The sequence below is a fragment of the Mustela nigripes genome, chromosome 12 (assembly GCF_022355385.1).
Source record: "Mustela nigripes isolate SB6536 chromosome 12, MUSNIG.SB6536, whole genome shotgun sequence".
NCBI classification, from domain to species: Eukaryota; Metazoa; Chordata; class Mammalia; order Carnivora; family Mustelidae; genus Mustela; species Mustela nigripes.
Window position 1 is genome coordinate 37,919,195 of NC_081568.1, and position 224,187 is coordinate 38,143,381.

General features: G+C 37.0%; 2 protein-coding genes, 1 long non-coding RNA gene and 1 pseudogene across 3 annotated transcripts; 3 read left to right on the forward strand and 1 right to left on the reverse strand.

Annotated features, from left to right (window-relative positions):
• The first annotated feature begins 48,336 nt into the window (after positions 1-48,336).
• Positions 48,337-214,801, forward strand: ITGA1 (integrin subunit alpha 1). The gene is made up of 29 exons (XM_059417104.1): positions 48,337-49,041; positions 103,126-103,246; positions 116,309-116,421; positions 119,250-119,338; positions 119,446-119,557; positions 120,390-120,517; positions 135,844-135,992; positions 139,313-139,463; positions 154,289-154,454; positions 158,814-158,887; positions 159,558-159,702; positions 165,657-165,799; positions 169,278-169,421; positions 170,892-171,149; positions 173,321-173,451; positions 176,583-176,749; positions 178,127-178,263; positions 180,239-180,349; positions 182,320-182,529; positions 184,284-184,364; positions 189,500-189,576; positions 192,198-192,287; positions 193,663-193,765; positions 197,006-197,119; positions 199,369-199,473; positions 199,636-199,740; positions 200,945-201,037; positions 203,149-203,265; positions 208,092-214,801. Exons 1-29 carry the CDS (start codon positions 48,981-48,983, stop codon positions 208,134-208,136), a joined length of 3,540 nt encoding a protein of 1,179 aa, XP_059273087.1. The 5' UTR covers positions 48,337-48,980; the 3' UTR covers positions 208,137-214,801.
• Positions 58,017-66,443, forward strand: PELO (pelota mRNA surveillance and ribosome rescue factor). Its single transcript, XM_059417103.1, has 2 exons — positions 58,017-59,096; positions 59,386-66,443. Exons 1-2 carry the CDS (start codon positions 58,371-58,373, stop codon positions 59,815-59,817), a joined length of 1,158 nt encoding a protein of 385 aa, XP_059273086.1. The 5' UTR covers positions 58,017-58,370; the 3' UTR covers positions 59,818-66,443.
• On the forward strand, positions 142,040-144,298 carry LOC132027768 (dnaJ homolog subfamily A member 1-like; annotated as a pseudogene).
• A 2,342-nt stretch (positions 214,802-217,143) lies between the features above and the next one.
• LOC132027769 (uncharacterized) lies at positions 217,144-221,421 on the reverse strand. Its single transcript, XR_009407194.1, has 3 exons — positions 221,237-221,421; positions 220,498-220,562; positions 217,144-218,256 (listed from the first exon to the last, which is right to left on the reverse strand). It is a non-coding gene; the product is annotated as an uncharacterized LOC132027769 (long non-coding RNA).
• Between the last annotated feature and the right edge of the window lie 2,766 nt (positions 221,422-224,187).

Sequence of the window (224,187 nt, forward strand, 5' to 3'; positions counted from 1 at the left end):
ATCGAGTCCCGCATTGGGGTTGTCAGCAGGGAGTCTGCTTCTCTTTCTGACCTCTCCCCTCTCATATCCTTTCTTTCTCTCAAATAAATAAAATATTTTAAAAAGTGGTATACAGGTACGATGAAAAAGAGAATAAATAAAGAAAATAAATGAAAAATCATAGATTATCTCCCCTACAGTGTGAAGTAGTGTGGCTGAGTGACACCAGGATGCCTGGGTGCTGATCCTAAGTCAGCCACTAATGAATACACTTCATAGCAAATCACTCAGTGTCTGCGGGCTTCTTCAGCGATCAAATGAGCAGGGTATAATAGGTTACTGGTTCTTAATCTCTTGATGGTCATAAACCACTTTCATGCATTCAGTGCATGAGCTCTCTCTCAGATAAAATGTACATATGAACATAAGACAACAGGCTCTGCATTCAGTTCAGTAGTGACGTCATATTATATGTATCAGACTTTCCCACTGAAATGTAATATCCATAAGGGCAAGGGACTAGTCTTCTTCATGTCTGCATAGCCAGTTTGTATAACAGTACTCGGCACATCATAGGCTCCCCCAAACTATCAATTAAGTATATAAATAGATGAGGGTTCCTGGTCTCCTTGAAGTCAACCCATATTAACTTCAGACTCAGAACATCGGATTGAATTATTTTCAATGGCTTTTTTGGTTCTGAAAGATCTAACGTTGAATTACATGAAACTGCCAATACTCTGTTGCTTCTGACCAGTAAAAATGGCAATTTCATGAGCTTCGACCTAACATTACTTTATAGTTTTACTCACTCCCCTGGTGGCTCTGTGTATGTGCTTTGATATCTGGTGCTGTTTTAGCTCTAATCCTGTTTGCCTGTGACAGCTATTACTCACCTTGCATTTACCACACCAGGAAGCCCAGGCAAGAAGATAAATGTGTAGCATTTCCTGCTTCTTCTAACCTGACTATGAATGCAAACGGAACCCATATCTGTTTTACGTACAATAATTTTATTCCTTAATTTTTAGTTTCTCCTTAACTTACATTATTTGAAACTTATCAGCACTGATATAGTTTCAAATGCTTTCTTAATGCTTAATGTTTAATAAAAGGTAGCAACTAAACAGGCTAAGACTGGACTTATTATAAGTAAGCCAGACTTCTGAAATAACTGTTAAAATGAGAAAAAATTGTTTTCAACTAGAAGCAATGCTTTTAAAAATACTCCTCAAGTATTATCTTTGGGTTGGTTAAAGTGTAAAATAGCTATTTCATTGTGCAACTTCTGTATTTGACATAGAACATTCCAGCTAGCATTTATTCAGCATTACAAGTATCCTTTACAATTTAGTGTCCACTATTCAAGCATTGTGCAGGATGAATTTTTAAAAGCCTCTAGAAATACCCTACTGTTGAAGACTCTAAGTATTAAAATTTCTTTTAAAAATCACGGAAACATATCCATGTGAAAAATATTAAGATGAACATTTAGATTAAAAAATAAAAAGGTAACTTTGAAAAGATTTTTTTCTTTTATTTATTTTCAGCATAACAGTATTCATTATTTTTGCACCACACCCAATTCAGGGGATCCCCTATACCACCATAATTATGGGATTTTTTTTCCAATCACTTAATTTACAAAAGGCCATGTATTCTACACTTTCAAGTAAAAAACTATTCCAAATCACAAAAAAAAAAAAAGAAAAAAAAATCACTGAAACAAATAGAATACACTTTTAGGAGTTAACCTGATGCAGCTTAACTACTGTCGCAGTATTGCTGAAATATGCTATGCATATGTTGCCAAATTCAGTCTTAACTATTACATACAATGGCAAATGTAATTTATTTGGATTTTTGAGAAGAACAGAACAACAGTATATAGAGGTTCTGTTATGGGCTAAGGCCACTCCTACCTCTTCTTAACTGTAAAGATTTAATGAGTGATATTTCAATGAGACTTCTACCAGTCTCCAACTAAGCTACCTCTTTTTCTTCTCTAAAAGAATGTTTCTATTAAGATGGATTGGGGCCCCTGAGTGGTTCAATCTGTTAAGTGTCTGCCTTGGGCTCAGGTTATGATCCCAGAGGATCAGGCTCTGTGTTGGGCTCCCCACTCAGCTGGGAGGCTGCTTCTACCTCTACCCCTCAACCCGCTCATGCTCTCTCTCTTCTTCACACTTCTCTCATTAAAAAAAAAAAAAACAAAAAAACTAGAAAAACTTCCTGTGGAATGGGTGAAAACTCAGAGAAGTCCAGTGTATGGCAATGTCTGTCAAATGCAGGGGGAACAGAAATAATGTGATATAATTATTATGACGTTCAGCATGTATTTGCTAAACTGCTGTCCGCTGTATTTGTTAGGAAGTCCAAAGTGGGAAAAAAAATAAGTAAAAGAGTTTTTTGTCTTACTTTACTAGTTGCATTTTTAAAATATTTGGCTTACTCATTGCTAGTTGGAGGTGTCCAAATAACGATAGAATTGGATGAAAGAAATGAATATCTGTATCCTAAAGCAATTCAAATTCCTGAATGGGGTGTGTGTGTGTGTGTGTGTGTGTGAAAGAGAGGGGATATAAAGCAAAAGCAAAAAAAGTAGGCAAGAAATTAAAATTACGTACATTGATTCCTCAGTTGAACTTGTAATAGTGAAACTACCACTTTTGAAAAGGTGCTTAAAGGAAAACAAAACCAAAGAGTTTGACTCATCTAACCCAGAATTACCGAACTTTGCAGTTCTTTAACTCTCTAGAGATGCTCACCTTTCATTAGTCATGGGGAAGCAAACCTGAATCTGTTTTCTAGAAAATGGATTTTATCAACAGTTCACATAACTCTTCAAGGTAGCTGTTACTGAAAATAATATTACCACCATTTAGACTTAAGCACCCATTCTCAGGGAACTTTTAGAGAGAAGGAAATGATCAGGGGGAAAAAAGAGATGAAAATCAGATCTACTTGTGAACTATACTTATAAGAAAAACAGTAAGGAGAAACTTGAAATTATTGACTATGATAAAAATTTGAGTATTTTTTTTGTTAATCTGAATTATTCTGTGTTTATTCCCTTTTATCATTGAAGTAGTTGTCTATAGTTAGTAAAGGTAAATCCAAGTACTATGTTCAGAATTTATTACTATATTTCTCCAAGGAAATGTCTTTCATAGTAAAAAGTAGGGCTCAGATGGTCAAATTATTTACTTCTTTTATGGGGCCTGTGTTAAAAGGTTTAGAAAACAGGTGGTCCAGGATTCCTTCTAACTCATACTACTTCTCTCTGATCTCCTCTGAAAATTCTGGAGAAACATAATAAAGTTAATTATTTTCTTTTTGAGCATAACAACTTCGAAAAAATAAAGAAGAGAAGAAGGAAGAGAAGAGCAGGAGAGAGATTTCTTTTCTCCTTTGAAGAAAACCACGAAAATCATGGAGTTCTGCTTGTCTGAGGTGTTGTGTGAGAAGGGAAAGAGTGTGAAAAACCCAACAATTCCAGGGCCAGAACCCATCTGACTGATGTCCCTCCTCATTAACTTATCTCCAATGTGAAAGGAACCAGAAATAAAGACCAGGGTCCTTTCCTAATTAGTAGCCAGAAAACCCGATATAAAGGAAAAAAGGCACAATTACCCTGAAGGAAGATTATTTTAAAAGATATTACATTGAGAGAAAGGTTACTGATCAGTACTCTTACTTACAGGTAACATTAAAAAAGAAAAGTCGCAAAAGTAGCGTAGAAAGCAAGAAGGAAAAGAAAAGGTATTAAAACGTAAGCAGCAACCACATGGGTAAAATATATTTATTCAACTGAACTAATAAAATGTGAAATTACAAAGAGGTACTGAATAAAAGGGAAAAGAAAACACAGAAATACAAAAACAAAAGCAGAAAGAAACTTTAAGTCTTTGTTTCACAGCCAGATTGGGGTGGGGGGGAGGGGCGGGACTATAAAGAGGAAAACTATAAAGTCTTAAAACAATGAAAGGGCATACATAATCTTCAATTTGAAATTGCGTAACTCCACCATAGAGAGCGTCTCAGATGATACTGGAATGACGTCTTCACTGGTTGGCTGCAGTTGTTTCCGGGTTCAGCTTTCCTTAAGGTCTTAACAGGAAAAATTTGCTTCTTTCCCCCAGATCCATGATAATCAAGGTAAGCAAAGTATTTGTCAAAAGAGTGAGCAAAAGAGCCACTAACAGAAGCTTTCCAATTTAGAGTGCATTAGAATCATCTGGGGAGCTGGGGAATTTTGATTCCCATGATCCTCCACTAGGGACACCATTTCATTACCTGAGAATGAGGCCCAGGGATCCCCATTTTTAATGAGCATCTAGGGTGACTCCAAAGGATGTGGCCCTAAATCTCACCTTGAGAAGCACTGCATCAGAAATTGCTATTGGAACTCCTCTGGTCATATGCTGTCTGTGAAGGTTGTCATGGTGAATGTGAAGCATCTTGGTTGCCCCTCCCCACTAAAAAAGGGACAGGCACAAGTCTTATTGCTTGTGCTTGGAAAAAGGATAAAATTCAAGGTGTTTCCAGCAATTTGTGCAGCTACCAGCAAGCCTTCTCCTTGTTAAAGCCTGCAATTTTGCTAAATTCATCAGACTATTGCCTTCGAAGATCCAAAGAAATACCGTACTTTGAAACCCATCTTCAGATTATTCTTAAGATTCTAGAAAAAAGCAATCTGTGTAAGAATACATTTTTAGGGGTACCTGGGTGGCTCAAGCGGTTAATCTTCTGCCTTTGGCTCAGGTCATGATCCTGGGGTCCTGGGATCCAACCCCGCATCGGGCTCCCTGGTCAGCTGGAAGCCTGTTCTCCCTCTCCCACTCTCTCTGCTGAGTTCTCTCTCTTGCTGTGTCTCTCTGTCAAATAAATGAATGAAAAATATTTAATAAAAAAAAAAGAATACATTTTTAGTAAGTACATGTTTTAGAGGGAAAATATGTAACTTGTTCAAATTACCAGATTAGATTTTAAATACATTTATTGACTTGGAGATTTTTAAAAATAGGATTTTTAAAGTTATTTTTAAAGTTATCTTCAAATAATTAAGATCTCTCTCTCTCTCACACACACACACACACACAAGGAATATCCTATATATCATTTCTGATATTCTGATAGCTCTCATCTTTTTAAAATTTCTTACTGCTCTACAACCTCAGAGTTGGCTTGTAAAACTCCCCTGAGGCACAACAACCTGCTCACATGCATTCGTATTTGTGAGAATCTCCGTACGCTATTGACTGCAAATCAACCCCCCCCCCCCCCAACACCATCTTGCTTTACTTCTTGGAATAGATTGTCCCTTTCAAAATGGGCCTCATGATTTACTTTGCTCCTCCAGCAGACTTAAAATGTATTAATTTGCCTCAGACAAATCTACATATTTGGGGAAGTGACTTTATTATAATCACTCTCCCATGTATGTTTAATTGTGAATCTTACTTTTCTTTTTTATTTTACTGTTGAGTACTCAGAGATAGATATTCTCTATAAAATAAAATATGAAGTATTACCAGACTGGGGCACCTGGGCGGCTCAGTTGGTTAAGCATCTGCTTTCAGCTCAGGTCATGGTCCTGAGGTCCTGCGATTGAGTCCTGCATCAGGCTCCCTACTTAGCAGGGAATCTGCTTCTCCTCCTCCCTCTGCCCCTCCCCCTCACTCGTGTTCTCTCTTTCTCTTTCAAATAAGTAAATAAAATCTTTTAAAAAAGTATTATTGGACTACTAAAGTCTATTTTTTATGGCCACAATGGCCTACCCAAAATTTCAGTCTTGGTATAAGGTGTGTTGCATTTTTCTGTTGTTCTTAGAGCCTGACTCATATTAATTACTTTTGTCACAAACTGAAGCTTATATTTATAATTATATTTATAATTCTTCGTGCTATGTAAAATCACCCTTCTGTCTATCTCTCTCTCTCTTCCAATTCAGAGTAACTATAGCAACTGTTTGGCCTGAATACTCTGAGATAGTCTTAATATTACGGTTGTCAGAATCTATATCGTAATGCCAAGCCGCCAATGACCAATTTTTCTTTGGAAAATATAATTATAAAGTCTTTACGTGCTTTAAAAATGACTGATTTAATTTGAGCATCTCAAAGGGACCTTCTGCCCCACCTACCCCCTCTCCCACTCTTGCGATCTGTTAGGATGCTGAGCAGGAGCCTGATCTGTTAGGATTGGTTTTAGCCCTCAAGGCCTTGGGATGCTCTTACTCTATAAATTATATCATCTGTTTCCTGCTTCAGCAAGGAAAGAGATTTCCTGCTGAATAGATTATCCCTTTGTTTCAAAGCTTTCTTATCTCTTGGGTATGTGTCTGCTGTTGTTCTCTGGGTAATTTTTTCTGTGACCTGGTCTTGACATCTGGTTTTCACCTATTCTCTTGTTCCTCTTACTCAGCTACAATCTCCTGTTTTTGATCATTAGTTGCATCTAACCCCATTATTTTATCTTTATGTTCCTTAAATACCTACAGCATCCTTATATATAACACAGCCCCGCCACCTGCTTTCAAATTCTCCTCTACCCTGACCTTCACCCAGATTTTCTCATGCCTCTCTTTTCAGCTTACAATATCCATTCCTTTCCTTATATGTGCAACTCTAAACTTGGGGTTTTTTTTCTCCCCTGCCACTTTCCCAATATTCCCCTGACCATTGAAACTACTAGTAACAGAAGTAGAGACCCACTAAGATATGATTCTTCTAAGAGAATATATGTAAACCTGGCATGAATGTTGACAGTGAACTTTGAGAAAAATTAAAGTTTAGTTTCAAAAACTGGAGCTACATACATGAATAAATTGAAGGTTTCTTTTTTCTTTACATAAACCAGTTTAATTGATTTATTCTTTAGGAAAAAGAAATATCAAGTTAGTAAAAAGACAGTAAAGTTAGTTATTTAACTGACTTGTGGGGGTTTTTAAATCAATTTCTTGCAGGCAATTTGATTAGAAGAGTCAAATTTGTTTGTATGTATGTTTCTGCCTCAAAAATACATATAGCATAACCAAGAGTCTAATATAGGTGTGTTCTTTAACTATTAAGTGTTAGACAAAATTATCAGCCAGGAATAATCCAGGTACTTTTCAACATTTCTTATTATAAATATATTCCTATGTGCATATTCTCCTTACTTTATTGCTCTTTCATTTCCTAACAATATCTAGCCTGACCTGCATTTCATGCAAATAAAAGACTACCGCCACCTGCCATTATTTCACATACTCCCATGGTTTTCTACTAGCCGTCTGCTGAAACAAGAAGTGACTATAGAAGAGAAGATGCTGTTACCAATGGCATAAACCACTCATATCAAAGAGAAAGCAAATTACACTCAGAATAAATGAATAAAAAATCAATCAACCTTTCCATTAGTATGGAAAGATACTAATAATCTAATAAATATACTGATTTCCTTCGAAATATATATTTTTGGAATAGGGTTTTCTCTGGAGGGCTAGAAATACTGTTTGAGGAGTTACTCATACATAGGTGGGGGTTGAAGTCCTGGGATTAGGTAATATTTCTAAGAGACACTCACTATAAGACACTTAAAAAATCCATGTTGAATTAGTGAGAGATAAATTTGGAATAAGCAGAGATTTTCATCATCTTCCTAAAATCAAGGCTAACTCTTGAAATCAAAAGGTCAGTCTCTAGCACACACATGTATACACACACACACACACATGCATGAATTATACCAACCACTTAGATGAGTTACACACATAAAAAGTGGCAGATTTATGCAAGACTACTGAAGAAGAAGGGAAGGTCAAGCCATCATAAACATTGGTGGAGTTAGGAGTAAACTTTTATCAAAATCCCTGTGGCAATTGGATATTTTGAAATTTTTAGACAACATAAAGAACCAAAAATAAATGCTTTTGAATTTTATGGATCTTTTTATATGCTCTGTGGATACCTCTCCCCCCCCCAAAACACACACAACCATGTACAACCGTGCTCTTAACTGTATATAGATGTTTAATGGCCTTAGCCCTTAGTAAAATTATAATATAGTTAAAACATACATACCCCTGGTACTTTAGAAATATGGAATTGAAACTACTTGGAAGTCATTTAATCTAAAATATGAATTTTACAGATGAGGAAACTAAATATCAATAATCTGAAACAATATCTCAAATCTTACAGTGACCATTCCTTCCTCAGTCCCTGTGACATTTTCTTGTTGATGACAAGAAACAGCTGCCTTTTGGGATTTTCCCCAGGGTAAGGGCTACATCTGCATGTGATTTGTGTATGTTCCTCTAAGCTGAAGTGCTGGCTAATTTTAAAGTCCAGATTTGATTTTCATAATGATAAATGCCAAAGGTTTACATTTTCCTCCTGAATGTAGTAGCATTTGCCATTTATTAGCATTAAATGTACCAGCCATTGGGCTAGGTACTTGATTCATATCATCTCATTTCATCCTTATAGCAGTCCTATATACTGGGTATTGTTTTACAAGAAGAAAATGAAGCTGAGAAAATAGGTATTATACCCCTGGTAATAGATAATAAAATCAAGATCTAAAAACCCAGGTCCATCTGATTACTAAGATTTTTCTGTGCTTCTCCCATCACTGTATTCTATGGCCAGGGTCCAGGAATAGTAAAGAGGAAACAGAGAGCCAAAGAAAGTCAGAGTCATCACACAGAGTGCTCAAGACAGAAACACCATAGGAGCCAACCTGGCACCGCTGCACGATGGGTTTTCACTGTTAGGAGAATGATAGGTAATGCTGTGCCCGCTCTAATGAACACGTGGTTGATGGGCAAGAATGGAAAAATACTACAATAAACTCTCATGATACAATCACCAGGTTCAGTTTTATCAGAGAGGAGTTCAGTGGCCTACTTTACCCACTTGATGGGCTGAACAGAATATCTTGCCACAAAATTCCTCTGGTGATCCTGAAAAAGAATAAATATCAATTTGGGATATGATACTGCCTTATTGAAATTATATACCCTAATTTGGGTATTAAATCCAGCATAGACTTTTGTGACAAATTTCAAACCCTGCAAGATTAGGAAATGTTAGCCACAAGTTGTTGGGGACAGCTGGAAAGAAATGACATTTGGGGCTTGAGCAACTTCTTTGATACGCCCTTACTGGCACGAGTCTTGAGAAATGGATTCCACCTTAATAAATGCCAGTTGTCCGTTTTACACGGAATCTGGAAAGTAATTAAAAATAGCCAGGATTAGATCCAAGGAATTATTTCAGTTTCGGTAGGAGTTGTGAATTTCAGTTTGCCAGTATTCCAAAATGTACCTTGGAATATGACCAAGTGAAGGGAATAATATTTGCCCCTTGGCCTTTTCACTGAATTCCAGAATCCAAATCTCTGTGAGAACATAATGCCAGCTGACATGCTACGTTCTGTCACCCCCTGGCTTAGAACCCTTTCGGAGTTGCCCATGGCATTTAGAATAAAACGCAAACCTTAAATGCAGATTTTGTGCTCTTCCTTATTGCCTCTTCTTTAGTTTTAGTCACTGCACTCGTTCTACCATCCAGTCATAGTCAACTTCTTTCCAAATTCTAGCTTTTCTCCAAGCCTTGGCTTATAGTATTCCCTCTTGCTGGAACAGTCCCTACTTCAATGATTCCTTCCCCATAGTCTCTCTATGACCCACATAGCCACCAATGGCTGGCTGCGTCCCACTTCTCAGTTTTCACTCTGACATCATTTTCTTAAGAGCTCCTCACTGATTCCCCAAATTTGGGTTAAGTGCCACCCATAAAGCCCCCATTTTCCTCTGTACTAATAATATTACATTATAATTTCTTGTTATATGCTTTCTTTTCTGAACTGGACTGTAAATTCTATTATAACAAAGACACGTTGCCAATTATGAGATCCTTGTTGAGTGTCCATTCTGTGCTAGACATTTGGGATACCTAGTTTGCCACAGTATCCCAAATATCTAGCAAAGAATGGGCACTCAACAAATATCTCATACAAGCTTGTATGTCTGCCTTGCTCAACATTACATCCTAACATGAGAACATGTTTTTTCTCTCAGAAAAGATTTATTTAGAACAGAAATTCCTTGTGGAGATGTCATGGACCTTTCATTCCCTGCAAGTATATGAGACAGGGCAACTTCTAAATGACGAAATCTTGCTCTTTTAGAAGGTGGAATCAGAGTCCTCCAGAAGGCAACCATTCGAGTCTGCCGCCTGCTGGGCTAGATCAGGCAATGCCAATGGCGGAATACTTTGAGGAATCTTTGGAATACTATCCCTCAAGCCCCATGTTAGAAATAAGAAAGATATCATCCTTGTCCTTAGAAAGCCAGCATGTACCAAAATACCCAGAGCATTAATTCTGGTGGTCTTGATGGCATTTCTTTTTTCATTAATAAGAAAATTATTAACCAGCACTATTTTATCACGAGATTATTTTCCTGTATGTGAAATAAATACTTAATAGAACACTGGTATGGGATATACATGCCAAGCAATCAGTGAAATCAATTACAAATGAAGTAGTCTAGGAATATCAACTACAGAAATCTGCCATTTCTACCAATAAGTTTAAATTTTGCTAAAAATTCCCAGTTTAGGCTCCATCTAGTCTTATAGCACGTGGACTAAGGTAGGAATTTCATTTAATTATTCAAATATATTGATATGTAGGGGCACCTGGGTGGCTCAATGGGTTTAGCCTCTGCCTTCAGCTCAGGTCAGGGTCTCAGGGTCCTGGGATCGAGCCCCACATCGGGCTCTCTGCTCAGCAGGGAGCCTGCTTTCCCCTCTCTGCCTACTTGTGATCTCTCTGTGTGTCAAATAAATAAATAAAATATTTTAAAAATATATATTGATATCTATATATAGATATCACCTATCTATACTGATAGGTGAGAATGAAGTGAGATGATAAATTAATCCCTCAACATTCTGAACTCTGAAAGCCCTTTCTCTCCCTGGTATAATTTCTTCTGCTTTATCAATTCAGAACACATTTTAGTTGTCATAGATGTATTGAGGTGAAGAAAGTTATTACCATGTAGATGATTGACTCTAATTTTTTGTTGAAATAAATGCAATTCATATGTGTAAGAATATTTACCCATTGAACACATTATACCATTTGACATTTTCCTTTCAATCAGAGGGCCACTGGTAAAATGAAAGAGAGTAGGAGAAGGAGAGTTTCAGAGAAGATGAAGAAAGAAAATAGTGGACTATTATATCAGATGCTTGAGATGAGAGCGAATGAGCCTTACTTTGGGACAGCTTGGGGAAAGATGCCTGTTAGTCTTGAGTCCACAAGAGAGAAACATATAATGTATTTATAGAGAAATTTGGGGTGGGGGAGTACCTGGGTAGCTCAGTGGGTTAAGCCTCTGCCTTCAGCTCAGGTCATGATCTCAGGTCCTGGGATCGAGCCAGGCATCAGGCTCTCTGCTCAGCAGGGAGCCTGCTTCCCCCTCTCTCTCTGCCTTCTGCTCTACCTACTTCTGATCTCCCTCTGTGTGTGTCAAATAAATAAATCTTTTAAAAAAGAGAGAGAGAAATTTTGGACTCCTAAATAAGCATTTTAATTTTCTTTTCTTTCCCAAGTCTTTTAAAAAATTATAATGTAGGGGCACCTGTGCAGCTTAGTCCATTAAGTGTCAGACTCATTAAGTTTTCAGACCCCTGATCTCACATATTGTGAGATCAAGCCAGTATGCTGGGTTCCACTCTCAGCAGGGAGTCTATTGGATGTCTTCTCCCTCTGTCTCTCCCCGCACTCACTCTCTTTCTCTCTAAAATGAATGAATCTTTTAAAAACGTGGAAGAAGCAGTATTGATGCTAGCAGGTAAGTATAAGCCTGGTTACTGACTGAATAGAGCAGAGGATATGACAAACTAAGTATCTGAAAGGGTGAAGGCTCAAAGAAAGTGAGTCAGGCCACTCTTCAGAATGCTTGAGGGTTCAGGGGGTAGGGCCACTAGACATCAGGGAAGGCAAGGCCCTTGGATGGACACCAGGCAGAAAACAAGGGGATTATTCAAAGTCTACACACTAAACAGAGGGATCTTTCAAATAAGCAATTACCAATTATAGGAAAAGCCAAAAGTTGTCTGAGAAAGGAACTTAGAATAGCAATGACTATTATTTATATAATCACAATAATGTTAACATGCCACTTTAGGTTACTAAAGTGTGTGGTAAAACTATATTAGGAAGCTGAAGAGGGAGTCAATAAACCTACATAAAATTGATATGTCGGTTAGGAATATAAATATAGAGGAAGTGGCAGGGGAAAAAAGTATTCCGGGGTAAATCTTATTCTATGAAGTACTCAGATATCCCAGAAATGTCTCATGACTTGATGTTCTTTAAATTTAATTAATTTGAACTTGGAAAACCTACTGTATGGGTGGATGTGAAAATTATTATTAGTTATTACTGGAGGTTTCTTCTCATACCATTCCCTACTGCCTTCCAAAATTATATGTGAACTTAGAAATCCTACATGCAATCTTATTTGTAGGCATTCTCAGGTCTTTGGGACACAGTGATAACCATAATACTATCCTTGTCAAAATACTCATGGTCTCTTAATATCCAAGTCAACTCATTGAATGGGAGAAAATAAGTGTAAATCATATCTGTGATATGAGACTAGTATCCAAAATATATAAAGGATTCTTACAGCACAACAGTAAAAAAGATAACTCAATTTTAAAATGGGCCAAAGATTTAAATAGCCATTACTCCAAAAAAAGATAATCAAAACAGATAATAGGAACAATGAATCTTTTGGGGAGTTTATCAAGACCTTTAGGTGTCCAGATAAAAACAGATTCAGAAGGTAATAAATAAAGAATCAAAGGATCTCTGTTTCATCATTAGTTTTACAAAGAACCCTTAGGGCATTCCAAAACCAGGACTTTGTGACTAGACATAAAAGTGTAAACCATCAATTCTGTTAGCCTGTCTGTGCCTGCTGTAGTTCCCAGCTTGGGTTGTGCCCCCAGTGAAGCAGCTGCTTAGAGAAACACTTGACAGATGATCTCTAGGAAAATATCATGAGGCAAAATACAAACTGCAGCTTATATCTTTAAACCTCATTTTAGAAAAGGAAGAGGGTGGAGTTGGAATGTATGGAAATAATTTTGCCTCTGTATGGACTGCACTCAGTGTACTTAATTTCAAGAAATGAACTATTGTCTATGTAGAATCCATTCTCTCATCATTTTTGTGTTATAATCTTTTATCTTATCTTTTTATTATATTCAGTTACCCACCATATAGTACATCATTAGTTTTTGGTGTAGTGTTCAATGAGTCATTAACTACATATATACTTTAAAATATACAAGATCAGGAAATCATAGAAGACATTTAACATTGCCTTATCATTCTCTGATTTGTTCCAAAATATTTGCTATGGTTGTTTGGCTATTTTTACTCTCCTCATTGCAATGAGGAGATATTTATTTCAACAAATAGATGTGCATCACTTTCCATTCTCTGAAAGGCACTAGTGTAGTTTGTGCTCTTGTGCTCTGACCTTTGAAATAATTCATAATTGAACTAGTGAATGCTGTTCCCTCATTTTCCAACCTCAAAGCTAGCAAGTAAGTTCTAGAATAGTCCATGACCTATAAGAAGGAATGATAGAAAGCTTATAATTATTAGAGAATGGTACTGTTTTCTGAAAAACAACTAGACACTGAGTGTCTTGTTCTAGAGAAAATAAAAAAATAGTAATAAAAAATGATCCTATATAAATATAAATTTTCCTCTAATCCATGACTAAAGTTACACTTTAACTCAATCAGAAACTAGTTTATCATTTTTCATATTTAATATATTCCTACTATTTTCTAGATAATCTGCTCAGTATTTCAGAACTTAGTAAGCACCTCACAGCTTAGTGGTAAAAATAGATATATAAACAAATATATTTAAATTCATTTTAATCACTGTAACAATGGAACCATGCACACAATATGGAGAAGGGAGTGTTTAATTCTGTAGAAATGTGAAGGAAGTCTCCACAACATCAAATTTCTTAATGACCGGTTCATGTGGTACCATGAGTCTACCTTTCATAGCAGGTTTAGCAAAAATGCAAATTTCCACTTATTCAATGATCATTTGATTAATGCCTGTCTCCTTCATTGATATGTAAGTTCCCTTTGGGCATAGAGCATATCTGTTCTTACCCACTATTAAATTCTCAACATCCAGGATACTATGTACAAAAGGCGATCAATTACTATCTCTTATATATTGTTGAGTATACATAGAAAAAGGATTCCTAAAGGAATACATTAGGATACCTCACTTGGTCGTTGGAAGAAAATTACAAGTTTTACAGGAGAACTAGGCAAAAAGAGAACATTGGTACTGCAAAGGTACAGCAGTACGTGCAAAGAGGTGAAGGCATGCGTGCTTGTGCTGAGGTGCAAAATCCGAGATGTGGTTTAGAGGAACATGTGAAAGAGGGCAAAAAGAGGAGTGCATATAACACGACAAATGTCATGCTAAGCAATTGCAGCTTTTACTCAGAGATATGATATGAGGAGTCTCTAAACCATTTTAGGTAAATAAGAAACATGACTGGACTATCCTTTAAATGTTAGAAAGACCAGTTTTGTGCAGTTTCATTATTCATTAGGATTTTTAGGATGCAAAGAACAGAACTTTACTGGGCTTACACAAGAGAGTGCATTATAAAAATAAGAATGAAAGTAAAAGAACTTTCTGTCACCAGTTAAACAGATAATGTGGAGAAATACTGGTTGCCTTCCATGACTTTGGTAAGAGCTATTCCACTGATGTTGTGGAAACAGACACCTGATTATGAGTAAAGGACCCAAGTGGTGAGGAAGAAGTGGAAATACTGAAAATGGGCTACTTTTTTAAGTGGCTCAAAAAAAGGAGGAGGCTTCCAGGCCAACATGATTCCGAGAATTTATGCTTCAAAAAACACCTTCTTCCTACTATGTAGCAAAGAGGGGTAAAATGTTATACATATATTGATACACACACACAGATGCTTACACATACATATATACACATACATATACCACAACTGTACTCAAGTTTGAGATAGATATTTATGTGGTTGAAAAACAGAACAGAAACAAGAAATGGTGAGTGAAGGCTTAACTCACAGGTTTCTGGGTTTTATAATTGCAGCAAATTATTCAGCACTGCTGAGCCAAAGGTCATTAAAAATAGTCCTCTGATTGTAAGGGAGGACTTAAGTTTTACTTACTGCTTAGAGCTATGTATTTCGTGAACCTCCCCAAATGCAAAAAGAAATGGGGGAATATAAGATCTAGTGACTTGCTGAATAGAGCTAAAGATACATAGAAATTGTGGTTTTCAGACAGTTTCATTCTCTAAAACAGAGTCAAGCGGCCTTCGGTCTAGATTCATCATACTTCCAACCAGCCCATGGAGGCAGTAACTTTAAACTCTGATTGTAAAATCTAGCCTTAAACTGGAGATTCAAAGTGTTCAGAGGCAACTACAAAGCTCATAGACCAAGAGAGATGAGCAATGTGTGTGTGCAGGTGGGGGGTGGAGGTGCATGTATGTCAATGAGGTGTGTGTGTGTATGTGTGTATATAAGACAAACAGAGAGAGAGATTGAGAGAGGGGGAGGGAAACAAATCTTACTCAAAGCAAACCAACATATAAATTATAAAAGATATGAAAAAAATCTAGTGCCAACATGATCAACAAAATCAACAATCAGTTTAGTGGAATTTTTCTGTATAATATTTATTTTATAAAAAGTCTGACAAAGACTATTAAAAATGATGAGATCTGAAAGAGATAGCTAAAATAATTTTCATTTAAATAGAAGAGAAAATTTTTATTGGTACAGCCCACCATGGAAAACAGTATTGAGGTTCCTCAAAAAATTAAAAATAGAATTATCATATGATCCAGTAGTTCCAATACTGGGTATTTACCCAAAGAAAATGAAAACATTAATTTGAAAAGATAAGTGTACCCTTATTGCAACAGTATCTATAATAGCCAAGATATGGAAGTAATTCAAGTATCCATTAATAGATAAAGAAGTGGTATATATACACAATGGACTATTACTCAATCATGAAAAAAAATGAAATCTTGATATTTGTAACAAATGGATGGACCTAGATGTTATAATGCTAAGTGAAATGAGTCAGTCAAAGAAAGACAAATACCATATGATTTCACTCATATGTGGAACTTAAGAAACAAAGCAAAAAAGAGAGAGAGAGAAATAAATAAAATAAATAAAATAAAAAATAAATAAAATAAATAAATAAATAATAAAATAAATAAAATAAAAAAATAAAAAAGAAACAAGATTCTTAAATATAAAGAACAGTTGCCAAAGGGAGGTGATGAGGAGAGGGGTGAGATAAAGGGGACTAGGGTACACTTATTGTGGGGTGCCTGGCTGGCTCAGTCTGTTAAGCATCTGACTCTTCATTTTGACTCAGGTTGTGATCTCAGAGATAAATAGACAGACATGCCAAATAAAGATATTTTCACATATATAAAGTCTACCCACATACACACTAAACTCACATAACCCAGGCACATAGAGTCACACTCATATATACCCTCACATACGCTTATAAACATATTTATATAACATACAGTTTTTATTCAAGATATGTTTTAGCTGGCAATGAGTGAATCTAGAAGAAGGGCAAAACATAGGAAAAACTGATCAAATATGTTAGTCAAATTCATTAATTGTTGACTATCAAAACAATTTTAAAACTTTTTTTTAAAGCACAAAGTTAAAATTCCAAATAACAGTAAGAGATGATGGGGTGAAGGGATATTTAATGAATAATTAAGGACCCCTTATGACAGAGAGGATAGAAATATTGAAGAGTAACAAACTTTTTTAGATTGTTTTATAATTAAATATACATCCTAAAATTGTAAGTGTAAAGTAATTATAAGTGTAAGATAATTTCAGTCATGAGCCAGGAAGAGATTTGGCCGAAATGGACTGTTATCACTGATCAAGCTTTTTCTAGATGGAAATGAGGTTTCTCAAGGACAAAATAGTGGCTGAAACATTCTTAATGAAACACCCTTAGAGTGAAAACTGGTTTTGGCAGAAGATAATAATACACTTCAAGAGAGTGAATTTCTGTCTTCACCAATGAATATATATATCTTTGGAGGTTGGCCCTTGACTGCTGTAATGGACACTGGATTCTTTGCAAGGACTATCACTGCAGATGCTAGTGTGGAATCTTTCATAGTTTCCCTCAAGAAATGGGAATTCCCCTCTAGGACCAAGGTTCCCAGCTCTTGGGTCCTCTTTCAAAGCTAGCTATCAGAGCACAGGTCAGCCCTTAGAATCCTAGGTCAGAACTAGACCATCTGTCATTGGACTAAGGTTCCCTCCCATTGTCCTAGAATTTCCTTAGTAAATCAGGCAAAATGTCTATACCTTTCTCACCCCAGGACTCTCATATCAGCTGACCTAACATTTCTCTGATTAAGGCCTATCCTCAGTGGTCCCAGGGTGACATTCTATACCTTGTCTATGCTGTGCTACAGAGGGAAGAAAAGCACAAGCTGTTCTCCATCCAGGCTCAGGGAGCCCCTCCCGGATGGCACTGCTGGCCTCATCTCATCCCAGACAATAGAGGGAAAGTCTGAACATTTTGAAGGAAGCATTCTAAAGCAGGGGCTCTCTGGGGCCCAGGGCTCCCTCTCCCCAAGTCTAAGGGTAGTACTCTGCAATGGAGACAGTGCTATCAGAATAATATTTAGGAATGAATTCAATCCAAGTTCCCAGTTCTGGTTAGGCTGAATGCTTCCAAGATCAGGTCTCAGGTTGGCAGGGACAGTCTGTTCCTCCTTGACCCCCAGTGATAGGAGATGGCATGCAAAGCCAAAGGTTGGTTATAAAAAGAAAAAGAAGATACTTCTTCATCAAATTCATTGTTCTTATTTTGCATTATCACAGGATGTTGATTATTTCTGTATTCATGTCCAAGACTCAAATGAACATGAAATAATTATTACCACATCAATAGCTCCTTTTTACTTACTTTGCCTTCAAAAAATTTGCAGGAAGATTTAAGTAAGAAGACTTGACAAGGCAATGTATTTCTAAGAAGTTGTAGCAAGCTACAATGGCAACAGGAGGTCAAATGTCAATGATTTTATCCTCAAATGACCTACAATAACTTCCCTGAAATGCACTCCCTGGAATTTGCAATTGTTATGAAACAGAATTTATCATTAGGGAAAAAAACTAACAACAGTGTGTTGGAATAGGATAAACATTAAAAAACTCCAACTTATTTTTAAGTGCAAATAAATACAAAGAAGGCAATAGAAGAGTGCTAACACCCTAAACTCTGTTTAGAAGTTACTTACTACGGATCAGTGTTATAGACAATTTTGCTTTGAGCATTTAAGTTGGAACTCACAATAGTACAAGGAAGGGTGATTTTTAAACAGGTAGGAGATTTCAATTTTAAAGACCCAGCAGTGCTGTTCCCCCAGGGAATGGATTTATCAAAAGGGGATGCTTTCAACGGTCTATGGCCAGATACACTGGAGGACAAAACCAGGATACTGCTATATATCTACAACCACGCCTTATGGTGACTAAAACTCTCCCAGCTACCCTGTTAGCTTCTTCACCTCTGCAACAGACTGTTTGCTCTCCTGTTATGATGACTCGGGTCTACCTTGTTTCTGTTTCTGTCTCCTTTGCTATTATCTAAATAACACTTTGTATAGGTTTTAAATTCAAACTCAAAGAGAAAGGAGAAAACAGTATAATCTATTAAAAGGAGATCTGGCATTGGAGTCAGAAAATTCTATGTGATCCTGCTTCTAGGCATTATTTCCAGCAAACTGAGCTTCAGTTTACTCAGCTAAATATGGTATATTAATCTTTATCATGAAGAGTTGTTGTACACATTAGGTATAACCTTGTTAAACCTTTGGCATAGTACTTGGTATAAGTCTGATCACAATGTATAGTATCATTTATTTTTTTTCCAAATACAATATTTTTTTTTACTTTATTTTTATTAACATATATTATTTGTTTCAGGGGTACAGGTCTGTGATTCAGCAGTCTTAACAATTCACAGTGCTCACCATAGCACATACCCTTCCCAATATTTTTATTACTATATTTGGATCTGGTATTCTTGGCCCAATATCACCTAGTAAAGGGGTCTATGCTATATGCCCAGATAGCTCACAGATTATTAGCCAACTTTTAGGCCTATCGACTGTGGCCAGAGTAAGAGTAATGAGATGCACTGTGCCAGCAATGACTATCTAACTGGACTACTTAACAAAATTCTGGAGGGTTTCAGATGTTATCCTAAAGTGGGTTGACACTGGCTTGCAGTTTCATCAGTTCAGTACATCTCCAAAAAGACAACTGGCAGCAGGTTTACCCAGTTCCACTAACTCCTTTGTGAAGTCTCAACAGTGTGTATGGTTTCCAGGTTGCATTATAATTCACGATTAGATGCTTTTAATGTAAATCATCCAACCCTAACTGATTCTTTTGAAAAGAACACATTAATAGAGTAAGTCCCATGAATGAAAGAATATCTCTTGCCAAATTTGACACCCATTCTGAACTGATAAATCTGAGCTTTAAAAGCAAATTAAAATATTTGAGATTTTGTGATCATTTACCCATGATCAAACCTAATTTCCTACTTTGGAGGGGAAAAATTAATATTAATCCTTATTTGAAAATCCCCAAAGATTTTTCAGACACAAGGCCTCTTCAAACCAGAAGCTGGAAAAACAAGCATAAATAAACAAAAACATGTGGGATCCGTTTCCTTTAAAATGTACATTAACTTTTTAAGTTCAAGCAAAGGTCATTCAAAAAATTCTAAGAGTTGCACCAAGCCAAAAATTTGTACTTCATGTACAAATATCTCAAAGGGTTGTGGTAAGAGGTTCTTGATTTCCAGGGTAAATATATGCAAATAATTTTATAACTGTACTCAATGCCTCCAAAGATGTCTCAAGGAACAAAGATAAGCTGAAAGCCCTTAGAGGCCTAGGACATACTCATCGGTATAAACAATCCCCAAATATTTCCAAGCAGGTTGGGAAGGACAAATCACCTATGGCAACACTCATCTGGATGGTATAGTGACATCCTACCCACTTCCTCTCCTCTGTAATCAGTAGTAAAATAGGAAGCATTCTCTTAAATTGTACTCTCCAATAGAATTGTCTACAATAATGTAAATTTCCCCATTCTGCATTGTCCAGTACAATAGCCATACAAATTATTCCATACAAGGAATAATTTAAATATGACTGGGACTGAGGAACTAAATTTTTAATTTTATTTAATTTTAATTAACTTGGGGCGCCTGGGTGGCTCAGTGGGTTAAGCCGCTGCCTTCGGCTCAGGTCATGATCCCAGGGTCCTGGGATCGAGCTCCGCATCGGGCTCTCTGCTCAGCAGGGAGCCTGCTTCCTCCCCTCTCTCTGCCTGCCTCTCTGCCTGCTTGTCATCTCTCTCTGTCAAATGAATAAATAAAAAATCTTTAAAAAAATTTTTAAAAAAAATAAAATAAAAAAATAATAATTTTAATTAACTTTAAATTTATATAGCTACATGTAAATGAACAGTGGCTACCACAATGAGCAGTGAGGTCTACAGAACAGGAATTTTCTACTTGAACAAATGTCTGTAGTAATAATAGCAATTAGTAACAATAACAATAAATACCTAATATTGTTAAGCACCTAGGGCCTTATCTTCTCATTCTTCACTGAGCCCATTCCCACCATCACCCATGCCCTGGATGTTGGTAGACCTGCTCTCAATAAGTTGCTGTCCTAATAACTAGAAGCAATGACTTAGTGACAAATAGAATGGCAAGCATTGGACCCAGGAGCATAAAATATACTAGTTGGTAGAAGTACTGATGGATGAGTTCAGTGGACCAGATGGAAAATCCTATGTAAGGATAATACAAAGCAGAGAGAATATTATGGACCAAATGAGGGTAGTGGGCTTTAAGAGTCAAAAGCCCTCTTGCAAGACAATGGGTTGTATATGATCTTGATATGCGTCCCAGTCCCAACTTTAATAATCTCGGCATCCTCCGAAAGGAGGGAAGAAAATGAGCAATTGACAATAAACTTTAAGAAATGTACTGTATTTTGATCCACAAGCTGTTGGGTTTAAGATAGGAATGTTTGCAAGTAAGGAAGAGCTTGTCTTTGCTGACTTTGGAGTCATACTTGACTCCTCTCTTTCTCTCACACCACACATCTGATTTCTTCAGCAAATGCTACTGGCTCTATCTTTAAAACATATCCAGAATTTAACCACCTTTCATCACATCCATATTGGTCAGAGCCACCGTCCTCTCACAGCCAGATTATTGCCGTTGCCTAATGTCACCACTCATTTCCCTTCCGCTCTTGCCCTTGTTTTACTCTCATCTCAGAAAAACGTGTATTTTTAAAAATAAGTCAGACGATGCCACTGTACTCAAAATCCTCCACTGGCTTTCATCTCTAAATAAAAGCCAAATTTTCTAAATGGCCTGTAAGTCCTTACATTACTTGATTTCATCTTTTAGTGCTCTCAGCCTCAGTCAGTCTACTCTAAACAGACAGGATTTCTAAACATCATGGGAATGCTACTGCTCACGGCCCTTGTGCTCTGACTTTCTTACCATGGATTCCCACACGGACCTTCTTCCCGTCTTTGCTCAAAAGTCATCTTCACAGTGAAGCCTTTCCTGATTACCTCATGTTAAGTTCTCTCTCCTCACTACAGCCCCTACTATGCACTTTTTTCTCTATTTATGCTTCATTTTTCTCCATAAAATGTATCACTGTCTCATGACACTATTTTTTAGCATTTATGTATTTCATATTTCTTTCCATTAATGTAACTTCCTTAAGAAAGGGATTTTCTTCAGTTTTGTTCATTGTTATATCTCCAGCATGTAGAAAATGTCTTAGTGGCCCCTAGGTCCAGAAATAAATTAATAAAATGAATAATGAAGCTTTTCAGATAAAGATTTGGTTACAGACAAATTTGACAAACCCCTAAAAGTTTATTGTTGGAATACAGTTTGCATGCATTTAAACTATTTCACTTGTCTTCCCATGTCTGTTTTCTCAATTTCAATTAGCAGAAAGTAGCCCACAGCTATATTTCATTTTTAAAAAATTTCTCTCCAACTAAGATCCCACTTAGCCATATTTGAAAAATGTAGATGCATGGAATATTACAGCTGGAAGAGGCCTTAGGGAACCTACTCTAGTGTCCAAAAGTATGTTCCCACAATGACTTGACCAAGATTTCCCACCACAAAATTGAATAATGCAATATTTTTTTCCTAATTTGCAGAAACAGGAAGTTGATAGAGATAATATTCTCAATTAAACTATTTCTTATGATTTCTCTTAAGATATTGGCTCCACAGTCATTTACCAACTAACAAGTACCAACAGATGTCATAAATGAATAAACAAGAAGCAAATAGATAAAAATATAAAAACCCAGAAATAGTTATTGCAACAGCTTTATTTATTATGGCCACATGCAAATGGTTGTGATTATATTTTGCTTCTATCTAACCAGATTTCCCACTAGTACAATCTCTCCTTAAAGATAATAAAAATCAACCAGAATTTTAACTGCTGACTTTCTAATGTCAAGCAAGTTTGAGAACTTGTGTTCTAGCCTAGCACTTAAATTCCACAGTTTCAAACAATTTACACACAAGAGAAATGACTTGCCCAAAGTCACGTAGTTAGTAACAAAAATAGATATTTCGTAACTCTTTTCTGCTTATCTCTTTTTTCTTAACTCAGACTCTCAAGGATTCAACCCCCCCCCCTTTTTTTTAGTTCTCAAAATTTACTTTATTATGTGGAGAATATCTACCCAAAAATCTGTTGAGTAGAGTGGAGGTTCCCTGGCACCCAACTCCCTTTCCATCCCCAAACAAGCCCATTTTTCTAATCACTATTTAAGAGAGAGAGAGAGAAGAGAGAGAGTTACTAAACTACTTAAAAATAAAAGGAAAGGGAAATTTTTACCTTGTCTTCTTCCAGGGATGGTAACAAGCTGGAGACCTAAGGGTGGTTTCCAGCCCCCAAATAGGTTTTCCTTGAAGAATTGAAAGGGGAAGAGGAGGAAGCCAACATATAAAAATTAGATCATTTCTAATCTTAAAATATTCTGAATTTGTAACTTCTTTTAAAACACTGGAAGACATTGCTACACTAAGCCCATATTCTTGAGTAATAATTATGAAATCTATACAGCATGAATCCCTTTACACATACTAGAGTTTCCTGTTCACCCCAATTCTCTCCACCCTTTCACTAACACATGTCAACTTTCATTTATCATCTAATTCGATCTGCATTTTTATTTAACTATAGCAAAATAGTTCTGTCCCCATGTCACCATCAAAAATGAGAGCAAAAATGAGATGTAATGAATTCAAGGAAGAAAATCGGAAGAATCATATTTATTTGGAAGAAATGAAGAGTATCCCTACATGTTTTAATATGCACATGATGTGTACCTGGTGGGAAAACAACCAAGATAGATTTCTTCCATACTCCAGTCCATGGCCTTCTTTGAGTTTGTGATTTCTGTTTTGTAGTCATGATTACTAACTCACTTCATAGAGAGTAACTGAAACCCACTAGCTTCCTGTTTGTTTTTTCTTCTGAAGAATATTTATTAGTAAGGCTGCTAACCCATAGTAGACATATGTGTCATGCCTAATGTCTCAGAAACTTCCTTGGTCACCACTAACCCATATCATAAACACACACAAACATCCATAAACTACATGTTCAATAAAATAGCTCTAAGTTCTCATTTACAGAGAAGTAGTCATTCTTGGGGACATTCCTGGGTACTTAGCCCAAGAGCACTGCAACATAGACTAGCCTCTGAGCCATGAAGTAGTCTGGCTTTTCACTAAAACAACCAGGCATGCTCTCTTTTAGATGTTCGGTTTTTAAAAGATTTTTAATTTTATATTTGTAAAATTTCAATTTCTAAATTTTTATGAGATTGACCAGATAATAAGAATTGAAGAGACAGCCAGAGAGAAGCAGAGAGGTAAGATGAGACGATGTGGGCCCTTAAGAAACGGTATTAATATTCCCTAAACCTGCCCCTTCTGGCCTGGTGATTGTTTTCTTTCTGAATAAAAGTATTATGCCAAATTAGATTACGTTGTTATAATCAATAGAGCCTCATTTACTCAATGGTCCCTTGTTCCACCTGGTTTTCTATAGCAGGTCCTATGACCAGAAAATTCACAAGAGTGGGCTTCACGAGCCCTTTAACGATAATAGTGTTAAAATATAACTCAATAAATGAGCGAAACAGGCCAAAGTAACCCAAAAATGGTTTAATCAATTCTTCAAATTCAGAAGGTATTTTTCTTAATTGACCTAGTACTACTAACTGATCAGTTTTCATCAAGTAGTGAGAACATAGTATTGGCATTTAAAGAACGGTTGAAGAACTTTTTTCCCAATTCTAAATCTAGGTTAACATCATTCATGGTGATGTTCAGGTGTATTAAAATAGTTTATGCTGTGTCTGCCCAGTTTGGTCACAGAGCTAAATATTTCAATAGTTTTATTTTATTTTAAATTTTGCTAATTATAAGATTCATATACACATCTCCAGAATTCTAGGTTTCGTGTGTCAACTTGTTGAGAGAAGGTAACTTACAGTTTCATCAGTTACTTTGGACATTGAGGCATGTAGGTACACCAGATTTGTGATTATCTAGAAAGACTTTGAGGTTTATCTTCCAAGGATTTCTGCCAAAACTTTAAGTGTGTTTCATATTATTGTATCTTAAGAACTTCCTCTGGTAATGGACCTTAATTTACAACAAATCTCCTTAACTCCAAAAATTCCATGATATCAACATATACTTTAAATTCTGTTCAACACATTTCCACCTCCTATCCAACCCACTATGCAAAAATAAAATAAGCAAATTGTCCATATTTTTCTTGTAATTTCTCCATACACTGTAAAGCTATGGTCAGGACTATAAAAACTATGACATTGGTAATTTCCTTTGTCATGTCATTACTTGAACCCAGCTTGGAAAACTCATATTAATACTTGCCTGATGAATGTGGATACTAGGCATACTAACATGCCTTTGGGCGTGAATAACCCTATGAATGCTTCTTTGGTCTCTTTTGTCACATATTTCCATAATCTCTTTTCATCATCATCTTTTTTATCAAAGCTGTCAGCTTTTTGCTGGCAAATATTTCATCATCCTGTTCTTAAAATACTGCTAAATTTTTCATTCTGCACGGGAGTCAGGTGGCCACAATTGATCTGCCTTAGAATATTTCTTTCCAACCTCTAGCTCCTCTTATTTCCCACTAGCTTTTGTGGACCTGTTTCTTGCATGCTGCAATTCTTATTTGCCACAGTAAAATGTCACTTACCTAACCTCACCCAAAATAGAAGCAACAGACAAAAGAGATACCTCATATGCTGGCAATTTCCTATAACCTACACAAAACCAGTTGACAAAATCCTACGCAAACTAAAATAAACAAATATTAATACAACTTTGCCCACAATCCCAACTTGATTCATGACTAAAGTGACAGAAGAAACACTATTTTAAAACCAACTTAACTGGTATGTTGCTATGTGTGATCTAGGAATTCTGATTTCTCTGTATCTTCTCTGGCTCATGACATGGCCCTTTTCACAACTGTGTTATGATGTTTATCTGTGTTATGATGTTTAACTGTGTTATGATGTTATGATGTTATGAAATTTATCTTTTATGTTGGATCCTTACTTAATCTTTACTATTTTTCCTGTCCCTAGCTTAAATCAAAATGCTTAATTTTCATCTTGTGAGTTTCTTTACTATTTTATCTTTTGGTCTTTGATATTGCTTGGGTTCTCCTAACTACTGTGCCTAGCTCAAGGGGCATAGTTTATAATTCCTATAATCCACAGTCACTTCTTGAGGTTCTGTGGAGAAGACTTGGGAATGGACTTTAAGATTCTGAAGAGAAAATATGAGGTAGATGTCAATTGACTTCTGTTTTCAAGATACCCCAAATCTGCAGTGTTCTTAGGCTGATAGGAAGTGATCTCATTTATCACCTCTATGGCTAACTTTGTCAGCCATAGAACAGACATCTGACCAGTTTTCTGGTAAGGCTTTATAGGCACTGATTCCACAAATGAAATATACTCCTTATTCATTAAGAATGAACTTGCTGTACCTTAGTAAATGAAACTGTTCCCATATATGGGACTCACGAAAATGCAAGCAATTCGGTTGTATAATTAGTTTGTTTAGTTATATCCTAAGAAAAGGAAGACCATTTTTATTGTGCCTATAAAAATAACCACATTGTTATTAATATGGCAGAGAGAAAAAGAGTAAAATAACTTATTTCTGAATTCAGAAGGACAAGGAGAACAAGAAAACATTTAAAGAATATTCTACTAATTTAATGATTAAAGAACATTAAGAATAAAGAGAAAGGATGTCTAACCTAGGCTGGATCTTTCTTCATCATTTACAGATGGTTTTCTCAGTTCTCAGCTTTCATATGTCAGCTTAGAAGTTTAAGCTTCTGAGATGTTTTCACTGACGTTCTGGACTGCATTGAGTTTCCATCATGTGTACTTTTATTGCACTGCTTACCCCTGATTAGGTCCATTAAGGCATTATTTTTAATAAAAATTGAAAATGACTTCAGTGATTAGATGTGTATTTCATTTCAGGCAATAAAATTTAGTAACTTTTAAAGACTTTACTTATTTATTTGAGAGAGAGAGCAGGGGGACGGGCAGAGGGAGAGGAAGAGAATCAAGTAGACTCCGCTGAGCGAGGAGCCTGACACTGGACTGGATCTCATGACCGGAGACCGTGACCTGAGCTATCCCACAGAGCCACCCATGCACCCCTATAATGTAGCAATTAAAAATGATGATTTCAGTATATTCAATGGTGTCAAAATATGTTCATAAAAAAGAGATTACATAGCTAAATTACATAAGAAAAAACAGATTACAAGAACATGGTATGCATAGCATGGTCACAGTTTTACGAATATCCCTATATACACATAGGCATCAAAAACCATTTTAAAGGCTCTAAACATTCACTTAATGGCAAGACCATTGTTTTATTTACTGTCTAATTTGTGTACTTTACTTATTTTCTAATTTTTATAATATTTATTTATTGTCTAATTTGCATAGATTTATTTTTCCATAAGGGGCATAATAAAGGTTATTAAAGTAAATATTTCCTGAAAGCAGATTGATAATTTCAACAATGAAACATGAAGACGTTCAACAGAAGCACACCAAGATGCTCTGCTACCTATCCTCTCCGTGTAACACAGTCTTAAAATGCAGTATCACAAGATTTGTTTTTTTCTGTTCAAGATAATGCAATGTCTTTCCTGCCCCCCTTTTTTCTAGGGAAGGCTAGATTAAAGGTAATCCTCATAAACAGACCTTTTAAATTGAACCCACACATTCTCAAAACATTAATGAATTCCACACTCCCATTTCTAAAGACCAAACATATTTTTCCCATTTTCCTTTATTTATACACAAAAAAAAAAAGTTGTTGTAAGTATAATTTAAGAGACTCTCCAGGCACCAGTGTCTGTCTCTGGTTTCCACCACCAACACCACCCCCCCCCCCCCCCCCCCCCCCAGAAAAACAAAACAAGAAACAACAACAAAAAATGGGGAGGGGGTGGAAATAAGACCAAAATAAAACACAAAAACCTTTGATATGAAGGCAGCAGATGGGGAAAGGACACTTAGAAAGGAAAAGTGAGGGGAGACAGCAGCAAGGTTGGGGACATCAGGGTCCAATTATTTTGTCACTGGGCCACTATGCCCCCTTCAGGCTCCCTCTTTGAGTCAGCGCTCTCCACTCCCAAGTTCACAGGTCAGTCACCCTCTCCTCTTTAGTCCCCAAGGCAATGCATTGGCACTTCCAGGTGAGGAGGGGCATGTGGGGCCCTAACTGAGAATCAGAAGAAGGCTGTGGGAATCAAGCCCAACCACCCCTGGGAAGCTGGCGGATTATAGGCACTTCCTTTCCCACTGATCACACCTAATCCTGGGGGAAGCCCTTCCCACCTGAGGGGCATGTGATGATTTCTACACCCCTATGGCAGAATCCTCAAATCCTGTCTTTCCAAACTGCCAGCTCTCCACCCCTATGGGTTCAAAGTGCAATCCAGTGGGGCCCAAGTTTGGCGGTCTCCTGGGGAGTGGTGTCCCCAGATCTCCTGGGGAGTGGTGTCCCCAGCCAGGACTTCCTGCCTCTCCAGAGCCCTGAGGCCAGACAAGCAGGTTCAGGTCAGTACTGGGGGGCTGGTGTTCCCGACCTGCCTGGGGCTTCAAGCTTGGTCTGGGACTTCATATGCTGGACATATTTTTGTGTCTGTGAACACTTCACATTATTGTTTTGAATTCTGTCTGGCATGATGCTGAACTCTGAGCATGACCCAACTTTACCTGGTTAATTTTTCTGCAGCTTCAGTTTATGTACCACAGACAAGAAATTAGAAACAAGTTTGTTCATAGATTTTCCTAACTGAGTCTTAGGCATTTCATGTAATAATCAAATTTGTTCACACAATTTTATTTTGTCCAATTACAAAGAACCATTTAGATACAAATCTGAGATAAAAAAATGCATCTTAACAAGGCTTGAGAACTTCACATTTAGACTAATACAAAAGATAGAGAAGCCACAGTTTAAAAAACAAACTGGTATTTTCATATATGCACTAATACTTTTCTCCCACCAAAAAAAAAAAAGAAAAATCTATTGTGAAGGGAGAGAGTCGGGCTATAACTGGATTGTTGCTTTTCTTGTGGTTTAAAAATTAACTCTTAGATACACATAATTTGATTTTTTTAAAGTTACAGTTTTGGTTTTTTTTTTAATTTATTTGACAGACAGAAATAACAAGTAGGCAGAGAGACAGGCAGAGAGAAAGGGAGGAAGCAGGCTCCCTGCCGAGCAAAGAGCCTGATGCGGGGCTCGATCCCAGGACCCCGAGACCATGACCCTAGCCGAAGGTAGAGGCCTTAACCCACTGAGCCACCCAGGCACCCCTAAGTTACAGTTTAATAATATAACATATAGTATTAGATTCTGAATAAAATGATGCTACTAACCATGGATGCAAATGATGATGATGATGATTATTATTATTATTATTATTATTATTATTATGCCTAAATCTCTTAGCAGTTCCTCTCTCTCCCTACACAGATAGCTAATGGTACTCAGGGCATCCTTTTACTGATGCTTTGCAGCTCTAGGCCCAATGGGTAGAGAGATGGAAAATAAAAGGAAATTGCTGTTTAATTTTCTTGTTCTCCCTCTTTCTGCAACCTCCATGTTTTCATGCTATGGCTCATTCTTACTTTATATCCACCTCTGCAAATAACTCACCTTTAATACAACTTACTTCTGGATGTATTTTTTTTTCTGATAATCATTTTTGTTCCATATCTGCACACACTCACCAGTCTTCTTGGCCAGAGATGTGTATATTCATGCAGGAATGGATAAGGAAAAATTTGTGGCACAAAAAGATTTTATTTGCTTTAAGTTTACTTTTGATTCTGCTTTTCATATAAACAGGTGATACCTAAGTGAACTTCGCAAGGCTGTCTTCATTCAAAAAATACATTAAATGTCATTTTCTCAGACAGGTCTTTTCTAACTATCTAAATGAAAGTAGCCAGTCTATTATAATTATCTGTGTAAAATTTATTACTATGTGACATGTTTTCTTATACATCCGTGTATTGTTTATTGTTTATTTCCTTCCAACAAATGATAAGGTTCATGATGGCAGAGACTGTATCTCTCTTATTTACTACCTAAAAATGAGTTGGGATATAACAGGTGCTCAATAAATTCTGAAGATTAAATGAATGAATGGATGGATATCTATGCAAACCTTCCTACCTGAGAGTAGCAGTCACTTAGCTAATAGAATAATGTTTAATGAATATAGCACATAAAGCCAAATAATCTTAAATCTGTACCCAAACCTGCCCTACAATTGTGGACTCAGTCAAAAACAAAAGAGAATAGATATGATTAATAATTTTTAGTAACTTAATGGTCAAAAGAACAAAACTCCATCATAATACAGAATACAGTAGATATATTAGCCAACTACATGTAAAATCTTGGTTCTGAATACAAAATTCTATAAAATAACAACCAAATGTGACTTGGAGAAGCTATTAGGTTAAAATGTATTGTTGCCCTCTCTCTCTGCCTACTTGTGATCTCTCTCTCTGTCAAATAAATAAATAAAAATTTTTTAAAAAGGGGAGCACCTGGGTGCTCAGTGGGTTAAATCCACTGCCTTCAGCTCAGGTCATGATCTCAGGGTCCTGGGATCGAGCCCTGCATTGGGCTCTCTGCTCAGCAGGGAGCCTGCTTCCTCCTCTCTCTCTACCTGCCTCTCTGCCTACTTGTGACCTCTCTCTCTCTGTCAAATAATTAAACAAATAAATTTTAAAAATATATTGTTGCACTCCCACTAAGTCATCGACAACCCTGAAGAAGGTCCACTGTTAAATGACAGCTCACAGCAGAACTTATGTTAAGAGGCAATGATTAAATAAAACAGGATCTTAGGTCTTAATTCTGATTCATAGGAAGTGATTAACCATGTACTACCCTATGAGTACAGAATTTTTAAAAAACAAAGCCATCCTTGACATGCATGAAATATTAGTCTCTATGCTTGAATAATTTAATAACAAAAGTTTGACTATATTGATTATTTGATATCAATACAGTATATATATTAAAGGCTATTTGATTTCCTGTAAATGTAGCTCTATAGAGTGATCCAAATAATAAGCAACACATTCAGTGACTGCCAGTTACTTAGTGTCACATTGCATTTCAACAAAATCCACTATATCCTGTGTGACAGGAAAATGGGTGGAGGACCTTATAAATCAAACTTCCAGAAATCCTGTTTACAAGGCTGACTTTTTGTGTTACTGTGTAGCTGTCCAAAAGTTTTTCAGCAGGTCATGGCTTTTTTCTAGAAAAGTTATCTTTACAAAACACATTGATAAGTCATTCCGTTTTTATATAACAAAACATCTAAAACATAGACACACACACAGCATGAAAAACTCTTATTCAATTAAAGGTTCTGGAACAGAGAAAAATTTATATTAAATGACAAATATTTTTATAGTGGTTTATAATGCTTTTCATGTAGTAGGTGCTTCGTTAAGTATTTACTAAACCACTGAATCCAGAAATTAAAGCCCAAGCTTCTCATATACTCTGCTAAATTCTGAAACCTCTTGGAAGTTCCTGAATTTTTAACAAATGTGACAGGTCCTACTGATAAATAGGTTTAAAGGGTTTATTGAGATATATAACCAGTTTTAACTAAATTTAAACAAAGAAAGCCTTTTACCACCAGCCTCTCTCTGACACCAGATTTCTGCCCCAACCCTCTAATCTGCTGTGTCCTTCTGTTAGTAATTTAGCTTTTAATCAGCATCCTCAAAATAAAACAAAAGCACAGATTTTTATTCTCTTTGCCCACCTCCAGATTTTTCACAATTGAAAAGGTAGCCCCAGATTCCTATTCCTGCATGTGAACATTTCATGACCACACTCGTTCAGCTGCTTAGAAAACATACTCACTGTTTTCTCCAGTATTTTGTGCTATGAGACAGCAGGTTGTGGGGCCATTAGGTAGCCCTGATCTCTCTCCACTTCCTTTGATTTGCCTGCGAAGTAACCAGATCTCCCCCTAACAGGTCCCCACCCTTACTCTCTATATCCCCAACCCTTTCCCTACTCCAGCACTTAAAAGAAGTCCTCAGAGTTCGTGTTGAGAAATGAGCCAATAAAAATCTGAATTTAAAAACAAGAGGGTTTCAGCTGAGATTTTGTAATCTTTCCTTATGTAAATCTTGATAGACCACATCATTTTTGAGCAGTAGGATCTCAAGAGTGGCTCATTCAATAGCAGAACAATCTAATATCCTTATTCCCTTTATTTGTACATTTCAAAGTTTCTTTTAAAGCATTCTCTTCTTGTATTTTCCTCTTCAACTTTATCACTGTATTTTTGACATAAGGGAAAGACTACAGAAGTACATTTTTCCAGTAATAGCAATCATAGTATTGGTCATAATCATCTTCATATTTTGAAACTATTTCATTCTTCTAGAGTCTCATTGGATTAATGGTGTCATTCAGTAGAATGTATCAGTTAATTCCATGTGTTGGCCACAGTGTTCTCCCTGACTTCCTAGAGAAGTGAATTTAAACAACCTTTAAAACATGGAAAAATAAGATTCATTAATAATATTTAATTATTTTCATATTAGTTCATGTTTCCATGATATGATATCAATCAGATGCATTTTTAGGGGTGATTCTAGTGCCTTTAGCTAAGCAGTTTTCTTTCATAAAATTAGAATCAGGGCTGCACATAAATGTAACACAGGAAAGTTTATTTCAAGTACACTTTTTCACAAAATTGAGGAGTGTATATTGTCTGAACTTCCAGTATTAAACAAGATTGAACACTGAATTTGGTTTCAAATATTTTTATTTTACAGAAACAATATTTCAGAGTTTGGGACAAGGGCCCTCTAGTCTCTATATTTTCATCTAACTGGAATATGCCTATTGGTGCTTTGAGCACAACCAAAGTCCCCGGGAACCTCTGAGGAACTGTTATCAGTCTTGAGGTACAGGCCACTATGATAATCAAAGTCTGTATCTAATTGAAATTAGCTAAGAGGGCTGTAGCCCATCAGAGCAAATCAAACTCTGTATAAGAACCCCCCAGAACTCTGCTTCAAGATTATGGCCTTGACTTTAATTCATCCTCATAAATTAACTCTGAGTCATGGAAAGACTAAAATTAGAGGCACTTATGGGAAAATTCACACCCCACAGCACCACCAACAATAATTTGGAGCCAAGGCTTGAAAGCAAGGACAAAGGGAGGCCTTGCCAACTATAGTCAGGTGGCCCCACAGATAAATCATTGTACCAGCCTTTGAGGAAGAAATGCTTACTTAAGTCAGAGCACAAAGTTGTGAGAAGTCAACTCACCTAGGAAGTTAGGCAGACAGACTAATAAAATGGAACCCTGGAGATGGTGGTTGGTTATTCTCCATTTGCTACCCATCCCCAGATCCATTCTTTGCCCTTTTCCACTTTTCTGTGTGTCCCAGGGTAGACTGAATCCTATCAATGGCACTACCCATGTCCCCTTGCCCTCTAGAGGGTTAGGCCAATAGGAGCCTCAGGCAGGATGTCAGAGAGAGCACAAAAAAGGAGAAAGTAAATATTTCCTGCTGCCCTTCCTGGCTGTCTCTCACCCTCGGCTCTGTCCTCACCCCCACTCCACACTACTGGCTGCCTCCTTCTATAAAGACAGCTTCTACTGGACACCCATTCCCTTCCAAGACTCTTGAAAATGCCGTCTCCTTCCTTTGTACCTGGAGGCCTAGGAGTGGGAATAGTTCATGGTTCCACTGCCTTCCTGGTTCCCCCAGCCATAACTATATCTTTGAAAACAGCCCCTCTCATGAATCGCATATGAACTCCCAGCTGGCTGTAACTTCTATTATCTGCTGGTCATATTGGGAAATTGGGGCAGATTGGGAGATAAATACATGCATATACATACATACATACGTACATATATTTATATATGTGACCAGAAAGGCCTCATTCCTAATGAGGGATACTTGATTTCTACAGAAAATAACCAGACTACAGAAACTTCCCTTGAAGGAGGTAAGAAATGGAAGTAAGGTAGAGAAAAGGAGAAAGAGCCAGTTTTTTGTGTCTTACTACAGTTTTTTGGTTTTTGGTTTTGGTTTTGGTTCTTGATGTCTGATGTATGTTTAAATAATAAATAGATTCTATTTCAAATAAAGTAAAGTTAGACATTTTTCTTGTCAAAAATTCTAATTTTCAAATCACTTATATTTTTAAGGTTTAAACTAAGATTTATTAATTTAGCAAATTAAGAACCAAGGCAAACTATATTTTTTTCCAAATCAAAAGTTAGTAGCTTTCCCCAAATATAACTATTTAAAATTTGTGTAACACTTTAGGTAAAAATGAGTTCTGGTGCTTCAACCACCTGTGTTACCTAAATGATAGAACAATATATATTGCATACAGGAATCAACTTGTGACAGCATCATAGAATTAAAAAAAGAAACTGAGCAAGCATTTAGGAAATGTTAGCATGTTTAAAAATCACTGAGTTCTTTCTTGAAACACTTCTTTATCGCTCTTGGTTTCAAGGTTCATCATTTCAAGGTTTATTTTCTAACTGAATATGTTCCAAAGTGTGCATAATTTTATAAAAAGCTTTTGAGATAAATAATCAGTTCCCACATTATCAGTAAGAGCTGAAAAACATCATCACTGCTGCTATTGTCATTTCTTGAGGTTTTTAAATGCTACTTTTCATTCCAAAAGCATATAATATGATGTGCACAATGAACAGGAAACAGATGTGTTCCAGAGATTTATTTGAATATTTTGTGTGTATTTACTACAAACAGACAAGAATTAAAATATCAACTTAACATAAAGTAAATTATCTAAAAATTCTCTTAAAAATGTTCCCAGATTGTGGATATACAGAATTTAAAAATTAAAAAAAATTTTTTAAAAATAAACCTCCAGAGTAAGGTATCACTTTTGGCAATTCCATTTATTGTATGGCTCTGAATTTCTTGAAAACAAAAGTAAATTAAAGATACCTACTCAGCCTTCCTAATGGGTAAATTATGAAAATCAAAAATAATAAATAAATGGAACAATTCTCAGTAATTATAAAATGTCATTAAATGACACTTGAGATCTTTTTTTTCTTGGTGAATGTTTATGATAGGTCATAACTCATTAAATTTTTTTAAAGATTTGTTTATTTGAAGGATACCTGCATGGCTAAGTTGGCTACACATCTGCCTTCAGCTCAGGTCATGATCCCAGGGTCCTGGGATCTACTTCTGCATCGGGCTTGTTGCTCAGCAAGGAGCCTGCTTCTCCCTCTGCTTGCCACTTTCTCTGCTTGTGCTCTCTCTTTCTCTCTCTCTGACAAATAAATAAATAAAAATCTTTTTTAAAAGATTTATTTATTTGAGAGAGGAAGTGCAACAGAGTGGCGGGGAGGTACAGAGGGAGAGCGAAAGAGAGAATCTCGGGCAGACTTCCTGCTGAACATGAAATCTGTGATCATGACCCTGTGATCATGACCTGAGACTAATGCTTTGCAAACAATGGTGAAAGATAATATTGCTTAGATGCTATGAAGCTATAATGTCAAGTCAGTAAAGGAAGCAAAAGGATAAAATATTGCAAAGAGCCACATATAACTTAAGTAGGTGAGCATTCTTAACCTGTGTGTTTCTTCATAGACCAGTGTCATATTGTGAATGATTTGCTAAAATGTGTGTATGTCTACTTGTGTGTGCTTACATGTACATTCATAGTTGCACATGTGTTTTAAACATTAGGATACAACTTGACTTGCTTCATTTACTGACTTCATTTGTTTTTGAATGAAGAACAGTCAAGATTCCTTTTTTTTAAACCATTATAAGAAAATCCCTTATAGAATACAGAGTCAGTTCAAGTCTATTTCATTTTGTCAACTTTGAATTCCATCTAATGTTTTATAAGTAAGACTTGAAATAATTATTAAAATAAGCAACAGGAGTTAATTAGGGATCACTAGGAGTTGCTTACTTGTTGGGATTTTATTGCCAGTATTTCTTCCCTTTCTCAATTTTAGGACATCTAACTTTATTAAGATACTTGGGAACACAGATTCAATGACAGGACTGAGAGCAATGGAGACAGCATTTTTCTGTAATGTTCATTTTGCCCATGATCTTGTGTTCATATCTAGAGATCTTTCTCACTGAATATACTTTGTACTGTTTGTTTTCTTGTCTACTTCATGCAAGTACCTTAAAATTTTGTGATCAACAGTGATAATTTGGGTCAATTTTATGTTGCTTAATACATAGTTCTAATTAGTAGGTATTATTGAATCCATACCTCAACCAAATAGTAAACCAACTACTAACACTTAAACAAACTGTATTTATTTTGGAGAAGGCTGGTAGCTTTTTTCTGTGTGTAATCATTGTCAACAGAGTAATTCATGTTGCTCCCTAGAGCTTTTACATGCAATAAGTTGAGAATTAAGAAAGAACGTATTATTTTTCATTTCCCTTGCGTCTACATGAATTGTAGCCAGATTGCTGCAGAATACCTTAGACTACAATTTACAATCAAGATATTCTGCCTTAAAATCTCTACACATATTGGAAATCATAACAAGCAGTGATTGTGAGTCACTGATTATTCTTTATACTCCAATGTAGATGCATAGATTAATTGCTTTTACCAAAAGTTAAAGAAGACACTATTCTTCGTTAATTCTGCTACTGTGCATCTAGATTAGACTTCTTGACCTCAACCCTTCTGTTGTTAGTTAGCACAGTAATATTTTTTGAATAATACCTTTATTATGATAACATAAAATTCACCTTTTTAAAGTATAGAATTCCAGTGGTTTCTAATATATTCAGAGTTGTACAACCATAACCACTATCTAATTTTAGAATATTTTCTCATCCTAAAGAAAAAAAGAAAAAAATCCCATTTCATATTAGCAGTCACTTCTGATTCTCCTATCCCTCCAGGCCCTGGCAACTACTAATCTACTTTTCCTTCTTTATATATTTGCCTATTCTAGACATCTCAATACAAATGGAATCACGTAATATTTGGCCTTTTGTTTCAAAATTTTTTCAATTAGAGTGTTCTCAGGATTTACTCATGTTGAATCATGTGTTAGTAGTTTATTCCATTTTATGTCTAAATAATATCCCCATATATGGATATAGTACATTTTATTTATCTATTTATCAATTAGTGGACATTTGAGTTGTTTCTACTGTTTGATTATTCTGAATAGTGCTACTGTGAACATTTGTGTACAAGTTTTTATGTGGATATATGTTTTCAGTTTTCTTGAGTACACACATACACACCAAGAAGTGGCATTGCTGAGTTAAACTCTATGTTTAACTTTTTTGAAGAAGTACCTATGTTTCACTTTTTTGAAGAAGTACCTATTTTCTAAACTGGCTTCACCATTTTACGATCTATAAGAATGTTCATTTTTCCACATCCTTGCTAACATTTGTGACTGTCATAATCATCCTAATGAGTGTGAAGTAATATCTTTTTTTTCAATTATGTAACATGTCACTTTAGCATGTCACTTTATTGGCATTGATTAATTCCAACAGATATTATTTTATTTAAATTCCGTTAGCCAAGTTATAGTACATCATTAGTTTTTGATATAACATTTAGTGACTCATCAGTTCAGTATAACAGCCAATGCTTATCACATCATCTGCCTTTCTTAATGCCCTTCACCCAGTTATCCCATCCCCCACCCACCTCCCTTTCCACAACCCTCAGTTTGTTTCCTGGAGTCAAGAGTCTTGTATGGTTTGTCTCCCTCTCTGATTTCTTCCATTCAGTTTCCCCCACTACCCATATCGTCCTCTGGCCTATTCCTTATGTTCCACATATGAGTGAAACCATATGATAATTGTTTCTCTGACTGACTTATTTCACTTATTATAATACCTCCCAGTTCAATCCATGTTGTTGTAAGTGGTAGATATTCATACTTTCTGATGGCTGAGTAATATTCCATTGTATATAAGAACCATATCTTCTTTATCCATTCATCTGTTGAAGGACATCTCGACTCCTTCCATAGTTTGGTTATTGTGGACATTGCTGTCATGAATATTGGGGTGCATGTGCTCCTTCTTTTCACTCCATCTGTATCTTTGGGGAGGATACCCAGTAGTGCAATTGCTGGGTCATAGGGTAGCTCTATTTTAATGTTCTGAGGAACCTCCATACTGTTTTCCAGAGTGGCTGTACCAGCATGCTTCCCACCAACAGTGTAAGAGGGTTCCCCTTTCTCCACATCTTTGCCAACATTTGTTGTTCCCTGTGTTGCTAATTTTAGCCATTATGACTGGTATAGGGTGGTAACTAATTGTGGTTTTGATTTGTATTTCCCTGATGGCAAGTGATGTGGAGCATTTTTTTATGTGTCTATTGGCCATTTGCACGTCTTGGTTGGAGAAGTGTCTGTTCATGTCTTGTGCCAATTTTTTGACTGCATTATTTGTTTTTTGGGTGTTGAGTTTGAGATGTTCTTTATGGATCTTGGATACCAGCCCTTTATCTGTAATGTCATTTGCAAATATCTTCTCCCATTCCATAGCTTTCAGTTTTGTTGATTGTTTCCTTTACTGTGCAGAAGGTTTTTATCATGATGAAATCCCAAAAGTTTATTTTTGCTTTTATTTTCCTAGCCTTTAAACACATATCTTGTAAGAAGTTGCTCTGTCCAATGTCGAAGAAGTTGCTGTTTGTGTTCTCCTCTAGGATTTAAATGGATTCCTGTCTCACATTTAGATCTTTCATCCATTTTCAGTTTATCTTCGTGTATGGTATAAGAGAATGGTCTAGCTTTATTCTTCTGCATTTGCCTGTCCAATTTTCCCCAGTACCATTTATTGAAGAGACTGTCTTTTTTCCATTGAATGTTCTTTCCTGCTTTGTCAAAGATTAGCTGACCATAGAGTTGAGGGTCCATTCCTGGGGTGTCTATTCTAGTCCATTGACAAATGTGTCTGTTTTTGTGCCAGTACCATGGTGCCTTGATGATCATACCTTTGTAATATAGCTTGAAGTCAGGCATTGTGATGTGCCCAGCTTTGGTTTTCTTTTTCAGCATTCCCCTGGCAATTTGGGGTCTTTTCTGGTTCCATATAAATTTTAAGATTATTTGTTCCAGCTCTGTGAAAAATGTCAATGATATTTTAATAGGGATTGCATTGAATGTAATATCTCATTGTGGTTTTGATTTTTCCAGTAACTGGTGTTTAACATCTTTTCAGGTGCTTATTGGTTATAAATTGGTCATATCTTCTTTAAATAAATGTGTATTTATAAACTTTGTTTTTAATTGGGTTATTTCTTATCTTTTTTTATTTTTGAGTTCTTTATATTTTCTGGGGACTAGGTCTTTATCAGATTTATGATTGGTAAATATTTTCTCCCATCATGTAAGTTGCCTTTTTATATTCTTGAGAAGTTTTAAAACAAAAGAAAAGATTTAAAATTGAATAAGCCTTAATCTACCTATTTTTTTCTTTTATTACTTGTACTATTGGTGTTATATCTATGAAACCTTTGCCTAACTCAAGGTCTTGAACATTTACTTCTATATTTCTACTGTATGTTTTATAGTTTTAGCTCTTACATTTAGGTTTCTGATCTCTTTTAAGTTAATTTCTGGATGGTGTAAGGAAACTTCCTTAATTCCATCATTTCTACCTTTGTTGTTGTGTTAAACAGATATTTTATACTATGATAGTTCCCTTGTGTTTTCTTTTACATTTTTAAATTTATTTTCTTCACAGTTTCCCTGGTGGTTACGATTAGCATCTCAAAACAATCTAGTTAAAATTAATTTCAATAGTACACAAAAACTTTGCCCTGATGTAGTCCCACCTCCCCCTTCTTTTGTGCTACTATGGTTATTCAAATTCTATCTTATTAAATACAAGCCCATCAACATGGTATTATAATTATTGCTCTCACATAGTTGTCTTTTAAGTATGATAAAAGAAAAGAAAAAAATATGTTTATATTTTCTCCTACAATAACATACTTAATTATCTTTACTGGTGTTATTTCTTCATGTACATTTGAGTTACAATCTAGTATCTTTTCAGTTCAAGAATGAAAGACTGCTTTAATATATCACTTAGAGTAGTTCTGCTAACAATGACTTGTCTCAGTATTTCTGTATGTGTGAATATCTAAATTTCTTTTTTGGAGACTAGTCTTATTGGGTATGGTTAATGTCTTTTTCTCTTAGCAGTTACAATACATCCTCCTACTCTATTCTGGTCTTCATGATTTCTGAAGAGAAGTCAACAGTAAGTATTATTGAGAACTCCTCATACATCATGAGTACTTTTCTCTTACTGCTTTCATTATTCTTTCTTTTTGGCTTCTGAAAGTTTGACTATGATGAATCAAGGTATGAAACTCCTTGGATTTATCTTAGTTTGAGTTATGAAGCCTTTTGGATATGAATGTTAATAGTTTTCACCAAACTTGGAAAGGTTTCAGACAGTATTTCTGCAAATATGCTTTTTGCCCCCTCTGCTGCCTCTTCTCTGGGACTTCCATCATGCATACGTTGGTACATTTGATAGTGTCCCACAGATCTCTGAATCTCTATTGACTTTTCTCAAAGAATTAGCTATATTTTCAAAATTTGGCTGCCTTTCTTTAAAAAAATTGCAACTCTTTGTTTAATTTCAGAGTTTGGAAAAAGTTGATTTTGATAATTTTTGCCAATGTTGTCATGACTTTTATGGAGGAGTAGATATTTGGAGGTGCATTACTTACCCCATAATTCCAAAAATGTCCTTCCTATTGGCAACTGTGTTGTATTCATGGGTAGTCATATGTGGATTGACTCAGGCCATCCCTAAGCCAACACAACAGCTGGCTATGGTTAATGATCCTAGTATGAATGATATATTCTGCTTACTCAATAGCAACTGGTAGGTCCATGAATGATAAGGAGGCACTGAATGGTGCAAATGCTAGGTGCAGCAAATCAAGCTGTGCTTTAAATTTGAATTGGGCCATGTCTGAATGCTTTCTACCTTTGCCTCTGTGGTAGCTTTAGGTCCAGTTTCTCCATCTCAGGCTTCACCAGTTTCTCTCCATTCTTATATACTTTATGACTCTTTTTGATCCAAGGAATTCAACAGATTTCTATAGCTTCTGTGAAAATTAAAACTCATTCATTTGGTCATATATTCCTACATTTTTCTTTTCTTCTAAGCAGGAATTATTATTTTTTTTTAAAGACAGTTCTGGGGGTGGAGGGAGAGAGGGGAGGGAAACACTGAATTATTTCTTTGTATATCGAGAGCTCAAGAGACAAATGCAGTATCATAAAAATAGTTTCTTTTATACTTCTTATTTTTGTGGCTAAAATTATTCTCTGCAATATAAATATATAATTGCCTAAATAATATTACCACTTTTATTAGTGTTACTAATACACTAATATTAGAATTACTGGTCCTATTACTTTTGGTGTCTCAAATTAATAGCTCCGTAGTAGGTATTTTAAACTCCTCTTGTTCCCTTGTAACACATCTGAGCCTACATGAAAGAAAAACTCGGGCAGATCCTTGTATTTAGGGCCTTAGTTTTGAATTTTCCCAGCCAGTTCAAATTTGTTCCATAATGCTTCCATCTTCATTGCCTACCCAAACTTACCTTTTCATTTTTGCTTTACCCTGGCAGTTTTAGTGGGCTTTTGACTCCCAGTCTCTGGCTCTATCTTCTTGGCTGCAACACTTTCCTTTTCTGGAGACAGATCACCTAATTATGGCTCTTTCATGAAAAGCCCCAGGATTTCCTCTTTCATTGCAGGGCCTTTCAAATCAGACCTCACCCCACAGAACAAAGACTTGGATATTTACAAGTTCATGGCCCCCTTCACCCTAGCTTTGGGACCAAAATGCTTAAAATGTCCAACACTGGCAGTATATCTTTAATGTTTACATTACCTATCTACTCTATGGTGTCCAACTGGTATATCTAAAAGTTCTTTGGGCATCATGATAGTGGTTTTATTTTCATCTTCTTCAAATTTCAAAAGAATCACCAAAGATTATTCTTCTAGATTATTTGTTCTCTTTGGTGAGATAAATGTCCAGCCTTCCACCTTTATTTTGCTAGTGCATATAATTGTATTTATTGATAATAAACAATAATAAATTTCCTTAAAGAAGGCATTGCATCAAAATTCAGGGAAGAAATTCAGGACAGAAGGTTCACAGTGTGCCTCATGGATTTAATATATTTCATTTCCTCTACTTCAAAAATTAGAGTAAATCACACCACTTCAGCAAATGTTATGAGAGGAAAAAATTAATACAGAGTAAAAAACATGTTGCATATGTCACTCAGAACAATGAAAATATTCTATTCTTATAAGAAGTCAAAATTCCTTGGCATCCTTTTAAGATCTATTCAAATCTGGTCAGAAATTCACTTGCATTTGCAATTTTATTCCATTCTATTTATCCATTTCATGCTGCCTTTACCTAGAAGGCCCATTATCCTTTTCCTCCATCCGTGAAACCCTCTCCCCATTTCCTGCAAGACCACATTTCAGTGCCATCATCTTTATAAAACCCTGTCTTTTTCTTCCTTTTGACTTTATGCTCTGTTCCAGGGCTCATCAGACACAATTAAGAGGATACATTCTATGCATATCTCTAAGTATCTTGTGAATTGTTTTTGAGGATAGTGCCAAACATTTCAACATTTCTGAATCCTGGGAGCCAGAAGACTTCCTGCTACACAGAGGTAACACCATAAATGTTTGAATGTTTGAATGAATGAATTACATGGGGACAGATGCCACAGGCAATAAAAATGAGTTATTGACTGTTTTGGTGTAGATTATGGTCTAGTAGAACAGAAGAAAAATAGCCACATAATTTGTAAAACAAGCTATCTAAGTGTTATTATTTCAGAGCCAAATAATAGACTCCCTTTCCCTTGATGTATTTTTTTTTATTAACTACAAGACTATTTCCCCCACATCTACAGTGACCCAGTCCTATTACAAGAAATATCAATCTTCTTGGTTTAATTACTAACTAATAATTTGTTTCAGTCCTGAGATTTTAGAGCCCACCTACTTGCTTTAACTCTTTATAAACTGGGAAAAGGAAAATGATTAAATTAATTAAATCAACCTGCTCAAATAATCCCAACATTGACTAATAATTTAGAAAACAGTTAACTCACATTGCAAATTAAGGAATCCGGCATTGCAGCTGAAATGTTACTGCTCATCAGTGATGGTTATTGTGAGTCAAGAGTGCCGTGACTTAAATATTCTTGCCAGGGCACCACCCTGGTATTCCCTCCCCCCGTGCAACACTAGTGTGTCACTCATGTTGAAGTCTACTAATAAGTTTTAGGAGTTTCCTACAGTGTTTAGAGCTGTCCTTCCCAGGATTCTAAATTCAAATTTTTTCCTAAGTACCAGTTGCCCAAATGTCTTTGGACCAAGTTTCTGGCATAGACTTGTTCAGGAAATAGGGAGGGAGGAACACCTATTTTATATTTTAAGTGAAAAAACATTCACACGAGAACATTATGCAATAACAAAAAAAAAAAAAAAAAGTTTGGTTGGTGGTGAAGTTTAAGTTCCATATCATTGTGACTTTGTTTTGGTCATAGAAGAAGCAATCATGGGTTCTCAAGTTGAAGTAACAACATTAATATGGTAATTCCACTAGACTGCTGAATTTAACAGGCTTAAAATGAAACATGTCAATGTTATAATTGAGAACAAAACTACTTGTTTTCTCTCTCTCATTCCAAGAGAAAAAAAACTAATGGACAGCAGATTTTCAGTAGAAAAGCAAGTGTTCTACCCATTTTTACCTCTGCAGAACATCGCCCTAGAGTCCAGTACACAGCAGGAACTTAAAAATTATTCAACTCTGGCATCTGGGTGGCTCGATTGGTTAAGCCTCCGATTCTTGATTTTGGCTGAGGTCATGATCTCAGGGTCATGAGATGGAGGCCCATGTCGGGCTTCATGCTAAGCAGGAGTCTGCTTGATGTTCCTCCTCTCTCTCTACTCCTCCTCCTATTCACACTTTCTCACCCTCTCAAAAGAATAAATAAAGTCTTTAAAATAAATAAATAAAAACAATAAATAAATATACAAAAATTGTTCACCTAAACTAAGTTGCTCACAGGAGTTAGCTTTGTGAGTTCGCATCACTGTCTTGGAGAGCAACTCCCTGAGTATATACAGAGTAAAACTGAAAAATCAGAATCTTTATGCAACCTTAACAGAAGCAGCTCTAGATAAGACCACCTATCCTTAACACCTCAGAGTTGAGGAGGGTGGAAGAAAGCACAATTCAATGCTATACTAAAATGCATTTTAAGGGGCGCCTGGGTGGCTCAGTGGGTTAAGCCGCTGCCTTCGGCTCAGGTCATGATTCCAGGGTCCTGGGATCGAGTCCCGCATCGGGCTCTCTGCTCAGCAGGGAGCCTGTTTCCTCCTCTCTCTCTGCCTGCCTCTCTGCCTACTTGTGATCTCTCTCTGTCAAATAAATAAATAAAAATCTTTAAAAAAAATAAAATAAGATGCATTTTAAGCCTCATAGTTAACTTTTTTAAAACATTGTTTTACATTTTTCCTATAAATATCTGTTATTTTAACATAAAAAGTTTTAAAAAGTATTCATGATTGACTAAAACTATACCACCTTTCTACAAAGGTGGGAGTACCTTGTTTATCCTGCAGTTTTGAGAACCCATGATCTAACTACCAAAGATCCATGGCCTTCACCACTAGCAGAACTCTAGACCCTCTCCTATTCCCAACCCCTTAGTGAAATGTTCTGTTCTTGTTAAAAAAAAAAAAAAATCCCTTTTACATCTAGCTAATTTGAAAAGGAAGTCCTTGTTAATTTCATAATGGGTTCTAATGTCTTAATTTATACCCATTTTATTTTTTTAAAAAGATTTTATTTGTTTATTTGTTAGAGAGAGAGAGCAAGCGAGCACAGGCAGACAGAGTGGCAGGCAGAGGCAGAGGGAGAAGCAGGCTCCCCACTGAGCAAGGAGCCTGATGTGGGACTCGATTCCAGGACGCTGGGATCATGACTTGAGCTGAAGGCAGCCACTTAACCAACTGAGCCACCCAGGTGTCCCATTTTATACCCATTTTATTGGGGTTTTTTCAAGATAATTCCCTAATACAAAGTAAGGATTCCAAGTGAGGATTCCAGAAATAATAACAAGAGTCGATAGAGATGGTTTTGGCCAGACACTAACATTCTCTTTTGATGCCTATCAAATGGCATCACTTCCTATGCCCCACCACACACAGACCCTGCCCTATATTCCCACTGTTTAATTTTAATTCTCCTGCAACAGGGAAGAAGAATAATTCATTTCTATTTACTTTAATCGAGACATTTTGCTAAATGCTTCATAAGTTTGTCTCATTCAATTCTCACAATAATCTTCAGAGAGAGGCAGTATTTTTATCCCCATTTTATGTTTGAGAAAACTGAGCCTCACAGAGCTCTGTAACTTTTCCTAGATTACACAGCTAACATGTGGTGGTTCCTGGGCATGAGTACAAGAAGTTTAACTCAAGAACCTACATACTCCAATAATTATACTCACGATATATTGGATTACCTCTAAGGGGAATACTTTAGTATAAAATATATGTTTTTATTTTTGAGATAGTAACCAGTAATCCCCAAATGCCATCCTACCTGGCTGGGGAAGGTGGAGATCCATTAGAGCAATCTGGGGAGGGTTGGGTATCACCTTGGGCCTGGATGTTCACGTGGGTGGCAAGCTCCAAATGGTTTGAGAGTATTAGACTTCCCACACTATCAAAACAGGTCAAAAACTCAAAGATTCCTATAAACCACAGAGTAGTTTTGCTTTATTTTATGGATTAAGTTCTTAATCAATTCAGTCCCTAGCCTCTCAAGGTACTTGTAATTTTCACCCATATTTCCAAACTGTCAAAAAGATCTGATCAGATTAGATCTCATTTAAAATAGAAGAGTACATTGTACAAAGTCTAGAGCTTAACATTTGCTGTCAGGTGACCCCATGTAATGACTAGTTTGTCACCCTAGTTTTTAACCTTTCCAAGCCTCAGTTTACACAATAACACATCTTCCTGCCAGGATAAAGTTGGTTAAGAGAATATCTTGCCTGACATTGGTTTATGTTTAGATTTACTGAAGTTCAGAAAATGAGCACTGATCCTAAATTTAATTCTCCAGCAATAGCTATTTTCTCAATCTCTGTATTTGCATTGATGTGAAATGGGAAAATTATTAAATATTGTCATAAGATTCATAACACATATAAAAGTTAACTTTAACCACAGCACTAGTAGTGCTGGTTATCACCATTAGTTTGCAAGTCCTAGAGAAGATTTTCAAAACTTTAAATTCAAAGTATTTATTAACCCCCAAAAAGAAAGCTAGAGTTCCCAATAATTATAACCTTCATCATTAGTATGGTTTTTCTAAATTTTTAAATTTTTATTTTTTATAAACATATAATGTATTTTTATCCCCAGGAGTACAGGTCTGTGATTCGCCAGGTTTATACGCTTCACAATACTCACCATAGCACATACCTCCCCAATGTCCATAACCCCACACCCCCCACACCCCCTCCCTCCAGCAACTCTCAGTTTGTTTTGAGTGATTAAGAGTCACTTACATCATAAGTATGTTTTAACCCTACTATTGATATAAAATTATATCAATAAGATATAATTTTATAATTTCTCTTTTCATTTCTTTCTAATTCAATAATGTTATAACTTTCTAGAGCTCTGCAGAGGCATATGCGTGTATATATATACACACATATATACACACATATACACATATGTTTACATATATATGCACACTATTCTATGTTTATGAAAATACTGAGCAATTTGAAGAGATATTTCAGAGAAAGTATTTATCATGGTTTTTTAATGTCTAACCATTAACCAGTTAATCAGTATTTGATTATTGTGCAAAGCCCCATGGGTCATACTGAGAGGCATAAGACATAACTGAGACTATAGACGGAGATATGAGATGTACAGATTGCTTGTCAAGGCTTTCCCAGGAAAGGAACAGCAGGAGGCAAGGCGATGATACAGATTAATGAAGAGGGGTTGGAAAGCCAAACTAGGATATGAGACCACTGATTGCAGGCAAAGGAGTTTAAGTAATGTCAGATGAGTTTGAACTGTGATCCAACATGAAATTTTTCTAGAGATTTATTTGTGCAGTTTTGAAAATAGGACTAAGAAAGGAAAATATGAAAGCTGGAAATGGGGGGAAAGTGTTTCAAATATATTTATTAGGTAGTTAATCATTTCGTACATAAATTAGAAGAGGAATTCCTTAGCTCTGATGGGTTACATTACTGGGATTTGATGGCCTTGAACCTCTCAGGGATGCCCATCCTGTTTTTGATTTTCATTACATTTCATTACCTTTTGTCTTTTCTAGCCTTAGCATCTGGAATCCTGGCATCTTCTATTTGGTGGCAATCTATTCAATCATCCCTGTGGGCTTCTCCCTTCCCTTATCTTGGGTTACCTATCCTGTAGTCACCTGTATTGTGTTCTAGGCAGAGTCCTCCTTTGGGTGGCAGTCTTGTCCTGCCTAGCCCTAGTCCTGCTAGCTAGAGATGATTAGTTGTTGCTTTGAATTGAACTGAATTGAATACATTTTATTCCCTCCACCACCTGTAAACACAAATCCACTCAACCAGTCCTTCCCTTTCTTAGAAATTCTCAAAACCATCAAGATACAGCTGCTTTAAACAAAAGCAGAAAGTGAAGCGAACATGTGCATGTGGCTCTTGACTCAGGGAGGTTGGACAACTCATTCAACAAGGAAGGGAAGCATTGCAAAGTCTTAAGCGCCTTTTCTGGCCTGAGTCTCTCGGGGTGGGGTAACAATCTCCAACATTTTGACCTGTCAACTTAACTTCCCAATTTTCAGTTCCCTAGAGAGTGGGAGTGGAAGAGGTAGGAGTAACATGAACATGATTTAATGCACTCTTACTTATAAAAGTCTACAAGAAGAAATAAAACAGTGCCCTGCGTTCTTTATTAGATTCAATTCCCAATGTACAAACATCCTAATTCAACTTCAACAAAATAGCCCACACACATAACCACTTCTAAAGACTGTTTTCCTCCCTTCATTAACCTCCCTCTTCCTTCTCGCATTTATTTTTCTCCCTTTCTTTTTTTTCTTTTCTCCCATTCTGGTTTTTCTCCTTTTTCTGGTTTTCTTAGGGTCTTCCCAAAGAAAAGTTTAGCTGCAACCCCCGTTTAACCACACATCACCATAAGCGAAGCAAACTCTGCATAAGCTAAAGCAAAACCCTCTGTCGGGGCGTGTCTGAATGGACGCTCCCTCTACACACACACACACACACACACGCACGCACGCACGCACGCACGCACACTCACTCACTCTTAGTGCCAGACAACAACAGCACGCGAAGTTCAAGTGTCCGCAGGAGAGGGAGGTGGGGATACCAAAGTGCTCACTTTCAGAGACAATCTAATTCCTTCTGCGCAATTGAACCCCAGGAAAGCAGCCTCCCCTTAAGGGCCACGGAGTCCCGGCACTTGAAAGTGCCCTCCCTGCCCTGACTGAGGGAGAGGGAAGGGGTGTGAAGGCGGGGCCACCGGACGGGCGACACCCTCCCGAAGGTCCAGCCGTCGTCGGCCTTCCTGCCACCTTAGGGAGCGCGATCGCCCTCTCAATGGAAGGCAGTTGTCCCTTTAAGGTTTGATTTGCAGCCCGTGGACTTTAGCCTAAACACGAGCCCGCGAAGCTGGCTTTATTTGTCCATGTCTCGGACACAGCCTGGGAGGCTGCCAGGAGGATTTCAGAGAACGAGCGCGCGAAGGGGCGGGAGATGGGGCAGTAAGTCTGGGATATGAAAAGCGTGGAGAGGACCTAGAGGCAGTCGTCGAAAACACAGGAAATTCACTCTTCGGCTTCTGGGCGCCGCGACTGACCGGGGCCGGAGACGGAGACCTAAGGCGGCAGAGTAGCCCAGAACGCGCGGCTCCGTGCTGCGTCCTGCCCCGTGCTGCCCTCCGATCCAGCGCGTCCTCCGGGCTCTGCGGGCTCCCGGGTCATGGCCCCCCGACGCCAAGCCAGCCCAGGGGTCGCTGTCGCCTGCTGCTGGCTCCTCACCGGTGAGCGACCCTGTTTTCTCTGAGCGTCTGCGTGCGGGGCTCTGGGCTGCGTGTGGGTCGGGAGATAGCGAGGGCTCCGCGCAGAAAGGCGGAGGAGCGCCGGCTCACTTAGGGACCCTCCAGGTAGTCCGGGCAGGTCCGAGGACAGAAAGGAGTCTGCGTTTTGTTTCGGATACTAGTTTTGATGTATTTCAAAACCTTCCCCCTCAATAGAAGGAGGGAGATCGTGCTGGAAACTTGACAAGGTAGAAGTGAGTTTACAACTAAAGTTGTTTTGACAGTTTACATTGTATTTTAGGACTTTGCTGAATGGCATTACCCCCACCTACCTCCTTTTCTACCTTTCTTTCTTTCTCTTTCTCTCTCTCTCTCTCTTTTTTTTTTTTTAATTTTTTTTTATTTTTTGGAGGAAGGTAATAGGGGGCGCCGGATTTATATGCAAAGTTCCTACCTTTAGGTTACTCAAGAGTGGGCATTATTGCATTTTTCTTGCTGCTGTGTATTCAAGATCTTTTCTACGACAGAATGAGGAAAGAAAGGAAAGCAAGGCAAAATTGCTTCTTGTCCTGAAATGACGTTTCTGTATAAGGAGGAGGAACGCTTTGAAATTGAGAAAGGGATAGTCATAGAGCAGATTATTTTTTAATGCAAAATACAGTATTGTTACTTGTGTATAAAAGGCATTTTTAAGGAGGGACTTTAAAAAAAAACACTGGAAATGCAAAGTTATATCCAATTTAGAAAAAGGTTGAATCATAACATTTTCTAAGATTTTCCAAATGATTAGCCCATGGTGAAAGAAAAAGGCAGATTGGTGAAGCTTTGTGTGAAAGTAACATGATTAATGGTTAGGTTAATGATTGGGTTTAGCATATCATCAATATTCAATATTCAGTGTCTTTACTGCTTGGCATGCTTATTGGTATTAGTTAATTTGGCATTTTTCCACTAAAGACAGGGGTGATCCTGATTTAGATGCCCAAGCATTGTTAAGTTTTATGAGGATCCCTGAGAAATGGATTATTTGCAAGTAAAACATTTTTTTCACAGCGAGGTGGTATTAACAGAGTTAATTATGAGCTATTGACTTTTCATCCAGACATTTTCCACTACTCAGGAAGTGTCCGGTAATCCAAACAGTAGTAACTTCTGAACAGCTTTGCAGCCAGTGAATGGTTTAACTTACCAGCTGCTGTCCCTGCCCTTTATACTTATTTGACCTATGATGCCTCTTCTGCTCCAACCTTTTGGAGGGCATTTGCATTTTGTTGTCGTTGTACAAAATCTGAAGTTTTCTAATTATTCAAGTTGTACCTTTTGCATTTTACCAAATAAGCAGTCACTATGCAGAAAGGACCAAAGGCAGTTTGCACATCCTCTAAAAAGGGCAAGAATGAAACTTTAAAAAATTTAATTCCCTTTTGTGTGTGTATATGTGTGTGTGTATTATTCAATCATACTAAAACTTAGAATTTATTGCATAAGAATCAATAGGTTCCTCATACATGCTATATTTATGCCCATTTCACAACATAAGGATCTGAAATTTGACTTCTTCCTCTCCTTTGCGAGTTTTCCAGTCAGTTATCATATTGTCAGCTTTCTTGGAAACTCCTCAATTCATAAAATCTACACCTAATCTGCGGTATCATCTGTCCATGCACAGTACGAGAGAGCTCTTCTTGTTGCAAATCTGTACCCAACTTCTAATTTATCTTCTTAATAACTAATTTTCATTATATATTAGTCTTTTTAGTAAAACAAACAAACAAAAACACTTTCATGGTTCTTTATTGTCTTCAGATGAAATCCAGAATTCTCTACTGACCACTCTGTTTGTCCTAATCCAGCACCCTCTCTCTCTCACTGTACCTATATCCATTTCCTATTTTTGTTGTACCAAATTGCTATAGATTTATTGGCTTAAAACAAGACAAATATGTTATGTGACAGTTATGTAAGTTAGAAGTATCACTGGGCTAAAATCAAGGTGTGGACAGAGCTATGTGTCTTCTGAAGCCTGTATCAGGGACAATCCACTGCCTTGCCTTTTTCAGCTTCTAGAAGCCACCTGCATACCTTAGCTTGTGGCTCCATCCTCCATCTTCAAAGCCAGTAGGATAGCATTTTCACATCCTTCCCTCTGACTCTGCTTCATCATCCAGTTCCTTCTTTGACTCTGACCCATTGCCTCTTTCTAAAAAGGATCCATGGGCCCATTTGGATAAACCAGGATAAGCTCCTAGTCTTAAGAGCCTTAATTTAATCATATGTGCCAAGTTCCTTTTGCCATATAAGTTAACATATTCACAGGTTCTAGGGATTAGGACATGAACATCTTTGGGAGACCATTTTTCTGCCTACCAAAACCCTGAAATGTAAACTTCACATGAGAGCCAGTCACATTTCCTTATTTTCTACATAATCTTCATGCTCATTTTGCCACTGTGGCTATGGTCTTGTTGTTTTATATATCTAGAAAAGAACTTCACGCTTCCTTCCCACACCCCCTGCCATCTAAATGAACTCTCTCCAGACTTCAAACCTAGGTTTATATCATGACAACAAATCGCCATGCTAATAAACTTCCCATTGGATTAAAAACTGCCTTGTATTAGCTTTTAACAGTATTATAAAATGATCTGCCACCAAAGATTATTATTTTACATATATCAAAGTCCCAGCAAAAAACTAGTGACACATATAAAGCATTTAACTAAAGAAAGTTTAATAAAGGACTGTTTGCAGAGGCATTTAAAGAACTGACAAAAGATGGTAGAGCACCTAAGGGCAAACAATAGTGAAAGGAAAGCATATGAAGCAACACTGGGAAGAGAAGCCATTATCACTCTTAGGCCTGAGGAGGAAGTAGTGTTACATTGGCTGTGAACTCTAGCTATGGGAGAGGGGCTGTTGGATGGGAGCTGGGGCATAGGAAGAGGAATGCAGCTAGAGCCACAATCGAAGCCCAGCCAGAAGGGAGCAGAAGAAATAAATACCTGCTTCTTTTCCTCCCACCCTCTAAAAAGTCTTGCCCAACCCTCTCATTGGCCAAGTCCAAATGGCAGAATCAAACATCCTGGGGAATAGGGTCAGGACACACCATAACAGAGAAAAACTAACACAGTGCTGAATGGCACATATTTATTGGGAACATATTATGGGTGAGGCCTTATGTCAAAAACTTTGCATATATTATTTCACTTGAATCTCAAAAAAAGAAAATTTTAGAACAATTATCCATATATTAGATATGAAGAAACGAAAATGCTAAGAGATTAATTTGTCCAAAGTCCCACGACTCATAAATGGCAAAGCCTGTGCTCAGCTCTCTGATCTCAAATCTCATGCTGTGAAATAATATGCCATACAGGCTATCAAAATGCAAGTCCATTTCCTTCTTGCTCAACTCTCAGAATGTTAAAGCCAAGCTTAACTGTCTATGAGACTTTAAAAAGGACCTAATTAATATTGTGAATCTGATATTTTCAGGACTTTTAGGTATATCATGAAATTAGATGTCCCACCCTATATTAATTGTAACTTAAATAACTATCTCTGAATATTAAGAATATGTAGAATGACCCCAATTGAGTAATATGTCTCTTCTTGATAGAAACATTTTAGTTAGCCTAAAAGCAAGGTGTCTTCCTTTGTAAATTTTTTCAGTTAAGATTTTCTATTCAAAATGAAGTCCAGTGAGGTGATGGCTGAATATGGAACTCAGATACTTACCCATAGCAAAGAAATTACCTCCAATGGCACACAATGGACTGTAAGGAATTACTGAAGAAGGTGAAACTCTTCAGTCATTATGATGTCTGTAAAGGTAGAGTAAATAGGCATGGAGAGTAGCAATGAAATATATATCTTTAACTAATTTGCCTATTTCTCATCCCTGCTGTTGTGATGCTGTTTTAATGCATAAAGTCTTGGCACAGCTTATAACTGTTGATTTTACTCCCTTAGATGGATGTTCCTCTGCCTATGTTCTTCTGAAACCTCCAAACCAAGAAACTTCCCACTAGGTTTAGAACTTGCCCTTTAAAATATTTTGTAAATCAGCTCATGTTTAAAACATATTCAGAAAATTAGGGATCAAAATGCTGTTCTTTACTTACACAATCCTTCTGTTGTATGAAACACAAAATAGTGTATTTGAATTCATGTTAAAAAAAAATGAGATGAAAGATACTTGGAATCGATGCCACAATGCTAAAATCAAAATACATTGCCTATCCAAAGTGGTCTGTGACTAGAGAATTGTATTCACTGTTAAAGCAAGTACAGAAGAGTATCAAGATATGTAAATGAGCTAAATATATTCCTGTCAAGTTTACTGAGTTTCTTTTCCCTCTTCTGTTGTGCCAGCTCCTCTGAAGTCTCCAGGCCTTTGCATAAGCAATTGCTCCCACTGCTTGCTTACCCTCAAGTCCCCACATGAACATTAGCTCCAAGAAAGTCACTAGGATAAATTGGTCCTCCTGCCCCAGAAACATGTAAGCCCCTAGTGTCTTTGCTTCTATACCACAGCACATGATATGGTTAATTAAATATCTAACTGTCTTCCCAGCTTGCTATATGCTCTGTGAGGGTAGAGTTTATTATCCTTAGCGTTTAAGAGTAACAGTCACTTGAAAAGTTGTTACTGAATGAATCTCAAAAGATAAAGACAAACTCATAAATACTTAAGAGATTGGACTGTCTCTTCTAACAGTATCCTTACCTAGATTGTGTGTGTGTGTGTGTGTGTGTATGTGTGTGTGTGTGATGACCCCAGTTAAGTTATATGTCTCTCCTTGCTAACAATTTAGTAAGCCTAAAAGCAAGGTGTCTTCCTTTGTAAATTTTTTCAGTTAAGATTTTTTATTCAAAATGAAGTATGTATATACATGTATATATGTGTGTATATACATGTATATATATATCTATACACACACACACACACACACACACACACATATATATATATATCCTCATATTTATATCTAATTGAATGAAAGACACGATCAAGGGGTGCCTGGGTGGCTCAGTGGATTAAGCCTCTGCCTTTGGCTCAGGTCATGATCTCAGGGTCCTGGGATGGAGCCCCGCATCTGGCTCTCTGCTCAGCGGGGAGTCTCCTTCCCCCTCTCTCTCTGCCTGCCTCTCTCTGTGTGTCAAATAAATAAATAAAATCTTTAAAAAAAAAGACACCATCAATTGAAAAAATGCATCATTATTTTATTCACTACTAAGGAAAAAGAGTGCTGCCAATCCAATTATAATTATTAGACTGTTAAATAACTCCCAGTCTCAGAGATGTTGAAAGGTGGGAAAATATGCATCTGAAAATTACAGATATAACATACAGTAAATCTACAAAGTAATTTTCTATTAAATTTCTTTGTATTTTTAAAAACTGCATCATATAATTTCAAACACTCCTGGATACAAATGACACTGTTCCTGGAAACAATGACATGAACCTTGTCCCTCTTCTTAGTTTTTTTTCTATCTGCTACAGGGGATAATTGCTCCTCTATCATCAGCAGCCTCACCAAATCCCAGAAATGAGCTTCATCTGAACACTCTGCCTCAGCAGAAATGTGGCAATAAAGTCATTAAAAGTGTTCTAGTTGCATAGGATCAATGACTGGTTTTGGCAAATGCTAAATTTCTGTCAAATGGTGATTAGTGCTAGAGCTATACACATATGAAGGTACCTAATTTTTATCTAAAGTCTTCTATAATTTAAAAGGAAGTTTAAAAAATCAACTAAGTCTTAAAGGAGATTAAAATATATGCACTGGTTGGTATTAAGAATTCACTTTATGTGCAAAAACATTAATATTTTTTTATCCAAATAGTAGATCTCTTTAAGAAACAAAAACCAAAAATTGTCCCTTTCCCCCTTTTGCCTGAATTAGCTGAATATTTCTCCCAACTGTACACTTAGCTTTGCTTGTGGTGGTCACATGGGCATCTTTGAACAACCTGAGGTTAGCACATTCCCTTTTCATAAATGATTGGATTTATTATTAGATATTCATAATCAGAGCTCTGACTTATTCTGCAAAGATCATTTCCTAAACAGGCATAATAAAACTGTCATTATACATTATTTACAACATTTTCAGCTCTTTTCCTCAGTAAGATGTGTTTGAAATAATCATTTTCTTACCCAAGCATAGGTATCTCAAAAATTGAAACAGGTTTTTAGAAACTAACCTTAAGAGTAATTTTCTCTTTAAAATTCTAGTAACATTATAAAACAAAATGTTTTCTTAATTTTAAGATGCCAGTGATAGATAAGTTAAAAGTTCTGCATTAAAGGAGAACTAAAAAATATGCATTCTTTCATATGATGACTGTTTATATAACAATTGCTGTGCTGGGTTTCAGGAACATAGACAAATAAAAGTAGGCTCACAGTCTGAAAACGGGATAGACAAGCAAAGAAGCAATGATGGGAGGAGCCTCCAAGGTGCTCTAAGCAGAAGAAGGAAAAGATTAGTAAGTGTTGCAGGAAAGTTAAGTCTTGAAAAAAAAAATACTAGGAACAAGAACATTTATACAGCCCTTACTGCACTAAGCCTAGGGTATTCAAACAAGATTTCCATTGTTCAGGAGCTCATAATTCCTGCTGCTGTGATACAAACCATTTCTAACATACCACTATAATAGCAACAAGAACTGTAATCTAATTCACCAACAAGATACATGAATTCATGTACTAGGGCTCACCTAAGTTTTCCCTGGAGAAGAGATACTAGTATAAATTAATAATACCCACAGATTATCCATCAGTCAACCTTACCGAACCAGTTATTTTTCTAAGACCGAATAATTATGATCATGTCAGTGTGAGCCCTTGCCCCCTGCTATGTCTGATTCAGATTTCTAGCTTCAGGTCAGGCATTCTTAGAGATATACCACAGTATCTCACGTGTTTGTAGAACTCTACAGTTTACAAAGTATCGTAATCTCATTAGAACCTTATAAGGGTTATCAAATGAGAGAGGCAGCACCAAAAACCTGACTTACAATTTAGAATGAAGGCTTCAGGTTTGTAGCTGTTAGGGGACCTAACTAAAGATGCTATAATCTGCTGGAAAGATCATGACTCATGTCTGCTGACTATTGCTGTGCAAGTATTAAACTTCGTATTGATCTTTTACCACTGTAATGGACCTTAGGAAGAATTAAACTCTTGAATACATTTATTTTTCTGTAATTCATTTTCTTACTACAAAATGAGGATAACAAATATTTAGAGAAGAGGATTAGAAGAGTATAGGAAAGGACCTGGTGAATATTCCATAAATGATAGCTCTTCAAGAAAAACTTAACACTTACTAAGATCCTACTGTATGCCTGCCACTGTGATTATGTGGTTTTTAATCTTTATCAGACTTTGAAGAGAATTCTACTTAGGTGATCAAGGAGCAACTCAAAGTATTTCTCTCTCCTGGTTAGGGAATGTCCTTTGGAGAGACAAACCATCTTCACATCTTAGGGCATTCGGTTCCTTACTCAAAGTTGCTGGGTCTTCTGGGAAGTGGAAGAAAGCCGTCAGAGTTAGAAACTTTAGGAAGGCATTCAGTATGACAGGAAGGTGTGGAAGGAATAGGGAAAGAGAGAGGGAGGGAGAGAAGTCACAAAACAAACAATGGCTCTAATTTGTATTAGCGCTTTAAAAGGGATTTTTGTGTCTCCTTGGAATCTCTGAGGAAGATAATTGAGGCATCAGAGTTAAGACTGTCAAGACTTGTGGCAAAGTCAGATTCCTTCCTTTCACCCTGGTCTCACCAGTTCTGGGTGGTTAAGATTCCCTTTCAGTGCCATATGCAAGTAAGAAAGAGAATGAGAAGATATGTGGGTAGGACTACTCTGTTCACCTCCTCTGGTTTTTGTTGTTGTTTTGTTTGTTTTAAGATTTTATTTATTTGAGAGAAAGCAAGAGATCCAGCTCAGGAGCAGGAGCGGAGGGGGAGGGGCAGAGGAAGAGGTAGAAGCGGACTCCCCACTGAGCACGTGGAACCTGCTGGGGCTCAATCCCAGGACGCTAGAGATTGTGACCTGAGCTGAAGTCAGATGCTTAACCCACTGAGATACCCATGCGCCCCTCCCCATCTCATTTTAACTCTGGGGGAAATTCTGGTGGGCTTTTTCTATTTCTACTCACTGATCTTGTTATCACCATAAAAATGCTAAGTGATTTAAGGATTTTCTTTAAAATCAACTTTGTAGCCATTCAGTCGGGTTGGTCCAAGTACATTAGACTTTTTCCACTTCCCATATCTTCAACTCAATTTAGGCAGTGAAGTTCGGGCTCTAAATTTTTGCGACCCAACCCCCAACCTAAACATTTCACAGGCTACTGAGCTGCATAAAGTAGAGACTGCCAATTTTGGATTCTGGGATTCCCAGGACATCAGGCCAAGCAACTGAGCTGTCCACCCAGGGGTGAATTCCACAGATGGTTTCTTTTCTCTCTGGGGTCAGTGCTTTAACATCTGGGTAGTCAGATCGTGCAGACAGGGTAACAAGCACAGAAAACAGCTGGGCACGTTGCTCTGAGCCCAGACCCACCGTGACCAGTGGTTCTTAGAAACCGTTTCTGGAAATGCCAACTCCAACAGGAGTGTAGCATCTGAGTGCTGATAAGGCAAGCCCAGTTTAGAACTTTGGGGCCAAGCCTGAGACTTTGAGAAATCCTTTTAGTTAAGTTTTGGATTTATCCGGGGCAGAGAGGGTGTACAGTAGTAACTTCATGCAGCTGGGCGGGGGTGGGGGGGAGTTGCACTCACATACTTCCCAGATTCTGCACAAACAGGTTTGGAAGAGAAAACTTAGGAAGTCCAAGTTCAGCATTAAAATAAGTAACTCGCCACCAAAGATTCTAAGCCCTTTGCTCTCAGTTCAGTCTTCGGACGCACTTCGCCCTTAGTGCGCCTGCGCCCCCCGCAAACTGCAACCCCGCCTCCTCGTTGGGGACGTAAAACGTGCGCCGAGAGGTGGAACGCGAGCTGAGCATGCGCCGTCATTGCATCAGCCGCCGGGTCCGTGCTGGGTGCTGGAACGCCGGGGAAGGCTGTGTTTTGCTGCTGTGTCTCTTGCTCGCGTCTGGCGCTCTGTCGGAAGACTAGGAAAAGAAGGGCTAGAGTAAGTGTTCCCCTTGGCCGCTTGAGTCGGAGCTAGGGTATTTCCTTCCCGCCAGGCAAGTGCCTGTAGGAACCGGACCCCGCCCCCTTCCCGACCTAGACTCCCCCTTTCCCTCCCTGTCCCTTTCCCACCGAGGACCTTCTCCTTTCCTCTTGTTCTGCCTCTGAACCCCCGCGGAGGTCATGAAGCTTGTGAGGAAGGACATTGAGAAAGATAATGCGGGCCAGGTGACCCTAGTCCCCGAAGAACCTGAGGATATGTGGCACACCTACAATCTAGTGCAGGTGGGCGACAGCTTGCGAGCCTCCACCATCCGTAAGGTACAGACGGAGTCCTCCACGGGCAGCGTAGGAAGCAACCGGGTCCGCACTACTCTCACTCTCTGCGTGGAGGCCATCGATTTTGACTCTCAGGCCTGCCAGCTGCGGGTTAAGGGAACCAACATCCAAGAGAATGAGTATGTGAAGATGGGGGCTTACCACACCATCGAGCTGGAGCCCAACCGCCAGTTCACCCTGGCCAAGAAACAGTGGGACAGTGTGGTTCTGGAGCGCATCGAGCAGGCCTGTGACCCAGCCTGGAGTGCAGATGTGGCCGCCGTGGTGATGCAGGAAGGCCTTGCCCATATCTGCTTAGTCACTCCCAGCATGACCCTCACTCGGGCCAAGGTGGAGGTGAACATCCCCAGAAAACGGAAAGGCAACTGTTCCCAACATGACCGGGCCTTGGAGCGGTTCTATGAACAGGTGGTCCAGGCTATCCAGCGCCACATCAACTTCGACGTTGTGAAGTGCATCCTGGTGGCCAGCCCGGGATTTGTGAGGGAGCAGTTCTGTGACTACATGTTTCAACAAGCAGTGAAGACCGACAACAAAGTGCTCCTGGAAAATCGGTCCAAGTTTCTTCAGGTAAAAATCTTATCCAAGGATAATTCAGAGTGGGCAGAGGGATTTGTATAAACTACTCTTAAATTTTAGACCTGGGAAAAGTGCAGGAGGAGAAAGTGTTCACTGGACTGCGATTGTAAGTGAGGTAATGAAGTGAAAGTTGTTAAAACAGCCTGTTTACATAGTAAACTTGGCTTAAGTCCTCAAACATAGAAAGCCTTCTTTGTGCTTTTGGCTTTAGGTCATTGCAGGCTGATTAATGGGTACTCGAAGACATTCTTCTGTCTGACTTTGATAATTATGATTCTAGGTACATGCCTCCTCTGGACACAAGTACTCCCTGAAAGAGGCCCTTTGTGACCCTTCTGTAGCTAGCCGCCTTTCAGACACTAAAGCTGCTGGGGAAGTAAAAGCCTTGGATGACTTCTATAAAATGCTACAACATGAACCTGACCGAGCTTTTTACGGACTCAAGCAGGTGGAGAAGGCAAATGAGGCTATGGCCATTGACACATTGCTCATCAGCGATGAGCTGTTCAGGCACCAGGATGTCGCCACACGAAGCCGGTATGTGAAGCTTGTGGACAGTGTGAAAGAGAATGCGGGCACAGTTAGGATATTCTCAAGTCTTCATGTATCAGGGGAACAGCTCAGTCAGCTGACTGGAGTAGCTGCCATTCTCCGCTTCCCTGTTCCTGAACTCTCTGACCAAGAGGATGATTCCAGTTCTGAAGAAGATTAGTGATCGGACCTTATAATTGAGACAAGCTCTGTCCCCATTGTTAACATATCGTGGCATCCTGACAGAATGCTGCAAGGCACTTCGTGATTCTTACATGGATTTTTCATTTATTTGGTCACACTAGGTATTTTGTAATTGGCAAGACGTGTTCAAACTAAACAATAAATTAAAAGGAAATAATCTCCATGTACTACCATTTTTATTAATTAGAATAATTTATATAGAAATTATGAGTTATTTGCAGTACTTAAAAACATTTTGTATATATAAGAATGCCTTATATTCTTTGGGATAGATCATAAAATCCCAAATGTCATACTTTGAAATAAGTTTTTTCTAAGGAAAAGCCGTTCAGTATTTCATCATACTCAGTTTCAACTGCTTATTTTAATTCTGCATAGTGCCCTTGTATGGTGTTTAATGATCCCTTTCCTCCATTTCCTGTACACTTTTTTTTTCTAAGTGATGGCCAAATAATTTGTAGACTTTTCTAGAAGACAAATTTAAAATGGTATTTTTCTTAAGAGACTTGTTAAATCAGGCATGTTACAAGTAAACTCTTGGTACTCATACTTGCTTTGGAGGACCATATAATTCATTACTTTTAGGTCATAGAGTTTCATTCTGCTAGGGATTCTCAAGATAAGCTATTTGAGGTGTCTTTATTTTTAAAATGCAATTAAGGTGTGTCATTTGCTTGTTATGTGGCTAATTAGTGCTAAAGCGGAAGGTAGTTCCTGCTCCGGGCTCCATTTCTTTGCACTATCACACTATATGTATTTATTTGGCTTATCTAGAAATATGTATTGTTGTCTTAAATTTCTATGTGGCATTAGTCTGTGCTTGCACATTCTTATTGCACTCTCTCTACATCCTATTTTAGGAGGTGAGAAGGCCTGTTCAGAAAGTTTAAGTCGCATCATTTGTAGTATGTGATAGTTGACTTGAACTCCAGTACTCTACTGTAATGAGGGAGTTCTGCTAATACCTGAGAGTTTACAATATTTTCATTATTTTAAGAGTTAGGGAGGGATCCTTGGAATGGAATTGCATCCTGACCTTTTACAAAACTCAGTTTAGCAAAATAATTAGGAAAAGCATTATGAAGAAAGAGTGGTAATTCAATTTTTAATACATTGGTACCCACATGAAATATAGAAATTAAGTAAACTTTTGCTTGTCCTTTTCTGTGTCTGGGCTTTTTCTCTTGGGACAAGTGCAAGGTCTGGGGAATATATATATATATAGATATAGATATAGATATAAACTTCTGACTAATCTGAGTTTACTTTAATCTGTAATTAGGAATAGATGATAGATATTTAAAATACTATGAAGAGTATGTTATTAAATAATTTGGTAGGAGTATAGAAATGAAACTGCTAAGATTCTTAATATTAGAACCTGATTGATAATGACTCATATTACCAGTAGAAGTTTGGAGACTTGGGGCATATATTACTCTCATAATCTATGCAGTACCGGTTATTCCCAGTTCTGTTACCTACTGTATTAGAAACAAGGAGAAATAAAACCTACCCATAAATCTGACCATTTTCGGTCATAGATTCTCAAAGTTAGTTGCTTGTTAGCCTGAACTTGGGAGCTTTTGAAACTCAGTACCCAGACTGGATCCCAGGCTCAGTAACCTTTCAGCCTTAGAAATGGTTTCTTATAGCTCCCCAGGTGATTCCGTTAAGTATCAGGACTTAGAACCACTGATTCAGGCCTTGCAATTCAGAAGTGTGGTCCACGGATCACTAGCAGACTATGGACCAAGACCCTAAGAGCTTGTCAGAAACTGGAAACCAGCATCAATCCTGGGCCTTCTGGGTTTCAGTCTATATTTTAACATCTTCAGTTGATTACTTTGCCTGATAAAATCTGATAAACATAGGCAGGAACTTATTCTCCCTGTACTAATAAAAATCTCTGGCTGGGATTGCCAGCCATAGAGGAAAAACATTTGGGTCTCAAGGTTGATTTCAGTAGAGTTAATTGGCTAGTATTCAGCTTAACTATCTGTAAAACTCAAAATAATAGTGTATTTTTTTGTCTATAGAGTACTTAAAATACCTTCAAGAATTCCTGTTTTTAAAAAGTTACATTCTGGAGGCACCTGGGTGACAGCTGGTTAAGTGTCCATCTCTTGATTTCAGCTCTGGTTGTGAGATGGAGACCTTCACTGGGCATGGAGCCTGCTTAAGATTTTCTCTGTCCTCCTCCCCCTAATACCCTTCCAAAAAAAAAAAGTTACGTTCTGTACCATTGTCAAGAGTATAAATCCTCATACATGTATAGCGTGAAATATCAAAATAATGATAGCATATGAAATTTAAAAATTACGATCTTTTTTCTTTTTTACTATTCTCTAAAAAGCAAAATGAACCATAAGTCTTTGGAAGTCATTTTCATTATTTTATGAATGTCATATTGAATATGACATATGAATGAATATGACTTGAATAAGTCATATTCAGTAGTCTAATCCATTATTATGAATGTCTAATTCAACTGCTATTTATTAATAAGGAACAACTTGGCTACAAATGGAAACACCTTTCAAGGCAATGTTGTACTGTAAATTTCCATTTAACATCAGGTACTTGTAAACAAAGATTTGTTCCCTGCCCCCGCCCCCCCCCCACCAGCACAGTAAATGAGAAGCTGGCAGATTGTTTCATTTTACTCTAGGTATAAAATACATCAAGTTTATTTTGCTATTCTTAGTCCCTCATTTATATGTTATATTTATTTTACTAGTTTTTATGTCTGGATTGTTGATTCTGGATTTCATTTTCATTTTTCTCTTACATATGAGTTGGCTCTTTTTCCACCCAGACGGCACTGCAGTGGCTTTGTAAAACTAATTTTCCCTTATCTCTACCTATTTTCTGTTGTTAACTTCATTTTCCTTTTTTTAGCCCTGTGAGCAGTTCTCTTAACCTCAAATTATCTTTAACAGAAGTGATTCATGTATTCTGGAACTGAAATTTCCTTTATTGCTAAAAAATAAAAGTACACAGATAAATGGTGTATATGTGAATTTCCCTAAGTAATAGCTGTTACTGGGGAAAGGAGTATTGTGCTTTTAAATCAGATAGTTTTCCAAACAAATGAGATTGGATGTTTGTTTTCAGTATCAGACCATGTTGAATTGCATGTAGAATAGGTATTTCTAAAGTGATTCTGAGTGAGGAGAAAGAAACCATTTGCCTGTGTCCAGATCCTGGAAATGGGGCATCTGTGTTTGTATTATACCAATTATTAAGGGTGTTACATTTATCCATTTGGATTTTAGTTCCTGCTTTGATGCTGGGTTTAAGAAAGACAAGCATGAAAACAAATCACTATTACAAGAGCAACTTGTACAAAGTGTAAGAGAGCACAGTGTTGGAAGGGTCACTTGTAGGAGGAACTTTATAGAGCTGGAGCCAGTAAATCTCCTAAATGGTGAGAAGAACCCCAGAGAGGTTATTGGAAAGAGGAGAGGGGCAGAGTAAGTATACCAATCACATTCGACCCCTCTCCATGCAGCAATAAAGAGTGGGTTTGACAATAATGAGAAATCACTGAAAAGTTTAAGAGGAGAATGGCATGTTTGCATTTCACAAATATAACTGTTCAGCAGTATCAAGGATGAATTGGAGGAGGCAAGAGCACTTGTTAAAAGAATGCAAATTAGAAAAACCCAGGGGAAAAGCAATTTTGGCCTGAACAAGGACAGTAACAATAATCCTTGCAACAGGAATGAAAAATCACTAGGCAATATGAAGAGATAGGATCAAAAGGACATGGGCTACTGATAGTTGTTCAGAGTTAAAGAGTAGACTGTAGGGAGGGCTAAGTCTCGGATTTTTTTTTTTTTTTTTTTAATGTGGTAGAGATGATGGCACAATTTAAAAAGCAAAACAAAATCAAACCAGGAAATACAGGAAGAGAAGCTGACTTGCAAGGAAAAAACATTAAATTCAGTTCTGAGTCTTTAGGGGCATCTGGGTGACTCAGTCAGATAAGCATTCGACTCTTGATTTTGGCTCAGTCATGATCTGAGGGTTGTGAGATTGAGCCCCAAGTCTAGCTCCATGCTGGGCATAGAGACTGCTTAAGATTCTTTCTCTTCCTCTGCTCTTCCCTGCCCCCCTCCCAACTCTGTCTCTCAAAAACAAATTGAGGGTGCCTGCAGAACATCTGAAATGCTCTTCCACCAGATTTCTGTATGCTCACTCACTCATTCTCTTAAGGTTTTTGTTAAAAGTTCACCTCTGTGAGGTCTTCCAAGCCAGTCTTTAAAAAAAAGATAACTTCTCCAGGATTTCTTTCTAAGCCCTTTGTCTTACTTTTCTCTATAATGTAGTTGTTTTGCTTATCATCTGTCTAGCATGGAAACTCCATGAGGGCAAGGACTGTTGTTTGTTAGGTTCATTGCTATATCCCTAATGCTAAGAACATTAGCACGCAGTAGATGCTCAAAAATATTGGCTGGGGCAGGGGGTGGTAAGTGAATGACAGAATGAATGCATTCAGTCTCTTAGCTAAGAAGTTCCCTTAGAAGGGTCCTGGGTGGCTCAGTGGCTTAAATAAAGCTTCTGCCTTCTGCTCAGGTCATGATCCCAGAGTCCTGGGATCAAGTCACACATCAGGCTCTGCTCAGCGAGGAGCCTGCTTCCCCCTCTCTCTGCCTGGCTCTCTGCCTACTTGTGATCTCTCTCTATCAAATAAATAAAATCTTAAAAAAAAAAAAAAAAAAAAAAAAAGAAGGTCCTTTTGTTCATTGTGCACACAGGCCTGAAGTTCAAGAAAAAGCAGTTGGCTGAGGTTAATGATATACCAGTTGTCAGCGTTAATGATATACCAGTTGTCAGCATGTAAGTAAACTTGAAATCAGAGAGAGAGAAAAAAATGGCCTCCCAAGAATTAGTAAAGCTAGGAAAAAAGGCCAGGCACAGAAGCATAGGGAAACAGATAACTTCTTTAAATGTTCCTTGACTCTATTGTCTGTTAAAATCCATCAGTGTAGAGATGGATTTGAATATTTGAATATTCAAATATTTGAATAATTAATATGGTCAGATAATTATTTTTCCCCCTGCAGAAATGTCCTAGAGATAATACAAGTAGAAGAGCCAAAATGTTGATTACATAGAAACTGGGTTTTGAAATTTCCTAAGATAAGTTTCTAAATTTGGGGGCAAAAGCCAAATTACTTTTGTATGTGGATATTAAGTGAGTCTTAATATGCATAGATGTTTACAAATTTAGTATTTATAAATTTATAATTTTCTATTTACAAATTTAGTATGTGAAAGTTCCAATTTAAAAAAAGGATAGAGTAGGGGGTGATAACTCAATTTAAGGGACTTTTTCAGGATATCCATAGCCCAGGAATTATTAGCATATTCTGTCTCGGGCCAGGTTTATAGCATAGCAATATTAACTGCTATTGGACCCTTAACTCCTGGGCTCCCTGTCCATGACATCGTTGATTTTCCTCAGCACACTTCTACTCCCTGCAGAACCACAAGTGTCACAATTGTGGCATGAATTTTGCAATGTTTTGTTTATATTTATTTTAAAAATTGATTTTGGTCAGCCCATAATTTTGTTTATACATATTTTTCAGTAAATGAGTTTCCAAGTAGCAATTTTAGTGAGGACTTGAAGACCAAGTAAAAAAAGAATCAAAACTTCAAATAAAGTTCTTAAAACCCTAAGTAAAATAGTTGTCTTCATAGTGATGTGTCAGCATCTTTAAGGTTTATGCAGAGGTTCAGTTTATGTATTCTAGGAGATGTAGTATTTTAGACAAGTGCTAATCAAGATTTTTTTTTTAAATTTATTAACATATCATGTATTACCTGCTTCAGGGGTATAGGTCTGTGATTCATCAGTCTTACCCTCCCCAATGTCCATCACCAGCCACACCATCTCACCCACGCCTTCCCCTCCAGCAACCCTCAGTTTGTTTCCTGAGATTAATTCTCATGGTTTGTTTCTTAATGCATTGTGCACACTGCTGATCAACTGGTAGTTTGGAAGTTTAGTGCAAAAGTGTTACTGAAAAGTCCTAGTGATTGCTAATGGGAGTTTGAGATGCGAGTATAATACTAGTGTTTATTAATAATGCCTTATTTAGAAAAGATTCAGAAGTCAACAATACAGCTGCTTAAGGTGTTGGGCAGTAAGATCCGTAGTAATGGTTTTGGGCAGTAAGATCCATAGTAATGGTTTTGGAATTTAGCAAGAACAATCTGAGGAGTTACTTAATGTAGTCCTCAGGTCAGGTAAAGTTCACTAAAAATGAAAAATAAATTGGCCAAATTCAGTAGGGAGCTAGTGTAGGAAAGCTATAAAAAGCATTGATAAAAGGTCATTGTTAAGCTGCAGTGGAAATGATAAAATCTTATTTGTCATTTTTCTTTATATAGAAGAATTCTACCTTTCTAGGAGTGTTTGATTTAGTATCACCATCTGTATTCTCATCCATATTGTAGTGTTCTTTATAGATTTCTGAGTGTAATAATTTGTAAGATAACCCATTTATATTGCAGTATTTAATTTCTGTATTTTAAGAAACATGTCAGTATGTTCTGTTGTGAATAATAACTCTCAGAAAGAAACTGGGACATTGTGAATTTGTTCATTTAAATTGAGGTGAAACCAATGCATTTACTCAAGGAAGATGCACTCTTGTGTTCAATACTTCGGTTGCAAACAAATTTGAGGCTATCATTTTTGCTCTCAACAGTGAATATTTTTTTTTAAGATTTTATTTATTTATTTGGCACAGAGAGAAAGATCACAAGTAGGCGGAGAGGCAAGCAGAAAGAGGGGGCGAAGCAGTCTCCCTGCTGAGCAGAGAGCCCGATGCGGGGCTCAATCCCAGGACCCTGAGATCATGACCTGAGCCAAAGGCAGAGACTTAACCCACTGAGCTGCCCAGGTGCCCCTTGACAGTGAATATTTTAATTCTGTAATCAGCAGCATCAATATGGGAAAGGTCTTACATTTCCAGGTTCCAGTCAGTAAAGTTTCTGACATTTATGATAAATTGTGGGGACTTGGGAGTACTGCCTTCTTTTAAGTCCCCTTTCTTCAGCCCTTAACATACCCCACCTTAAAATCCCATCATTTAGAATGTTAGTGTAATGGAACTGTGCTTGCTTTCCATATTGAAAGGAAGTTAAAGGACTTAGAGCTTATTTCAGTTTAGGGTGCCACATTTGGTTCAGAGCACCCAAGACCAAGGCAGAGCTGTATCTGGCAGGCTGCAAGCCCAAGAGAAAAATGTCTTTGCAGACACAGTGCCTGGTCATGCACAGGTTTGGCTCCACTGTCCCAAATCCAGGAATGGACAACATATGACAATAAAAGTAATTACAAACTTATTGAGGGCCAGGTCTATGGTAAAATACTTTAGAATGAATTATTTAACTCTCTGAAGATGCCTATGAGAAAGATTTTGTCATTACTATTTTCAGGTAAGAAAACTGAAATTAGAAGAGGTTAAATCATTTGCCCCAAATCACATAGCTAGGGGGTGTGATGAGGTACCTACTCAAGGTATAACCTAAAAAATATAGGAATGCCAGTTCATTCCTTAGTTTTATATTTGGAGTAGATCACATGTGCCTAGAAATGGAAGAATTCTTTGATAAAACAATTTTATATAATCAACCAAAGTTTAAGCAATCATTTTATGTTTTTTATTTACCTACCACTATTATTTTTCAGCTCTTTATGAGTCTCAGGAGCTCAAACCTATGGCACTCTATCTAGAATATAAGAATTAGAAAGTGTATGGAAACTATTATAAGACTGTGTAATAAACTAAGCCCCTCAAGCCTTTAGTTAGCCTCTATTATTATTTCATTCCCAGTTTTAGCAAGCTTGTTTAAAAAAAAAAAAAATTAAACCTACTCTGTTAATTAAATCTACAATGTTAAACCTAAACCTAAAATTAAACCTGCTATGTTAATTCATACATTATTTCAACAAACACATATTAAAATACATACTAAAATGTCTTAAGTAGCAGGAATGATGCTACTCTTGGATATGCAAAAATAAGAATTTTTTTCCCTGCCTTTTATCAGCACATTGTATATCAGGGAGAGATGATCCTCACCAAGCTGATGGACGTCACCAGGGTGAGAAATGAGAGTTGACAGCTTAGGTAGAATCTGAAGCATTATCAAAAGAAGAAAGTCTAGGGCTTAGACTATTTTGCTGGAGTGTGAGGACATTACTGTGTTATAGAAACTGATGTTCATATTGAGAAAAAGAATGAATTACATTCTGTGTATTCTATTAAAAAATCAAGGAAATATAATGTCTTTCAAAAGTATCTTTTTCTAAGGCTATTAAAAGATAGTGGTACTTAAAGAAATCTTTAGCTAGAATGATAGTTCCAGATGGCTGGAGTTTTACTAAACCATGAGAATCTCAATAATAAAACTGAAATAATTGTTGAAAGATAAATTCTTGTTAAGGAAAAGACTCCCAATAGATTTTAGTTGTAAAATTTATCAGATAGAGATGGGAGGTCCTGTGAGTTCAAGTCTAAGTTCCAGAAGTTTTATGTCTGGAATTTTTCATCAAGTCCTAGTGTAAACATTGAGTAGAACTTTTTGTTTGACACGGTTATGAAAAATTGCTCTGTGAATATAAAACATTTTAATTTTGTATTTCACCTCATTGATCTTGTGACCATAATTTGTAGTTTTTTCTTTTTCTGCAAGTGTACTGTTGACAATGGTAAGAGTCATTTTTTTTTTAGAGGGAAGTGCTTTAGGTAGAGGAGAAGAAGATTGAAAGTACATTGTAGTACATGCCTCTGAATCATTTAGAATCATGAAAGGCTAATGCTATAAGGAGCCTTATCTTATCTGGCCTACTCACTTCATGATATAGATGTAAACTTGAGGCCCAGAGAGGGTTGGTAACTTGTTCCAAGTCACATGAGCAGGAATTTTTCATAGGGCTCACCTTTCTGTTTGATCCATTCTATTCCAGTTTTTTACCCATTTTCTTGTCACCAGTGCATACTAGGAGGTGGTGAGGGTTGAGAAGGAATGAATTAGGATCTTAGAATGCTTTAAACCCTCCTTTTTTATCAACTAATTCATCATGGAGCAAAGCAATTTCTCTTTCAGGAGCATCACTGAGACCCAGACATAGCTTTGAAGTTCAGTTGTTCATTCCTTGGAGGACTATTCATCTTCTGCTAGAAAAAGACCCTGCCTCCTACCTTTCTTCTTCTGAGATTCATTTCATTCTTCTGACAGCCATTTGCTAAGTACCTACTGTGTCCCAGGCACTCCGCCAGCCCCCAGCAATATAAATGAATAGAAAAGATTGCAGTCCTTTTCTTCCAGGGAGAGCCAGTCTAGGATGGGGAACAGACAGGAAACAAGCTATCATAGCACTGCAGTTTGTGCAGGAACAAGAAATGTGGTAGAACATAGGAACTCAGAGGGTGCTCCTAATTCAGACTGGCTTCACTGAGGAGTGCTACCAGAGCTTAAACTGATAAATTCCAGAAGCCCACATTGATCTTCTGTTATTTGCCAGAGAGATGAGGCAAAGGGGACTGAGGACGTTTACCTTTAAAGGCCCTCGGATTGATTTGGTACCTTTTTCTCCTACGTAGTGGTCACTGAAATCTCTAAGCTCTCCAGATGTTAAATATTTACAGTAAAGAGTCAACAAACCTAAGAAGAAGAAACATGGCGAAAGGAGATGACCTCATCTCCTACCCTCCAAACTGAGGGGAAAAGGCACAAGTAGAATGAGAAATACGGATCAGGGACCATGACTGAAACGACTTTGAGATTCTGGAGCCTTTATATTTTCCATGTTTTTGTTATCTCCTGTTTCTGTCATGACTAACAGCAAAACAGTTAATCCAGAAAGGACAGCGAAGAAAGGGATGGTGAGAGGGAGAGCATGGGACGTCGCATCCTACTCCACAGCCATTCTTGGAAGAGAGGATGTCCAAAAGAGAGGTGACGGCAGCTACCTCAGGGAAAGGAAAGCAGACTGCTGGCTAGCTGTCCAGAAGGAAGTGACTGGGCACTCGTTTAGGTCTGGGGAGGAGCCCTGGGGAAAGGCCCAGAGGCTGGACAGTAGGAAGACCTGCTAGAGTCTTTCTTCTTTCTTTATTCAACATTTTATCCACAGTGTACAATTCAGGGAAGCACCTTCAATAAGTAGTAACAACTTCTCCCTTAAGTAGTATGTATCACTAAATGACCAGTGTGGATGGGGTATAGTGGAAAGAAAGAAAATGTTCTACAGAAGAGAGAAAAGAACATAAAAGGAATGACTGTGGGAACAGTCCTCTGACCCTTTGTGTCTCAGTGGTATCCTTAACTGAATCAAAGGAAATGGAGTAACATGTGGAATGTGGGGAAGTATGCAGAGCTGAGGCAAAACTATCTGCCTCATTAAATGTAGCCATATATTTTTTTAAAAAGTAGTCTGTTCTCACTGAAACTCAGATACTAAATTTTTCACTCTGGGCCTAACTCCTTGCCTAGAACTTAAGAGAGCTTTAATAAGTGTTAGAATTTTTCTTATCTTTCTAGAAATTATCCTCACCCTTATCTGACTCCTAAACTTGCTCTAAGTCACGGTAAAATATAGTGGGAAATGGGGTGAGTAGACAGGAAATACAGAGAAAGACAAGCCCTTTTGATAATGGTTTGTTATGGATTTACTCTTAGATTTGCATTTGATGCGTGGGTTCACATATATTCTTCTGGATGAATGAGAAACTGTCAGAATCAAGAGTATGGTACTTGAGACTGTGGAAAGGATGTTACGTACCAAAAATCACAATGTAAATTTGAACGCAATTTGCTACAGTTACTGGAGATCATATATAAGCATTTGCAAAAACATTGCATTTGTGAACAACCAAAATGCATCACAGCAGAAAAAATCATTTGGCCATTTTCAGAGGACTCTGTGGCTGTGGCAGGACAAACATGAGAACTGGCCTGTGAGTCAGGAGATCAGGATGTACCCAGGCCTTACAGTTAGGTTGTGTGACTGAGGAAATCGCGTCATTCTTTTGAGCCTCTTTTTTCGTCAGTAGAATGAGGAAAGGCAGGTGACCCTTGATTTCGTAGTTGCTCCTGAGGTCTCTGATTCTACTCGGTACAGTTGCAATAACTGCTTGTTATTTTTAAAAGTTGTATCTTTCCAGCAAAATAAATCTTCTATGATTCTCAGGTTTAAAAAGAATCTGTTTTGCGCCAAAAAGCTTTCCAAAAGCTGCCAGATTTGGGGATTGGCTGATTGTTAATGAGAACAGCCTGTGAGGAGCAAATTCCAGAGCTGAGGCTCATTTATTTGGAATGCTTTGCCAAATACTCCCATATTTTCAAAGTTGTTGGGGCCTTTAAACCTGAGCATTAGGGGAGAAACAGTTGCACTTTTTCAATAGGTGCACAAAACTTTTGAAGTTTATAAATATTTTTGAATCATTTGCAACATTCCAATGGCATGCCAAGTTGCATAGTCCTGCCACCTTCCTCCTTGTTATTTTCCTTCCCTATCAACTGCTTGCTGTCCCGAAGAACTGGATATGAGAAAACACAGGTCTTTATTTCTTCTAGAATGTTCTTTCAGTTTGGCCAGTGGTTCTCAAACCAGGCTGCACATTAAAATCAATGCACATTAAAATCAATCCACATTGCTGACTGGGTTCCATTACCAAGACGAGTCAGAATCCTTGGGAGAAAAGCCCAGGTTTGTGTACATTTAAAAATCTCCCCAGGTGTTTCTTATCTTCAGCCAGGTTAAACCATGGCAGGTCATCACCAAGAAAGCCAGGTGGCTTTAATATGTCCTGTGACCACAATGCCAGTCAGCTGTCTGGCTAAGAAAAAGAGATGGAGCATAGAAAAAAATGTGAAATTGTAGATTAATTATCTCCACTACTGAAAAGGCAACTTCAAAAAGTTGATGAGTGGAATTTATTTCTTTAGCTTTAGTACATCAGTATGGGATTTGTCTATACCTTTGTGTGTTGACTTGCTCTAATAAGTCCACAGTTAGGACTAATATTGACCAATTTGTGAATATTGATACCTTTTACATGTGTATGTGTTACTAGGTACAGTGAGGAAGGGTACGAAAAAGTAGAGAAACTGAATCTCAGTTCTTGAAGGATGGAACATATAAATCTTAGGCTGCAAGAATTACGTAAGACAGGACCAGGACAGCAAAATCATGTAATGTACAGAAAGTAATAGCTAAAATTGTTGATAAGAGGAAGATATCACAATTGGCTACACTCGCTTGGGAAGATGGTATTTAACTATGAGCCGCCTTTCTTTTTTATGATTATTTATTTGAGAGAGAGAGAGAGGATGAGTAGTGGGAGGTGGTAGGGAAGACAAGCAGAGCCCGCCCCCACCGAGTGGGGAGCCTGATGTGGGTCTCTCAATCCCAGGATCCTGAGATCACCATCTGAGATGAAATCAAATCAGACCCTTACCTGACTGAGCCAGAGTGTGGGCCACCTTCTGAATGTCTTCTTTTACTCAGATGGCAGGCAGCAGTGGTAAGAACACTGACCCTGAACTAGAAAATCTTAACTCTACCACAGATGAGCTCCATGACCATGGGGAAGTCATGTTATCTTTGTGATCCTCAAATTTAGATTTATGAGTTTCAACCTGAAAAATGGGAAAAATGATTAAACTTGCCCTATAGAGTTGCAAGGCATTAATGATATGATTTGAGAAAAATACCTGAAAATGAGTAAGAGCTGTATTTAACTTAGTTTAATTCCTCCTTTTGTTTTTTGTTTTGTTTCTTTTGTTTTGTTTTGTTTTGTTTTGTTTTTTTCCTGTATGTACCACCTGAATACCAGATCAGCTGTGGAGGTATGATACGAAAGAAGTACTTCATGTCCTTTCTATCATAAATTCCTAGCATCTGCCAAAGATGGTGTGAAAAACCAGAAAAAGTGGAACCACTCCCTCCAGAGTTACACTCAGCAAGAAATGGGTTAGCCAGATCATGCTCAGCATTTGTAACATTTTCATTTCTTCATATTCAGATACATATTCATGTCCTGCCTCATTGCATAAAGAATGGAGGTGAAAACCTCACCCTTATAACTGTAATAATCCAATAAAGAAGAGGAACACAGAAGAGCACATTTCACTTTTGAAGTTCATGCCAGGAATAGTAACTCCTCAAGGTGACCACTGTGCACACACAGAGAACACTAGCCACCTAACTAGGTAGTCCTGGCTCGATCTGCAAGAACAGTAGATACTCACACAGCGCCATGATGCTGAGGCTGGTTCTATATCAGGCGTGACCTGTCATTAAACTCTCAATCAAGTTAAATTTATGTTAGTTCTTAGGTGAAACAATGTGTTGTCTTTTCCTCCTTAATTTTCATCTTAATTCCTATGGTACCTATTAATTATTTGAGTATTATTCCTCAACTGCTCAGCTTTCTTTATCTGGGGCTTCCATCCCTGCATAACTTATAAACAAATCACAGTTCTCTTATTATTTCTAAGTCACTTGCGAACAATAGAATGTAGTTTTGATAATATAAGTAATAATGGAATGTTATGGACAATGCGGAGACTCAGATAGGAGAGAGGAAGCCACTGTCAAACTCATGCTACAGAAATGATCTGTGTATGATAATGCAGCTGATGAAATCACTACCCTCAGACAGCCATTCAATCCTCTGGACTTAAAACTCAACCAGAGCTTCTGAGAACAATCTCTAATGGACAGGAGTAACAGATGGGTTGTCCAGAGGTTACATGTCCACAAACCATGGACCAGAAAGCAGGATAAAGGGCCATTGTACATTTGCATCTCCATCTCCTCCATACTCTGGAATTCCACCTCTCCTCAACTAGGAAGAGTGTGTGGAGACACAAGAGGATGACAAAATGGCAACTAACCATTGCAAAACAGTGGAAGTAAGAGAACGATCATTACTAAATCCTTTACCAAGGCAGCTACTGTACTGGCAGTCCAGATACAGGCCCTGCAGCCAGACTGGCATTGTTCAAATCCTAGCTCAACGACTTGCTGGAAGAAGCAGCCAGTAGCTGGTGCTGAGCCCATGCTGGAACCATGTCAGTCTGATTTCAGGGCCTGAAGCCCCAACACTACTTCACTCAGTCTAGCCGGACAATTCTTAACACTTATGTTCCTCATCAGAGCAAAGATGCCAATTTGATTGGAGAAATCTTAGCATCCTTTTCAGGCTTCGTATCTGCTTGGAAAAAAATTACCTAATCATATAAATTAATTGTACACTTGACACCTTTTTTTTTTCCCCCCTTTTACCTATTTTTTTTTCCTAAAAAAAAAGATTCTAAGAAAAATTACCCTTAATGTTGTGGCTCTTGACTTCAGTTTTCTACTGGGGTCCTGATATTGGAATGGATGTCTGATTCACCAGCAAACACTTAAGAACCAGCCTTAATGATAGATTTAAAATGATGAATCATTTAAATACTCAAAATGAAATGTCCCTAAATTTTCAGCCTGGGAAATTGTCAACAAGATTCAGCATTAGTCCTGAGGTATGCATCATAAGTGCAAGGGACTCAGAGAATGCTTGGCTTCTATAGTCTCAGGTCTTCTTGAGGTTGCCTCAGGCCACTGACACGTCTTTCTTTTTCCTTGGCTAAAACTCAGTTCTGGCAGGAAATGAAAGTCAGGGAAAAGAAAGGTGATGTTTTACCTCCTCATTCACAACACACACTGGCCTTAGCCTAAATATCATTTTTCAACCCAGCTATTAAAATTCAAGCATGAAAGAAGAAGAGGTAGCAAATACATCCAGATTTCATGTTGGGCATCAAAAGCTAAGGAGAGTAGGCCACAAAAGTTTAAAACAACAAGTCCCATCAGGTTTTTTACTCTCATACAGTTAAATCTAAACCTGGAGGTAAGCCAAAATTAAACATATAAAGCATGCAACAACGGCTTGTCTTTCACCTTTCTAAGGTTTCCAGATTTCAATGATAGGCAGAACAGTGAATGGTACATACGTAACCTGAAGTTATTCATCCTTTGTCCAAAATTCAAACTTAACTTGGTGTCCAATAACCCTAAACTCTCTTTCACACTGCTGATGTTGACTGTCTTGGGTAGGAGAGTTCTTTGTTTGGGCGGATGTTAGGAGAAGCACTGGTAAGTGTATTCCTGTCCAGGACTGGGTTTGGCTCTAATTTGAGCCTTTGCTGGAAGAATGGAGAAGAACTGATTTCTTCTGTGTTTGGAAAACACTGATTGAAGGCTTTCAGCAGTAGCTCTTATTCTGAACCACAGTAAAAAAGTAATAATAGTAATAATAATCTGTGTTATCATTGGCTAGAGCAGATGGGGATTTTCTTCAAAGTAATGTTTTCAAGTAGTGTCACCTGGTAGCTAGATTCCTTTCTCTGGATGGAATTAGCACCCTAAAAGCAAAAAGAGATTAGAAATACTTGAGGTGAGGGACATCTAGGTGGCTCAGTGGGTTAGGTGTCTAACTCTTGATTTTGGCTCAGGCCATGGTCTCAGGGTCATGCCCCTGCGTGGGGTTCTGTGCTCAATGCAGAATCTGCTTGAGATTCTCTTTCTCCCTCTCCCTCTGCCCCTATACTCAGCTCATGAGCTCTTTCTCACTCTTAATTAATTAGTTAATTAATTAAAATAAAATCATAAAAGGAAAACAAGTTCTTGGGGTGATAAACTTGTGTCAATTTAGAATCAATTTAGACAGTTTAAAATTTCTCTCAAACCTAACACATTCTAGAGCTTTCGATATTACCCACTAACAAATCATGTCTGTAGAATTTTTTCCATAAAACATTTAGTCTGATTCAAACCTAGCAAGATGCTAATCTTTGCAAAACTTTTTTTCCCCTTATTTGGCTTTCTTACTTCTTGTAAAAGTCAGAGTTTAATACACGAGAATTGCTGAATGTGGCGGGAGGTTACAATTGCTGTGGGCTTAATTTCAGGAGAACTAGGTCCAAACCTGAATTCTGCAACTAAGTGGTTTTGTGACCTTGGGCATCACTAAGCTATTGTGAGCCTCACCTATAGAGTGAGGGTAATACTGCTTGGAAATGTGGGTACTATTAAATTATGGAAACTTTATGTAAGCACTCAGCTCACATAGGTGTTTGATAAATGTTAAATCCATGGCCTATTATAAGGGAATTGAGTTGCAAGGTTTGTTAGAGCTTTGATTTAATTAAATAAAAAATGAGTGTTTGGAGTGCCTGGGTTGCTCAGTGGGTTAAAGCCTCTGCCTTCAGCTCAGGTCATGATCCCAGGGTTCTGGGATCAAGTCCCACATCAGGACTCTCTGCTGGGCAGGGAGCCTGCTTCCTCTCTCTCTGTGCCTGCCTCTCTGCCTACTTGTGATCTCTGTTAAATAAATAAATAAAATATTTTTTAAAAATGAGTGTTAAAGTTTTTATGTCCTTACCAAATAGACACTATCTTTCTCTCAAAGAAATTAAAAGTTTCTTAAGTTTATGATTTGAAAAAGCAGATATCATTCTAGGTTAATAATAGAAATCTGCAAAAATATGCAATTGTGCTTTAATGCCCCAAAGATTAAAAGTAATGCAATCAGAATAACATTTATTTCATCTGCCAGAATTTTGCCCTGTTTCTTGCTTTTGATTTGTTTAACTACCTGAGGTTAAATTGGTACAAGCATGAATGCTTAAAATACTTGTAAAGATGTATTTTGCATATGCAAATTACAGTGTGCATATTATAAAAGATTGTTTCAGCTTTATTTGTAGCAGAGGGCAGCAGCCTTTTTTTTCTGTAAGGGGTCAAGATAGTAAATTTTTTCAGCTTTTCCGGAAACAGGGTCTCTTTAGTGATTACTTAATGCCATTGTAGTGCAAAAGCAGCCATAGATAATAGTAAACTAAAGGGCATGGCTGTGTTCCAGTAAAACTATTTAGAAAAACCAATAACGTGTGGTGTTTGGCTCACAGGACAGTTTGCTGACCCCTAGCCTAGAACATGATATAGAGTATATTTTCTAATTAGGCATAATTAAGATAAACTTACTGATGGACAAAATTTATGAATACATCCATACGTTATTAATCAGTAATTATATAAAAATAATCTTAAGTATATGCACTTATTCCTTGAGCATCATAACTTGCTAAGTTTAAAAAAATAGTGTGGTTTTCCAAGTATATTCAGTTGCTTTGCTAGTAGGTAAATCACAGTATAATCATCTTGCATTTCCCTGTACTTTCTGAAGTTCTAATCCGGATCCATGTGTACATGCTTTATTGTTTTTCTGTGTTAGGCAAGCTTCAAAATTGGACTCAAATCCATCATTACATGAATGTTCAGGACAGGATTTCCTTCTGCTGCACAAGAATATTTTGTGAATTTCCTGGGAAGTGAATTTCCTGGAAGAGCATGACTTACCTGACAGCATCTGAGCCATTGTGTTCTAAGGAATTTCCTGCAGGGATTAAATCCCTTTGGTTTAGGCCTTGGTGTTTTATAACTGATTCCCACAATCACCTGAAACAATGTCTTTTAAGAATGTTTTTGTGTGATTTCTTCCTCCAGGAAGAAATTGAAAGTAATGAAATGCCTAGACCATTAGAGAATTTTGAGAATTAGAGAAGGCATCTCTTTTTGCCATAATAATATAAGAAACCAACTCAATCCTCGGTGCCTTACCAAAGCATCCAGCATTTACATGTACATTAGAAGGGCATCTAATCTCTCACCATTTAGAGATTCTAATTTTAATTTTATAAATTCTAATTCTGTTGTATGGTGAGAATATCTACAATCAGAAGCTTTATGCAAGAGTAATAACAGGGTAAACACAATTAACTGTCAAAAGAATCCAGATATCATTGGCTTACTACTGACTGTATTTCTTCCATATATCTCAGTCCAGTGTGCATTGGATGGTCCCACTCCATCTTGTACTATGCCATCAGGAATACATACCTCTAAAATCACAGCAGAAGGGAAGAGAAAGGTGTAGGTAGGAAATAGCACTGCCTTGGCGGAGGGGACACAATATCATTTCTCAGCATTCATTCACCAGAAATGGCCCATGAGTCTCCCACCTATGTGCAAGGAAGACTGGTAAATATGGAGGTGCACATGGATGTTTGGTGACAATTGGTGAGCCCTGCCACAGAAAAACATTTAAAGCATTGGGTTTTGAGCTGAGTCCAAAAAAATCAATCAGATAAGAACTAATAAGAAACCTATAATATTATCTCAGTTTTCATTTGCTTGATTGTGACAAGAACATATGTTGATAGGGTATTGCTACATTCTTCTTGTTTCCCTTGTCTAGGGTAGTTGTATTTAAAATTCTCTGACCTTTAACTTAATGGACAAATGAAACTCTCTTCTAACTATATAATCCTTAATATCTATACCATGAAATATACCCTTTGTATTGATTGCGTACTTTGTGTGTGTGTGTGTGCTCGTGCACATGTAAGTGTGTTATTGTTGTTACTCCAATTACAGTCACGACAGGAAAATAATTTTATATCAGTGTGTACTGAATAAGTAAGTGTTGGTTGATAAATAGATAAATAGATAAACTCTATTTATATATACTGCTATACAATGGTGAATTTACTGAACTCAGGTTCATTAAACTTGGTAGCATTCAGTAGCATGAAGACTACAAGAGACTGCCTTTACTTTGCAGTTCTACACTGCTTAGGGATTTTAGTTTAGTTAGGGATTTTAGTCTAGATTTAGTTTGGCTCTTCAGAGTATATCCAGTAGATCAAAGTGGGAAATCTGTCATGGAATCCAGGAGCCTATATTAAAAAACCATGTGTTTAGGCTACTTTCTGCTCTACCACTCCCCCCTTCTGAGTGAAAATGGCCCTATTGAATCTCTTAAAAGAAAAATAAAGTTATTCTGTTCAGGTACGTACTTGTTGCTGTAATCAAATTAGCTCATACACAGTTGGTATACATAGGGCAATGGTGTCACTATAATGCAGTTTTCCCACCAAGTACCAGCATCTGAATGCCAAGTACACTAAGAGTTGGACACCGCAAGCATGGACTAATACAGTCTGTGTGCAATGTCCATTCTCCTTCCATTCTTCTTTTTGGCTTACTTTTGCCACATGTGTGGTTTCTTGGAAGGGCTTATTAATGGTCAGCCTCACACTCAGTTCATTTTACTTTTGTCCCCGTAACTCTACAACCTCAACATTTTCTTCCTTCCCTCCATTGAAGCCCTTGTATTTAGCATAGCATTTATTTGTTAGGAATGTAATATGCCTTTAAAATCATGCTAGTATTTTTATTTGGATTGTTAATGGTTTTGTTTGTATTTGGTTAAAAAGTTGGAAAGGATTTGAGTAGTCTGCTCCAAATCTATTTTTATCACAATCTGTATTATTTTGACATGAGACTGTAGAAAAAGTGAGGTTGCTTTTAGGAACGGTTATATCACATTATAGTAGACATGCCTGTATTCTTACAACTTCGATCGCATATAGTTTGTGGAATACAAGAATGCCAATAACAAGTTTGTTCTGGGCCTATTTGCAAAGTTCCCACATAGAGGCAGTTTTCTGGTCTTTTATCCTTTATATTTTAGAGTGCTTCAGAGTTCCCAAAGGGTGTTCACATACAGAATCTCATTTCAATCCCAGAACAATACCACAAAGATCATTATTAGCATTTCTACTTGACAAACTTGAAACTGAGGTTCAGAGAGAGAGAAATGTTTTGCCTAAGGTAGACTGGTCTCAAAATTCTGAGTCTAATTAGTTATTCTATTCAAATAAACATATTTTAAGTACCTATTTTATGCAAGGCACTGGAGATACAGAGATAAGTAAGATGAAACCTAGCCCACCTCCAGTAGCTTTCCCCCTCTTCCTCCCATTGATGTAGGGACTCTTCAGCTTGGGCTGGGTGGGACCTGGTCATTTGCCCCCTCTCAGAGAGGCAACAGACTTGCTAGTTTCCTTGAAGAGCTGACAGCTCAGTACCCTGGCTGCTGTAGACAGACTGAGGGACACTTTAGAGAGGCTCCTGATCAATAGGCCTCAGCCTGTGGACGACTGGAAATCTGTCACTTGACTCTGCTCCCTCTCCAGTCCCTCCCCTGTTCTAGCCTCTAATCACGACATTGTTTTACCCATGGAAACAAAGCTGCAGACTGAAGAAGGCCTGTTTCCTCTCATCTTTCTGCCTTTTGTGAGCTGTAATTACATCCCAGGATGCACAGTGAAGCAATAATAAACCATTGCGTCATGTGCTCCATAGAGTGGGATACAGACTGATAACTCAATGAAGAGCAACAAATTGTCATCTCTGGGTTCCCTCAGTAAACTAGACATGATGTCTTAGGCAAGATTTTTCAACTGCTTGGGCCTCAGTGTTCTCTCATCATTTAAGGACACTGTCCTGCTTAAGTGATCTAAATAAGGCTTTTTTCCAGCTGTGGCCTTCTGAGATTCTCAAGGGCATACTTGGGTTTATTCAGCGTATGCTCAAAGTGGGGTTCCAAGGAGCCAGGTCCAAAGAGCTTTATGGTAAGAGAGGTCTCTTAGTTGTGCTTTCCTGAGATCCTTCTGAATCTTAGACATGCCTTACAGCTACATACAGACAGAATGATGAAAATGAAAGCACCTGATTTGCATGGAGTTTTTAAGCATTTTATTATATTATTTTTATTGAGGTATAATTGGCATATAATGTTATATTAGTTTCAGATGTATAACATAATATTTTGATATTTTTATTTAAGCATTTTAAATTATCATAAATTGAAAAAATTTTTTTAAAAACTATTGTAGAAAGTACAGAGTCATTTAAAATACACAGACATTGGGCCCCTTGGTGGCTCAGTCAGTTAAGCACCTGCCTTAAGCTCAGATCATGATCCCGAGGTCCTGGGATCAACCCAGATTGGGCTCCCTGTTCAGCAAGAAGTCTACTTCTTTCTGTCCATCTGCTTCTCCCCCCACTTCTGCTCTCTCTCTTGCTCACTCTTGCTCTCAAATAAATAAATGAAATCTTAAAAAAAAAAAAAAAAAAAAAGGCAGGGGGCGCCTGTGTGGCTCAGTGGGTTAAGCCTCTGCCTTTGGCTCAGGTCATGATCTCAGGGTCCTGGGATCAAGCCCCACATCGGGCTCTCTGTTCAGCAGGGAGCCTGCTTCCTCCTTTCTGTCTCTGCCTGCCTCTCTGCATACTTGTCATCTCTATCTGTCAAACAAATAAATAAAATCTAAAAAAAAAAAAAAAAAAAAGGCAGTACCTTTAAAAAAATGGAAAAATAAAATACAGTGATATTAATAAAGAAAATAAATATTTTTGAGACCAGGTTAAATTATTTTTGATCAATAAAATATTAGAGAAGATAATCATTTTCAAAATTAATGAAAGTCCTGTATGTAATATTCAAAATACTATCAATTTCATTACTGCATTAAAAATATCTAATCACAAACTTTTAACTGTATGCCTTTATAGTGACACTAAAGGCTATTCTCTCTAACCCCAGGCTTTTCCTGCTGTAGGAAAACAGAGCTCACGTATCTCCAGAGATCTCTTCTATTTGTAGTTTTGATCCCATGATACTGCTTAGGCAGAACCCACAACCAGTTAAATGTTTATTTACTTGGTCAATGTTTAGCCTGTGGTTGAGCATTTATATCCTAATGGGGACTGAGAAAGCAATACAGCATGGTGAAATAAGACAAAGGAAGAAAAATAATTGGAAACCAGGAGAAAACATGGGAAAAGGAAGCAGAAAGAATGAAGAGTGCTTTTACCGTTTCTTTTTTGTTTCTATTGAATGCTTAGAAAATAGAATACATATTTGTATGCCTGTAGTAGCTTTACAAAGAAATTAAACATATGAGCACTTGTCTATTTATTCCACAAATATACAAAATATCATTAATATGTTCTATGCTTTCCAGATAGATGGTATGTCAGATGTTTGCAGAGTTATAGCTTGAAGAAAATGTACCCGGCCTTAAGTGCTGTGTTTGTTTTATATTTTCATACTCAATGGTCTGTGACCTAATTTCTTTCAGCCCTGACCATGCTTTGTTCTATGGGTTAAAAAGTATATATGCATATATTCGCATGCACACACAATTATAACTCACGTATCAAAATACATTTAAATATGTACCTGAAGCATCCAAATTTTAATATCTATCCTAATTTGTGTTTCCTTTTGTCTTCCATTGAAGATAAAACAGCTGGGGAAGTTGTTCTCTCTTAATGGGCTGATTAGTAACCAAGTAAAACATACTGTACTTTTACCTAATGCAATGGCAGGAAGACCAATTTGCAGAATGTCCAATTACACAATCCTGTATTAGTCACCAAAGAAAAGTATTTATATTTTATTGTTTTAAATAGAAAAAAAAAAGGATGGAAGATTCTTTAAAAAGCAAACTGAGTCTCACACATTGAGGGCTTTCATCGATTTAGAGTTTATTTTTGTGTATGATATAAGAGAATTGGATGGGTATCATTCTTCTGTACATAGCTGTCCAATTTGCCCAGCACCATTTATTGAAGAGACTCTTTTTTCCATTGGATATATTCTTCTGATTTGTCAAAGATTAGTTGACCATAGAGTTGAAGGTCCAGATCTGGACCCTCTATTCTGTTCCACTGATGTATGTGTCTTGTTTTTGTGCCAATACCATGCTGTCTTGATGATCACAGCTTTGTAATATAGCTTGAAATTAGGCAATGTGATGTCCCCAGCTTTGTTTTTCTTTTTCAACATTTCCTTGTTGACTCAGGATCTTTTCCATAAAATTTTAAAATTGCTTGTTCCAGCACTTTGAAAAATACAATTGGTATTTTGATTAGGATGGCATTGAAAGTACAGATTACTCTAGGCAGCGTAGACATTTTAACAATGCTTATTCTTCTAATCCATGAGCATGGGATGTTTTCCATCTTTTTGTGTCTTCTTCAATTTCTTTCATAAGTGTTCTGTAGTTTCTAGAATATAGATCCTTCCTGTCTTTGGTTAGTTTTATTCCAAGTTATCTTGTGATTTTTGGTGCTTTTGTAAGTGGAATTGATTCCCTTATTTCTCTTTCTACAGTTACATTGTTAGTGTGTAAGAAAGCAACTGATTTCTGTGCATTGGTTTTGTATCCTGCCACATTACTGAATTGCTGTATGAGTTCTAGTAATTTGGGGGTGCAGTCCTTTGGGTTTTCCACATAAAGACAGGAATCCATCACAATCCTAAAGAACATAGGCAGTAACCTCTTAGACATCGGCCACAGCAACTTCTTTCAAGACACATCTCCAAAGACAAGGGAAACAAAAGCAAAAATGAACGTTTGGGACTTAATCAAGATTAAAAAAACTTCTGCACAGAAAAGGAAGCAGTCAACAAAACAAAGAGGCAATCCACAGAGTGGGAGAAGATATTTGCAAATGACAGTACAGATATAGGAGTGATATCCAAGATCTATAAAGAATTCTCAAACTCAACACCCAAAAACCAACTAATCCAATCAAAAAATTGGCAGGAGACATGAACAGACACTTCTCCAAGGGAGACATACAAATGGTTAACAGATATATGAAAAAATGTTCATCATTATTAGCCATCAGGGAAATTCAAATCAAAACCACATTGAGATACCACCTTACACCAGTTAGAATGGCCAAAATTGGATGTGGAGAAAGGGGGACCCTCTTACACTATTGGTGGGAATGCAAGTTGGTGCAGCCAATTTGGAGAACAGTGTGGAGATTACTTAAGAAATTAAAAATAGAGCTTCCCTATGATCCTGCAATTGCACTACTGGGTATTTACCCCAAAGATACAGACATAGTGAAAAGAAGGGCCATCTGTACCCCAATGTTTATAGCAGCAATGGCCACAGTCGCCAAACTGTGGAAAGAATCAAGATGCCCTTCAATGGACGAATGGATAAGGAAAATGTGGTCCATATACACTATGGAGTATTATGCCTCCATCAGAAAGGATGAATACCCAACTTTTGTAGCAACATGGATGGGACTGGAAGAGATTATGCTGAGTGAAATAAGTCAAGCAGAGAGAGTCAATTATCATATGGTTTCACTTATTTGTGGAGCATAACAAATAACATGAAGGACATGGGGAGTTGGAGAGGAGAAGGGAGTTGAGGGATATTGGAAGGGGAGATAAACCATGAGAGACTATGGACTCTGAAAAACAATCTGAGAATTTTGAAGGGGTGGGAGGTTGGGGGAGCCTGGTGGTGGGTATTAAGGAGGGCACGTATTGCATGGAGCACTGGGTATGGTGCATAAACAATGAATCCTGTTACACTAAAAAGAAATTAAATTAAAAATTATGAAAAAAAAGCATACTGTTATATGTTTAGGGTGAGTAATTGAGATGCTTTGTATTTTGTTTCTTGTGGTAAAGTATATGCAAAATAAATTTTAACACTTACCCATTTTATATTTTTTAATATAAATATAATATTATATATAATGTATAGTACATATAAATTATGTATAACCATATAAATTATACATAATTTATATGTACTATACATTATATATAAATATAAATAATATATATAAATATAATATTTAATATTAATATAAATTTATATGAGAGAGAACACAAGTAGGGGCAGAGGGAGCCGGAGAGCAGACCCCCCCCACCTTGAATACAGAGACTGATGCAAGCTCCATCCTAGGACCCTGAGATCATGACCTGAGCCAAAGTCAGATGCTTAACTGACTGAGGCACCCAGTGCCCCTACTATTTACGCATTTCAAAGTTATAATTTAGTGGCAGTAAGTACATTTATAATGTTGTGCAGCTATTACCACTATCTATCCATTCCCAGAGCTTTCTCACCACTCCAAATGAAGTAATTACTCCCATTTCCCCCTCGTCTGAGGCCCTGAAAATGACAAATCTGGTTGATTCATGCTGTAGTGTGTATCGATACTTCATTCCTTTTTATAGCTGAATAATACTATATAGTCATATCATATTTTGCTTATCCATTCATCAATTGATAGACATCTGGGTTGTTTCCATTCTTTGGCTATCATGAATAGTAATACTATGAATAATAATGTACAAGTTTTTATGTGGACCTATCTTTGGGGTATTATACTTGGAGGTGGAATTTTGGGGTCATATGGTAGCTCTATGTTTAATTTTTCAAGGAACCGCCAAACTGTTTTCCACAGCAGCTACATGGTGTTACATCTCCATCAGCAATATATCAAGGTTCTAATTACTACAAATAATTGCTACTAATTACTTCACCCATTTTTAATTGGGTTGCCTCTTCGCTATTGATTTGCTTCTTAGTTTTAAAGGAACTGGACTCCAAAAAGGCTTCAGTTGTGCTGAAAATGTTCCTTTTCCAGATTTGGGTGGCAGTTACATGAGTGTGTTAATTTGTGCTCTAATGTACATGTGTAAAAAATGAGGATTTGTGACCTTTTCTGAACGTATTTATTTCCTAGGGCTAGTGCAACAAATTACCACCAACACAGAGCCTTAAAGGAATAGAAATTTGGCTAGCATCAAAAAGACAAGATAATAAATGCTGGAGAGAAGTGGAGAAAAGAGAACCCTTGGGAAGTCCTGGTGGGAATGTAAATGGGGCAGTCAATATGGAAAACAAAATGGAGGTTCCTTAACAAGTTAAAAAGAGAACTACCCTACGATCCAGCAATTCTACATCTGGGAATATAGCCAAAGAAAGTGAAAACACTGTGTCAAAGAGGTATCAGCACCTCCATGTTCAAAGCAGCATCATTTATAATAGCCAAGATGTGGAAACAACCTAAGTGTCCATTGACAGAGGGATGGATAAAGACGTCACACACACACATGCACACACACACACACAAACACACACACGAAATATTATTCAGCTATAATAAAAGAAGAAAATTCTACCATTTGTGACAAAATGTATGAACCCTGAAGACATTATACGAAGTGAAATAAGTCAGACTGAGGAAGACAAATGCTGTAGGCTCTCACATGTGGAATATCAAAAAAAACCAAAATTAACAAACAAAACCTAATTCACAGAAAAAGGGATCAAATTTGTGGTTACTAGAGGTGGAGAGTAGGACGAGAGAGAATTAGATGAAGATGGTAAAAAAATACAAACTTCCACTGATAAGATAAATAAGTACTGGGGATGTAATGTACAACATGATGTCTACAGCTCGCCTTGCTCTATGGTATGTATTGAAGTTGTTAAGAGAGTAAATCAAATCCCATGAGTTCTTATCACAGCAGAAACATTTTTTCCTCTCTCTCTATAGAAACTGGAAAGGAAAAAAAAGTAAAAACAAAAACAAAAACCCAGAAATTTATTCTCTCACAGCTAGAGGCCGGAAGTCCAAAATCAAGCTATACTCCCTCTGAAGGATTTAAAGAAGAGTCTTTCCTTGCCTTCTCTAGTTTGTGATAGCTGCTAAAAATTTCTTGTCATTTCATGGCTTGTAAACACATTTCTTTAGTCTCTACCTGTCTTCACATGTCTTCTCCTCTGTGTTTCTGGTTCTAGGTATCCCAAATCTCCCTCTCCCTTTTTTTAATGACAATAGCAATCAATGAATTTTAGGCACACTCTGAATGCAAGATGATCTCATCTCAAGGCCCTTAACTTAACTACATCTGCAAAGATCCTCCTTCCAAATAAGGTCACATTCACAGACACCAGATGTTGGGACTTTGGACATATTTTTGAAGGAACACAATTCATCCCCCTATACTGAATATATGTCATGATTCAGTTTAAAAAAAAAAAAACTAAACTAAAAGTCTTTAAGGAAAAAAATGGCAATTTTTTTAAAAATGTGGTAATCTGAGTTTTTGTGACAAAAGTCCTATAGGTTAGGGAGAGAAAGAAAATCCTATAAATTTGCCACCCTGTAAAGGAGAAATTCTTAATCAATTTTGAAAAGTGTCTTCAATGATTGTGATTCTGAAAAGAACTTTCTCTTTTTTTGAGTTCTTTTAAATTTAATTTTATTTTTTCAGTGTTCCAAGATTCATTGTTTAGGCACCACACCCAGTGCTCCATGCAGTATGTGCCCTCCTTAATACCCACCACCAGGACTTTTCAAATAAGGCTTTCAAACGATTTATGTGGGTTGTTGTTTTTTAATTTGAGAGGAAGCTAATGAGAACAGTATCATATTCATATAGAGAGAAAATACTTTTTAAGATATTAAAGGATTCAGGGGTTTTTTGGTATTGCCAAGTGTAGGACTCCATTAAAATGTCCAGAAAGCATATCTGTGTGTGTGTGTGTGTGTGTGTGTGTGTGTGTTTCACAGCTCTTACACATGATACACTCTTATTGTTGTTTGGGGTTTTTTTTGGTAGTTGTTGTTTTTGTTTGTTTTTGCTTTTGTCAATTGTGAATAATTAAATCATTGTTATTATTGAGACTTGGACCTTTGACCACTGTGATCCTCAACTTTGGTAGAGTTTGCAAGTGGCTGAGGATTCAGGTCATAAAGGCATATTATCCTAACACTTAGCCCCAGCAGCTTTGTACTTTAGTGTGACATGTAACTTATGACCAACTTTGTTGGGGTTTCATTTCATACATCAGTTAAATAAATATGTAGTAGAAGTAATTCTTTCTTTTTAAGAATGACATTTGATCCAATATATGAAAAGTTATTTGAGTCCCCAAATATTTTTTTTTTTAATTTTTTATTTTTTATAAACATATATTTTTATCCCCAGGGGTACAGGTCTGTGAATCACCAGGTTTACACACTTCACAGCACTCACCAAATCACATACCCTCCCCAATGTCCATAATCCCACCCCCTTCTCCCAAACCCCCTCCCCCCGGCAACCCTCAGTTTGTTGTGAAATATTAAAAAAAAAAAAAAGCTGATAATTTTAGTAGTTCTGTGAAAAGCTGTTTTAGTATGAGAACATACAAATTTAAGAATTTAGACAATAGCCTCATTCAGAAAACTAAAAGCTTCTTAGAAGCCAATTTTCTGGACCCTAATGCTATTCTGCTATCATTTTTTTTTCTCAGTCCAATCTGTTAAAAAATAGATGACAAAGCTTTGATTCATCACCTTCTCAAATTGTTCCCATTATATGTCTTCAAAGATAAATTTTGGGAGCTCTTATGTGCCCAACTGTATGAATGTTTTGAGTAAGTCCTAAGTATTCACCAGGGAGCATATCTTTAAAAAAACAAAAACAATTTTTCTCTGTGCTTTCTTTGACAGGCATTAAAAAAAAAAAACTTAACAGCATTTTTAAGTTGATTGGAGTTCATCCAGAAAATCATGACTTGTTGGTAAAAAGTTAAAATTAAGGAAATCCAATTTTTTGAAATTTTTCACAAAGTTCTTTTTGTACTTTTAAAGTAGTAAAAGGCCAAGTATTTTATGAAGTGTCCACACAAATTATATTACTGGTCTTTCATCATCTTATGGAATAGTACTTGCACTCAAGACATGAAGGAAAAATCCGCTTCAGGGTTTGGCTGGGAAATAACTGACACACAACAGAATCACTCACCCTCGCAGTTTTTCACTGTAGGCGCCAGGCAGGGTGTCAGCCCATGGAGGGGCAAGCTGGTTCCTCATTCAGCTCTGCTCTCCTCATAAGATTGGCCTGACACAAAGCTGCAATTATTCTGTAGTGACATCACCACTGTCCTGCCCTTTTGCCTGTATTTAAATGAATTATTCTTATGTTGCATAATGGAAGATTTCGACTTTAAATCTGACCGGGCAATGAAAGTCAGTGTGAGTTCTGTGTCATGTTTCCATCGGGCTTTATTTTTAACTTCTGGTGATGCCTGGAGCACAGTCGTAAAGTACTGAACGCATTTCCTAATGTGAAATGTAGTCTTCCCAGGGAAACGTTGCGTATTACCTGCTTAGTCAACTAAAAAGGTATCATGTTTTTTCATAGTACGTAAAGGACTACCCAAATTAAGTCCCAAAGGCATCTATTTCCTATTCTCTTTTAGATAGCACAGACCTGTGGTGCCTGGGTGGCTCAGTCAGTTAAGTGTCCGACTCTTGATTTTGGTTCAGGTCATGATCTCAAGGTCATGAGATCGAGGCCTGTGTCAGGCTCTGTACTCAGCACAGAGCCTGCTTGTGCCTCTCCCTCTGCTCCTCCATCCCCCACCCTCAAATAAATCAATAAATAAAATCTTAGACAGCACAAAGCTTTTCAATGATTAAATAGGAAAGAAAGAAAAAACAAAACTAGGATTGTTAAGATTTGTAAAAATTGGTATCCAAATTACAGGAGTCACATTATAGAAATCAGCAATCACTCCTGGCCCGTGGGATTTTTTTTTTTTCTTTTTTAACCTCATAAGGTTAATTATTTGATTATGCCTTATGTCTCACAAGTAATTAAAGCTTTCTGAGGGCATGGCTAATGTTTATTTTGCCTCTTAATCACTCATAGTTCTTCCACACTACCTTGCACATGATAGGTTCTTATTAGTGTGTGCTGAATGAATATGACAATGCAGAATTTTGTCACATACATTTATTTACATACTTCCAATCTATATACAGGGCAGGCCAGTCACTTTTTCTCTTATTCCATCTTTTTAAAGTTTTTAATGGCTTTTAGGGGGAACATAAGAAGGAAGCATTGAGTCAGGTCAAGAGAGCCATCTGTTTTTCTTAGCTACACTGCCTTGCTCTTTTTTTCCCATCCTTCCTTCAGCCACAGTGGACCAAGGAAACTGAAGGGGGACCACTAACTGGACTAGACAGTATCTACAGATATTAGACAATATCTAGAGAATTCTCTCTTTCCCTCCTCTGGATTTCACTTTCACACCATTCTTCTTGGCAAGAATGAAGCCTGTGTCTGTTCCTGACTGTCCTGTTGCATGATCTTCAACACCAAGACAAGAGCCTACCAATGAGGCCAACCTGTTGTCAGAGAGTGGAGTACTTGGATTGGCTGCCTTAGAGTTAATCAGCTGTGGCCAGGAGAGTGAGACACCAGATGGTTCATTTTAAATCTGATGCTCATTCTTGGACCATTCAGCCTGGAAGTCAGTGTCACTTAAAACATAAAACTTAAAAACATAGCAGCACCATCTGAAACCCTGGTTTGGAGTGAGATGGTTGCCCTAACAAGGTAGTTGCTGGCTTCTGGTGAAATGGAAGGGCTAATTTAAATAATAGGTAAGGTGTCTTATAACTACTGACTATAATATTTTATGATTTAACACTATAGCAGTCAAATATTAGGAAGTCATATTTAATTCTGCTGCAGTTTCCCCTAAACTCTACAGTTTGATAGATCAGTTGAACAGATTTTTCTTGCACATAGAACCACTTACTACCTACACTATGTTAGAATAGAGATGAACACTATCACTAGAAATCTGGAAGCATATTTAAATAGTGGTAAATATTCTAGATATTGAGAAGACCCTTTTTATTCTAACAGAAATATCTAAATCATATATATATATATAAAAGCATGTGTATTTGACAATTTTCCTTAAGTATTGCAATTTTATATATATATATATATATATATAAAATTTTCATCCCTGATCTCATTGCTCAAAGAGTTAAGTTTTGTTTGGTTGTTTTTTGTTGTTTTTCTCAATCTTCTTGTTTTTTTTTTCTTTTGAGCTTTTTGTAAGCCATCAAAAACTTTAAAATTGGAGTGTTACCTTTGTGTTGTATCACTAGATGGAAAAGATATAGTATCACTAGATGGAAAAAGTATCACTAGATGTCTTTTCAAAATCTTTGAAAAGACAGTAAAATGGCCTTTCACAAGGATAAGTACCATGTAGAACCCTCAGGATCCTGACTATTCCCTTATTTAAAAAAGTATATCCAATCTAAAGCCATTTAATTATCTTTGCATTTTTATAAGATACAAATTTTCTTTAACTCTAAGGTCTTAAAAATCTGATGTAACATTCTGTAAGATATCATGAGCTCCCTTCTGAGGAAATGTGGTCCTCGATTCCGTTGATGTCAACGGGTATGGTCTTCATTGTTGCTATTGATTTGGTTGCACCAATTTCTGCTCCTTTAAAGGTCCAAATAATAATATAAGATTAGAGAGTTACTAGAATACATGGAATGGTGAGAAACAATGAAGTCAGCAAGCTTTCTAAAGTTGCAATACTTAAGGAAAATTGTCAAATACACATGCTTATTCATTTGCTATAATTCTGCTCTACCCTGTTTAACCTTGCTGATAAGTGTACCACTCCTTGGCATGTTCCCTTCCATCTTTATATGTTTACATTCTCAGAAGTAATGTTCAGTACACCTCTGGCATGCTGGGCAGTTCTAAATTGAGTGATGACCTGTTTTCTCTTATATTTTCCCTGAGAGCCTAGTGTTTGTGAAATAAGGATGGCCAGTAGAAAATCAGTAGGTTTTACTTGACTTGCTTCCATTTATTTTAGTTAAACATCTCCCAGAGTAAGGAATTATGAGTTCCCGGAGCAGCACACGGGTCTCTTTCTTGATGTAACTCTAAGTTCTGTGATTTGGATCATCTGCAGTTCTCCAAAGAAGCAGACATAGCCATGTAAGTAGTACAGTCCAATAAACTAGACTGTGGACAAGTACTGGAAAGGAAATAATGAAAATTCTAGCATGTCAGTTCCTTTTCAGGCCAGTGTATTTGTTAAGCAAATTGGGAACTTAGTATTAAGCTCATTTCTAAAATCCTGATTTTTTTTGCCCCTAGCAATGTCCACCAGAGTGTAAGATGCAGCTAGTGTAACAAACCCTCAAACAGGTCAAGTCTACCTACATTTTATTTTGCCATGGGCCACAAAGTGGTATTACCTTTAACTTGCCTTAACCTTTCGTATTTTTTATTTCCCATATTGCTCAGAAGCAGTCGAGCAAACCATGGTCAGGTCTCCACATGCCCTTTTTCACCTTGCCTGCCTCTGAAATCTACCCCTTGTGAAGGAACTGTAGAAAATAGGAAATGGGTAAAGATAATTAATAAATAACTAAAGATGATACATTCAAATTATTTTATTTTGTGTGCCTCCTTGCAGCTCCTAAAAACAAGAATAGTCTTGTATTTGTTCTAATTCTGATTAAGAGATATAAAATTTTTAAAATTAATAAAATTAAAAAGAATTAGAAAAGATATGTCAACACATCTTTAAACATAATGATAATAATACAGAAAATGTTTAGTTATTTTTTCTCATGAAGTACTTTAGACTAGTGAGAAAATTAAAGGAATAACAATAAACATAAGAAAATTAATTATAACATAAACATAAGAAAATTATAACATAAACATAAGAAAAATAATTATAACATAAACCTAAATGTGCCCAGATTTGCAAAATCTAAACATTGTCCCATAATTGTTTATTTTTCATGAGAAGTAAAACACTATTATGATTTTTTAATAAAGTCCAATAATGAGCAATCTTCTTCGTCATTGAGGCTAAAACTGATTGGGAAACAACCAGGAATCAGAATGGAGCATGGCTGATGAAATGAAATTCCCACAAAGCGGATTTACCCTCTACCTTCAACTCAGAGTCTGATATTGAGGAAATAGAACACAGCATTATTTTGTTTTCATTTTTGTTTTTCTGTAGGTAGGCTCACTTCTAAGAGAAAACAAGTAGGAGAAGACTGGGATGCCCCTACAGCTTCTCTTTCCAAACTCATCAGTCAGTCAAGTGTGAAAGGAGACAGGCACAGGCATAGATACAGACAGGGAGTGTTACAGCTCACAGAGCTCCCTTCCATGAGGATGGGAAGTGAGCATTTTCTTCTAAAAACATATAAAAAACAACATTTTTATTTCCTTTTGGATCCTATTCTCTTCCTTCTCTTGCCCCCAGTCCACAGGTAACCTCTACTCGAATTTCTTTATATATAACAACTACTTGGTCGCTAGAATTACGATTGTGAGTACCAGTATGCTTCCATTTAAGGAAAATATTGGCTGCCAGTTCTTGGGGATTTTGATATAACATCTGAATTTATTTCAATTACCAGATACTCTAGGAGACAAATGGAAAGAATGTAAAAGATGATGCGGCTAGATAGGAATAAAGTTTGAATCCAAGGATGTTACTTCTCAACAAATGTTCTATTTGCTGAAAGATCATCATGGTCTTAGCAACAACAGTTATAGCTAAGAAAACAAAATTGGAACTATCTTAAAACAGAAAAGAAAGCATCATTAAGTTATCTCTTTCTTCTGAAAAGAAAATAAGCATTCTATTGACCCTTGCCTTCTGAAATATTTCAACATTCCAGGCTACTGAGACTTTTCTTCATCTCTTGTAAACAAACCCATGTCCTTTAAAATACTTTCTGGTTTATTTTCCAATTTTTTTTTTCAGACGAACCACAAGTTATATGTATTTGACTTCCATTATTTTCTCTTGATAAACTGAACAAGTTTTAAATTGGGCAGAGGTACCAAAAGACTTTTGAATGAAGAGAATATTAGGTAGTGAACGATAAAATGAAAACTAGCTATAGTAATTAGCTAGGAAGGGAAAGAAATATTGTGAAGAATCATTTTCGTCTAAGTGCTGGTATGTTATTAGGGACATCTAGAAAAATCAGCCTATTATGTGGTATTTGAGAATCAATAAGACATCTCTACATCCATGCAATTTGAAATTGCCAATTAAAACTACTGGGTAACTCTAGAATGAGCAATTGTTTTCTTATAGACCTTGTTTTTGGTTTCTGATAAACTGTCGAGGTTTGCATAGTATTTTATTTTTTTATTTAGTTTCATGAAGCCCTTAATTTATTAATGTTAATGATTGACCACTTGTGTGTTAAACCAGAAAGTATTTAGATAACCTTATTCCACCAAAAAAATAATGTTATAAATCTGTATACTTTGCCTCCTAATTCTGAGCAGTATGGAAAATAAAAAATATGAAATGCTAAGGCAAGTTAAGGCTAATGCCCCTTTGTGCCCCGTGGCAAATAATTTTATGTGTTTCCCAAGGTTAAAACCTTGGGAAAAAATCAAGACATTTTTAAAAGTCCAGGCATACTCAATCCTTAAAAAAATACTCTAGTTGATTCAAAGTGCCAGTAATTATTTTCCAGTATAAATAATCACAATTTAATTCAATTGATTTTTTCACATGTTGGAATTTTTCCATTCGTTTCTATTTTGTGTTGCACATGAGTGTGTTTTCACTTAAACAATTTTAGTTCCTAACTACAAATTGTACAATTAAGAGAGAATGGCTTTGGTTCTTTTTTTTTTTTTTAAGATTTATTTATTTATTTTAGAGAGAGGGAGAGGCAGAAGGAGAGGGAGAAAGAGTCTTAAGCAGACTCCCCACAAAGTCCCATGTGGGGCTCCATCTCAAGACCTGAGATCACAACCTGAGCCAAAACCAAGAGTCATATGCTTAACTGACTGCACCACGGAGGTGCCCCACTTTTGGTTCTTTTTTATACCATTCGTACATTGGATAACTTGCATGTTTTTGAGATGCTTTTGTTTCAATCTCAGAGTCACATCTTACCTAGGTATCATATGCATTGTGTCCATCAATGCCTGAGAAGAAAAACCTGAATAAAAAGTTCTACCTTTATTTGCAGATTTTTTTCAGTGATTTATATTACTTTACTTATAATTTCTTCTCCATGATATATATGAGCCAGTAACACATTGCCAGTCCCATCATTTTTGCTAATGTGCACAAGAGGTAGTTTACTGCATAAGGAAAGCAAAGAGGTAGTATACGCAGTGATACAAATTATTTTAAATTTCCTAGTTTCTATTTGAGTTATTCAAACAAACAAACAAAAAGGTATAATTCACTCCCTGCAGTGAAACAATAGAAGTATCTGAAATAGTGAACATGTCTCACACACTCAAACATGTGCATGGACTTCAAAAGCCAATACCCAAGCCTTCCAGAAAAATTGCGCTATCGAATCTGTAGGAGAATCAGTAATACAACCTGTTAGTGCCTAGAATCATTTATTTTACAGTGTGAACTACCTTTTGCCTTCCTGTCCCTCAAAAGTACCTGTTACGCATGCTAACAAAAATAACCTAAAACTGACAATGTTTTACTGTCTCACTGAGAAGATATTAAATGTAAATCAATAAAATTTACTGAAAAGTTTCATTAACAAAAAGACAACCTTCATTCATACTTTTACATCTCCAAACACTTTGTATCTCACATTTCTGTATGAATACTTGAATAGGATGCAACCTGCTCTGTTCTGAAGTGTAAGACGCCTTTCCCCATGCAGCGCTCCGTGCTGTGTAGTCACAGAAATAAATGAGTTCAGCTCCCAGGATGCCAGGGCAGCTGGAGAACAGAGTTCTGTGCTCACATTGCTTGCAAAAACACACGAGTCGTGTTTCCCACAGTGGGGTCCAGGGACCCCTGAGGTTCTGCAGCTTTTTTATCCTGTAAACCCCAGAGCCAGAAGATGATGGTGATAGGGTGGAGGCGTTGGGAAACTGAGACTGTTTAAGAATTTCAAGAGAAGGGACAGACTGAGAAGAGCTGGCAGAGTAGGCACTTATTTGTGGTGGGAGGATATGGGAAAAGATCAGATGTCTGTAGATACTACAAAGGAAAATAAACACTGTGGGAGAACAAACTTATGTAGAAAAAATTAAAAGGGGGATTTTTAACAAAGGATGTTTGGGAAACACTCCATTGGAGCTTAATATTCTGGGCAGCATTTACAAAAGGGTACAAGTTCTTACAGCCAGAATGACCTTTATATGAGAAATCTTCATTTCTCTGTTTATTCCATCCTGTTTCACTTAACAAACTTGTATTAAACACCTACTATGTGCCAAGAATTAGGCCTCTTTACCTCCTTCCCATCAGCCATATACAGATACACACATAAACACACACTCACTTTGAAGTTCAAATACCATTTGTATTAACTGGAAGCCTACAGGACGTTAGCACTAAAGTCAAAACAATTCACTCACTACAGCAAGCTAAAGTTAAAAAGCAGCCTCCCATGATGAAGCTTGGAAAATGTTTGAACATCGAGGTGTTTATTTGGATTGGCTTTTCTGGACTTGCTGATAGAGGTAGATATCATGCTGACATATTACATCATTTCTGATGAAAGAACCCTTAATGGTGGGATTCATTGAGCCAGACTTTCCTCTTACATAATTGTATAGGGAAGTTTCAATTGCTTGGAGACAGCAAGTTGGATATGGTATCTTTTTCTGAAGATATAGATTCCTGTATTTGAGACTATGATACCATTTCTAAACACTTGTGTTGATGCTACATCAAGGCTCAAGGCTCTGATGTTTCTTTTATTCTATTTTTATTTTCTGTTGTCTTTACCACTGGAGTTCTTTGTCTCATCCTTCTCAAGATTACAATGCTGTAAAAATAATCACTTCAGATTTCAAATCAAGTAGAATTATGTCGTACTATATTTGTGGATAGATCCAGTTACACTATTTATCAAACTTAATCTTGTCTAAAAATATCTTTATTTATTTTAGAGAGAGAGAAAGAGAAGGCAGACACAAGCAGGAGGAGGGGCAGAAGGAGAAGAAGAGGGAGAGAAGCAGGCTCCCCACTGAGCTCAGAGCCTGATGTGGGGCTCAGTCCCACGACCCTGAGATCATGACGTGAACCAAAACCGAGAGTTGGGCCCTCGATCAACTGAGCCACACAAACGCCTCTCAGATCTTATCTTTTAGGGTAATCATGTATACCAAAATTGAGATCCAACTCACTTAGCCACCAAGAATAACCGAACTAATTAAAATTTCAGATTTATAACACTGATATTATAAAGATGTTTGATTATACATTGCAAGTGAGGAAAGGGGCTTTCAGTTTCCATCCTCAACTCTTATCATTAAAATGTTTTTCTTCCTACCCCTTGAACTGTCTCAAAGTTGAATATATTTTATTTGAATTTAAGAAAAAGGAAAAGTAAATTTGAAGTGATATAAAATACCTAATGTGTCACATCATTAGTTATAGTGAGCATATATAATTTGAGGAGTTTATATCCATCTGAGTAGGGGTAGATGAACTCTTTCCACCAATAAGCTTTGGCACAGCAAGAGATATAAAAGGTGCCCAGGATGTACCAGCATTCACACTGCAGGGGTGGGGGATGCTATGGGGACTCTGCAGCTCTGCATTACAGAGGTTGTACTGCCTAGGTACTTTCTCTGATTCTCAGATGGCTCAAGACTGTCACTCAATTCATATGCCTTATGTCACTTCAGGCTTATCCTATCCCTGGAATAGATTTATAATCTTTGAAATAGGTTAGAGGAGAGTAGATTGTCAGTGAAGTAAGAAAATCCTTAACTTGCTATTGGCTGAGAACCTGGGTGGTATCATAAATATTCACCACATTTTGAGGAACTGAGATGAGAATCCAAGAGGTCTAACCGGAAGGACAGAAACCCCTGCACTCCTCTTCGTTGGCCAGTTGTTTCACCTGGAAGGCTGATTCCCTCATCTTAGATTTTCTTTACACATGTCATTGCAGCCAGGTTTAGAAACGGGAAACTTTCTATGGAAGTGAGTCAATGAACCCACTGTCCTGCCACACTGATACAACACATCTGTATCATTTTTCAAGATATAAATGGTCATCAGGATGGGAGCAGGGGATCCTCTTCCAAAAGAAAATTCAACTGCCATATGGTAAACGGATTCTTTGAATTCTACTTATGAACACAATTTACTCATTTATTGAATATTCTTTATTGCTACATGTATAAGTTGTATTTGTCACAGCAACCAATGCCTATAAAGCATTTGTAACCTCATTTTAAATGTGATAAGCTGAGACTAATGGAAGTTAAATCACTTACTGTATTTTTTCCCAGCTAGGCTATAAGATCTTAAAAGTAGAAGTGCCATCTTATTATGACTATATCTCCAGGACCTAGCATATATTCAACCCCAAGTAAAACCTTGATGAATATTTGTGTAGTAGTTGAATAAATGTGAATAATTACATAAATAATAATATAAGTGAAAGGGCTCTGTAAGCCTAGGTTCATATATCTCTAAAGATTACCATATTTCTATACAATGAAGGAATTTGCTCTAAAAACCATTAACTAAAGGGGCGCCTGGGTGGCTCAGTCAGTTGAGCATCTGACTCTTGGTTTTGGTTTTGATCTCAGTGTTGTAGGACGGAGGCTTCCATTGAGCCCTGTGTCGGCCTCCTTACTAAGTGCAGAGTGTGCTTCAGATTCTTTCTCCCTCCCCCTCTGACCCTCCCTGCTCACACACACTCTCTTTCTCACTCTCTCTCACTCAAATAAATACATAAAATCTTTAAAAATAAATAAATAAAAATAAAAACCATTAACTATAATAAAACAGTTATTATTTCCTATCTTAATATTGTGCCATTTCACTCTTTAAAAATAATAAATATAATATTAATTCCATGATTTCTCCTATGTCTTGATTGGATAAATGTGTAAGAAGTTGGTGAAAGAAAGCAATAGCATTTTAATATCAATCCCTAGCCACCATTCATTTGATACCCTTTTTACTTGGGCTTTTAAATATTCAGAATTCCATTGGCTATTAAATACTTCAATCTGGATAGTGCTAGATCAGAATTTCTGGACCACCCTGTGAAACACAGACTTTCTTCATTAAAAAGCAAAATATCAAACAGGCTGCAGTGACTTTTCTTGGAACTCAGAGGATGTGTGGAGGAGGAAGGCCTTCTTTGACCAGAGAGTCAGTGCCCTCGGGAGAAGCTCAGACTTTTCCCCCTTCATTCAACTTTTCCTGTCAGTCCTACCCTCAACTACTCAAGTTACAAGATGATTAAGAGCTCTCATGGGTCTTTTGAGGTTCTGTTGACCTGCGTTATTGTTATTATTTTTATTATTATTAATCTCACAACTTCAATGGCACTCTTGTCACAGAAAGTCTATGATTTGACCTGAGAAACCCAGTGTTTAATTCCTTCTCTGCCACTAACACAGCTGACATTAGACCAATCACTTAACCCTTCTAAGGTCCAATTTCCTAACATACAAGAAGAGAATAGTGGCTGCTGTTCTGCCCAACCACCAACCAGTTCATTGTCTAGTTCAATATCCTTTTTATATGAAAATGTTTGTAAGTGGCAAAAGGATTTTTTTGTGATTTATTTATTTATTTGAGAGAGAGAGAGAGAGAGAGCAAAAGAAAGCAGGGGGAGGGGCAGAAGGAGAGGGAGAGAGAAAAATCTGGAAGCAGATTGCCAGCTGAGCACAGAGCCCACCAGCCGCAGTGTGGCTCGACCCCAGGCCCCTGAGATCACGACCTAAGCCAAAATCAAGAGTCAGCTGCTTAACTGACTGAGCTTCCCAGATGCCCCATGGCAAAATATTTATATGCAGAAAATACCATACAATTGTAGGTACTTCTCCCTCTCTTTTTCTCTTTCTCTCATTTAGTTGTCTTACACCTCCACTTCCATACTGGGACAAAGAAACTGTGCACAATGATCTCTTTCACAAGAGATACCCTTCAACACCAACAATCTCATCTTCCTCCTCAGTTTTGAGCCCTTAAATATATGACACATATAATCATATTTGAAAGAGAGCAAGCCTTTCCATTTCTTTTCTACCTGAACGTGAATGTTTTGCCTGAAACTCTCATGATGCTTTATCTAGATCTCTGCAAGTATGACTTCTCTCCTCACTCCAGTGATCCCCCTCAGCCCCATTTTCTTAGCCATGGCCACTGTAGAAGGCCTCTTCCCAGTTTTGCTTCTCAGAAGTCATAATTACTTGGACTAAGAGTAATGTTGCCTTCTACTAACCCTTTTCAGTTTTAGGGATAAGATGTAAAAATTGAATTCGTGTGAATGTTTGGGAATCCTGGGGAACTATGGGCAAACTTCTCTACTGTCCTGAGCCTCCTTCTGTTCATTTGCACAGCAGTGATAACAACACTAATTGTAGGGTTGTGGGCAAATTATATGAGAAGGAGCATGTGAAGCATAACAAATAGTAATGTGTTGTTATTCTTAAGGAAAAAAATTCCTCTTCTGCTGGCACGTGTGAAATTAGAGCTTAATTTTGACGTCTGCCTATTGTCTATGTTTTATTTCCCATCATTTTCACCCTGTATGGCCCCTTAAGCCACCTCAGCTTTGTTTTTCTTTTTGTTTTTTGACTTTGACAGAGAATAAGTGCGATTTTTGCTGTACCTCTGGTACATAAAGTTCCAAGACAACTTGGTATAACAAAATGAGCATCAAACTCAGAGTTTCAAGAAGCTGCCTTTACTGTTTGTGCACTCCTTTAAATCAAAAGAACAAGATGTAAACTATTTTTTTTATGTCATCTCCTGTGCTTCAGTCTCCTTGGTGCCTTAGCAAACATGAAAGAGACTGATTTACAATCACTTTGGGCAAATTGCCCGTAGAATTCTGAAGACAGGAAATGAAAAAAAAAAAAAAAAAAGTGCAGCACACCCCTCCCCCTCCCTTGAGCATTCAACACAACATGTGGAATAAACAAGCGTAAAAAGGAAACCAAAATGTCTTGGTCTTATAATGAGGAGTATCATGAATGTCTTTTGGGAGAACATATACTAAACACAATAAAGTGCTAGAAAAAAACTTCAAGAGCAGTGAACTTGAACCTGATTAATAATAACTCCTTTCCCCTTTGGTCTAAAAGATGGTGAGTACTTTTAATCTAGGGTAAATTATGTTACCTACATCAACATTATGAAAGAGGGTTACCATATTATAGGCTTACACCTCTCAAACCATAACAGGAATCGAATTCCCTGGGGATCTTGTTGGGATGGAGACACAGATTCAGGAGATTTGAGTGGAACCTGAGATTCTGGATCCCTCGCAAGCTCTGGATGATGCAGATGCTGCTGGTCTGCATGCCTGTTGTTTTCCCATCATCTTCAACAAAATCATTGGTGGTGGTGTTCTGGTCCTTCTCTATAGAATAGTCATATTCAGCTTGGGCAGTTTTGGTCCCAGGGGAATTTGTCTGTGTCTGGAGACATTTTTGATCTTCATAACTTAGGGAGTACTACTGGCATTATGTGGGCAGGGACCACAGATGCTGCTACAACACACAGTATAGACTTTCATAACAAATAATCTTCTGACTCAAATCCTGTTGTAGACCTACTACCTTGTGTATCTCTCGTATCAAAAAATAATCTGTTACAAGTTTTCAAAAAAATAAAACTGTGAGAGAAGGGTAGGAGCACGTACTATTTAGTTTGGAGTAGAGTGAACAGTGTTTAAAGCTGTCTTCAAATATGTAAAAGGAAATTATGCAGAAGATGGTAACCAGCTGTTCTCCATCACACTTGAAGTAAGAGCAGGAAATGTACATAAATGGGCCTACGCTACCCATCCGTTCTTTTACTACATCTTCCACACGAGCCAGGCAAGTCTCTCTATGATTTTACAGCCATATTTGCCCCATTCTATGTCTTATCACTTGTAAAGACCCTCCCAAATTATTGGGATATATTTTCTTCTCACTGCCAAGTTGAATCTCTCCTTCCCTTTAAAAATCTAACTTGAAAATTTCCATCTCCATTAAGTCTTTCTTAACTAAAATGAAATACTTGTCAGTTTACCTCTAACTTCAACTGGTACACTTTCTCCTTCAGTGTTTATTCTACAAATATGTCATTGCCCATCTGTGTACAAGGTGCTAGATTTTGAGAAAGGATAAGAAAGAGAAGAGAGTCCCCGCTTTTAAGAATTTTCCAAACTGGAGGAGGGGGGGAGAAATCACACAGATAATTACAATGTAAATAAAATAATATTTAATAATTATTTCTATGAGGGGCGCCTGGGTGGCTCAGTGGGTGAGTGGGATCAAGCCCCACATCTGGCTTTCTGCTGAGCAGAAAGTTCGTTTCCCTCTCTCTCTCTACCTGCCTCTCTGCCTACTTGTGATCTCTGTCTGTCAAATAAATAAATAAATTATTAGTATTATTATTATCTCTATGAGAGATATTCAAAAAATGAAAGAGGAGGATTTAGTAGTTAGAAAGATTATTTCCAGTTGGAAAGATCAAGGAAGACTTTATAAATAGGTATACATAAGTATCTTTTTTCATGAATAGGTATACATAAATTTTTTTTAAAGAAAAAAATTTTCTCTAGATTAGGTATAATTCTGTGCAGCAAAAAACCCAATGTTAAAATTGAAGGTTATGACTTAGAGCATAGAATGAATTTGAGTCTGGATTTAAACTATATTTATGGAAGAGTTTATAATGAGTAAGGAAAGATAATTTTTCAGGATGTGGATAGCTGTATCATGGTTTTAATAAAGAAAGGTGAATTCAATTACCTCTGAATGTACCTTATGATGCATGTGATTTTATAAGGGAGTGCTCTTTGGGACGAATTTTTAGTTGCATCTAGGAGAGGAATGCTTTGTAACTTCACAACTCTACTTCAAAAACTAGTATCAACCTTGGAATTTGGCACCATCCATTTGACAGAATTTGGCACCATCCAGAACCCTTTTAGGAGAGAGTCTCTCTTGTAAAGGGTTTTCATTACCTGAACTTTAAGGAAATTGAAGAGAATTAACCCTCATTGAATATCTAGTGTATGTCAAGCACTGAGTAGAGTCTTTAGATATGTCATTTGATCTAGATATATCATGGACAGCAGCCTGTGAGTGTATTACCACCAACACTATATGGAGGTTCTAGCATACTAGGATAAGCTTTCTGTCCACTGCTTGATGGAAAGAGAAGTCGAACAAATCTCAGGCCTGCTTCAGAAGCCATTTCTGGGTGAAGGCAATCTGCTTCCATTCCCTTTGGAAGCAGTAAGGAGAAAGCCTCCCCTCCTGAGGATTTAAATGGTGATTCTTGCATCCTTCATAGTCAAAACAGGAAAATGAAGTTGTTTACATTGCATTAGTGGCCATGATTCACTGTAGGGCTCATTATTGGAAAGCTATCTGTAACCACATTAGGCATATCCAAGCACGAGTTTCTGCCAGGTCTCTCTCTCTCAGATTCTGAAGTCATTAGCTCTGGGAATTGTACAGCTACTAAATTTTTATAGGGTTTTGTTTGAATATTAGTATTTGTATTCTTCAGTTGTCATTTGCAGTCAATAATATAATTAATACCATAAATCTTTCTTGCAGTTCTCATTTTTTGAGTATTACTGCTTTTTATAACAAGAGCACAATTTTTAGGCATGCCTTCCAGAATTCAAAACATGATGGAATCTTAGTTAACTCTGTGTAACTGGACTTTGTTTTCCCTCTTAAAGTGGTTCTAGGCTTCTGCGTATCATTCAATGTGGATGTGAAAAATTCAATGACTTTCAGCGGCCCGGTGGAGGACATGTTTGGATATACTGTTCAACAGTATGAAAATGAAGAAGGAAAATGGTAAGCCAGTTGATTTTGTTGTGTTGTCATTTAGTTTTTTTACAAGGTAATGGAAAATATTATTTGGTTACAGTTTGTTTTATGAATGAGACTTCAACAGAATGAATCATGCATGGTAGAAAATGCAGTCTAATCATTTGGTAATGGAAACTGACAGTGTTAAAAAAAAAAAAAAAGGAAAATTCCTTGGCAGTACTCAAGGAAGTGGTTAGTGATTTCTGTTGAAGCCCCTGTTGACCTCAAGAAGGTCCTTGTCCAAAATAGTCATTGCTCTGCAATTGTTATTCTGGCAAGAGTTCTTTAATTGTTCTCACTCCAGAGTAGTTGAATGTCAGCTGGAAGAATTGGGAGGCAAATGAGATGCTATCTTGAAAGGGTTAATATCACTTCCATAAGATATTATTGGGCTTATATTTTTGGTGATTTACTGACCTACTGAGTTTGGTTTACTGTTTATAATGAACCTTACTGAATTTCTTTTATACACTTACAAGCCCATTAGTAATGATTCACTTCACTTCAGGCATGATTTTTTAAAAATATTTGACTTGTTGAAAGTTACACAAAATTAATATTAAAGCTCTTTTACTTTATATTTAACATAATTTTAGTGACCTTTTTTATTAGGAAAAAAAGGAACAAGAATTTGTTAAAATTTGCTTCAGTTTAATAACTTAAACTAAACTATTCTTGCAACTAAAAGAATAAATAAAAAGGGATCTATGCCTCCTAGGACAACAATAATCCATCACTCTACTATATTGCACAAATGAAAAAATATGGATTTTTTGACTTTTCACTCTATCTTTTAGACTTAATTTGATCATAATCCCCCCAAAATGATCAATAGTAAAAATTTGAGTTCTCACATTTTCTGTGTAAACATATTATATCCTGTACAAACTAGATTTTGTGGAGGTGTTTCACTGTCTCTTTACAAATATTTTAGATGATCCTAATAATCTAATAATAGCAAATGAGTTCTGTATTCTTTGTCCTACCAATCTATACTCTCACTTACTACCCCGCCTGACCCCATTTAAGGTTAAACACGTGAAGTCATTACTCTAGATACCAGTTTTATTCTTTTAGGCATTATGCCTGCAATTCAGGGAGCTCTGCCTCTCAGAGACTAATGTGAGTGGACCAAGTATAAGCTGTATGTAATAAACTGAAACTTAGTTGGTCACCTGGGTAGCTCAGTCAGTTAAGCAGTCAACTATTGATTCCGGCTCAGGGCTGTGGGATCAAGCCCCATGTGGAACTCTGAGTTGGGCTCTGCGACGGGCCTGGAACCTGCTAAGGATTCTCTCTGCTAGGGATTTGCTCCTCCCCGCCTCTCTTCCCTCATCATTGACTGATGAATGGATAAAGAAGATGGGGGGGGGGGTGTATATGTACACACACACACACACACAAACACACAATAGAATATTACTCAGCCATCAAAAGAATGAAAAAGAATGAAATCTTGCCATTTGCAACAATGGAGAGATCTAGAGTATATTATGTTAAGTGAAATAAGTCAGAGAAAGACAAATACCATATGATTTCACTCATATATGGAATTTAAGAAACAAAACAGATGAACATAAGTGAAATTAAAAAAAAAAAAAAGAGGGAAGTGGGCAAACCATAAGAGCCTCTTAACTATAGCAAACAAACTGAGGGTTGCTGAAGGGGAAGTGGGCAAGGAATGGGCTAAATGTGTGGTAGGCATTAAGGAGAACGATTTGTTGAGCTCTAGGTGTTATATATAAGTGATGAATAACTCAATTCTGCCCCTGAAACTAACATTATGCTATATGTTAACTAATTAAATTTAAATTAGAACTTGAAATATTACAAAAAGTGCTAATCAGTATAACATAGACTATAAATTTAATAGGAATTAAAAGAAGGAGGAATTGACTCGATGCTTGAACTGAGTCTTGAAAGATGACTTAATTTTTAATAAGAAAAAAGTAATGCCGCTCCAATCTGGGAAGCCACATAAGCAAGGGCATAGATTTGAGAAGTGAGTGTGTTGGTAAGCAAACAAGACTGACATAGGGAAGATAGAGGACAAAGGGTAATGGCAGACCTGAGAAGCCAGACAAAGGAACTTGGACCTAAGTAGAGGGCATTGAGAACCACTGTAGGTGTGGAAATTACATAGAGATGGGATTGGAGAAAAAAGTGCCTGAAATCTGGGGAATCTAAAGGAAAGCAAAACTAGTAATCTGTTGCTTAAGAGATGAGATCCCAGGCTAGATTAGAGAGAACTGGAATAAAAGAAAAGTGCATCCAAGATAAATTTAGATGAGTCATTAAGGCTTGGTGGAAGTTTGGAAATGTCAAATGGAGATGTAGGAGGAGTCAAACATAGTCCAGAATTTTTACACTGGATCATTAGAAAATAGGTAGCCATTCAGAGAGAAATACATAGGAAAGAAAAATAAGTTTTTTCACGAAGTTGGTAAATATGGCTTTAAACAGCTTGAGTAATGTCTGGATAGTTGGAAACCCTAAATGGAATACAGCTAAGAGGGAGAAGTTAATATATTAGTGGAGATATTTAGAGGGCAAAGACTGGTTTTGGTTCCCACTTGCAATCCTGTGCATTGTCCAACATTTAACACCGGGCCTTAAACATAATACATGTTCAGTGATTATTTGTTGGCTGAACATAAGTGAATCTAATTTAACTCCCTGTTATCATTAGTGAAAAAACAATCACACACACACAAGTAATGTTAAAAATGGCTCTCCTATGACTGTTATCAAAAACACAAAAGATAAGTGTTGGCGAGAATGTGGAAAAAAGGAAACGTTTGTGCACTGTTGGTGGGAATGAAAATTGGTGCAGTCACTATGGAAAAAGTCTAGAGGTTCCTCAGAAAATTAAAAATAGAACCACCATATGATCCAGCATCCCATGTCTGGTTAATATTCAAAATAATTGGAATCAGGATCTTGAAAAGGTATCTGCACCCCCATATTGACTACAACATTATTTGCAACAACCAGGATTTGAGAGGAATCTAAATGTCCATTGACTGATGACTAGATTTTAAAAATGTGTCATATTCATCCAGTTGAATATTATGGAGCCTGAAGAAAAGAAGGAAATCTTGCCTTCTGAGACAACATGGAAGAACCTGGAGTACATTTTGCTAAGTGAGATTAGCCAGACACAGGAGAAATACTATATGATCTCACTTATATAAGGAGTCTAAAATAGTCAAACTCATAGAAGCAGCGTGCAGAATGGTGGCTACCAGGAGCTGGGAGGAGGGAAAATAAGAAAGTATTAGTCAATAGGATAAAGTTTTAGTTATGCAAGTACTAGAGATTTACTATACAGCATATTGCCTGTAGTTAACAATACTGTATTGTATACTTGAAAATTTACTAATAAGGTAGATCTTATTCAAGTAATTATGCCTATCTAATAAAGCCTTACTAAAAACTCCAGACACTGAGGCTTGAGTGAACTTCCTCCACACTGGTGATCTGGAAGAATGTTGTGTCCCGAGGACACAGAAATTTCACATTCGGGATCCTCCCAGACCTTATACTAGGGTCTCTTTTGGGGAACTCATCTTAATTTGTATCCTATTATAATTAACTAAAATCAGAAGTATTTTAAAAAAGAAGGTAGGTCTTATGTTAAGTGTTCTTATCCTGAAATAATAATAATAACTAAAGAGGGGTGGAGGAAACCTGTGGAAGCAATATATATGTTTATGGCATAGACTGTGGTGATGCTTTAACATAGACTGTGGTATACTTGTCTCCAAACTCATCAAACTGTATACATTAAGTATGTACAACTCTTAATATGTCAATCATATTTCAATAAAGTATTTGGTTTTGCTTTTGCTTTTGCTTTTTTATAGTGACTTCCACAGGGAACTGTAACTACTTAGGGCCAGAGCTGAAACTAGATCTCATGTCTCTCCACTCTCAGTCTGGTGCTTTTTTTTTTTTTTTTTTTTTAATTAGAACTATATTAAGAAGTAAATGCCAATAATTACTATCTTTGCAGTTTTAGACTTTTCATGTTAATATACATGTGAGAATTTGTGAACATTTGAATGTATAAGGAGGTCAGATAATTTAATTCCATTCTGGCATTCCATATTTAAAATGATTTTATATAATAAGTGTGAAAAATCAGAACAACAAAAGTGAATTTAAAAGTAAACAAACCACAAAAATCTAAATGTCCAAATGCTTAAGGATGGTTTGGTAGCAGCATATTGTTCTAAAGAGATCCAGCCACTGGTGATGCAAAATAAACTTTAGAAACATGTTTGGATATTCTGTAAGTGTTTATAAAATCAGATAGGATGCAGACTTACTTTAAGAAATGGACTATGGAATAATTGACATACTTGAGAGAACATGGATTTTGTTACTCAGTTTTTCTCCAGAGGTGGGTACCTTTATAAATCATATTTACTGCTCAGGTTTTGGAAGCTCATCAACCTCAGATTTTTAAAAAAAAAAAATCAACCTGACCCATATTACATCTTGGCTGAAGTTTGCCTCAAGAAGGAGGCAAGACTACACTTGGTCCGTTACAAGTGTAGTCTGTACATTTGAAAAACATTAATTCTTTGGAAATAATTAAAAGTTAACCAAAAAAGTCAGCCTTTTGTCCCCTTTACCTTTCAAAAGTTTACTAGGAAGTGTAATTTACTTTATATACTTGGCTCAGAAACCACATGTTTTCTCAGTATCAGAACACATTATACCTCTGATTAAGATCAGCCGTTGTTCGTTATGACTAGCATGAACTGAAACATCCAAGTAACTGCAATGTGGTTCAGAAAAATTCACAAAGAACACAATTAGTTTAATAATTTTGCTTTGAAGAGAAGAAACTTAAATGTGCTCAGCATTGCACAAGCTTTCCAGATCTAGTGGTAATCACCAGTACGGCAAACTGTCCACCAAGTGGGAAAATACGCGTTGTTGTCTCGGAGCTTTCCACTCTGTGGCTCCTTTGCTTCACTCCTTTAATATGTGCATCAACCCTTTTAACTGCTGTTCCAGCAGCCATTCATTCAGTGACTTCAGTGGGCCTGCCTCTCAAGGTAGGTTTTCATGATGCAGATACCTTCCTAGTCAATCCTCTGCCCAATATATTTCAAAATATGTTGGCTTCCTGGCCTTTCCCCTAGAGGACCCTGCTTTATGCCAAGTAAGGTTTATCAGTGAACTAATGTGACTGATGATCACTTTCCAATGTATGTGTGTTTTAAGTAAGGCCTATTCAAGCTTGGGGTAAAAAGACTTTTCAAATGTTCTAACACATTTTCTCTTATAATTTTAATATAATATTTATTTTCCATTGTTTATAATATCTTTTGAAGTTGAAATTTCATTCTTGCTACACTTGTCCTTTCTTTGGTGCACCTCATTTTCACCCCTAAACCTTTCACGACTGAAAGTAATACAACTAATGAGGCCACTATGTAACCTCATTCTCCAAAATGACCAAACACTCCATTCATTAAGGAAAAAAAAAAAAAAAAAAAAAAAGGCTGGCTAGCAGGGGTGTTTGGCGCTCTGATAGTGATTTTGGCGTGGACATGAAAAAAAGAGTTAGGTGAAAAGAGTGTTCGTGAAATAGTATAAATATGAGACAATAATCTCTAGAAAACTACATTTTTCAGAGGAAAAAAACATAAGAATATTTTCCTCAAATAAGTAAAATAATGGTTATGATGACAAGAATGACTATTATGAACGGCAAACTTTTCTCAGGTTACTAAATTCTATTATAACTAGAGTTTTTTCATGAGAACAGAGTATAGCATGAACTTTTAAAATAAGTGAATAAGAATCAGAATTAGTCACTTTAGAATGGATGTAGTAAAAATTATTTCTCTCACCTTAATGATCTTTGAGTTCATCAGGTGTTTCTCTAGAGATCAATAATGAAATCCAGAACATTCTTTAATCCTCATACTCTGCACACAGATCATTGCAATAGTGCCATAGAAAAAGCAAAAATTGAATAGAGATAAAATGCAATGAGCTAAAGCAAACTTGCACTAAAATTTGAAATAATAGTTTTCCATATTTCATGACACAAAGTGTCTTGGGTCTTCACAGTGACCATATGGGTTTGAGCAGATATCATTGTTACCATCCTCATTTTCTAGACCGGAAACTGGGACTCAGAGAATGAACTGCCAAGAGTTCAATATAGCAAGTATGTGTCAGGGCCAGGACATGGAACACCAGCCTTCTGACTTTCAGCCAATTCTGTCCTGTAACAAGGACTCTCTGGTACCATGACCTGTGGAAATGCCACCTGTTTCATACCAAAGGCATATATGGCGTTCTTCTAAAGCAAAACATTCCACCTCTAAAATGGAAAAGAAAACTTCACAATTAGGACCACTTAGTTGGTCACAGGAGTCATAAATTCCCAGTTCTTATTCAGATTCTTAGGGCATTTGATATAATCATTAATTCATTCACTTAGTAAATGCTTACTGAATACCTCTTTTGTTTCGGGCACTGTTATAGGCCTTAAGGGTATATGAGCGAACAAAATAGATAAAAATTCCGGCTATTGTGAAGGTTATATTCTACTGGCGAAGAAGGGAACAAAAACATGAATAATAAATGTAATAAACAGGTAGGCTATATCATTAGTCAGAATGTGATAAGGATATGAGAAAAAAAACGGGATTGATAGAATTCTGAAGATTCTTGAAATTCCATAAAGACTATGCTGATACTCTTCTAAGATCTTATTATTTTTATGCATCTGGGGAAAAGTGAGACTTACTTCAGATTAAGTAGTAAATATATGTACTTTTCAGAGCTGCAAGCTTGATGTCAGAAAAATTGCTCCTAGGAAAACACATAAAATCATTTTAGATCCTATTCCCGAAAACCCATTTTTTACCACTCATTCCAGCTCTTGTGCTCCCTGTCTCGCGCCTGGCCTACTCCCCTACCATATTCTGAGCTCTCACACCTCAGTGCTTGTTTATCCAGACTACACAATGGGCCATGACTCCAGTTTCTATTTCAGGTTCTTTCCAGTGAGAGCCATATTATAGGGGCTTTCTGTTGCCCTAGAAATCGAATATAAACTACAGAGCCTTTCCTTTAAAATCAGCTGTGTGCCACTCTCAACCTTCTTGCTCCAGTGTATACAGATCTACACTGTGCTCCCATCACCTGGGCCTTCTCTTCACCCTTGTTTTCAGCACTTCCTCTCCTACTTTCCACTTTGCCTGGGCTGCCCACGATCTCTCTCCTCTCCTGTTCACAATTCACAACAACTTTACCAATAACATGCCACCCAGAACTCGTTTTCCATCAATTATCCGAGTTTTTCCCTCGTTAATGTGCTCTAAACAAATCAGTACTCTTCCACACACTTATAACTTGTCTATTTGGATGAAGGGTCTTTGGAGGCCTATGTTGCATCTGCAGTGGAAACAACTTTCAAAACATCCCTGACCTCCTTTTTGCCTGAGGGGCTGTCTGATTGGTTCACATAGGCCCTGTCAGTTTAAATCTAAATTAAATCTCCCCAAGCCCACCAGCTGACTCCCTCTCTCCCTAAATCTCATGAGATGGCAATTGCTACTATTTTCAGAGAAGGAAGGAAGGAAGTTAAGGAAAGAGGGGGGGAGGGGCCCTAGATTAAAACTTTATCATCCCTTCCTGTTTCAGTTAGCTCTTGGTATATAACAAATCATCTCAGAACTTAGTGAGCTCAAACAATACTGTTTATTATTTCTCAAGAATTTGAGGATTGCCTAGGTGTTCCCCTGTTAACTGGGGAACTGCATGAATGCTCATCTGGTATCTCAGTTGGGACTGGAGGGTCTAAGATGGTTTGACTCACATGCCTGGCATTTCATGCTGTTGACGCAAGCACTGCTTCTCCCCATGTGGCCTCTCATCCTCCATGAGTCTAGACTGGGTTTCTTCACAGCATGTACTCTCAGATTTCCAAAAGAGTGAAGTGGAATCTGCAATGCATTTTTTTAAATTATTGAAGTAGAGTTGACATACAATGTTACATTAACTTCAGGTGTACAATGTATTGATTTGACAATTCTATACATTACTCAAGCCTCAGGAGTCACAGCCCCATTTCTGCTGCCTTCTATTTATCAAGTAAGTCCCTGTTTGACAGTAGGAAATACAGATTCTGTCTTAGGGAAGGACAGTGCAGGACAATGTCGTATTATAAAGAATATGAAAAATTTCCAAGTCATCTACACTGGTTTCAAACCTCTGAATATTGAGGCACCCAGATCCCTGCCTAGGGAATCAGTGACCTTTCCTCGTGTCTAAGACAAATTTTTCCTTCTGGATTCACCCCTTCTACCAGCTCAGGGGCTCTGCCCTCTCTTCTGTAATAGCCTTTCTTATATTACTAGTTCTTTCTCAGCATCATTTTTCAATGTATGCATGCCTTCTATAATAACATTAAACTCACTTCAAACACTTGATGGTTTGCCTGGGGGGGAAAAAAAGCCCACACATATTGACATGGCCCATCTCCCTCATTTTTAGCCAAACATCTTGATATAAAGTCTGCCCTTTACTCATGGGTCCCATTTTTTATATTTTTTATGCTTTGGCTTTTGTGATACCACTGTTTCCTGATTCTCTCTCTCCTTCTCTGGACACTCCTATCAGTTTTCTTTTTTTGCTCATTAAAATCTTGTGTGTTTTTTTTCCTAAAACTCTTTTTACTGTGTACTCTCCTAAGGCGGTAGTACTTATGCTTGGGGCCTCAACCATACTCAAATATGTTCCACGTGCTTTCTGAGATGGCCACCAGCAAGACTAAGCCCAGAGGCCGGTAGAAATAACATATTATCTGGCTAAAATTAACAAGTCAGGAAATGACAGATGCTGGCGAGGATGTGGAGAAAGGGGGACCCTCATACACTGTTGGTGGGAATGCAAGCTGGTGCAACCACTCTGGAAAACAGCATGGAGGTTCCTCAGAAAGTTGAAAACAGAGCTACCCTATGACCCAGCAATTGCACTACTGGGTATTTACCCTACAGATACAAATGGAGAGATCCAAAGGAGCAAGTGCGCCCGAATGTTTATAGCAGCAATGTCCACAATAGCCAAACTATGGGAAGAACCTAGATGTCCATCAACAGATGAATGGATAAAGAAGAGGTGGTATATATATACAATGGAATACTATGCAGCCATCAAAAGAAATGAAATCTTGCCATTTGCGATGACATGGATGGAACTAGAGGATATTATGCTTAGGGAAATAAGTCAATCAGAGAAAGACAACTATCATATGATCTCCCTGATATGAGGAAGTGGAGATGCAACGTGGGGGGTTTGGGGGGATAGGAAAAGAATAAATGAAACAAAATGGGATTGGGAAGGAGACGAACCATAAAAGACTCTTAATCTCACAAAACAAACTGAGGGTTGCTGGGGGAGGGGGATCGGAAGAGGGTGGTGAGGTTATGGACATTGGGGAAGGTATGTGTTATGGTGAGTGCTGTGAAGTCTGTAAACCTGGCGATTCACAGACCTGTACCCCTGGGGCTAATAATACATTATATGTTTATAAAAAAATAAAAATAAATTTTAAAAATAAAAAAATAAAGACTAGATATAGTAAAAAAGAAGGAAAGAAAGAAAGAAAGAAAAAAGAAAGAAAGAAAGAAAGAACCTATTATCAATGCACTCTACTGGCTTCTCTTCTCTCTATCATTTTCCCCACCCCCACCTTTCTGTGGGCTTAGAATTGCCTCCCCAAAATCTACCTACACCGAAGTCTGCTTTTGAGAGAACTCAAAGTAAGACAGCTTATATTCTACTTATAGAATTGGTTCTCCCTTCTCCACTTCCTAAATTCAAGTCCTGTTTTCTTGTCTGGGTCTAGAAACTCTCACCTTCACTCTCTGAGTCTAGTTTGCCCCTTTCCCAGTTTATTCACAGCACAGCAAGCAGATAAGCTCCACACAGGTTTTGATTATTAAAAGCATGCGTGGTTCCCAACTCTCCCCTCCATATGATAAACCCAAAGTTCTCAAACCAGACTCTAGGAATGTTCATGATCTGGACACTGTTTGGCTTGACAGGCTCTACTTCTACTCCAGCTATGCTGAGCTACTTGAACTCACCAAAGGAGCTGTTTCTTCCTGCTCCTAAGATCTTGCAGATGTTGCACCAAGTTTTTACCTATCCAGTATTGTAATGGTCCATTTATAGTTCTGCTTCCCCCCTATGTTTTAAGCAACCTAGGAAAATTCTATTAATTCGTATCCCTAGGACCTAGTGTACATGCTGGGCCTGCAAAATGTTCTTAATAAACATTTTTCAATCTGACTAGCCTCAACTTAAATATTTTTCATAATAGTGGGCTCACTACTTTTCTCTAAACTCTCTTAACTATTAATTTAATTTAATCAATCACATTATAAAAAGCTTTGAAAATATTGGGGAAAGAACACTAACCATAATTTCCTTAATATAATTTTTTTATGAACTCCCTCTTAATCTATGTTTTACATAGATATAGTAGTTCCATCTTACAGATGAAGAAACTAAGGCACAGAGGGTAAGTGACTTGTCCTAAATCATATAGCTGAGTAAGTGACAAAGCCATGATTTGAATGCATGAAGTCTGGCACCAAAGGTCATGCTGTGTTTAATGGAGAGGATTAAATTACTTATATGGAAAGCGCTTATACAGTATATGGGAGAAGGTATAGATTTAATTAAGTGCTAGCTGTTGTTGTCATTGCTATTGTGAGGAGTACATTCAATGTAATTTGGTATCATTCTCTTCGAATTGTCACAGGTTTTCACTAAATGAGGCAGACTTTTACTTTGAATTAGATCATAAATGATTTTAATATCACCACACAATCTCATTAACTATTATTTTTAATGATTGCAATACTCTATAGAATAGCCCTGTGATACTTAGTCTTGCTGTTGATTATATATTTTTTATTTTTTATATTATATATAACACTATGAGCATTATTTTTATACATTAAGCTTTTTCTCTTAATTTAGGCCACTTTTTTAGGATAGATTTCCAGAAGTAAGAATTATGCATTAAAAGGTTTAAACATTTTTATGGTTATTTATGCATATCAAAGATGGCTTTACAAAAGCATTATATCATAGCTATATTTTAAGGATCCTGTTCAACAATTCAATATTTGCATGTTATAAAACATTTTCATTACTACTTCCTTTACCCAAAGAATTTGCACCAAAAAATCCCATTTCTTTTCATCATAAGAGACTTTCAAATATTTAGGTTTCTTTTTTTTTTTTTTAAGATTTTATTCATTTATTTGACAGAGAGAGAGATCACAAGTAGGCAAAGAGGCAGGCAGAGAGAGAGGGGAAGCAGGCTCCCTGCTGAGCAGAGAGTCCTATGCAGGCCTCCATCCCAGGACCCTGAGATCATGACCTGAGCCGAAGGCAGAGACTTAACCCACTGAGCCACCCAGGTGCCCCTAGACTTCTTTTTAAATACATGCCTTCAACACCTACACTCCTGTGGAACCTCTCAACTTTCCTTCAGATTATATACATATATATTTATGCTAAGCATCCCCAACTTTCCCTCAAGTATCTCTGGTCTGACAAAATTACCAGACACTTAGCCATCTGAGTCATAACTTCTAAATATATCCCATTGTGCCTATGTCCCCCTTAATTTGGAGATTACAGACATGGTCTGACAGTGCAAAGCACAGAGGGGTGATCACTTTCCTGACCAGGGCATCTATTTCCAGCAATGCAGTCTGAGGTCACATTAGCATTTTTGATACTAAAATACACTGTTGGCTCATGTTTACTTGTTATGGACAAGTCCCCCATGTCTTTTTTACATGAACTCCTATTAAATCAGGTTGCCCACATCCTGTATTCATGTAGATAATAGTACGCAGCTAAGTGAAGTTATTTACATAGTTTCATATTAAGTTTTAACTAGTTTATTAAGTTTCTTATTCCAGAATGTTGAGAAACTTCTGACTGCCCAAATAGATATATTGATTTACTTGATGCATAACCTTATGCCTTCTGTATCGTCACAAAAGTCATAAACAAAGATACAGGCTAAGACAATCTCAAGTACATTCTTATGGCACATAATTAAAGTCCTTTGGTTGATAGTAATCAGCATTTGTATATAGCTTTTGAGCCAGCAGTGAATCAGCAGCTGTGAATCAACCATAGTGCCTTAACACTCAACCACATTCATCTACCCTATTCCTGAAGATATCACAGGAAACTTTGTTAAATCGCTTCCTTGGACTGAAATAAATCATGACTATATTTCTTCATTAAATATTATTAAAATGATTCTATAATTCTGTCCAAAAAGACAGTAAATGATTTTAACCTGGGCCCACAACTATCCTTATTTTCTAAGTGCTTACAAACTAGTATATACTGATATTAAATCTTATGATAATCAAATGTTTATATTTGCTAATTTCTCTATGAATTATCAGTTCATAGGAAAAGTCATTTATACTTCCATGTATGTTTTCTAAACTAACACAGCAGCAGGCTTAAAAATAATTACTATTTTAGCCCCCAATTAAAATATATAATAAAGTAATATATAATACAATAAATAAAACATACTGAAATCTCTTCTCTATATATCTTAAGGTTTTTTAAACATTTTTTTTAAAGATTTTATTTATTTGTTTGACAGACAGAGATCACAAGTAGGCAGAGAGGCAGGCAGAGAGAGAGGAGGAAGCAGGCTCCCTGCAAAGCAGAGAGCCCGATGTGGGGCTCGATCCCAGGACCCTGGGATCATGATCTGAGCCGAAGGCAGAGGCTTTAACCCACTGAGCCACCCAGGCACTCCTCTTAAGGTTTTTTAATACAAATCAACCTGCAATTTGAAGATACTCAGCTTATTTTTAATAACATTACATTAATAACAGAGGGTAAAAATCTGATTATGTCTATGAGAATTACTGTCATTGTCATAGAACTCATCATAAAATAAAATAAAATGTTTCCTTTTATTTGAAAATGTTAATTGAGTTATTTAACTTCCAGGGTGCTTATTGGTTCTCCTTTAGTTGGTCAACCCAAGAACAGAACTGGTGATGTCTACAAGTGTCCAGTTGGGAGAGGCAAACCCTTACCTTGCATAAAGTTGGATCTACCAGGTATGTAAAGTTAAAACGCTAAAGTCTGATCCTAAATTATACCCAGTATTCTCATTAAAAATAAAATTTAACTCAAGAAAAGATTGCAAGAATCTGTAAACATTCTTCATTTCTTATCTTTCAGATTCACATAAAATGACATTTTGATTCTGTCTGCCCTTCATTTGCTTTAGAATTCATGATAAAATATCCATAGATTTAGAAATAAGAGAACTTTCCAAATAACCCCACCCATTACATTGCCTCCAAAAAACTGAATTGCTTCTTTTTTTAAAGAAAATAGAACAGGAATTGTAATATATAAATTCTTTTAAAGAGAATAACACAAAGCAAATTTACATAGAAATAGATATATTGGATAGAAATATCACTATAATTAGAACATGACTAAAAAATTCCTTCTAGAACTATCCAAGAATTAGAATCCTATCAGTGTTCTATACAGTGTTAAAACCATTAAATTAATATATATTGTACAAGTTTAATTTCAAATATTGCATTTTTTGGTTTTCTTTTTTTCAATTTCCTATTTGTTTATTATGAATATTTTTCCTTTATATTCATGAACATAGTTATAATAACTGCTTTAATATCCTTGCCTGGTAATTATAACATTTGGAATGTCTCAATATCACTTTCTATTTTTTACCTTTCTCTTGAGGCTGAGTCATATTTTCCTGTTTTGTCTTGTGTTTAATAATTTTGAATTGTATCCTGGATTATACTTTTGAGTTAGAAGTGTGGAGATTTTAGATCTTTTAAGTGTCTTTGAATACTCTTAACTTTTTGGTTTAGCAGACAGTTTACTTGGCTGAACCCAATTTCCAAACTGTAGTGAGAAGCAGTCAAAATCTCTATTCAAGTCTTCTAACTGTAGCAGAGCTGTCTGAAGTTTACCCTGAACATGCACAGTTCAAGTCCTTCACATATTTGGACAGAACATACATGTATATGTTGGAGTTCTCTTTTTGTGGTTCTACTTTCCAACATAAATCCCCCTCACTTGGCAGTTGCTATCATTACTCTAATTTCTGTCCTCTGTTTCTTCAAAACATTAAGACATTGAATTTTATTTGTGGTTTAGCCACTGATGAGGGTCTTCTCTTCGGGGAAAACAAAAATATAAACAGGAAACTCACCCAGTGCTAATCTTTTCTTACAAGTACATACTTGCCTCCAGTTTCTGTCTGCTTTTGGTTGCTTTCCAATGCCTTCAGATGGTTTTACTTTTTTTCTCCTTTTCCTAGAGTTATAGCTGTTATTTGCAAAAGACTTGTTCTGATAGGAGCTACACTTTCATTACTGGAAACTGTAATAGAGTTTTAACATTAGCATGGAGATTTTAACTACACCAACAACAGTGGAGAAGTTCCTGCTATAGTCCCTATCGTCCCAAGAATCTTCATCCTGGGTCTACTCTAGTATAAAAAACTCTAATCCAGATTATTTAAGACCAGTGGAGACAATTGGCCAGTTCCAGGTGCTTTCAAGGCAAACCAGACTAAACTCTGGGACAAAGACCATTGTCAGAGTAGGAAGACAATGTGACCATTCGAGAATCTCTGCTTCCATTCCCCACTTGAAATTATATATAGTTTTAGGTAGGAAAGACTTCTCGGCATGACCAGTGAAATAAATCTTTCTTGAACCTGAGTTTTACCACTTTCAAATATTTCAACATTCTGCTAAGCAGGATTTAGAAGATTTTGATTTTCCTGTCCAAAGTTGTTGTTTTGTTTTGTTTTGTTTTGTTTTGTCAGAGAGAGTGAGCACAGGCAGGCAGAGTGGCAGGCAGAGGCAGAGGCAGAAGCAGGCTCCCTGCTGAGCAACCCGATGTGGGACTCTATCCCAGGACGCTGGGATCATGACCCGAGCCTAAGGCAGCCCTTTAACCAACTGAGCCACCCAGGTGTCCCGTCCAAAGTTTTTTTTTTTTTTTTCTTTTTTCAATATGAATAACTGGAAATTCTTGCCAATTTTGCCAGGTTGGCATGCTTCTTTTTTTATTTTTAATTTTTTTAAAGGTTTTATTTATTAATTTGACAGAGAGAAATCACAAGGAGATGGAGAGGCAGGCAGAGAGAGAGAGATAGGGAAGCAGGCTCCCTGCTGAGCAGAGAGCCCGACGCAGGACTCGATCCCAGGACCCTGAGATCATGACCTGAGCCGAAGGCAGCGGCCTAACCCACTGAGACACCCAGGCGCCCCAGGTTGGCATGCTTCAAGATCCAGTGTTCTTATCTTGAATGTCAAATGGGGTCCCTTCATTGTCTTTCTTCTGTCCAGATGTCCTGACCACTGTCCATTCTTGCTCCAGTTTTCTTTGTTACCCTCATGATGTCTCTATGATGGTGAAATTAATGGTCATAAACTTATATTTGAAGGGTTTTTTCCTCCTCTACTACTCACTTTCCCTCGTCAGAAATCACGTTTTATCATTAGTTATTTATAAACATATAGACATAAGATGCAAGAGAGGTATGTAAGTTTACATTATACCTATAATATTATGAGATTAAGTATTTTATTTGTTTTAATTAGCAAAAATGTGTGAAAGGCTATCCCACATTCTCTCATTACCCCAATCGTTCTGCATTCTTTTCCAGTTCAACAAAACTATTTGAGACAGTTATCCAGACAAAGTTTCAGGGATATAAGCCAGGTTTTTAGCCTTAGCTTTTTCATTATATTCCTTAATAATACTTTGAAGACTATTTAGTTGAATCAGAACAAGAATGTGCTATGATATGAGCAAAACAAATAGGATGTCTTAATGAAAAGACAATTATACTATTTTCCACCCTCATAAAATGTTATTCTATTTTTAGTTAATACATCAATTCCCAATGTCACGGAAGTCAAGGAGAACATGACATTTGGATCAACTTTAGTCACCAACCCAAACGGAGGGTTTCTGGTAAGAAAGCAAAGAGTTAGTTAATGAACCAGGAATGCTGTCATTGTTAAGTCTTTATAAAAACCTGTTATATAATTTTTAATCTTATGGTTTTTAATTTTTAAAAGGCATGTGGCCCTTTATATGCCTATAGATGTGGACATTTGCATTACACAACTGGAATCTGTTCCGACGTCAGCCCCACATTTCAAGTCATGAACTCCATTGCTCCCGTACGAGGTATGCATTTTATGCAATGTTCTTACATGTTTGAAAAGTCTAAGCAGTGAATGAGACATGTGTATACAGAGGAGCATACCAAACAGCCTGAAGTATTTTCTCAGCTACCAGCATTACCAATTTAGGTAAATGTTTTGCTTTGCCAATATATAACCAAACCCCACTGCTATTTTTGGAGCCGATTATTAGTGTAAATAACCTTTAACAGAGTCTTGTTTAAACATCATAGCTAAAGCTGTCACATTGTTTTTATTTAAAGAGTGAGGCTCTTTGAAGAAAGTAATCTCATTTGAAATACACTCAGAATGAGAGCAGTTATATAAAATTCATATTGAGAAAATTTCCAAAGATAACTTATACAGTGTTGATTAAAATTAAGTAGAGATGAGTTTTACTTGGTAGGAATCACAAACCAATTGCTATTGAGTGCAGTAGTATTTTCCAGCTTTATTTTCCTAAAACTAATTTTTCTGATTATAAAAGCAATGCGTCCACTATGTAGACTATCGGCTTGCTTTTTTTTAAAGATTTTATTTATTTATTTGATAGACAGAGATCACAAGTAGATGGAGAGGCAGGCAGAGAGAGAGAGAGAGAGAGAGATGGAAGCAGGCTCCCTGCTGAGCAGAGAGCCCAATGCGGGACTCGATCCCAGGACCCTGAGATCATGACCTGAGCCGAAGGCAGCGGCTTAACCCACTGAGCCACCCAGGCACCCTATCGGCTTATTTTTTTAAATGAGCTTATTTCAGCTGTGAAAACACTCCATACACCTTCATACTATCTAAAAAGACAAACTCCAAATTTACACAGTTGACTCCTTTTGTTACAGAATGCAGCACCCAACTAGACATAGTCATAGTCCTGGATGGCTCCAACAGTATTTACCCCTGGGAGAGTGTTACAGCTTTTTTAAATGACCTTCTTGAAAGAATGGATATTGGTCCTAAACAGACACAGGTATGTGACTATGCATTTTGACTTCTATTGTTCTAAAGATAAAAATGCACAGATTTTTAATAATACAAAATACTCTGAAAATAAATTAATCAATAAAGCTAATATTCAGGATGAATTTTATATTCTATATCTCTGAACTGGAAGACCCTGCTATTTTCTAAACAGAAAATATTATGAAAGCTGCTATTTTAATGCTCTTGGAAAATATTCCCTATAAATATCTGTAAAATCTTAATTATATAATGTAACCACCTTTGGTAGTATCACAAAAAGGTTTCAGAATATGTGGAAACTAATTTAACATCCCAATGAACACATTATATTATAATCTCCTTTTTCATATTATATAAGTAAGTTCATAAGTGACCACAAGATATCACTTAAGGTCCATTTTTTCTCATATTTAATAATGTCTTTTCTTAAGCAAAAAACACATGCTCCATGTTTTAGGCACAGTTAAGTTGAATAGTTGGTTTGCCTTTTTTTTTTTTCTCCTCATGAATATCTATTTCTAAACACATTCCCTTTATTGCCATTAAATGAAATGAAAGTTCTTGTGTGACTCTTCCACTTTAGACACTGAGTTTGGGTTTAACTAATCTAATGTTAATTAAACATTTATGGCCTGAAAATATGGAAATGACAGTGGATAACAGGCAAATTAAATGTCAGAGTGAAGTCAGTGCCTTGAGAGCAGAAATTAGCACAGGAGTCAGAGTCAAAATGGTTGTTGCATGGTTTGGAGACTGCAGGAGAGCACAGGACATTTTAGCACTGCACATGCAGACCAATGTCTTTCCTTTTGTCTCTTAGAGCTCTACTTTTGGAGAAATTCTGAGGCACTGAAAAAGTGGTCTGATTGCTTTAATGTTTGCCACATCCACACATAGTGCAGGACAGATACACAGATATGTGTGTATGTGTGTGTATATATATATGATATGCTTGTATATGTTTCTGTATATGTATACTTATAAATATAAATATATATATACACATATATATAAAATGAATTTTCCCAAAAGGAGGTAGTTGAAGATTGCAAATTTGATGCAGACCTCAAAGTGAAATTCGAGGCTGGTGAAGTAAGAGCTAGGTGAGGGGCAAGACTTTGTATAACCTACTACAATAAAGAACATCTTGAAATCAGTATAAAATTAATTTTTAAAAATGTACCTTTATGCATCACAAAATGTAATTTTCCTGGATGCAAGTTTCTCATTTACAATTAATCTTCCCAAGTGAATTACCAGAGGTTTGGAGAGGATATTGTATCTCCTCTTGCTTCAGGGCAAAAGGCAGCCCGTGTCCTTTAAAAGACCACTCCAGAATTGAGACTTGCTCCTCCATCTGGTCCATTCCCCACCCCCCTTCTGAGGACCTCTCTCTCCCCTCTTTCTTCTCTTCCCTTATCCTTTCTATCCTTGGTCAATAAGATTTCATAGAGCCATAAAATTAAAGCATGGCAGAATTGTAGAGGTCATTTAGTCCCAAATCTCAATTTATGGAGGGGGCGGGAGAGGCTGATCAGAAACCATAGCTTCCCAACTGCAGTCAAGCTCTCTGTCCTCGCTGAGACCTCTGCTTCTGGAGAAGTTTCAGAGTTGTCCTAAATATTAGGTCTCTAGTTCTTTTCATTTCATCATGACTGTCCCTGTCCTTCCACAGCCAGCCCCATGGCATGGTCTTCCCTGGCCGGACACACCTGCCAGGAGGTGGCTGCACCACAGCTCTGTCCTCTCTCACTACCTTCCCCATGATGTACTTTCTTCCCTTCCACCTGTTTTGCCCACCCCATTTGCTTCCTTATCCAGTCCTTTCTTTCCAAATTGAAGAGTCGTCTTGGAATAGTTTTTAATTTCTAGTAAATTTTAGTCATCCGGAAATTTTATTTTCTTTTAAATCCATCTATCTCTTTCACCGTAAAAAATTATTTATCTGTAGCTATTTGTGGACATTAGTGCAGCAGTGACATGTTTGAAGTTGCTCCACAACTTCAAGAAGGAAATCTACAAGACTCTCTTAGAAAAATAATCACTGCCTCAGTGGGTATCTGTGCCAATGACTCAGTTTTGTAAAGAAATAGGTAACAATCAATTGCTTACATGCCAAGCCATTCTGCTGCAATTTTGATGTTTCTGTTCCACTAAGACTGTAATTAATTTTATATTTCTATAGTGAAAGTCCTAATAGAGGAGCTGTTCTGCCAGCTACCAGTGGAATTCTAGCCTGCTGGTGTGGGCTTTATAGAGTCCTATGTCTTTGTAAGGCGGAACAATCACTCTATTCAGAGGCATAGGGGCCAGCCCTTAAGGGTTCAGATGCTACAGCGAATGGGAGGAAAATGAACGTACTCCAAGACAGAAGACTCTGGTCACATTTACTCAGTTCTGGGACCCCATTCCACAGAGGGGGTATTTCAGAATGCAATCCTGTACACTGAGTCATTTGTGATATCTGCCAATGTCACCAAGGAAACCTTCTTCCCAAGGCGAAAGGAGCTTCTTAAATGGCTGAATTTTTATGTCACATTTTGCTTATATAATTCATTGTGGAGTTTAGCCATACTCCTTCATTCATTTACTTGAATGTTTTTCCTGAGGATTTACAGTGTACCAGGCTCTGTACTAGAGCTTGGATAATCATGGAAAATAAGACAGACACCGCCACCGCCCTCATAGGGCTTCTGTACAATGTGGTGTTTCTCCAAAAGTGGCTTGTAGAATTTCTTTTTCCAAATCCCTGAGGTGCTTGGGCTATCCCCCACATTTTTAGAATCAGAGACTCTCAGAGTGGGGCTATGGAGCCTGCGTTTTAAGTAAGCAAGCTACGTGATTCTTAAACATGGTAAAGTTTGAAAAATACAAGACGAATGCATTGTTACATATTGATGTGTATGTGCATCTGGTGCCTCTCTAGATACAGACTTTATATCATCTTTTAATCCTTTTTAGTGACCAGCCAGTGCTTTGCTGTGATATAGTGGGCCCTTAATGAGACTCTGTTGAATAAATGTATATATCATAATTAATGCTTTTAAAAATTTTTCTCTGATAGGTGGACATTTAATGAGACACTCTTTCTGTAACTGGCATTATAATATTATTTTAAGGATATTACTTTATACTTCAGGCTTTAATGTTTATACTTCAGTATTTTCTAATCTTTTTCTGTTTTGGCTTCAGTTGTATTTATGATTTGTAAGTAATTATCTAAATGAAACAGATTGAAAAGAATATATTTACTAAGCCATCGATTTGCTAATCTGTATTTAATAGGGTTTTAAGTATAACACATTTAAACTCCCTTTAAGGTTTGACCTTCCTTCAGAGGGAATGTTTCTTCTTCAGAGTAGAAACTTGTTTGTAGAAACAAGTTTTTCTACTTGTTTGTAGAAATTTTGGAAAAATACTTCCTTTTCAAAGAAACGTGTACTAAAAAGTGTGGATATCTTTCATGTAGTCTTATAGTAATTCTCTCCAAAAACATAATTTATTTTAAACAACCATTTTTTCCCCTGACTCATTATAACATAATTTAATTAAGTTTGGGTTGTTTTGTCTTTTGTTTTTGTTTTTATTTGTTTCAATTAAAGAACCCAGTTCTGCTTTAAGATCGGCAGAATTTGCTTCTGGAATTTTTCCTCCCAAGTACACCACTGCAGGGCGTGATGGCGTGCACCTGTAGTCCCAGCTACTCGACAGGCTGAGGCAGGAGGATTGCTTGGGCCTAGGAGTTCTGGACTGTAGCGTCCTATGCCAGTCGGGTGTGCGCACTAAGTTCATCATCAATAAGGCGACCTCCCAGGAGCAGGGGGACCACCAGGTTGCCTAAGGAGGAATGAACCTGCCCAGGTTGGAAACGGCAGAGACCAATTACTTATCCTCCCTGCCTTCATTCCTGAAAGGGGAAGATATAAAAATAAATTGTGAGAGAGGCTACAGATAGATAGAAAGCTAAGAGCTGCATGGTGAATTCTTAGACTCCTCACCCACCTCAAGGGTATAAAGGAATTAAAAGAGAGTTGAGGGGATTTGTGAAGATTTCTCTCTAAAAAGAGCCTGGTGAGAAAGGCTTCAGTGGGATCAAGCAGTGAGCCCAATGTGTCCACTAAAGTTGGGACACACAGTTGACTAGTGCCTGATCCCTGCCTGAAATACCTAAGGGGTGAGACAGCAGCCGACCAGCTCCTGACAGGCAATCAGATGAGAGGTAGCTGCGGTTGAATTGGCCTGCGGGTGCAGGATCCATGAGTACAAAGAAGTGTGTGTTTATGAATCATTGTGGAATCAGGCTAGGTCCTGTTCATAGACTCTTCCGGAGGTGAGCAGAGCCTTCTGCAAACAAAAGCAGAGGACATCCCTGATGTCTAGGGACTGCAGTAGTGAAATATATTCACTCAGACAAGGATGTAAATAAAGGGAAATCTGCAGAGAACCCACATGAAGGCTGCTAATACCTTATAGCATCTGATCCATGTCTCTTTTTTTTCATTTATTTATTTTCAGCATAACAGTATCATTATTTTTTCACCACACCAGTACTCCATGCCATCCGTGCCCTCTATAAACCCACCACCTAGTACCCCGACCTCCCACCCCCCCGCCACTTCAAACCCCTCAGATTGTTTTTCAGAGTCCATAGTCTCTCATGATTCACCTCCCCTTCCAATTTACCCCAACCCCCTTCTCTCTAACTCCCCATGTCCTCCATGCTTTTTGTGATGCTCCACAAATAAGTGAAACAATATGATAATTGACTCTCTCTGCTTGACTTTTTTCACTCAGCATAATCTCTTCCAGTCCCATCCATGTTGCTACAAAAGTTGGGTATTCGTCCTTTCTGATGGAGGCATAATACTCCATAGTGTATATGGACCACATCTTCCTTATCCATTCATCCGTTGAAGGGCATCTATGTTCTTTCCACAGTATGGCCACCGTGGCCATTGCTGCTATAAACATTGGGGTACAGATGGCCCTTCTTTTCACTACATCTGTATCTTTGGGGTAAATACCCAGGAGTGCAATGGCAGGGTCATAGGGAAGTTCTATTTTTAATTTCTTGAGGAATCTCCACACTGTTCTCCAAAGAGGCTGTACCAACTTGCATTCCCACCAACAGTGGAAGAAGGTTCCCCTTTCTCTACATCCCCTCCAACACATGTTGTTTCCTGTCTTGCTAATTTTGGCCATTCTAACTGGTGTAAGGTGATATCTCAATGTAGTTTTAATTTGAATCTCCCTGATGGCTAGTGATGATGAACATTTTTTCATGTGTCTGATAGCCATTTGTATGTCTTCATTGGAGAAGTGTCTGTCCATATCTTCTGCGCATTTTTTGATGTGATTGTTTTGTGTGTGTTGAGTTTGAGGAGTTCATTATAGATTCTGGATATCAACCTTTTGTCTGTACTGTCATTTGCAAATGTCTTGATAGCACCAGTCAAGTAAGAATTCCTGTATCCTTTATTCATCTCCCCCACCCTTGTTCCTGGAGAGGTCAGAAACTACAGCTAACGATCTAAGGAAAGGTGAGTAAAGAAACAAAGAAACAGCCAGTTGTGCCCCTTTGCCAACTACATGCTTCTCACCCACTCTAAGTAAGTAAGTAAGTAAAGGGAGTAGAGAAAAATTAACTACAAATCAACTTTGATATTTTATCTTCTTGAGTTTGTTTTAATTTAGGTTGAACTATATGAAATTATTGTTATTTGATCTTTTTTTTTAACCTAGAAATATAGCAATTTCATGTGGTACAACTAAATTAAAATACAGTTGACCTAGAACAATGTGAAGATTAGGGGCACTGACTCTCTGCATTGTTAAAAATCTGCATATAGCCTTTGATTGCCTGAGAACTTATTAATAGTCCATATTATTGGAATCTATATTATTAGTTCATAATATTGGAAGCCCTAACCAATAACAGAAGTAATGGATGAACATATTGTATATGTTATACATATTATATACTATATTCTTACAATAAAATAAGGTAGAGAAAAGAAAATGTTATTAAAAAATCATAAGGAAGAGAAAACACATTTACAGTACTATACTGTATTTACAAAAAAAAAAAAAAAAGTCATGTATCCGTGGACCCACACTGTTCAAACCTGTGTTCCTTAAGGGTCAAATTATATAGGTTTTTATTTTTTTAAACAGATATTTTAAATTTTACATTCTGACTATACCTCATGAGTCCTTGTTTATTATATTGATATAGTCATGCACTCAGTACAACATGTAAAGATGAAATATAATAACCTATTCTCTGCAGTCATAGATTTGTCACTTAGTAACTGCATGTCCTGAAAGGTAGTTGCAAAGATGTGAAAGTAGTTGTCAACACAATGAAAAAAAACAAAAAAAGGAAAAAAGGGAGAAGGATGGAAAACAAATAAAAAAGCTTACATTAAGGAGTGCACTTGTTGTGATGAGCACAGAATAATGTGTGGAAATGTTGAATCACACCATATTGTACACCCAAAACTAATATTACACTGCATATTAACTAAGTGGAATTAAAATTTAAAAAACTTAAAAAAATAAAATGTCCATATGACAATTAGTATATATTAGGAAATTGCAACATGATGACAAAAAGATCAACTCCAAAGAGTTACTCAAAATTTCTTCCATGTTTCTGTGTGGCCCCATTAAGACTTTTGAAAGATACTGAAGGAAATTTTGTAAACCAGTTTTTTACCCAAGACAGAGTAAAGGCTATAAAATTGCCTTTAAAAAAAAAACCACCTATAAAAACAAACCTGAAACACTCTGAGCTTGCCATAAAAGATATGATGGTGTAAACATTATGGAGGCCTTATTGATCCTCAATACCTAAACATAACATTGCTTTTAATAATAAATGAGAATGATATAAATATGCCAAATACGAGTGCATTACCCTAAATAAACCCAGTAAATTGTGAGGCTTGATATAAAAGTGAAATATACTAATGGAACAATGTCTAGATTGTTGCTATCAAGAGTGTAGCATAACATTAAACCAGGCAAAATGAAAGAGAGAAATTAATTAAATTTTAGGAATATTATTTATCTTTCTTTTTACTGCACATTTTATGGCCATTTCCCTAGAAGCCTTAAATATGAGGTCTGATTCATTGTTTTGAAGTCTGAAAAGAACCCTGACTGCGCCTTGCAATCGTATCCTTGTCAATCAGGCTATAGTTTCTGACAGTGGTGCTATGAATGAGGAGAATCTTCTTGATCACTAATCACCCAGTCTCCATTTTCCCCTACTTCCATGCATAAGTCACCTGCGTTGTCTTTCCAAGGTAAAGTTCAGATCATAGCATTTCCCTGGATAAAAAAATGTATCTCTACCTGCTGAATAATATCCAAGCTCTCCCCTGGATTATACGGCATCTGTTACCTGGCACCAATCATTGCCACTGCCCCCTGCCTCCCTGGTGCCTTGTGGCCTCCCTTCTTGCTCTGCAGCCACCCCTCTCTGGCCCTCCCTGAACACGTCATCCGGGTCCACATGAGTCCCTCTGTCCAGAGAGACTTTCTCTACCCCAGGCCCTAGGTACCAGGTAAACTTCATAGACTCATTTCCTATGTCACTTGCTCTGTCACTTTCTACCCCTGCTTCCCATGAACAATTCTTTCTCCTCCCATGTTCCTGTATCCTGTGCTCACCCTTCATTTATTGTTCTCATCAGCTGGTAGCACTACTCTTTGCTTCATGTGTCTGTCTCTCCTGGCAGACTATGAATTCCGCTTTGACAGCATGGGGCCTTAATTCTTTTATTTATGACATACAATAGAGTGTTAGGTGTTGCCCAACACATAGGAGGTAAATCATTTGGGTTGGGAAAATTTCATTGCTGGGATTTTTCTCTTTGTGTTAAAAATCATTGTTGTAATGACCTCCTTCTCTCATTCTATTTCATGAAGTCATTGAGCTAGAAGTACTTGTTTGTGGAGACTGTCCCCACCAACACCCCTTTACATTAGATCTCAGGTTTTTCTCTGCAGATGTTCCATCCCTAGCCCCATTCACCTCTCGTTCTGATTTCTGCCACAGTCTCCTGTCTCCTCAGAACCTTACTTTTACTCTCTCTTTGCGTTTTTGAATTTGGATGCGTTTCATTGTGGCAGCATCCAAGAGGACAGCTAAAGACACCCTTTTCCTAGGACTTATATCTATCATCTATCAATTTTATGTTTCTGAGGACTCATTTCATCTCCTTGGAAACCAGTCCCATTTATGTCCCTCTCCATAGTGACAAGAGGTTAAGCATGGTTTCAGCTAATGTAGCCTCAGAATGGCCTGTGCTGATGGTTCACTTGGACTGCCGTCTGTATTATTACCACATCATACTCTGACTTAATTACATTAGAAGCATATTACAGGGCAGGGCTTTTGTACCATAGTTTGGTAAAAGGAAAGAGAAAATTGGTCAGACACAAAGGCTGAGCTCTTTTCATGTTAAACAATTGTGCATCTTACAGAGAAAACTTCATTATTTTTACCCTATCATTATTTCCCTAAAGAAGCCATTGAGTTGGTAATGTTAATTGTTGAATGAAAGCCCAGAAACTTAGTTTGTGCTAGAAATAAAAATTTGGGCACTGCTGTTATAACAGCGACTTAACAATACAAAGTAATAATATAACTCTAAATGAGAAATAATTCCATTCCTTCATAGCTCTTCGACTTAATACACTTAATAGCTATTTTGTACACTTCTCTTTCTTAAACTTCTTTGTCATTCTGCTGTGACTTGAAGCTTCATGAGAGAAAAATGAGAAGGCCCTCCTTTCAGTGATTTCTTTTATATTTCTCACATTCACTTTCCTCCTCTTTCTTCTTGACCCCCCAAAAGAAACAAAGCCTCTTAGATAATTAATTCATTGTAATTCAGCAGATATATATGAAGTATCTTACTGATTGAATATTATGCTAGATGCCATGGGCAGTTTGAAAAATGAATGAATGAATGAATGAATGAATAAAAACTCTGTCCCTGAACCCAAAACACTTCCAACTTAGAAATGAGATAAAATCTTATATTTGGGCAACTACAGTACATGATATTATATCATGACTATAACAAAGGTAAGTGAGGCAGAACAATTAATTGATCTTTGCAAGATCAATTAATGTTTTAATTAAAAAAATGTTTTCCAAACTGTGTTGCTTAAGGTGTTGAATATGTTCCTCGCAAAGAATGTTCTGTTAAATAACAATAAATTGTATCAAGTCTTCCAATTCATGATTCACGATTCATGTTTTCATATTAAAGATTCTAAGAGCACTTTCATTTTTTCTAAATATTTATTTATTATTTATTATTTTAGAGAGGAAGGGAGGGCCAGAGGGAGAGAGAAAATCACAAGCAGACTTCCACTAAGCATGTAGCCCAATGCAGGACTCAATCTCACAACCTCGAGATCAGGACCCCGCTTGAAACCAAGAGTCTGGGACGCACAGCGCCCCCCCCCCCCAGAGCACTTTCAAAAGAATTTGCTTATGAGTCAGAGTAGAGCAACTGGGGACAGGAGTAAGAGGAAAGCCTTGGTCTTTTGCATTTGAAATTTGTGGCTTTTTTTTTAACTTAAGTCAATATAAATAGCAGAAGGAGAAAGAAAGGCAGACAAAAGAGCTAAAGGAGGAGAGACAGAGAGGTTGTAGAAGGGGGTCTTGCTGTAAAGATACATATTAACTTTGTGTTACCCATTGTTTTCCAAGATTTCTTGGCCATGGCACTCCTTAAAAATCATACCTAGTAACATACAAAAGGATGCTAATACTCCCTAGGAAAGGAGTAAGGGAATATTAGTCTGTGGCTTAGCAGAAGAAGGATTAAATCTCACGTTTAAATGGAAGGTTTGAGTCAGTGTTAGAAACCTCTGGTTCCTGTAACAGAATCCTCAGCCAGTTGTGTGTCTGAGTTATGCTCTAGCCTGAATCTTAGTTCTCTTTGGACTTAGACTATAATTATATACTTGTATCTTTTGTTTACTTAATCAGGAAGATCAAACTGTATCTCCCTAGGAAGTAAAGGCCTCCCTTCCAGGTGTCTCTGAAAAGGAACTGTGCTACTTGTGATTCACCCACTCCTTATCAGTGTTTTTACTATCTTCCCGTACTCTTACTGATGTCATAAGCTACTGTTTTTCCACTTTCTCTACATCGAACCTCTTGCTTCTTTTAGCTGCCATCCCTGCTTACTTATTTCCATTCAGCAAACATGCCTAGAATCTTTCTATCTCCAATACTCAACAGTGTTCTACTTAGCTTCTACCCTCTGGTTTTTGTATCATTCCAACAACTGAAGCAACCGGCTGCTTCAAGTTGAATATGATGATTATTGGCTGTTTTTATTTTTCTCAATTCCTAGAATGATTTCAATTCCTCATCATTTTTTACATATTTTCCAAGCTCCAGACAGCTTTGCTTTCTCCCATTCTACATTCATAACCTACTGTGTGTTCTTTACCTGGGTATGTCACTCAGGAGGCTACGTTGTCTTCCCTCCATGAGGCCTTTCAATGTGAGACAGTAACTATGCTTGTACTTCTCTCCTCCAGTCTCCTTACAATGTGTATTCCTCACTTGGCTCACTTTTTATCTTGCTATTTACATCACCTTTATTTGATTCTGTTGCATATGTGCCTATACACAGTGTGCTTGTATGAATCTGTTTTTACCTGCCTTAAATTATACACTAAGCTGGAACTGAAACCGTTTTTATTCACTGAGTCTCATCAATACTCAGCAAGCATTACTTATATTTTTGTGTGTGATTTTACCATTTTCATGTGATGAAAATCAATAAATGGCACCCTTTTTATGGGGAAGACAGAGCAGGCCTTATTCGGCCTGTTTTCTAAGGAAATATGCAGCCCAGTATCAGCCAGGGTCCCACACTATGTCATTTCCGAGATTTGAGTTTCCACTGTTCAGTCTTCTCATTTCCCACACTTATTTTTGTCTCCCTTTTTCTGCTTATCATTATTTCCCTGCTATCTCAATTTTCTACTTGCTTATGTGAAATGTTACAGTCATCTAGTAAGAATTTATGCGGGTCAACTGTAAGCAAAGCAAAGCAGTGGTGTGGGATAAGAGATACCAAAAGCTATGACATAGTCCATGCTCTTTGCCCCTCTTTGCCCCTCTAGAACATACAATGTAGTTTGGGAGATAAAGCACGCATACAAAGCAGTTGAGAAGAATGCTGTATTCACAGGAGCAAAACAGATAAGTTTGCCTCAGGGCTTAGAGAAGAGCCACATCAGTATGAACTAGATTGGTGACTAGGTGGGGAAAGTTTTGCAGAGAAGGTGAAGCTTGAATTGGATCTTCCAGAATGGGTAGCAAAAATTTAGTTTTGTTAGAGGGATGAGAAAGGATAGGGACAGCCCCTGGGTCTGGGGAATCCTAAAGTTGAGGGAGAACAAAGAAGGTGCGGTCAAGCTGTTGAGTGACTGCAGGTCAGGGAAAGAAAACTGAATTTTATCCTACAGGTCTAGTATTTCAAGGAGCACCTTGAAGTTTTATCTGTTTTCTATTGTACGCAGAATAAAAATCCTCCTTCAAAGTGTATTTCAAAGTGTATCTTTCAAGTGTATTGTTGTAGTAGGCCATGGAGCATTATTAGAGATTTTTGAACAAGGAAGTTATGTGATAAAAGCAGAATTTCAAGACATTTAGTCTTCCATGAATATGTAGAAGGAGCTGAGGAGAATGGAATTGGAGGGAAAGCGAGAGTGGAGAGACCAAATATTGACACAATCTAAGTTCAAGGCAGTGAGGTCTAGCCTGGGCCGATGAAGAAATTCAGAAACAGAGATAATGGATCACATGAAAAGAGGTAGACTATACGGAAATTAAACAAGGCTGTTTGTGGCATAATATTTGACATTTGCAACATACTTTACATATCTTATAAAACCTTCTATGAACTATTGGATTATCTGGACACCAAGAATAACAGAAAAATTTTAGTCTTTTGTTAAGTCAGAAATCAGTGTTTTATATCTCCTCTCTCCCTCCTTTAGGTCTGGTTTCCCAGACACAAACTCTAAGAAAATGAGCCAAGTGACAGTGATTTACTAAGGGGCTTTTAAAAGAAAATGGTAAGATATTTGGCAGAGCAAAACAGTAGCAACTGAGGACCATCAAGGGTGTGATTTCAGGTGAAATCAAGACCTCAAGCTGATCTGGAAGGGAAGCTCCAAGTTGAGTCAAGGGACCGGTCTTTTGCTGCCTGGGTTCAGACATTGCCTGTGGAGAGGAGGGAGAAAATTTCCAGGCACTTCTGGTTCTTTGAGCCTCTGGGGCAAAGCAACTCTAGCAGTCCAAGGGCAGTCAGTCATTTGAAGAGACTGTCAGGTAGAGTTGTTAGAAACAAAGTGAAAGAAAGGGTGAGGCAACTGGCAGTTAAAAAGTCTCTAAAGAATAAACTTACAAAACTGAGATATATGTTAAGTAGGTAGAGAAAGAGAGAGAGGAGATATAAAGCACTGATTTCTGATTTACCAAGGAGCTAAAATTTTTCTGCTATTCCTGGTGTCCAGTAATCCAATTGTTCATAGAAAGTTTTATAGGATATGTAAAATGTGTTCCAAATGTCAAATATTATGGCATAAAACAACCTGTTTGCCTCTTTTCATGTGACCTCCTCCCCATGTATCAGTGTGATACTCTCTTTTCCCTGAACAGTTAAATCTTAGGACTAGAATTTGATGGAACTCAATAAATGGAGCAAAGTGCATTCATTAGTACAAAGGAGTCGGACTGTTGGGCGGTGTTATGTGCAACCACATTAGAGATCCATGGCCATAACTTTAAAGTGAGACCAGTCGACAAGTTGTGTGATTTCTGTGTTGAAACATTTAGTGTCACAGAAGCATGCAAAGAAAAGGAGATATTTGGACTTAACCAGAGTTGGAAGTTAGCCAAGTGAATTAATGGAGGGGAAAAAGGTTAAAGGAGTTAAAGTCTGCAAGTAAATGATTATGGTGATGGACCATGGAATCTAGGCTAAGTTTTAAAAAAAAGTAGGATCTCTGAATTAATTAGAAGTCTTGATGTGGTGAAGGAATTGATGAATTAGATATACTATGTAAATGAGTTTAAGTTAATGGCCAGACAGAAGAACACTTGAAATTGAGATGGAGGTGCTGCAGTATTTAGTACTTAGTATTTAGTACACCTGGAGGTACTACAGATGGAGGTAGCAGCTTTTAGTGGAAACTAGCAGGTTGAGGTGACAGAGAATGTGAGGGCTTTAGGGAGGTGTGTGTTGGTAGAGAGGAGGTTGAGTGATAGAAAAAGCCCAGGGATAAGGAATTCTCATCTTAGACTAAACCCTTCTCTGCCATGAAGAGTATTCTAAACCTAAATTCCTCATTTATAAAATATGGTACTAATTTCTGTTACTATAATCTGAATAAATTAGGAAAAAGGTTTTTAAAAGCATTAAAAATATAGGATACTACTCTTATTTAAGTATGGTGGCCTTAATTGCTCCAAGATGTCTAATGTACTCTAGAAGGTAGCTCAAAGATAATAAAAATTATTTTAAATTGGAAGGTTCTCTTATTGGTTTCTGAAAATGCCAGAGTATACATCTGGCTTACAAGAAGACACAGTAGTGGAAATGTACCTTTTAATCAAACATGTAATTAAGCCTGAAGATTTCTGACAACAGTGACATCTGCAAAGGAAGCTGGAAAGTAGATGTCGATCCCCCTGACACTTGGAAATAGGATCAGACTTGGAAATAGGATGGGTTTGAAGCAAGCAAGAGGCAACTTTATCAATGAACAAACTACACAATTGCCTGGGAAAGAAAATAGCCTGTCTCAAATAGCTTCCCCAACCCAAGAAATGTAGTGCCCAGAATTTCTTCATTAAGACATTCCTTTGGGGGGCACCTGGGTGGCTCAGTGAAGCCTCTGCCTTCAGCTCAGGTCATGATCCCAGGGTCCTGGGATCGAGCCCCGCATCGGGCTCTCTGCTCAGCAGGGAGCCTCCTTCCCCCTCTCTCTCTGCCCGTCTCTCTGCCTACTCGTGATCTCTGTCAGTCAAATAAATAAATAAAATCTTTAAAAAAAAAAAAAAAAAGACACTCCTTTGGGTGTAGAATCCTCTGAATCTTGAATTTTGGGGAAAGAAAATTAAATAAAAAGTTATCTTCAGTCACAATTCTTGATGTAGATTCGTCTATTGGTTCACATCAACATTTAAAGAAAGGTATTAAAAATGAATAAGAAAAATGGGCATCTCTAGGGGAGAGGAGAAGAATAAGGAGCAAGAGAAATCAAATCAGGACACTTTACCCTCTGTATCATTTTACTCTACGGTGGCTCTGCAGTTAGCTGCCCACATTATCCAGTCTATGCAAAAGACAGAGTGAAAGGAGGGAGGCAAGACAAAGAAAGGGAAGACAGAGAACATGAAACGGGATGGTGATGAGAAGGGATGGCAGGAGAGAAATGAAACTACATCTGAGCTAGATAAAGCCTGAAGCATGTATGAGCCCTCCCCAGATACATGCCCCACTTATTACTCATCCAGACTCATCTTGTTTCACTTCCCCTCACAGCCTGGTCCAGGCTTACTGACTTCCTTTTGGTTCTCAGGACATCCCTGCTTTTTGCTCATCTCCTCTTCTGGACCTACAGATTCCCCTTGTGTGGACCCCATCCTCCCACTCAGCCTCCATCCAGAGTAGGTTTCCACCCTCCTGGCACCTTTCAGTCTTAACTTGAATATCACTTCTAAGAGGCTTTCCCTGAGCCTCTTCTGAAGTAGGACCTTAGGTTCTCCTTGCTAAGCAGCTTTTCCAATACAGCCCTCTCCACAGTTGAACATGCATTGGAATGATCATGGGTTGAAACTCTATGTCTCTGTCTAGTTTAGAAGCTCCATGAAGGCAGAGAGCAGGTCAGCATACAGCACCTTCTACACCCACCCCCAAGGCCTGCCAGACCCATTCAATAGAAACTACTGAAGAAATAAACCAATTGTTTGAGAAGTTTAATAACAGCACTATCATTCTTGTTCTCTGGGCTGTAACTATCCACATGTAGCAATGGTTATTGCTGTCAAAAGAGAAGGATTTGTGTACTGATGAATTTTTAAACTCATGAATTGATGAATTTTAAACTGATTTTATGATAAACGATAAAATCATTTTCATGATTTTAAACTCATGAAACTGATGAATTTTTAAACTAAAAGACAAAAATGTATATTTGATCCACATCTTTAAATAAAGAAAGAAAATTGATAATGGAACATTGCTAGGTGGCTAACTCACAGTGGGCTTGGTATTTCAGGTTGGAATTGTACAGTATGGAGAAAATGTAACCCATGAGTTCAACCTCAATAAGTACTCCTCAACGGAAGAGGTACTTGTTGCAGCAAATAAAATAATCCAGAGAGGTGGCCGCCAGACTATGACAGCCCTTGGAATAGACACAGCCAGGTATGTGGACTAAAAAATAAATCAAAGTAAAAGACTGCAAAAATAACTACTCACAATCAACCCCTTTGAAGTGTTGATTGAGTATTTACCTTGACAAGATCTAAAGCCATCTTTTTAAAAACTAGATCCCATTGATTAGCTAACTGGTTTAGGACCAAGTTTTTCTATGATATAGTCTCCCCACCCTTCATATCTTTCCTCTTATTCTGAAGGTTGAATGATGGAAAATTCAGTCACAAAAATTGCTATAGTCTGCTGCATCATGTTCTTGGGTACTAAGACATAATATTAGTGAATATCTTTTCCCTTTGTTCTTTGTTTACAGTTTCTAGGAATCTCATTTTTTTTTAAAAAAAGGATAATATTCATCCACTTCTACTCCACAGTATTTATGTCCTAATATGTCCATAATTTTACAGTACCTGGTGTAGGGCTATTGAACTCTCAAGTAACAGTTTTTAAGAGGTCAAGTTCAATATTCCTGTAATTGACAATATTTTCAGTGCAAAGATTAAAAGGAGTTGTAAGAACTTCATCATTCATGCACACTTTCTTCCTTTCTCCAAATCCCCTCTACTTTACATCCCTTTCTTCCTCCTACCGTCCGTGGAAAGCACATGTCCACTCTGGTTGAACTTCATTCTATGAAAAGCTACAGAACTCTACTTCGATTACAATGTAAAACATTTTTTTCTGTATTTTTGCCAACTGCATTCAACTCTTTCATATCTTGCTATTTTTTTTCCTGATTTGCCTTTAAAGCTAGTAAGGTTCTGAACAAAAACTAAACAATACCAAAATCACAGGAAATCTAATAAAGTTTGACTAATATTAAGGATCCTTCTGTTAAGTGTCTTCAACTTTTGGACTCTCTTCTGGTTTTAAAGAGCTAATTAGCCACACTTTCATTTCACCTGCCTGCTAAGATCAGTATTTTAAGGGGGTTAAAATAGTTAATATGGATATTCTAAAGAATGAGTTGGATATTCAAAAATTTAAAATTTTACATGCAGCATTGAACTGGTAAGTGTTAAAGAAGCATGTGGTTCTACTTACATGGAACTCAAGAGAAAATAACCACAAACAGATGGGGTAATTTTACATTTACCTGCCTGTAGGATCACCAGTTTGCATGCACGAAGAGTGCACATGTTGAGGTGTACTAAATGCACCCTCTTAAATAATTGACTAAATGTGACTGCACATTCAAAGTAAATCAAAGTGTTCTTTAAAAGCTCTGAGCCTGTAGGGAGCTGTGTATTTTCCAGAGGCAACCACTTAAGAATGAATATTCATCTTTAAAAACTAACTGAAGAAATATTCTGGCTGCTTTGCTTCTGCATAAATACACTCTAAATACCATGACCCTATATGGTTTTTGCCTACATGTTTCACAAAGGGTCTAGCTGTAGGACACATAGTTTATTGAGTTTTCTATATAAATAAAACTCTATAATGGTATTACTAAGTATCTTTCTTGTATATTAGTTTTTCACATTGAAGCATATTTTTAATTGTTCTTTTGGCAGGGCCAGTTACAAACAGTATTTTTAATTTGTTAGAATGCTTAACTTCTATTTTCATTGGGTGTTAGTATTGGGGGGTAAATGGCAATTTGCTGAAGATATTTGAAACAGAGAGAGTGTACGCAGGAGTTCTGCCAGTGGCTACTCTTACGTTATATAAAACCAACCCTTGTTTAGATCTACCAGGTTTTCTTTAAGAAATGTCTTTTAATTATCTCCACTGGTTGAGGTTCCTTCAGTAATGGCCTGGATCTTTAAGAGAATTAGGAAGTTTTGATAATCCTCTAAGGAGTTAGGACTGCAAAAAGGATTGAATCTTATATGATATCCATATCTGGATTTCATTTAAAGACTGGACTTTAACATCTGTTTTCACCTTTGTTTGTACATATAAAGAGGTCAGAAAATCTATCTTTATAGTGTAGAGGGCAGAGATATGTATTTCCCTAATGGCCTACTTTTTTAAAAATAGCTTCTTTATTTTGAAAATTATAACAAAAATTTAAAAATGTAAAAAATAGTATAACAAAATCCTATGTATTGACCAAACAAATCAACAATTGTTAACAACTTCTCACATTTATATTCAAGCCTTTCAAAGGAAAATAACCAGAGATAAAATCCCTTTGCCCACATCACCAAGATCTTTTAGCCTGCTCACAAATTACCTACTATTGTGTATATTTACTGTGTATCTACAGTAAAACTAATGTATATTGTGCAAACCCTTTGGAAGGTTAGTTTAAGAGAAGTGTTTTTGGGGCATATCAAAAACTGCAGCTGTTTGTCCTCATGACCAAGGAAAAATATTGAAAGGGATCATTCAGCATAATGATTGCTGCATTTTATACAAAGATCTAAAAAATATTATATGAAATCTTTTCATTATTTCATTCCTAAGTAAAATATACTTGACTCCAGAAAGGAATGTGAGTGAGTAAAAGAAAATAGAAAAAAATATGCCCGTGTGTGTGTGTGTGTAGAAGCACAAGACAACAAAAATTGTTAATTTCACTTCTCTTCCATCTCTTTCCATAAATGCTTTTTGAATTAAATAAAAAATTCTGTTTTTGCAGTTAGGTTATAGCATTTTCATTTTCTTTTTGTTCCACTTTCTTCCACCCCACACCCAGCAACCAGTGTCCTAAAACCTAGTTCAGACCACAACTTTCATAGGTACTCCATCCACTCTTGTGCCCCACAGCCCTCCTCTATCACTGACTCATACCACAGCCATCAGCAGTCTTTCATTGCTATGTCCAATTTTCCTCCATATCCAAGAAAACTCTCAAGCATTCACAGCCATACAAAATTCTTTTTTCTCCCATCTTGTCAACTCAGCACAGAGGATTTCCATATTGTTCTATAAACATCAGAGTAGATGTGGTGGAAATGAAGACAAAGCAAAAACTTCTGCCAAAAGCAGAATAAATGAGTGTTTATAGAGAAAAGAGTGGCTGAGCAAGTATTTAAGATCTGAACTTCTCCAGATCTGATGTGTACTCTAGTCATACCTTCCCTGAGAAGTTTCCAAAGAATGAAATACTGCTGCCCTTTGTATATGGGATATGTGATGATTAGTAAAATGGTGACCTCTTCATCATCTGGGAGAAATCTAAAACTATTACAAATAACAATCATCATGCCTCCCAGCTTGAATAATGGTTGTGAATGTTGATCTTGGAGGGACAGCACTGTTCTAACTAGAGTTGTCAGTGTTTTTCTTTCATTTACCATTTGCCTAACCTAGGGATGGTGTTTTATTTGCTTCTCTTTCCTCTGTGTTCACTTCAGGAAGGAGGCTTTCACTGAAGCTCGGGGTGCCAGAAGGGGAGTTAAAAAAGTCATGGTAATTGTGACCGATGGGGAGTCCCATGACAACCATCAACTAAATAAGGTCATCCAAGACTGTGAGGATGAAAACATTCAGCGGTTTTCCATAGCTGTAAGTATATGGCTAGAGATGGCTTTCAAACTCTGGTGTGAAGATAAGAGGTGTGTACATATCATGATTATTTTATGAAAGTTACACAAACAAGGTTGTAAAGGAGAATCTTCTCCATTTGAAGGTACACTCTGTGGGGGCAGGATTGGGTCTTGCTCCCTTTGTGTCCTAGGGAAGGAAGGACAAGAGGAAGAAAGAGACAGAAATAGGAAAGGAAAAAGAAGTGCAGGAAAGGAGAAAAGGACCCTCATCAGGGGAAAGAATACTGGAAGGATGGAGGGAGGAATGGAGGAAGGGCAGAAAAGAGGGAGGAAGGAAAGGAGAAAGTGGAAGGGAGGAAGAAAAAGGAAGGGAGGAAAGAAAGGAGGAAATTGAGAATGTGCTAGTAATAAATACATTGTCTGCAGAATAATCAAAGATGGTGGAGGTATAGGAGACCTTAGTTTCATCTGGTCCCAAGAATCAGCTAGATAGCTATTAAGTCATTCTGAACACAAACAAACTCAACCAGATATCTAAGAAAAAAATAGCTGCAACTCTACAAATAGAAAAGTGACCACTCTCTGGAGGAAATACAAGATGAAAAAATCACCTCAAAAAAGAGAACAAGAGGCAGTATTGACTACCAGGTACTTAATCAGTATGGATATAAATAAGATGTCAAGAACTAGAGTTCAGAATAATGACTATAAAGATATTAGTTGAGCTTGAAAAAAAGCATACAAGACCCTAGAGAATCCCTTTCTGGAGAAATAAAAGAACTATAATCAAGTCAGAATCAAAAAGTTTATTAATGAGATGCAATAAAAAATGGAGGCTCTAACTGCTAGGATAAATGAGCTGAAGAGAGAATTATTGATATAGAAAGCTGAAGAGAGAATTAGTGATATAGAAGACAAAATGATGGAGAATAAAAAAGCTGAGAAAAAGAGAGATAAACAATTACTATATCACAAGGGGATAATCTGAGAGATAAGTGATATCATAAAATGAAACAACACGTGAATAATTGGGATCCCAGAAGAAGAGGAAAGAGAGTGGAGGGGGGGACAGAAGGTATATTTACACAAATTATAGCAGAAAATTTCCCTAATCTGGGGAAGGAAACAGGCATTCAAGTCCAAGAGGTATAGAGAACCCCATTTAAAAATCAATAAAAATAGGTCAACACCATGATATGTAATAGTGAAACTTGCAAATCTCAGAGACAGAGAGAAAATCCTGAAAGCAGCTCAGGGACAAAAATGTCATAACCAACAAAGGTAGAAACATTCTGTTGGTAGCATACCTATCCACAAAGACCTGGCACACCAGAGGGGACTGGCATGATATATTCAAGTTGCTAAATGAAAAAAATATGCAGCCAAGAATACTGTATCCAGCTAGGCTATCATCCAAAATAGGAAAGATAAAAAGCTTCCGGGACAAACAGAAAATAAAGGGATTTGTGGTCACCAAACCAACCCTGCAAGTGATAGTAAAGGGGATCCTTTAAGCAAAGAGAGAGAGCCCAAAAGTAACAGACAGAAAGGAAACAGCAACAATCTATAGAAACAGAGACAAGGACTTTACAGGTAATACAGTGGCACTAAATTCATATCTTTCAATAGTTACTCTGAAAGTAAATAAGCTAAATGCCCCAATCAAAAGACACAGGGTATCTGATTGGATTAAAAAAAAAACAAGACCTATCTATATGCTGTCTGTAAGAGACCCATTTTAGACCCAAAGACCCCTCCAGACTGAAAGTGAGGGAATGGAAAGTGAGGGATTTAGCATGCTAATGGACATTAAAAGAAAGCTGGGTGATAATCTTTATATCAGACAAATTAGATTTTAAACCAAAGACTGTAATAAAAGATGAGAAAGGATACTATATCATAATTAAAGTGCCTATGCAACAAGAAGATCTAACAGTTGTAAATACTTATGCCCCTAACATGGGAGCAGCCATCTATATAAACCAATTAATAAGAAAATTAAAGAAGCACATCAATAATAATACAATAATAGTAGGGGACTTTAACACCCCACTCACTGCAATAGACAGATCATCTCAGCAGAAAAGGAAACAAGGGCTTTGAATGACACACCAGACCAGATGAACTTTACTGATGTATTCTGAGCTTTCCATCCTAAAGCAACAGAATAGACATTGCTTTTGAATGCACATGGAACATTCTCCTGAATAGATCCTATACTAAGTCATAAATCAGGTCTCAACTGTTACCAAAAGATTGGGATCATTCTCTGCATATTCTCAGACTGCAATGCTCTGAAACCAGAACTCAATCACAGAGGAAATTTGGAAAGAGCTCAAATACAAGGAGGTTAGAGAGCATCCTACTAAAGAATGAATGGGTCAACCGGGAAATTAACAAGAATTTTTTAAAAATGGAAACATGGGGGCTTAAGTGGGTAGGAGAAGAATCAATGAAACAAGATGGGATTGGGAGGGAGACAAACCATAAGTGACTCAATCTCACAAAACAAACTGAGGGTTGCTGGGGGGAGGGGGTTTGGGAGAAGGGGGTGGGATTATGGACATTGGGGAGGGTATGTGCTTTGGTGAGTGCTGTGAAGTGTGTAAACCTGGTGAATCACAGACCTGTACCCCGGGGGATAAAAACATATGTTTATAAAAAATAAAAAATTAATTAAAAATGGAAACAAAGGAAAATGAAAACACAACTGTTCAAAAGCTTTGGGTTGCAGCAAAGGCAGTCCTAAGAGGGAAGTGTATAACAATGCAAGCCTTTCTCAAGAAACAAGAAAGGTCTTGAATATATAACCTAACCTTACACCTAAGGGAGCTAGAAAAAGAACAACAAATGAAACTTAAAAACAGGAAGAGAAGAGACTTATTAAAGATTAGAGAAGAAGTCAATGAAATAGAAACCAAAAGAACAGCAGAACAGATCACATCAACAAAATTAGGAGCTGGTTCTTTAAAAGAATTAGATTGATAAACCTCTGGCCAGGCTTATCAAAAAGAAAAAAAAGAGGACCCAAATAAATAAAAGCATGAATGAAAGAGAAGAGATCACAACCAACACTGAAGAAATACAAAAAATCACAAGAACATATTATGAGCAATTATATGCCAACGATTTAGGCAATCTGGAAGAAATAGGTACATTCCTACAGACATATAAACTACTAAAACTGAAACAGGAAGAAAGAGAAAACCTGAACAGACCCATAACCAGGAAGAAAGTTAAAGCAGTAATCAAAAATCTCCCAATAAACAAGAGCCCAGGGCCGGATGGCTTCCCAGGGGAATTCTACCAAACGTTTAAAGAATTAATACCTGTTCTGAAGCTGTTTCAAAAAATAGAAATGGAGGAGAAACTTCCAAACTCTTTCTATGAGACCAGGATTACCTTTATCCCCAAACCAGACAAAGACCCCATCAAAAAAGGGAATTACAGCGGAACTTTCCAGAACGCTTGGTGAGACGCGGAGGAGCAGCGGCTACCCAAGCTGCGCCCAGCAACGCGCTCCTTCCCGCTCCCCCACATCGGCCTCGGCCCTCTCACTGGCTGTAGAAAATGGTGAAAGAAACCACTTGTTATGATGTTTTGGGGGTCAAACCCAATGCCACCCAAGAAGAACTGAAAAAGGCCTACAGGAAACTGGCTTTGAAGTACCACCCTGATAAGAATCCAAATGAAGGAGAGAAATTTAAACAGATTTCTCAAGCTTATGAAGTACTCTCTGATGCAAAGAAAAGGGAATTATATGACAAAGGAAGTGAACAGGCAATTAAAGAAGGTGGAACTGGTGGTGGTTTTGGCTCCCCCATGGACATCTTTGATATGTTTTTTGGAGGAGGAGGAAGAATGCAGAGAGAAAGGAGAGGTAAAAATGTTGTGCATCAGCTCTCAGTAACCTTAGAAGATTTATATAATGGTGCAACAAGAAAACTAGCTCTGCAAAAGAATGTGATTTGCGATAAATGTGAAGGCTGAGGTGGTAAGAAAGGAGCAGTTGAGTGTTGTCCCAATTGCCAAGGTACTGAAATGCAAATAAGAATTCATCAGATAGGACCTGGAATGGTTCAGCAAATTCAGTCTGTGTGCATGGAGTGCCAGGGCCATGGGGAACGGATCAGTCCTAAAGATAGATGTAAAAGCTACAATGGAAGGAAGATAGTTCAAGAGAAGAAGATTCTAGTTCATATTGACAAAGGCATGAAAGATGGCCAGAAGATAATATTCCATGGTGAGGGAGACCAAGAACCAGGACTGGAACCAGGAGATATTATCATTGTTTTAGATCAGAAGGACCATGCTGTTTTTACTCGGTGAGGAGAAGACCTTTTCATGTGTATGGACATACAGCTGGTTGAAGCACTGTGCGGTTTTCAAAAGCCAATATCTACTCTTGACAACCGAACCATTGTCATCACCTCTCATCCAGGTCAAATTGTCAAGCATGGAGATATCAAGTGTGTGCTAAATGAAGGCATGCCAATTTATCATAGGCCATATGAGAAGGGTCGCCTCATCATCAAATTTAAGGTAAATTTTCCTGAGAATGGCTTTCTGTCTCCTGATAAACTCTCTTTGCTGGAAAAACTCCTACCTGAGAGGAAGGAAGTAGAAGAGACTGATGAAATGGACCAAGTAGAACTGGTGGACTTTGATCCAAATCAGGAAAGACGGTGCCATTACAATGGGGAAGCATATGAGGATGATGAACATCATCCCAGGGGTGGTGTTCAGTGTCAGACCTCTTAATGGGGCCAGTGAATAACACTGCTGGCATTTTATGTGCAGTAGTGAATGAGTGAAGGACTATAATCATAGCTCACTACTTACTATTGTTTTTGTTTTAATATTCAACTATAGTAGTGTTTTGAAAGTTAAATGAAGAATAAACTCAAATATAAAAGCTCTGAAAAAAAAGGGGGGGGGATTACAGACCAATATCCCCGAGGGACATAGATGCCAAAACTCTAACCTGGATACTAGCCAATAGGGTTCAACAGTACATTAAAAGGATTATACACCATAACCAAGTGGGATTTATTCCTGGGCCATAAGGGTGGTTCAACATCTGCAAATCAATCAACATGATACACTACATTACAAAAGGACAAGAGCCATATGATCTTCTCAATAGATGCAGAAAGAGCATTTGACAAAGTATATATCCTTTCTTGATTAAAACTTTTCACAGTGTAGGGATAGTGGGAACATGCCTCAGTATCATAAAATACATATACTAAAAAACCACAGCAAATGTTATTCTCAATGGGGAAAAACTGAGAGCTTTCCCTAAGGTCAAAAACTTGGCAGGGATGTCTACTATTATCACTGTTGTTCAACATTGTACTAGAAATCCTAGCCCCAGCAATCAGACAACAAAAAGAAATAAAAGTCTTCCAAATCTGCAAAGAAGTCAAACTCTCACTCTTCACAGATGACATCATACTCTATGTGGAAGACCCAAAGGACTCCACCCCAAAACTCTAGAACACATACAGGAATTCAGCAAAGTGGCAGGATGTAAAATCAATGCATAGAAATCGGTTGCATTTCTATACACTAACAATGAGAAAGAAGAAAGAGAAATGAAGGAGTTGATCCCTTTTACAATTGCATCGAAAAACATAAGATACCTAGCAATAAATCTAACCAAAGAGACAAAGGACCTTACTCAGAAAACTGCAGAATACTCATGAAAGAAATTGAAGAAGACACAAAGAAATGGAAAAACATTCCATTCCATGCTCATGGATTGGAAGAATAAATACTACTAAAATGTCTATGCTACCCAGAGGAATGTACACATTCAGTGCAATCCCTACCAAAATGCCATTGACATTTTTCACAGAGCTGGAACAAATAATCCTAAAACTTGTACGGAACCAGAAAAGACTCCAAATAGCCAGAGGAATGTCAAAAAGAAAACCAAAGCAGGTGGCATTACAAAGCCGAACTTTCCATTTCCTCCCTACTTCATAGTCCCTAACTGTGCAGCCAAAGTGAAGGAGCCAGCAGCTCTAAAATGTTCTCTGTAATTTCGTTTAAGCTGGACAAGAAGGGGGAAAGGATCAGAGAACAAATTTCATTTAATTCCAAGGAAAAGCCTAGCCTGCAATTGATAATGTAGAAGATATTACATACAAGTACTGTAGCTCTTTGTGAGAAGCTCTGTATCAATATAAAAACAATCTATTATTATTAATATTAGTGTCACAAAAATGGAAAAAATAAAAAGGCGATAAAGTGCTTTTTACCTCTTAATAGTGATTTTTTTTCTAAATCAACTTTTAGTAGTTCCATGAACTGAGATGGCTCAATTTCATGTTGCCACCCCATGAAGAGGGACATTTAGAAAAAGAGAAGTAAGAATTCTACCTTTCAAAAGGAAATATGGAAAATAAATTATCATGCATATGTAACCTAGAATAGTTTTTGGGTTTTTTTTTTCTGTGTCCTAGATACATTTCTTCATCCTTCATGGCACTCCAAAGAGAGCAGGGAAACTTTCCTTTTCCCATTTTATGAATGAGAAAACCAAGGGACATTAGGTTTCGTGGCTGTAGGCTACATGACCAAGACTCTAGACGCCCCTTGACTTACCACATATACCACTGCCCTGGGCTATTCTTCCCCAGCCCCCAATCTCTCTTTCTTGCCGCCGCAGATATCTGGAAGGGGCAGGACTGCCCTAACTGTTTTTACTCACTTCTCCAGACTACCAAAGAGCACCGCAGTCTTCTCCAGCCCTTGTACGTGAGCAATAAGACCTAGCATAGAGACACTAAGCCTGCCCCATAGTGTTATAACCTTAAACAACAACAGACCCATGGACATTTTCTAAAATAAGAAGAAGGCAGGGAGAGTAGAGAAGAGTATATTTAGGAGCTAGAAAGAACTTTGCTCCCTTTTTGCCTTTGTGACAGTGGATAAGTCACTTAATACTCGAAACTTCATCTTCTTTATCTGTAAAGATAAATGGTAAGTATTGTTCTTCTCTCTCTCAGATAAAGAATCAGTGAGATAATGACTGAAAACATCTAGCACAATGGCAAGCTATGCAACCAATAAATATTGTTTTTCTTAACGATCTTCAACTAGAGGAGTTTACAACCATGAAATAATAAAATCATGGTGCTAGAGATAAACTGTGTCGTGCCCTTGCACAGAAACCTTCAGAGATTCCCCCATGGACTCCCAAACCTTATCTCAGCTTCACTAACAACTGTGTACAACCTTCCTTTTGCTCTCAGTTCCATAGCACATGCCCTCAGCCTAGGAGGAGAGGGTCTTCTTAATATAAATTGATTCTTTAAATAGCCCAGGAAGAAAAAAATTTCAGAACTATAAGAGTTTAACCGAAGTTGTTTTTCAACAAAATCTTTTGTATTTACTGTAAGAATCAGCTATTACACATAATGGTTTTCCAGCATTTCATCAGTGAGATTTCCTCCTTTCCTTTCAAAAGTATGATCAGTGAAAGACATCCTGCCCCACTGTAGGAAGGGAAGAAGAAGAGTGATTCATCCCTGACAAACTCCCAGAACACAAAATTGACTCACTGACTCCCAGGGACAAGGTGACTGTATTTATTTTATAACCAAGATGACTTGATTATAAATAAGGCAACTTCTGATTGCAAAAATATTCTTTTTTTTCTTTTCAATTTTTTATTTAAATTCTAGTTAGTTAATGTACAAATGCAATATTGGTTTTAGGAGTAGAATTCAGTGATTTATCACTTACATATAACAACCAGTGTTCATCCCAAAGTGCCCTCCTTAATCCCCATTACCCATTAACCCATTCTCCTCCCATCTCTCTGTATCACCCTCCAATTGTTCTTTATCTTTAAAAGTCTCTTGTGATTTGTTTTCCTCTTTTCCCCCTTCCCATACGTTCCTCTGTTTTGTTTCTAAAATTCCACATATGAGGGAAATCATATAGTGTTTGTCTTTCCCTATCTGACTTATTTCACTCAGCATAATACACTCTAGCCTCATCCATGTTGTTGCAAATGGCAAGATTTCATTTTCTTTTCTTTTTTTTTTTTTTTTAAGATCCTATTTATTTATTTGACAGGCAGAGATCACAGGCAGGCAGAGAGGCAGGCAGAGAGTGGGGGAGGGGAGGAGCAGGCTCCCTGCTGAGCAGAGAGCCCAATATGGGGCTCAATCCCAGGACCCTGGGATCATGACCTGAGCCAAAGGCAGAGGTTTTAACCCACGGAGCCACCCAGGTGCCCCAAGATTTCATCTTCTGATGGCTGAGTAATATTCCATTGTGTGTCTATATATGTGTGCATATATATATATATGTGTGTGTATCTCATCTTCTTTATCCATTTTGATAGTGTTATATCTAAAATCTATAAAGAACTTATCAAAATCAACACCAAAACACAAATAAACTAGTTAAGAAATGGGTAGAAGACACAAATAGACACTTCTCCAAAGAAGACATCAATGTTGAAACGATGCTCAACATCACTCATCATCAGGGAAATACAAATCAAAACCATAGTGAGATACCACCTCACACCAGTCAGAATGGCTAAAATGAACAACACAAGAAACATCATGTGTTGGTGAGGATGTGGAGAAAGAGGAACCCCCCTCACTCTTGGTGGGAATGCAAACTGGTACAGCCACTCTGGAGAACAGTATGGAGGTTCCTCAAAAAGTTAAAAATGGAACTTCTCTATAATCCAGCATGCACTACTGGGTATTTACCCAAAGGATACAAAAATACAGGTGCCAAGTGGTACCTGTACCCTGATGTTTATAGCAACATTATCAACCATAGCCAAACTATGGAGCGAGCCCAAATTTCCAACAATGTTCTTTTTTATTTGGGATACAGATGTGAAAAATTAAAATACTTAATTGTTTCTTTTTCCCCTTGTTGTTACTATAAATTATCTTTTGCCAATTACTATCGATCCATTAGTACCTCTCCTTACTATAATAATTGCTATAACTATTTTGATCTCTTCTGTGATTGAGATAATTCCATAGGTCCAGGCTTCACTCAGTGATACTGGCCAGAGAGTCTATGGCTAGTCTTTTCAGTGTGCAAAAGTGTATGCCCAGTTTATCCCAGACAACTGGATATCAGAAGTTCTATCATTTGTTCAGCTTCCTCCCAAAGAATATAGTCTGGCTTTCCAGGTACCACTGTAGCAGGCAATGATTTGAATAAACCATCAGCAGCATTGACAACATTAAAAAAAAAATTCACTGGAAAGCAGATACTGTACCTATCAATGAATGACTTAATTTTAAGTGAAACTTATATCACTTTTACAGGGTGTCTGGCTACATATACAGTATTTTTTGTCCTTAAGTCACTGTGTTCCCTTGGTTGGATCCCTAGTTGATAATTCATACTTTGCCTCCCATCTGGCCAAAAAGCATTCTCATAATTGCATTGATTTTCCTAGAGAATCATAATATCCTGGCTTCTTTTCCTGTTTTAATCAATGAATTATTGTTACATTGCTCTTTAATATTTTATAAATAATGTATAGGAAAATTTCACTTCAGCAAGAACTGTTATTTTCCCAATTCATGTTTCTTTTCCCTGGTGAAACTTGTATTTTTTAGTTTGTGTCAAACTAGGAAATAAGACAGTTATTTTATTTTCTCTCCTTGTGCATTCACACAGAAAGGTTTTAGGCATTTCTGAAGCTACGTTCATGCTTCAAATATACCTGGGGGTCTGCTCCTATTATCACCTGGGCTGTTCTTCCTACTCAATTTTTTTTTAACTTACCATTTGATCCTGAACACCACAAAGGTGTGTTTTGGGGAGACAATACCCCAAAATAATTGACTGTTGAAAATTTAAGCACTCTATGATAAGACTGCAAACATGACCCATTAAACTCTCAGATTTGGTGAGGGTCCTAAACTGGTATGTATTCTACATGGTCTGTATTCTGTTACCTGAGGATACTAGACATTGCCAGCAGGAAACTGTTTTACATTCATATTCTATTCTGAGATGATAATGGCTGGGATTATAATGACTCTGAAATGTGATCATTTACAGCATTCACATGAAAATAAGAGAAGTTAGAAAGTATTTTAGCATTGCATTCATTTGCACACAAAAGACACAGTAGTACATGTAAATGTATTACACACTTTACATTTGACACATCTGCCTCAAGGGAACTTCAATTCTGAATGTCTACCTGAGGTAAATATTAACAGAATACCAAATGCCGGGGCTTGACATATTTGTACAAAGTGAAACAGAAGTGATTTGTAAGTATTATTTTGTATTCTTCTCATTCATAGAAAATAATGTTTCTGCAAACACTGGATCCTTGGGTGAAGGATCAAAATACATTTCCGTTTTCGTTTCTTATTCTGTAATACAAAATAGTTCAAACTGGATGCAAGTCACAGCACTTCCTAGGAACATTTTCCTCTTATATCTCCTTCAAAATACATACTCTCATGCTCCATTTATGTTTTATTATTTAAGAATGTCACTTGGGCATTTTTCCCATTGAACTTTATCCAAGTTCACATAGAGCACTAAGTGTCTGATAACATTTACATCACAATTAAGAATCTCAACCATGCATGGACCAAACATCTTTACAATTTTTATGTGTATTTTCAAATGCGTCACTTCATAAGTGAAATGGAAGTTTACTTGTCAATGTGACAGTGAATCTAGAATATGTTCAACAGGGACTAAGGGGGAAAGATGGTGACTTTCCAGCCCAGGATGTCAAAAACTTCTAAGATAAATTAAGTGAAACAATGGGTACCCAGAGAGCTTCACATGAGGTTGAATTTGTATGAATCTAAAAGAAATCCATGCATAGCAAAGCTGCTGACAAAAGAGGAACCTAACAGTATGTGAGAATACAGGGTGTTGAGTAAGGTGTTGGGCAAGAACCCAGTGATCCTGAAATGGACACATAGGTGTGACGGAGGCTCTGGAGGCTGGAGACTGTTTCCTGCCTTTTCCGTGCTTTCCCTGGGGCATGTCCATCTAGATGTGGGGAAATCCTCAACTATAAGGCAACCATCTTAATTGTTTTTAAGTATAAGAGAGAATTTGTTCAATGTAATAAGAACAAGTGGACCTTGAGTTTTCCCTCCCTAATCTGGACAATTCTCTACGTTCATTTCCATTAACTCTCTCCCAAGTAGCTAACGTGGGAAAAGCACCAGTGGTCTCCGTTCAAATATAACCATTTCTGATGGTTGTCATTTGCTTTCTAGCCAAGTAGACAGGGTCTGAGTTTTTGTGTTTTGGTGCCATTTTTCAGACTCCTGACCTTGACCTTTCTACCTAAACCTGGACAAGGAGTATAGAGTTAGGTTCAAAATCAAAAGTTACCCAAATAGTGTACTGATTTCCTTAGAGCCAGCTCCAGTTTTCCTAAATTGCCCAGTTTTTCAAAGTAGCACAAAGTTCTTCACATTGTGCCTCATGAACGCATTTTACAGGTAGATGTGGAACTAAAGAACAGACAAGGGCCTCAGTGAAAACCTGTGTGTGCTGATAGGCGGTATTGCTCGAGACTCCTCTCGAGTATTCCGTGGGAATGGGGTGAGGGTGTGAGTCAAGCCAGGGGGAGAAACCAAGAATAAATCCCCCAGCACTTTCTCACTAAGGACAAATCCAGAGCTACTCTCTGAATTCCGGCCTTACTACCTGGCACACAACTCTTGTGCTCACATTTTAACATTTAGGGTACATTTTAATGATTCAGTTATGAATCTAAATCCTCATACATTTTATGATTCAAAAAAACAAGTATGTGGTAGATCATAAATCGCAACACCTAAAACAGTAATTTTAGCTTTTTTCTAACTATAAGTGAAAAGTTGTATCCTTCTAAATAAAAATACCAGTTCTTCTAAGTAAAAATACCAGTTTTAAAATCTACCACTTTGAATCTGACATTTATCCATGCAGATGCCTAGAACAAGCAGCTTAAGGACAGTGGCAGGTCGGGGGGGAAAAGGGTTCTCAGAGGAGAGAGGCAGGTGTCTGTGGGAGGGGGACCCAGTGAGGACCAGGACTGACTGCTGCCTCCACCTGTGCCAGCCCCGCCTTGTGTCCAGGATCCACCCAGTCCATAATGCTGAACTGTGTTTGGGGACTACTGCAGGTCTGTGTTGCAGTGGGACTTTGAAGGCACCCTAGAGTCTCAGTTTAACGATGCTAGACAAATCTATGTCATGATTTAAAAATGGAAAGTGAAGCTAGAAATTTCCAGTAGCTTCATGGTCGCTGGAGGTCATGACTTTTCTTGTCCCCAAGGAGTAGATTATTCTAAAAATAAGCAATAGTACAAAGTTGAAGATCTTATCTTTGTTTTTTGGATTCCAGGAGCACAGAATTGAATTAATCATGATCCTTGGTTTAGGAGACCTCATCATTTGTGAAAGCATGGCCCACTTCATAGGTTTCCATGTTTATTATTATACCTGTATACATATTTTAAGTATCCAGTATAATAACTGTCTATGGGCCTGACTACATTCACCACCTGGCATCCTCTACCTGATAACCATCAGCCCAAATACTGTACTCATCTCTTGTTTTGCTTTTCTAATCTCTTGGTATCTATACATAGTTAAAAAAAAATTCCAAGTCTTCCTTTTTTTAACTTTATAAAAAGTGTGTCATATTGCATATAGTATTTTAAGACATTTAAAATTTAATATTGCTAAGATTCATCCATATTATTATAAGCCATCAAAGTTCATTTGTTTTTTTAATTAACACATACAATGAAATGCAGAATTTCAATGTGAAAATTATGTACAAAGTAAACAAATTAATGAGTTTAGATAATTGCATACACCCATGTGACTGATACCTCAATCAAGATACAGAACATTTCCATCACCCCCCAGAAAGTTCCCTATACTTCCATATTTTTAATACTCACTTCTGTAGTAACCACTGGTGTGACTTAGACCACCACAGCTTAAGTAGCCTATTCTATTTTATGTAAATGAAATCATATAGTATATACTCTTTTGTGTCTAACTTTTCACCCAACATAATGATTGCCCATGATATATTGTGCATCAGTCATTCATTTTTTTAATATACATTGTATTAATCTACCACAATTTGTCCCATACTTTATATGGACATTTGGTTTGTTTCCAATTTGGGTGCATCTACCCAATGGAACCCTACTAGCAATAAAAAAATCCTGAACTTCTTATACATGGGACAACATGAATGATTCTCAGAAGCATTCTGCAAATAAAAGGAGTCAGGCACAAAAGACTACATGCTATATGAATCCATAAATATAACATTCTGGAAAAAGCAAAGCCTTAGGGACAGAAAATATATTGAGGTTTGTAAGAGTTAGGGGTTGGAAGAGATTGACTGCAAAGGGGCAAGAGGGGACACTGATAGAAATGTTCTACATCTTGGGGTGCCTGGGTGACTCAGTGGGTTAAAGCCTTTGCCTTCAGTTCAGGTCAGGGTCTCAGGGTCCTGGGGTCGAGCCCCGCATCAGGCTTTCTGCATAGCGGGGAGCCTGCTTCCTCCTCTCTCTCTGCCTGCCTCTCTACCTACTTGTGATCTCTCTCTCTGTCAAATAAATAAAATCTTTAAAAAAAAAAAAAGAAAAATGTTTTACCTCTTGAAGTGGTAGTAACACAACTGTGTGGGTTTGTCAAAACTCAGAATTGTATAACTAAAAAGGGTGAGTTTTACTGTATATAAGTTATATTTCAGTAAACCTTACTTAAAAAATAAAATAGGTGTTTGAGAAAACCTGCTGAGACATCTAAATAATTACAGTGAACTATAACAGATAACTCCTGCCTTTCTTCTCTATAAAAAAGGGTGGGGGGTGTGGAGGGGTGTCCCTGTCTTGAGCATTTGGTTTCAAACAGGAATCTCCTGATTGTTTATTTTCTAGATTGCCAAGTTAGATTACTATCTATTTTATCATCTGTTTAAAAAATATATGTGTGGGACTGCCTCTCGGTAAGATTATCAGGAAGAACTGCCTCTTCAAGATCAAGTAACTCACTTGCTAATTGATTTTGCCAGCAAATGGCGGAGGCATGGGCTGGAATAATACCAGAGACATTCAGAAACCGTAACTTACTTTTGAATTGTCAGACTTTAAAGATAGAGCTGTTCCTAGAGGGTATCATGCTTAGTGAAATAAGTCAATCAGAGAAAGTCAATCAATCAATGATGGTTGTCTTTCTCTGATTGACTTATATGATCTCCCTGATATGAGGAAGTGGAGATGCAACGTGGGGGTTTTGAGGTGTAGGAAAAGAATAAATGAAACAAGATGGGATCGGGAGGGAGACAAACCCATAAAAGACTCTCAATCTCACAAGACAAACTGAGGGTTGCTGGGGGGAGGGGGGTCGGGAGAGGGTGGTAGGGTTATGGACATTGGGGAAGGTGTGTGCTATGGTGAGTGCTGGGAGTGTGTAAACCTATCGATTCACAGACCTGTACCCCTGGGGATAATAATACATTATATGTTTATAAAAATATTTTTTAAATTAAATTAAAAAAAAAAAAAAAGATAGAGCTTTTCCTAAACAGGGACACAGAAATGCAAGAGAAGAAACTTCCACAAACATACAAGATTGCCCTTTATATTTTCCTACATGAATCATAGTATATAACAATTAATATTAAGGAATCTACATATCCTGAAGATTGTTCTTCCAGGAATGTGGAAGTACATAAAAACCGCATTACATTAAGGTACTACACACTCTCTTGTTTATTGACGAAATGCTTGGGATCCTTATTTAACACATAGAATTTAAAATACATTCTTGCCATTTTGTCGTGTCTTAGATTCTTGGGAGCTATAACAGAGGAAATTTAAGCACTGAAAAATTTGTGGAAGAAATCAAATCAATTGCAAGTGAACCCACCGAGAAGCATTTCTTCAATGTCTCTGATGAACTGGCTCTAGTTACCATTGTGGAAGCTCTGGGAGAAAGAATATTTGCCTTGGAAGGTATGACTAGTTCTTATAATCCTACATGTTCTCTCTACAGTGTAAACTCAGTGTAATGGGGTTTTAGTATTTATTCCTACTACTATATGGCTCATGCACTATTCCAGCCAGCATGGAATAGTGCCTTTTATGTAAATCCTTCCCTGAGATGGCTATCTCACACAGCACCGTGTCTGTCGGCAGCTCTCTTTGTAAGCCGGCTGAAGGGAGGCAATGGTCAGTGTAGATTCACCAGAACAAAAATGTGCCTGCATGTGTTAGTCCTTTTCTGGGACACAGGTTTAGAAAATGGGGGCACTAGCTCAAGTTTTCTTTTTTCATATGTTTGTGTTATTCTGGGCTTCTGTGGAACTGTTTCTTGTTTGCAGTAACTTCGTTGTTCATTTATTTTCTCCTGTTTTGCTTCTTGCCTACTTTAAAGTTCTTTATGGAACTCTGTCTCAACTCCCACAACAGCAAAACATTGCTTCACTATATTTGTCTAAGTCATAATTCTTTTTTATAGATTTTTTTGATTTTTGCAATGATGATTGGCTACTGAGGATAATGAGTCATGGCATTCCTTCCTCTGCCTTTGGTAGATGTCAAGTAACAAATTACTTTGAAACTAGCCCTTGCCTGACAAAAAAAAAAATAAGTCTGGAATTGTTATGCCGGGAAAACTGGAAAAAAAAAAAAGCCTCTTTTTCATATTCTCTGATAAGTGGAGACTAAAAGAACATGCTTCTTTCCCTTTTTCCAGAGAATTCTACTCTTATGCCTCATCCGAATTCAGTGGGCCCTGTCCTTGTGAGGACAGATGGAACTACTGTTGCTTTCATCTTCAACACAGAAATTCAAAACCACATTGTCAGTCATCCTGATATGACCTGATAATGGGGAACAGAAAGATAAAATGAGAAAGGCATTAAGTAAAACAAGGTAGACCACTTTGATTGAGCATCAAATGACCAGGAAAATGCAAAAAACTGACCAATGACAGCATATTAAAATGTATGGAAAGGAAAGAGTCACAAGGCGTAGTGTATTTATTATCATGGGTCACTAAAGGGGAGTAAAGTAGGCCACCCCAAACTATGTCACTTTAACACGTAGATTATTTTGAGCTGAAGGTAATCAAGACCCAGCGGACTGGGGAAAAACTTTAACCTCTTCCTTAACTACCTAAAATAATTTACATAAGTGCCCTGGCTCAGAAAAAGAGCTATAACCAAGGACAACTTTTTGCTTGGAAAGACCTGCCTGCGTGGCAGGGCAAACTTCTAATTACTAAACATCTGTGCTTCTTATGTCCTGTCAACTGCCCTCCTCCCTTTAAGGTCCCCTGGTACCTATCCCAGGCCTTAGGTCAGGAGGGCATATAAGAGTCAATTGACCCCACTTGCCCTTCCATCTCATATTTTGGGGGGTCCCATATGAAAATAAATTTATTTTTGTTCGCCTCGTCTGTTTTAGGTCAAGTTAATTATTAAACCGGCCAAGAAACCTGGAATGGAGGAAGGGAAAATTTTTCCACTTCTGCATGATCTAGTGCACATACATATAAGTAGAAGAATAAAACAGAATTTCACAAAACCACTCTTATTATGTACAAAGCACTCTGATAGTTTCTCATTTTCATTCTCTCTTCTCTTTCAATTAAAAAAATGCTGGTGATGACTCGCCCTGCTGATTTCATGACTGGAACATGACCCATAAGTGACAGATTTGGTTTAGATTTGATGAGCAGCTACAGCCCATGCAGATTTCATTTCTCTGCTTCCCTTTTGCCCTGTCTGCTTTTCTCCTGTACCCTTGGAAACAGAGCACTTGAATTACTTATCCATCTGAAGTCGCAGCTGCTTTTAAATTACTTGGCTGTCCTGCATTCTTTGCACAAGTCACTTTTAAGTGGCTTTGGTCTCACAGTAGCTATCCCAGTGTCATTTACTAATAGGCCAGACCATAAGCTTTGATGGTCTCAGGGACATATACAAAGTTTTCCAAATCATTGTGTACTTTTTTATTTTTAATAGTGCGATCTGATAAGTCAATAATGTGATACATGATAGGAAAGAAACAGTCCATAAAGACTATTTAAATGAAAATGATTGTTACATTAGATAGTTAAACATAATACAGTTTCCATTTTAAACCTCATCTTAAGTAAGCAAATAAATATAACCTTATAGAACTTGTAGAGATGAAGCCTACATCAGCAGTTGTGGGAAGAGGAGCCCAATTCTCCTTAAATTACATTTTTGTGTTGCTTCTAAACTAACCACACCATGAGTTAAAGATTACATGTTGGAATGCCCGGAAACTGTAAGAAGTCTGTATATTTAGAAGCAAAATTATTTTTTAAATGCCCTCAGATTAAAATGTCTCCCACATCTTTACTGCTGCACTTTCAGGCCTAACCAAATGCAGTGTTTTGACTAGCCTGTTTCGGATTTTCTTCATAAGGACAGCAGAAAGGATTTCAGTTCCTTGTTACTTGAGAAGTGTCCACTTCCTATCAACATTTATCTTTAGGTGGTAAATAGCAGGGATTATGAAATTCCTGCTTGCCACAGACAGCGCCACCTAGTGATGAGAACAGGCCACCAACCTGACCAATCAAAACCAGAAAATGGTCTGTCTCCCTTTCCCAGCAAAAGTTGGGGAAATTGCTGAAATTCCTAAGCACATGCTGAGCAGTGGGGCGAGTGGTTATCTCAGTACTCATGAACAATCCTGGGAGGAGTTGACAGCAAGAAGTTTAGAGATGTGCGAGATGCTATTACCATGAGGACAGTACAGCAGGCAAAACGTCACACAGCTCCCCTCTCTCTGTTCTCAGCTGTAAGCAGAACAGCATCAGGAGGAGGTACTGGAAATATGTAGGTGTTTGCTGCTGCTCTCTTGCAGTTGGCCTTGCAAGATAAATAAAAAGACACCATAAAGGGCACCTGGGTGGCTCAGTGAGTTAAGCCGCTGCCTTCGGCTCAGGTCATGGTCTCAGGGTCCTGGGATCAAGTTCCGCATCGGGCTCTCTGCTCAGCGAGGAGCCTGCTTCCCTCTCTCTCTCTCTCTCTCTCCCTACCTCTCTGTCTACTTGTGATCTCTGTCAAATAAACAAATAAACAAATAAAATCTAAAAAAAAAAAAAAAAAAAGACACCATAAAGCATTATGGACTTAAAAACTTAAAATGCCCTTCAGTCATTTAAATTAGAGGATAATTCATACATGAAATTAAAACGATACATTTGAATTCTAGATTGATATCCCCATTTAACCTAGTCCTTAAAAAAGGCAATCACTGATGTATTTGTTAACAGATTTATGATAGCAGATAGCAAGTAAATAAGTTTTATTTCACAAATTTAATTATTCTCATGCCTCAATGAAAAGGCAGACTGGCTGTTACAATTATGCACTATTTTTAACTTATTTGCAAAGCCAGATAAATCAGTAACTCCCTACTAAAAGTAAATGAATCAACATTCCCGCAATCCCCTTAGGAGGTTGTGGCTTTGGGTTGGTGAATATTTTGAGAGTAGCACATTTTCCATGGAATGCTCTGATTATCTCTGTATCTCAATAAAGAGCCTAAAAATGGGTATAGAATCTTGCCCATAGAAATCCTCATTAAAAACTTTTCAGATTCAGGGAGCTCTTAGAAAGCTAAAAAGATCTAATGCTTGCTACTGAACCTCATACAGACCATTGACTAAAATAAAATAAAATAAAATAGGTACAGACTCTTAAAAAAAATACGTGATTGTACATCATGCAGCCTAGAGCTCATCAAAAAGTTCCTCCCAATTTGTGAGTGATATCTACCACCAGAATTTAGAGCAAATACAAACCCAGAACTCTTCACCCTTTATCAAATAATGGAATTCTAAGAGGATTTGTTGCTGGAAATACAGGTGGGGATGGTAGAGTCAAGAGACCTCTTTAGATATGTGAATAAAATTATTTCAGCCCTGTAACACAGCAGATGAGTTTAGCCTAATGTCCGAGCAGAATCCTCATAGTGTCAGGGACAGACAGAGGTTTTCAACTTCAGTGCTTTCACCTTTAACCCCCTGAGTCCAAAGTGCCTTATCATCCCCAGGCATCTACAGTGTAAGAACAGAAGCATGAATGGATTTTTCTCAACTTCTCCAGCAAGGGTGGGGAAGCCATCAGTCAAGAATTTAGACATGGCCCTTCTGCTAACCTTCTCTGTCCTCCACCCAGCCCTACCTAGGAATTTTGGGTTGAGAAATGTGTGGCTGAACATACCCAGAAGATGTTGGAAGTTCTGGTTGGTAAAGAGCCCAGATTGTAATTGACCTCTGTCTTCTTCAAATCAACACTGTACTAACAGGTGTTTATCTTTCTGTTATAGCTACAGCTGACCAGTCAGCAGCTTCATTTGAAATGGAAATGTCTCAGACTGGCTTCAGTGCTCATTATTCACAGGTACATTGACCACTTGGTAGAAAACAAAGTTTGTTTGTTTGTTTGTTTGTTTGTTTTTTAAGGTTTCCACTTCCAAAAGCAGTGCCCAGGCATCAGCGTTATAAGTGCAACTAGTAGTTCATGGCTTGAACAGTTATTCCTACCGTGATGATGTTCCTAATCCAAATGGGAAAATGACATTTCACAAACTTACTAGGAAAACAAGTTATTTCACACAGTTCATTACACTGTACTAATAATTTTGAATAAAACATTTTGACGTCTGCCTTATGTAATTATCCATCTGGCTAAAAAAATAGTTGCTAATGATATGAAATATATCTTTTTCTCAGTTTCAGTGTATTCAAAGATCTTACTAAAATTCCATGATCAAGACCTAGGGTTCTTGGCACCTAGAATTAAGCAGACAGGCAAGATTAGGAAATATATCATTTGTGGTTGATGAAAGAAAAATGCATCAGAGTCCATGCAAAGGAATATTGACATTTCGGTGGGCAAATTGTACTGTATAACTTAGGGCAAGTTACTTACTCTGTTAAGTTACTATTGTGTTATTATGAAAATTATGAGTTAATTATGTAAAGCACTTTGACTGGAACCTATCTCATTGTTAATGCTGTGTTCTTACTATTTTGTTAAATATCATTTGTCTTCTCTATTTGGATATAAGGACTGGGTCATGCTTGGAGCAGTAGGAGCCTATGACTGGAATGGAACAGTCGTCATGCAGAAAGCTAATCAAATCATAATCCCCCAAAATACGACCTTTAACGTTGAGTCTACCAAAAAGAATGAGCCTCTTGCTTCTTATTTAGGTAAAGTTTGGATGTAATCAATAGAAAATTATTATGTTTTATTTTTGGTTTTGTTTTTATTTTATTTTTAGCATTATTTGCTTATATTTATATAGGCTTACTTATAATCGCATAAGACATATCACTTCAAGATTTAGACATTTTATAGGACTCATGAAAGTTCCAAAGCAGCCTTAGTTTCTGAGCAGTGGTCAGAATAATAGAACATGGAGGTCATCTCTCTAAGAAAGTCTCTCTAGTACAGAAATGATTTAGGCTGATATGTGTTCTTTTTGAGGTCTCCCTGTGTGTCTGGTATTCTCATTAATGTCAAGAAGAGCTTTGCACTTGGTGGATAAGAAATTACGATTAAAAAAGAGAAACCTTGATTCAGCTAATAGCCTGAAGATCAGATTCCTGTTTTCTCTGATATATCCTATATCATTGGTTTCTTTCTAAGGGTACTCATTTTGGGGGAAAAAATGTTAATTTGTCTTGATATATAGCTTCTTCTTTAATATTCTATTAAGTCAGACAAATGTTGAGATGTAATACCATCTTGTTTTTCAAAGACTTGTCTGGAATAAAGAGGCATATGTCTGGTATCACCTTGTTCTAGATCTGTACCGAGCTGTCTAGGAGATACCAGGGAACTAGTCTATCACTAAATGATCTCAGTAAACCATTAGGAGGGACTAGGATGAAAAAAATCCTCAGGGTATGATTTCCCAACTCATTACTCATTCAACAAATATTTGACCAGTATACCTATTTTGCCCCAGGCATTGTTCTCAGTGCTGGGGGTTCAGTGGTAAAGAAAACAAATACAATTCACTGTTCATATTTTACTATGTTAGCATTCCTCTCTGGGATCTTTCTGTCCTGGAGGCAACTCTTTTTCTCTCTCTATTCCAGTTTCTTTCTATTTTACAAGGATGAGGCCTTTACTGGTAAGTCCATACATCTCCTTATTCAAGGAGACATCTTAAAACTGTAGAGGCAGGGGCGCCCGGGTGGCTCAGTGGGTTAAAGCCTCTGCCTTTGGCTCAGGTCATGATCCCAGGGTCCTGGGATGGAGCCCTGCATCGGGCTCTCTGCTCAGTGGGGAGCCTGCTCCTCTCTCTCTCTCTCTCTCTGCGCCTGCCTCTCTGCCTGCCTCTCTGCCTACTTGTGTTCTCTGTCTGTCAAATAAATAAATAAAATCTTTAAAAAAAAACTGTAGAGACAACAAGACTTAAGAAAAAATGAAAGGCCTGAGGGTTTAAGATAGTTAAAAAATGGCAGTAAGCAGCAAATATAATGTGAGTGCTCAAACCCCTTAACACATGTTGAACTGCATTCATGAAAGTCTAGTTTATTTCTCATAGAAGTCCTATTCCACTCTGCCCTGGTCAGACATTACACATTACAAAAGAAAATACCAAACTAGGTTGTGCTGATAAAAGATTATCTAAAGGATACTGACCTAGAGACAATTCCTTTCTGTCCTTCCCCACCCCCTACATAATTTGAAGAAGTTGATGGTTAGAAACACTGCTATAACAGTGTTTGATTGTGCTATAACACACAGAGGTTAGACTCAATATTCATATACATTAAAAGAAATCTTAGCATGTGGTAAACATCCAACTTTCCAAATTAAGATATTAAGAAAATAGAAGAATGAGGTCGCAGCTCCCTATGACAGATCTGAACTAGAATCTAGGTCCCTTGATTCTCATTTCAGTGCTCATTTCAAATTTAAAACATTTACAAAATTAAAGATATGATATGAAGTCCACAGAGATGTGTGTGACATCTTAAAACGTTCACACATTGGGGCACCTGGGTGGTTCAGTCATTAAAGCGTCTGCCTTCCTCTGAGCCGCACACTGGGCTCCCTGCTCAGCAGAGAACCTGCTTCTCTCTCTCCAGCTCTCCCGCGCTTGTGTTCCTTCTCTGTATCAAATAAATAAATAAAATCTTAAAAAAAAAAAAAAAAAAAGGAAGAGAAAGAAGAAGTTCATACGTTTTGGGGCGACTGAGTGGCTCCATTGGTTAAGCATCTGACTCTTGGTTTCAACTCAGATCATGATCTCACAGTTCTGGAAAGTCTGCTTCAGATTTTCCCTCCCATTCCCCTCTTGCCCCTCCCGGCTCTCTCTAAAATAAATAAACTCTTTTTTAAAAGCTCACCCATTTTGAGGTGCCTGGGTGGCTCAGTCGGTTAAGCGCCTGCCTTAGGCTCCGGTCATGATCCCAGAGTCCTGGAATCCAGCCCTGAGCCCCACATCGGGCTCTCTGCTCAGCAGGGAGTCTGCTTTCCCCTCCCTCTCTCTGCCTCTCTGCAACTTGTGATCTCTGTCTCTCTCTGTCAAATAAATAAATAAAATCTTAAAAAATAAAAATAAAAAAGCTCACACATTTTAATAATACTATAGTTTTTTTGATATTCTGAATTATTGTTATGTGATAAAATTCCTTAAAACCAAAGAGTCTTAATAATCCTAAATCTGGGGGCGCCTGGGTGGCTCAGTGGTTTAAAGCCTCTGCTTTCAGCTCGGGTCATGATCCCAGAGTCCTGGGATCGAGTCCCACATCGGGCTCTTTCCTTGGTGGGGAGCCTGCTTCACTTCCTCTCTCTCTGCCTGCCTCTGCCTATTGTGATCTCTCTCTGTCAAATAAATAAAAATATTAAAAAAAAAAAAAAGAATCCTAAATCTGTTATTCCCTGAAAGCTTAGATTCAAGTTTGCTTAAAGCAAGCTTAGAGAATTCAAGACTTACAGATATCACTGTGAGCAAGAAAAAAACTAAGAGAACCTTCATTTGCAACCACAGTATTTATGACATATGATTCCTTTCTGCCCAAAAAAGGAAATTTGGGGGTATGTTGTCCACAATGTGCTTCTATATTTTAGAAACTATTTCATTAGCTTAATCACAAGTTAACACATTAAGATATTTTGCCAACATAAAATTTAAGATAATAAGATTTCTTTTAAAATAGAAAAGCACCCAGAAAGGGGACAGGGAAGAAAAATAGCTTTGTACCCCAAATATTATTCTCATTCTGAAATGGAGTTTTCTAAATGTCTGCTTGTGTGGGTTACAAATTAAGAAGAGTCTGAATGTGTTAGTTTGAAATCTGTGTGGATTGCAAGTTGTTAGGCTGTGGAAAATCTTACGGAGGAAACAAAGTGATGGGTAAATGCTCTATTACCAAAAAAAAAAGAACAAAACAAAACAAAAAACCCTCAAACTAATCAATAATGACCAGAAAAAAGTAGGAACAGAAATTGTTGAACCTCTCAGGGTATAATCACTCACTTAACCACCCAGGAACTGCCTTAGGACAATATGCAATTAGCAAGTGATTCTGAAGGTGAGGACACCACGGAAATCTCATTCCCTGCCTCCTCCACCCACTCACGGTCTAATCATGCCAGACAAATTCAAGAGAAAAAGTAAAGATATGAGGCAAATGCATGAAGTCAAAGCAGAACTATACCTGTTTCCCATTACCTCAACAGCTCCGAGCACTTTTCCCAAGGAGTGAATTATGAGAGCTGACAGGATCTATTTCTTTATAGATCCATGCAGCAGGCTGTGCTATGAATTTTCTTTTCTCTTCAATTTTGTACTTTTTTCTTCTTCATAAAGCAACATTAAACTTAGATGTTTATAATTATTTTCCTTTCAAGAAAATTAAACTTCACATAGCCTTCTTTCTCTCTCCCTCCTTGTCTTTAGACACCTGAGCGTCCATCAGTAGCCACCTAACCAGTAGATACTGTCCTTGTGCAGACTTCAGTTAATAGATGTACCTATCAAGTGCAAATTATCAAACTTAATTAACCAAATAGTCACACAACCCCAAGCCTCAAACAGAATTTTTAACTTTTTCTTAAAGGTTCATTTATCAGTTGGCATTTATAGCTCTGTAAATGAAAAAAAAAAAAAATCAAAGTATACTAACACCCTTAGGCCAATCCTTTCTTAATATTTCTTAGTAAAGTGACATGAAATAAAACAGCTTCTGTTTTGCACATTCTTCTTTTCTATTTTATTTATGTATAAACATGACCTTAAAGTTTTTATTTTTAAGCAATATTGTGGTTAGTAATGTAAGTACTTGTTTAGTAACATTTCTTTAAAAAAGAATGGTTTACAATTTATTATGTATAATTTTTTTAGGAGCTCAAAGAAAGATAAAGAAATGAGAATGTAAGAAAAATATTCATGAAGGAAAAATGCCTGAGGAATGTGTTCCTTTAGTACTTGTGAGATTAAACATGTTTTAATATAAAAAATCCTCTGTTCCTTTACAAAAATGTCATAAGAAAGTGAAACTATTATCCTATAGTAAAACACTTGGAAAATAAATTTTCCATATAACGCATTTCTTAGTAAGAAATGCTATTCTGTGGAATTTGGAAAAATAATCTGCCCTCTGCTCCTCTGCTGATGGGCAGATTTGGTTATTAGAACATTTCTTTCTTCTGTAGAGTTGAAATGAGCACAGAGTAATTTTTATTATTGATTTAGCTCTGTTCTCTATAGACACAAAGAATAAATTTAATTCTTCACTCAGAAATTAATAATCTGCCTCAAAGACACACAAAAAATGAAAGCCCAGTTAAAAAGAAAAATGTCAAATCTCACTTTTTAAATTTAAATTCCAGTTAGTTAACGGTGTAATATTAGTTTCAGGTGTACAATATAGTGATTGAGCATTTCCATACATCACCCTGTGCTCCTCACAGCAGGTGCATGCCTTAATCCCCATCACCTATTTCAACCATCCCCCCATACACCTCCTTTTAATCAAAGAAATGCAAATTGAAATCACAACAAAGTATTATTGTTAGATTATGTTCAACATCTATTAGAACATTCACAAATTTAAATAATAGTATTGAGACCTAAGGTTTGGGGGGGAGTTGATAAAACTAGTCTGTACTTTGGCTGTTCATGGAATAAATTAGTGCAAATGTTCTGGAAAAAAATTTGCCAGACACTGAAAGAATTGAAAATTTGATCCAGTAATCTATTCCTTGAAATTTATCACCAAAAAATCCAAAAGAAAAAAATTAAATGTTAAGGATGCTTTGTATCCTGAAGCATAATATCAAAAAATTAAAAACCACCTAAAAATTCTACCATTTCCTACTAGGTAGGAGTGGTCTTGTGGTAGAAAGGTAATCCCTTGATACCTTAACTCAGAGAAATAAACATCAACTACTTAAAATTACTACTTAAAAATCTACCACAGCAGGGGTACATGGGTGGCTCAGTCGGTAAAATACATCATTCTTGATTTCAGCTCAGGTCATGATCTCAGAGTCCTGAGATAGAACCTTGCCTAAGGTTCTGCAATGGCCATGGAGCTCACTTAAGATTCTCTCCCTCTCCCTCTGCTTCTTTTCCACCTCCCTCGTGCGCTCGTGCATACACACACTCTCTTTAAAAAACAAAATAAATAAAAAGAAATAAAAATTTACAGCAGCAACACAGAAAAGGCTTACATTTGCTATGATGCCAAATGCATAAAATTACTAATTTTATAAAATAAATAATACTTAAAATAATAAAATAAAATTAATAATTATTATAATTATTAGGTTCTATAAAATATGTCCAGGTAAAGTACAACTGATTTATTACAAAGTGGTGAATTGGGATTATGAGGGATTTTTGGTGGGTTTTTTTTTTTTCTTCTGTCATCATTGTTACATCATTTGTGCCTTTAAACAATGAAAAACCAAGGTTGGGGGGTGGACAAAGCAGTCACAGTAGATAATCAGAGAGCATGCTAAAAGCTTCTACAGAGACAAACTTCCCTTCAATAAAAAATAAGTATTTCCAAAAAAGAGAAATCTATATAAACATATAAAAATGATTCTCCCAGCCATTTAAAGTGGATCTTAATTTATTCTGTGCAGATGTTAAGGGGTCAAACAGTATATCTGATATCTGGCATTTCTCTTTCGTCAGGTTACACAGTGAACTCCGCAACTGTTTCTGGAGATGTGCTGTACATTGCTGGACAGCCAAGGTATAATCATACGGGCCAGGTTGTCATCTACAGGATGGAAAATGGAGACATCAAGATTCTCCAGACACTCAGTGGAGAACAGGTAAACTTGAAAATTATTATTTTAATTTAATCCGTGTATACTCTATGTAAATTTAAATTAACCCTCAATTGTCCTAAACTTTAAAAAAGAGAAAGTACTGGGACACCTGGATGGCTCAGTCATTTGAGCACCCATCTTCGGGTCAGGTCATGGTCCCAGAGTCCTAGGATCCAGGCCAACACCGGGCTCCCTGCTCAGCGGGGAGTCTGCTTCTCCCTCTCCCTCTGCTGCTCCCCCTGGTTGTGCTCTCTCTCTCTCTCTCTCTCTATCAAATGAATAAATAAAATCTTTAAAAAAGAAAAAATACTTTCATAGTCAACATCAACCTTAAACAGGGCCCAGTGTTAACTTCCTTGCAGAGACTAATATACCTACATCTTTGGCCTCAGGACCTAATCAGTTGCATGGATATGGAGGTAAGATGGATGGATGATGATTTAGATACAGATGTACAAATATATACATATAAAGAAAAAGATCTAAAACATTAAGAAGCAGGAAAATGCCAATGGCATAGACAGTAAATGCAGAAGGTGGAAAGATTGTTTCAAGCTAGGATTGGTGCCAAAATCTTAATTCGAGATAGGATTTCTACTAGTCTAGAAGGAAAGATAGACTGTAGATAGGTAGAAAGAGCAGAAGAGCCAGTTAAAAAGATAACTCAGACCCCAGCTGTGTAAGATTTTGAATGGCAAACTAAAGAATTTGGATTTTCTCCTGGAAGTAATGGGAAGTTATGTAAAATTTAAAAATTCTCATTAGGTGATATTGAATAATAAAAGCAGTTTGAGAAATGCATCCAATATGCAAACATAAATATATGTAAATATTTTTTAACTGAAACATCTATGATGTTGGTTAGTATTGCATTGCAGTCATTTGGGCTTCACTAAATATCCCAGCTCACCAGACTAGCCTTATACCCTCCTCCCATCACCACCTACTCCACGAGGCAGGGCAGCAGCAGCCTTCCTCCCCTGCAGGTGTACCCACAGCTGCCCAGCGCAGAACCGCTTCGGTGAGAGGAGACAGGCACATCAGGCAAGGACAGAGCTGCCCTCTCTATAATGCCCCACAGGAGCCAGTATCTTTCATAATGACACCAAAGACATAGCTGCCAGGGCTTCTGCTAAGGGCGTGCGGTTTTCAGAGTTACCCTGGGAAGCCCAACCTATGTTAGCTCCATCAGGTATCTGTAAATCCCCACAGCCTTAAATGCAATGTCCCAACCAGAGATTATTTTTACCCCTCTCAATATTACTTCGTAATATAATTGAACTCCTTTCTGCCACAGATGTCCAGGAGAACAGAGTTAAAGTGAACCAAAAGTAAGAGTCTCATATATAAAGATTCTCATATGTATAAAATAATAAAACTTGGTGAAAGGGTTTTGTTAGCCCTTTGCCCACATTCATAATCAGAAAGTGCATCAACCATCTAAAAAAGGCTAAGGTGAGGAGAGCCTAAAATGATGTATCACCAATAAAAACGGAAAAGGAAGGAGTGTAGTAGACATAAATGAGGAACTGACAGGGTTGTAAAACGAAGCATTTTGTATGACATTTTGGGTCTGATATCACTCTGTTAATTGTCTACAAGACAGGAAGTGAAAATTTTGTGAAAAATTGCTCATGAAAGTTAATGATTTAAATTATAAATGATTTAAGTTTCAAGCCTGGGAATCGGAGAGAAAGGTGGCACCATTATTAGAATGTCAGCAACTCAAGCAGTGTAGATACGTTTTTTAAATGGTATTTGGTTTTACAATTTCCTGTAACAGTGAGCTCAAATTCAAATCGTTATGGGTGTCAGGAATGTAAAGTAAATAAATAAAGCTACTACACAGAAGACGGCAGGAAGTGGTGGGAACCATGGTCTGGACAACTCATGAGCCATCTAAACATTTGGCTCCCACTCGGCTCCAGATGGCTATTGTCAGGGGGGAATGAAGCCCTGAGGTTGCTACATCTTACAGTATTTTATTTATGTTTGTAATTAATTCAACTTTATGGGAAAATTAAAAAAAAAAAAAAAACCTTTTAAATCCTTTATATCCTATGAGGAGAGGACATTCAAAAGCCAAGCTCTAGCAGTTGTCTGAGTGTCTAGCAATGTCTAAGAATGAAGACCTGGAGCCTTGAGAGGAAAATAGAATGAAATTTGCAATTTTCAGTAATAGAAATGTTTGGAAGGATTGGCCTTCTAGAAAAGAGAATGGGGGGAAGTGCAGATCTTAGCTTAGGGGACACCAAAACCTGGGGCACGGGAGGAGGAAAAGGAACCAGCAAAGATGAAAACAAAGGGTGGCTTGTGATATTATGGCAGAATCAAGAGAGCAAAATTAAAACCATGGAAGCCAAAACAGGAAGTTTCAATAAGACAGTTATCAAGAGCATCAAATATTAAACACAGATCAAAATTTGGAAAGGTTATTGCATTTAGATAATGAAGTGTAAGTCTCCCGCATTTCCCCAAAATACATCCATATCTTTAAAAAACAAAACGTTGCTGCAAGGGGATGGTCCCCTTTTATATTTTTCTATCTTCCACAAGTGCTAGGACAAGACTTAGCCATCTGTTGAGTAAACAATGCTTTAAAAATATGTATTTATTTGAGAGAGAGAGAGCAAGAGAGAGTATTGTGGCAGAAGAGGAGAGTGAGAGGAGGGAAGCAGGCTCTCCACTGAGCGGAGCAGGGAGCCCAATGGGAGGCTCGATCCCAGGACCCTGAGATTGTGACCTGAGCTGAAGGCAGAGGCTTCACCGACTGAGCCACGCAAGTGCTCCAGTCTTTTTTTTTTTTTAATTTAGATTCAATAAGCCAATTTATAGCACATCATTAGTTTCAGATGCAGTGTTCAATAATTTATCAGGTGCATGAGTAAACAATCTTCGAAGTCGACAAGGTGAAATTCCTTGCACTAGTATCCCAAGACAAATCAGTTCTTCCTATTGTATTTTATTTCCTATTTTTCATACATATATACATATATGTATCTATTTCATAAATACATATAAATACATGTATTATACATATAAACATTATACTGAAGCCATCCTAGAATACCTTTTATTGCTTACTCTCATTTTATTTCCTTAAAAAAAATCATGGTGGCATTACTTATCTTTTCTACTTTTTGGGAAAAAAAGAAATGCTAGGATGAAATCTAAAGGAAGCCGTTTTTCTTACACTGAGGCTGCACAATCTATGACAGCTGTTTACCCTCATGGGTGGGTCTGCCTGTTTACTAGCCCCTCCCCCACCCCCCACCCCCTACCGCCCCCCCCCACTCCCCGCCACAAGAGCTAATAAAGAGCTCTCAGGTAGAGTCCATTTCTATATTTTATTTTTATTTCTATGTCTGTCTGAATCTCAAATACTCTCCTAGATTAGGATAAGTAAAAGAAGTGCAGGCTTTTAGCTATCTTGAGAATTTCCAGTGTTCATCAGACTATTTTGTTTTGTTTTGTACCCTAGATTGGTTCCTACTTCGGCAGTGTGTTAACGACGGTTGACATTGATAAAGATTCTAATACGGACATTCTTCTGGTTGGAGCTCCCATGTACATGGGAACAGAGAAAGAGGAACAAGGGAAAGTGTACGTGTACGCTCTGAATCAGGTAATGGTAGCTCTGAGTGTGGTCGGATTTCAGGAATAGCTCTCCCTTTCTTCCCATTTCAAATAAGTAACGCAGTTCCAATTTTGTGCTCACTTTGGAAAAAGGAGCCAAGAATTTTTCAGGGCTCCTTTACCCGCACCAACTCCTCAGTTTTTTAATGAACATTTTAGAATTCTAGTAAGGTAGTTTAAACCGTTAGGTATTTTCCGCTTGGAGATGTGAGCTATTCTTTTTTAGCAGAAAATATAAAATAAAGATAAGTTTCATTAAACTGCTAAATAAACTCACAGGGCAGCCATTTATCGCTCTGGCCTGGAGCTGTTGGGAACATTAACAGTTAAGACTGCATTAGGTACATGAGAGACTCTTAATCTCACAAACTGAGGGTTGCTGGAGGGAGTTGGGTAGGGAGAGGGTGGTGGGGTTATGGACATTGGGGAGGGTATGTGCTATGGTTAGTGCTGTGAAGAGTGTAAGCCTGACGATTCACAGACCTGTACCCATGGAGCAAATAATATATTATATGTTAATAAAAAATTAAAAATAAAAAAAAACTGCATGAGCTGTCAAAACAGTTAAAGTAGGGGAGGTAAGGAGACTATGGAGTTGTGTGTTTTAAGGCTGTGACACCAGTTTCAGCAAACTTCTATAGTCTTTGGAATACTTCGGTGGGCTGGAGTGAGATTTTGTTTGCCGCTCCTGACTTTGGACATCACATGTTAGGTGAAATAATTCTTGATTTCTTCATTAGAAGCATTTTTTGTTTTGTTTCGTTGTCTATAGCAAAGTCAGTATTCATCTATTTAGCTTTTTAAATTCTTAGAGTCTCTCCAACTAATTTTTTAATTCATAAATTATATCTTTCATCCTATCATGTTGTTTGCTTCCTCTTATCAATTTTTTTGGTCCTATGCTGTTTTTTTCCTTTTTTCCTAGAACCTGTGTTCCTGTCCATCATTACTAGCCCTGTCTTTACTGAGTTTGTTGGGCTTTTGGGGGTTTCTTTGTGGGTTTTTTTTGTTTTTGTTTTTGTTTTTTTGCTCTCGATAGCTTTGAGAAAAATTTGGTTTTTGGATAGAGTAATTTCCTTTTTGCCCTATAAAGGAGACTATATAGAGACTTTTCAAAGAAGCAGATTTGGGATGAAGGAAGAATAAAGATCTGAACTAAGGATTTTAAACATTCAGTTCTTTGGCTTTAAAAACATTCTGGGAGTCCTCTACTCACCCAGTTCCATTAAAAAGAGAATCCATTATAATCCTCAATATGCCTTCTTCCCCACTTCTACAGTCTGTTCTTTAAAATATTTAACTTGACTCTTAGATAAGCACCCTTTTTAAGAAATTTTACAAACTTTCCTGTTGATGTACAAATGGTTTTTAACAGTGGTGATTTAGCACGTACTTAAAAATTTCACTGTGCTGTAGTAATGATAGAAATCCATAAGTATCCTGTTTATGTTTCTTCCAGACAAGGTTTGAATATCAAATGAGCCTGGAGCCCATTAAGCAGACTTGCTGCTCATCTCTGAAGCACAATTCATGCACAAAAGAAAACAAAAATGAGCCATGCGGGGCTCGTTTCGGAACAGCGATCGTTGCAGTGAGAGACCTCAATCTTGATGGGTTTGATGACATTGTGATAGGAGCACCCCTGGAAGATGATCATGGGGGAGCCGTGTACATTTATCATGGGAGTGGCAAAACTATCAGGAAGGAGTACGCACAAGTAAGAAGTTAAACCTACACATTCCCACCCTTAAACGATAAGTGCGTTCAATGCTAGGCTTGCTTCTTGTCTTGCTTCATGAGTTATTTGATTATTTTTTCTTCCGACTTTATTGGGAAACTAGATTTAATTCTCTTTTAAGGTTCCTTTACAGGAGCATTATTATGTATTTTATCCTTTTATCTCGTTTTGGTTTTTGTGGTCTTTTTTTTCTGTTGTTATTTGCCGCATCTCCATGATCTGAACTCTCAGAATAGTCAAACACGAACCAAAAAAATGAACACTTGTTAACGATATGATTTAACAGTTGCAGTGTGCCCGATCCTAAAAAGAGGATACCACTTTCTAAATAAGAGAATAATAATGATATGATTTAGCGAATAAAGAAGATGAGGTTATTGTTTTTATATTCAATATCTGTGTTTTAACAAAATTGCACAACATTTATGTTTATGAATTAAATTGGTATTCCTGAAGGTTTATAATTTCCTCACAAATAATCCCTCTTGGGAAAAAATATGAATAAGCTTAACTTGCAGGGGATTTTTGTTGTTCTGGTTTTAAATTTATTATCAGTTAATGGTTCTAATCCATAAATGCAATTTTTTCCTGCATAAGAAAAATACCAATTTGCAGAAGCATTTAATGCACTATAAAAGTAGGAGAGTTTAAAGGAATTCTTCTAATGTAATTGTCTGTTTTTAAGTAACCATAAGTAATTAGGCATTGAACTACTTATATAACATGAAAAGAAAATCAGAACATCAATTATTTCTTTTTTATAGTTGTTCTTTTTGTACTATCGTCAACAGAATTCTCAAAATCCATTCAAGTGAAGTTGTACTTTATTTTTCAGAAAGTCATAATGACATTAGTGAGACAATAAACTAAAGGGCATATTTCAGTAACAAACTTTCATCCACTTAGTAAATTATCTGTTCTCAAAAAATTCAAAAGTCTTCATTACTTAACTGAAAACAGGCAAGGTTAACCACGGGAACATGACGGAAGGAGGAACTGCAGGGAGGCATTTCTTTCTTGTGTTCGGCCACTTTATTCCTTCACTATTAATCCTGAAAACTTACTGAAATGGTGTTTGCAGTAGAAAAAAAGAAGATGTTTAAATCATTAATAAGAGGATAGATTGTCGTAAAAAATTTATTTTGTAAAATGGTGGTTACTCGAAGTGCAGCTTTAAATAACAACAAAAAAGAATATTACAGCTGAGTTTGCTTAATTATTGGCAAAATGCTTTCCCAAGGATAGGTGAGGATGTGCTCGCTTGTTTCCATAGTAACCAGAGGTGCTGTTTGTGTATGCGATAATCCAGAATCAAACTGAATGAGCTCCTCCAAGACCAATGAGGCAGATGTTTCGTTTGCTGAAAATAAGGAAATACTTCCCAATGAGCCGCAAACCTTTCAGCATGAAAAATGTGTCCATTTGGTTTGCCTTATTTGGCTTCTTAATTTATGGTTTTCAAGAAGACCTCAAGTTTAGGGAGGGTCTGTCAGTCCTGTCTCCTTGCCATCAGGTTCTATTAAAGTATTATCAGTTTGAACCAAAGCTAAGTCAGGAAGTACGAATATTAAACACATTCTGTACGGGTATGTGACAAATCATACATCAAGAACTCCATATTCATTTGTACCTATTAAGCTTATAGCGCCCTTGACTTTTAGCAAAGAAGATCATATACTGGGAAATGTTTTTGATGGCATGTGCTATTTATAGCTACCCCCCCAAATTCAGTAAACCCCAAAATGACCCCTGTGACAAACTTCTGCTCCCTCTCTTGCATGTGTGATGTGTTTTCAAGGTTCCAGTATCTTTAAATATCTCTGCGCTATGGAACTGAGTGGGAACTAGAAAGGAGAGCCAATGACTCACAATGTTTTCCTTGAGCATTAGACAAGATGACGTTATAAAATTTTTTTCCCCTCTCTCTGGTGTCAGTAACCCTGGATTATTTTGTCTGCACTATAAAAAGAATAACCTTTGGTAACAACTGAGTAATTCAGCTTGTCACCACATGAGGGGCTTCTTAGGCGGGTTTCCAAAAGATCTTTAATTTTTGTTTTTTGTTGCCCAATCCAAGTTCTCAGATTTATTTGAAACTGTTTTTGAAGAGACACTTCTGGCATAAAAACTCTCTGTTGGGACTTTCACAGCGTATTCCATCAGGTGGAGACGGCAAGACACTAAAATTTTTTGGCCAGTCTATCCATGGAGAAATGGATTTAAATGGAGATGGTCTGACTGATGTGACTATTGGAGGCCTTGGTGGTGCTGCCCTCTTCTGGTATGTATTTTAATAACAGCCAATTCATCAGGTAATACTTCACAAATAGCTTCATAGCTCAGAATATGATTGGATTTCCTGTCATACCAAATACCTGTTTTCTTTTGTACCCCATTATTTAGATAAAAGTTATGTAGTTAAAGAAGCTGAAGGAGTCATCAGATCTTAAAATGGAGAAACCATATGAAAGGAATAAGTAGAACCACCTCTTAATTTGGGGTATTTATTATGTGCTTGGCGCTAAGGTAGATATTCTGTTTTAGGAAAGAAGAGGAAAGAAGAGGGCTTCATAGAGAATTAAATAAACAAGAAAACATGCCTAACTTTGAGCAGTTCACAAACTTTTTAAAAGATTTTATTTATTTATTTGACAGAGATCACAAGTAGGCAGAAAGGCACACACAGAGAGAGAGAAACAAGCTCCCCACTGAACAGAGATTCCCATGCAGGGCTTGATCCCAGGACCCAAGACCCTGGGATCATGACCTGAGCCAAAGGCAGAGGCTTTAACCCACTGAGCCACCCAGGCGACCCAGAGTAGTTCACAAACTTTTTAGGGTAATTGACTCTTCACTCATTTACCTAATATGTATAATTAGATAATTGTGCATCATTGTCTGTGTTTTTATTATAAATGTGTATATATATAACATGTGCAATATATATTTTATATATATATAATATTTTTACCATACCATTCATAGATGGTAACTGCACTTATTGTGGTGAACATAGCATAATGAATATAATTATTGAATCACTATGTTACAAACCTGAAACTAATATAATATTATATACTCTAGTTCAACTTTAAAATTTGAAAAAAAAAATTCTAACTAAAAATAGAGATAATGTTTAAAAACTTATGGTCAAATAAAAATGGTACACTAAACTATACACAGATAATAACCATTATGTTAAAAATGTCTTAACTGTACAGTAGGGGGAAAAGAAAACTGTAATGTGGTGCCTAAGAAAGGAGAGTGCTGGGCAGCAAGTAGCTATGACTTTGGGGAGGGCTCACCCAGAAGCAGGGCTCCAAACCAGAAGTCACCAGTGTCAGCAACAAAGGATACAGTTTAAACTGTTAATCCTGGCTTAATGTATTATGATAACCTTAACTCAAAAAATATTTAGTGTAGTCACTCTCCTATTAAAAATATATACATCATGAGCCTGGGTGGCTCAGTGGGTTAAGCCTCTGCCTTCGGCTCAGGTCATGATCCCAGGGTCCTGGGATCGAGGCCCACATCAGGCTCTCTGCTCAGCAGGGAGTCTGCCTCCCCCCCCTCTCTCTGCCTGCCTCTCTGCCTACTTGTGATCTCTGTCTGTCAAATACATTTTAAAAATCTTTTAAAAATATATATATATATACTACACACACACACACACACACACACACACACACATACATTATAAGGGCAATTTTTACTCTCCAGTTTTGTTTCAAAGATTTCTTAAAAAGCTCTGAAGACTTATCTTCTTTTATCCCCAGCCAGTGCTTTATCACTGATGGGCCAAAATGACAGAGTTGTACCCTGTCATTACCCAGCAGAAGGGACCAGACCAACAGACACGAAGACCAAGATTTACAATGCCAAAGGAGGGATTGAGAGTGAATATAGGTGGCAGGCAATAAACAGAAGCCCACCCCAATTGAGGACTTTCAGGAGCAGATATGGAGAGCCCCATTTTGTGGAATAAATTGCACCATAACCCCTTTAAAGACTTTGTTGGGGCAGAGGAATGTGCGGTGGAAAGTGGTCAAGGCAGCCTCATTCCTGAAGGATCCAAACTATGAGCAGGGAAGTAGATATGCTAGTTCATTGCTGGTGAAAGAGCAAACTGGTTAAAATGCATTAGAAGGTATTTCTATTCTATTCACTTATTTGCCAATAAGTGTTAAAGAGCCTTAGATTATTCATACTTTTTAACAAGGAATTTGCTTCCTAAAAATTTTTAAAGATTTAATCTACATCGAAGATATATAATCTTTAGAGTCATCACAGCACTGTGGTAGGAACTATATTTTTTTAAATAAATTAAGGAAGGACCGAATAAATAGATTACAACACGTGCATATGTTGGAATAGTATCTTGCCATTAAAACTAATGTTCCCAGAAAAATACAGATATTGGAAATCTGTTCATTATATTATGATGCTTTAAAAGTATGTATGGATGTATATGGATGTGTATATCTCTCTATACACATGCGTGTGCACACACACACATCTATACATATAGAGATACATTCTGCAGAGAAAAAGAAGCACATCAAATATTAATGGTGATTATTGCTGAGTGGTAGAATTACAAATGATTTCTGTTTTTCTTGTTTCCTTTTTTTATGTTTCCCTGTCTTCTATGGCTAAAATGTTTAAAATAAAAATAATTAAAATTTTTTAATTAATGCAAAAGCAAATCAAAGACTTATGTATTCACGAGATACGTATCCCTAGTACCTGTACTTGCCTGTACAGGTATTACAATGCACAAGAGTTGTCCACAGGCCTTGGGACTCTTTCCAGATTGGGAACAAACTCAAAGATTCCCAAAATACCGTTTTGATTCTGAGGTTGCACCTGAGCACGTGGTTCCATCTTCCTTCCATCACAGGCAAAACAGATTTTTGGCTTATGAACTGTAAGGAATGAAAAATAATTTTCCTTCTAGCCTTTTGAGCTCTTGGCTGACAACCCATAACAAAAGACAGATTAACAAGAGAAAAACAAACAAGTTTATTAACATGCACACCCCATGTATACATGGGAGATAGCCAGAGAAAAATGAGTAATTCTTTGAGGTGGCTCAGAATTCGGACTTAAATACCATCTTACTAGAGGAAGGGAAGAAGGTATGTAGGCCTCCCTGGGGAGAGAAAACACTGCGCTCTGCTCATGCACATGTTTTCTCTCACTCTCACTCGCTCTCTCAAATAAATAAATAAAATTGTTAAAAATAATTAAAACAATAAATCTTTTTTAAAAATCACCAAAGAACGTGAATCCTGCGAGCCCAACTATACACAAAAAAGAATCCCCATCAGTGCATTCGCACTGCACTCCCATAATGATGGCATTGATGAAATATGAAGATTGGGGAGTAATCGTCATTGTTTCTGTTTGTAGGTCCCGAGATGTGGCTGTAGTTAAAGTGACCATGAATTTTGAACCCAATAAAGTGAATATCCAAAAGAAAAACTGCCGTGTGGAAGGAAAGGAAACAGTATGCATAAATGCTACCGTGTGTTTCGATGTGAAATTAAAGTCCAAAGAAGACACAATTTTTGTAGCTGGTAAGTGTCTTATGTGTACCAAGTACTTTGGGGCAAGAGAACAATACATTTGCTCCCACATGAGGACTTCCAGTAAGATATTGTATTTTTCCCTGATGATAGGGATCTGCATATCAGATTTGCTCTGTGAACATGTTGAATCTTGAAAAAAAAAATCTACTGAAGAGAGAATATGTTACAGAACCAATAAAATCTGGAGCAGAAACTATATGCTTATATGCAATGGTCTCCACAATCCATGGTTCCCCTCTGGCTCTCCCATTTACCACAAACTATGATGTGCTAAAAACAATAAGAGTAATACCAGCTCAGAAGTAGAGTTTGGACGTTGGGCACTCCAGGAGCCCAGTTGTCCTTCCTGTGGGTTTTCACAAACCCTGTCTTCCTTCTCCTGCCCTCTCTTTACTAGGACTGCTATTGCAAAGGGCGTGAATGCTTTGCCAGCCCACTCTCTGAGATCTCTTTGCTCCACTCAGAACGTGATCCTGGTTTTTGAGCGTCAGACATATTGTGTGTGTGTGTGTTCTCAGGCACAGTCTAGGAATGTCCTCCTCCCTACACATACACTTCCTAGCGTGTTTTTATAATGATACTGAAATATGTTGGAGTCAAAACTGTGGAGGTCATTGGCTGCAAAATAGTAATTTACTCTATAAACCAAATGTAAATAGAATATGAAAAATCATTAATCCTTAAGGTCTGTTTTTCCTAGTTTGCTCTTCATGTGTATAATTATGCTCGCCAGTAGCCCTCTGACTAGTTTTAGGTATAGAAACATATAATATGATTTACATTTCTACATACAGCACTATTTCAGTCTCATTTATTTTTATAAAATCAGCGGTCAAATAAGTAGAATGATTGCCTTTTTAGAAAGTATAGGTTTAACTTGTTTTTTATTTTGGTACTCCTATTTTATGAAATGTATTTGGTAAGCTTCTTTTATTACATGCTTTGAAGAGTCTGAAGTGACTTTTTCATAAAACAGATAAGAATTCATTAGTGCATATTTTTCCATCTATTGAAATAAAATCAATATTCTAAACAGGGCTTCAACATTGCTAAACTAAAAAAAAAATTAAGTGAAAACCCAATAAACACATGCATAATCAGAAATTTAGTTTCTTTGTTGGTGTACATGTTGTATGAGTATGTGGGTATGCATATGTACACATGCACACACACACACACAGAAAGTAGTTCTGAAGGTTATCGTCATCACTGGAACTACCATTGTACTACAGTAGTGTAGACAAGCTGAGTAATAGAAACTTTCTGTTGACTGTTTGCTCAAGAGATTTTGCTATAAAGCTAATTTAATGAACTGAACCATATGAAAATCACCCCAGGCAAATATTTCTGTCATTTTGTTTCCAGATATGCAGTACCGCGTCACACTAGATTCACTAAGACAAATATCACGAAGTTTTTTCTCTGGAACTCAAGAAAGAAAGATTCAAAGAAACATCACAGTTGAAGAAACAGAATGCACTAAGCTCTCCTTCTACATGTTGGCAAGTAAATCATATGTTATAACTGCTTTATTCCAAATCAAGAATAAAGCATAAATGTCTTGTTTCAAGCCAATCTTATGATTTTTATTTCAAAGTGCACATGATGAAGTAAACTTCATTTATTTGGTCACTTTATCAGAAAATCACAGGCCTGATCTTCTAATTTCCAGATGCATTTCATAAAACCATCTTTCATCTTCCCTGCGTGTGTTATCAGTTATCCGTATATTATGGAATAGTAGAAGGCACACGGGACTAGTTGATAAGAAACCTGCATTCATTCATTCATTCATTCATTCATTCATTTTTTGCATTCATTCACTTATTCTTTCAAATTGAAAACATCATTTAACTTTTGTGGGCCTCATCTGTCAAATGTGTATCACATTTGATATAAGTGCTTACATGCCCTAAGGAGAAACTGTTGGGCCATATTCTTTTGGGGGTCCTTTCTTGTCCACTGAACTATATGTTTCACTCTTTGACCTTAAATCGAAGAGAAAAAAAATCTGCTATTTTCTATCATCCATAGACTTTGTGCTACCTAAGTTTCTTTCCATTACACTAATAAGGGAGGCTTGGGAAGCAAATTATTAATCCCCAAAGATGGCTAGGAAGCCAGTTTGAACCATTTAAATACATTTTATTGAGTCATTATATATAGAGAGAGAATGTTCCCAATAAGGGCAGGAGTTTTTTAACACTTTCTTATAATGCACATGATACTTAAAAAAAAAAAGAGGGAAGAGTGGATGTAATGACAAAATACTGATTTTAGTGACTGAGACAGACTTGAGATTTATACATGATCCTGGAACTTTACAGGAAAACAGGCCGATTTCCCCCCACATCTGATTTATTTCTATATTCTTGATGTATTCATATGTATAGTCAGGGGAGGAAAGTGATAGGAAACATACCTATTAGTGTACTGTATTTTTCTTCAGTGATTTTCAAGTCAATTTTCCCCATAGTATATATCAAAATTAACCTATCTGTCAACACTAAGATCAATCTATAATCAGAAAGAAAAAAAACTGGAGTTATCCTCCTATTTATTTCATCAGAACTGAGCATTTAGGAATTAGAACTGGTATAAAATTTGAAAGGGTGTGAAACCAGACGTGCCCCTGCCTTCAACCTGCTAGAAATCACTTAGTGTATATTTGTCTAAAATGAAGAATCTAGCTATGTGTAGGCACTTGGTAGGAAAAGGAATGATCTAGTTTCAAAATTTCTAAAATTCTTTTAGATTTTAATAGATACACGGACATTTGTTCTGGAGTCAGTCAGCCAGGATGGAATTTGTCTTAAAGCTTCCCCACATTCCAAGTGATTTTGACCAAGTTGTTTTCATTTGTAAAATAATGACTATAATAGTTATTCATCTCGGAGCTCTGTTGAAATACTTCTCAATAATGTGTGTAAAGCTCATAATCCCAGACACGCCATAAATGATGGCTGTTACTCATGATATTATAAAACAACATTGATTGCATTCATATTACTTACATATCATTTGACATTATAAAATTCTTGCAACTCGAGGCATATATCATACTAATGAAATCCAACTCAATTTAAAGCAACTTTGCTCATTTGAAGTTGGAAGTATTACATGGCAGTTTTTAGCTCAAGATCTCAAGAGAAAAGATATTCCTATGCAAGGAGCCCGGGTGCTATATGCTGCCATGGCGAAGGATGGCACATCCTATTACTACAGCAGGACTGCTGAGAAGCCGGGTGACTCAACTGGTCATCCTGAAGCCTTTGCATTCAGCAGTGTCCCTTATCATGGTAGAAGGCAGCTTCTCTCCAATGAAGCAAAAACCTGATGGCGTCGTGTCAGATCAGGTGCACAAAAATGTTCCAGTAGCCCTGACCTACAGGGGCAGAAGAAGGAATCACATAACAAGGTCAGAACATGCAGCAAATATGATACCAATGATAAAATATGTTCTGTTTCGATCTGTAGGACAAGCATGACTTTCGGGACTCTGTAAGGATAACTTTAGATTTTAATCTCACTGATCCAGAAAATGGGCCTGTTCTTGATGATTCCCTACCAAATTCAGTACATGAATATGTAAGTCGGATTTTTGTTTTAAATTCAGAATGCCTGCATGTGAACATATTGGGGGGGAAAAAAACCCTAAAACACATAGACACACACATACAACCCTAACTCATTTTTTTTTAAAAAGGAATGAGACTCTTCTAGACTTTTCTCAACTCTTCGGCTTCCTATTGTTGGAGGAACTTACAAATAGCACCTATTTTTATCTCCCCTAAATTTAGGACCAATTGAAAGAAGAACATGGATTAGCCTACAGGAATTCCCTTTATTACTAATAAACACCGGGTTCGGGTATGGCTTAGGCATATTGGATGTCCTCCTGCTGAACAAGGCATAGACCACAGATAACCAAGTGCATTCATCAGCAGTGCTCCTCAATCTCAGGCCTCTTTCAAGGGGGCCCACCTCATAAAACTTGCAGAATGGAAATAGAGAGCAAGAATGTATGGCTCCCATGGGCACAAGAGCAGAAGAGGTGGGAAGAGCTGTACTCCCCCCGCTCCTGCTTCCAAATCCACAGAGTCCATTGTCTTGCCCCTGAGAAAGAGTGAGCGAGCAAGTAGAAGATGGGGTGGCACCGGTGGAGGAAACATTCGGGGTGGGGAATTCGTTTTCTCTACACCCGTATCTTTCACTTTCACTTTCTTCCTTTCAAGAATAGTGATTGGGTGTCTTATATGTACCAAGCTTCAGAGTTTACAATCTAACCTAGGAAACAGGTCTTATTGGATTAAAGCACGTGGTCTGGAGGAGAATTTAATTGTTTGATGGGAACTTCCGCCTCAGCAGACAGAAGTTGTGACACTTAAGTGGAGACCTGAAGCCTAGGAGGATTTTCCATCCTCTTCATAGGAGTGGAGGGAGCAGTGTTTTATGCACAGAAACGTGTGTAAAAGGTCTGAGGCATAAAGGAACTGCACTAAACTCTCTAATGTGGCTGAAGCTGAAGAGCGAGGTGGGAAGGTGACGTGGGATAGGGAGGGAGGCATAGGAAGGAACCAGGTTGTTCTGGGCTTCATGCTACTGCACAGATTATCTTGAAGCAATGGGATGCTGTTGGTAGTTTTAATTGTTTCAGTGATAGCACTGGATTTATATCTTTTTAAGGATTACTCCACCTGCAGCGTGGAGAGTGATTGGAGGAACCGTGGTTGGAGCAAGAGTGGGTGCGGGAGACCACTTAGGCATCGGTTGCATTCGTTCGGGGAAAAATAAGGATGGCTAGGCTAGAGGTGATGGTGGCAATGAGAGTTGGGAGATGCTTAGAAGAGAGGTAGAATGGAGGGCTCTTAGTGAAGGTTTAGACAAGAGGGTGGGGCTTAATGGGAAGACCAGTCAAGGAAACTCTAGCTACGTGGTTTGACCATTTGTTACCTCTGAGCCCTATTGCATTTCTAAGGTTTTTATTCTTTTCCATAGAAAATCTCATAACGGGAGTTGAGTGTTGAAGTGTTCTCTCATAGATTTAGATCTTAGAGTACTTGACTTGATTTTTTTAAAGATTTTATTTATTTATTTATTTATTTGACAGAAAGAGAGATCACAAGTAGGCAGAGAGAGAGGGGGAAGCAGGCTCCCTGCCAAGGAGAGAGCCTGACGCAGAGCTCAATCCCAGGACCCCAAGATCATGACCCGAGCCGAAGGCAGAGGCTCTAACCCACTGAGCCACCCTGGTGCCCCTTGACTTGATTTTTTTGAAACTATTCTACTCTGGCAGACTAAAGCCAGCAAAAAACATGTGTGAAAACTGTGCGGTCTCTAAGGGACTGAAAGAATTTATATTCAGAAGTTTATTCTTTTTCCCTATAAATTATAGGAATAAACTTAAAATTCCTCATGACTTCTGCAGCGGAGTCTGTTCTCTTTATAAGTTGCTTAACTTAGTTTGGCAATGTGTCACTTCACCAAGCAGGTTAATAAGTAATTTTCAATCATGCTTAACTAAATGTTGAAAAACACTTTCCTGTGACCATTTTCAGATTCCTTTCGCCAAAGACTGTGGAAACAAGGATAAATGTATCTCGGACCTCGCCCTGAAAGTATCCACTGCAGAAAAGGACCTGCTTATTGTCAGGTCTCATAATGATAAGTTCAATGTTAGTCTCACAGTCAAAAATAAAAAGGACAGTGCCTATAACACCAGAACCATAATGCACTATTCTCCAAATCTAATTTTTTCAGGAATTGAGGTAAAGTTTTAGTTTATATTTGTTTATTCTTGTAATAATCATTTATTGAGCCGACTTTTCCTGCTACTGAACTAATTGTTTTTATTGGGTTTAGAAGAATAGAGAGCATTTTGGACAAATTATTAGTACTCACTAATGGTGAAAGTATGAAACTTTTTTTTAAAGTTGGTTTTTTTTTTGATGAATGTCTTTAGAGATCTATGACTTTTCTTAGGTTCAGTATGAGGATAGGATCACTGATGTATCAAAATCATACATTTTATAGAGGCATTACATAGCTGAAATTGAGACAAACCCAAAGAAAAATATACACATAACAGAGTCAAGACAGTTAAACAGAGGTACAGAGAAAGGAATGTACGTATGGAATAAAAAAATATTTACATGAAGAAAAATAAAGGTACCACTTCTCATTTTCTATGTAAAATCCTTACATTGGAAAGAGAGATATTATATAACATGTCATTGTCATAACAATTCTTTTTCATCTTGGCAATAACAGACAGCTGCATAAGATGCTATATCAGCAATAATTAGTACTTTCACATTTGAATTTTGCTTTTAATTCTGATCTCTGAATGAATTCCCCTTATTTACAATTCTGTCTATATGTATATGAATTAGTAATATGTATGATTAATACAATATTAGAACTCTATTGTCCAGTTTCTGTAAATTCAGACTTTCACTGATATTACTCTCTATTTATTAGGATACCACTTAAGGACATGATGACTAACAGAGGCTTAAAAAATGACCTCCATTACTACCTCATATTTTAGATTCAGTAAAGAATGTTAATTGTAAATCCAACTGTGCAAAGTGATGCTAGAAAAATGTTACCACTGAATTTTTATCTGGAATGTGGACTATATTAAAAATCATTGCCAGTATCCTCTTCAACTAACTTCATGGCTTTGGAAGAGAGGGAGGACTATAAAAATAAACAATGTGTCTCCCCTACTTCTATTAACAATAAAAACAGTAATAATAATGACAGCCTTTTCCTGAGTCATATTATGTTCCAGGCACTGTTCTAAGCATTCCATTTACTCAATTCTCATTAAGTAGTTAGGTATTTTTGTACTACAGAGATTCTAAGATAAACCCTTTCGGTTACATTTTAACTTTACTGTAACCGCATTTTACAGTTGATATATTTACTTACCTGGCAGCATTTCCCCTCCTCTTATTCGTACACAAAATACTGGCAAGTCTCCTACTATTCAGTGGCATTTACAGTTAGATAAAATTGAGTATGACTGACCTCACTTAACAGAAAATCAGGCTCAGAGAAGTGAGCCTTTCTCCTTGACAAGGAGAAAGCTAATAGTGATGGAGTCAGAATTGAACTCCTGGTGGTCTCAGGTCCGAACCTGTGCTCTTACCACTGAGTGAAACTCTTCTCACGACAGCCAGCCACTCACTGTGGGCTTCCACGTGGCAGTCTGATATGTGTGGATTATTTCATCTATCCTATGTGGCACATGCTGTTAATACGTCCATTGTGCAGTGGGACACCTAGACAAGATATGTGATGTGCTTTGCCTTACAGTCTCCCTCAAGTAATGTTTTCAGATTTCCCATGGTTGGTGAGACAGGTGATCCCATAATGCTGTGACTTTCCCAACTAAACTGAGAGACAAATCTTAGTAAGGCAGAGTCCAAGGCACAGCTGGGAAAAATCTGGAAAAACCAAACCCAAGCATTTCACCTGTGTGTCTGTTCTAATTCTGCTTACTTTTTCTTCCAAGGCTATCCAAAAAGACAGTTGTGAATCCAATCATAATCTCACATGTAAGGTTGGCTATCCTTTCCTGAGAAGAGGAGAAGAGGTAAGCAGATTATAAAACATACATATGGCAACCAGATATGAAAAATACCGTGCTCAAAGTTAAATGTATAAATCCCTCTAATGGTATTCTAGGATGATGCAGATGGAGAAGGTTGAGTTCAAGATTTTGAGACATTGGAATCAAGAACCAATTAGTGCATGAGTCAAACTCAAGCGCTAAGACAAAATTTAAAATTATACTTGATATTTTATCCAATAGTAGTGGGCTTTTCTGGCCTGTAGACAAAACAAATCTTTCAATTTTTTAGAATCTTTTAGAACTTTAGAATAGAAACTCTTTAGTATAGAAACTCTTTTTTTCATTTCTCTCTCTCTTTTAAATAATATCCTCATTGATATATAATTCACATACCATAAAATTCACTTATTTAAACTGTACAGTTAAGTGAGCTTTTGTATATTCACCAAATGGTGAATTCTGCAGCCATCACCACAATCAATCTTAGAACATTTTTGTATCCCCAAAAGAAACTCTGTACACATTACCAGTTACTTCTCTTTTTTCTCCTCCAGTCCCTCCCCCAACCTCAGGCAACCACTAATCTACTTTCTTTCTTTATGGGTCTACCTATTCCAGACATATCATATAAATGGAATCATACAATCTGTGATCTTTTATAGCTGACTTTTTTCATTTACCATAATGTTTTCAAGGTCCATCCATGTATCAGCAGTTCCTTTTTATTTCCAAATACAATTCCATTTTGTGGATGTAACGTATTTTATTTATTCATCTATCATTTGTGTTGTTTTTGCTTTTTGGCTACTATGCGTAATACTACGAATATCCGAGTATCTGTGTACAGGTTTTAATATGGGGATGTTGTCCATTCTCTGAGGGTGGAATTCCTTGGTTAGGTGATAACTATGTGCAACATTTTAGGAAACTGAAAAACTGTTTTCCAAAGTGACTGCCCCATCTTCCATTCCTACCATCAATATATGTCTTTCTTCACATTGTTACTGCCTGTGATTTTGATTTGTGTTTCCTTAATAGCTAATGATGTTGGACAACCTTTCATGTGCTTACTGACCATGTGTATATCTTCTTTGGAGAAATGTCTATTCAGATCCTTTACTATTTTCTAATTGGGATGTCTTTTTTTTTTATTATTGAGTTGTGAGAGTTCTTCATATATTCTGCTTTCAAGTCACTTATCAGATAAATGATTTGTAAATATTTTCTCCCATTGTCTTTTCACTTTCTCTTTTTCAAAGATTTTATTTATTTATTTGACACAGAGAGAGAGCACAAGCAGGGGGAGCAGCAGGCAGAGGTGGGGAGAGAAGCAAGCTCCCTTCTGAGCAAAGAGCCCAATGTGGGGCTCTATCCTGAGACCCTGGGATCATGACCTGAGCCGAAGGCAGATGCTTAACCAACTGGCCACCCAGACGCCCTTGTCTTTTCACTTTCTTGATGATGCCCTTTGAAACACAAAGATGTTTACTTTGATGAAGTCTAACTAATCTATTTATCCTTTTGTCCCTCATGCTTTGCTAACCCAAGATCACAAAGATCTACTCCTATGTTTCCTTCCAAGAGCTGTATAGTTTTAGCTGTTACATTTGGGTCTCTACTCATTTTGATGAACTTTTGTATATTGTGTAAGAAGGAGAGGGTCCAACTTCATTCTTTGCATGTGGATATCCAGTTGCCCCACACCATCGGTTGAAAATGTCATTCATTCTTCCATTGAATTGTTGTGGCTCTTTTACTGAAAGTGACTTGACCATAAACATATGGGTTTATTTCTTGATTCTTAATTGTATTCCATTGATCTAGATGTCTGTCTTTATGTCAGTACACTGTTTTAATTACTGAACTCTTTTGCAATCTTTGCAATCTGAAAATGTAAGTCTTTCAGCTATGTTTCCCTTTTCAAAGTTGTTTAGCTCTTCCAGGTCCCTTGTATTTTCATCTTCACTTTAGGGTCAGCTCGTCATTTTCTGCGAAAAAGGCCAGCTGGAAGTTTGATAGGGAGTACACTGAATCTGCAGATTAGTTTGGGGAGTATTACCATCTTCAAGATATTAAGTCTTTGGTCTGTGACTATGGGATGTCTTCCTATTTATTTAGATCTTCTATTTTAATTACTTTCAAAAATGTTTTATATTCTTCAGAATACAAGTTTTACACATCCTTTGTTAAATGTATTCCTAAGCATTTATTCTTTTTTAATGCTATTTTATTTTTGTTTCTTTCTTTTTTCTTTTTTTTAAAGAGAGAGAAAGTGGTAGAGATGGGCAGATGGGAGGGAGAGAATCTTAGACAGACTCCACACTCAGCACAGAGCCCAGCATGGTGCTTGATCTCATGGCCCTGAGATCATAATCTGAGCTGAAATCAAGAGGCAGATGCTTAAACCACTGAGCCACCTAGGCACCCCCTTTAATGCTATTTTAGATGAAATTCTTTTCTTAAATTTATTTTCAGATTGTTTATTCCTCATGTATAGAAATACAAATGATTTTTTAATATTGATCTTTTGTCTTGAAACCTTGCTGAAATTATTAGTTCTAATAGTTCTTTAGAGGATTCCTTAGGATATTCTATATATAAGATCATGTCATCTGCAAATAGAGGCATCCTTCCCAAGCCAGTACCTTTTATTTCTTTTTCTTGCCTACATATCCTGGCTAAAACCTACAGTAGTAGTTGAACAGAAGTGAGAGAGTGCTTTCATGTCTTTTTGAAAACAATATTTGTTTCCATGAAAAACAGAATAGTTATCGTCTTGAATGATAAACAACATATTTGCATATATTTTCATTGAAGGTTACTTTTCAGTATATTTGCTCCTCCATTCATATTGAGTTAATGAGGGAAATATTGAATCAAAGTGATGAGATAAGAAGATATTTTACTTACTTGACTTAGTCTTTAAAAAAAAAAGATAGAAATACCATCCCAATTTCAACTTCTTCACATTATAACATTTTTTAATATAAAACTTCAAAATAGATCATTGTCACCTTTATCACATATCCTAAAAAGATGACAAACACTGAGTTAGACATCTGGAAATGACAGAGTCATATCTATAATGAAGTCTTTTAGCTCCTCTTTTTGCAAATGAGAATTCAGAAAGGTCTTTTCCCTTCACACATACGGCATAGCTACTAAGGACTGAAAAAACTACTAATGACAGTAATTATCACTGAATTCAATAAACCATTTTAGCTATGAAAATAACTAGGTGTACCACTTTAATTTAGGAACCTCATTATCGAGCCCATTTCTTGACTATCTCAAATGAAATTTATTGTGAAATTACGTTTCTTCCCTAAAAATCTATAAAACATATATCCTATTTGAAAAAATATACCCATGATTCCTCTATTTTGACATAGAAATAGTGAATTTCAACTCATTTCTACTTCTTCCTCTGACCACTATAATTAACCATGGAACTATCTCCATTTCTTTAAGAATAATAATAGAGCCTGTATTACATTTCAGCATTTAGAGATATTAATTGCAATCTTAATTACTTTTCAATCACTTTTTCTTTCTTTAACAATTCCTTGCTGCTTAGAGCAAAAGCTTAAATCAAAGCATCTCCTGCCATCAATATAGAGATGGGAAAATAATTTGCAAGGGATTTTTGCATGGGCTTTACACTTAGGATATACTTTGACTTCAAGATCTAAATTTATAGTTTAAACATTTCAGGATCATGTCAATAGAGAATAGGCACCTTCTTCAACCCTACTTCTCTGCTAGTATCTTCCCAAAGTCTGAAGACTCATCAGAAATGCCAAGACTTAAATGTTCAGGCCAGTCAGGGGTCTAATGAAGGCAGGAAAAAAGGAGCTCACTGAGAGGCAATTTGGCAATTGGACCCTTTGTGAAGTATTATAGTTCAAACCCACCCAGTAATCTCCTATTAGAATTATGATTATTATTTCAATGCAAGAAGCATACTGCAGATCTGCAGATTCTTAAGAAAAGATTTTTTTTTTAGTGTAACCCAAAATATATGTGGAAAGAAAATACAAAAGAAAACTCCACACATAATACAGTACAACCATGCAAATCTCATGACACATGAATTCTAATCCTGTGAATGGGCCTAAATTGATTAAGAGAGCTTTCAATACCAAACTCTGCCCTGTCTGGCACTTAATCACAAAAGTAAAATTTTAAAAGTCTCTTATTAATTATGCACTTTGAGCCATCTTTTTGGCTGGCCAAATTCCAAAACACTCTAGTTAGCGCAAACCAAGATTAGTTTTCAGAATAGAAAATAGCTTAATGAAGATTATCATGAGGGGTCTTGGACTAGAACTTTACTGAGAACCTGTGTCTTCAAATAAGTAATCCAGTTTCTGGCCTGTCTGTCAGTGTTTATGAAGAGTCCTAATTATATAGTTTCTATGCTCAGGCATCGTTTTTAAAAATAAGTTAACCTGTACCAGAATGTTGGTATAACAAAAATGTTTTCCTTAGGTATTATTTTTTAGGTATTAGTTTTTCTTAGGTATTAGGTGTTAGTTTTTCTTAGGTATTAGGTGTTAGTTTTTCTTAGGTATTATTTTAACTATCCAATTTGTAAGCAAAACTTACTACATTATTGTTATTATTATAGTTTATTATAAATAAGTCTTTTATTTTTTCATTTTGTTTTTATTCCTTAAAAGCCCAAAACTTTTTGTACTATTCAAATTAATGGACCCACATAGTTTTCCCCTATTTTATAATGAACATATATAGATGGTAGAAGTTTACATATTAAAGTTTAACTATGACTATTTCATAATTACATTGCTTATGGTTGTGATCTGGTAGAAAATGGTAATGTAATACATAGAATGTACCTTCATGGTAATAGTTGATATATATATATATATATATATTTTTATTAATGTGATTTGAATAAAGTGTTTAAATTCATATTAATATACAAAGCATATTTCATACTTACATCCAAAAGTATATGTATATCTTGTTCTGTTTTTGAGATGTGATTAGGTTTTATTTTCTTAGGTAATATTTCTTAAATAACTTTGCAGTTTCAGTCTAGGAAATATCATTAATGTAATTAAATATTTTGATCGATGTAAATATTTTACTACTTTATCTGTTACTAGACTAAAAATATTTTTATTTCATAGGTTACTTTTAAAGTATTATTTCAGTTTAACACATCTTATCTCATGGAAAATGTGATCATTCACTTAAGTGCAACAAGGTTGGTTGATATGTGTGCATGAGTGTATGTATGCAAATGTATAAGTATGTAATTTCATTATTTAGAATATTTTGCTTTATAGACTCACTAGAACTTCTTACAGCTTTTATGAGAGATCAGTAAAAGTAAAAGGAGTGAACCCCCTTACTTCACAAAAACATCCATATGATTAACTTAAATAAGAAATTTAGAATTAATGCCAATATTAATGCACCTACCAATATTAAACCATTGATTCTATGAGCTGTAAAACACGTTGTAATCACATATTACTTATATCTATCAAATTGCATTTAAATTTATTTAAAAATTTTTACAGGATTGCTATTTTAACTTGTACTGGCAGCCCATCAAGTTCAACTGAATCATTAAATGGATTTAAAGTTTTATGATGCCCTTTTGTAGTTTAATAAATTTTATCCAAATCAGTCAGATCTTCTGAAAGATATCACCCAATACCCATATAACAAGTAACAAATAACAAAAGGCTAATAAGGAAACTAAAATAGTGTCTTAGCTTTCTTCTAAGTATAATCACCCACGGGACCAAAAACTCCTTGAAATAAAATTCTATCTTTTGTTGCTTTATTCTCCGGTATCTAGCATGGTGCCTCACATCCAATAATTGCTGAGTAAATATAGAATGAATGAATAAATGAGAAAGTAAATTAATGGGTAAATGAATTCTGTATGCTCAATTTAATCCAGCTCAACAAATATTTATTTGACATCTACTACAGACAAGATATTGAATTTGTCACTATAGGGAATATAAAAATTAATAAGGATTTAAACTTCATGGAGTAAACATTAAATAGGAGGCAAAGACTAATATATAAATTATTATAATATAGGGTACAACAAGGAAAATTCATTAGAGAAATAAAAACTGTGTATCAGAGACATAATAGAGGTTAAGTTATATCCACTTGACAATGAGACCCCAAGAAATCTTTATCAAGGAGAAGGACCTTAAAGGTTGGGGAGCAATGCATAGGTTAGTAAATGGAATTAAGTAGAGCATTTTAGGAAAAGTATACAGCTTGAGCAAAAACTCAATAGTGAACCACTAGACCTACTGAGGGAATATCAGGTAATCCATTTTAGCTCAAATATAGAGAATACAAGAAGTAACAGAAGATAAACAGGGAGTGTGCATCCCACCATGTTATGGTGAGTATTGAATGTAAGAATAGGGCATGTTTACTTAACTAAGCAAACCATAAGGAGCCAGAAAAGTTCTTGAGGGGTGAAGTTTATATACAGAGCTAGCTGGTTCTTAGGAAGATTAATTTGGCCACAGTAGGGAACAGGTAGGAGAAGATGGGACCAGTCATAGCAAAAGCCCTGTCCCACAAATATCTATAACCCAAAGTAGGGTTCTGCTTTTGCTCTACTCTAGCTCACACCAAGCCACTTAGCACACTTAGGTATGGCAAAGCCATTGAGAGGTCCTCATTGTCCATTCTGCGAGACCAAATGCTAGGTGCTTGGTCACTTGGTGGAGAGGGTATGTGTGATAAAAATAATGAAAGCTAGTATTTTTTATTTCCTACATCTAGGCACAATGTTGAGCACTTTACATGTACTATAATCATCATTTATTTATCACTTATGATAAATCCCCATTTTATAGATGAAGAAACCAAGGCAAAGAGAAATTAAATAACAATACCATGCATGCTGGCCCCAGAGCCAGTGTTGGTAACTGTTATACCCCTCACTGTGCTTTTTTTTAAATGCATGGGAGTATGAGATATGCATATGCATGTGTAAATATGCATGCCTTTACCTAATGTATAATTGAAATGACAACTTAAGGGAATAAATCTTGAACAAATAACATAAGCATCAAATAATAAGCATGGAAGGACTATTAAAACAAGAAGATGAAAGATTTTATATTGACTTTCCACCATGTAAACCTAGTCATGTCTCTGTGAGGTCCTCATCGGTGAGGAATAAATAAGAATCACTTTGTGAGAAGAATAAATGAAACAAGATGGGATTGGGAGGGAGACAAACCATAAGTGACTCTTAATCTCACAAAACAAACTGAGGGTTGCTGGGGGGAGGGGGGTGGGCAGAAGGGGGGGGGGGTTATGGACATTGGGGAGGGTATGTGCTTTGGTGAGTGCTGTGGAGTGTGTAAACCTGGCGATTCACAGACCTGTACCCCTGGGGATAAAAATATATGTTTATAAAAAATCTAAAAAAAAAAAAAGAATCACTTTGTGATCTTTGTTAAAAACACAAATTCCTAGGTCCCACCTCAAACCTACCTACTAAATCTGTATTTCAAGGAGCAAAGCCTAGTAATCTGTGTATTTAATGACTGAGCCAGAGTTACTTATCCATAATCTTCATAGAAGTTTGAGAAATCATTCTGGTTTTCAACCCTAGCTACAATTCAGAATCAACTTGGGAAATTTAATAATACCCATTTTTGACCTCCCTCCCCACCCTGACTGAACAACAACAAAACAAAACCGCAAAAACAAAAATTCTACTCTTATGCTTTTGTTTAGTTGCCAAGATAAGCTTGCCTTTCAAATGCTCAGAAATGTCTCTAAATAGTCCGTAGTTTCATGATTCGTCTGAACATGCTATGTATTTCCTAGTGACAGCGAAGAACCTCCTGAAGCCCTTTCTGATAATGAAGTAAACATTTCTATCCCGGTAAAATATGAAGTTGGACTTCAGTTTTACAGGTAGGAGGAAACTGCATTTTTACGTTGATGCTTTTCTACAAACCCAGTGGTTCTCAAAGTGTGGTCCTTGGCCAAGGGCATCAGGAACACCTGGGAACTTAGGCAAATTCTTGGCCCCACCCCCAATCTACTGAATCTGATTCAGTACTCCGGGGCCCAGAAATCTGTGTTAAACAAGCCCTCTGGAAAATTTTCATGTCCTCTAAAGTCCCAGCATGCTAAATAATCTTATATGTGAGGTGCTAATGATCCTGGATGGCATTAGCAGTCCACTCTAAACTCATTACCAGTCCAGTCTAAACTCTGAAGACCTAGAAGACGTAATTTACAAATGCTAGTGTTCTTGGAGGTCACCAGCATATTTCTTAGCCCTAATTTCTCGTTGTGAGGGATCTGATCAGCCTGGCCATTCTGGACACACTAGATTAAATCTTTCTTATTGATGAGGGCTGTTTACTTCTTGCATAATTCATAAATTGTCCTTTCCCCTAAGAACTTTCAATCTATCCAAACACAAATCATATTGGCAATGTTTCCCACTACTTATTCCCTTGCTTAAGCAAGACTCCAAGCTTTTGCTAAAAAAAAATATATATATATATATGTGCAATGTATATAAAAAGTATAAGAATCAGAGGCAAGTTTAGTCTAAAAGTCTTATTTTATTACTTTATTTTCTATGGCACTTTGCTTTTTTTTGATAACAACAAAAATGAGAGGATCATAGGGTTTATATAAAAATAGATTTTGTATATATTATTTAGCCTCTGAATTCTATTTGCTGTTTTCTATCTGCTGTTATCTACTTCTCTTGGTACAATGATTTTTTCCAAGAATTTTTCATTTTATTAAAATTTTGGCAAACACCTATAATATTTTTATTATACTTCATTCCACCAAGTTCATCCAAAGAACATGGAGAACTTGTATGGAAAAGAATGAATTTTTAAATTTAGCAGTAAATATAGGCCTTTAATATGAAAAGCTTAACATTTTTTTAAATCTATTTAAAATTCAGCACTACTAAAAATATTAAGTTTTAGCCTCATTATTCACAAAATATAAATGATGTTAGTGAATTAATAGAAACTTTCACTTGGTAACAATGAAACTTTTATTTTAAAGTTGTATATATTTTCACATTTTAAGGCCAAATTGGCTTCAGTGACTTACTGAACTAAATTATATAGTCTTTCTCATTCTCACCCTCCTCAAAGAAGTAATTGTAGGTTTCAGGGTAAAAGAATTTACCTCTTACTTGTAATCTCTACGAGTACTTTCTGTGGGATTACGTGGTATAAAGAAAGAAAAAGAGTGAGGTCATAAAAGTTAAGCTTCATTGTGTTTTGTTTTTCTTCTTCCAATTAATTCTAAGCTCTGCAAGTGAATACCATATTTCAATTGCGGCCAATGAGACTGTTCCTGAAGTTATTAATTCTACTGAGGACATTGGAGATGAAATTAATATCTTCTACTTGGTAAGAATCTACCTCTAAATTAGTATTGTCAAGGAGTAATTTATAAGCTTATAAATTAAATGAAAGTATTAACAGACACATAGAAACATGTTGATTCAACAGTTAAACTCTGTATTCCAGAATTTTTTTATAATTTTACTATTTTAAAGTACTTTTACTCAAAGAATTATTCATAATTATATTTTGAAGCAATTTTAAAAACTAAGGCACAGATTTCCTCTTAACACATGCTTTAGTTGACTTCCTAGAAAAAATAAATTTATAAAACCAAAGAGACACTATCTATAAACCTATAGAGTTTATTTACATTATTTTTTCAGTATGAGTGAGAAATGCACTTATAAAAAATAATTATGACTATTTCAGAAATTGATTATTTCAGATATCTTGGTAATATTTTACTTTACTCAACAAATAAATACATATCTCTTTCTCCTCATTGCTGCCTTCCATAGGTATCATACATAATTTATGTTCCTCCTACCAAATCCTTAAGTGATGTTTTCTATTACAACAATTATTTTTATCTTTGAATTCCTCATAATGAATTTTTCCTAACCATTATAGCAAGCAATTATGGACCTGAACCAGACTTTCATTTTAGGTAATGCCTACTTACAGACACAGACTAGAGTTAATCTTACTCAAGTAAAAGAGGGTCCAATTCAAATGATGGATTTAAATATGTATTCAGAAGTATGACATAATACAACATTATTATCTGTGAAAATGGTCTCAATCTCTTTGGGAATTGCCCACAGTGGAAAAGGAAGTTCTCTTACACGTAAAATAAATGTATCCTCTCAAGATTCATTCTATTGTTTTTATCTGGGCTCTTTGTTAAAATTTCTATGACAAGAGTTTGGCGGAAATTAGCATGAATGACAATCACCTTATTACTGAGATTATTTTTTGAAATTTCGGCTGCCAAGTTCTTCTAGCCCTATTTGCTTTTCCTAGATTAAAGAATTCAACAAAAACACAAGGAAGGAACAAAGGGAGGAAGGGAGGGAGGGAGGAATGAATTTTGAATATTATAGATCTTCGTATGGTTTACTAGGGTCCAAACTGGAAACAGGTACTCTTCAGCTATTATAAATAATGCTGATATAAATAACATTGTTAAGGATATCCCTGACCATAATTTTTTTTATCTCATTATTTTGCTGGGATAAAACTTAAAGCTGGAGTAATGGAATTGAAAAAAGAATATATGGGAACATTTTCTTAGGTGAGAGCCGTGAATGAATTTACTCCTAGAAATGTACCACAGAAAATGATTGGTGATACAAAGATTTATTCTCAGAGATACTCTTTTTTAAATTTTATTGGTTTATTTGTTTGTTTGTTTCTTTGTTTACTTATTTGTAAGTAATCTCAACACCCAACATGGGGCTCATACACACAACCCCAAGATCAAGAGTCACATCTTTCCCGACTGAACCAGCCAGGCACCCCTGGAAAATACTGTTACCAGTGTCATTTATAGCAGTTTAAAAATTGAAACCTGGGAACAATATAAAAGTTTAACCACATAAAATTGCTTAAGTAAATTATCAGATAGTTATTCAAGGGAGAGACAGCTAAAGAGGACATATTTTAGATTAAAAAAAAAACTTAATTCGCTATTTACTAGCTCTGTGACCTTGAAAGTTCTTTGTTCCCAATTTAACCTTGTCTTCTTATAGGTAAAATAGGGATATTAAGAGAATCTACCCCATACCGTTGTTAACAGGGTTAAAGGCACTAATGCAAATAAGAGAATTAGCATAGTGTCTGGAATATAAGTGAATATTGAACATAAACAAATATTGATATCAAAAAGAAAACAAAAAAATATTGATATCATGGTTAATATTAAGCAGCTAATGAAAGTCATATTCTCAAAGAATCTCTAAGTTTATTAGAAAAGACCATGAAATACATTTTATAAATGGGGTGCCAAATCTTGTATTTTATATGATACAAATTTTATAATGTATACATATATGCAAATGATAGGTAAATTGTACACTAAAGTGTTACCAGTGTAGGAGAATTGTAGAAAACTTCCCATTTATTTTCAATATTTTCATTGTTTCTGTAAATAACATTGTTTTTAATCAGAAGAAAATAAGAGTTAATTGCAGATTACATGATTTTTTTTTTTATTACTTACCAGAAAGCAGATGGAATTAGAGTGGGAGACCATGGCAGGCAAGTTTAAGGCGTATTACAATAAGAAGGGACAAGAGTCAAGGAGCATGCTTAAGAGGCCCCGCACAGCTGGTCAGGAATTCCTAGAATTCCAAGATTAAGGGATGCAACCACAGGGAATTGTTTCAGATCTGTGTAACTCCCAGTCCAGAAGGCTCAGTTAGATAGATCCTTTGGATTTTCTGGCATCTAGATTAAGGAGCTCCCTACTCACCTAGGAATTCAGCCTAGGGAAGGTGTAAAGAAGGTGGAGGTCCTGAAAATTATGCCTGAGTGGAAGAAGGGAGACCCATAGCACCTGGTTGCTCCAATTCAACCTGTGAGGACTTTTGAATAGTAAATTCAACTTCCTGATGAATTTCATCCTGCCTGGCTTTCCTTCCCTATGTGCTACACTCACCACTGGTGGCATGATGTGATATTCAGTGGGAATTGTAGTTTAGTAGATAAAAACATATAGGCAGTGAGAAAAGAATCAATGTGACTCTCATCCAACTGGATTATCAGTCGTTATTGACACAGTAGCCCTAGCTGGAGATAGGATAGTGAAAGGAAGCAGATGGTTATCTGGTTTGCCTGTGCAGTGGTGGCAGATGCCATGTGGCTGGGCTGAGAAATGATTTGTGGGCCTCAGGGGTTACAGCAGACTGGTTGAGGCAAACAAAATAGGCTCACCTGTGCTGAGTGGGTCGAGTAAATGTTCTCCTTCCTTCCCACCTCCAAAAGACTAGTGGATCCAAAAAGACGATGAGCATAAAGAAATTTAATTCTGACTTTTCTTAATCCCAGTCCTATTTTGGGACTGGGAAGATGAAGGACCAATATACATTATCGCTGATACATATGGCACTATGAAGCATCCCTATTTTATTCTTGTTTAATCATGCCAGCTCTCTGTCCAGTGCAATAAGCTGCCTGCATTCACTTTCAGATTCAAAATATTATACAACTTAAATCAGTTAAGGACAAATATCCTACCTAAGGCAGAAAGGGTGCTGTTGGAAGAGGAAGAGAGGATTAATTTTTATTTTTTTTTTCCCGTAGATTAGAAAGAGTGGACATTTTCCAATGCCAGAACTTAAGCTGTCGATTTCATTTCCCAACTTGACATCAGATGGTTATCCTATGCTATACCCAAGTGGATGGTCATCTTCTAATGTAAGTCATATGTGCCTTGGAATGACATCGTAATTATTATCTTCTTCAATTTGTATTTAAAGCCTTTTGTTCTGCATGCCACTTGTGATAAAGAACTTTACCAAAGTGACCTGGAAAATAATTTAGAAAATTTTAAATAATAATAATAACTTCCACTGGATACTTAGTAGATGCATTAGTTTCCTACAACTGCTGTGGTAACAAGTTAACCCAAGTGGGTGGCTAGAAACAACAGAAATTTATTCTTACTCGGTGCTGGAGGCCAGAGTCTGCGATCAAGTTGCCAACAATGTTTGGTCCCCCTGGAGGCTCACAGGGATGCCTCTCTCCTAGCTTCTGGGGGCTGCTGTCACCCCTTGCATGCCTGAGCTTGTGGGAGTGTAATTGCAGTCTCTGCCTCTGTCTTCACGTGCCCATCTTCCTTGAGTTTCTGTGTCTTTGCCTCTTCGGTCTCTTACAGCACAGTCATCAGTGAATTTAGAGCCCATCCTAAATGGAAAGACCTCATCTGGAGATCCTTAATTACAACTGCAATAAACCTGTTTCTTTCTTTCTTTCTTTCTTTTTTTAAGATTTTGTTTATTTATCTGAGAGGGAGGGAGAGAATGAGCACAGGAGCAGGCACAGGGTCAGAGGGAGAACCAGACTACCTGTAGGCAGGGAGCCCTAAGCTGGGCTCGATCCCAGGACCTGGAGATCATGACCTAAGCTGAAGGCAGAAGCTTAGCCAACTGAGTCACCCAGGTGCCTCCAAATGACCCTTTTTCCAAATAAGGTCATGTTCCCAGATTCCAGGTGCTAGGACTTGGGCATGTCTTTTTGGAATACTACTCAATCCACTGGAGTGGATTTTAGGTAACTACTTGTTTACTTGTGCCTTAACATGTTTGTTAAAGCTTTAATATTTTTGAGGTCATCAAACATCTCAAAAAAGAGACTTCCTAAATGCTCCTAAGCAATTTAAGAGCTGCACGTAAAACAGTAAAGCACTTTTTTACTCACTTATCCCAAGTAATAGTGGTATCGCACCCATTTTGTACCTATAGCTTTGAATAAGTCAATGTGGTAAATTGTGTTGGTTCAGTCTCTAAGACATAGAAAATCACAATGAATGTTGAAGCAATGCATGCATATTATCAGCTTTTGACAATCTGTCTTCACTTCAGAGACTTTTTTTTTACTTAAAATACTCTCAGAAATCAAGAAGTAAAAACAGTGATAGTTGGATTATGATCTTCAAATGTTTCCCTAAAAACAAGGAAAAATTAAATCTCTACCATTTCTGGGATGCCTGGGTGGCTCAGTCGGTTAAGCCGCTGCCTTCGGCTCAGGTCATGATCCCAGGGTCCTGGGATCCAGCCCTGCATCGGGTCCCTTGCTCAACAGGGAGCCTGCTTCTCTCTCCACCTCTGCCTGCCACTCTGCCTTTTTGTGCACTTGCGCGCGCTCTCTCTCTCTCTGACAAATAAATAAATAAAAATTTTTAAAAATCTCTACCATTTCTCTCTAATCCAAAAAAGCAAGTTAGTGAGGATGTAGAAAGACTAAAATTGTACTTTTCCTATTACTTATGAACTTTAACCTTATTATCTTTTATCAAGGCTGTGGAGAGTTTTGATGAACAAAATGTTTATTAGAGTTAAGTCTAGAAAAACAATCTAAGAACTAGCTGCCCTATAAACATGGCATCTCAACATTTATAGGGCTGCTGACGTACATTTTCTTCCCACATAGACCAAGTATCTTACCCTTGGTGTTTAGAGACTCCTGAAATATTATTGGATGAATACACAAATACAGATGAAAGCTCATCTCTTTTTTTGTTTGTTTCACAAACCATCGTATGAGCCATCATATTGAATAACAAATGCCAACCCTTTTGTTTCCCACCATAGTTTTAATTTCTTTTCTCTCTCTGTATTATGGGAATTTACAACTAAAATTTGATGAAAACAATAAATTAATGAGCATGTTACACAGTAGTAAGTTCCACTAGCACCCTTCCTTTTTGATAACAATCTCCCTGATATCTATTACAATTCAAATGTAGCACGCTAACAGTCATTATTACCTGGGAGTCGGTGAATATGGCTACTACAGAATAGCTTCTTCCATATTGCACACTCCTGAAGATGGATCTTTCATCTGTGACAATGGCTGTCTCTCAGATGCTTCACGTTATTATACCAGGTCACTTTTCCCTCTGACATCTGGCATTGTCTGATAAAAGAAATATTTTCACTTCTTAGAATGCAAACTGCAGACCCAGTAGCCTTCAGGACCCTCTTGGCGTCAACTCTGGGAAGAAAACAATTATATCCAAACCTGAAGTTCTCAAAAGAGGCACAATTCCGGTAAATACCGATAACCAAGACAAGTACTAGTTTTATCTCATGCCTTTTAAGTGAATAAATTCAATATCAGCCTAAAAATAGCTACCTTGTAGCATGTCTTCATATGGTATCTTTTTGTCAAATGACAAAGGTACTAATATGTACCTCTGATTGTTTAAACAGGACTGCAGTACGTGTAAATTTGCTACCATTACATGTAATTTGATTCCTTCTGACATGACCCAAGTGAATGTTTCACTTATCGTATGGAAACCAACTTTTATAAAAGTAAGTGATTGCATCGTTCTCTGCAATTATTGAATTATCAAATTATGTTAACCAGTGTTTGTTCATTACTTAGTATATACCAAGTATAGTGCTTCTGTAGAAAGAACTGGAAGTGTAAAAATATGTGGTTCAAACCTGGCTCTACTTAACCAATCAAATGGGTCTCATTTTCCTTGTTTATTCGTAACTAAGTTATCTCCAAAGTGCCCTTCCAGATATATACTTTTGTTTTCAGTCTCTTTTACAATTTTTTTTGTACCTCTAGAAATAAACACCTATACTGTATCAAAGTTTGCATTTATCTTAACATAATAGAACCCAGTTAAGGGACAAAGAATTATAGAGAGACAGCGCTTGACTCCTTGACACCATTAACAACAAATAGAGCTAACACATATTGTGGATTTATTGTATTAGATCAGACTTTACATATATATACATATATATGTACACACATTTATGTATACTATATATATACACAATTTATACTATATATACACACATTTACATATACTATATAATACATAATTTATGTATAAGATATATGCACACACATTTATATATACTACATATACACATTTATATATACTACATATACTATATATATATATATATAAAATAGAAGGATATTTTTTAACTTCTAATAGTCATATCTGTCTGACAACAAGCTACTTTAAAACTTAATCCATTTGTATTTTGTATGGTTTCTTTCTCTCATAGAAGTGTTTGGTTAATTATATGAAATTCCCATTTTTAGGATTTGATCATAACCTAAGTTGCAATTTTCATAAGTTAAAAATATTAAGTTGCAATTTTTGTAAGTCACAAACTGTTGGATATTGGCAATTTTGTGTTTTATCCTACACAAGCTCCTATATAAACTTCATTACCAGAGTGTAGCTATTTCATATCTAGCTGTATGAAAGGGGGCAGGGTTTGAGGTTTGTTTTTACTAAGGATAAATCTGAAGAAAATGATTTCGAAAATTGTTGCATTCTATAACAAGGACCTAAGTGACAATTTGAGTGGAGAGAAGAGGGACGGGTCGTCGTTTGAAACAACCTGTTCATTTGGATGTTAATAAAACCAGTGTTTTTAAACCTCTCAGGAAAATCTCCATTTTAAAAATTGCACTGCTCAAACATGACTAGCTCTTACTATGATTAGCATAATATATTGAATATAAATTCTATTTGCTTTTCAGACACGTTTTTCTAGCTTAAATCTTACTGTAAGGGCAGACCTTCAGAGTGAAAATACATCACTGATTTTAAGTACTGGGAATCAAAAAAGAGAGGTAAGAGGAACTCTAAGTCTTGAAAACATTATACATTTCACTCTGAATTTTGTGACATAATGTTTTATAATTGCTTATAGAACCTAAAGCGGTGACTAGCTAGTCACTAAGTAACAGACATTTTTGCTTCAAATTGTACTTAATTAACTTCAAGTGTGATTTCAGTCTTCTTTGTAAGAAACTGGGAAAAACCATGATATTTACAATTAACATGCCATGTTTGACTTTACTGCTTGTAACTATCACAATAAATTGGTGTTTTTACTTTCACCTTGATAACAAAAGATGCATTCGTAATTTTCCTCCTTAAAAACTGACATTATAAAATGCAGTTGATATCTGAAGAGCAGACTTGTAAAACACTTTATAGAAAGTGACTCTACACTTCAGAAATAAATGTAAATTTTGAAAGGTTTTCTTCATATAGTCATTGGGAAGTCAGAAGCAAAAATGAAATGTTATTCCCTCGTACAAATTCACACTTCAGTCCTTGGGAAAAACAAAATGGTTTGAGGTTTTCTCCCTCCTGCTTCATTATAAAATAAGGCCAGAATACTTGTTACTGATGTGGATATGTAAACATTTCTCCTCTTTTCATGGGGGAGTTTAAATATCCCATGTGGATAGTGTGAGTCATTTAATTTTATTTGGAAGCTATCTGACATTCAGATATTGTTTAAAAATTTTCTTATTTCAAATTAATACTTATCTCAAGTAGTTCCAATGTCAATGACCCCTGGTAAAAGAATATAAGCATATATTTACTTACATTATAAAGAATACTGATAAATGCAAAGTTGTTCCACATGCAGAGAAGCCAAAATTTTACCAGTAAACACCACCCCCAAAATGAGTATGAATAATATTGTAAAAGAGTACTTTTGATTCCTAGATATGTTTCATTGAAATTTTATAATTAGCTCTATTTCCCCTAAATGTTAGTTTAAAACTCCCCTTGGAACTATCATTCAACATTTTATCCTAAAAGAAAATTATACCTACATTGTTAAAATTACTAAAAGTGATCATTTTGTCATTGTGTGATCTTAGAGAAGTCCCTGATCCCATCAGACTTCAGCTTCTGCATCTGTCAGTTCAGGGAATTGTTTTAGACGTATTTAAAACCTGTCCTAAAAGATCTTATTTTTTGTATATGTACACGCATGCCAGCTCTGCATTCCCAAAGCATCAGCAGTGACCCACACGGAGCCATCTGAATAGCTTGTATCAGTATCCAATATATGTAAATATCTCCCCATTCCCTTTTTTACCTCCAGTCTTCCCTCTAGCGTTAGGAATTGAGAAGGTCCCTGTGACAAGCCAACATAGAAACTTGAACTGTTACTCATCGTGAGATCTACCCTGAATTAGTCTTTTTTCTTAGAAACCTAGGGATGAGACCCAGGGCAGACAAATCTCACCATGATTTGGGGGACACATGGAGCATCTGCTTTAACCTAACTAAGAGCTTTTTACCTCAAAGTTCTCCTTCAGTTAAGACCTAATGTATAAATTGAAGATCAGTTGACTGGCAGAGACAATGCCTTCTAATAAAAAGCACATAGGGCTGCATATATGTGCAAAAATTTATGTTACCTGTACACTTGAGATTTGTACATTTTACTGTAGGAAATTTTTATATAAATTTGTAGACAAAAAATAAAGCACATGAAAACTAGAATTAGAAGAAGACCTGCTCAGGTTTTTTTTATGTCAGCAAACTGTGGGTAACACTCCAGCCTAAACCTTTACGGTCATGATAATGTACTAAAGTCCATCAATAAATCTTCAAAATATATAATACTTTGGGTTCTCAGTGAGTTAAGTGCACCTCTACTCCCAAGCACTCTGATTCATAGACAGTTTGCTCTTTATGTATGCATTTCTAAAGCATATGATTATACATATTTGGGGTAATAACAAATTTGACATGCTTAGAGATTTTGAATAGATGAAGGGCGTTTATAAATGTAAACTCAAGGTTTTCTCTGTAGGTAGTAATCAGATTAAGTACATTGTTTGGTAGAAAATTATAGCCTGCAAGAACTCAATGTACCAGGACATATAGTAGATGTTTATCAATGTTAACAGTCTTTTTAAATAAATTTCAGTTCGGTATTCAAATATCCAAAGATGGACTGCCGGGCAGAGTGCCGTTATGGGTCATCCTGTTGAGTGCTTTTGCTGGACTATTGCTATTAATGCTGCTCATATTAGCCCTGTGGAAGGTAAGCACCAGAGTTCCTTTGACTTTCTATTTCAACTATCAACAGCAAATTGGTGAAATAAATGATCATTTATCCATGCTGTGTAATATGGTATTACACAGCCATTAAAAATATTGAGATGGGGCGCCTGGGTGGCTCAGTGGGTTAAGCCGCTGCCTTCGGCTCAGGTCATGATCTCAGAGTCCTGGGATCGAGTCCCGCATCGGGCTCTCTGCTCAGCAGAGAGCCTGCTTCCCTCTCTCTCTCTGCCTGACTCTCCATCTACTTGTGATTTCTCTCTGTCAAATAAATAAATAAAATCTTTTATAAAAATAAAAAAATAAAAAAAAATATTGAGATGATAACCAAGACAAAAGAAAAAAAATGGGTTGAAGTCTCTGCCTTTGGTTCTGGTCATGGTCCCAGCTACCTAGGATGGAGCCCCGCATCCAGCTCTCTGCTCAGCAGGGAGCCTGCTTCCCTTCCCCTCTCTCTGCCTGCCTCTCTGCCTACTTGTGATCTCTGTCTGTCTAAGTAATTAATTAATTAATTTAAAAAATTCTCCCTCTCCCTGTGCCCTCTCCTCTGCCTCTCTTTATATGTCTTTATATGTCTATATATATAGACCTTTATATGTCTATCACACTGAAATATTTGTAAATTAAGTATGCATTACTTTTATAAGTAAAGAATAAAAACTCTCTTTTATAAAAAAAAGAATAAAATGAGCTCTTATGTCAGTTTAAGAGTATATAAATAATAGAATGGTTAAGATGAGCCTTATCCAAATACATATATCTATATATCTTAAAAACTAAGACTTCTTTAATATATGAAGAAATGTGCCACGTTCTATGTAATAGCTGTGTGTCTGAGTGAGAGAAGGTAAGTTCATTAGTCAGTTGATTAAAGAGAAATCTTACTGTTTCACTGACTCCTATTTCAAATCCTCTCATAAAACTATTTCTATTCGGTAAATCCATATATTTATGTAGATATTTTGCTTATACTGAGATGTGTGAGATTTTTCAAACTCCTAGCTGTATCCTTTTCAAATTAAGCAGAACTAAGATGATAGTATTTACACAAATTTAGTAGAGAGTAAAGTCCTATCAAAAAGTTGAATTTAATGTTTTTTCCAATGAAACATCAAATTGGTATTCATTCTAACATCATACCACCCTATATTTTACCAAATTGTTTTATTAAATAACTAAACTCTGTTAAAAACACAGGTTGTGGTTACATATTCATTTTTCTAATACCTGAGCAGCAGAATTCTCTTTTGATCAAATAGTTTAAATAATAAATTTTTGTCCCACAAAGTGCCAAAGGTTGCTACCCTTTTCGACTGGCTTACAATGCCTAACTTCTTCTTTTTGGGGGATTACACCCAGGGTGGATGATAAACAAAGCCATGTTAAAGGTGTAGATCAGTAGCATTTAGTTTAGTGAACAGAAACTGCAGCTTTTCTCCAGCAAAGTCTCATTAAGACAGAATTCCTTGCTTTCTCAAACCTCCAGCTTCTCCTCCTACTCCAGAGAGTTACCAGTGTTCCGTCTGTAATACCTGGCTTTACCACACCGTGGTACCCAAGACCTGGCTTAGTGATGTCGAGGTTGTGCTTGAAACAAAGACTCACTCTTCACTTCTGTGCACCTCTATTCCAAAGAGCATCTTACTGTTGATTTCTTTCGGTGTGCTTTTCTATTCTGAGCACTGTACTTGCCCGTGTAGCTTAGGACACAGCTGACAGGGATCTTTTTACACTCAATAGACCCTGAGCTGAAACCTTAGGATTATCCCTTCTTCCTCCTTCTTCCAAATCTGACTCTGGAAGTTCATTGAAACTCCCAGGCTCCATACAGGGAACAGGCCAAAGATTCTTCCTGGATCTGTGACTTTATTTCAAAAAGCGCTGTCTTTATATAATTTGTCCTTGCAGGACACATGGTAGAAATTAAAGTTTTTCAAAATCTTAATGGTAGCTTGCTATAGTTAATATTGAAGAGAGAAGGCTTTGAGGAGACACAGGTTTAAATAGAGAAACACCTTCTGGAATATAGTGCCACACACTGAGGGAGAAGCCCAGTCAGGCCAATATGACCAACAGAATGAAATGAGACTCAGCCCACAGAGAAGCCCTAAGAAAGCAGAACCTTTTTCCTTCTTAACTTGATTTCATACTGATGCCTGAAGTTCATCACTAATGATTTATTTACTAACTCTGAAGGTGTATTCCTTATCCAATATACATATTCTTGGCAACTGTGGATGGGAAATAGTACCACCATTTTTCTGTTTTTTATATATTAGTTCAATTGGTTCACTCAACATTTATTCCATATTATAGTCAGTAAGCACGTCATTTCTACCAGGTACTGTTGAATCTGACCCTTTGCCATAGGGTTTTGAACCCAGGGATAAGCATAAATAAGATCTAGCCTTTACTGATAAGTAAATATGGAAAGGCAGAGAAGGAAAGTGAAAGTTGTAAGTCTGGGCACTGAAAACAAACTTAGCTTGTTTTTAATTTTGTCCAGTATTGGCTCTAGCCAGTTTGAAGCTATGTCCCGTATTCACCTAGTCTCCAGTCTTACGACCCAACTTCACTAACAACCCAGGTTAATAGAATTAGCTGAGTGGAAAAGTTCAGATAACACAATTAAGTTTTTTTTTTTTTAAAGAGTTTATTTATTTATTTGGCAGAGATCACAAGTAGGCAGAGAGACAGGCAGAGAGAGAGAGAGAGAAGCAGAAACCGAGTTCATGTCCTCCTTTGGTTGCCCAACAAAGGCAGTAATGCTGCATGAGCTGTTCGAGAAGCTCCATTTCATCCAGGAATTCAAGTGACTCTATTCTGCTCACTTCAGCTTGAGGCCGAAGCTGAGAGCCGATCAGAGAGCCCAATGTGGGGCTCGATCCCAGGAACCTGAAATCATAACCTGAGTTGAAGGCAACGGCCTAACCCACTGAGCCACCCAGGCACCCCCACAATTAAGTTTTAAAATAGGACACTTCGGGGTGCCTGAGTGGCTCAGTCGGTTGAGCATCCAACTCTTGATTCCAGCTTGGGTCATGATCGCAGGGTTTTGAGATGGAGCCGGTGCATGGGGCTCTGTGCTCAGCAGGGAGTCTGCTTGGGATTCTCTCTCTCCTACCCTCTGCCCCTCTGCTCAACCCCCACTGGCGCTCTCTCTCTCTCTCTCTCTCTCTCTCAAATAAATAAATAAATCTCAAAAATAAAAAATAAAATAAAATAGAGCATTTAGTATATGAAAGCAAAGGAAGGTTGAAAAGATGCCAAAAGACTTGAGAGGGAAAGGACAAGAGAGAGCGAGCGAGAGAGCAGGGAGGGACAAAGGAGAGGAAAGTCTTATACCCACCACCTGTTCCTGTGACAGCCTGGTCTGATTTATTTTCAGCTCAGGACCTGCAGGCACAAGGTAAGGGGCCTGATAGTTTGTGAATCCAGAACTTTTATTTTTGGCTCAAAGGAAGAAACCCTGAAACACAGAGAACTGCCATTGGAAGAGGATACATTTATTGTGTTTTTTCATGTTAATTTACCTGTTGTCCCCTTTTCCTCATCTACCGCCAACTAGAGTCTGACATATTGGAAGACATAAAGCTGTGTCATGGTGGAAGACATAAAGAAGTTACCTTCTTTAATTTAAAACTGCATTTTTGAGGGGAGGGGGATGGGGGGATGGGTTGGACTGGTGGTGGGTGTTAAGGAGGGGATAGATTGCATGGAGCACTGGGTATGATACGTTAACAACGAATCTTGGAACACTACATCAAAAACTAATGACGTACTGTATGTGACTAACATAACATAATAAAAAATGATAAAAAATTTTTTAAATCTGCATTTTTGACCATTTATCCTATATAAGCCCTCAATTATTCAATAATGATTTTTTAAAGTATACCATTCCCTTGCAAAATTCACCATAACTTCATTATTAAAATGATATGGAGGTACCATACCTTCAAAGAATTAACTCACTGCCTGAACTATTATAATCTGCTCTGAAACTTTAAAAAAATATATAGACTTTAAAAATACACTTCTCTAGGACCCTTAATTTCCTTTTATTTAAAATACATTTTAGATGAGATTATTACAAAGGTCCCTTTCAGTGCCTGTACTTATTTTTATTATAATGTATAATAGGAAATAAGTATAACACTTATAATTTTATAATGATCCAAATTAAACAGTATAATTAAAAAGTCACCCACATTCACCCCTATGTGAAATTTCTTCTATGATCAGTGAGTTCCTTTTCATCTCCAAATAATACAGCATGTTTTCAAGAGGCACTTCCTGTCAAGCCTATAAAGGCAGATATTCTAACACATTTAAAATTAATCCAGACAACTCCTGTCTCCCCCACCCCTCAGCCATGGTGCATGTGCCAGATTCCCCCACCTCCAATGACCTCAAGTTTTGATCATCATTTAACTGATTGAATTTCTCTGCCACATCCCTGAGAAAAATGTAATGACAAAGTGCCATTCAGTGCTAGCTAACTCTAGTTTGTATGTCTTCCCAAATATTTTCCCAGAACCTCTAAGTTAGTTCACCACGTGTACTAGTTTTTACTAGGAGACATGTATATTTCACCAACAAAAAAGTTTAAAATGAAGCAATTTAATTAAATATCATTTCTTGACATTCAGTATTACTTAAGAGGTCAGTGAAAAAAAATCTCAATTATATTCATTATCTGTATGCCCAGAAGCACTGACATAGTATTAAATTTTATCTAAGGAAATTACTATTTATTACCTAAATTCAAATAATTAATTGTGTTATGCTTGGTATTTTTTTCAACAGATTGGATTCTTCAAAAGACCACTAAAGAAGAAAATGGAGAAATGACGTATTTTACAGGAGAAAAAAATACAGTTATTCGATTATCTATCCTCAGGTTTGCCTCAAATATGTGACAAGAAATTTAAGACATAGTCACATAACTTTATGTACTCCATCAGGGATTAATCACCTGGAAAATGACAAATCAAGGAAGATCCAAAAATAATACCATAAAGATATATTTTATAAAATGATGAAAAATATTTTTAAATAATTACTCTTTGTGTTATTTAAGTAAAATTACAAAGTGTTTTGAAGATGAAGAATAACTTGTACAAATATGTTTATATATTAAATCAGCATCCAGAGTATTTAAGAAATGCATAAAAAGATTTTTATGATCATTGATAAATTGAGCTTTTTCCATTGATTCCTGATGGATATCCACGTTCAGCATGATAGTCAACATTTGTAAATGACAAGAGAGGAATTAACCGAAAAAGATCACTTCTCTCTATTCAAATGAGACAATTTTCCTCGAGAGACTATATATAAAATATGAACTGAAAATAGAATTAAGTCATACAGAATACATTCAACATCTTTGTGTTGGGTTCTGTACTTGGAAAGCTTTTTGTTTGTTTGTTTGCTTGTTTGTTTTTCTCCCAAAGTGTTTGGAAACAATTGAGCTGATGGAAAATGAAGATAGACTTGTTTAAAGACAGCTCACGGAATGGATTAAGCTTTCACAGAACATGCTTAATTTTGACAGGAGCCCTAAAACTCAAAACTTTCATGCTGAAAACAGCACTTCACAGCAGTTTTGTGGGGCAGAACAGTGATTTGTAATGAAAAGCCCTCTTGTGTGTGGGATATGCTGAGATGGTTTCTGAATGGAACGTGACAGCAGATGCCACAGAAACGCCCACCTCATCTTTGCTGGGCAGCTTTTGAACATTATGGGTCCAGGATGTAACCAGAAGTAGGAGTTTTCTCAACTCCTTGGCAAGTGGTTCACTGAAACCCTCAAGCTGTGAGAGTATGTTTATTTTTAATTTTTTAAAGGTATTTAATTTTCCAAACACATTTCTTATTTTTATGAAAGGCAGCATTCTATTATAGTATTGCATTTTTACCAATAAGCCACTGTTTTTTTAGTGTGGCATATCAATATTTAAATAGAACTCCAGAAGTGTATTTTAAAGAATCTTAGGTTTGAAACCTTGCACCAAGAGAAAGATATCACACCTTTGTATGAGCTTCTTTGCTCCTGAAGTAATCATTATGGTGCATCGGACTCTACTGAAGCACAAGCTCGTAGGTTGCTCTGTTTCTTAGGAAAGTAACAATGGATGAATGTATCACAGCTGCATGTGTGAACTACTGCTGTAAAATTTGCTGATATTCCTGCAACAACTCCATCTCTCCACCTGGCTGACCATCACAAGACCAGCACCTGCCCAGCACCTTACACAGAAAGTCCTAGACTCTACTTTTCTCCAAAGCATCAAATCAAGGGAGAAATTAAATGCCATAGGTTTCATTTTTTAAACTAATTTCCAAGGAATTCTCTAAGGACTCAGAGTCCACTCCCTCGTGCCTGTCTGCATCTACGTCTAAGATCCTGATGACCAAAATCATGCACCTGGGGAGTGCCCTGGTCATCAATACTAGAAGAAAGGCTCAGTGCTTCCAGAGATGTGATATCCTCTTGCCGGTCGTTGTTCTGAAATGTCCACTTCGGGAATCTCCTTCCCACAGCCTATCTCCAGGTCTGGAAATCATTCTTCCTACCTGTTCTTTCCTTGCCCGACAGAACTCAGGTCTCTCTTACTCTGAGCCACCGCATTGCAAGCCTATTGGCAGCTCAGCTCCAAAGTCAGCACATTCTTAGAATAAATCAAACAGGTAAACTTAAATTCACACTTGGCCTCTAGGACTGTCAAGCATCCTGTTTCAGTGAATGTGCACATTTCAACCAAATACGATGTTACAGGAATGTGCACATTTCAACCAAATACGATGGTAACCCGGAAGGGAAAGATGGAAACAATGGCATTTCGAACTTGTTAGAAAAGAGAGGAGCAACCACTGGGACAGATCAAATAGCTACATATAAGCCTGGCACAGTTTTTAACAGAAGTCGTTCCCAGTTTTCAAACAACGTATAATGAACCAGATATCCCTTTTCCCTAGTGCTATTATTTGTTGGGCTTTATGTGTGTATGTGTGTGAGCATCTGTATGTGTAATGTGTAAATACACATGTACACGTGTGCACACACACACACACACACACACACACACGAAAGGACACAAATCAAATACAAAATACCTCGGTCATATCAAATGGCCGGGTTTGACAAAATGACAAAAAAATAAACACAAAAGCTACACCAACAAGAAAAGTTTGATTCATCCATTTTAATTCATTCATTCATTCATTTTCATTAATATTTAACTTTAGGGCACAGTTCTGCAACAAAAGAAGTAAACGTGGAAGTTTTGACTAAAATAATAAATCAACAGTACGAGTGTTCTAAAACATAGTTAGTGATTAAGAAATATACCAAACTCTAATCATTTTATTTTAAAGCACTTAATAAGAGAAGTGAGTGCTATTTAGGACTATGGGTTTATGCCAAAAACTTTTTTTTGCATTGGTATTTTATAAAATTGATTATTTCTTCCATTGTGAACTAAAATATGTATGAAGTCCCTTTTCGGAACTTAGAATGGTATATTGGTAAATTATTCAACAACTAGCTCTCCAGGAGGAAAGAAAATCCCTGATTTGTATAATTTGCCAATTTCCATGATTTAAATAGTCTTGCCATGGCCATTTTCAAGCTACCAATATAACCCTAACCAGCTTGCAAAACCCCTGAAAATTGATCTGTCAGCTCCCACGAACCAGTATTAGCTGGCTTCAGCACACCATTGAAATAGATTAGATGACAATAATAGATGATAGATAAACAGATAGATAGGTAGATACAGAAATACAATGATATAGAGATATAACATGTTAGGTATATATAATGCATAACTACACACAATATAATCATCTTTCAAATTATGCTTTAAATGCTCATCTCAAGCCCAGCAGACATAATTCTATCCCTCATTCTTCAATTTCAATTTCTAGAATTATAGCCTTCCTTTAATCTTAATAAAATGATAAAAAAAAAAAACTTTCAGGAGAAGCAAGGAGTTGAAAGCAAGAAAATATAAAGGGTGACACCATGAAAATCAAACTTTGACAGCCACAAAGAAATTTTTACTTTCTCTAGGAATCCAGAGTCCTGAAACAATACTGTGAAGGTTCATCCTTTGCAAATATTTATAATTTCTGTGATCTAATTTGAAATTCAGTGGTTCCATTTATTCAGTTATTTTCTCTGAGCCTTAAAGTCATAGGCAATTTAATCTCTAAATATTTCCATGTCATCAGTATGCTTGAAATGAGGCTTGTACGGGAAGATGTTTTTGCAAAATTTGATGCTTCCTCAACCATAATAAATGTACCTACACAAGCAAATACCTGTAAATACCTATAGATACATATATTCTCTTTTCCTTTTACAAAACCAATATCTAGACTCAATTGGAAAACAAATATCTGCTCCAAAAGCAAATGTGGCTGCACAATATTTGACCAAAGCTGGGTTGTAGCTGTCGTGGGAAGCTGTGCTCACATTCTCCCCAGGCAGCCCCTGCAAGGGGCTTATAAGGGGGAACAGCCACCCCTCCAGCTCCCGGCAGTGTGCTTTCATAGAAGATGTCTTTGTCAAACATGGGGTAATCTGCTCCATGAAAATTAACTGTCTTCCTTGGCACAACACTGAGAAAACTAGGGAAGACCCAGGCTCCAAGCATGATTCATGTGCTTGGTGCGGTCACGTTATTGTTAACTAAAGAGGCTTCGGGCAGCTCCTTTTTTGTTTTTTTTTTTTTAAACAAAATAATATCCTTTGCATCCTTCATTTAGTTTCAGCGCTTCTCAAGACCTCTACATTAGTCATCTCCCCTCACCCCACCACCAAGGGAGATTTTCCAGAAGACTATTGGAGAAAAACCCGTTTACATGTCCTCTCTGTTTGCTGTGAATACCAGCTTCAGTGAACTGATCCTTTATACAGAATTTCAGGCCTCAGGTCTTCTGTGACACTATAAAGGCATGACATGATATAGGCATAATGTAACAGGGACAAAATGCCTTGTACTTCAGAGAAGGAATATCTTTAAATTTACTAACCTTTGTGGGATGCTGTCAGCATCTATGCCAAGAGTTGAAGGAAGGGTTTGTAGGATGTAGCCATCAGCACCCCGCAATCTCCATCCTCACCCATGGACACAATAATCCAAAAAAATTAAAGGAGGGCTCTAAAATCTTCAGACTGAAGCTGTTTTTTAACGTGATTTAACTGTAAACAGCAGATTTTTTTAATGCAAACATAGCTTCAAGACGAGTCCACTCGGCAACCCCTTTCATACCAAACTGCTGTCCCTAAACCTCTCCGGCACAGGACTTCTGATGTTAACTCTGCCGTGCATTACAAAAGGGCTCAATTCTTCTGTTTCCCAAATGGAAGCGCTATTGTGCAATATCTTATGTAAAACAATAAAAATAGAGCTAACACCTAACATTGTGATCTGGTGAACAAGTCCATATCCTTGGTCCTCATTTTCTTTTTTTAAGATTTTTATTTATTTTTTTGACACAGGGGGAGAGAGAGAGAACACAAGCAGGCAGAGTGGCAGGCAGAGGGAGAGAGAGAAGCAGGCTCTCTGCTGAGCAAGGCTCTCTGCTGAGCAAGGAGCCGGATGCGGGACTCAATCCCAGGACCCTGGGATCATGACCTGAGCCAAAGGCAGACACTTAACTGACTGAGCCACTCAGGCATCCCCCTTGACCCTCATATTAAAATTTAACCTTGAATTTTAAAATTCCAACTAGCAGCCTTTAGCCATCTACCTTGAGGAAACATGAAGAAGCCTGTGTCAGCTCCTAAGCCCCAACTGCATTGTCCCCTGCGACATCTGGCACCTGGAGGTCCAGGTCGTAACTGATGGGGATGGATACATACTTCTGCCTCTATGAAAGGCCTGAGCTTAACCCCTAAATTCATGGCACCCCAGATCAGCCTGGCCTCACCTCATATCAGATATACATATAAGCACTTCTTGCTGAAAATTGGCCATACTGAAAAATACAATGCAAGGTGAGTTATCATTTCAGACGTACTCTGCTTTGAGGTCAGCGTCTTTTTTTTTTTTTTCCCTTTTTAAATATATCAAAACCTTTTCCCCATAACTAATGAGTGCAGAACTTTACCTAAGACTTCCTTGCATTTGCCTCCTGCTACTGGCTGGAGAATATCCATGCTATGAGGACGGGCAGCAGGAGTCAGAGCCCATTTGCAGTATCTTTCCGCCTGCTGCCCTCCAGTCGGTCTCTTCTATTCTCAAGTGCACACTGGGGATGTTTTGTTTTGATCTGGAACTTCTTGGCAAGGCCATTACAAGCCTCGTGCCCCTTGCAGGACCTTGCATGGTTGCATGTTTTCTTCTGATGAGTTGAGACTTGGAAATCCTTTAATTATCTGACACATCACGGAAACCCTGGCAGTACACTAGGGACCAGTGACATTCCCAACTATGATGATATTTGATTTCACCATACTTCAAGTCACATCTTTATGGAAAAAAAAAGAAAGACTAAGTGGAATTTTAGAAGCTCTTCTGCAGAAGACAGAGACTCAATGCTTAATCTTTTATTTCAGCGTGATCTGTGCATATAGATGGAGGACAAAATTTTAAAGAGAAATCTTCCAAGTAACACAGAATGAAAGCCAGGTGTCCTCTTGAACAATTCCCTGTTGCCATTACTTGTTCCCACCCCCATTTTTAAAGCAAGAGATTGAATGAGGAAAACTAAACATCATTGTTCCTCCACAAAGTTGTAGCCAAGCAGAAGGGAAGACACACCCCCACACAGAAACTGATCATGGCTTTCTGAGACACTGTAGCATGGTAGGTCCTGTGCCAGATGGCAGGCAGTCTTCCTGTCATGCCCCCCTCAGGCATCTTGCATCTTGAGAGACAGGAAAAAAAAAAAAAAAATGGTGGGGGAGAGGAAATGAAGCTATTTATCTTTTATATATACATCCTTCCTCCTCAAAATACCACAAGCTTCCTTAGACCACATTGTACCCACACACCATATTAACACATGTACTTTGCACGAGTAAATTGTTGATTAAATAAAAACATATTCTTACTTGCTTATTAACTAGGGCTAATTTGCTAAAGTTTAGTACACTTTGTCTCAAGTAAAAACAATCCTTTGAGGCAGCAACACACAGATCTTCTTCATACTGGAATCATTTCGCACAGGACATCCTGATACTTCCATTTAATTCCGACACCTCTTGGCCTTATTGCAGGATGCAACAGCTCGCTCTCTCTCTGCTTTCTTCACCAGGAAACATCGGCCTGTGAAGAGAATAGTCTATTGTGTATTACTACTGTGAGGGTGTAAAATTGTTAACGGTGTGAAGAATCGTATCCATTTGATTAAAAAGAAAAATATTGTATATAATAACTACTGCCCTGAAACAATTCTTCTATCACTCGAATAAAGTTTTCAGCATGGCCTGACATAAGGTATATTGCATTGTGTATTTTTTTATTTACCTCAGAATAAACCTATTAAAATGAATAACTTGAGGGGATGTGCATTTCTGTAAGACTTTTATTGGACAAACTCATTAGACAAAAGTGTTTTCCTCTCCTTCAGAGCAAACACCTTTGTTGACTCTATTAATTTATTAGATGTCTAACTTAAACCCATGTTTTAAAAAGCTGTTTTCAGGCAACAATCATTAAAGTGATAGAGTTAGAAATAGCTGAGAGAATAAAAGAATATTTTGAATACCCAATATATGGTATATCCTGTACACTGATTTGAGGTCAGAGGTTTGGTATTTTGCGTATAATTCTTTCTTATCTTGTGCATCAGCTGTGTATTTACGTCAAGGTAAAGGAGCATCCTGTCTTATCTATGAATTTTTTTCTAATGATTCAAAGAAGAATGGGATTGCTGTGATTTAAGTACATAAATTTTATCCAAGATTAGTATTTCTTCCAAAGGTCCAACTTTTTTTTTAGCTCCTTGGTAGGTTTTCACTTTGATGGCCTAAAAGGAAAAAACAAAAGCAAATAAAGTGTGTCTGTGGTGTTTCCTGTATACAATATAGCAATGTTATTAGTCTTTTGCAAACTTGACACAAAAGCCACAGAATCCGTATTACCACATATCTTCTTCTAATGGGATGTTTTAAAAATAAATAATCTGTTGTAACAATAGATTAGACCACATGGAAAGAAACAAAAAAAAAAATTCCTAAATGAAAAAAAAAGTTAATTTCTTTATTTAACCTATAATTCAAAGAAATATAATTTTTAATTATATTTTAATTTTCCTTCTAGCCTAAGGAAGGGCTAGAAGAAGATATAAGAAGGAGTTTTAGTAGTAATCACACATGTTCATCTTGCAAATGTTTTCATCCTCAAAGCACACTGTAGGATGACTGAGGTACTTTTACAGAAGAAACAGGCAGACTTATGAGAAGATTATTTACAAGATCTTGTACTAATTCTTGCCAGCACGTTTCCAATACCCTGTTTTTTCTCTCCACTGTGAGAAGTAGTTTTTCTGCCAGTTCACCTTTTGCCTAGGATGAGAATACACAGTGGAGGTACAAAAATCTGGATATATTCACTATAAAATAAATGGCATACATCAGAATTTATTATTTGTAAGGCTTATAGCATAGGCACATACTTCACTTTCCTATCCCTTGTGGTGTCTTTTTTTACTTTTATAAAATTAATGTAATAATCTGCAGGCAGAAGTCAGGAATAATGTTCACCCAACAGAAGTGATCAATGACTGGTGGTAAGTTCTATTTTCTTCTTTACAATAGTTATACTATTTGACCTGTTTTTAAACAAACGAGTATCAATTTTTAAATCAGTAAAGAATTAAGGTAAAAGGGAATATGTGCACATTGTAGGAAATCTGAAAAACAGAGGAATAATTTTAAAACAGCCATAATACCAGATATTTCTAACATCAAATTGTCCTTTTTATGGGCATACATGCTTGTTTTTTTACATATTTCTATTTTGATATGCTTAATACCACAGAGAACATGGTACCCTGTGACTTCTAAAAATGTTACATTCTATTTTCAATTTTTCTTTGGTTTTAAAATGGTGATAGCCATCAAATTCTTTCCTTCACTCTGGAGCTGACAATAAAAAAATATATATATCCCCTCTCACCTTCCCTCTAAGTTAATAATCATTATACACACATATATATGCCATGGTAGAATTCTCCATAGTCCAGATGTCAAATAATGACTTTTTTTACCTACTTCTTCAAGCAGGGGTGGGATGGGCCAAACAGCGAGGAGTGGATACAAAAAGATGAGAAAGAATTCGCTAAGAATAAAAGCAAGCCATGAGAGACTGTGGACTTTAGAGACAAACTGAGGGGGGTTTTCTGGGGGTGGGGGGTGCGGTGAGCCTGGTGGCGAGTATTGTGGATGGTATGTATTGCATGGAGCACTGGGTGTGGTGCACAAACAATGAATTTTGGAACACTGAAAAAAAATTAATTTACTTTAAAAAAAAATAATAGCAAATGTGGCCCCACTGATTATGCAAAATCAACTGGGTTATTTTATTAACAATGCTTGAAAAAGAAAGAATTTTTGCCAGAAACAAGAGCTGTCATCGTTACATTAAAATCATTACAAACAAATGAAGACAGTGAAGGGGAAACAGAGGAACAAGCAAAACACGAGGGATATAGAAAACACATAGCAACATAGCAAATGTTACTCCAAACATATCAAAAATTATGCTAAAAGTGAATGGTCTAAACACTCAAACCAAAAAGCAGAGATTGTCAGCCTTATAAGAGAATAAGGTCCCTCTAGAAGAGACAGACTTCAGATTCAAAGGCACAAATCAGTTGAAAGGGAAATGATGGGGAAAAAAATACGTCATGCCAACAGGTACCATAAGAAAGCTGGGGACAGCTGTATGAATATCAAACAAAATGAACATTAAGATGTGGAAAGAGTATAATCTTGTGAGAAAGGAGATCCCTGGAATTCTTCAGGATACAGAAATCCAGATTTATACTTGAGTTGAATCTGATGTCTTACAGATTTTCCAGGACTCATTGGTGGCTGAAATGAAACTTTCTGGTGGATTAGAGCAGAATCATGGAGTCGTTCCACTCGGAGAGTTGAGTCTTAAATCGGTGTGTAGGGTCCTTGACCTGCGCAAATTCCAGTTACAATGGTCCAATTCCTCCCTATGGCGGGAATAATAGGGCAAGCACCACTGTCTGCCAGTGGCACCCAGGCTGCCAGCCCCTTCACACATGAATGCAGGTTGGTCATGTGCCAATGCTCCAGTTCGTATTTGACTGGCAAGAACTGGCTTGAATTAATAAAAGCAGCATTGAAACATCTGCAGGTTCCATCTTTAGCTTCCACTTTGCTCAGCTATTTTTCTGTTTTTGTAGTATCTTTCAACTGAGCACGTGTGGCAGTAATTCAGAAGATACCACAATCCCGAATGGCATTCCAAAAGTAAGAGTGGAAATGCCTCAACCTGGTAAATAAAGAATAGTACCCGGAATTGGTCATCAGACTATAATTAGTGGAGCTGGAAATTAGCCATGCTGGAGACTCTTAACAGTCCTCGATGAAATGCCCAGGGCTCTTTAGTTTCACATGCTGAATCTCTCGTTTTCTATTTTCTTCTGTCCTTTACTCTCAGACTTTTATATTCTACTAGCACCCAAGTACCATCTGCTATTCCTTTTCATTCACTTTTCAAACGCTTTTTTTTTTTTCATTCCTACCCACCCTGCATACCTCATCATTATAAGGTGGGGAATTCTGCAAAGATTCCAATTAGTGTATTATTTGACAGCACGGCAGCTTTTCACCTTCTAAGATGGACCATATCTTCATGAATGTAGATTGTATGTTTAAATGAAGAGTCATTTGTATTCTATAAGAGCTGTAAGAATTGGCGCTTGTGAAGCAGGTAGTTTTGAACGGAACTGATGGGGCTGGGTGAAGTCTCCTGTTTTTCTAGAAGCAGAAAACAAAGAGGAAGAAAAGCACCGTTTATTGCCTACAGCCCACATGCCAGGCAATTTTCTTGTATATTATCTCATCACTAACACCGTGCTGATCCTATTATTATATTTGTTTTACAGGTGATGTAACTGAGACTCACAGGAATTAAGGGGCTGCTTCAAGGTTATAAAGCTCATAAGTGGTGATACTAAAATAAAAACCAAGTTCTATCTGGTTCCAAGGTCATTTCCTCCAAGAGCAAGGATTTCAGAAGTCATGGGAAGAGAAATGAAAACATGGAGATGGAAGAGAACACACATCGATCTTTGTAGTAGTTGGCACATAGTAGGTACTCAGAAAATATTTATTATTGAATGAATGCAAGAATTGATAATCTGAGTAATGTTTTATTTATCTAGGTATTATATCTCTTTGGGAGGAGAACCATGAACATATAGTATGGTCACTAATCATAGACTCATAGATTTGAAGGCAATTTAAAAGTCATCCAGTAATGGAAATTTCTCCACAATGTCCCTGATAGTATGTCCCAACCTATTTCAGGCTCTTCCAAGAGTGAGGTTTTCACTACTCCAGCTAAAAACCTTGCTCTGCTTTCGAGAAGCAGTAATTGTTTGAAAGCATGCCCTTATATCTCGAATTCTAATATTAACTCTGTATTAACCAAAGTGTTAGTTCTTTTATCTAAATCTTCCTTAACCTATTAATGGTATCTTAGCATATTAAGTCCCACAAACTTACTACTTCTGTCCAAAATGAGAGTTTAATTTTTCTGTCTCCATATTATTTTAATATCTAAAATTGGCTCTCAAGTTAATGTCTGTCAATTATTTTCCTTCTACCAACTTTCAGGACTCTCAGATGACTATTTTAACTTAAACAAAAAATTTTTTAAAAAACTGAAAAAATTGGATATTAGGATATTAAGATCATTATTATATGATAAACTATTTTAAAAATCAAGACAACATATGACAGTGCAGACTGTCTTTACTTCTACTGACTATGAAAGGAAATATCCATTCTCCTCAATCAATTTTTAGTCAAATCAAACAAATGTGCTTACACTGAAAATGCCTTTTAAAGATGTAATTAAATATGAAGAATTAGTCTCTCTTCTTTCCTTTCCTAAACATTGTGGCATAAACATTCACATTTTATTTCTTAACTCATATCCTAAGTTTGCTTCCCCCAGAGCTCTTCCCCCGTATGGTGTTTCTGTAGCTCAGATTTTACTCCACCCATCTCCCTTTCTATAAACATATTCTGTTTTTATTTTGGATTGTCAAAGTTTTAAATCATGATGATTCTGATATTTACACACAGCAGTTTATCCATTTCAAATCAGTAGCTCTGCAGGTTGCGAAAAATGTACAAAAGCATGTAACCATCACCATAATCAAGATATATAAGGTTTCTGTTGCCCTAAACGTTTCCACAAGCTTCTTTTTAGTCACTTCCTCTCCTCATCCCCAGCCTCCTCAATGGAGCTGATTCCTATCCGTTTAGTTTTGCTTTTTCCAAAAGGTCATATCAGAGGATTTATAAAGGATCTGCCTTTTGTATCTGCCTTTTCTCATTCAGTATAACTCGTTTGTGATGTGGCCATGTTGCTTCTGTATCAGTGTGTTCCTTTTTACTGCTGAAGAGTATTCCATTGTATGGATGTATTTTATGATTATGATATATTTATTAGTTAGTTTTTATTGTCTTTGAAACTTATAGGGTGGTGACGGGGTGGGGGGGATTGTGATTATATTAGAGTTGGCTATTTTTTTTTGTTTTTCCTATGAGACAATATGGCCTTGAAAGGCAACCATGCTTAGTACTCAACATAATTACATGCCTTGTATTGCCTAAGCTGAACAGTACTCAGATTTTACATGCTGCATGAACAACCTGATAAATATATGTGATTCCTTTCCTTATAAAGCAGTTTTAAAATATTGTATCCAAAGTATAATTTGGCCACCTAATATAGTGGAAGGAAAACTGAACTTTGGAATCAGGGAGACTTGGGTCCATAGGCACACTCTGTCATGGCTAGCTGCACTTGCTTGGGTAAGTGTCCTGACCTTGGCTTTCTAAGAATGAGCTTCTTCACTCACACAGTAGAGAACATAACACCGGCCCATAAGTTGTGATGAAAAGCCAGAATTTAAAAAAAAAAAAAAAAAGTGGAATAATAAAACACGTGGCATGCTCAGCACTTGGTAGACAGTAAAGAGTTACCTCACTCTCCTCCTCTCAGCTCCCTCTCCCGAGTAGTCACTTTGGTACACATGGCTTTTTCATTTCTGTAATAATTTAGGGCAACAATGTAAGGTTTTTCTTTTAAATTCAAAATAACATATTTAAACTATTTTAAATGCTTTGTTGTAATTCTCCCTGTGGATGACAATAAGTGATTGTTTTTTAGTCAAACATATGCACATTTTCTTTGTGCCCCAGTTGAGAGAACATACATCTGTATGCTAACCATGTAAAACAGCAACAGCTGGAGTTTGTTTGGTTTCAAGTTAAGTTATATATTAATGCATAGAAACTGACTCCGGAATGGGTTGACCTTATCTTTTCTGATCAGCCTTGATGTTTGTCACTTATCTTCTTCATCCACTTATTCATCTCTGTAATCTACAACCCAAAGATGATAAATACAGGAAGTTCTGCTGCTTTGCTACAGGTACAGAGAGTCAATAAGAGGAGCATATAAGGTAACCCTGATTTGAGAGGTGGGATGGAAAATCGACTATAATAAAAAATAAAAGGCAACTTATACACAGTGATACAACGTACTGAGCAGATGTGTTTATATCTTGGATTCTCACCCTGAGGCATGCAGTGGTTAGCCTATAGCATTACAATAACATTTCTCTGACTCAAATCTTGCTTAGAGATGTGTAGGAACCTCAGGCCTAACTCTTTCCTTCTGATCTTCTGTGGGTTAATAGAACGTATAGCTCACACCTACCAATTAGCAGCAGCACTGTTCTCCTGTCATACTTTTCCTTGGCTCCTCTAACTACCATGATGGTCCCAACATTCAACTTGGACTGCATGGCATGGTGCCCTGGTCATTATCATCTTCTCCAGCTCTTGGTGTTGCTCACTTGTACGTGCTTGGTGGTTTGGGGAAGAAAAAGACTTTTCCCTCTACTCTCCTAGGTGCTATTGCTAGGGCCCTGTGAATTAGATAGACAAAGAACAGATTAACAAGAAAAACAAAACAAGTTTATTAGCATGTTTATCAAGTGTATACATGGGAAACTCAGTGATGGTAACTCAAAGGGGTGGTTAGAACTTGGAGATTATATAGCATCTTAATAAAGAACAACAATTTTGTAGACAAATGACGAGGCAATGGAAAAGTGGTTTAGGCTTTTAGGGTTTAGCAAATAAAAGTGGTTTAGCTTTTAGGGTTTAGGCTTTTAGGTTTAGCAAATAATGGAAAGATAAATATATGGAGAAACTCATGAAAGTTAAGAGCTTGTGCATGCATAAAGGTTCTTAGGCAGATTTTTCTGTTGCCCTATCCAGGCTGGTAAGAGTTTAGAGTTGTCCCTGGTGACTAAGTATTATCCTGCCCTTCCTGGTAGAAAGGAAAAGGCAGAGAGATTTTCTTGCGTCTGCTTATTCTCTATGCCTTCAGCTCAAAATAATCCTTATGTCAAATTGGGGTGGTGCACTCTGAACCCTTTCAGTGGCTTCTAACTTATGGTCATTCCCTCCTCTGGTTCATGATCCAGTAATGTTTCTATTGAAATGAGAATATTTACACTCCGTTTTTGTTAAAACCTAGCCAAAAATGCATCACTATCTTTTACTCTATCACTGGAACATTAGTGCCACTTTGCTTTGTAATCCTTTTACTATCCACACCCCCCTACACACACACACACACACACACACACACTCCAGGATTTTGAACTGACATCTCATAATCTTGCCCCTTGGAAACCTCTTGCTTCTTGGATCAATGTTTTATGCCTTACTCTCTCCTAGGGGTAGTTCCTTCCCTGGAAGTCTCGTAGCTCAAATGGTTCTGCCAGACTAACCCTCCAATTTCTGTCTGGGTTCTCAAGTTACCTTGCCTTCTATGAGTGCCTCCTCTGTGCCCTCTAGTTGAAGGACACACAAATATGCATGCATACAAAAGTACACATACACCCCTACACAACTGCATGTTTTTTTTTAAATCTTTCAAGATTATTTTTAAAATGTACTAAGATAGAAATATGTAATGTTAAGACTTATCCAACAGAACAACTTAAACATGTGCAGTTATTGTATGTCAGTCATACCTCAATGCACCTATTAAAGAAAATACAATTATAATCACTATTACAATCTTATACTTAAAAATATATACATAAACATATTGAAAGAATTTGTGCTAGGGCTGGAGCTGAGTTTTAGTCATATATGTCATGTGGAATTATGTAGCTGGGGAAGGAGAAAGCAGAGAATGGAAAAGAACAGAAGCCAAATTGCAAGGAAATATGGTGGAAAAAATTTCTGAGTCAGACTCAAAAACAGAGCCAAAGGTCAAGGGGAAATAGTGTTCCTGGATAAATGTAGTAACTCGTTTGAACACTTGGTGACCCCGCTACTCTGGACCCAGCTATGCATCCTGGGGAGGACTGGGGAAGGAAGAATGGCCACAGGTAAATCTGACAGGACCTTGTAACGCACTGGGGCATGAGCAAACCTTCTGGGAATTCCCTCTAGGAGAACCGTAGTCTAAGGGGAGGGGGGGTAGCGGCCTCCTCATTTTAAGGCAGAGTCCCAAGCAAACCTGGCAACATGAAGACTGAAGTCATCATAAGTTGTTGAAATGGAAAAGGATCGATGCCCATTTAGTGGTAAGGGAGAGCATAGGCCTCAAGCAGCAGGGGCCAGCAGCAACTAGCCCTGATCTCCCAGTGCATGTGTGGAAGTCATAACCCACAGACATAAGAAATAGTTCATGGGTTGAGGGCCCTACTTATAAGTGGGAACAGTGAAAGGAGAGCACTTGGGCATTTGCTTGAATGGGATCTCATCTGCACTCAGAGACTGACTGGCAAGGCTGATGAGTTTCAGTTTATAACTGTGTGAAAGCCACTACCTCTGTATATATGTCATGGGCCAAAACTCCAAGACGAAAATGAACTATGTTACCATACCATACCATGTGAAATTTGTATGATTTTATAGACTTAAAAATGTTAGGCCTCCATGAATTTAAGCCTTGAAACATCTTCACTTACCTTTAGATCTAGAGGTTTTTGATAGAAGAAACCACTTTCTACCTAACTGTACTTTTAAAAAGGTTCATACCAAATCTAAAGAAACTGTGCCTAAATGTCCTTTCATTCCACTAAATGGTATAAGCCAGACCAAACTTCCATATTCTCTGCTTACATAGCTCATACTATTTCATCTATAGCAAGACTCTGTAAATAATATCTGATAATGAGATTTCAAGATCATAGAGGACAGCCGGGTAACATGTTGGTTCCCACCACAGGGCTAGGGCTATTACTTTACACATGGTAGGTATGTGTTAAATAAATGAATAAATGAAAACAGTGATCATTTTGCAAGATTCTTAATTCAAGTGAAGGATCATGTTAATTATAAAAATGTAAGCGGGCAAGAGAGTTAAGAAGTCTGGAGGAGAATTATATGGAGAACTTAAAGACAAATAAAAGACCGTAAGACGGATCAAATTTTGTGAGCCAGGGATACAAGTTTTGCTTTCTCATATAGCGTAATAGAGGACATAGAAACTGAACAGATTTAACGGTTAAGACTGAGCTTCCTGCCAAAACCTAAGTTCCTGATCTTTCGAGGCTCTCCCATCTTCACTGATTTCATTCTTTTGATGTATAAACAAAGCTCATTGACCTGCCAGTCAAATAAATCCTAATGGCAAAATTG

What these genes read in the sequence shown, in the direction of transcription:
- ITGA1 (XM_059417104.1), top strand. Translation starts at nt 48,981, where the DNA reads ATGGCCCCCCGACGCCAAGCCAGCCCAGGGGTCGCTGTCGCCTGCTGC. An exon ending in CTTGGAATAGACACAGCCAG is followed by an intron (nt 135,993 to 139,312) that starts GTATGTGGACTA and finishes TGTTCACTTCAG; the next exon opens with GAAGGAGGCTTTCACTGAAG. An exon ending in GCCTCTTGCTTCTTATTTAG is followed by an intron (nt 159,703 to 165,656) that starts GTAAAGTTTGGA and finishes CTCTTTCGTCAG; the next exon opens with GTTACACAGTGAACTCCGCA.
- PELO (XM_059417103.1), top strand. Translation starts at nt 58,371, where the DNA reads ATGAAGCTTGTGAGGAAGGACATTGAGAAAGATAATGCGGGCCAGGTG. An exon ending in ATCGGTCCAAGTTTCTTCAG is followed by an intron (nt 59,097 to 59,385) that starts GTAAAAATCTTA and finishes TTATGATTCTAG; the next exon opens with GTACATGCCTCCTCTGGACA.